This window comes from Apus apus, chromosome 2 (genome assembly GCF_020740795.1).
Source record: "Apus apus isolate bApuApu2 chromosome 2, bApuApu2.pri.cur, whole genome shotgun sequence".
Classification (NCBI taxonomy): domain Eukaryota; kingdom Metazoa; phylum Chordata; class Aves; order Apodiformes; family Apodidae; genus Apus; species Apus apus.
Window position 1 is genome coordinate 109,906,009 of NC_067283.1, and position 288,358 is coordinate 110,194,366.

The 288,358-nt window shown below is 40.4% G+C and overlaps 3 protein-coding genes and 2 long non-coding RNA genes across 6 annotated transcripts; 1 reads left to right on the forward strand and 4 right to left on the reverse strand.

Moving 5' to 3' along the window:
* Positions 1 to 2,460: 2,460 nt before the first annotated feature.
* On the reverse strand, positions 2,461 to 16,578 carry AQP4 (aquaporin 4). 2 transcript variants are annotated; one of them, XM_051612922.1, is made up of 5 exons: positions 16,289 to 16,578; positions 12,087 to 12,501; positions 11,022 to 11,186; positions 10,574 to 10,654; positions 2,461 to 7,231 (listed from the first exon to the last, which is right to left on the reverse strand). In XM_051612922.1, the coding sequence occupies exons 2-5, from the start codon at positions 12,465 to 12,467 to the stop codon at positions 6,953 to 6,955; spliced, it is 906 nt and encodes a 301-aa protein (XP_051468882.1). In that variant the 5' UTR covers positions 12,468 to 12,501; positions 16,289 to 16,578; the 3' UTR covers positions 2,461 to 6,952. The 2 variants fall into 2 exon arrangements, with proteins under 2 accessions (XP_051468882.1, XP_051468881.1); XM_051612921.1 differs by lacking the exon at positions 16,289 to 16,578 and adding an exon at positions 16,134 to 16,244.
* Positions 16,579 to 22,565: 5,987 nt separating this feature from the next.
* On the reverse strand, positions 22,566 to 23,078 carry LOC127380799 (uncharacterized; the record flags this gene model as incomplete). The annotated part of the gene is made up of 2 exons (XM_051610280.1): positions 22,566 to 22,685; positions 23,016 to 23,078. Coding segments are annotated over 2 exons (183 nt in total), but the record flags the coding sequence as incomplete, so codon positions are not given.
* A 12,191-nt stretch (positions 23,079 to 35,269) lies between these two features.
* Positions 35,270 to 127,391, reverse strand: CHST9 (carbohydrate sulfotransferase 9). Its single transcript, XM_051610902.1, has 3 exons — positions 127,236 to 127,391; positions 57,703 to 57,740; positions 35,270 to 36,679 (listed from the first exon to the last, which is right to left on the reverse strand). The coding sequence occupies exons 1-3, from the start codon at positions 127,333 to 127,335 to the stop codon at positions 35,582 to 35,584; spliced, it is 1,236 nt and encodes a 411-aa protein (XP_051466862.1). The 5' UTR covers positions 127,336 to 127,391; the 3' UTR covers positions 35,270 to 35,581.
* Positions 127,392 to 155,841: 28,450 nt separating this feature from the next.
* Positions 155,842 to 179,205, reverse strand: LOC127381520 (uncharacterized). The gene is made up of 7 exons (XR_007888735.1): positions 178,715 to 179,205; positions 177,883 to 177,978; positions 171,405 to 171,502; positions 166,897 to 166,960; positions 165,975 to 166,184; positions 157,070 to 157,277; positions 155,842 to 156,663 (listed from the first exon to the last, which is right to left on the reverse strand). It is a non-coding gene; the product is annotated as an uncharacterized LOC127381520 (long non-coding RNA).
* Positions 171,708 to 190,639, forward strand: LOC127381521 (uncharacterized). The gene is made up of 3 exons (XR_007888736.1): positions 171,708 to 174,509; positions 176,621 to 176,704; positions 190,233 to 190,639. It is a non-coding gene; the product is annotated as an uncharacterized LOC127381521 (long non-coding RNA).
* Positions 190,640 to 288,358: the final 97,719 nt, after the last annotated feature.

A 288,358-nucleotide genomic window follows, 5' to 3' on the forward strand; every position in this document is an offset into this window, starting at 1 on the left:
TTTAAAACCATTACCCCTTATCCTATTGCAACTGGCCCTGCTAAAAAGTCCCTCCCCAGCTTTCCTGTAGGCCCTTCAGGTACTGGAAGGCTGCTATAAGGTCTCCCTGGGATCTTCTCTTCTTCAGGCTGGACAGCCCCAACTCTCTCAGCCTGTCTTCATAGCAGAGGTGCTCCAGCCCTCTGATCAGTTTTGTGGCCCTCCTCTGGACTCGCTCCAACACCTCCATGTCTTTCCTGTGCTGAGGACCCCAGAACTGGATGCAGTACTCCAGGTGGGGTCTCACAAGACTGGAGCAGAGGGGTAGAATCACCTCCCATTGATCTGTTGGCCAAACTTCTTTTGATACAGCCCAGGATTTGAACACACATTGCTGGCTCATGCCCAACTTTTCATCCACCAGATTTGCTGTTCCAAAGTAAACCAGCAATTCCCACAGAACAAATGAGGCTAACCCTAAGGTATATAGGAATAACAGTAAAATATGTCTCATACTAGAAGGTCCCAAAATGTGTAAGGTAATCAATTTTTAAATGGTTCAAGTGTGGAAAAAAAAAAAAAAGCCTTATGGTAAATGAATTGTGGGAGGAAGAGCAGCAGAATCCAGTTGACTCCATGGCAGTAGGAGACAGCTCTTCAAGCTGAAAGCCATATGGCTCAGAACTAAGTGGAAATAACTGAGACATTAGGATCCCAGTGAGACATGCAGCAATCTCAAATGACAGATGATCTTCCACGGTTTCACCCACTGATCTTGTCCGCCGCTAGAAAGGAGTAAATCTTATGGCTGAGCAAAGTTTTCCCTCTCTGTGCATCATTCATACACAGGTGTGTGCACACACTGTCTATCAATGCAATCTTTTACACGTATTGTGAATTCCAGAGCTTTTTATTAAGATTCATATCGAACACCATAAGAAGGCCATTGCTTGTGCATGAGTGGAGAAGGACAGTTGGGCACTCTTTGCCAGGTACACTCGCAGAAAGCCTCTTCCTCTGTCTATCACATGTGGCAAGGTGAGAGACAAATAATACAAGCTCCTTTAGCCTTTCAAAACAACCTTGTGATTGCTTTTTTTTAGCTAGATTATTCCAGAGTCTTTGTACTCACAAGAATTGCTTCTCTAATGAGGCAAGAAAGGTCAAAAGAAATTAATACCCAAGATAACAGTTATCAGTCTGATATAAATAAAGCAGCTTATAACGCTTGCAATGCACTACAATCTGCAGCCGAAGAAAGGTTCAAAAGGAAGCTGATATTGGGAATATCTACACTCTAAGTTCTCTTAAGCAGATGACTGGGCCACAGGTGCTGTTTGCAGTTGTCGCTGCTGAGGCTGGTGTTGCCACTGAAGCTGAGATGAAGGACATCACTCACCTGGCACAGCTCAGCCTCTCCCATTTGGTGGCTCAGATGTGATCCCACAAGCTTATGTGCATGTCCTCACGCAACAGGGACCATGGTTTTTATCCTGTAATTGATACCACACTGTCAGCAAACACTGGGTAAAAGGGACACTACAAAGCTCTCCCTTGCCTGCACTCTTTGCTCTCCTGTTCCTCCCAGGGCCCCACTGCATCTTAACCCTGGCAACAGCTACTTCAGTATTTGTTTGCCTTTCTAATTCTCCACGCACCTGAATTCCCACTTGTGGATCTTCAAAAATGTCAAAGTGGCTACTGCCTAATGTGTTTGTGACCTCAAAATAATCTTACTAGCTCTGCATAAATTCTCTTGGGAACCTCTTTCAGCAAAGTATACATCATGTGTCTATTAAAATATATACCACACACACAAACACGCACACAAACACACACACACCCCTCTAAGTCTCTTGAGGGGATCTTGGACATGAAGAAGCTAAAGGCAAGAGCCGAACACCTACAAGGGGTGAATTTCAGATAAAAGTCTGTTCTCAGCTCTTCCTGCTGATTAGATACTATCCCAGGTGATAGGTTTTCATATTAACCATTTTCAGGATCCTAACTTACCTCCATGAATGTAATATAAATCTTAAGAGCTAAGCTTCACATCCCAAGCAAGGAGCCAAGCAACCAGATACGTAATTGCTACAGGACCTGATTTCCATTGCTGATGTTCCTTATGGGAGTGTGGTCTCACAAGCCATGCTTTAACAAAAGGACTCTGAAATGCCAGTGTCACTTCCATCACTTCTCAAAACCCTAGCTCTCCACTTGTCCTGTGAGTTTTAGAACTGTCTGGCAAAAACTGGTGATGTAAATATACCAGCATATTTTTTGATCTAATTGGTTTAGCTCAATCCTAGAAAGATAGTACATCTCTTTCACAAACACATCTCTTAACTGACAAATATTTTTCCACACCAAATCATCCATTCTCAGTTTCACACACCACCACATTCCTCTTAGACATGTTCTATTTCCTGGATCATGCTTTTTCCTTGCATTGCAGTCCTGAGGACCATTAAATGTTTCCAGTGATCACAAGATGCCCTTTTTTATTTTTTTTTTAAACAGGTAATTTATTTCCAACACTAGTGTGAGATACAGTAGAATACAAGTGGGAACCAGGTAATCATGTATTATTTTATAGTGTATTTTCCAGTAGCTTATTCCAAATGTTACATCTGGAAATTTTAAGTTCTCTAACATTAGTTCTGATATCACAGTGACTAAGCATTTCAACAATAACCAGTCTTGTGGAAAAATCCATCTACATAGTTTTCTTTATCTCATTTGTTCTAAATTATAGACTGCAACCGGGTGACTTAGATCATGCAAGTGGGTAACAAAGTTCAGTCTATATTTTCATCTTATCTATTCAGAAAGTCCTTGAGAAACTCAGATATACACAGGTTGATTTGAGATACAAAAAATTGTGCATGGTGTTTTCATCTCTCACGTTGGAAAGAAAGATTCACATTGTCAATGCTCACATATTTTATTTATATTAAAAATATTGGGTGGTGTATAATATCCTGAATGCGTTACATAGACTGCAGATAAAATGTTGCAGAACACAGCACTGACTGCTCTGCCACCAAGTACTAGAAAGGTGGAAAATTGAAGGCCATCTAGCTTTCTAAGCAGATAGTGTGACAGTTATCAATAATCAGGAATTAAACACATTTTGAAAAGCTCATATGCAAATACATGTGACATGCCTAAACACTGGGAGATGAGTCTTGCTCCTGCTTCCACTGAATGAATGAAATACACAGCTCCTAAATATTTTAACAGGCTTGTAACAACTCATAGGCTGCAGGATTCCTTTTTTTTTTTTTTTTTTTTTAATTTTATTTTCCTGAGAATAGTTAGAATTTGTCTGATAAATTCCTCAGAGCCTGTACAACTCAAAAGGTATCTGTGTGCCTCAGTGTAACCACCCTGAGCTTCCTTCCATCCTTTCTTTTCTAAAATCCAGTAATTACGTATTTTGAATGTGTTTGTTTGAGTGCAAATACAGCACTGGAAGCAATTGTGCCATCATGGAGGAGTGAGAGACTCATTCACGGGTTTTTTTAGGACTCCAGAATGATAATGTGCCTGATAGACTTCCTGTGATATCCATCCACCACCATAAACAAAAGACATTTACCATTTCCGACCCCAAACAAAAAATACTTTAACAGTACACCAAGTTATGTTATGAGGTGCAATTTAGAGCTAAAGGCCTTTAGAACATACATCTCAGTATTAAAGGGTATGTTTTAAAAATCATACCAAGGCAGACATATTTCCAGTCGATAAAAAGGTCACACTAGTGTATTATTCAACCAAATGTGACTATTGCACAGGGATACCACTGCAAAACAACTTAGAGAAGAACATATCCCTGCAAGCCAAGGCTAAATCAAGTCCAAAGGGATGCTGAAGAGTGATGCTCCTTTACATTAGTGCTGATCTCCTGCAATGGGGCAGAACCATCTGTGACAACAGCCACTCCTAAGGATTTACTTTAAGGTGAGTCATAAAACTCAACTCAATTGAGTCTCCCTCCAGAAATAAGTATCTCACTGAAAGACTCTTGATTTTGGAACAACACAGCCAATTGCATGAGAGAAGCCATCAGGCCCTGAGAAAGCTCAGGATTATTTCTGCCGTAGTCAATGACAAACTCTTCCATAAGCCTCATTCTGTGGGAGTAGGAGCAGATCTAGCATACTTTGCTTTCTTACTAATGTCCAGTGGTAGGGAAATATCCTTTACTGTGAAGTGGTCTCTTTATCTTAGCTTCCCTTCTTTCCCCATGTATTTTCAGAAGCCTCAGTATCTTGTCTCACTCTCTGAGTGAGTTCTCCTGGGACTGGTTCTGAGTGGTTGCCACACTTCATTAACAGACATTATTTCAAGGAAAAAGTCCTCCTAACTGAGGTGGCTGGTGCTCTGTGCATGTCATGCTCACCTCAGCAGCAGAATCAGGCTGGAGGAGGAAAATATGCATCAAGCCATTTGTATAAAGGGCCCTTAAGCATAAAAAAAGTCACAGCTTCTTATTGAAATAACACAGTACCATGCAAAATTCACAGGAGTGTCTAAGGAGTGTCTTAAAACACAAAAAGGCAAATCTTAAAAATCTACCAGTGCTATGTGTATTACTCTTTTCTTTACCTGTTTAAGCCATGCAAAAGGTTTAATCAAAGTGTCCCTTTAACAAGTACAGCATTTGAAAAGAAAAAACCAAACAGCCAGAGCAAATGCCTAGATGAAAAAAACCCTCCAAACCCGCAAGTTTTGATCTTTCTCATAGAATCTATTTAGCATGTTATTTATCCATCTGAGCAGAGGTATGCAGGAGCCTAAACACCCTACCTGTGCTGCCCTTCCCCAGGAGACTTAGTCCTTTCTGTGGGAAGGACCTCTTATCTGTAATTTGACATTGTCCATTGCAGGTCCCTAACCATGCTCGCACCCTTGAAGCGTGATGCTGTCCCTATGTTGAAGCACAGATAAGGACAAATACTAACTGTTTTACCAGACCCCACAGGAAGCCTCTGCTGTGATGATGCAAAAGGTCTGGCAGGAGTGCTCACGTGGTGGGAGTGAGGCTGCTGTTGGGTCATCCAAGGAAGCCCTGTCCTGCCCCCGCGGGGGCTACATGCTCTGTCTGGGTAGAATAAGGGAGAGATCACAGCACAACTGCAAATGCACAAAGGAGTCATCAATCTCATGCTCAATGCAGGGAGCTTGCACCACACTAACAGTTTTTCAGACAAGAAAAGTGTGAAACTAGGAAAATGAGCATGGCAAAGCATGCTGGGACTATATAGTACTTCAAGTTGGGATAGCAGAATTGCCCTTGGATCACAGTGCACAGATCTGAGGGTAGCAGTGGTTTATTATCTCATTAGAAACATACAATTCCCTGTGGTAAAGATTGCATGTAGAGTATGTCAAACAACAGACAAGGCTATTACAGCCCACAGTTGGGACTAATGCTTTTCCCCCCCCTCTTATTGCTAAACAGGCAGGAGTAGCTTTTCAGTTTAAAAATAAAAACTGTATAATTACAGTAATAACACCATGATCCTGACTGCTCTGCAGCTGCATATTGTAAAACTCAAAGCCACTGATCAGAAACAAAAGCAGTAAGCCAGTAACAGCTTTACAGACATGTTCTGCTGGGGTGATTATGTCGGTCAAAATACTTCAGTAAAGGGGGAAGACAGATTACTGAACATATTTCATGTCCCTTTCCCCCTAAAGAACACTGCAAGTGTTTGTATCTTTTCCTAACAACAGATAAAGAATCCTTTGCCAGGGGTGTAATTAAGACAACATGAACACAGCAAAAAAGCATGGCTCCTGTTCAAACAGTTAGGCATCAGTTACAACAAAAAGCCAGAAGCTGTCAAATTTTTATCATCTGTTATAAAAAAATATTTCCCAATCAGTGTTTCAATACAGTTAGAAGTTAAAAACCCTCTACATTACTAATAAATTAAAAACCCCATACCTCCAACCATCTTGTAAGAAAGTAGGTAAGTAATTTAAACCTTTAGTTTACATAAATTAGCACAGAAATGTGTGTTTGAATAAGTGCACTGAAAACAGATACGCCTTCTTTTCTTCTGATATCTCTTATTTGAGTTATTAAGTAACAGGAAAGCCTTTATATTCTTCGCATGACCTTGAAAGCCTGCTAACACTAAATAGTCAATAGTCAAACCCCAGGAGAATGTTTCACCAGATAGACAATGACAAGAGGGAGCATGAAGTACAGTCGAGTGCTTTGCAGCCTTATTACAGTCGACTCCAACATTCAACTTCAGTGTATTTACTTCCAGGAAGAGATGAAGGATTTATACTGCAAATCAGGAGTCAAACTGGATGGCTTGATAGAATTAATTTTTTAAAAAATGTATTACATTATCATTTTTTCAGAAGTTGTTTGCAAGGCAGTAAGGGTGTATGTGAGTGGATACAACGTTCCTTCCCTTGACTGTGGATAAAACTCTTAAATACTGTTGGTGCTGTCCCTGAACTTTGCAGAGAGTACCTAATGGATAAGATGTTCTAATTGGAGCTGACAAGAGTCAATTAAGTGTCAGAAGAACAATCTGATAAGTAGGTCTTCATGTCTATAGGCATTTCCTGATACATCTTAACTGTCAATCTGAATGTTAAACATCTCTATCTTTGTCTCATTATTGACTGATTTATTAAAGGAGAATGCTTTAATCTCTTTTGTTTGACTTTGGGATTGTTCCAGAAAAAAGAGAAAAGGAGAACAGTAGGAGCAACTCTTAATTTGGAATACTAGACAGGGAATCCTAATTATATCAAAGTCCTAATATTTCAACTGAACAGGCATATGGTTTGGTGACACCACTACCACACAGCTGCCAGCACCATACCTGTAAAAAAATGGTAGATGCTCAGTTTAGAGGAGATCTGTTTCTTTAATGGGTGGAAGGATATCTGTGGATAGGCTAACAGGCTGCTCTCTGCTTTCAGTGCTTCTTGCTAGTCATACAGAAGACAACACTTCACTGGATGGATCTCTTCCCTTCTTGTCCTCACCCCTGTCGATATCAATCACGTGAACTATGCCAGGCTTCAGGATGAGGTCATCGGTCTCCACATGGCTCCTGCTGTCGTCCACCTCGATATACTTCCCTTTGGAAGGCTGGGTAGCCTTGCTGAAGACGTCTTTAAAACGGCGCTTGAGTTCAACGTCTGGGCAATAGACATACTCATAAAGAGCACCAGCAAGGACTGCTCCTATTATTGGTCCCACCCAATATACCTGAAAAAAGAGGTGGAAAAAAGGCATTAAGAAAGAGAGAAGCTGGGAAGGGACCTTTTACAAGGGCATGTAGTGATAGAACAAAGGGTAATGGCTTTAAACTGGAAGAGAGCAGATTTACGTTAGACATTAGGAAGTAATTCTTCACTGTGAGGGCTGCCCAGGGAAGTTGTAGCTGGCCCCTCCCTGGAAGTCTTCAAGGGCAGGTGGGACAAGGCTTTGAGCAACCTGGTCTAGTGGGAGGTGTCCCTGCCCATGCAGGGGGGTTGGAACTAAATGATCTTTAAGGTCCTGCCAACCTAAATCATTCTGTGATTAACCTCTAGAACAAATAAAGAAGCCAGAGTTTCAGAGAAAAGAATGTCATTACAGACTTCACCCAGAAAACTTTCAGTAAAATACCCTGGCCCAATCATTAAAGCCAACTGCTTTCCAGAAATGCATGGTCTCGTAGTTCCCTGGCCTTCATGAACTGGGATGAAATCTGTTATGACATCAGTTGATGAGGCAGAGAAATGTAACTACCACAGGTTTCACAGATGGTGACCTGGAGCTCTGCAATTAAGGGACTGCTCTAAAATCACGTATGAAGTTGGTCAAAAGGCAGTCTCTTAGGCAGTTAATGGCATTAGTCCTTTGTCACTTCTCTTTTTCTTTCTGGCTGCTCCAAGTCTCTCTCTCTCTCACACATATATTTTATCCCCTTCAGAAATTCTCCCTCGTCACCTTGAATCCAGTCATCTAAACCACCTTGCATCCATAGTTGCATCTCTCCCTTAAAAACTCCACTTATGCCAGTGTTTAGGGAATTGTCAGGCACTGGACCTCACAGACCAGAGAAGAGGAACCTATGTTGACACATCAGTGAGGTACAGTTAACAGCTCCCTGATTCTTGGATAAGATTTCAGTCTGTATGTCTGGTTATCAGTCTTCTCAAGCAGACAGCTGCGTGGCAATAAAGCAATGGACACCTACCATGGAGAGACACACACATCCACTCTGGCTGCCTTACCTTCTGTTACTAGAAATAAGCTTATTTTCCCTCTCTTTAAGGGAGATTTAACTTATTTTTTACTTTGTGCAATAGCAAAAAAGGACAGGTTCTTCATTATCCTTACTTAGATCACCCATAGCTATAACTTTTCTTGAGAGAAAAAAAAGCCACACATCCTGGTGAAGTCATGTATGACTTGTCACATACAACACACAGTTGTTTTGGCATAGCTTTGTTTTTAAACGAGCAGGGGTAAGACGACAGAGATGCAGGCCCACATCTTTAAAGAGAAAGTTTTGTCAGGTTTTACTAATCCACCTCTTTCCAAGGGGCTTCCTGTAAAATTTTATCACTTATTGCCACCTATATATATGGACTGCTTGCAAGATGAACGCACAGATTTAGTAACACACAGATCAGACTGAAGGCAGAAGAATGGACAGAGTCCTCCTAGGATGCCAGCCATGGAAGAAGAGAGCTTGACCCTTGTGATACCTTAGCTTTATCCTGAGTATAATGCATATGGGATGGAATACTGTTGGTCAGTTTTGGGTCCTCTGTCCAGTTTGCTCTTCCCTGCAGCATGGTCACAGGTGTGAGTGACCCTTGTATGGCCTTTCATTCCTGGGACATAAGAAGTTTAGCAGAATCAAGCAGTGACCTTGTTTTTTATAGAAGTATAGGTAAGAGCCTTTCTGCATACCACTCACATCATTACTTCTGCAGTAACTATGAACATCGAGAGTTACCAGTCCCAGGAGCAGACACTGTCTGAAAAATTTCAGAAAGTGCAGTCACTTAGAAGAGACTTAATCAAAAAGTAAAATTACTAAAGAGACAATTGGTTCTGTCCTAGCTCAAAATTAACACCAATGCAGAAAACTGATATTCTCTCTGCATTTTCACCCAAGGTGAAAATGAACTTTTAAGGAAACAAAACCTTCCCCAGTGTAGAGCTTTACTTCCGTATTTCAGACTCACATTTCCAAAATAATCCAAGTTTGGTTTCTGATCCCACAGAATCTAACAAGCAGTCAGCTACCTATTTATCTAATTTGAAGAAGCAAATGTAACCGAGAGACACAACTTCATAGGGTACGTATCTATTTCAGCATGACAGCCAGTAGTTCTGTAACACTAGTAGGTGCAGGAGCCCATGGGCTTCTGTCAATGGCATGCCAATGTCATTGCACAAGAGGAGGAGAAAAGACCATCTTTCCAAGTGACCAGGACAGTAACTAACAAAGCTTTTCCTACAATTTGTCCATCATACATTTGTTTATTGTTTACGGTTTTAGTTATAAATTACAGGCTTCCTCAGAGTATGGATAATTAATCTTGTGAAAAACTACACCAGTTTTTTGTATTAACAAGCCATTCACTGGTAACTGGGTAAATCTGCCTCAATAGGATAACTCTTGGGAACAAAGTTACACATGGTATCATGTTCGCAGAAATGGAGCCTCAGGGCCTGAAGACAATGCTATTCTGCTATTAGCTGCAGTGGGAGCAATGTGGGCTTTAAAATACTTTAAAAATCAAGAAAATCCTTATATGCACTGTAACGTGCAAGCTCTTACAGTTAACATTGTAACTGTCCCTAGAAGTGCCTTCCCTGTCTTTAATTAGGTGAGGTAGAGCTGCAATCCATCTCTCCCTTATAAAATGTGAATTGGTTTTTAAAAGGTAGAATAGTGGGGTGCTACAGAAAATGGCTGCATCATTCACAATCTGTTATTAATTTTTTTTCCTGCACAAATACTCCTAGTTAAGCCGATGCTTTCCAACTGAAGCAGCTAACATCTGGTCTGGTCTGCAAAGACCAGACTGCAACCCCTTCATCTCTCACTGCAGGCATTTGCTGAGGCAGGTTGTCCCCCGGGAACCAGATCACTGAGGGTCTCTGCTCTCATTTCATACATCTGCCCCAGTTTGCTGCAGAACCAGGTGAAACGTGAAGCCAACAGAATTACTTCCACAACTTCTCACCAGTGTGACCGGGGGGGTTTGCAATCTGCCTCGGAGGATTTTTCTTTCTAGCAGTTAAATTTGTTCAGTCTCACCGGATCGCTCTTTTTGTTTTGAACTTTTGGTATGGTATGGTTTCCTTTTGACTCCAGCTACTACCTCCAGAAAAGCAAGATGCTATTCCACAGTGCTGCACACAGCCCCACAGCCCTGGGTGAGGAGCACAATTACACTGAAGCTCATGGAAGCTCAGGGTCTAACTTCCTCAGTGATGGTCCCTATGGGTCGTACTGGGGCAGGTAACTAAAAGCAAATGATGTATTACAAATCTTGATAGCTGTTTGGCACTCTGGTGAAGGAAGCATGGAAACAGAGTTACCCATTGGTTTTCCCATCTCCCCATAATGACAGCAGGTCCAAATGATCGAGCAGGGTTCATACTGGCACCGGTGTAATTGATCTAAAGCAAAGACAATATGTTAAGTGTTATTAAAGTCTTGAAGATAGTTATTCAGTTTCTGCTAGTCCTTATACTATGGGGACACCATGGTTTTGCATGGCTTCTAATCTTGACAGCAAGTATTGTCAGTCTCCTGAGACAGCACAAAATTAACAAAGCTCTCACACAAACAGGCAGAAAATCTGTGATGCAACACGCTACCCAAGGGGACCTCCAGCTACTCCAAAGGGTTTTGGCATGGATCCATAAGGAATACAGCAGCTATATAGCTAGAGTAGTTATAAAGGCCACAGAAGTTTCCATTAGCTTCTGAACTAGTCATAAAGGGACATGGGGTCTATTTTTTAAAGAGAAGCTATTAACTTACAGCAAATAAATGTCCAATTGCAACAGAAAAGCCAATTGCTAAAGCTACTGAACCAGTGACATCACTTCGTTTTGAATCACAGCTGGCAAAAATAGTAAAAACCAGCTGGAATGTAATTATCAATTCCACCAGGAGTCCATGGCCAGCGGAAAGATCCTTGTGTACCTGGAAGAAGGGAAAGAAACACCGGAGATGAAAAAAAAGTGATATTTTCAGTCAGAAAACCACCAGATACATTAATTCTATTTCAACAAAACGTATTTCTGAATGGCACACTGTGAAAGACAACAATGAAATTTAGAGGTACAGCTTCCCCCTAGTTTTCCTTTTTTTTAATTTTTATTTTGAGAGCCATGGAAAATTATTGCTGGACTAAGAATAGAAGGCATAAGAGTAACACCCAACAAGAACTTCAAAGTTAGACTGCAGAAGTATAGTTTATTTTTATACAAGGATTTGCAAATGCTGCACTTCCCCGTCACCATTTTTTTCTTGGGAGCACTGTAATTTACTATTCAATTATAAATTAATTAATTAGCCCTGACTTAATTAATTTAAATTTCAATTAAAAATTAAGCAGTGTGCAGCTCAAGTGCATTTTTAATAAGTGCTGCAACAGGGCTAACTGATGGCATTCCTTGTTAGTTCAGAACAAAGCTGAAATCTAAGCCACAATCTATTTCAAAAGTATGTCATTTTCAATTGATGTTTTTTCAATCCCTATCATAATGGCATAGAATTAATTTCCCCCTCCCAAGCCCATATAAAAATGGCATCTCATGCATATATTATTTAAATTCTGTATATATATATTAACATTACCTGCTGTCATCAGATTTGGGGAAGTTCTAGGAAAGAGAACTTCTATAAAAAGAACAGCTATAGATATTATTACACTGCATAAACCAAACCTAGGGAGAGCTTTAAGCCCAGTCTAGATGTTGTAAATAAACCAGCAAGCTCTTGAAATCTCTACTTGAGTTCTTTTTATTCTGCGTGACACTGATTATATTTTCTTAGGCTCTAGGCTAGTTTAAGTTCAAGAGCTGGAGGAGAAGTGATTACCGCAGTGACTCCCAGGCCTCCCACCACACTTGGTGGTGTGACAAGGTAAAGGATGCCTGCGCCCACGATGGCTCCCAGGCACTGGGCAAGAATGTAGAAGACTGACTTGGCGAGGCTGATCTTCCTCGTGCAGACCATGGCCACGGTCACAGCAGGGTTAACGTGGCCCCCGCTGATGTGTCCAAAGCACTGCACCATGGTTGCAATGCTGAGTCCAAAACAGAGGGAGATGAGGACCATGTCTATAGGCAGGGGGTTCTCTGCTCCACCCCAGTTAATCGTGGAGCCAAGGCTGAGGAGGACGAAAATGAGCATGGCCAAAAATTCTGCCGAAACAGCTTTCCAGAAGGGCTGAGTCCACACTCCTTTAAATGCCACCATGATGCTCTCACACTTACACAGACGTCCACACTTACTGAAAAGGAAAACAAAGCTTCATCAGAAGTCACCAAGTAAGCTTTATGCTGTCCTGTTAGGGGGTTGCTTTCTGACAGACTTTGGAGAGAAGGCGACCATGCCAAGCATCCTTGGGCTGGGACAACCACCGATTGCACTCTCAGAGCAAATTTCCCTTAAAACACGACCAGTGTCTGAGCATCTGCAGGACGCAAGGTGATTAATCACCCCTTGAGATAAGTCTGTCTGTATAGCTTCAGTTCACAAAAAGCAACCTCTGTATCTTTTGACATAACTGAGCAAGAAAACAAGGGTATTATTCTACACCAGTTGACTTCTGCCTGACTTGAGAATCTTGTACAAGCCCTACCACTTCCAGTGGCCTGTTGACCATCATCCTCATTAAATCAATGGGTATCCTCTTTTTCTAAGCAAATCTGTACTTGTCACAAAGCAGGTATGACAGTTCAATAAAAAGCAGCATCTTAGTCGAACCCCAATGCTTTTGCTAACAGAGTTGGGAGGCTGCCGTGGGAGCTATAAGAAAAAGTCTATTTGTTTGAACACTTGCACAAACCAATATTTCAATTTATATTTATGCAAAGAGCAGTTTCTTCACTGTGGATGCAGGGTAAAAATTGAATTCAGCCAGAAGAATAGATGGAGTCCTAAATTCTGACCTTTAAATCAATCATGCAACCAATAAAGTGCTTTCTTTTGCTCTAAAGGTGTCAAGTAAGCTGTGAAATGGGGCAATATTTTCTGTATGTGTAATGTGTAAAATTCTGTGTGTCAAAGAAAGAAGTGTCTTTATTTTCCTCTGTGTCTGGAGATGCTATTTATTAGTCTACACTGCCTTCCTGATGAGTTACAATTTTGCTAGATGTTCAGATACCTATGAAAGTGGGTCACCAAAGAAAAGTTATTTGTGGTATTAATAAATTAGGAGAATAAGCCAAAAGGGAAGCATTTTAATGAGTTTCTAAGGAATGCTAATGATTCTTCTCTAAAAACAAAAGCAAAAAACCTCCAACCTCTCCAAAAAGTAGGAAACAAAAGAAATAATATTCAGCTGCTACATTTGGGAACAGAATTTCAAGTGGAATTTATGCTCAGTTATCTAAGGTAACTTAGCTACAATGCATATTTAATACCCCTTACATTAAAAAGAAGCATAAAAGGCATGTCTGCCCTTTTCAAGTTACTGCAAGAGGAATGGCCCATGAATTTCTTAAGAGTTGCAGTGAGTTAGGGAATAGCAATTTAATCCTGTGACTAGAGCAAATAATTTGTTTCCCTGTCTCATTTCTTATGCTAATTTACTGTGTATTTTGGATAGGTCATTTGAACTCTATCTCAGTACTCCAGACTCTCAGATGAGAACAAGAATTACATTATCTCCTCCAAATGGCTCTTGTAAAGTGTTTGTGAAGAGATCTGAGAGACCTGAATGGGACTTGCTCTGCCAGAGAAGAATTGAAGCCAGAGCCTCAAAAGAGAATAAAGTCATGCCCGAAATCTTCTGCTTTTGGGTCAAACTTGAGACAAATGGAAAGATGTTTCTCTAAGATGTCTTATTAACAGTAAGTTAATGACCAACTATCTAGACTAGAGTTTTGGTTCAAAATGGCTCTAAAGTCATTGCCACCCCCAATGCTGAAGCTCACAGGCATCCGATCATCTTTACCTTTGAACCCTATGCCCAGATTCTCACTGAAAACTAAAGGGTTACTTCTGAAGCAAATTATTATTTCCTCACTAGTAATTTAATTTAGTGACCTTAGTAAGACACAGGTGCTATATCCATACTGAAAAAAGCTCATTTTCCTGGGGCACATCCCAGGTGAATGTTTCATCTAGGGATGAGGAATATGCTGAAGCCCATGGAAAAGAAACCTGAACTACTGATGGGCCTGTCTAGTAGCAGGCTACCACTTATGAAAAGCAGATCTCATACTGCTTCTCCAGCTGAGACCAGTCAATAATTTTGCAGCACTGAAAATGGAAAAATGCTGCATGCAAGCCAAATGTGTAACTCAAACACAGAAGCTTGCTCATCAACATAAAGAAAGTTTATGTTCTAAATCAGCATCCTACACAGAAAACAATCAAAATGGTAGAACTACACTCTAAGCTATACTTTGACAGTTAATAATCTAAACATCTATTTTTAATGCACACGTGTTTTTCTGAAGCAGTCTGTTTTTCTATGATTTCAACATCCAGCAAAATGCCCAGCTGTCATGGCCAAACTTCTCTCAAACTGCACATTTTTCTTCATCACAGCAAAAAAACCACCAACCCTACAAATGTTAGTAACAGCTGAATACTGTGTTTGAACCCCCCGTCCAGGTTTTCGCTTAAATCCAAAGCATATCAGCAACTTAGAAACCAACATCACCCACAACATTCACTATTAATTTCCAGCATGCAGTCCATTTAAATGCTTGAGATGAGACAGAGAGAGTGATGGTTGTGCCAGGTCTGAAACCAAAAAGTGACTTTCCAGCAGCTAAGAGTTGTCATTGAAGTCACAAAACAATTTTTTTGAAGTGGTTGCTGTTCGTGGTTGCCTTAGATAAATACCAAATACAACGGAAGACCAGGAAGACTCTTTTATGTTACGACCACACATTCGTTTCACATGAGGCCACACTTCAGATTCTCTGGTCTGGACTACCAAGATTAGAGAGTAGACTGATAGGAGCAAGGTAGGTTTTTTGAGCTCACGTTGCCATCAGGACTGCAGAAGTGATTATGGCTTTAAAGCCATAAAAACAGAAATAATAACAAAGGCTTCAGAAGGAAGCGGGGGGGGGGGGGGGGGGAAGGTATTTTATTTTTTTTTTTCCTTTTCTAACTACTGTCACTACTCGCAGTGGAGCAACCAGCCTGGGGGTGGGCTTGCAGCCAGCCACTCCACACGACATACTGTGGCATAGAAGTTTTGTGCGTGCTGCAGCTATTTCCAGTGGCATCTCCTCAGCAAACTCACGTACTCCCCGACCTGCTGCTGGCACGGCCGGCTCTGGCTCAAATGGACATCAGGCACCCACTTGCCAGCTTGGGGGGAGGCGGGGGCCAGGCTACTGTGGCAATGCAATGGCATTCTCGCAGGTCTTGCTTAGAACTATTTCGCCTCATTTTCCAGGACAACGTCGAATGAGCTACTGGCACGGGTATCTACAGGAGGTGGGAAGTAGAAGCTTGGGAGCCCGGCACACAAGCTGTTAGGCTGTACGGGAGCGGGGCTTTCTGCACGCAAGGTGTCTCTGTCGCAGGGACCGCAAGCGGCGAATAAAGCGAAGTTTTAAAGGGCGGAAAAAGAGGGGGGGGGGGGGGGTTTGCAACCCTCTGCCCCTCTTCGCACCTCCAGTCTGAAAACCCAGGCACGACTGAAACGCTCCCTCAGTGCCCTCAGGGAGGTGGAACGGTGGGGCTGCCCGTCGGTACAACACGCCGGGGAACGGCAGCGCTCCCGAGCCGCCCCTCTAGCGCAGCCCGGGGGACGGACACCCGAGGGCTCCCCACGGGCGCGGCGAAGGGCCCCCCCATCCCGCAGCCACGCACCCCGCGTCCCGAGGCTCTCCCACAGAGCCGTCTCCGCTTGAGATGGCTGCCCCCTCCCTCCGCGGGGGCCCGCGCACTCACCCGCGGCGCGGCGCGGCCGCTCCGTCGCTCATGCCTCCCCGGCGGGCGCGGCGGCGCGGCGGGGGAGCGGGGCCGGCCGGGGTGGGCGCGGGGCGGGGGCCGGGGGGGTGGCCCGGCGGGCGGGCATGCGGCTGCTCGGCGCCGAGCTCCCCTACCTGCTGCTCCCGGCGGGACAAGGGTACTTGAGGAACTGCCGCCCCGAGCCCCGGCCGCGGGTCAGCTGCGATCATGTGAATATGCAGATTAATTCAGGGGGTTCGCGGCTGCCTGCGGAGAGAAGGAGCCAAGGCCGGAGCTCGGGAGAGAGCCCACTCTTGGCTCTGCAGCGGGGGCTGCGCAGCGTTGGGATGGACTCCGAGGTTTCTCAGTTTCTTCACTGCCACACGCTGCATTCAAGGAAAAAAAAAGTCAAAGCAACTCCGCAGCCAGGGAGCTTTCATAGAATCACAGAATCACAGAATGTTTTGGGTTGGATTGGATCTTAAAGATCACCTAATTCTCACCCACTGCCAGGGGCAGGGACACCTCCCACTAAACCAGGTCGCTCAAAGCTCCCTCCAACCTGGCCGAGAAGACTTCCAGGGAGGGGGCATCACAACTTCCCTGGGCACCCTGTGCCAATTGTCTCACCGTCCTTACAAGAAATAATTTCTTCCCAATATCTAATCTAAATATGCCCTCTTCCAGTCTGAAATAGTTACCCCTTGTTCTACCACTCCATGCCCTTGGAAAAGGTTCCCCCCCCCAGCTTTCCTGTAGGCCCCCTTCAGGTACTGGAAGGCCACCCAGGTCTCCCTAGAGCCTTCTCCAGGCTGAACAAGCCCAGGTTTCCCCCACCTGCCTTCACAGTGGAACTGCCCCAACCCTCTCATCATCTTTATGGTTCTTCTCTTGGATACAAAAGAGGCAAAGTGGTTTTATTTGTTGGAAGTTGCTAAATAAAGTTTTGCCTAGTGTGGAAAGCTAGTGGAGGCCACTGAAAAGAACTGTTGAAATTAGACCATGAGGCTGGTGAGGAAATTCAGGTGGTCCCCACCTTGAGAAGACTCTATGGCATGAAAACAATCCAATGAAAAAACAGCCCCTGACTTCAGAAGAAATTAATAAGAAAAAATTAATAAGAAAAACCAAAGTTGCTTAACTTTCCAGGCATAATTATTTTGTTAGAAACTTGAAGAAGACAGGGGTGAAAATGGAACAGGTTATCTAGAAAATACTTTTTTTACACTAGTGGCTTAGACCTTTGCATGCAGTAAAAGAACCTGAGCATAAGTTACATAGAAAACATTTTAAGGGACATGTTCAGGTGTTAAATGGGGCTAAATTTGCATGCACAGAGAAAGTACATCTACTGCCATGCATCCATTCAGCAACAGAGAAAGAAATCAAAGTTTGGCAGGATGATCAGCCAGCCTGTACAGAACACACTGTACCAGATAAACCTTCTGACCATTATGAAACAGTACAAAATCTGAATAACTACTTTGAGCATGGAAACCATGGACAGAAAGTCCTCTCCTACCTTCTGCTAGGAGATTGTAGGTAATAATTTACGCCATTGAAAAGCAAGTATAATGTATAACACTATCAATTCAGGATGGTCTGGACAAATTTGTACACACAGCAATAAAAAAGTCATGCCCGTGTGTTAAACACTTACTGATCACAGTTTATGGTAAATGCAGGTGATAATGAAGTACAAATGTAGGGGTTTCTCTTATGTTTGCCTGCTCTGTCCCTAAAGCCATGTCATAAAGGATGCCAAGAGACACTCACAAAGAAAAACAGCTGGCTGGATGTTTGCCTTTCTTCTTTTCAAGCTTCACTTCATTTGCTGATGTCTTGAGCTTAGTCAAGAGGGGGTGCAGTCATCATTGCACAGCTCTGCTCTTTCATTTGGTGCATTTGATTTTTCAGTCTATGCCCTTCACAACCTGGTACAGTGATTCTAGAAACTTCAACTCCTAACACTGTCTTATTGATACATAAGCCCACTGTATACTTCATATACTCCAAGACCAACTTTTTCGTTCGAGGCTGCCAGAGGAGTTTGTCACAGTGAAAGGATTTAATATAGGGTGTTTTTCAGCATAAGGTTTTTTTACCCCTATTCCCTTCCTCCCCTCTGCCAGGAATTACTGTACAAAAAGTTCCTTTTTTAATGCTCTGTTTCAAACACCTGTGGCTTCCCTTGATGTGGCTTGAATGGGCCACATCTTTTCCCACCTGCATTTGGTGAAGTCATTATCTGATTATTTCAGCCTTTCATGCCACTGCTACTTCTGTCATAGAAATTCTTTCCTCTGTTGTTCTAAAAACTACAAAAGGCACCCATACAAACCTCAAATTTCTTTCTAGTTTTGGAGCTGGCTGCTTCCAATCAGGGCTGAGTTTGCTTTCATAGCTTTGCCCTGACAACACACTTGTTCTTTGGCACCTTGCCTCCTGCAGCCCGTTTGTTTGTTCACAAACAAAATTTGCTCAACTAAACCAGTAATTGCTTTTCCTTTCCTTGCAGATAGTGTATATCTGCTCTTTTTGATCTGCAGACCGGATCACTGCCACATGGAGAAGCTGAAACATTAATAGCTTCTGTCACTGCTACCATTCTTACTGCAAAAGATCTTCTGGAGGATTAGACAAAGGTTGTGGCCGCATAAACAGAGGAAGGCGATGCTTTGGGCACAAACCTGGAGCAAACTGCACTGTGCCAGCTCTGATCAAAGAAACAGACTATGTTCTGTTGAAAGCACAGAAGGCAAGGAAGACATCCCTTGAGATGGCACTGAAAAACAGACGAAAGCTGCCCCAGTTTGTCCAGGGAAAAAATATGTCAATGTTGGGAGTGGGGACCACAAAGGTTCTTTCTGTTTCTCATTTTGGACTTATGCACAAGGATGAAATATTCCTCCTGCTACTGTGATCAACACAGTTAAGGAAATAACTTACAAAATAATATACATGAAAAATTTAAAATGGTGTTAAAGCTCAATCCATTTGGGGGGGGGGGGGGGTGGAGAATGTGCAGTGGGAATCTCACTGTGCCGCTGCTTCTTCTTCACTGAACATTAAATATGAGTTTCTACAGTTATTTTTAGGGCATCATGAATTAAATATCTCTGTAGAAACATAAGGCATGGTGAGAAGATGCTGCCACATGTAAGGCACATCCCTGTTCTGAACAAGGACTTCTCAGACAGTTGAAGCATGCTGGATCTGGGATTTTGGCTTGGTCTGTTATGGAGGAGAGGGCACACTGCCAAAGTCAGAAAGGAATGTGTAAACAGTTAATTCCAGCTAAAACAATATGAGAGAGAGAGAGGCAGAAAAACTCCCAGCACTAGATTCTGTCACCTCACTGAACAGCAGTGTGGGAAGAGTCCCTTCGCTCCTATGGTGAGTCTCATGGATCTTCATCTTGTGAAACTGTCAGACCGTGGGGTTTGTCAGACAAGACTGAAGCAGAGGAAAGAAAGACTGAAATACAAAGAAAAGATGTAATTTAGAAGTACAGAGTGTTTTATCAGTGCCTTGGACTTTTTCCACTTGTACCTGGTGGATCTGGACTGTACTCCCTTATGCTGCTGTTGTTAAGCTCCTCAGCTTGCTCTGCTCCTCTCTCAGGACCACTTCAGGCTTTCAGTTTCCAAAAGCAATGAGGCTTACACCCATGTGCTCCTCTCTCTTTCCCTTTCTTTTTCTGGTGTTCCTGCCCTTTCCATCAGATCTTGAACCCAGCAGCCAGTTTCAGCTGCAGCTGATGGAGGATCTAAAATCTCAAAGCTGCTTAGGCTCCTGCTGCAGGTAATCACAGAGAAAGAGGTGCTTTCTGCTGCTACCAGGAGAGCATCCAGGAGGATTTTCAGAAGTGCCCAAGGGATGGAGGGACTTAGCTGCTGTGCAAATTTGTGCAGACTCCTAGGAGACTAGATTCCTTTGACCTTCCTTGGCTCTTCTAGACAACAGTGATTGAGAGCAAGGTGCAAGACTTTGAGAACCCACTTGAGACTTGCAGAAACTCTCAGACTTTGTTTTCTGACTGACTGAAGATTTCATTCTGTTGCCACTAATAAATCCCCCTCCCCTCAGTTTATAAGTTTGGGTTCAGCTTTGTCTACTAAAAGTATCTTATATAAAACACTACTTACTGAAATATGATCTTTGCATGTTTCTGAAGTTTTAATTTTCCTGCAATGTAATCTTTTTACATAGGTCATTTATTTTGTCACGCCTTGATATCGGTCTGGTCCAAGTTTGGCTGCGGGGCTATGTTCTCCTGACATTTAGAGCAAGAATTCCCTGGGAAATCAGTCAAGAGATTTGACATTGCTGCTGGCCAAACTCCAGTGGGTTTAGTTTTACTCTCCTTCTCTATTTATTGTGGAATCTGTCTGTCCAAGAGCTGCACATTGAGTTCCATGCTAGAGAAGGAGAACTGAAAGGGGACAAAATGGTCATTCATTTGGGGGAATTCATTCAGGCTTTTCAGAAAAGTTTTACAAGAAGCTGTGCACTTAAATGACTGCTGAGCTTCCTCAGCCCTGCTCTATTGCTTCCCTCACAAGACAATTTGGATTGACTGCTTTTTCTTTGCTCTCTCCCCTCATACTAACAGGCAGCAATTACAGTTGGAAAAGCAAAATTAACATCTAGGTAGTATACGAGCCACCCGAAGGCTTTTCATCTTTAGAAATAGTTTAATTTCAACATGGCTTGTACAGGCCCTTTGCTAGGAAAAAAAATAAAATAAAATAAAATAAAATAAGGTCCTTTTCCTCCCCTCTTACCACAAACTGAAGCAACTCCTATTGCAAAAAGCTGCATCAGTGGCAGAGACAGGATTTGATAAACTGGAGGGGAGGAGCAGGAAAAGCAGCCCTGGGCTCTCCTGCGGGGTACAAGAGAGTCAGGGGAAGAATCCCAGGTCAGCTGGAAATGAAGGAGAGAAGTAGCTCTCTTGTGGAAGGGATCAGTGACATACAGCAGCACAGGGCAGTGTGCAGGAGGCTCTGCATATGCCAGGACGGAAAATCAGCCCAACATGCTTGTGGTCTGTGTGCTGAGGGTTGTGTAATCTAAGTCAGTGGGACCAAAAGGGATTTGTCTAACTTTGCTATCTGAGATGCTGAAATTCAGTTAAGCGATCAAAGATTTTACCAGCCACAGAAGACGTAGCACTCTGTATATACCACTGCTGCATGCTCTTTAACATCCAGCTATGCTTTCCTGACCAACCTGAGTAGCTCTCCCTTACAGTCCTGCTGCTGTTTCTAAGCTCCTCAGCTCCTCTTCCCTCACCACCACTTCAATTTCCTACAAAATTGAAACATATATCTGTCAAAGAATTATGGAGTTTAAGACTATATGGCAACATAACATTTTTTAGTTCACTTTATATATTGTAGACCACTACACTTTACCTCACGACACATTTAATGAGTTCAATATCTTATATTTGGTTAAATATATTTTACAAAAAGCATTCTTGCTTTATGTAGAAACTCATTGGATAGAACATACACCCATTCCCTTGGTAGCTTATTCCCAAGACTAATAATTTTCATCACCAAAAATGGTTTTTGTCTCTAAACTCAGTTTGTATGAATTCATCTGCCATTTAGTGGTGCTGTTCTCTTCCAGATTAAAAAGCCTCTCATACTTCTACTGTCTCCCCATGAGGATACTTACATAATGTGAGCAAGTCATCTCTTAATCATTCTTTTGATGAGATAAGAAGAGTGAGCTCTTGAAGTCTCTCACTCTAAAGAAATTTCTTTTAACATTTTTCTTCAGCTCTTGTCTGTGCCTTTACCACTTTTGCAACAAGCTTTTAAAAATGCATTCTTAATATTGGACTCCAAACAGGCATGTTCTGAAGTAAAAGCATTTCTTGTAGCACACCTAGGAACTGAATTAGCCATTCGTTCTTACTCCTTCATCACACTGAAGAAGCATTTTTTCTTGCTTCTCTACAGTAACTCTTGAGACCTTCTTGGGATATAGCCTTTGTCCTGTAGATAAGTCTTATCTTACTCCAAGACATAAAATTATGCAGACATTCTGTCTGACAGGATCACACTTGGGAACAATCCAGTCTGCTGAGTCTGGCCACCCTTTTCTCAACCTACTAATTTAAGTCATACTCAGACCGTATTGGCAGTGATTCTCTATTTACTTCCAGACTTACTGAGGAAAACCCTAAAGCACAAGAGGCCTTACAGCAATCTCTTCAGATCCCTGCCAACTGCTGCCCTGCCAAGTCCATTAAGTACTTTCAGAGATCTGTCAGCCAGGTCTGAATCCATTGTTGCTCCATAGCTCACCTGTGGTGGTAATGCTTTAGAGAAATGTGACTTGGTGTTGTGGTAAAGCCTCTAGAAAAGCTTCAACACATTGCTCCATGCAGCTACCTCTGTGAGCCAATGTGCAATTTTAAAAATTAAATCTTTCATGTATTGTTGTTGGCTTTTCTTTCCTTTCTTTCTTTCTTTCTTTCTTTCTTTCTTTCTTTCTTTCTTTCTTTCTTTCTTTCTTTCTTTCTTTCTTTCTTTCTTTCTTTCTTTCTTTCTTTCTTTCTTTCTTTCTTTCTTTCTTTCTTTCTTTCTTTCTTTCTTTCTTTCTTTCTTTCTTTCTTTCTTTCTTTCTTTCTTTCCTTCTTTCTTTCTTTCTTTCTTTCCTTCTTTCTTTCTTTCTTTCTTTCTTTCTTTCTTTCTTTCTTTCTTTCTTTCTTTCTTTCTTTCTTTCTTTCTTTCTTTCTTTCTCTCTTTCTTTCTTTCTTTCTTTCTTTCTTTCTTTCTTTCTTTCTTTCTTTCTTTCTTTCTTTCTTTCTTTCTTTCTTTCTTTCTTTCTTTCTTTCTTTCTTTCTTTCTTTCTTTCTTTCTTTCTTTCTTTCTTTCTTTCTTTCTTTCTTTCTTTCTTTCTTTCTTTCTTTCTTTCTTTCTTTCTTTCTTTCTTCTTCCTTCCTTCCTTCCTTCCTTCCTTCCTTCCTTCCTTCCTTCCTTCCTTCCTTCCTTCCTTCCTTCCTTCCTTCCTTCCTTCCTTCCTTCCTTCCTTCCTTCCTTCCTTCCTTCCTTCCTTCCTTCCTTCCTTCCTTCCTTCGTTCATTTTTGTTGGTTTTTTTTGGCAAGGCTGAGGCTCAGTGGCACAGTATATTTGACAGGTGGCCCAATGCTCGGAATTTGTCCTTTGTCCAAGCCATCTGCTGTGTGTAATGTAATGGCAATATATATAATACATATATAGCTTCATAGCCATAGGATTTATGCACCTAGTGGAAATGTGTGATATGAATGGGCTTATGCAACATGTTATGAGTGAGATGGTTTTCTTCAGATCATTCAGGCTATCTTTGTAGATTATAATAGTAGCTGTCTTCTTAATACCATGTATTTTACAGGAGTTTTCTTCCCTCTCAACATTAATGGCTTCTAAAAGCTAAAACCTCAGGCCATAGAAGTGAAGGTGTTGATCTTTTTTCTATGCAAAGGTTCATTTTTAATTGAATGAACTGAAAAGCAAGGTCTGACTATGAATATGTACAAGTTCAAGCTCCTTTGTCCCCAAACTTCTAAAGAAAATCAGACAGCATGTTTTTCTTGAAATCCTCTGTAGAACATTAATTTCATTTCTGACAGGTTTTCATATTTACAGCTTGAAAAAAAAAATAGATGAAGCTTGTTAACTTGTGATACATGTGCCACATTTTTGCTGGACTAGGAGAGAGGTTTTGAACTGGTACATGGCAAATAATTCGGCTTCCTTTATGGAAGAAGCTGTACTGCTTTGGAGATTCTTGTGTTGGCTCAATTGTCAACAAAGATATTAGATTGTAATACAAAGAAGCTCACACTTCTTTCTGCCATCTTCAGCTTTACTGATATCAGCTTATAGCCACTGCATGTTTGGTGAACGTATGAGAACTGATCAGTTAAGAATGTTTTGTCTTCAGTTGCACACAGCCATGGAAAACAGGCTTTGGAGGCCTATAGCTCTAGTCCAGTACATATTTGCACCCCCCAGGGATGGAGGGTGAGTGGCAGATGCAATCTGTGAAGACTGGATGAAATCAAGCACAGGATCAGAGGGCTCTTCTGCTTTATGCTACTTGCACATCTCATGTTTCTTTCTAAGCAACATATTCTAATCTAACCTCCACAACTGCCTTCCTTCTGTGGGCACTTACAGCTTGGCAAGCTGCTTTTTTTCAAGTCCAACTAAGGGGAAAAAAGCTGCGAGCTGTGTGAATAACTAAAAACAATACCAAAGGATATTTCTTCCAGAAGACTTTGGGAATTATATATATATATATACACTTTTTTTTTTTTTTTTTTTTTTTTTTTACTTGTTTGCAGACTTACCCTTCTTTATAGAGAGCAACTAGTCTGAGACCATTCTTCATGGCCTACCTCTGTACACTTACCAGAGAATCACAGAATTACAGAATTGTCAGAGTTGGAAGGGACCTCTAGAGCTCATCTAGTCCAACCCCCCAGTGACAGCAGGATCCCCTAGAGCACATTACTCAGGGCTGCATCCAGGCAGGTTTTAAACATCTCCAGAGAAGGGGACTCCACAACCTCCCTGGGCAGCCTGTTCCAGGGCTCTGCCACCCCCACTGTGAAGAAGTTTTTCATCATATTTAAATGGAACTTCCTCTCTTCCAGCTTGTGCCCGTTGCCCCTTGTCCTGTCACTGGGAACTACTGAAAAGAGTCTTGCTCCATCCTCCTTGCACCCACCCTTTAAATACCTACAGGCATTAATAAGGTCTCCCCTCAGCCTTCTTTTCTCCAGGCTAAAGAGTCCCAGCTCTTTTCCTGCATCCAGACTTTGGATAGACTGTAGATAGCTCTGGTACGAGTTGCTGTTTACAGTGGACTTTGTGAGTTTTGTGGAGAGAACTATTTCTTTGAAGACAGGTATTGTATTAAATTAGTGCTTAAAAAGGAGGCAGATGTGGCTAATCATACCTTTTCAAGGATACAAGCCAAAAAAGCCTGATTGATTCTTCATAAGAATGAATGCAAAGAATGGGAAATTTCAGAGGGATTTATGTTTTCCCTTGTCCTCTTTTGTATAAGCAAAACATCTACAATACTCCTCTGATTTTCAGTTTCACCCTGCATACTTGACTGGCGTGAGCATAATTTTCCTACCAGCGGTGCAGCAGAACCAACACGCCAGTGAAAGGGATTCTTTTCAGCTACACGCCTCGCCAGCGCTGTTATCAGTGGGGCTCTCACCGCAGCCTGGAAAGTCCTCAGGGTGCAAGACTAGGCAGGAAACCACCCAGCCTGCTCCTCGCTGCTGCAGGGTGAAGTTTAAAGAATGGGCTCTTTGAAAATTGTATTTGGGTTCTTGACTGAACCTATTTGTTATGGAAAGCACAGAAGGGAACTTCCACACTGTCTCGCAATGCAATTTTTGCTGTTCAATGTCAGCAACTTGTAATTCATCCTTAAAAGCTCACCTTGATCCCAGCTGCACTGCCTCAAAGAACTGACAGTGTACCTGAGAAATTGGAGCTATTTCCAAGTTTCCAAAACCATGAAGAGGTATAAAAAGCATATAGAGTCTTTGAAGCCTGTAGACAAGAAAGCTCTTTCTCCTTCTCCCTCCTTCCCCTTCCCCTCTTCCTTTCTCTTCCCCTCCCCTCCCCTTCCCTTTCCTCTTCCCTTCCCCTTCCCCTTTTTCTTTTCTTTTTCCATTCTCCTTTCCCCTTGCCTTTTCCCTCCCCTCACCTGCCCCTCCCCCTCCCCTCTTTCCCTTTCCCTCCCCTTCCCTCCCCTTCCCTCCCCTCTTCTTCCTTCCCCTTCTCCTTCCCCTGAAAAAAAATCACTGGAGTTACAAGCAAGTATAATTTAGTAGAAAAATGGGGATTTCAAGACAAGTACAGAACAGAAAAAAAGAATGTGAAACAACAGGGATCACAGTGTAGCCCAAATATCAACAATTAGAAAAAGTGTCTGAGATACCTGACATGATCCAGAGCAAGGAGTTTTTACACAAAAGACTGTTCCAACTAAATAATGAGTACATAAATTGCACATATTTCCCCACTGTTCCTATGTGTGTAGGGGATACTGAAAGTCCTTGACCATTTCAGGAGTTTGGGCACACCATTGATACTTGGGTTTTGTGATGAAGCCAAAAAGGGTGGGGGGGGGTGGGGGGGAGGCGAGAAAGAAGCCTGAGTCTGGGAAACCCTATAACTGTCCAGTCTCAGTGGTTTTGTTACTGTGCCAAAATAAGGGGTCAGGGCATAATAGCACTGGAAAAGCTCAGTTGCTGTAGATTTTACATAACAAGTTCCCAGGTTCTTTCATTCAGCCTGTGCCCGGTTCTGCAACCAAGATAGCACAGAGAGCAGATTTCAGCTATAAAGATGTCAGTGGGAGAGCTTGTTTTCCTTTGGTAAATTGCAAGAAATTAAAGAAATGCCTTGGTACTTGCAGGAGGGAGGGGCGGTGGAAAGCAGAACTGAAAATGCTAAAAAGCATTTCTCAGAATGTCCTGAAATATTCCCTCTCCTCCTCCATGACTTGCTGGGAAAGGTATGGATTTGGTAAAGTAGTCTCTGTTGCTTCCAGTTAAAGCATGCTTAGGGATATCTTTAAATACAAAAAAGCTCTTAGGCACTGTTTTCTAAGGAATGGGTTCTTCGGCCACACTTTGGAGTCTCCTTTAGGGCCAACCTGCTTTTCAGAGGTGGCCCTCTCAGCTCCAGTTGATGTGCCTGGCAGCAGTGGCTGCTCCAGTCCACCTAAAAAGTTTTGCCCACTTCCTTCAACTGCTGGCTTGTGGACTGACTTGCGTAATGTATATAAGCTTAAGCTGGGAATTTCAATCATAGCATCACTTTTAAGTAAAAGAAGCCAGATTCTTCCTGGTAGGAGCACTTCCATTAGGGGAGTTTCTGTTTGCAGAGGCATCATATTGTGTCCTGGACCCACTGCAGCCACTCAGTTGGAAACACAAAAAATTTCAGGGACAAATGGGAGGACGGAATTTGTTGGCAGCATGGCTGAGACATAGAACAATTTTGTCTAACTTTGGTTCTGTGCTTGTTCAGGAGGACCTGCAGGGATCACAAGGATTTTGAGAAACACCATCCTCTCTCAGAGCTGAGCTTTAGCTGTGCTGCAGTCTTAGGGTACTTCAATCAGGGATACAAAAGCAAAGCAGCCATTTCTTACTTGGCATTGTCACCTCCAGCCACAATTAACATTTCCCCTTCTCGTTGTAGGTTTTTCCTCTGTCCTGTTTCTGGTTTTTTGTTTGTTGTTTTTTTTTAAGAGAATAGCTGAGGTCACAGAAAAGGTGACAGCTGCTGTCTGTGGCTTGGATTACTTTATAACTTCCTTGAAAAGAGAGAGATGCTACAAAACCTTGCTCACTTCCTCCCCATCCTCCGCAAGTTTCCCACCAAGGAACCTTCCCCCAAAACCTGTAGCCCACCAGAAGCAGGCACAGCTGCTCAAACTGCAAACCCATAGACCTGGCAAAATCCTGTCCCAGATAAGAAGCAAAAAAGAAGCAAAGAAGCAAAAAAAACCAACAACCCAGCTTGTTCAAGAGGTAAACTTGCACTTCCTGCAAGTAGGTGAAGTTTATTTGGAATGACATTGTGGCTTGGCAACATGCTTATATAACATTTAATTGCCTATACAGCAGATTATACCTTTGCCTATAGAATGCTACCACGTTAATTCTCTGCTACAGCCAGAGATTAAAACAGAGCTAATCTAAGTTTTGCCTGTACATCCTGAGTGATGGGAACTCTGTTCCTTTAGGGCATATATATATATCTTAATACACACTTAAGATCTTTAAAGTGAAATGCAGGACTTAAGCTAAGTAGCTCCCACTACCATTGTTGAATGTTGTGAGACTCATACATACATCGTGTTTGGGAACATGCACTTATAAAACGTACATGCATTTATACATGCATTTATGCAAGTTTGTAGGGAGGGAATTGTTATGTAGTTGAACTTCTGGTGGTGCAGTCCACACGTCAGAGGGATGGAACGCCATCCAGAGGGACCTGGACAAGTTGGAGAAGTGGGCCCAGGTGAACCTCATGGGGTTAACCAGGCCAAGTGCAGGGTCCTGCAACTGGGCCAGAGCAACAAGAGATATGAATACAGGCTGGGGAAGACATGCTAGAGAGCAGCCCTGTGGAAAAAGACCTGGGGGTACTAGAGGATGAAAAGCTGGACATGAGCCACCAATGTGCAATTGCAGCCCAGAAGTCCAGCTGCATCCTGGGCTGCATCAAAAGATAGAACACCTCAAGACAGATGATTCTGCCCCTCAACTCTGCCTTGGTGAGAGTAGTACTCTGCTGGAGTACTGCATCCAGTTCTAGAGCCCCCAACACAAGAAGGACATGGACCTTTTGGAGCATGTCCAGAGGAGGGCAGTGAAAATGATCAGAGAACTGGAGCACCTCTCTTATGAAGACAGGCTGAGGGTGTTGGGATTGTTCAGCCTGAAGAAGAGAAGGCTCTGGGGGGACCTTATAGCAACCTTCCAATACCTGAAATGAGTCTGTAAGAAGGCTGGGGAAGACCTGTTCACTAGGGCATGGAATGATAGGACAAGGGATAAAGGTTTCAAGCTAGAGAAGGGTAGATTTAGGTTGGACATTAGGAAAAAAATATTTAATATAAGGGTGGTGGATCACTGGAACAGGTTGAGACTCATTGTCATTCCTAAAATTTAAAAGTCTCTCTCTCTCTCTGTGTCTGCTTGTATGAGGAACGGGGTAATTCAATAGGCAGGTGCTAGTCTGCCTACATCCAGTTTTTACACATAAGTAACTAGCTTGGGAAAATTAAACCTTTAGCATTTGATATCCTACTGACATGTATTTACAATCTGAGTGTCAATTTACATCTCTGTGTGATGAAATGCCCAGATAAACCTGCTCTGCTCCTACACCTATGTCTCAGGATGCTGTTTCTTGAATGTAAATTGAATGGAACACTTCGAACTTGAAAATGTTGAGAAATAAGCAGGGAGGTTTGAGGAAACTGCTATCTGGGAGGAATTTGAGGGGAAAAAAAGCAAAACTGACATAGGAGGAATTTCTACATGACAAGTACAAGACAGGTATGCATCCAGAGATGATTACTGACAGTGCCATGGTCTCAGGCAGACTTAGTCGTGCAGCCTCAGTGCCATGATAACATAGATGTGCTGGACTGGAGCTGGCTTACACTTGACATCTGAGAGTGAACCAGTAATTGGTCACACTCATTTGTGCTGACATACTTAAAGAGGGCAGGAAACTGTATGTGAGATGACACAGGAAAGGAATCAACAATTATGTATTAAAAAAAAAAAGAGAAAAAAAGAAAAAAGTGTTATGATCATGGCCTTGGTATTTTTCCCTTTCTTTTTGTAAGCACTCTTTCCCTCTCTCAGGGTTGTTAATCACATCATTTTCAGAAGACAAATAGAAGAAAGCAACATAGTCTGCATCAGGACATAGTCTCCAGGCAGCCATAGAAAAAGTAGCTATGGTAGTAGGAGTTAAATGCTGAGTGTCTCCAGCAGCCAGGTAAACTGGAGACTGTCACAAGGCTGGCAGGACCTCCTGAAGGGGTCAGGGAACACAACCCTGGGTACTGGGCTATGCAGCCCTGGTGTGTAGGAGGAGGCAGGCATTGGAGTACATGGATGGGATCCACTGCTTCTGCAGAACTCTCTAGTTGAGCATCACTTTATTTAGGGCTACTGCAGCAAAATAAAACAGCTTCTCTTTATATGGGCTCAGAATAAAATGAGACAGCAGGGTTCTCACCCTGTCTCTGTCTGCTCTACTCTGTACAAAAGGAACCGGAGGGGCACTTTCCCCTGGTCAGACAACCTGGCAGTGGTTTTATGTTGAGGCAGTGCCTGGGCAGGCTTGACAAGACACACAGTGTTTTGAAACAGAGCTCTCATTCTTAAGGCTGCCAACTGCCCAGAACAGAGCTGAATGATGCACTTCTCACTGGAAAAAAACTGGGAGGTCTCTGGCTTCTTCCAAGCCATTAGAAATAAAACAGAAAGAAAGGGCATGAACATCCTATGAGTTAAATTCTGTACTAACACCTAGTTTCTAATCACAGTTATCTATCCACATAGTTCAATGATTTTAGGAGAAGGCATGTGGTATAATTTCCATTTACAGGACCACTTTACCAGTGGGGAAACTAAGGCAGAGAGAAGTTCAAGTTTGTTCATGAAGTCCATGAAGTTACACAACTTGGAGGAAGACCCAGATCTCTGAAGTCCAAGTCTGTTACTCCAGTCACAAGACAAAAGAAACCTGTGGGACTCACTGCAATTAGCTACAGCACCAAGTGCTCAGCAGTTCTCCCAAAATAGGTATTTTTATGAATACCAAATTTAACACATTCTCATTAAACTAAATAATATGATTATTGTGTCAAGTCCCATCCCTTCCCATATACAGAAGGCAAATCAGTCCCAGGTATCTGGAGCTATGGACAGATTCCCTTTGCTGAGTATGTTAGTTACACTCCCCCAGTCCTGTGCATTCCTGCCCTCTGAACTATAAATGAATTGGCTGATACAGGATAGGTGCATCTGAATTTTTGATGAAGTGTAACAATTTATGGTCTGATTTCAGATATTAGGTTCCAAGGCCAATTTATTTAGTTCTGAAAGCACCAGAGCAGGTTACACAGCTGATAAAGTGGCATTAAGATTACAGTTAAAAATACTTATCTGAGGCATTGTTAGCAAGAAGGCACATACAACAAAGACTTTTATATATAACCTACATATACAATGCAAAGATCTATTAAAATATTTTCCTCACAGACTTCTGCAAAGTGTCATATTGTAATTGTCATTTAAATTTAAACAACCTTAAAATGAAAGTGGTGATCTCCAATGACACATCACCAAGATAGAACAGCCTGAGGCAGGAGTAGCTCCAATAAATTTGGCCTTTTGGGGGAGTTACACCAGAGGACATTTCAAGAGGGTTTGCCATGTTTGATTGCACTATGGCTGCACACCTCTGACTTCCAGCAAGCAACAGATTACCAGCAGTTGCAGAAGAGATGGGTGTAATGGCTGTGTCTGAATTTTGCAAGCCAAATCCTACATGGAAAGAGGAAACTGCTTTATGTGGGCAAATATATCAGAATTTGAGGATGAACACATCTGCAGTTTCTTTTTTAAATTCTTTTTTAATCAATTAACTTATTAATTAAAATATTTTGATGGAATTATTAAACAATTTGATTTTATTTAACACTAATTCATTTTAGAAGGCAAATATTTTCCAAAAGTCAAGTTTTTGTTTCAGGGGTGAAGCATGGCTGTCTGGTGTTTGGAAGAAACAAGCCAAGGGAGCACTCTTCTGCTCCAGCCCTCCAATGGCCTCACTATAATGCCTTTAGAGCACATTTGAAATGTCCTGACAACCAACCCTCATCAGAGATGTGCTTAGAGATCTTCAAATGAAGAAATGTTCATAACTAAAAAGCATTTACTATAATGAAGCCTTTCAAAAGAGGCTCCACATGCTGCAGCTGCGCTTCAATGTAAGTGTAATTGCACCAAATATTGTGGACTGTCTTTTCATTCCTCTTTTGCATATGTTCAATATCATTTTCTGAGTAAAACAAACATCTGTGCAGTTGTGGAGGTGGGATCTTACGCTAGTTATAGTGGTTGACCTTCAGGGTTTTTTTTACCTAGCAGTCTTACAAAATATAAGCCACATTACAACGCAACCTCACACTTTGACCTTTAAAAATTTACTTTGAAAAATAGAGGTTATCTTTTATGCTGCAAATTATGCCTTTATCTCTTATAATCCCATAAGTCAGATATCACAGTCCCACTTCAATTATGCTAAACTCTTATGTTAATTTTAAATCATGTAACTTAATTCCTGGCAAAGCAGGCTGGTGATTTTCAAAATGTGGTTAATGAGGCAAAGTACAATCTAGATTCTGCTACTGAGATCATCTGAATCCCCTAGGTCGCTGAAGATGACTATGGAGAGGCTCCTCTTTACAAAAGTCTGGGTTAGATTTTCAAAAAATGAATTTTTAAGTGCAGTTAGGGGCTATGAAATTTGAAGCTGAGCATACAAAGAAGTTAAATTACTTTCACTAGAGCCACAGTGCGGCTAAACCAATTACGCTTCTGTGCACATGCTCACTTTAAAGGCCTAAGCAGTGTCCTCCCCTTTCAAATCACAAATGCAAACCATACCAGATTTTCAAGGTGACAGTCCTGGGACCTGATGTCTATGCCCATGGATGCACGCAGATCAATGTCATTTTCCCTCTCATTTGCAGAATCCAAACATTTGCTAATAGCTTATTTCACCCCCCTCCTTGACTCAAACAATAGCTTCAGCCAAGATCAGTTAGTGGATGAAATCTTATAAGACCATACAGCTTTTTTGATACATCCCCCTTACCAAATCTCTTTCATTCCCTGGTCATATAGGCTGAAAGTTTGTCACTAAAGCAAGCTCAAGGTGAATCTGAAGTTCTTCATAGTCTTCGTAATTTACTGCTATTCAGTTCTCTGAATTAAAAAAAAAACATATGGAACTCATATATAAACCAGATTCCATTCTTTATTAGCATGTTAAAACTTTTTTCCATCATATGTTTTTTGGAAATTACTACTTTTTTTTTTGGAAAATGGTATATAAACCATTTTTGCCTGTAAAATAACAATTAATTAACACACATCCACAACAGACAAGACAAAGCAAATATACAGACATCAAAAGGTACATTTTATTATTTTTATCTACATTCCTCAATGGCCTGGAAGAACTCTTTACAAATCAACAGAGATTCATTCAGGATTTGAGGTGGGAGTCAGTACGTACAAGAGCAGAGAATGTAGAGAGAACTGCTGTGATGGTGGAAAAGATACTTTTTTGCACCAAGGTCAAATCCAAGTGAAATCTAAGGCAGTTTTCACCTGAGTTAGGAGATTGGATGACACAAAATCACAACTCTGGCAGGAGCTGCTCTTTGAAGTCCTAATGCATAGTCCCACTCGAGGGCAACAGTCATGAAGGTTCATGGCTGATTTTTTTTTTAAAAAGAGTCATGATGGGTAAAGACACATGGGAACTCAGTAACAGCCATTAACTGGTGCGGTGCACAATTCTGGAGCAGTAGTGTGCTGGTACCCACCAAGGCAGTGGCTACAAGCAACCACTTCTCCAGCATGGTGCCCTGGGGCTGGGTCCTTGGCCATGGGGCAGCTGCCTCCTCACAGCAGCCATTGCACCACAGGCAGAGCTGGGCAGCACTGGGGCTCCCTGCTGTGGGACAGAGCCCACAGGAAAATGAGGACACTGCTGCCAGGGAAGGTGGAAGTCAGAGTGTAAAGGGGGAGATGTAGGGGCGTTTTGTTCACCTGAGGAAAGGCATGCATTGGGACAGTTCAATGGTCTGATATCCCATCCCAAACACTTCTGGTGGTAACACCTATGGGTCCGTCTAGGCACTGTAACAGCTCACAGAAGTAACAATGTGTGTTCACCCATCTGAGGCCTCCCTGCACCTCCTTGCTGGTGCTGAACACCTGTACCTCTCCACACCTCATGGTCATGATGGCTTGTGGGATTTTCGCTTCTCTTCCTCATTGCTTCATAGCCCCAGGAAACAGGCTAACTTTGGCTACAGGTGCTGCTAGTCATGTACAGCACCACCTCCAGCTTGGGCTGCCCAGTGTGCTTTTACCTTTCCCACTTGGAGCAGCTCATCCTGCTGTGAGATGTGCAGAGCCTGCTCGGTTACACAATGGCAGTGCAGAGGATGGAGGTGGCTTTTTTTCCTCTTCTGAGGAGAAAACTGAGTGAAAAACAAGCAAGAGTATGTAGTAAAAGGTCTCTCCTTTCAGCAGGGACCTACAATTACTCCTGTGTAAGGACTGAAGCCATATATTTACCTGAGGCAAAAGCCAGCAATAGTGTTAGTCATGAACAGCAGTTGGGGACAGAGGAAAAGAACATTGTGCTTGCAGAAGAATCCTGCTAGACTGTTGCCTTATTCTACAACTTGCTATATCAAGACACTGGAGAACGATGCTCCAAACCACTTCAGGAAACAAAGAATAGGTGCCATCTTTGTTTTGGAAGGGCACAGGGATTTTCCCCTGTCAGTTTTGCAGAGATTTCTCCTCCTCCTGGGACACCCTGGCCACCCGTCCTACAATGCCATGAGCAATTGCAGGTCACAGGAAAAATGCATTGCACAGATGGCACCTGAGAGAGGAGAAGGAAGCGGTGGTGAGAAGGTACCTTTTCTTTTATAACCAGGATGATGGGACTCTGGACACAACTGCCTCTAGGACTAATCAGCAATACCCATCGCACCACATAGCATTACAGCATCCATCCCACTGCTCGAGTTTGCTAGGTGCTGACAAGGCAGGAAGGACAGCAAAATGCTGGTGACTTCCAGAAGATCTGCAGACAAAACAAATCCATGGGTTTGAGAGGCAATGGGCATACATACAAACCTGTACAACAAATTACTGGGAGTTGGACTGATGATCAGACACTGGTAGACCAAGAGCGGTCACAGCGGCTGCAATGAATTTGCTTCTCTGTACAGACCTTATAATGTCCCATAGCTACCACCCTAAGACTTTGCCCAAAGATCAAGACTATCTTGTATATTTGAACCACAGTATGCATCATGAGATTGTCCCCACTGTGCATTAAAATGTTAATTTTAATGTATATGGCAGTTCTCTGAAAGGAGGGTTATGTTTGTCAACTCTAGTGCATCAACCAAAATGAGGTAGTGGACTGGGACTTTAGATTGCAGGCTTACCCAAATATACTCTGCTCAACAGTTGGACTGCTGGGCTATTTGTAGTTTTATGCATTTGTATTCAAGAGCATCCTTCAATAAAAAACAATCAGGTCTAAAACCAGCTACAGCCTAATGGTAATCAAACAACCATGCCTTGCAACTGAGAATGCTGCAAACATTTTAGAAAATTAGCCAATGCTTCTTTATTAGTAAGTGACAGAAAGTAAAACATACATTCAAAAATAGTTTCAAAAACAATTTCCAAAGCAGACACACCAAAAAGGAATCATGCTACTCTGAGTGCTTTTTTCTTAAACCATTAAAACAACATTAGGTAAGCTAATGCAACAGCTGGCTGCACTACCCCTTCCACAGCACAATCCATAATGGTAAAAGCAGCTTTTTCAGCCATTTTAGTGCAATTTATGCTGTTTACAGGTCTTTTTTTGTACATTCGCCTATAACTTAATGTCAATTGATGTCACTCTAGCTTAAAAAATCCCCACTAAGTCAAGACAACTCCACTTAGCAGTAACTGTTTCCTTTCAGGGCTAATATCAAAGTAGTTGTTTTGAATCCCAAAATGATAAATATCTAATAGAAGCCTGAAGCTATTCTGGTGCTATACAATTGGTGATGTATAATTGAACATTAAGTAATCCAAGTAATAGAAGTCGTAGGTCAGCTGTCTCTCCTCCTTAGACAATTCCTTTAAGTATTGTCTCACTACTTCTGCACTTGTTCTCTCATCAGAGGAATGTCTGTCTTTGAATTTAGGAAACTTCAGCTCAGGTGGAGCACCTACCAGCTGCAAAAAGTAATTGGCATCTTCTTCTAAGGTTTCAAACTTTCCTATAAAATCATAGTTGATGAGGCAGGGATAGCAGAGCTTACTGACTTGCTCCCAATGAATGTCCATTCCTACTGGGCGATGGGAATCTAACAGATACTGGATAAACTCTCTGAACTTAACTCCCGATCCTGTTTTCAATGCTTCTTCATTTGCATTATGTCTATACTTCTTAATTATTGCTTTCCCAAATACTGGATGGTAATAGCTGTTTGGATGTTCAAACTTATCCCTGAAGGCAGACACCAGTCTTTCCATAGGATCACGTACAAATATAGTCTTGGTGTACGTGTTCAAACGTGTGTATATCCCTTTTAGGTCATAACTGTCCAGTTTCCTTAGATGCTTCCCGTAGTGCACATCATCGTGGGAAATGTTGTGTGTTGAAGTGGCGAGTCCATTGAGCACCATGAGGACCCTTTTCCAATTGGAGCAGCCTGCTTTCGGCACTTCACAGTACAGGACCTTGTGCCTATCTTCCACGTAAATTCTTGACACCAGGTGTGCGAGGTGGGTTGGCAGCTTCTTTCTGTTGTTGTATTTCTCACAGAAGTCATGCAGGAAGGTCCTGCGCTTTTCTTGGGTGCTATCCACTTCCTCCCACTGGCCACCCTTGACTAACGACTTGTTTAAAGGGTGCAGTGCAGGGGGCAAATACACCCCTCTGAACCGGCCGAGAGGTGACTCGCTCATCTTCTGCGGGTCAGACAGCTGGCTCACCAAGGAGGCAGCCACCACACTAAAAGGGTCAGCCTCGCCCCACCAGTGCCTGCTGCCCAAGACAGCCATCTTGTGCTTACTGAGGCCAGAAGGAGCACTACTGCTCCACGCTGCTCTCCTCTCTGTCCCTGGAGGTGGGACCGTGAATTCCTGCAAACACAGAAAGGAGCAGAGTTTACAAGGCCACGACAGTCCAGCCCAGCCCATTCACATTGCAACAGCAGCAAGGACAGTGCTGTGTGATTGCAGCCAGGCAATGTTCAGTATCACAGAATCACAGAATTGCTAGAGTTGGAAGGGACCTCTAGAGATCATCTAGTCCAACTCTCCCACTGAAGTAGGATAACCTAGAGTACTTTACACAGAACTGTATCCAGGCAGGTTTTAAATATCTCCAGAGATGGAGACACCACAACCCCCTGGGCAGCCTATTCCAGTGCTCCAGTACTACAAAGTTTCTTTCAAACCACTGGATCAATACATCTAATTTAGCAACAAGCTGGGCTAATTACTGAAATACATGCTTATGACACTTACCTGTTGGTGGTCATTAGGTCTTCCTGCAAAAATAAATAGTTTAAGCCACACCTTTTAAGAACCTTTTAAGAGGTTTACACAGGGAGCCTGACAGTCCTGGTCGGGGTGGCCAGGTGCTTTACTGAACATGTTTTTCCCCCCACAACAGCACTGGTTGAGTTGCACAGCCACCAAGAGCTCTCTGGAGCTCACTGCCACAGCCATACTAACAGCTGTTGCATCTGCTTCCACCACAGTGACCTGGAGCATGCCTTGTCCTGCAGTGGCTGCAAGGTCAGTGCTGGTGATAGGGGACCAGCCTAGGGCTTCTAAATACCTGACATTGGTGGGTTTGAGTGGGGTGTATTGACAGACAAAATCCCCCTCCAAAAAGCCCTATTCCTGTCCCCTCACTGACAGCTCATGGAAGTGGGATTCATTGGACTGCATGCACATACAGGTGTTTGCAACACAGATGCCTGTACCTGAGCTTGCTGCTTTCACAGCTGATAAGGCAAAACAGGTGCCTTTAGAGCCTATTCCATCTGACTTACTTAAACATCAACATCAGGGATATGAACTAACTAAACATCAACTAGTGACGCTGCAAAGAATGTGAAAAGATGAGACTTTCCTCCCAAACATGTCTTTCAATGTCCCCAGCCACTGTGCAATCCACAAGCTGCCAAAAGTGGCAAAGCTCGGATCTGTGTTTTGCCACCAAATTCTTCAGGGTCTTGTATCATGCAAGTTGACTGAAGAGCTTCCTGCAGTTTGAGTACTTCTGCTCACTCACTCCCGAGTAGATCCTCACATGTCTACTAAGGCTTGTAGATTTCTTCTCGTCTCAGTAGGCAAGCCTGCTGCATTGACACATCTATACAGCTGTCTGTTTTCATTACACTCCTGGAAAGGGGGGATGCTGGCCAACAGGTTTTTGAACACCCTGCTGCAAATACCAGATATCCAAATGGTTAGCTGGACACAAATGCACAGGCTGCCTGACTGCTTTCATAAGTCTAACTTTTTTGGAAATGTACATTAAAAGACTCTTCTGCCATAAAGTGATTAAACATTTACTGGAAGGTTGATTTGTGGACTGGTAGACTGTAAGTGTGGATCTGGGGGGATGGGAAAGTCCATAGGCTAACTCAAACAAAGCCACAAAAAATTTAGAGGAAAAATGTAAGAAATGGTAATGCATGGAACACAATTTGAACTCCATTTTGAAATAAGGCCAATGGAAAAACAAGCAGTTTCAATATAAGTTTGCTTATATTGTAGTGTAATAATTTCAAATTACAGAAACAAAACTGGAGGACCAGGCTATTCTGTATTGCTGCAAACTACTACCAATCAGGGCTCTGTTTTCTCTGAAGTGAGTAAATAATTTTTGTATTGGTGAAAGCAATAAAAGAACAGACCCATGCAGGACTTGTACATCTGTAAGAGAGGGCATGTTGGTATTTTGAGAGATGCAAAAGGGTACTTGAATTCTTTCAGTTTTACAAGGTCAGTTTTTCTAAGATAATTATTATTATTTTTAATTTTGTTGTCTAATATTTTATTCTTTTGCACAAACGAAACACATGTGCCTAGAGATTTATCGCTTCCGCCCTAGGATGGAAAAAATTCAAGAGCATAGTGAGTGTGTAATAACAGAAGGTAGTACTAGTAGTAAACCAGGAGATGACTATGAGCCTAATGAGAATTTCAACATTGCAGTGAATGGCAACTTACAAGTGCTACTGCAGAACCACAGACGTACAATAAATTAAATGCTTTGACCCTAAAAAGAAAACCTGGATCTTGTGAAAATAAAAAATACAGTGTACACAGAAATCAACCACAAAATACTAGGCTCAACAGATGGAGGAATAAAACTATACTACAATGCTAACGTAACCAAAGATTGTAAACTTGTCGGTGCGGCTCTGAGGAGTTTCACAATTTTGAAGACTGTCTCCAGTGACACGTGACTATACTGGTGTTCCCCAATGTAGAGAAAATTCAAGAGGGCAACAGTGCCTCATTACTTCCTATGGTATGTAATCTGAATTTAGCAGTCTATTTCAAGAGGTATTTCAGTGCCAAGACACTAAAACTATCTGAATTTCAAAATAAAGCCAACTAAAGTTGGCAATGCAGCACAGACTGGGATCCACCTGGATGGAGAGCTGCTCTGCAGAAAGGGGCCAAGAGGCCCTGGTGAACAAGAAGGTCAATATGAGCGAACAGTGTGCTGCTGTGGCAAAGACAGCCAATAGGATGCTGGGCTGCATCAACAACGGCATCACCAGTAGAGATAAAGAAGTCATTCTCCCACACTACTCCACGCTAGCCAGGCATCACCTGGAATACTGTGTTCAGTTTTGGTTTCCACTATACAAAAAAGATGTGGACAGGTCGGAGAGGGTCCAGAGAAGGGTCCAGAGAAGGGCCACAAAGATAATCAAAGCACTGGGCAGCCTGCTATATGAGGGAAGGCTGAGAAAACTGGGTTTGTTCAGTCTTGAGAAAATAAAGCTTAGGGGAGACCTTATCACTATGTTCCAGTGTTTAAAGGGTGGCTACAAAGATGATGGAGACTCCCTTTTTACAAGAAGTCACATGGAAAATATGAGGAGTAACGGATACAAGTTACTCCTGGGGGGATTCCAGTTGGATACGAGAGGAAAAAAAATTCACAATGAGATCAGTCAACCATTAGAATAATCTCCCCAGGGAACCGATGGATTCCCCAGTATTGGACTCTTTTAATATTCAGCTGGGCAGGGTGCTGGGCCGTCTTGTCTAGACTGTGCTTTTGCCAAGAAAGGTTGGACTAGATGATCCTTGAAGTTTCTTCCAACTTGGTATTGTTTGATTCTATGAGCCTACGAGAACGCATCAGCACTTCAGAGGAAAGCTCAGCCTTCTGAATTCAGCCTGCCATCCTGAAATAGTGTAAGATGCCTCAGTTCCACCAGGCCAGAAGGGAAAGGGACAGACTGAAGGGTGTGTGGTCTTGTTTTGTTCCATTTCAGTCAGCCCAGGGAACCAGGACCAAGCTCAGGGGACAACCCAAGAAGATAACAGAGGCGGACTGCATTTCAGTCTCAGAAACTGTTCATGCAGCTGTAGGAACCACTAATGAAGGATTTTTCATGGGATTAAAGACTTCAGAGAAAGATGGGCAGAACTATTCCTAGAAATCTCAGGTAACATTGTAAAGGAACAAAATGTGCATAGCAGGGGTCACTTGAAAGGGGCTCCCTCCAAGCAAGATGAGGCAAAAGAAGAAAGAATCTACCAAGAAAAAAGCCCCAAACAGAAGGGAAAAAAAAAAAAAAAAAAAAGACTTAGGGGAAAAACAGTTACATGCGAAGTTCTGAGGACCAAAAGATTATCTAAATATGTTAACTATTATTAGCTGCTTCCCCTCTCCACTTCCCCTTCTTATTTAGACACATCCCACATAGTGAATATAACAGTATTGGCTAATAAATGCTATTATAAGCCCCACGAGGGAAGGTGTACTTGCAGCAAGCAAGTGCTCAAGTTTTCCAACTAAAAATATTGTTCTGGTTTGGTTTGGATTGGTGGGGTTTTGGGTAGCAGGGAAAGGGCCACAGGAGTGGCTCAGGTAAGAAGCTGAGAAGCTCCCCCTGCTCCAAACCCAGCCAAGGAGCCATTAGAGGGACAATAGATGTGCCTCAGCGATTAACATACAAAAGAAGTGAGATAACACCTGAGCAGAGAAGTACTTAAAGGAGAACTGTCGTGGAGAAGAACGGTAGTTGGTGAGGAAGAAGGGGAAGAAGATGCCCGAGCAGAAGTTTCCCTGCAACCCAGGGCCAGATGGCAGCCTGTCCCCCTGCACTCATGGTGGTACATGGTGGAACATTCCCTGGGGGCGCCAGGAGGGGTGAACTTGGCCAGTGGACCTGGATTTTGTGGCCAGTGGATTTGCTGCCTGTGGACTCTGATTACACAGCTGTGGAAGACCCCAGCGCCAGGGGAGTTTGTTCCTGAAGCAGCCCGTGACTCTGTGGGAAGCCCAGGCTGGAGCAGCTCTGGACCTTGTGGGAAGGCCTCATGAAGGAGAGGTTTGTGGAGGACTCTCTCCCATGGGAGGGACCCCGTGAGGAATCAGGGAAGGACTGTGAGAAATCTTTCATCCTGAGGAGGATGGCACAGCAAGAACCACCAGCCTGTGACCTGACTCTAAACCCCATCCCCTGTCCCCCTGTGCCGCTGGGGGGAAGGAGGGAGAGAAACTGGGAACAAAGTGATTTGGCCTGGGAAGAAGGAAGGGGTGGGGTAACATATGCAAGCCCTGCTCTTTGTGTTGTCTGTGTCCTGTGTGTTTGATGAGTGTGAAATTAAATTATTATTTTTTCCTCAAGTTGAGTGTGTTTTGCCCAGGACCTTAATCAGTGAAGAACCCTCCTTGTCCTTTGTATTAACCCATGAGCTTTGTCCTCCTCATCCCAGAGTGTGTGTGTGTGGGGGGGGAAGTTGAGTGAGCAGCCATGGGGCTATACCTTTGTTGTCATGTTGGGCCTAAACCACGACAAATATAGAAATAAATAAAAAATGTAAACCTTCCTATACACTTCCTTGAGTAACTAAGTTAGCAGCTAGTAAAGGGGAGATGAATGAAAGGATGAATCAGGCTTTACTTCTGATGAGAAATGTTTAACTAGAAAGTTTTTTTGAGGAAATTGATGGCAATTGAGCCACATTTCTTAAGTGAAACTACCTGAGAGCCCGGCATACTTAGCTGCTACCACTCTAATATGCATGAGAGAGCTGAAAGCCACACACTATGAAAGACTTTTAAAATGTTATGTTACTAGGCTTACACAAAGTGAGGTGCCCTTTTTGGCTTCCCCTTGGTGCCAGTAACCTTTCAATGCCCATTTTATGACACTTTAAAGATCTGAACATCTCCGTGTTATATTACTTTTTTTTTTCACAGTTGTCCTGGTTTGAGCCAGGATGAAGCCAATTTTCCTTTTACTGATTTTTTTTTCCTTCAGCAACCTTTATTTTAACTAGTAACAGAGTGTTCCAACTAAGACCGATAATGATGGAATGTTCTTCTAATTGCTGGGTCTTCAAGGTCGCATCTTTACTCTGCCAGCTCAGACACTATGGGGAGATCTATGACCCCCCCATAGGAGGCTGAATTAAGACAGACAGCAAAATTGGCCAGAGATATTCCATTCCATGTATCTACGTAAGCTCAGAGGAAGGTCAGAGATCACAGAAGACAACTTCCTCCCTTCTTCTTCCTTTCTCTTCCATCCATCGCCAGCTTCTGGGGAGGACTCCGTCCATCCATCACCATCAACCCCCAGGCTTGAGCTCTCCTGACCCTCATCACTCTGTGCTTTCTCCAGCAGCAACTCTGGGATTTTTCAGGACTGTTCCAGCTAAGGAGAGGGCTGTGGGAGTTGCTGGGGGTGGGGGGAGGCGAGAGGCTTTTGCACATACCTGGACACATTTGTATACAATTGTATATATTTTCTTATATCATTACTGTTCAATTAAAGCTGTGTAGTTTAGTTTTCAATCCAACAAAGTCTCTCTCTTTTTCTCTCTCTCCTTCCCTGTCTGGGTGGGAGGGGGAGGGGATCGAGAGCATTGTTGTTGAACCTGAGTCAAATGGTGACAACAGTGGAATGGAAAAAGAATAAGTTTGCAAAAGCAAGAAACATTTTTTAAAAAAACAACTTGTCCATTATATCTGTGTTCCTAAAAGTCCACTCCACAAGTTGCTGAGCTGCATTATTTTGGAAAATGCCTGAACATACACCAACAACATGCAGCATGCAGGTAATTCCACATCAGTCACTAACTCTGGACCCAGATGTTCCCATGCAAACAGACCTTACCAAGCTCTTCTGAGCCAAGTATCCAAATGCAGGGGTGGCCACTTGTGACTTTTCAAAGAGCTGCTAAGTTTGGGAACCAGCTGCCTGGCATGGGAAATGAACTCCCCAGTTGCCTTGGATATATGGAAGGTTGTCCTTGAGATACGCTGACAACCTATGCAGCAGCTTGTGCACATTTCTTCTGAGAATTAAGCTCCAGTGAAGTGCTGCACCCTTGACAGTCATTATGCAGTGCCTCGTTCTCTGGTTGCATTTACAGATTTGAAAGGAAATTAAGAAATGGAAACAAGTCCAATTTAGAAGAGTTTGCACATCACCTCTGTCTCCATTCAGCTAGGCAAGAACTGAACACAGATTTAAAAGTTAGTTTAACTATAAGGGAAAAAGGAATTGAACAGAGTGTTAGTGTGGTGTTTGGCTACTGGCAGGCAGCTCAGTGAAGCTGCTGAAACAAAAGGCATTTTTTAGTCATTAATTGGTTAATGGATTATTTCTTTTTTGGACATTTTTATTGCTAAAGATTCCCTGCTCCTCCCCATCCATAAAAGGATTTCTCCTCACCCTAAAAATAACTAGCCAATACCTTCTTTTGCACACATTGAAGCTGTCCTCTCCTCGAATACCTTCACAAGCCACTGGGGTAGAAGAGATTGACCAATGCCAAGACTGGTTAAGACTCATCCAATTATGCTTTGTGGTGGTTTTACAATACACAGGTGGGATTTCATCTAGACAGCTTGCAATTAGAGCAACCTGCCATGAAAAGAAATAATGATGTATCAGAAAGGTTGCTATTCCAGGGCTGATTTACCAAGATTTAGTGGCCTGCAGTGCAGACAGTGCTGTATTTCCTAAGTGTTTTAGTGCTGGATCTTTTTATACTGGCAAGAATAATAAAATTAAGTGAGCCCAACAGAAAATGTAGGACAAGGAATAGTGGAGGAATGAAATATTCTGTTTTAATGTGCTTTTCTGTGCTGTAAAATAACTACATTGTCAGTATTAGTATTCAATCTAGCTTATATGTCTTCTGTCCTAAAATACGCTTCCTGAAATAGTCCTCTAAGATGCCTCTTAGGAGCAACTGCATGAAACACCTGGGAGCCCACTGTGCTCTGCTTTTTACTGTGGCTTTGACTTTTGCTTGACTTTGACTGTTTACTTGACTTTTGCAGGTTTGAGTGCCCTCAGGACCCTCTCAGCATCATTATACTAAATAGCTAAGATGGGTGCTCTGCAGACACATGTACATTCAAAGATGATAAAAACTTCATTCCTTAAGACAAGAACACATTGACTTTTTTGTGTGTGTGTCAGCCCAGGCAAGGGTTCTGCAGTACATACATACTCACAGAAACTGACCCATGACAACAAGCAAACTCCTGTCAATAATTAAATGACAGGAGTTTGAAATACATGCTTGGAATATATTGTATCTTCGCTTACATCCCAGTTCTTTCATTTAGACGTTTGGCAGTGCCAAAGTTCAGCATGACCTGGAAGCACCAGATACTTTATTTCACTGTATAAATGTATTTCTTCATGTTTCTTCTTTTGTGAGGATTATAATATGACTATATAATTTCAAGACTGTACTTGTTTACCTAGGATCTCTGTGTAAAACAGACAAAGGCTCTTCTGCATAACGGTTCATTTTCTGATTCACTCTCCAAATCTGTATTGATCAGGGGCCACATGGAGATCTGTCTCTTAATTTAGGTATTCAGATGAAGGCAGTTTGAGTATGGGAGGGCTATAAAACATCCTCTTACTTGGATTATAGGTAGGCATGAGCCCTTCAGAAGCACACAATGGAGAAACTATCCAGGCTGGCCACAGGTGACATGAAACATTTGGTACTGAGTTGCTTCACTTTCTGTGCACCAGAGACAAACCACTTGATTCCTCACTTGTGCTTGAAATAGCTACTCCAGAGATAGGCACCACTAACCCCTCATCTCCCAGTGGACTAATGAATTTTTCACCTATCTAATTTCTTCAGGGCAAATCACCACTGCTACATTCTTCACAAGCCAGAGTTGACATATGTATTCCGTGCAAACCCTGCAAGTGTAGCAGAGTACTTTTGTCAGAGATACCTTGTGGCTCATATGCAATTCCATTATGGAAAAGGAAGAATGAAACAACTGTGCTTTGAACTTTCATAGTTTCTTCTCCCCTTGAAGTTCTCAAAAAAACCCCCACAAAATAGTTACAAACTTTTATTTCCTCTGGATTAAGATCTAGGAATATTTTATATGTGGAGCCATCAATCCGACTATAACAGACACCACATTTTTAAATGAGATATGTATCACTAAAACATGTGCTTGTACCAAGCATCTCTAAGATCGGGGAGTAAAAAAGGGCGTGAGTATATGAGGTGCTCAGAGCTTCCTAAAGAGACCAAGAGGCAAACTTTATAGTTTGTAGCTGAAATACAATTCGGTTCAAGGGAGGTACATCGAGTTACACACAAGCGAGAATAACTGATCATTGTAAGAAAAAAAAAAAAAATACTGCAGGTAAATGACAGATACCAGTCATCTAAAATACTGCTTTTCCAAACACAGCTTTGTGAATCAGTGACTACCGTCCCTTCAATCTGTTAGCAGAAAGTTCAGCATCTCACTGCATGCTGACTTGGAGTTATGGCAAGAACACAGATAAGGCAAGTGAAGAAGGACAGGACAGAGGGAAAAGATTTATTTTGCACCAATCCAGAGCTGGTTTTGGAGGAAAACAACCCAGGCCCACAGGCAATGGGGAAACTGGAGAGACCCAATAGAGTAAAATAAAAAGTAATGTTATCAGGCTTATAATCGTCCCATCCCCATTTAATATGGGGACAGAAGGAACCTATTTTTCTTTGCCTGAGACCCTCACAGATACATGATTCCTCACTTTGCACAGGGATCCCCTCTACTCCCTGCCCCCTGCCTTCATCTACCAGAAGCACAAAGTCACTCATGCTAATGAGGCAAGACAGTCTGCGTAAGCCACTTCCACGAGCTGATTCATATGGTCAGCAACTCGAATGAAGGAAATTAAACTCTATTTTTACTTGCCAATTCTTGTTCAAATCTTGAATTAACTCCCTCCTGTTTCTGCCCTCCTAGTCAAAACATTTGGTTTCTCCAAAACATGTTCAGAATGAAAGGATAAGAAAGATTAAGGCATGATTAATATAAAAAGTACCAATAAAGATGCTGCTATTATCAGAAACTAAGCAAGACAGCTGCAAACAAGTATTGAAAATAAAAACAAGCACCCCACCCTCTTATTACTACAAAATAAATCTTTGCTGAGGTCAATCGATGGTGATCCAGCTTCTGGATAGTGCAATGCTGATGCTGCTCCTCTAGCTTTCTGACAACAGTTTGATGGGGCTGATTCTTTGCCGTATAACTTACAGACTTTTAAATAAGCAGAGAACTATTACAGTCCAGACAGCTTGTGTATGGACAGAGCCTGTGTCTAGTTTGAATGGAGTGCTTGTCTCTAGATGTGTAGCTTAGATACACTGCTAATAAAAGGCCACTTTCAGATCATAGACCACTTAACACTTGGCCATATTTAGCCCAGCCTCCTTTCTATGCAGTTGCACTCATTTTGAGTACAGTTAAACAAGTATGTTCAAACAGCATTTAATTCTAAGCTCAGTCTTCCCCCTCTGTGTATACTTGGTTAATAAAACCTAAGTCAGCCACTGCAGCAGTGGCCAGAAATCTTCATCAGCGCTCACTCTTATTTCTGTACAGAACAATGTCATAGCAAAGCAGCTTAAACAACCTGAAATTCAAAATGGACTCAAACTAAGCAGACAATACTCATTTTACGAAGCATAATATTAGAAAAAGACTCTTGAGTTCCACCGACTGGTAGGTTTACTTTATGTATAGAGGGAGATTAAATCTGAAGACAACACTATCAGGTAATCTCTGTATATTACATATTGGTTTCTTATTTGAGTTCATTAAATAATGTCAATGTACCTGCTTTTTCATGACTTAAAACATAGAAGCAAGTCAAATAACCTTAACAGTTTCCTCTGTTGACAAATGCAATTCTCAAAATTTTTACTTCCAAGCACATAGCAATTCATATACACAGTCATAGGATAAATAATGTCTCTTTCATGTTCATAACTCAAGCCAGGAAGGCATTTTTTAGCATATTTCATATTTTAAGCAAGATCTATTTTCCTCTCTAAAGGCAAGGGCTCATGCCTGAGGCTTGATGCCAATACCTTTTTACTCAGAGGTATAAGGGACTATGTCTGGGCACTTGCTGATCAACACCCATCCTGCACAGGGCAGACTTGGTCCTCACTGCCCCATCTGCATGAATATTTCCCAGGAGGAGTGATGTAACTGCTGGGCATTAACCCTGGAGGCTAACTAATCCTGCATGCTGGGACTAAAACCCTGGCTCCTCTCTTCCAGGGAGTGCTGCAACTCCCAGATGTCAGATGAGCCTCTCCCTCTCTCTAGTTCACTTTTATATACAGGAGGGATATAACATAGGTCTTTCATGTAGCGGAAGTTGTAGGCTTGAATCTGCTTGAGCAGAGGATGAAAATGAACCTGAAGTTCCCTATTTCAAGGAATCATGGACTTTTTTTTTTTTTTCCACAGAGATCCCGATACCATGTTAAGAAGACCATCCATCATACCTGTACCTCATGTGGTCCAATCTGGCAGGTGTGAGCTTTCCCAGTGAGACAGCCATTTCTGGGTTTCCACCACAGTGAGATAAGATGTGCCTGGGTTGGCTGGTCCACTAGCCCTGCCAACACTGGTGCACACCTGTACCCACAGAGGCACAATCCTGCAAGTCTCAGCTGCCTCCTCTGGGAGGTGATGAATAAGCAGATGTTGCAGATCTGGGCTTGAGTTGATGCTAGGCACTTCCTTCCAAACCTGTCCCCCTGAATTATCATGAAGATATAGCTACTTAAATAGTTGCTTACATGGTTGTTCTGGGCATCCAAATATGGAGCTTGGATGCCCATTAAGATATTTGGAATAAAAAGAATGCAAAGAGCATGTGTTGTATGGGGAAACGTTTCTAAGCCCAAAAGGTTTCTAGCTGGGTACCAAATCCTTTCCTCAGTCACTGTAAAGCAATTATTTCCGCTGCAAATGTCAAGCTACAAACAACCTGATCAACGAGATGTTCTTATAAGCAGCAACACAAGTGGTAGCCTAGTTTTGGAGGAGTTTCAGTCATGTTTCCCTATCCCATCTCTCCCAAGCCAGGACTTCCAGTTCCTGCCAGTATCCAGCTGGAAGCAGTGGGCAATGCAGTGGCTCATCACCTGCATTTGTGTTTGCTGGCCAGCCCTCTAACGTCTCCTGAAATTGATATGAAGCTGGGATACCAGTGATTCCCTCTTCCCTGGGGACGACAAAATTTCCCCTCTAGAAGCCACCACCCATCACATTGCTGAGATCTTTTATAACTGTGTGTCAAAGTCGGCTAAAATTGTTCCCAGCTTCAAACGTTACTGCAGGAGAACTGAAAGGGAGATTGCCTGGCAGTGGGGATGGGCCTCCCTAGGACATGCAGGGCATTTTACAACCAGTGAAATCTAAAAAGGAAGATGATAAAAAGCTGTACTCCTTCCCCACAAAACCCACCATCCTCTTGGAGAAGAGAGGCCAGTAATGTCACACTGTGCTGCTGCAGATGTGGCAGTATTTCTCACACTAGTGGCTGTGGTACAATTTTTGCTGGTAAACAGAAGCCATTTCTTTCTTGTCTGCAGGTAAACACACTTATCTTCTAGCATAAACAAGACATCTTGCTCTTTTAGTAATAGTAAGAAAAGTTTCAAATGTAACGAATTTCAGCTGAAGAATATTAATGTATATCCAGGCATGAAGAATTCAATTTTCCCCAAATTGCTTTGGAAGACACTGTATGATCTCTAGAGGTCTCAAAGCATTTTCCCCTCAATCACAATTAGCATTTAATTCAAATTAGATGACTTTATTGGTAAATAAAAAATAAATAGAAATATATAATGTGCTCCGAGTTGGCAAAGATTGGAAATCTGTGTTTGCCTACATTCATACCCTTTTAAACAAATTCATGTATTCAATTTTACAAAATATATATTAATACAAAATATATACTAATTGAGAATTTATTGCATTCATAAATTGCTGTGGGACAAAACAGACTGTGAATTTACAAAGGGATTGCCCACTGCACACTCCCCTTCTCACACTGACTGAAAGGTAGCACACCCTGTTTTCACTGACAAGGGCTAACTCATGCTCATAGGTAAAAGAAAATACTCTAGTTTATTCTGTAGAAATTTTTTTTGGTATAGCTGTTCACTTGGAATGCATTAACCTGCAAGCAGTACCACGGGATGATTAGTGTGCCATCCAAACACTAACTAGTTCGAGCAAGGTGCCTTCTTGAGGCAAAGAGATGATAAAGAATGGCTCTGTGGGTAAGGGTGGGTGCACCGGCCAGCACCACAGTGTTTGGTTTTGTAACTAAGCAAGTCCCTTGACCTTCACACTTCATTTTTCTATGTCTGCAAAACAAGAGAAGATAATAATTGCCAACCCCATGTGAATATTGAGATTCTTAATTTCTGATTAACACTGGTAGAAAACTCTGGCCATTTTACAGGGCAAGAAGGGACACAGACATCTGAGAATCAGGACTGCAAACCAACTTCCTTGCCCGTACTGCCTTTCATTGCTCAAACCTCACCCCACTTCTTTCAATACTTTAGTTGAAAAGACTGTTAAGAAAACTGAACTTTCATCCAGTCTTCTTAACCTGTTGCATACACTAATACTCTTTCACAAGAAGAATAATTCTTCCCAAAATTGAAGATATTTTTATCTTCACATACTGCATGTATATTCCTGTCTAGACAGCCTGAAAAATGGTTTCCTCCAAAAGGATATAGAAAAGGTTCTCAAAGAAAAGTGTCCACTGTTCTTACTTAAATAATACATCCTTCTGCTTTTTTATGAGATTCACCATCTTGATACTATATATTACTTAATTAGCGAAGGACTGATGTTATCTGAACTTGAAGGGGTCAGAGGCTGGTATCAGGAGCAGCCCTGATCAACCTGGAAGAAAGAAAATATTACGTGTAGGGCAAACTCAAACAATTTTTCCTGCATTATTTTCCCATCTGATCAGATATCACGTAATGAATGGAGAAGTTATTTTTTAAAAATTCAGCTTCTGCTTACTGGTAAACAGAACATGCAGGGTGAGCCGGAGGGATCTCATAGTCAACCAGACAGGGCTCAAAGGTAAAGATAGCAGGGGTCTGCATGTGTGAAAAAGGAGCTTCTGAAAAAAACAAAACCCAAACCAAAAAAACAACCAACAAACATAAAAAGGAGGCATACCAGAGGTGGAAGCACATGCACATGCAGACCCCTGCTATCTTTATTTGCTTCTCATGGGGATGAAGCATCCTTGAGTTTGGAGCAGAAGATTGTTGGACTTCACCCAGATGTCCTGAACCACTCTCCTCCCCAGGGCCATATACAATGAGTTTCCTCTAAGCACATCCCTGAGCATCCTAAAGTCTGCTCTCCTGAAGCCCAGGGTTGTGATCCTGCTTTTTGCCTTGTTCCATCTTTTCAGGATCCAAACCTCCACCTTCTCATGGTGACTGCCGTCACCCTAACCTTCACATCTTCAACCAGTCCTTCCATATAGGGACTTGCTGATAGATGACACAGAAAAGGTTTAAATACTTGACGCCTTCATTGCCTTGGTCTTTACTCATAAAACTGGCCTTCAGCAATCCCATTTTCCTGAGACCTATGGGAAAGCCTGGAGCAAAGAAGACTTCTCCTGGCAAAGGAAGATCAGGTTAGGGAATATTTAAACAAACTGGACACAAACAAGTCCATAGAACCCAATAGGATGCAGCCATGAGTGCTGAGGGAGTTGCGGGATGTCACTGTGAGTCTATTCTTGGTTATCTTTGAAAGGTCGTGGTGATGGGGGAAGGTTCCTGAAAACTAGGAGAAAGCAAATGTCACACAGTCTTCAAGAAGGGCTAGTAGGAGCATTGAGGAAACTACAAGATAGTCAGCTTCACCTCAATTCCTGGGAGCAAAAGGGTGCAGGGGATTATTCTTCCCCAGGTGAATTTTACTTTGTTAAACTTCATGAGGTTCCTGTTTGTCCATTTCTCCTGGTCTCTCTTAATGGTGATACACCCATCTGGTGTCTCAACTACTCCTTCCATTTTTGTATTCTCTGACAGCTTGCTGAGGGTGCACTCCGTCCCATCATCCTGGTATGAAATGAAGAAGTTAAACAGTATTTTATTCAGTTGTGACCCCTGGGGTAGTCCACTGGTGACTGGCCTCCAGCTGGACTTTGTACTGCATAGATTTATGAAGGGGAAATCATGCCTGACCAGTCTGATAGCCTGGTACAATGAGAAGACTGGCTCAGTGGATGAGGGCAGAGTACTGGATGTTGTTTAATCTCAAATTCAGTAAGGCTTTTGGTGTGGACACCCATAACATCCCTGTGAACTACAGGCTAGATAAGTGTTCGATGAGTTGGGCTGAAAATTAGCTGAATTGCTTAGGCTCAACTGGTTGTGCACAAAACCCAGCCGGAGGCCAGTCACTAGTGCCCTGGGGTCTATGGTGGGTCTGAAACTGTTTCACATCTTCATTACTGACATGGATGATGAGACGGAGGGTACCCTCACCAAGTTTGCAGGCAATACAGGACTGGGAGGAGTGGCTGATACACTAGAGGGTTATGCTCTGTTCAGAGGGACCTCAACAGATATAAGAAATGGGTGAACTTGAACTTAATGAAACTTGAAAAAGGGGAACACAAAGTCCTGCAGCTGGGGAAGAATAACCCCAGGCACCAGTACAGGCTGGGTGCTGGAAAGCAGCTTCACAGGAGAGGACCTGCAAGTCCTGGAGAACATGTCGATTGTGAGCCAGCAATGTGCCCTCATGGCAAATAAGGCTGACAGTCTCCTGGGCAGCATTAGGTAGAGCATTTCCAGCATATCAGGAGAGGTGATCCTTCACCTTTGCTCAGCCCTGGTGAAACACACTGGGAGTGCTGTGCCCAGTTCTGGGCTTCCCAGTACAGGAGACATGGCCATACTGGAATGAGTCCAGTGGATAATGGACATGGACACAGACATACTGGAGTGAGACCACTGAAGGACCACAAAGATACTGAAGGGATAAGAGCATATGACATACAAGCAGTGGCCAAGAGAGCTGGTACTGTTCAGCCTGGAGAAAAGAAGGCTCAGGGGAATCTTATCAATTTATAGAAATACCTGTTGGACAGAGATGGCAGGAGTAAAGAAGATGGAGCTAGATTCCCTTCAGTGATGTCCAGTGACAGGACAAGAGGCATTGGGCACTAACTGAAACACAAATAATTCCATCTAGATATAAGAAAATAGTTTTCTACTGTGTGAGTACTGAGCACTGGTGCAGGTTGCCCAGAGGTTGTGGAGTCTCCATTCTAGGAGGTACTCAGAATGCAGCTGGGTGTGATTCTGGGCAACCTGCTCTAGCTGACCCTGCTTTGAGTAGACCAGGTGATCTCCAGAGATGCCTTCCAGCCTCGACCATTATGTGACTCTATGAAGCATATGGAAGTGAAATAATAGTTCAGCTTGTTTAGTGGACTATATGCACTAGCTCTCTTGCAGATTTTCAAACTCCTCATTTTAGGGGAACAACATTAGTAACACTAAGGAATAAGACCCTGAACTGGGAAAAGAGGAGCAAGGGACATACCTATTAGGTAACCTCAAAGTAGCAGCACTTGGAAGCTGGCATACATGGACTGAACTTTTCCAAGCTAGGTCATGTGAGAGGATGAAGGGGCTAGAGGGGGGTACTGAAGTAAAATACAGAAGTGCACGAAAAAAAACAAGGAGTTTGGACTAAACAATGAAGTTTTTTCTCATATTAATATAGGTGTATTGCACCATGTGCATACCTGAGGCATTCTTCAAGTTATAAGTAAATCCCCAACATGGCCCATGCAACAAACTCACATTGTTATTTAACAGAGGTTTGAGTTTTCTTTCATCTCTCTACTTTGGCAGAAGGTGTGTGCATCAGAGCTGCAGTTCTCCCTGGTCCAAGCCTAACTCTATCAAGTACACTGCTTCATCACAGTCCCTTCTGTGTTACTGCTTCCCCTCATGTGGAGAAAGACGAATGCCCCCTGACAGAGATGTTAAAAGACTAAGGAGCCGGATATGCTACTGCAAGAGAGTCTGCCTTGATGAAAGAGCTCCTCGGGGACAGAACAGTGGGACAGATATTGTGACGTGCTCTCACCAGCCTCCTGCTCCCAGAGGGACAGGCTCAAGTCTGAGCTCAAACACAGCTGGGATATTAACCCAAAAGTCTGACTGTGCAAACAGCTTCAGTTTCTAAATGCAAGTACACATACTCATGTTAGTCCTTCAGAGCTTCTCAGCGGCACTGGGCAAAACCACATGTAGGAGTATACCTTAAGACCACAACACAGACAAGACTGAGTTGTAAGGATGAAACATAAAGGATTGCCTTCAGACAAATTTTGATTGGTGGTCTGTAATGTGTTTTTAGTCAAGAGTGTTACACAGTTAGAAGAAAAAGGCTTGGTCTTGTTTCCCTGCATTTCCCTTAGTAGTAGTTAACATGCTACAGCTGATCAGGCTGCACATCAGTGCAAGGATTTACCTTGAAGTTGCACAGGTAGTTGAAAGCAGAGTGCACACCATTTCTGGATGTCTCTGCTTAGGCAGAGTGGTAAATGACTGCTACTGTTAAATGAACATGCATACCTATGTCCATAAAGGGATGGAGCACCTCCCATATGAAGATAGGCTGAGGAAGTTGGGGTTGTTCAGCCTGGAGAAGAGGCTCAGAGATGACCTTATAGTGGCCTTCCAGTACCTGAAAGGGGCCTACAAGAAAGCTGGGGCAGGACTTTTTGCACAGGCATGTAGCGAGAGGACAAGGGGCAATGGTTTAAAACTCAAAGAGGAGACATTTAGATTAGAAATTTGGAGGAAATTCTTTACTATGAGGGTAGTGAGACACTGGAACAGGTTTCCCAGGGAGGTTGTGGAAGCCCCATCCCTGGCAGTATTCAGAGACAGGTTGGATGGGGCTCTAAGCAACCTGATCTAGCGGTAGGTGTCTTAAGGTCCCTTCCAACCCTAACCTTTCTATGATTCTATGATAAATAACAAAAAAGGTGCTCAAGGAAAACCAGCAAATGCTTTATGATCAAAGGGAACAAAAGACACTGAACATGATTACTGCAGTTAAAGGCTTCTGGAAGCAGATACTACCTTAGTATTTTATCTATGTCATAATTCACCAAACTTTGCATGGACTTTAGAAAGAGCTAAAAACCACACAGCAACAACACTGCCCTTCAAGACCAGATACCCACAGATAGCGAGGGGTTTACCTAGCAGGAGATCACTAGGACACCAACTTTATAATTTCCCCATCCCCTCTCTGTTACACTCACCCTCAACAAGACATTTCCTGCTATCTGCCCCTTTGCATTCCTGCTCCTGTCAAGCTGTAACATCATTCATCTTCGGCACTTTCCCCTCACTTAAATTTCTCGCAGCCAGCTTCCCTTGGTGTTGTTACACTCCCTTAAAGGGGACTACAGGATCTTAAGCCAGGTTAAGTATCTTAACCTGCATATAAAATTTCAGGTTCAGTATTGAAAAGAAACAGAATCTATCTGTAGGAAATATTCTATTAGGATCAGAGAGTTGTAGTCAATGGGGCAGAATCTGGTTGGAGGTGTGTGGCTAGTGGCGTCCCTCAGGGGTCGGTATTGGGATTGGTGTTGTTCAACATCTTCATCAATGACCTGCATGAGGGTATAGAATGTACCCTCAGCAAGTTTGCTGATGACACCAAGCTGGGAGGAGTGGCTGACACACCAGAAGGCTGTGCTGCCATTCAGAGAGACTTAGACAGGCTGGAGAGTTGGGCGGGGAGAAACATGATGAAATTCAACAAGGGGAAGTATAGAGTTTTGCATTTGGGGAAGAACAACACGATGTCCCAGTATAGGTTGGGGGCTGACCTGCTGGAGAGTAGTGTAGGTGAAAGAGACCTGGGGGTCCTGGTAGACAGGAGGATGACCATGAGCCAGCAATGTGCCCTTGTGGCCAAGAAGGCCAATGGCATCCTGGGGTGCATTAGAAAGGGTGTGGTTAGTCGGTCAAGAGAGGTTCTCCTCCCCCTCTATTCTGCATTGGTGAGGCCGCATCTGGAGTATTGTGTCCAGTTCTGGGCCCCTCAGTTCAAGAAGGACAGGCAACTGCTGGAAAGAGTCCAGCGCAGAGCTACTAAGATGATTAAGGGAGTGGAACATCTCCCTTATGAGGAAAGGCTGAGGGAGCTGGGTCTCTTTAGCTTGGAGAAGAGGAGGCTGAGGGGTGACCTCATCAATGATTTACAAATATGTAAGGGGTGAGTGTCAGGGAGATGGAGTTAGGGTCTTCTCAGTGATGACCAGTGATAGGACAAGGGGTAATGGGTGTAAATTGGAGCATAGGAGGTTCAAGGTGAATATCCGAAAAAAATTTTTTACTGTAAGAGTGACAGAGCACTGGAACAGGCTGCCCAGGGAGGTTGTGGAGTCTCCTTCACTGGAGACATTCAAAACCCACCTGGATGTGTTCCTATGTGATGTACTCTAGGTGACCCTGCTCTGGCAGGGGGGGTTGGACTAGATGATCTTTCGAGGTCCCTTCCAACCCCTATGATTCTATGATTCTATGATTCTATGATCAACACCAGTTCAAATCTTTTTATTGAAGTAATATTACTATAAATCCAAGACGCAGTGCCTTTGCAATTCTGCCCTAAATTATAGAATTGAAAATGAAATTTATTTATAATTTGAAACATTCTTCCACTTCTTGAAATTCTAAAGGAATTTTGTATGGCATGGGACATCCCCAGCTTCACTAGTATCCATTTAAAAGTGAATGTTTACCATTTGTCCCCAAATCAAGTTTTTACAGCTTTATTTAGATACACCCACCACACATCAATACAATGCAATTTTCCTGCAAAATTGGATATTTATCTGCAGAGAAGTAGTACAGGTGAGCAATTAGAGGCAGGCAAGGCAGGAAAAAAATCAAGACTGGAAACACAAAGTATGACACCTAATCCACCTTTTACAACTGCAACAAATGTCCTTTTTATCACAACACACTCTTCCTCAGAAAAGGGCAATGTCGTCCACAGAGCTGATTTTGTCACACAGAAAACGTGCAGAATTAGGTCTCCAATCAGCCATTCACAACCCTTTCAAGTAACCTCAAGTTGTGTTTTAAAAAGACAACTGCCCCCCCTTCTGGCCACTAAGGGTTCCCAAAAGTGGTTTTGCAAGACACTTCAAGCTGATTTTAAAACGCTGTTTAGTTTATAAAAGTTAACTAGACTTGTTTTAGGATATAAACTCTCAGTCAAGCACAGAAATTCCATTAAGTTTCAAAACATTTCCACGCTTATTTAGAAAAAGTGAAGATTCTCCTTTGATTATGTCATGCCATGTTCTGGGCTAAATATGTTCATCCGTCAATTTCTCAAGAAAATGGGAAGGTTGTACCAATTCTGGATGTTATTTGGTATCACAGAACCAGGCCTCCCATAAGCTTCCAGATGCACAAAGGGCTTAGTCAGGAGTGGTGCCAGCTTGGGCCCCTGGAAGAGGCTCAGTGACATTGTGCTGTGCTGTCTGACCCAAACCCAGCTGCCTTAGGTAGTCAGTCACCTGGTGGGTTAGTTCTCCATCTAGAAGAACAGTTCACAGCTAACAGTGAGGTAATGATGCCAAAGTCTCACTTTACAGCTTGGAGGGAAGAGTACTTAAGGATGGGTAAATGCTGGAATACATATCTGAATGGCTGCTTTTTTAAGTTACTCTTCAAAATAAATCTCATGAACAATCCAGATACCCATTTATATGCCATCTGGATAACAGCATTCAGCAAGAGGACAAGAATCCAAGAATGAGGAGCACCACAAATCTTCTGTACAAGTCAGTTCCTTTCAATCCAGAGGAGCATGTCATTTAGGAAAGCAAACCCTGGGTTTCCTCCTCTCTTTCTGCTTAGGGGAAACATTTTTTTCAATACAGTTCCTGTATCCTTTTCCTGATGCTGAAATGCTAAATTGCAATATAGAACGGTGGGTTTTTTTCCTAAATAATTATTCCTAACTGATACAGTAACAAAGATAAGGCAGACAACACCTCCACAAGCAACATTACAGTTTTAGTGAAGCCTCAATGAAAATTCATGGCAGAAATGAAAATGTAAACAGCCTTCAAAGACATTGCTTACATGTGCTTTGCACGTATTTCATATTGATAGCTTTCTGTTTTTATAAATGGAATATTAACAAAGAGGAAAAATATTTTTTTTAAAAAAAGCATACTTCTGTGCTACAAAATATGATATCAATGAACAAACTACCTCTAGGCTTTAGCACCAATCAACACATGGAGAAGTAAATGAATTAAATTGCTTAAATGGCAAATCTTAGGTTTAAATCAAAATTATGTCTCATCTTGTGAATTCAACACACTGCAGAGCCAGGCAGTTGTCTGATATGTGGTCCTTCACACACCTATATGGTTAATATTAGTCTGTCCTGTAAAGTTCTCCCCTTCAATGGCTACAACTATTCTACATAAAAAATGAAGCAAGAAAAAAGTACGAAAGTGTCAAAATACCTGATTAATTATCTGTTGTTGCAATTTCTCTCCAGACTCTGAAATAGAAAGAAAATAATTAGTCTGTATATACTTTAATGAATATGATAATGTACATATAGAACAAAAAAACCCCAGTGAAGTCAGTAAAAAAATAATCAAACCTTAAAATAAAGAAACATAATTTAACATGTACAAATGCCACTTCAAAATGGAAATCCACCTAAAGTAAAAGAAACACAAGTCCCTCTTGATCAAGATGTGATAAAAATAAGATTATGTACCTAGTCTTGCTAATCTGGAACCCCACAGGAAGTTACAACATTCAAAGTGAAGACAGCAAATTTCAAATATATGCTGTGAAGCATCTTAATGATCTGTAGTGCTGCATGTATATGACCCAGAGAGACTGGTAGCATCCAGACCTCAGAATTTGACCATTGGAGGAGTAAAGCAGCTTCTGCCATTACCCTAAAATAAAATTACATGCCTGTGTCAAGACTGAGGTTAGACACCAGCTGGCTCAAGGGAGAAATTCTATCCTGATAATATCCACAAAGTGGCAAGTTGAATTATGGTCTTGCTTCCTTATTCTGGCCTTCTTCTGTAGTGTCCTTCACCATGCTCCTGAAGACATGATCAAAGGTTGACAGAACACTGCTTTTCTACAGCTGTCTGGGATTCTAGCAACAATGACCCCTCAAACCTATTCTTACCTTTTAGATCAAAAGGGACAGTAATTTTGCCTCATTTGCTGTTCCCATGCACTAGTTGTCAAAAGGGCAGCTGGTATCAATTACCCTCCCTTTGCTACTGGAGACCATCCACATGAATTGGGGAAAGTCAGGAATTTCACACTTACCTATCCAGCTAGGCTACATGTACCCAGAGGGTTTTTTTTAAGTAATAATGATAGGACACTGTTTACAACCCCTCAATATCACTATGAACTGCCAGTGTAGCCTGCCTAGCAAGGGTGGCTGCCACCTCCAGCACTGGAAATGATACTCCATTCAACAGAATTTTTTTTGTATTGGTATGTGTGGCACAAGATAGAATTTTTTAAATGAGGTGAAAATATTTTAAGTGTTAAAATACAGTATAAAGACACTATTAAATAAAGAAAAAATATTTTCTCTACTCATCCCTGAGAATACTCCTCAATGAAAGCATTATAGACAATTCAGATAAAGATAATCACTGTAGGCTATATTGTAAGATTGTCTGTTATGATAATAATTTCCTGCATACTTGTGCTTTTATTTGCTAAATATGAAATTTTTTTGCTTTTTTGGCTAAAACAACCCCAACCAACTATCATTTAGGGGAGACTTCTCAAAATGTATCCCCTTGTTCACCGAGTTCATCTTTGGCAGAAACAGAATTTATTCTTGTAACTAATATTTTAACCAAATAGATTATTGGTAATAGAAGATTAAAGGAGTCTGTGTTTTTAGCATTCTCTAATGATATACAAGTTGGTAGGAAAGCAGAGTGTTTGAAATCTCTGGTTTAGATCAACACTATTTTGCTCAAAGGTTTGTGGACTTTGAATACTGATGCTTTCCTGTTTCCCAGTACATTTGTTTTTAGGCTATTTTGATTCACTTTAAAGGAATTTTAATAACTTTCTGTTGACAGCATGGACAGCTGGTCTTGAGAATTAGTGAAAATTCACTTGCTGACTGAGGAAGGAAGTGACATCAATGAGTTTCTAAAGTCAGCCCCGGGGGAAAAGTGCGCTCCTCCAGAGTAGCCTTTCATGCCATTGTATTTCCAGTGATGCCTCGAGATGCAAATTGCATTATCAATCAAACTTGTGGTTTCTACTTCAGACAAATATAAAAAATGAACAGAAAGACTGGGAAAGACCTTTGTGGCTGTTCCTGACACTGCTGAGGAAAAGGTGAAGATGAATTTATGGTAGTTCTTCCCTTGTTCACTCTTAGTTCGTTCTTTTGTTATTGTAAATGCTACAGTATCAAGGAATAGGCAGTTGCAGAAGTCTCTATGATATAACAGTAATGATGGCTTGGGATAAACAGGACAGGGTTAAACAGGACAGAGATGTACAAGGCTGTTAAGGACTGAAAATAGATCAAATTCAAGGTCACTAGCAAATTGAATACAGGTTCTCCATTTATTTGCTAGATGATCCTCTTCCTCATCACAGACAACTGTGTGAATTTGACACACTCAGCAGTTGTGCCCAGAAGAGACCAAGGTCTGTAATAACACAGATGCTGCACATTAGGGTGGAAATACATTGGCACTGTTTTATGAGAAGCCTGTGAAGTCCTGGTGTATACCGTACTTTTGTTTTAGGAGAAAAGCTACAAAAACAGTGAAAAAACATGAACAACATCCACCATGCTGAAAGGGCATTCAATTCCCAGCTGATGGCTAACAATAGGGCAATAGAAGGCTTTTGACATTGAAAGTAGCCAGTTTTGCTGGTCCTGATTTTTTTTTTTTTTTAATCCCCAGATTTCTCTTACAATGACTACTCACTGATGTCTTATTTCTGGCAACCTGCATTTCAAAAAGGGTGTTTTTGTTTAGGTGCTTGGTAATTACTTGTGACGATCAGTATTCCCAAGAGGGATTCAAGAAGCTCAACTAGAGAGAGCACCTGAAATTCAAAGGACATGAGGCAATGGGACAGCAATAAAAACAGAACTGTCAGCCAATCACACAGGCAACACCTGCATTAGTCTCATGAAATGGAGGTAATTCTCGAGACTTGCCACAAGTTTCATTACTGGTAGACATACACAGGCCAAATTCAAAATTTATGTCAGTTTTTCCAGAGCCACTACAATGAAGTAGCACCTCACACAAGATAAACAGAAACATGAACATCAAACTAACTAGGAAATTTACTGCTATCTGGAAATCTATGTGGAAGCTGATCAGCAGGTAGCTGGTGTAGTCCAAGAGACACATCTTCTGCAACTCAGACTGCATGTGAATGACTTGCTCTTCTTCTCTATTTCTTCTGAAACTTCTTTTTTCTACCTGTCATCTGACAAACTGCTCCTAGATGGGCTCAATAGTACCATCTGACCAGCCCTGAAAAACAAGTATATCAGAAGACATTAATCATACACAACTACACTTCACTGATACTTTGAGTCAAAAGATATATTTACCAGTGCAACCTATGATTCTTATTTGCTGAGGCTCCGCTCTCCTGCTGCTCTGAGGTGCAACTGGATTCCAACAATGCTTTTGCACCAGGACTGGAGAAACAGACCTCTCCCAATCACTTTTTAGTGTTTTTCGTTTGTCTCTCCAGTTGCAAAAAACATAATGCGTGGTTGGATGGTTGAGATGAGTGGCCTTCTTGGGCCATTTATCCTTTTAGAACAACAAAATACAGCAAACATTCTGTAAAAGATTTCTCTCTATTTTCATACAGTAGTTAGTATACTAATTCCTGTTTCCAGGGCAAGTTGGGTTTTTCAGGGGTTTTTTGCTCATTTTTTTCTTATGATAAGGAAGACTACCTTACTGGGTTTTCTAATGCAGTAACTACTGCAAGACACCAGAGCATGCCATAATTGATGCTGTCATGAGGAACAGTAACACTGATTCCTCAGCCTTGTCCACATAACCTACACAGAGGACAACACGTATTTATGCACACTATGCCCTGCTTACCTCCATACAAAGGAATGTGATATTTGTGCAGGTTTACAGACTAATCTGCTGTAATTCCTTTTAATGTTAAACTATTTCCAGCTCAAATATAATTAAGATCACCAGGTACAAAAGATTCAGATTGGAAATATGAGTACACTCCAAAGAACAAATAACAGCTTGATGCTGTTTCTTATGTTCAAATGGTTGGATACATTAAGGACTCTGACAGCATGTTTGTTCCCTAAGTACGTAGCAGAAGAAAACACAGGTTTCATTTCAAAAGGCAAAAGACTACTGCTGCATTTAATTAGAGTGTAAAATCCCTTAAATACACAGATCTGACAATTTATGTGACGTAATTGCTGCAAGTCCCAGCAACAAAGGATTTTTTTTTTCCTTCCAAAAATCAAATCCCAATTGATACTTTCAGCAAGTATAATCAACACCAATAAAATGAAGCATTTGGAATAAAAAAAAAAAACTAAACAAATCCTTAAGTCTTCAAATAAACCTACTAATATTTGTGGTATGGCAACAAAGCAAGGGATGAACAGAAATTCTGGGTCTGTTTACCTCTTCTCAAGTGTCTGAGGGTTTCCAAGCAGACTGAGAAAAGTGGGGAGAATCCCTGTGGGCAAAAGGGACCTTTACCCTTGCCCTGAAACAACCATATGTGTAGTGTGAGAGTCACAAGCACTTAACTGCAAGTGGGAATGGCACTCCTAAGAAATCAGTTTTGAAGAGGGAATCTGATATTCTAGTATCAGTTTAATTTTGTTTTTCCAGTTTGTGACAAGAAACACTAACAGCTTTGGCTTGCACTTTTATTTTTTTAGACCTAAATAAACACATAAGCAACCTATTCGATTATGATCCACCCCACTTTCACTACTGGTTTCCTAATCTACCAGAGCAGATTCTGAAAAGTGAACAGGAACCAAAGCAGTCATTCATTAAAAAACTTCTGCAACAACTTCCCATGGCACTAGGGCCTGAGGAAGAAAAACTCACATTTGTTTTTCAGACTTATAACGAAGAAGGTGTGACACTAATAGATTATCTTCTGTGGAAGCCTGTAACTTGGCACACAAAGACTCAAATATTTACGACAGAACCATATATTTCCTATAAATTATCCACAGAATCTCTGAGATCTGTAAGCAGCACAGCTCCTACAGACGTGCCTAGCATTTCCTCCTTCTTCTAACAAGGAATTCAGAAAACTAAAACTGCTCATTTATAGCACTGCCTTCAAAACCTAGTTTAGCTCACTTTTGTACCTCTGTGATAATTATGAAACTGAATATGATTACAGTGGCCTAAAATGTATTAATCACATCTTCATGGTATTGCATAATCCTTCTCAGTTGTCACACAGCCAAATCATAAGTTGTCCTGGCAGTAGGAAACATAAAAAGAAACCCAAGTTGATACTGATTGAAGCAAATGAAGGAAAGTTGGCCATCTCAAAACACTGAAACTCTCACAGCATTCCAGGGTCTCCCTAGCTAATTTTTTGTGATTACTTTTGATACGAAAACAGACCTTTAATTGTCAGTCTCTAATAAGGATGCATGACTGTACCCTGGGAGGTTCAAAGAACCCTGGGAAACCAAACATTTATGAAAGCTCTAGTAGCCAAATGTCTTGTGTTGATTAACATACACCATTCAGTTTCTACCTAATGCAGTCATAACAAGAAGAAACTCCAAATGGAAAAAAGAAATTGGACCGACAAAGAAACATTAGTCTTAATAAGACTGAGGGCCCCTCATTCATTAATTCTGCTGTGTGTAAAAAGGAGGTGGGGGTGTAACTCAAATCCATTCCTGGACGAAAACCTGCACTGACTAGCACTGCGTAGCTGTAAATACATCAAGGAGATGCTAGAATGTAAGTTAATTAAACATTTGAAGTTTTACCTGCCATCTGCCTCAACAACATTGATAAATGTTTTCAAATGAGACAGAATTGCCAGAATGAGTAGGCAGGCTAGTTTGACAGTGTTCTTCTGGAAGGTTGTGCTTTATATATCTGGGAAAAGGGAAAGCAAAAATTTGTCACCTTTTTCATTAAAGGATGGAACGTTGGAGAGAATGGAAACAGACAAATATGCCAGACAGCATATTTGGTTGTAACATCAACACAATATTGACATCATGATATGGACGGTTTCTAGCTGAACACTGTGTATAATTTCAATGCCTACTTGGCATTCATCCTGTATCAAACAACAAGAATAGCTTGTTTCAATTTTGTTTTGTAGCTCACTATGCAACTGCTTTGAAAGGCTTCTTCCTTTCAACAAACTACTTCATGACTTTTTCAGATTCCTTCCCTCTTAAGGAACTAAATGGAGCAAATTGTGGTTTGCTATTCATCTGCAATTAGCCAGGCAAAAATCAGTTAATTCTGGCTTAGCAGATATATTTTCTTCAAACTCTATCACAATGTGATCAAAATCCTAAGGTATAAACTGCCTTGGTTCTCACGCTGCATGGGCCATTGCTTTTTCATTCGAAATCACATGGACCACCAGCCTCCACTTTCATGTTGTTAGTTATGTATGGTGCTTTATATTATGGTTGTCTAGAGGATAGGGCACAAAATCTGTTAAAATGCCTTTTTAACTACGCTCTAGTGTCAAGCTCAATTGCTTATGCAGTTATCTTCCACAAAATAGGTTTTCTGGGCTTTGATACAAAAGAAGTTGTTGCCACCCATCAGCTGGTCCATTGCAGTTTCCTATATCGAGGTTTTTAATATGTGTTAAATGAGGGATGGTTGACTCTGAGTTTTTTTCCACTGAAGGAAAACTATCTGGCATTTACTCTAAGAACAGCATGGTAAGAGCTGTCATGATGGAAAAGACCACAGAGAGCAACTAGTGCTTGAATCTACATACTCACAATCCCCGCAGAAATAAAGCTTTGGACATACAACTATCTCTTTAATAGATCGTGTTATGGTCTTGGGCAGCTGGAGCTTTGCATTGCACTCACAGTAGGGCTGAAATATTGCAGTGGCTTTGGTTTTGGTTCCTACTTGGTTTCTGTCCCTAATGAGAACATATGGTTTCCCCCACCCAGATGAGGAATGTGACTGCAGTGGAAATTTGCAGTCAGATTAACCATGTTGAGGTAAAGCCACATGGAGTCATGACCATCCAATCTGGCTTATCCTAAAGAAGGAAAGCTTTTGGTTTTGCACTTGTAGTGAAGATGAGTCGATACCCAGCCCTGAAGTGCACTACCCCCCTATAATCTTAACTAGAATACCCTGGAAATGGCAAATGAAGATGAAGGAGCCAGTACTGATGGGAAGCAGCACACAAGCTCCTAGAGGGTTATGCCCACAGAAACTTATTTTGACTCACCTGCTAGGACAACTGCACCACAAACAGCTGAGCTGCAAAGCTTCTCTGGTGTGAATCAGAAGCAGGGGTGTGCAAGATGAGCACACAGCAAGCCCAAACGGGTGGAAAAATCCAGCTTCTTGGCACTAATTACAAAGAAGAGTCCCACAGCAAAGTCTCCATGGGAAGCCTTAGTCTACAGTTTCTGTATTTCAGAAATAAAAAGGAGATGAATTGTCTATATAACATAAGGCCAGGAAGTGACCGGTGGTGATGAGAGCAAATATTCTTTCAATTTACTGAGTTATGCCTACATAAATAAACTGTATTTGTTTGAGTCTGCCATGTTTCTTTGTTAAGGTCTGAATGTGCCACTCTAAGGCATGCTCTTAACACATTGGCCTCAAATAACTTCTCTGAAATTATTTGGAAGTAAAATATTCTCCAATGAGAACGTGACATGTCTAGGAAGACATTACTCACGTTTGCAAAGAAGATTACATGCAGGGGAATGTGAAATTAATCCACTACTAAAGAACAGAGCAGAAAAGGAAAAAGTTAAATAGGAGCCTCTTGAAATAGAACTTTAACACCTGGAAAACTAAAAAAAAATTAAAATCTCAAAACAGGGTAATTTTATAATGAAAAAAAACTAGGAGGAAAAAAGCAAAGCAAAACAAATCTAGAACATAACCTTTTCTAATGCATGGCTCTGAATTAAGATCGGTCAGATACAAAACAAAAACCTGCAGCAATCGTTTGCTTCGGGGACTACAAATTTATCTGCGTTTTGTATAACCAGAATATGACCTTTTGCAACCAACTCTTGTGCTTGAATTCAGCTGTAGTTATTGGAAGTCGTTTGTAAAAGGTCATCCATGACTGAGAATGTAATATGAATCCAAGATGCACAAGGGTTCAGGTTTGTGCTACTCAAAAGAAACTGGGGAGAGAGACGGAAGGCGGGAAGCTCAACCAATGCAAGAGATTCAGATCTCAAATAAATTTGGATAGTGTGACAAGAGTATTTAATGCAAGTAGCAAATATCCAATTTGAGAACGAGAATTATTAGAGACTACACGGTTTTTATGTTTGTCATTGGTGAATACATTACTGAAATGTTACCAAAGGAGGTTATATTATCAAATAAGGGTAATTATTTGCTTATTGTGATTTGAGTATTTTTTTTTTATTTCTAGAGCACCATAAAACCTCTTTTTTTCCCACTGTTTCTCCATTCTAAGAAAGGACAAGGGTCAACTGGGTTTTATTGTTACAAAGAAACAAGGTTTTCAGGTAAAGATAGCTTATAGCCCTATTAAACATCTCTACCTGACTTTCTGAATACACAACTTGAGTACTGTTTGATTGTGTTTGTTGTTGTTGTTGTTCTTAAAACAGTACTAAATGGGTGATATTTTAAGCTTGTCCTTACAAGAAGAGCCTGTAATGATGCACAAGCAATCCTCAACAACAACAACAATTTAAATAGACATAAAAAAGGCATTTTAGCAATGTTCTCTGAAAGTGTTATTTACACATCAGAAAATTCAAACTGTACTCTCCATACTGAGAAAGCAGTTGACTAGGAAAAAAAAGATGCAGTAATTTATGGATAGAAGTAAAAGAAAATTAATATAAGAGGAAACTGACAGTAGTTATTTAATCAAGATCTTATGAGACTACCTCCCCAAAAACCCAAGATCAATTCTGAAGGACAGTCTGTAAAGGATTCACCACCACTACATGAGAGGACATCTAAGCTTTGGCAAAAAAAATTTTATATATATATATATATATATATTCTTGTATGCTTTATGTCTGTAAAGACAAACCTGCAGCTCAAGCTTGCCATCTGACTTCTGCTAGCCAAGCAATTACTGAGTGTATATTGCATATGCTGTGGCTACTTGCATCTGCCTCCTTTCCCACAGGTGAAACACCCCGATGCTCCAAGGCTCACAAACAGCCCCACGCTCTCCTTGGGCACGAGCCTTTTGCTCAGTTTAGAAATGCCCATTGTGCCTCCCTCTGCATGCAGCCCATGCTATGCCAACTTGCACATTGGCAGTGCTCAAAAGCGGACAGCAGCAGGGGTGATGAAGCAAGTTCAGCTGCAGAAATCATCATGAGAACAGAACTCAGGTATATCACTGAAAACATGGTTAAGTATTTCCTTTTAATTAAATGGAGACTGAAAATAACAGCAGTAGGGTGGTAGCCAGGAACTGCAAGGTACCTCAAGAGCAGAAGCATAAATGATGTACTGTATCAGCTTCATCACTCAGGCAGAGTCTAAGTAGAGGTTCTCAGGTAGAGAGCACCCTTTCCATGCCCAGATGGTAAATTGTCAAACAGGCTTTAAAACCACACCTGCAAGTTTTGTACACACAAGCATTTTCTGCCCACAAAATAAACTGCTGCTGCTTGCAAAGGCCCACATGTACATACCAAAAGCTGGTACCTAGGTACAATTAGCATTCATAAAACATGCAGGTGCAATTTGATGGAGACCTACGAGAAGAACGTGACCATATAGTACACAACTACTATTTACCTAGTAGCCTTCAGACAACAAGCTAAGCTATCTTCCCATGGGATGTGCCATGCCAGGCATTGCAAGGGGAGGCAGAATTCACAGATGAATCTGCAGCCATGTTCATGACTAGCAGACTGATTTAAGGTACAAGTCTACTCAGTCCCAGTTTGTAAGCCATGGGTGTGTATTAATAGTGGTAGTGATGATGATAAGTGATAAGGGTAAGATTAATATGTCTTCTGCAATGGCGAAAAAGGAATCCTGAGACAGTCCTTAGCACCAAGTGATTGAAAATATTTTTTTTAATGACTGAAAAAAACCACCTTATTTATTCTTCCCCAGTAAACTGTATCCTTTTTCAGGCATTAAAAAATAATCCTGCGTGCCTGACATGAATCAGCTTGTGAATTACTGACCAAGCTACCTTCAGCAAGCACTAAGTGACATGGTCATAACATGGTGCCTTTATTCATCTGTAAATTAATACTTTTTACTGAATTGAACACTCAGGAAAAGAGACATTTCTCTTTTATTCTGATAGGAGAACACAGGAAATAATTGTATTTGATTATTAAAAAAACCCTTGTTATTGGCTTCTTGCTAACTCCAAGACAAGGTCTTCACATATTTCCACAGATTAAGGGGAAAATACATATTTTATTTAGCAGAGTATTAGTATTTATTTATAATGAACATAACTCTTTATATTAAATCTAATTAAAGAATGTGAAAAGAAACACCAAGAAAATGTGGAAAAATTCCTTCAGATTAGAAAGAATTTTGGAGTAAAGCCACACCAATTGCTATTACTTAATTAGTGAAGAGAAAAAAAACAATTTGACTGGACTGAATTTCCTGCCTTCTGAGAGATCTAAAAAGGAAAACATTATAATTGAGCATCCACTCCCCACACAACTTTTGGGCATCACTAACATATTGACCTATTGCCATAATTAAAGTGATTTGTGTACTTTGGCCTGTTTACAATATAAGGACTAGGTCTAATTATTGCAAGTATGAGAAGCAAATCTTCAGAAAAGTTAATTTTACATCTTGATGCTTCTGGCAGGGTGTAAACGCACTGGGGCCCTCATTATTAAATGGATGGTTAATTAGATGTACAGCCAGAGACTCTGGGATAGTAGAGCTGCAAACTGCTCAGAGTTTCAGATTTCTTTTGTTCATGTGAACATACCAGTAATGTCCTTATTTTCAACAATACTTTCTGTCCCTTGGATTACAGGTCACTAGCTCCTAACATCACAGAAAAAAATGAAACACTACTGGTTGCTAGTGTATAGCACCAAACTTAACTTAGACATAGTAACAAACCCACTGGAATAAAGGAAGCTAGGCTTACAGATCACAAGAGAAAGCCACACAGACACATAAAGAAATCCCTCAAGCTTTAATTCTTATTTCTGAGAAGCGGATAGACCAATTGTATTAATGCAACATGGACTTCCATTTCATTGCTGAAAATCAAAGAGCATCAGGCAACTACCCACTCATGCTCAACACCCAAATAATCTTAGCTAAAAATACCATTTCAGACAAGCTACAGACACAAAGCTTTTCTTAGGGTTTGGTTTCATGACTGGATTAGGCTGCTCAATGCCTGGCAAAAACAGACAGCCCAGCACTTGCTGGGGCTGTAGTGACATGCTCCTCCTCCCTTGGGCTAGCACAAGCGCAGCTGCATCGTGGGGTCAAGACACTCTCTCAGCAGAAAGTTGGGTTTGTTCAGCCTGGAGAAGAGAAGGCTTTGGGGAGACCTTACAGCTGAAGGGCCTACAGGAAAGCTGGGGAGGGACTTTTTACAAGGGCATGTAGTGGTAGAATGAGGGGTAGCAATTTTAAACTGGAAGAAGGTAGATTAAGATTATACATTGGGAATAAATTCTTCACTGAGAAGGTGGTGAGACTCTGGAACAGGCTGCCCAGAGAAGCTGTGGATGCTCACTCTCTGGAAGTGTTCAAGGCCAGGTTGGATGGTGCTTTGAGCAACCTGGTCTAGTGGAAGGTGTCCCTGTCCATGGCAGGGGGGGCTGGAACTACATGAAGGTTCCTTCCAACCCAAACCATTCTGCGATTGTATGATATTATACCAGCTCAGCTGCATCAACCATACAGGTGGAGATGTGTGTCTGAGAACAACAGTGGGGGCAAGGAGAATTCCCCTACTGGGGAAGTTCACATGTAGGTCAGCATACACCTGCTGTAAATCCATATCCTCAGAGCCCTTATCTGCCCAGCTGCTACAAAACCACCAGTACCTGCATACCAAGATTTGTCACAAATGACTGAATAATTCAGATAAGCAGCAGTAACAAGTCTCTGAACTGCCTGCTTTTTTCTTTCAGGACTTGAATTGCATGGAACTAAATTTTTTATTGTTATTACTCAGTCACATTGTCCATTTGTCTTTGTCACCAGCAGAGTCCTGCTCCCTCATTTTGAGGACCCATGCTCTTCAACATGTTCAAAAAATCATCCAAGAAATATACCAAACAGGGAGACGACAACAGTTGCTGATGATCTTAATTTATTTGGGGTAGGAATGATGGAGGCTAAAGAACTTTTTACAAGACTAAGTTGGTGATATAATGACATGTGAAGTACAATTTATGCAAAGTGATGCTAGGAAACTTTCAGGGGAAGACTTTTTTATTTACACTTAGAAGTGATGAACTCTGAACTGAGTTCTGAGCTCCTTGCTACTCAGGAATGAGATCTTGGAGTGGTAAAACTACATAAACATCATCTCTGTGCTCACAAGTTAGAGAAAGCAAATTGAAGACCAGAGGAAAACCAAAAGTAAACCATTGTGTTTCTATATATACACACACACATGCATCTTATAGATTACATGCAATTCTAATCCTTCCACTGATGTGCAGAACTGGAGAAGAACAAATTAGGGTAAGATGGTAGACTGGGAAGTATGGACTGGCTCACAAGGAGCAACAGCTACTAAACCTGGCAGAGCAATGATCCAGAGGAGAGTTCTGTAAAATTGTAAGTGATATGGAAGGGGTGAATCAAAAGTGACTGTTTGTTGCCTGTTCTATCACAAGCCTGGGGGCATCAGATGAAGCAGGCAGATGGCAGGTTCAAAACAAACAGGAGGAAGCAGCTCTCCATGCAAGTGGGAAAGGAAACTCGGGAACTTTTCACCAGGGGATGTTACGGCTGCTAAAACTTTACATGGATTCAGGGGACAACTGAACAAGCTGCGAGATGGGAAGTCCTTTGGGGGTTGATAAGCAAACAGAAACTACCTCTGGCACAGGAAGTCCCTGAAACACAAACTGCTGGAGAAGGTCATGTGAGGAGGTTTCACTTTGCTGCTAGGATACTGAGCCAGACAGAGCTCTGGCCTGATCCAGTATCGCTGCTGCAATGTGCAATAAAACAAGACACTAAAAAAAATGCCTCAGTTTAAAATGCATCAGAGTCTGGACATGCTCAATAAGTAGGTCCACCACAGCTTACTGACATGGCCCACTGGTGGCAGGCTGGCAAGAGAAAAGCTGTGTCCCTTAATTTGCCCTGTTCTGAACAGTGGAGGTACATCAGCCAGCCAGTGAAACCACACTCAGTTCTTGACCACTGGGCATGTAAAATGTTTATTTTGCTTTTTTCCACCACTCAGTCTTTCTGAAGGTGTAAAAGTTCTCTTCTGGTCATGACAATAGCCCCTAAACACTGGCAGTGCTGAGCAGTGAAGCAGCCTGTTTATACCCAAGCTCCTCCAGGTGTCACAAATGAAATGTTTCCCCTTTGCTTCTTGTTCTTTCAGGGACTAAGCTAAACTGAAGTCTCAGAACAACACTCTTTTCTGTTCTGTGGTTCTGTTGTTGGAGCACATGTGGGAGACCTTAAACACGGGAAGGGCATTTTCCCTCCTTTGCTCAAGGGGCATAGTGATGTCCTGGCTCTGGGGGGGATGCCCTACCTACTGTGGTGTCCTCACACAGGATGATTTTGACCTGTTGAGCTGATATACATGCCTATAGCCAAAGGAGACCAACCAGCACTCAGACAAATTTCCAAGAAAAAGAAAGAACAGACTTACTGAATATTAAAAGTATTAGGCTGTGTTCAATGAAAAATAAACACAAGGACCTCAGTGACTCCTGAAGTTACCTAGAAAGCATACTGAGAGCAGGGGATTGACTTGCAGTATCCTAAGCCACGTGCTAATGCCAGAACATTCTTCCATGCCACAGGCTGGAAATGTCAAGTATTTAGGCTGTATTACAGGAATATTTTACCACCTGTCAGTTTGCTGGTTTTCAGGTTTTGCACCCATGGAACCACACAAAAATCACTGGAAAAAACCAAACAAACCTTTTTGGAGAACTGAGGTGTCTGGACTTTTGTGCATAAAGCATATTAATTTAAAGAATATAAATAGCCCAACAACTATTAAAATGAACTCTTAGGCACTATTTCTAACAATACTGCATTGTTTAAATAGAATTATATTTGAATTAAGCTTTGTTCATGTAGTCTTAGGGTTTTTCTCCTAGAGGAGGAAATGAATCTCTTATTCTATACATTTGCTATCAGGACAAATAATGCTTATCACTTCATTTAAAAAAAAATTTAAAACCCAAAATCTGCAGAAAACACTGACTATGTCAGTTGCATTACACAATATCGTCTGTCAGCTTTAATGTCCCCTGCATGGAGAACCCCCAAGTCTTTAACTGCAGTATTTTCATAGCTGATTCTTAAGACCTATTGGGAGGCCCACTTTTAGCAGACTACAACCCCGACTGCTGAGTTGTGTTGATGGATTGTGTCAGTGCTCCTCGATGTAAATTCAGGTTACCTACAATCAGGACTGAAGACCAGTCAAGTGCCTTGCGCAGCACTGGTACAATGGAGAAGTTATCCTGAATGTTAGCACCTGCTGCCCTCTACCTGCTTCACTTAAAATGTATAAGCACCAAAAATACAGAGAATACTTCACTTTTAAATTTTAAAAATTCTCAGTCCTGGTCAAACCCACTCTGATTATAACTAATTTCTAATCTATTGCTTTTCAGTTACAAGAGTAAGGAGTGTTATTCCCCTCAAGGCTGCAAGCTACATCAGGGAATGCCATTATGAAGTCTGCAGATATTTATTTCTTGCATAATTCTATTCTGTTTTCATAAAATCTAATTTTAAATTTGCCTTGACAACATTAAGTGGGACAGAGAATGCAGATGTCCACCTTATCTTTCCAGGAAATGTGGTGGGAGCGACACTGCAGTGAAGTTCATGACAGAGAGAGAAAAAAGAATTTCAACTTGTAAATCTTTGTCCTGTAACATGATCTGTGCACTGAAACACTTACATAGGCCATCTGAGTACTGGGCAAATGCTACAGAAGGGCAGACCCTGATGTCTGCACAGGTAACACTGTACTGTAAAGGACAAAGTTCCTCTTAAGTTGTAGCAGATAGCCAGAACATGAATGGGGACTCAGAAAAAGTTTATCTGAATAGTCCTGATTAAATGACACTCCTATAATCCACAGCTATCATGTCTGACTTGCATTTTAAATTCTAAATTCATCCAAAAGAATTGTTTGAAAATCCTTAGCTACAGAGAATAGACAGGAAATCTATCCTCTTGTTTTTCATTAGAGGGTACACATATGCATTAACCTCTAGACTTTAATGCTGCTTCCCTCTGAGCTACAGAATGGAAAGTATTATCCCTGTCGAGGGACAGAAACCATGAAGAAAGGCATTCAGAGAGCCAGACCTGACCTCAAATGCACGCATGCAAAGGCAATGCTGTAGCTGTGGGTATGCATGTCCATTAATCACAAGCGACTGCTCTAAAACAGAAAAAGATACAGAAAATCATGGCAATCTATGTTACAATTTCACTATCTCCCTGTGGGTCTTCCAAAATGCACCACAGTAGCATTCCTTCCGGGTGAGGCAGGAGATTCAGGGAATGTAAATGCTCACTTAGATAATTAGCTACTTGAACCTGTGCTTTTTAAACTGGCTTTAATACTCTTCCAACAAAGCCTTAATTTGAGGCAATTCAGTGTAAAAAAGAAAACAACCCATAAGCTTTTAGCACATTAGGTCCTTGCCATTGCTGCTGCTGCTTCATTCCAAGCTTTCTCAGCAGTGGTCTTAGAGTTACCTCCCTTCCCACTCCCAGACTCACTCAGGTTCACACCTGGAATATTCCCCCCTGGCTCCACCTACTCAGTGTAGCTGATTAATTTGCTAACTAACCTGTGAGACCGCCCATAGCAGCCAAAACAAAACCAGTAACACCAGACCAAGGCCTTCTATGGCAAAACTTTGGTCAGAAGCTCAGGGCAGCACCGACAAACAGGCGCGCTACGACCGCGTGCCACGCTGGCTGAAAGTTGTGTGTAAACTAATACTTGCATTCTACATGCCTCAGCATTAAGTTGGCCTGGAGGACACAGTCCTCAAGTGGCTTCTTTACTCTCTGTGATTGGCAGTAACAGCCAGAAAAAAAAAAACCCAACACCAAACCCCACCTCCCTGGGACACCCCTTGGCTTGCTCTCCAGCCCACTGTGTTTATCCACCAGAGGGGTAACAGTGAAAGCGGGTCCCAAGGCAAATTCTCACAGGCATGTAGCCAGTAGGTAAAATATATTATTTCTCAGCACAAAGCTTTACAGTTGTACCAGGAGCTGCCAATATACCCGTATGTGGCCAGGTAGCCAGCAAACCTTAAGCATCCCATCAACAGATCACTGGGGTACGGTGGTGTCCAGCGAAACAAACCACCGGAGCATAATGAATCTAGATGGCATTCAAAATGAAGTGCCAAGTATTTAAAACCCTTTTATAAAAAGCACACTCCAGCCTATATCGTAGGTGCTTCATGACTGGTATGGTTAAATGAGGGCTCTGTTTATGTTTGTTTTTAACAAGAGGATTTTTTTCCATTTAAAAAAATATAGCAGAAAGGTTTTTTAATAGTCCAGAAATGCATCTGTGTTTGTCATTATTTCCCCCCCACTGTTATATATGAGCATTTGTTCCACTTCAGGTTTTATTAATTAAATTAATAATAATTGAGCAGCCATTTAGTGTATTTTTAGCCTGAGTGTTTTTTGTGCTACATCCCGTACATTGCAGCCTCTCCTTAGCCTTTCAGCTTTATCTCGTCCCTGAGGAAACGTTTCACTGAAGATCTTTACCCCAAAACTCTTCTGTGTTTGCAGGTATTTACAGCTATACATGCATACACCTGAATTAATTAAAACAAACAAACAAACAAAAAAAACCCAACCATTTTTTTGAAGATATTTCAAAGAAAGACGTTTTTACAAAACAACCCCAACCCAAACAGGGCTAATTTTGTGTGACTAAGTGCCCCCTAGTGACAAAGTCCAACTCCAAATAACTTTCACAGGCACTTCCAAGCCTAACGAGTTTTAGTTCTCAGTATCTCAAACATCTTTGTTGTTCGTTTAAAGAAAATGAAGCCAAATAGCCAACCAAAACCTCTCTCTCAAAAACAAACAAAAAACAAACCAAGAAACACAAAAAACCCTCACAACAACAAACCAAAACAAAACTGAACACTGTGTTATCCTCAAGTTAGCCTTTTTTTATTGAAACAGTAAGTGCTTCAGTCTGTTCCTGCATAGATAGCATCAAAGTCAATGTGAATATTCCAGTAACTCAAGAGAAGTGTATAGTCAGCTCTGTGGTGAGTTGTTTAAATAACACAACATCCAATGAAATGATACTTTTCAAATCACAGAATGGTTTGGGTTGGAAAGGACCTCAAAGATCATCTAGTTCCAACCCCCCCTGCATGGGGAGGGACACCTCCCACTAGACCAAGCTACATCCAGCCTGGCCTTCAACACTTCCAGGGAGGGGGCATCCACAACTTCCCTGGGCAACCTCTTCCACTGTCTCACCACCCTCACAGGAAAGAATTTCTTCCTAATTTCTAATCTAAATCTCTTTCAGTTTAAAGCCATTCCCCCTTGCCCAACCTCTACAAGTCTTTGTAAAAAGCTCCTCCCCAGCTTTCCTGTAGCCCCTTTAGGTACTGGAAGGCCACTATAAGGTCTCACTGAAGCTTTCTGTTCTTTGGTCTGAAGAACCTCAACCCTCTTAGCCTGCCTTCATAGGAGAGGTGCTTCAGCCCTCTGATCGTCTTCATGGCCCTCCTCTGAACCTGCTCCAACATGTTCATGTCCTTCCTTTGTTGGGGGTGTCTTAGTAGCAACGTCTGTTGCTTCCAAGAGCTGTCTGTCTCTGACAGGTGAAGCTGCAAAAGTAGAAGAGAGAATTAACTCTGGGACAGCCTTACAACCCTTGCCTTGTGCTACAAATCCCTCACCCCACACTGAAGGTCACCTCAAATCAGTCATTTCTTCCCCAGACCAGGATACCCACAAGCTGGAACAAATAGGTCCAGAAGGTATGTAGCTTTATTTGCTCAGTTGTCTTCTCCAAAGGCCTAAGTGGAAAAAATGCACTTAGAGAAGCTTCACTTACAAATGAGCTCAGAAAACAGAAACCCCTCCAAAAGCAAAACTCCTTTTTTTTTGGTGTCTTCCAAACATTTTTAATTTGGGAAATCAAAGAAGTCTCAGAAAAAACACCAATGTCTCTCCTTTGTACTGCTGCTCATTAAAGTGAAAGATGAAGATTTACAAACTATTATTACACAAGAAAACTGTGCGTGTGTATATTTATACATACATGCCACACACACACACTGAAGGTCTGTGATCAGATGTGTGGATGCCACTTCAAAACTGCTCATTGCTCTTCTGTAAACAGCAGTTCTCCAATTTTTTTTCAAATGCTGTCTTTGGCTTTGGAGAATCTCACACTGATAATTACCTTCAGTTTGTAAAACAGCTCTGGGTACTTTTTTAAAAGACCACCAACAACTAATTTAAGTAATATTGCTGTCTGCTATGATTTTTTTTTTTTTAAACAGGATGTCATTTCAGTGAAAATGTATTTTTTGTCTCCACACTTAATGAGCGTGAACTACATTTTCCAGTTTAACTAATGAAGTAATAACCCTGCCACATTAATTTTGTTTGCTGCACTCACTGTATTTGCACTACTATAATCAAATATGTTAGCTAGAAAAGCAGTTCGCCTGTGTGCTCACAAGTTTTTGTAAAACTGGGGTTTTAGTCGAAAGTACTTCTGTATTCCTCTGGAACATTAAATTGCAGGCTTCAAATACAGCTTTTCAGTAAGCAAATTCTTACTGAATATAAAGAACAGCTCATAAAACAAAAAGATCTGGCAAAAGAGGCAGATTGTTCAAATGCAGATGACATAAAAATGCACTAAAGGAAGTTCAAATCTCCTAAGGAAATTTTGCTTCCTTAAAAACAACAGGCACCAGTACTGAGATGCTCTGAACTGCAATTTGACCTTTCAAATTACCGTCAAAAAAAGGTACAGTTTTATAATTTGTACCTGTTCTCAAGTTTTAGCAGAGCACTTACATTGCTCTCCCTTTGTTCATATGCAACATTTGCTAATATTGGTTAGAATCAACAAATGCAGACTCGCTGTCTACCCAGGGGAAGAAATAATCTGCCCTTTAGTATTTTATCAATCATGACAGAAAAATCCAGTGCCTTCTTAAGGCTAATAAATGTAGACAAGAAATATGCCACTTTCATGAGACAAAACTCTGCAGTTCAGTGTCTGTGGAAATGTCTTCTGAACATATTAAAATGATCTTAGAGCTCTACAGAAACTCTGCTCATAAAACTAAAAAGCTAGGATAGTTAAAATTAATACATCATAAATAAAACATGCATTTCAGCATATATTAAGTGACAGGTCTCGGAATCCAGCACCATGCACAGGTTCACAAAGCAGCAAGAACACAGACAATTCACTAAAGCCACTCAAGTGTGCTCGTTCTTCCTGGCATTATTCATAATGGAAACATTTCAATTTTAGTTAACAGGGGAATAAAAAAAAACACCAAAAAAACCCCAACAAAAAACCCCCACAACCCACTAATTTAAAAGTAAAACAAGGAAATTAGTTCTGTGTTTCTGGATTATAATCCCACAGTGCCTTGAACTAGCCACTTTCAGCCTCAGGGAATTTAATTAAAAAATGCTTTTTCAAAACAGAGGCAATGTAGCCCACTCAAACAGAAACCTTTGCAGACACAGATCTCTTAATATTTTTCCAGTATGCCATACAAAGCCAGGCAGAAAAACAATTTAAAACTCTCAACTTATGTTTTACCCATGTATCTTGAAAATGTCATTCCTTAAATAGGAATGCTCTTAAACAGGCATAAGGAACAGACTCTACTACAGATGGACTTCAGGTCAGGTCCTCAGAGGAAAATCCACTGCTTGTAGCAGAAAAGTAGAGTAACAGCAGTGTATCCTGCAGGATATGGTACTGAGGTGACAGGTGACAGCATGGGGGTGACAGTCTCCACCAACGTGTTCACCTGCTTTAACTACAAAAGCTCCCTGCCAAGCACCTCCACAGCCCCTACATGCTTAGGACACCTCATCTGGACAGCCTATATGAAAGGAAACAAAGGAGTCCAAATGAGATGGACCGTTTTCTTACAATCAAAATTAATGGCTGAGATTTAGTAATTTACATTTCAGACTTAATATTCACAAAGCAGAGGTGCACACATCACAAGCTCTGACCCGAGTCCACCGTTAATCTACATACTATTTGAGTTGATTTTGTTCACAGAGGTAAGTGTGGACAAAGTGCACGTCCTTATTCTTGGTCTGGTTTAGTGGCTCACTGGGGCTCCAAATGGTTGTCCTCAGACACAGATCCATCCTCTGAAATAAAAATCCACACCAAGAGATAGAGGACCCCATGTAAAACACAGGCACACCCTGCGAGACTGGACTATAATGCTATAATGCCCATATGTTAAACCACAGCCCAAGGCACAGGCACTTTGTAGGCAGAGCTGCCTGTGCCTTTCCTGAAGCCCTGCTATGTTTCAGTGCCATTCCCAGAAACAAAACTAGCTTTCCTCCACGCTTCACCCTCCAACACATAAGCAAATATATAAATATATATATATTTTTAAGTTACTTTGAAATCTCTTTATAGTATTACTTAAGTGAAACTGCGAGGGAAGGGACAACGAATTTCTGCTTTCTTCTTGCATTCTTCCCTTGGAAATCACTTTTGGCTACTTGCTGAAGATCAGGCAACTCCTCTCAGCAGATTTTCTGTCTAGCTCCACACAGCTCACTACTGTTGGGCAAACAAGGAACCAAATTACGCCCTATTTATATAAAATAATGTGAAAGCTATTCCAGCACCCCATCAGATACACCGGGCTGCAGCTGATGAGTTCCTGAAATGTCGCTCTGCATTCTTTCCATTACGTTTTGTCAAGGCATACAAAAAAGAAGGAAAAACGTACCGAGGTCCATATGAAGACACCAATTTCCTCAAAAACCTGGTCTAGCTTCTATATAATCTCTTTAAATTAACATTTTCATGATTTGTAAAGTGAGGAGAAAGAGATGTGCATAATTTTATATTTGCGTGATAAAGAATAGATTTTTACCTAAAAGTGTGGTTGTAGTAACACTTGTTCTGATCAGTCACATGGGGCCAGAAAAAAAACAACAGTTACCATGTTAAAAAATGCCAGCTTGTTAAATTTTTTAAAATTAACTATTATTATCCCTTGATACAGCAATATCAGTAAATTTTTACCAAAATGTGTACCAGCCTTCTTGATTTTTTACATTCAGGAGTATAAATTGCTCTGAAAACCAAAACAGCTAAAATAGCTATCATGCCATTGTTTAAATAGCTCTAACTACTTGCCAGTAAATACTAAAAACTACCTACCAGTAAAAATATGCTGGCAAGACACATGCACAAAGTCCACGCCTGTGTAAATCGAAAGGACAGGTGAAAGTCACTCTAGTCGTTTAATACTCACAGGGTGTAAGAAAGGAGACAAAAAAATTATCCTCCTAAACTTTGCTCTGTCTCGCTTTAAAATCATCCTCATGAATTCAAACAGCGAGCAGTTTACTACTGCAAAGTTGGAAAAGTATCTAAGTGCCATGACTACAGCACACCAGCAAGGGGAGTAGTAACACTTTGAGAACTTCTGTCTTCAGCAATTGTAAACTACGTAAACGTTGCAATGTAGAGTATTGATGCCGGGCTGTACAGAGAGCGGAAGGGACATTTATTCTACTGAAAGACTGAGAAGTAAAAAAAAAAATCCAAACAAACCCAGAGCGTTGCAACGCCATTTGTTTTTGAAAAGAAGGTGGAAGCACACAAACAGTCTCAGATAAGCCCAATGTGCCACCTAAAAAAACCCCACAAACAACTCACGGCAACAAGAGAAAACCCTCTCAAATTTGAGATTCTTATTTCTAATATATTTTATTTTAAGCAGCAATGCCTCCATATTTTGTTGGGAAGGACAAATATTCTCTAGCTTTATTGTGAAAATAAAAATTGTGAGCTGCACTGGGGCTGGTAAGGAGGAGGGCTGTAGCATTCTCAAGCCTGAGTTGCAACCCCTGCTAAGGGAAGCAGACAGCTTTCACATTTTGATTTATTAGTTAGGGGCAGATAACTGGACTGGCACTTTGACAGAAGTGCACATTTTATAATAGCTGCCAGCAGACTGGTCTTTTAAATGCTTGCTGCCTCTTTGCTGCATCATGCCTGCTCTTCCTTTTCAAACCCATAGATTGGTAAAAGACAGTGTATAGGTACTGCCCAACACAACTGCAGCCCAGCCACCACAGAGCAGAGGAGCTCAGGTCCCAACCAAGGAAAGGCTGCACCAGAGAAGCAAAGCTGAAGAAAAGCTGCTGCCTGCACACAGTTCATCACCACAGCCAAGGTTCCCAAATTCACACATTTTCTACAGCATTGTGAGATCTTTAGAGAGAAACAAGAACCCCACTCCCTCTAAAATGCTCTAACTTTGTAAAAACTGCTACCCAAGTAGGTAACCAAAGCATTTAATCAACTTCTAAATACCCAAGTGTGAAGACATGCTAAGTACTAATCATAAAATTAGTATGCATGACAAAACTCAGAACAGTGTTTTGCTGTAATTCTGCATAATTTAACTCAAAAAAGCAAGAGGAGTTATATTTGGATGCAGAAGGAAGAGGTCAATTTGATGAGGGGAAAAAATACTGTGATTTTTACTAGTCTGCTAGAGAACTTCATTCAATGTCAGAATTTCAAGATGTTGCTTTGCCAGTGTGACCCCACAGAGATAAGCCATAAACAAGGGGACATCTAATAGAAGAACTGATGTTTCAGAGCCACTTTTTAAACAAAATGAATCCACCTACATCACCTTAAAGTACACTTTATAAACTGCTGTGTGTTTCAGCCATTAGAGGCAGACAGAGACCTGTATCTTATAATCTCAGGGTACAGCTATTATAATGAAACAATATAAAGTTTTCCATCCTTCTCACAAGAAGGAATGGCAATAATAAAGAAATAATTAAAAAAAAGCAAACAGACCACAGAAAAATCCCAACAAATCCAGATGGTCTCAGCAATTTCCTAATGATTTCCTAACATTCCTGAAAAATTGTTTTCAGAAAATGTCCTTATTTTGAGTTTTTAAGTGGATGTTGATGGGGTCAACTCCAGGCCTGGTTTGAACAGTTCCTTGTTCTTTTTATTAATGGAGAAAATGTTTGCCCAGAGAGATTGTGCAGCCTCCTTCTCTGGAGATACTCAAAACCTGCCTGGATGCGATTCTATGCAACCTGACCTAGATGAACCTGCTTTAGCCAGGGTTTTGGAGTAGATGATATCCAGATGTCCTTTCCAACCCCTAATTCTGTGATTATATGAATCTATGTGGGATACCAGGTGGCATCCATCCTTGACACAGTGCAACTGAGTCAGGAGAGGCTTCGTGATCTACCCAGAGCCTCCCAGCACAGGTTTTTAGCTACCCAGCCACAGAGTCTCTTCTGGCTGAGGGGCTGCACAGCTAAGCAAGACTGTGTATGAATTTCCAAGACCAGATGAAGGGATGTGTGGGCAGAGGAGTCTGGAGGTCTGCCCACCCCTGTCAGGTCAGCCTGTGTGCTCCTGAACTCTGTAAACAGGGCATCAGCCATGAAGAAGTCATGGGCCTCCTCCTGCAGCACTCAAATGCAGACTTTGCCCTCCTTTTGTATCCTTCCTTTAGTTAATTACATCTAAACCTGGTAGGAAACCAGCAGAGAAAAATGAGCTGGCTTCCAGCCTCAGGGCTTGTGTGACAGAGAAGGGAGGGTGTCCTCCATTGAGAAGAGCTTGCCCTACTGCAGAGGTCCAAGCAGCCTGAGATGTTCTCTGACACTATCCTGAGTATATCATTTCTTGGGGCACACTTTTTGGGCCAAAAGTAGAAACAATATAAGAATACTGATGTCCTAATATCAGGAATAAGTACCTTTACCAAGTTACCCAGCTCAAAAAGGGTGCACTGAGCACAGAAGCTGTTGATAGAAACTGTCTTGATGATAATGCAAATGGTTCTGCTTTCTTTCAAATAGATTCTAGCACTTGACATTTAATGCATACCTTTCCAAGAAAACATTCTTATTAAATCACAACTAAAAGTATTTTAGATTTATTTGAAATAAGACAAGTAAATTGCATTAGCATAAATGCATCTCTAACTTCAGAGGCAGACTCCTTGATAGGTAGCTTTCAGTGCACACAGATTCCAAAAATGTGAGGATGGCTTTAAAGACCAGTTTCCAAACTTGCTTAGATTGTAGCTGGGCTGCTAATTGTTCTGAAAGTTGTCAAATGGGTGTATTTTTCCACTGAATGTGTACACCTTTTCAGCTTTTGGAGACTAAAAATGTAATCAATTGGTTGTGAAGACCTCTGGAAAAACAATCCATTTTAGTTTATTTGGAAAATGTAGTAATGAGATATCTTTTCAAGGAACAAGTACGTGTAGTGCAAAGTTCTCCATGATACACACGATATACACCAGAGCTCTGCCTAAGATCTCACCTGCAGTCTACACAGGCTTCATTCACAATCTAAAATAGATCCCATAATATTTCTGTAACCACAAAAGTTTTGCTTTTTACCTAAAAGGATGGTGGCTTTAGACATTGTGTTAAGTGATTTTACCTGCATATCAACAGCTGCATCACAGGCAATTCACTGTCTTTTGCAAATACCACTTTGGACCTCTCTGGCCATGGGCCTTGCTGGGTCAGCCCAGGCAAGCCCAGGCAATCCCACACTCCTGCATGGGAAACGCCAGGCATGACTCCAGATCCAAATCTCCTTATCCTTCTTTTTGCCCATTTCCATCTTCCCAATTTTCAGTCTCTCTATTACAAACAGGCTCATGGTGACTCACTTTTCCCTATGTTAGTCTTCTTCGTCCTTATGTAACTAAACCTGAAAACACAATTTAATTTGCAAAAAGAGAACAAATACTCAAACTCATAAAAAAGACAGGACACTGGACAGCAATGCTCTGGGATGAAGCTATAGTACAAAAATGAGCACAGCCATGACTGGCTTTTTGTCTTTCCATCATCTTAAGAAGGAAGATCCCTCTCTTTCTGAGCTTCCTAGCTTTGGGGTTTGCATATACATGCCTTATATTCCTCTTTCCTCTTTAAGGTAGCTGAAAATTTTGTCTCTAATCTCCTTCTCATCTGCTAGATGAGATTATTTTCCCTATCTTGGGAAAATAATTGAGGTTTTAAAAAAACTTTTCTGCTCCAAATCAGGAAGAACAGTCTAAGATTTCAATTATTTTATAATTTTTTTTTTTTTTTAAAAAAAGCACTTTTGACTAGCTGAAACTTCTGAATAATTTCAAAACATTTTGTCCTTTTTCTTAGGCTGTGGACTCTGAAAAATTCAGAGTAACTCAGGAAGGATCCATTTATCCAGAAGATGTCAAAACAATAATGTCAACACAATTCTCCAAAGAAATTAATTTAAATAGAAAATTCATTTGAAACTTTATTTCCCACACACTGTTTCACAGTTGTACTGAATCAGCATTTCTTTCTGAAGGAGAATATTCTGTCAGAAAGATGCCTGCCTTGCTCTAGGGCTCTGTGCTTACTTGCATTTTAGCAACAGGAGAATCAAGGCCTGAAAAGATCTTTTTCTACAATAAGTACTGTATAACCCTTCTCCTTGGGGTCTCCTGTGTTGTGTGCCCAATGCTGGTATGGCACAGCTGTGCTACCTTGGCTCAGATTTGAGTCAACTGCTAAGTTGTGAGGCAGGGATGTAAGAAAGCACACAGGCTAGAGCCCTGCAAGGTAAAGAACAGCAGAACTGCAGACAGAGGTTATTGAGTTGTGCATGATGGATGCTGCTGTGGGATTCTGGAGGAAAAACACTGCCATGACAAGGTATACAGTACTTAGGAGGGTGGAAGAAAAATACAGCATCTTACCTGCTTTTTTCTGCTCTCTAATTTCCTGAACTAATGAATGTTTAAAAAGAAAATGCACAAAGCTGAAAACTAAACCAACTGCAGTGAAAGTTCAATTATAATCTAAAGTATTAGATCATCAGTACAATTGTAACTCATTTCCTATTGCTAAATCAGGTACTCACTATATATAAATATATAGAACAACTTTTAGTATTACCCTCAGATAATCTTTTGGTATCACACTTAATTTCTTAGTGTCATGATTTTATGTATCAAGGGTCTAATCTTACCTGATTATTCTCATTTTACTGCATTATTTATCCTATATCCTCACTTCCTAGCTTGGAATGAATTACAGTAAATCTGTACATCTAGTGGCTTGCTGATAAAACACATTTTCCAATATTATTTTTAAGCACTTAAAATACAGTGTAGCTAGGGGCACTATGTGACAGATGCTGTGGAATCACTGATCATTTGAAGATTACTGCCTTAATTTTATAAGAAGTGTTATATGTATCCACATGGGCTTGTTAGTGAGTGTATTACTGCGTAAGTGCTTAGAGGAGATGAGTTACTGATCAGTGGAGGTTGAGGGTACTGGTACCAGAAAACCCAGAGTTGCCTATAAGGACATGCTTATGTAATATGTATTAGTTCTCCCACTGCAGAAGAGAGGTGGCCTGCTCTTGACTAAGCATACATGTAGCTTGTTTATAATGAGTTTTCTGTTTTCTGAATAAATTCTTTTTGCTTTAGGAAAGCCTAATGGTAAGCCCTTAAATCTGTAATTTCCCAACATGTCTTAATATAAGGGCAGATGGGGCAGGGCAGGCAAATGGGCCGAACTACAAGATCCATATGATTCCTGAATTTAGCTGGGAAAGCATAGTCTGTGGGGCTGAATGGGAAAGGCTGTTCCTAGCCAGGGCTCTGCAGCATGGAAAGAGATACTTCAAGGATATCCAGAGAATAAGGTACCTTCTAGATGACCAAAAGCAGATCAGGTGAAAGGTGTATGCCAGAGCTAGGTTTGGTTCTGCACTAACATAAAAAAAAAAAAAAAGTAAAAAAAATAATATTTATATATATATATATATATTGCTTTCATAGCTTTAGCTTAAGAAACAGGGTTGGTTTTCAGTTAGATGTTCTGACTTCTCATTTGATTGCAAAGACCAAAATGAACACAGCCAGTTCCTTTTACTTTACGCTGAACTGAGAGGACTTTTTCCAAACCTCTTTCAAGAAAACAGGCAGTCCACACTGACCACTAGCAGTTGGATTCTACAACTCCAGCTGATCTCAAATAGCATCTCATTCACAAGCCTCCCTAGCCTTAAAGAGATAAAAAACTGGTCTATGCAAGAATGCATACTTTAGTTTCTTTGGAGACTAAAAGCAATTTGCTGAACACTATCATAGACAACACTGCAGTACCAAATTTGTAAGAGATAGCAGTAATTTTCTTCAGAATTCAGAAGGATGCAAGGACTTGACGGGCAGCAGGACCACATCCGTTACACTCTGCCTTTGTTATGACAGTGGATGATAATTGGCTTAATAGCCATGAGAAAAAAAAAATCAAAATGTTCATGCTATTTTATTGGATTAGACACCAAGTTGTTTGCATTACGAAGTCATCGAACAACTGCTTCTAATGGTGCCAGTATAAATTATCACAAAACAAATCATTTGTCTCACAACTGAAATGGTAGAAGTGTACAGTACTACCAGATACACTTCGAATACAAAATAGTTGTCACTGTCTTCCACTCTTTCAAAGTAATTATTTAGTTTCCTTGCGGCACTATAGTCATGCCAAATCTCCATGCAATTCACATCTTTTACTATTCTAATTGTATTTGTTTCCCTATACACAAAACAAAAGCTAAATTTTCACATCTGATTAGTTTCATAATAATTTTGTTAAGTTTGCTGCAACTCCACCTAACAGATGTAGAGGAAAACAGTTTAGTTTTTCTTTTTGCTTAGATTTAGATTTAAGACGACAAGCAGCAGCAGCAGCGTGAGACATATAATAGGGCTTAATCACATCTCGTACAGGCTTAATAACACAAAGTGGCAGAAAGAACCTGCAACATTTCATCACTAGAGAGTTATCAACAATGTTTCCCAAACTTTTAGTATAGAAATGATATTAATTGCTTACTGCCTACCTACAGGATTCATATTTGCTACTCACGCTGATAAATACATACCACAACTACCGCTAGAAATGTACAGCAAAATTAGTTTGATGAATTTTGTAACAATAAACATAATATTTCCTCAGGATGCTTAGAGAATCAAAAGTCTGAATTTACAAGTTTAGATTTCTGCAGCAACTGGTTTGCTCTTTTTTCTTCTAAAATCCAGGATAAAATATTGTTATTGTCATGTCCTTTGATGTCCTTGATTAATTCCCAGTGCACAAAATATATATTCTGTATGCTGACTTAAGTAAAACAGTAATTTCAAAACTAGTTGAAATACACATTTTCATCCACAGAGATAGTTTCTGAGCATGGAAACTGAGTTGAGATTAAATCTGTCTGTCTGTCTGTCTGTCTATCTATCTATCTAATCTATCTCTATGTCCACAGAACCCTGTATGACAATTTTAAGAAAATTTCTACTGCCAACTTCAATTTTCTATTATTTCACAAGACATCAATTGCAATTGTATATATTTATTTAGGTGCAAGTGATAACCTTTCATTACAACCAGGAAGGACAGATTTAAATGAAAAAAGCCTGCACTATCTTGATTACTGTATCACTGACAGATTCAAACAGGCTTTTTCCTAGACCATTGTAACGCATCATTATTTGTTCACCTTATCTTGTGTATTATGTGATTTAGAAGAGAATTATTAGCTATTGACTAATAATATTTTGAAGATACAAATAAGTTCCAAAAAAATTGAAATAATTATTTCCACAATCTGTCAAAAAAAAAAAAGTATTTTCCAGCAGTGCTGATTTTAACAAGAAAAGCACTTTTCACTGAAAATAACCCACAAAAGAATTCAGAGCAGGCCTAATCCATTCCTGTCTGCTTTGATGGTATTTAGTACAGGACAGTTTTGTAGACATTCTGCTATATTATTGTTTTTAAAATCTTTGAGCAACAGCACTCCAAAACTGGTTATTCAGGCTAAGCTATTTTCCTGGTCATTCTTCATAACACAGCTGAACACTTTTGCTGTGCTCCAGAGAGCATGCATGAAATGCTAACTATGTGCTAACATTTTCGGTTTCATACCATGTCTTCAAGAAATAAGGTGTAAGCACCAGGATAAGACCACCAAATATCTGAATCTGATGTAGGGAGTCACACTCAGTGGCATCAGAGACAGTATGGATGACAGGACCATTCAGGGGTGGGAGTTGGGATGGGGGTAGCACTTGTCTTATAGAACACTGTTGGCCAGCTATCTGGGGTTTAGACCTGTAGAGAAAGACTATAGAGACTGAAGTTATTCACACAAGCTTCCTTTACTCGGAGTATTTTATTGCATTTTTCCAGTGCAGCAAAGCTTTAAATAACTTTCTTATGGAAGCTGTTCGATAATTTGCTACATATCCCTGACAGAAAACTAAACTCTCTTTAATTTAAGTATTCCAGATGAACACTGCTGCTACTCCTCAGTCACCTAGCTGTTTAAATCACAATTCAGTATATTTTTTTATGGCTATCAGCATTAGTAGCAAGCTCAGTCTCTCCTCTTGAGAGAAAAAAAAGAAAAAAAATAAATGTATTCTTTACCTTCCTTACTTCTGAGGTCTGAGCATTTTTAATAAATACTTGATTTTGTCTTCTGCACAGGGCTAATCCCAGTAGGTGCTGATATTTTTATTTATTTGCCTCATTGGTATTTTTTGACGAGGGGGGAAATCAACAGCATGCTGAAAATATCTTGTAATGAAGATGTTAAAGAATAAAAACTTGAGCTTAAGTCCTGACTCCTGCAGAGCCTTATTAGTACAATTCATCCTATCTCAATTCATCACCACTCATCATAGCTCATTATTTAGAGTCCTTCAACTCATCTACAGTCTGTATGACCATGTTCCTATCCAAGCCAACATGTATTAGTTAGTCGTGTATGCTTTGATGAGATGGTATCAAAAGGTTTAGTAAAATGCTAATATTATATCACTTGCCCTTCATCTGCTTATTTTGTAATCTTATCAGAAAGGTAAAAAAGCAATCTGGTTGGATTTATTCTTTCTAAGCCTATTTGTCTTATTGCTTATGCTTCCATTTTTAAATCTGATGAAAATAATCTCTATTCCACCTCTCAATGCATTTATCATTTGGGTGATTTTTATGGTTCTAATTTCACCAGTTCTTCCCGTGAGCCACAAAACACTCTCATAAATGGACCCTGTCACAGGAAAAAGAAGTGTTTGTGTGATGGGAACAGGGTTTGTGGAAAGAAGCCCAGAAATAAAAGCCAATATGTAGCAAATTTTGTTCCTAAATCTGACTCTTCTGACCTTAGTAAACTGTGTGTGCTAAAACTCAGTTCTGCAGCAAGGAGCACTTCCAGCCAGAGTACTTCAGCACTCCCTTAGCTTTAACCACAGGAAAAATCCCTCTTGACTTCAGGGTTTAATTAAGTGTCACAAGCTAAACAGAAGCTTCACAGAAGGAAAAAAAATCAAGTACAGTAAATCACAAGCCTCATTTGCTAGCACTGAGGGCCTACATCCTACAGATGGAGGAAGAAAGAATGCAGAGTATGGATGTTGGTGCTGCTAAGGTACTACACCTGGCTCTGCATAAGCCAGTTTTTCTCATGCTTTTCTCTGTTATGCCTCTTGACCAGCATTCATTCATATTCCTCATTCTCTTTGGTCTCTATGCTATTTGTTGTTGGGTCCTTGAGCTTCGTTTTTGCAGTGCCCTTGTAGGAGCTGTTGTATGACCTCCCTGTCATACTCCCCCCTTCCTACTAACTTCACATTGCACACAGTCCCCACTCTGCACCTGCAAATGTCAGAAATTATTTGATATCCTCTACACTGCAGACCAAACACAGGTTATTCAGTCACCAAAAAAAAAACAGACCAAAAGTAAAGAAATTGGGGCTGCCTGGTTTAAATAGACATGTCAGTTTTGCCCACTTAATTAAATGGGGCTGATAGTTAAGAACTGGGTTTTTTCTAATGTCATTTTGCATGTCTCATTACCCTTTAAGACTTACTTAGTACAGCTAGAGCATTTTTCCTTAAGTGTACTTTGCTTGCATCAGAGTAAGTCTTCCCAGCAGAAAACAAGAGACCTCCAAAGAAACCCCTGCTAACACCCCCAAACCCAGCTCACTACTTTAGGGCAATGCCTTCCCACCACTACCACACTATAGTAATGTGATTGTTGCTTCTCAAACGGCCAAGGAAAACTAAAGAAAATAATTTGTTATAAGCTGAAAAGGAAGCAACATCTGCCAATTCAGTTTCACGTGAAAAAATAGCTTCTCCTGTTGGCAGTGGAAGGATGATGTTTTCATAGGCCAGTTACAGAATCTATGACCACGAGCTGAATTTTCAGCAACAAAAGCAAATCACAGAGTCACACAGAATCACAGAATCCTAGGTTTTGGAAGGGACCTCGAAAGATCATCTAATCCAACCCCCCTGCCAGAGCAGGGTCACCCAGAGCACATCACACAGGAATGTGTCCAGGCAGGTTTTAAATGTCTCCAGCAAAGAAGACTCCACAACCTCTCTGGGCAGCCTGTTCCAGTGCTCTGTCACTCTCACAGTAAAGAAGTTCTTCCTGATATTCACATGGAACCTCCTATGCTCCAGTTTGCATCCATTGCCCCTTGTCCTGTCACTGGTCATCACTGAAAAAAAGCTTGGCTCCATCTGGGAAGTGTTCAACAGAAGAAATGTGTGAACACAGCTGGGAAGGGAAGAGGAGAAAGAAGAGATGAAGTCAAAAGAGATCTGACTCAATATAAGGCATTAAAAAAAAATAATGATAGTACAAATAATGGTGATAGAAACTGATCTAGAAGAAAATACACCCAAATAAAATTGAATACAGTGTAGGAACAGTTGAAATCAAGGCATACTAAAGCAAATGCTGACGAACAAGCAGTGACAAAGGAGGCACAGCAGTGTTCAGCCTGAACTGACTTCAGGAGCAATTGAACCACTGTATTTTCCTTCTCTGTCTCTTTTAAAATTTCTTTTTCTTTTACTAAATAAACCACTTCTGCATGCTCCAGGGAAAAAGAAACAAATATTCAAGATTTCAGGTATCTGTGAAACTGAGAACTCTGCAAGGCCATGCAGGAACACTGTGGATATGTTGAACAGGATTCAGTGAACATAACAGAGTTGCTCAGACTTCTATGAATGTTGTTGACCTCCACGAGAATGAAAAAGTTCAGTTTATGGTTGTTACACTATCAAATAGATGCTCCAACTGATAGAAGGAAATGAGCAGCTCTAATTCTTTTTCCTGTTCCTTAAGACACATGGAGTGTGGGGTTATGCCAACCAGTAACAAACAATTTAGAAAGTGCATCTCTTGGCCAGTGCAATACCTTCTCAAGAGCACAGTGATCTTGAGGGCATTTTGCAACATAGCAGTTGTCAGCTGAAACACAGGGACACCTGTTTCACTGATGGAAGTACAGAGACCTTGAGTGCTAGTCAGAAAGATACATGCTAACCTGTTTTGGCAGTTGAGGTTGAGAGCAGAGAAGGGCAAGGCACACTCAAGCACACACTCTGAGAATGCAAAAAAAAAAAACAACAAAAAACCATACTCGTAATTCCCTCTACATTTCTCAGCTGAAAAAGTCTCAGAAAAGGCAGAAAGGATTCAGCTCCACACACATACTGCTTCACCTCAAAATTCAGGTAAGATTTACAGCACTTTCAAAATGGGAACCTATGAGATGTCTCAGGTGAGTTACGAAAGAGACAAAGACTTTCCAGGTCACAAAAGACTTCCAAAAATTTCGACTAAGTAATCTGTAATAAACATATAATTAATCTTTCATTAGTAATTACTCAGGAGGCATAGAACTTAATTACAGACAGCCTCATTGATTATTATTGCAGCCACCTATTCAAATACAGGAAGATGTGGAGAAGAACTGTGAAGAAATGTTTTCACATCTGGCTTTAGCCAACATGAAGCCTTATGTTGTGAGGGTTTTCTTTGGTTGGTTTTGGTTTGTTGTTTGTTGTTTTTTTTAATATTTGTAATTTTTAAATTCAGAACCATTTTGCTTGTATGGCCATACTATTTTTCAGAGCTGCATTATATAAAACAAAATGTTACACATTTGCAAAATTGCAGTGCACTCTGTTTTGTTACTTACACTCCATCTTAAAATTGACTACTTGGAAAATGAAGTTTGTCTGAAAACAATCACTTCTGATCTCATTTAAGTTTACAGAATGCCCTATGAAATCCCTCTTCTTTCAGCTGAAAATGTGATTCACCAGTAAAATAAATGCTGCCCTGAAACTGCAGTGCAGAAAGAAAGGGGAATTCTTGTTTAGTGGTTTTCAACCAAAGACCTACAAATGTATTTAAGGGCACAAGACCCAAGCAAACAGAGCTGACTCCAACTAGGTCAGTAAAGCTGGGAAACAGCTGCATGAATAGTTTGCACTGACCAGAAGCTGTAATTCTCAGAAAATAAATTATTACCTACAATGCAAGTCAAACAGGTTCTGTGAACAGTCTTTGCTGAATGCCATTTTAAAAGAAGCAATTAGTTAGGAAATGTTAGAAGCAGAGATCTAAAGAGATTCTATTCAATAAAACTAAGAGAAGAAAGAGCACCATTTTATCTCAGGTCAATTAGTGGCACAGCTTATGGTAATTTCAAAAAGGGGAGTCTCAATTCTCAAGAGTAAGGATAGTACTTGTTTCCTAACCAGGATTTTTCCTCTCTACTCCCACTAGAGAGACATGTTAAAGAGACCCCTCAAAAATTATGGCTTTGGTGTTTGCTTAAATAAAGCAAGAAAAACTAAAGACATGCCTTTATGCCATGTCATCATGCAGTCAGTCCACTCCTTTAAGTACACTATCCTGAATCCTGGCCAACAAAATTCACGCCTGCCATGCAATAAGTAGCTGTAGGTGACCGACAAAAGGACTGGTGTTTTCTTTACAGCTCCTTGTTCAAGAAGGCACAAGGAGTAATAGTAGGCAGTATTTAATAGTGGTTTTTTTTCCCCATCGTTTAGTCCTGTGATGTAAATTGACAGTTACCAGCCTGATGGTAACAAACCAAAGTCAGGCTGAGCTACTCTCCCATCAGGGTCCTGTCACACTCCCTGCTGCCCACTCCAGCCCTGATGGCTGAGGACCTGCAGAGCCACAAAGTGACACGTTCACAATGGGGAAAGAGGAGATGTAGCAGGTGGTGCAGAGGAGGGTACTGTTGCTGCTATCAGCCAAGTCCCAAATGTATTCAGGTGATGACTAAAAGGTGGAAGAGGGAAAATCAGTTAAGCAAGGAATGAGTGCAAGATAAGGCCACTGACAAATTTTGGACAGAAATCTTGCAGAAGGGAAGGCTTCCAGCAGAGAACATGATCAGCTCTAACAGCAGCCAAATACTGGGGCAGAGCCTGTTCTAAGAGGTCACTTCAGCTAATGAGGGGCAACCCTCTGGGGCAGAAATCCCCTGCCACACCCCTAAACCACCATAACATGCCCACAGCTTTGCATAGTAAGAAGGGGTGGCAGTTTTTACAGAAATAGGCAGCAACTTTACTTTGAAAAGAGTCAGGACTTAGTTGCTAACTCTGAAGAACAATCATCCTTTGACAATAGGTTACTAAATATGAGCAGAAAAGGAAATATCCCATTAAAAGCAAGAAATCTTCCCTCTCAGTTTCAGCAACAAAACCTGGAATACCACCAGGCATTAAAGAATTAAAGAAAAGGAAAATTACTGAAGTGATTGCTGATGGATATCAGGCCATGAATATGCATCAACACGGTTACAAGGAGCACTGTCAACAGTTAACCTTTCACAGTATTTCTCCTACACTTCTGTAATACAACAAAACATCCCCTTTGTCAGCAGCAAATACAAATATATGCCATCCAGTGAACTGGAAAAAACATCTCAACTGATTCCACACAGAAGAGAGTGCAGAATCAACATAATTAAGAAATTTGAAAATAGAAAAAAGCAGGTTTTGCAGGTTTTGAAGTGCCGGACAGAAATCTGTGCTTCTGCATTGTAATAGGTTATTTCTTCTCTAAAGGCAAATGTTTATGATTTTATGCGAGATTGTCTCAAGATAACTAGATCTGCTGCTTTCAGCATATAAATATATTACTCCATTTTGTTCCTACACAAACAGCAATTTCCCACTATCACAAAATGAGCATACAATGAATCCCATATTCACCCGATTCCCACAGTGCCTCTTCTTTATACAAAATTAATACAAACTGGGAAAGAATTGTGCTTGTGTGGCCAACTCATATTCTAACACCTTTTGAGTGCTTGAAAAGTAAATATCTCCAATCTTTATAAATATATAAAATTCAAATATATACATATAAAATTCAAATTATTTTTATTTATGTATATGTATAGTAAGTTTTAAGAAAAAGACGAATAATGCAGTGTCATTTAATGGAGAATGTCCATAACAACTTCCTATTCTTTGCTAGAAAACTTTAATTATAAACTTAATGATATATCCAGTGTTTTGGGTATTTTAAGCACAGCACACTGTACAAAAGTCCATTTCAGGCCTAAAAATACTGTTATGGTACTATAAAGCCACTATCTGTATATTAAATTATACTACATTTCATTTATACTACATTTCATTTTAGCTGTGATGGTGCTGTAATTACTACTGATTGTTTCTGATCTCTCACATATGAAAAAGCATGGCTGGTAAATTAGTGATGATAACTAATAATGAGAAGCAAAGGCATTTCTACTTTCTCTTAGTACACCATTTACTTGTTATTAAAGAAATCTATTATGCACTGTATTTTACTCCGTAAGGCAGATCCATCCCATTAAATATATCCTTTATTTTCTTTCCTTTTTTTAACAAAGATCACAAGATATTATCATATTACCTTTTCTCTCTCACTGTACTGCCAGGCTCTGGCCAACCAATTCTGAATTTGCTTTCACTTTCAGACATTTATCTGCATACAGTTAGGTGAAAGGTATTATTAATCATACCCTGTTGCTAGGCTACCTGGAGATATTCATTTAAGCTTAATATTTCTCTGTTAAAAAGAACAGACAGATTTGAGACAAAGAAACCACTTTGCAGCATCTGCTTTTTTAAAAAAATAAATCAAGACTCTCATAATAGAATGTGCATTAGCAAGAAAAATACTTTTAAAAACCCCAGCATAGTCTACAGTTTGCATATTACAGCTTCATTTGGAACATGGACCTTTTGGATAACTTAGATGCACAATAAGAATTAAAATCCAGGTTTCATGTTCAGCCTCATAGCTAATGGAGGAGCTTTAAAGACACCACAATGTCTTTATTCAGAAACAGTTCAACAATGAGCGCATTATTTAATACTCAATGAAATGATCAGAAACATATTTATTACATATAATTTGAAGAAAAATACCATATATATATCTAAGCATACTGTTTATAGGTTTATTGGTATAAGTTTATATGAACTTTACACCTCTGCCTGTAAACTTGTATTCATTCTATGCCTTTACTACATCATAACATAAGATACTAATCTCACAAACACATTCTACCAACTAAAACAAGTTGATGAAATCCCACCAGTCCACATTCACCCACTGAGGGGTACCATGTAAATGCAGCTACTCATTCCTGCAGATGTCCTAATGGCATATCTGCCACATCTGGAAAGAATTACCAATTACTTGAAATGGGTTTAAGTTGCATGTTACAAAGTTCTGTGTAACAGAAGAGGTTAAGGAGCAGTAGAGTGGGATGTGACTTAAATGGCTCTTTTTACCCAGTGAGTAGCAGTCGTTCAGCTGCAAAATCCTAGCACAGACTTTACTCCAAGACAGCAGTTCTCTGATTTTCTGATTCTCTGAAGGTCTCTCTCTGGGGCTGTTTAGTCTGGAGAGGAGGAGGCTGAGAGGAGACCACTCTCGCTCTCTATAACTACCTGAAAGGAGGCTGTAGTGAGGCAGGTGTTGGTCTCTTCTCCCAAATAACAAGCAGAAATGGACAAGAGGAAATGGACTCAAGTTGTGCCAGGGGATGTTTAGATTGGATGTTAGGAAAAACTTCCTTATGGAAAGGGTTATTAAGCACTGGAATAGACTGCCCAGGGAAGTGGTTGAATCACCATCCCTGAATGGGTTTAAAAATCGTATAATACAGTGCCTAGGGACATGGTTTAGCAGTGGGCTGGTAGAGCTAGGTTAGTAGAGTTAGGTTAAAGGTTGGACTGGATGATCTTACAGGTCTTTTCCAACCTGAACAATTCTATGGTTCTGTGATTCAGTGCAGGCTTGCTAACTTATGACACACTGGTTGGGAAAAAATTCTAGCAGTTCAAAAATCCTTCTGCTTGGTAGACACAGAGATGGAGCAGCAATTTCAAAAGATGGAAAGAGTTGAATCATGCCTACTACATAGTTAGGAAATCAGGGCGGGTCATGAGCCCTGAAATACTTCACACTGCAGCAAAGACTGCTACTTGCACACAAATTACCTAGCTTGAACCTCGCCCAAGGTGTCTCCAACACAATGAAGTCATTACTTCTGGATGCGATTTAGAGTATAGAGTAGTTGCCAGTTATCTAGTTCCAAACAACCTGGTTGTTGCTTTGCACCCTTCATATATATTTAAGTAAGTTTTGCAACCTGAAGCGACACAAATATATATAAATGACATAAGTGACTTGTGCCATATAAAAAACTATTTTACCCACAAATATAACACTAGTTAGATTAAAAAAAAAAAAAAAAAGTTGGATTTGGTTTTAAATCTGGAACATGCCAACCTCAAAATGCTTAATTGATCAAACAAATCTATTTGTATCATTGCTCACACTGTATTGAAAGTCATACTGATGAAGACCTGTACTTCTGGCATTGTTTTTTACAGCAAGCGTACCAGATAGCTATTTCATCAGTGAAGATCTATTCAGCTAGAAGATAGAGCATTCCTTCTGAGAGAAAAACACCTAGAATAAATGTGGCACTGCTTTAGCTTTACAGGACTATACTTTCTGGTTTGGTGGTTCTGCTTTCACACCACTTTGTAGCAGTCCTAACTCCACATTGTGTAAAGGGCTTTTTTAGCGAGCAATGGACATGTGAGCAATCCAGCCTTTGCTGCTAACACCTGGGCCCCTGACCAAGGACATTCCCATGGATACCAACTGAAAAAGTGAGCAGCGAAGTAAACAACTTCTAGATGTGCCAAAGAAGGAAGCGAGGTGGAGAGTCATGACTGCGCACGTGCGTGCCAGGAACCAATCACTGTTTAGGTCGTGGCAGGCTTTATGAGAATTGACCAATGACAAGAGTGGTTTCGGACGTGTGTACACAGCAAGGGGCTATATAAGAAAGGTTGGCACGTAAAATAAACGGCATTCACCTAATCATATTGATTCCTGCGTGTCTGTCCATGAATCCTCCCGCAACATTGCTATCCAAACTGTTTTTCCTTTGCATGTCAGATTTCAGGTGGGTGGGAGAGAAGAAAAAAAACCCCTCAATAAAACATCCTTTCTTGATATGAGATACAATTAGATAAAAACCTTCATTTTTAAATTATCACATTTTTAATACAGGAAAAGTATCCCAAGCATCCTGCTTACAATAGTTAAAAAAGATAGCTGTGTATATGTAATCTGGTACTTACAGCTCACTAGAAGGAACAAAAGAATTAAATAAATAAATAAATTTAAAAATATAAAATCATGCTCTGCTTGGTGGTCTGATAACCGTAGCTACCACACTCATCATGTGAAACACACCTCTCCACATGTCCCGATTCCTCAACCAAGAGCATAAATAAAGATTATGCTAAAGCATGGCAAAAGTAGCATTAAGGTTCCAAGGCAAGAAAGTAATAAAGGAGTAATGTACTAACATTGTCTGACATTATGCAGGAAAAAGAAAAAAAGAAACTTTCATGAGACTACTATGACTAAATGTGAGAAATGAGGTACTATCCCACATGTGCAGCACAGGGAAAGCCTTACAGTATAGGTAACAAATACACTATTTAATTTCACACTGTCTTCTTGGGTTTCCGCTCCCATTTCATCTTTAGAGAAAACTACTTGATGGTTTCCTTCTCTTTTTTTCCTGTCCTTTGTTTCCTGAATTGTCTTATCCATTGATTCAATTCAGATTGTACTGGAGAGGTCTGCTGAGCTTTAATACACGAATGAACAATTTGGTCTTCTTGCTAGTGGGCAACTAACCTGGATCCAGGCTAACAGTTTGTAAAGTTTTATAACGGAAAAGTGGCTTCATCCTGGCTTAAACCAGGACACAAGTTAAGTTGTTGCTCTCCCACACTTCAGTAGCACTGTGCTTAATGGGTGGGAAGAGTTTACAAAACCTGGCTCTTATGGGAAAGGATTTACTGGTTTGGAGAAAGGAATCCTGAGATGTTGAATGCAGATTTTTATCTTATTCACTAAATTTAGTTTCCTGCTACCATGCTCTCCTATAATTGTTGGTAGCTGTCTCAGCAATGAGACACTAGGATGGCAGAGAGAGAGAAGACATGAGGTCTTCAAAGAGTAGGTGCAGTAACACCCAAGTTGTTTTCACAAGAACCATCAGTTTGTCAAGAGACAGTGCTGCCCAAGGGACACAGTATCATGTTCTGTTTAATAGTTGCTCTGTTTTAAGTGCTTGAAAAAGAGTAAAACCCAATTGCCTTATGTCCCTTTTGTTATTGGTAAGACAGTATTTGGAATTTCAGCAGTATTTTAAGTAGGTAGCATCCTGTTGTAAGGAACCCTAACTATAGCATGCAGGACAAATTCAGCAAAGGATACATTTGCTGCAGCCTCAGCATCACCAAATACAGTAGAGAGAAAGCAGTGGATTTTTTCCTCTCCAGCCAGAAGCCAAAGTCCTCCCATCTAGCAATCACTGCTACGGGGACCTCAGCAGTGAAGCACTGCTGTAGTCAGGGTTGCATGGAGTCTTCTGTAACCCATGTACATGACATTAACTTGTACAGCTTTCCAGAACCCCTCAATTTATGGCCAGTGGCTGCTCAAAAAAGTATCCAACACTCAGATTCCTGTGAGAGCCATTTAAAACTAATTGAAATTATTTTCTCTCCTACTGAGCAGCTAGTTCTTCAAGAACCTAAACACACCATACCTGATGAGATTATTAGGGAGTAATCCCCCTACTGCAGGTATCTTGAATGACCAACTTGACTTGAATTTCCAGACTCAGATACACAGTATGAACCTCCTCACACTGCCATGCTGAGCATGCAGGTTTAATGCTCACTTCTACAATTTCATATCCTACCTGCAAATACTCAATTTTGTGGTAACACCTCCTGCATTGAGGTTCTCCACATAAGTAACAATGCCTTATTTTCATAACACTCTTCTCTTCCTACAGCTTCTATTCAACTTCTTGCCATTCAGCTAAAAATGCTGACTTGCCCTTTTGTAAGAGCCAAGCATAGTTTTTTGTTTCACAGACTTCACCAAAACATCTTTCTGACTTTGTTGCTCTTTGTACTCTTCATTTAACCAATCAAAATCTGCTTCCTGTAACAATGCATTCAGTGACATCTTTTCTTTCTGTGTAGGTTTTGTCTAAAAGATTCTACTTTCTCCTACAGTACACTTCAAGTTTATTCTCTTCACTGTTTCCTTGAATATACAAAAGAGCTTCAGGGTCTTCTGTATTGCTAGCTCCGTGCCTGCAGCTCAACATCTCAACAAGTTCCAGGTTCCTGCAACAGAAGTAAGAATTCAGCTAATACCACAAGTGTATTTTCCAGAGCTACAGTCTATGCCCATCTTACAGCAACATCCAGGTATCTTGGCATGCTTGAAGTTTGAGAAGTGTTTCTTTTCTTCTACCTTAATTGAAAATGAGTTATCTCAAATACAGTTTGTCCTTCTCAGCCTTTGTTATCTTCATCCCTCATGACATGTGTGTCCTCATCTGGAAAACCCATTCCACTTGAATTTCACTCTGGTTCCATCTGACAGCATCCCTCTGTACTTTCCGTCCAAACAACCCCTGTTCCACTGGCTCAAGAGATCCAGCCTTGAGATACTACAGTTGAGCTCTGAAGACCATGTATTACTTACTGCTCATACCAGCACAATTGCAGTCTGAATTGATAATTATAATTTAAGCCACAAATATTTGTTATTAAGAAGCAGAAGACTGTAACTGATCTCTTCTGAACAGTAAAATAAATGCAAAAATATTTTTATCTCCAGAGCACTCTACAAGCACACCAATTTTAGGACATGCTTTGAAACACACTTTAGATTCAATTATAGATAACTGCAAAACATGAAGGTCATAGCATGGACTATACATCTTCAAAATGTTTATTAAAGTAGTGCTGATGGGTAACTTAATTAGTCGTATCTGCAGTGCTATTTTTTCCTCCTACTGTCATCTCCATAGCTTTTCAAATTCACAGCACATTGTTTTTTCATTATCTTCTGTGGCATTTATGTAATTCATTAAGAAATATGACAGAAAGAGCAAAGGGTTTCAGTTTTTCTAGGAAGTTCTGGGCTATAGAAACATCCAACCACCAGTATACCTATTAAGTGAAACAAATAAAAATTGGACTCTGTCTGATTAAAAGTAGCATTTTAAGCAAATTTCAAGAATCAACATCCATGATGTTAATACCTCCCTCAAGGTAACATTTGAAACTGCTGAAAATAAAATATGCCAGTTGTAAGTAGATATTATCAACAAACTTCTATAGTGTGCTGCACATTCTTCCAAGCCAAGAGTTTTTACTGCTGCTATAGAAAAACAAAACCAAACCAACAAAAAAAACCCCAACAACAAACAAATATCTAGAAGAAAAAACAACTATGAAAAATAAAGTGCAGCAAAAAGACAAGTACAGAATGATAGAATGGTTTGGGTTGGAAGAAACCTTAAAGATCATCTAATTCCAACCCCCCCTGCACAGGCAGGGACACCCCCCACTAGACCAGGTTGTTCAAAGCCTTTCCTTGAACACTTTCAGGGAGGAGGAATCCACAACTTCTCTGGGTAACCTGTGTCAGTGTCTCACCACCCTCACAGTGAAGAATTTCTTCCTAATGTCTAACCTAAATCTACCCTCTTCCAGGTTAAAGCTACATATAAAAACATATAAATGATTAAATTAGGATATATATCCAATAGAAGCAAACTTTTCAATATAGGTAGTCTCCTATAGTCTACCAAAGCCATGCCAGTAAGTAAGAAGCAGGGGGGGAATAAAACAAGATCAACGACTTACTTAACATCAAGAAAATCAGCTTTTATACTATGTCTTAGCTGTTAACTGGAAAGGGAATGAGGTGTGCAACCATCTTCTAAAGGAAAGAAAGGGGGAGACTTAAACTTCTGAGGTTACAACAGCCAGTGAGGAATTTAGCAATTTAACAACTTCACATTCCATATACAGGAAAACATGAACTTTATTGTATTTTGCCTCTCAGGTTTCTTTTAAACACAGGGATAATTTAAAAGATGATTTAGAGCTCAAATATCACGGAAAGCCTGAATCTACTAAGATGTTTTATTCAAATTACATATTTTTAAGATGCCAAAAATATTGAATGCGTAAATTATTTATGTTTGGAGACCCAAAAAGAGTAAGAATAGGAATTTAATTGCTTTGTTCATATATAGCCTCACACTTAGGCTCCTATGAAGTTGCAGGGAAGCTCAGTAACCCATGAAGAATGCAGTATAATGTAACAAAGCAGCTGTGAATAACTCCATCCCATTTTTTGCTCTTTGGTTTTATAAGGAGTCACAAAAATACTTTACACTTCATTATATGAGCAAAACACACTCTTTTTATGTCAGCCAACCAACAACCAAACTACCAGAAGTTTAGTGTTTTAATGTGCAAGTGTCTTCCATACATAAAGCAGGGGTGGAGAGAAGAGACCCTGCAATTACAAGCCAGAAGCAACAAAGCATATTTTTGTCACTTACATCACTTGCAATGCTTCATAAGTTCTGTTTTTTATAAAAAGTTAAAAGCATGGCTGAAGCCATCTAACTCTTGAAAAGGAAGAAACACGTTAATTCAGTGAGCATGACAAGAAAATGAACTATACCCACTTGTATACAAAGGTAGTAAAAATAAAACAACTCAATGATGGCTTGAAGTTATGGATGCACCAGAGCAGAGAAACCTTCTGTGCTAAGCCCATGCTGATCTGGAAATAAAAGTAAAAAAGAAGCTGGAAAATGAAAAAAAGTTATCCATTATCTCATCTGCTTACAAAAAGATACTCTTTTCCAATACCCCAAGATCCTGCTGCATATACAGGTTACAGGGATTTTTACTTTCTTATGTTTCAAACAGCTAATGGAATTTTCCCCTTACCTAAAATTAAATGCTTTTGCTGTTTGCCCATTTTTTTAAATTAGGACAGCTCCTTCTACTTACCACTGTGGACTCAACATCTGTAAGACTTTTGACACATTGTTCCATTAGTGACCCTGTCTGTGTCTCACAAGTTTCTTTCCAAAATGAGAAGTGCGGGGATTACCTGCAGAAAATGCTGAGCTATGGAGGTCTCCCTAAACAAGCAAAAAAAAAAAAAAAGCTGGTTTCGTAGGAATGACATCTCCACTTTGCCCATATGAGCTGTTTGTTAGGCTCCTAGGTCCCTTGTGTAGTGCTCCTCATTTGCGAGGAAAAAAAAGAGACCTTCAAAATTATAAAACAGTTGTACAACTCTCAGAGACCTCAAGCCAAGCACCAAATGGCTGATATTAGAAAAAGGTAGAACAATTCTCCAAGCAAAACCCTATTCCTAATTAAGAACTGTGTATGTAAATCCTTGATATCATTTCATGCTATGTAACTTCATGAGCAAATTTATCCTGGTAATGTTTTCTAGGTACAGATTTCCCTGGAACTTCAGTGCTCATGGACAGTTGGCATTAAAATCTGTAGTTTCAGCTAAGAAGAAACCAAAAGCCTTGAAGGCCTTCTACCTTACATCACCAAGATATCCAGACACGGAATCCAAAGCAGTAAATAATAGGAAACCAGCTTCAGAGGTCAAATACCGCTTATTTTTAATTTAAGGACAGAATTAGTGGTCCTGTTCAAATAAAATTGCTGTTGCAACAAGTAAGGTCTTTACGATGACAGTACTTCAGGCACAAGAGGATACATACAAATAGCCATGCTGTGTATTTCTGACCACTGGTTAAGAACATAGTTTTCCCTGACTCTGATTATTGGTATAACTGGACTCCTTTTTCACTTTAGCTTATATTTCAACACTTTTTTGGTGCAAAAGAACATCCTACCAACAAAATATTATGCCATTTATGTAAAAGGAGGAGGTAGTTTTAGGCTCTTGGGTGCAGGTAAAAAAGCAAAGGAAATTTATGTGTTTAAGCTAACTTGGTCTTCTTTATGTATTGGTGTCTATTGGTTCTAAATATTTTTCTTCTACTTTAATATACCTTATTAGGTACAGCTTTTGGAATTAAAATTGTAAGAAAAGAACATTCTGCCTGAGGCACTGCAAGAGAAATGGGAGAACAAAAAGAAACTATGAATCTGTCAAGCTCAGATAAAAATAATACTCAAAGAATTATGGGCAATAGTTTGGATATGGCAGAGAAAATTTAACAACTTTGTCTTGAGAAGGTATATCCTTGATAAGAAGCATCTGTAGCCACGTCCAGTTGCAGTGTTAAATGCTGCAAATTACCATCTCTACCAGTGCAAGCTGTATTTTCCACTGCCTTTGCTCCCTTCATTGCCCTTTCAGAACAATCCTTCATTTAAGTGAACAGTTTACAGACCAGCTATGTAGAATACATGAACAAACCCATACATTTTTCAATATTAGACTCAAAAAACCCCATCTACTTGGCTTCTGACAATGAGAGAGAACAAAAAGGGAAATGTAATGAAAAAAATCTTACATGTGGAAATATTCAGGCTCTATTAGGACTTAATCTACCTGATGCAAAATGTTTAAATATTAACATCAACCATCCTCCCCCAAGTAAACACAAAATACAGATCCATGATATGTGAAGAAGAATATGTCAAGCTTATGAAACAACCCTTGTTTAGACCACTATGATCAACATTAGTACCTTTAATATAAACAGCACTGAAGCATCGACCACCACTCCTTTTCAGGGAGTGGATGCTGAAATACAAGATACAACCTTTGTGTATGTTTCTAGTTTAAATGGTTAGTGAACTCTAAATTTTATTTTTCCTCTTCTTTTGGCTCTTAAATATGTGAATACTCAAGTTATACACAACTGCCTTACAGGTATTGACATAATATTTGTTGAAAGTCTAATTGTGAATTTATTAGACTTACATTTTTAATATGTTTTATTTATTATTTTAATTAAATATGTAACATTTTTTAATATTTTAAACAAAGCAATACACAATATATTTGCTTAGGTTGGGAGGCTGGGTTTTTGTTGTTTTTTTAATTTTGTTTTATTGGGCCAAATATAAAAACACATACAAAACCAGAAAATTTGAGACAGGGAAGAGAACTGGCTTCTAAATGCAGTAGGCTAAATATTCATACTGATGTATCAGTTACTTACAGTTCTTAAACTAGGATTTTAATTAGGAAGTATTTATACAGTTCAGATTTTATGCACCACCTGTCCCCTTTGCAACAGCAGCTTCTGAGCCAGTCCACAGTGGCCATAATAATTTACAAGAAAACATTTTATGTGACTGGATAATATGTTTTAATAAGATAAATAAATGAGTTACAAGAACTTTGCAAGCCATGGAAGCAGAGCATAAATACTAAGGAATGGCAAAATTCCATCTCAGGATTTAATTAATAATCACTCAGGTTTTCAGAGTTACTAAGAAGAAAAGGAATAAACAGAATTTCATCTTTATGTGAGCAATGTTCTCTTGCCTTTGTAAGGAAGGGTCTCATAGCACACCAACAATGAAAAAAACTTTCATTGAACCTAAGATGATATGTCTCTGTCAGCATAGAGACATGCAGAATAGCACCTGGCATCAACCCTGCTTTGTAGACTAGGAATTGGGACATAAGTTTTATGTATTGTTCAGGTTTTGTAAGAAATCTATGGCAAACTCAGAACATCTTATCTTCCACCTTATATAGGACCTCGACTGAGATCACCCTTCTTCCCACAAGAAAGGCACACAAAGGAGATTGATGCCATAAATCTCTGAATTTGCTGTTTACAAGGTAAGCACATCATGTCAAGCAAAAGCCACCAACCTTCATAAAACAGGAAGAATGTATAATGGCTCAAAGAGGATGCAGCACACTATAGAGCCCCTCTCCTTGCAGCATTTGACATTGCAGATCAGATTTGCATTATTTTTCCCCTCCTATACTCCCAGAGGAGCATCTGCACTTGGTTGAGTAGCACCCGAACTGGTCTTTCAAACAGATCTTAAAATTGTTAACTTGAACTATACAACATAGAAAGGGTTAACTAAGCTGAACAACCACAGAAGAACCTGGCAAACTGTTGCAGTTTTATATAACCTAGCAACATGAAACCCCTTTCTATTCTTGGCTAGATTTCCTTTGCACTCCCTGTTTAAAATGTGTATATAGAAAGAACACAAACTGTGGTACCTCTACTGCGTATTCAACAAGGTTAATTTTAGTCATCACAGAGACCTGGTGGGATGTCTTCTGTGATTGGAGCGTCAGAATGGAGGGTTAGGAAGGACAGGCAGGGGAGACGAGGTGGGGTGTTGCCCTCTATGTCAAAGACCAGCTGAAGTGCATGGAGCTCTCCCTGGGGATGGATGAGCAGCCTACTGAGAGTTTATGGGTTAAGAATAAGGGGAAGGAAAGCACAGGGGATGTTACAGTGGGGCTCTGCTACAGGCCGCCTGACCAGGAGGACAAGGCACTCTACAAACAGACTGGAGCAGCTTCACTTTTGCAAACCATGGTACTCATGGGGGACTTCAACCACCCTGATATCTGTTGGAGGGACAACTCTGAAAAACACAAACAATCCAGGAGGTTCCTAGAGTGTGTTGATGACAAGTTCCTTTTTCAAGTAATTGAGGAAGAGGTGCTATGCTGGATCTTGTCCTCACCAACAAGGAAGGGCTGGTGAGGGATGTTAAGCTCAAGGGCAGCCTTGGTCTTAGTAATCATGAAATGGTGGAGTTCAGGATCCTTAGGGCAGCAAGGAGGGCTCAAAGTGGGCTTACTACCCTTGACTTCAAGAGGGCAGATTTCAGCCTCTTCAAGGATCCGCTCAAGAGAGTGTCATGGGATGGCATCCTGGAGGGAAGAGGGGCCCACAAAAGCTGGCTGATATTTAAGGATTACCTTCTTAAGGCCCAAGAGTGATGCATCCCAACTAAGAGAAAGTCAGGTAGAAACTCCAAGAGGCCAGCGTGGATGAGTAAGCAGCTCCTTGAAGAGCTCAAACTGAAGAAGGAAGCATACAGGGGGTGGAAGCTAGGGCAGGTATCCTGGGAGGATTACAGAGAGGTTGTCTGAGCAGCTAGGGATCAGGTTAGGAGAGCCAAATCCCTGCTAGAACTAAATCTCACCAAGGATATTGAGAACAATAAGAAAAACTTCTTTAGGCATGATTGGGGAGAAAAAGACAACCAAGGAAAATGTAGGCCCTCTCCTGAACAAAATGGAAGACCTAGCTACACAGGATATTGAGAAGGCTGAGGTTCTCAATGACTTCTTTGCAGTCTTTCAGTCTTCTCTGGCAAGTGTTCCAGCTTCATCACAAAGGCCAGAGCAGGTGAAAGTAGGGACTGGAAGAACTAAACACTTCCCACTGTAGAACAGGTCTGTGACCATCTAAAGAACCTGAAGGTGCACAAGTCTATGGGACCTGATGGGATTCACCCACAGGTCCTGAGAGAGATGGTGGATGCAGTTGCTAAGCCTCTGCCCATCGTATTTGAGAGGTCATGGCAGTCTGGTGATGTTCCTGCTGACTGGAAAAAAGGGAACATAGCCCCTGTTTTAAAAAGGGGGAAAAGGAAGACCCAGGGAACTACAGGCCAGGCAGTCTCACCTCTGTGCCCAGCAAGATCTTCCTGGAAAGTCTGCTAAGGCACATGGAAACTAAGGAGGTGATTGGTCACAGCCAATGTGGCTTCAGTAAGGGCAAATCATGCCTGACCAATTTGGTGGCCTTCTATGACAAGGCTACAGAAATAGTGGATAGTGGCAGAGCAACTGACGTCATCTACCTGTATTTGTGCAAGGCATGTGACACTGTCCCACACAACATCCTGGTCTCCAAACTGACAAGACATGGATTTGACAGATGAACCACTTGGTGGATAAGTAATTGGCTGGATGGCCACACCCAGAGAGTTGTGGTCAATGGTTCAGTGTCCAAGTGGAGGCAGGTGATGAGTGGTGTTCCTTAGGGGTCAGTATTGGGACCAGTGCTGCCTAACAACTTTGTTGGAGACATGGACAGTGGGATTGAGTGTATCCTCAGCAAGTTTGCTGATTATAACAAGCTGTGTGGTGTGGTTGACACCCTAGAGGGAAGGGACACCATCCAGAGGGACCTTGACAGGCTGGAGAGGTGGGCCAGTGCCAACCTCATGAAGTTCAACAAGGCCAAGTCCAAGGTCCTGCACCTGGGTCCGTGCAACACAGGCACAAATACAAGCTGGGGGGAGAATGGATTCTGAGCAGTCCTGAGGAAAAGGACTTGGGGGTGGTAGCAGATGAGAAGCTCAACATAAGATGCCAGTGTGCGCCAGAAGGCCAACCATGTCCTGGGCTGCATCAAAAGAAGTGTGGCCAGCACCAGGGAGGTGATTTTGCCCCTCTACTCTGCTCTGATGGGACCCCACTTGCAGTACTGTGTATATCTCTGGTGCCCTCAGCACAGGAAGGACATGGAGCTGTTGGAGACGGTCCAGAGAAGGGCCATGAAGACGATCAGAGGGGTGGAGCACCTCTGCTATGAAGACAGGCTGAGGGAGTTGGGGCGGTTCAGCCTGGAGAAGAGAAGGCTCCAGGGAGACCTTATAGTGGCCTTCCAGTCTCTGAAGGGGGCCTACAGGAAAGCTGGGGAGGGGCTTTTCACTGGAGAGGGCAGTGATAGGACAAGGGGTAATGGTTTGAAACTGAAAGGAGGTAGATTTAGGTTAGACATCAGGAAGAAATTCTTCACCTGCTGGCACAGGTTGCCCTGGGAGGTTGTGGAAGCCTCCTCCTTGGAGGTGTTTAAGGCCAGGCTGGATGAGGCTTTGTGCAGCCTGGTCTTGTGCAAGGTGTCCCTGCTCATAGCAGGCAGGTTGGAACCTGATGATCTTTAAGGTCCCTTCCAACCTTAATCTATGATTCATTCTACGGCTCTAGGCAGAGGAAACCAGCCTCTTTCTAGATTCTCTCTTAAGCTCCTGGAAAGACAGTAGCTCCACAGGAGAAACTCATAAAATGATAATGCAACTGGATTTATGATTGCAACTAGCAAAACCCAAGAAAAAAATCCCATCCACAAGTAACTCGCCTGCATCTGTACCCGCCTGCTCCCAGCTCAATTTCAGCTTCTCCCAGACAAATAGATGGGCTTGATTGATGGGGCAAGGCCGATTGCATGAGTTTCAAGTAAGGCCAAATGTCGGGTCCTGCACTTCGGCCACAACAAGCCCCAGCAGCATCACAGGCTTGGGGAGGAGTGGCTGGAGAGCTGCCCAGTAGAGAGGGACCTGGGAGTGTGGATCAACAGCTGGCTGAACATGAGCCAGCAGTGTGCCCAGGTGGCAAACTCCAAACTCCATCCTACGCATCTTGTCTCCTTCTTTTTCCTACATTTCCTGACTCATATGCCTAGGCTAAAAATGCAAATTACAAATTGAAATCTCTTTACATCCTCCTTGATGAATCTCCATACACAATTTACAAAGCTTTCCATAAGTCCCCTTAGACCAATACGAAACTTCTCCCTGATTCAGGGCATGGAAAATCTTGTTCTTCTGCAACTAAACTAGGGGGTCAAATGACTCCACAGTAATGATTTACTGATGTCTCAGGCTAAAATACTACAGAAAATCTCAATTTATTTATTTTTTTTTTTTAAACTTATGCCTTGTAATAGAACAGTGTGTACCTACCTGGGCAGGGGCAAGAGAGCAGTGCCATCCACTAACAGACTATGAATACCCAAGGGCAGCTAGAGATGCTCATTTTGGCATTCTACAATCAAGGGTGGAAAGCATTCAGGTGTCTTGGTGGCAACAGTCACGTCATGTTCAATACCATGTGGGAAACATGTTGCAATGCATTATTGCTGAAATCCAAAGCACCTCAAACTTTTCAGACCAGAAGTACACTATGAAAGTGGTCTTATTTGCTTAAAGCATGAAAAGCATAACGCTGAAGTAAGCTGACATTACCCTCATTTCCATAAACCACTTGAACTACTGACTGACATTTTGCAATTTAAGCAAGAGAGGAGTCAAATTTATACTGGCATTTCTACTGTCAGGCAAAGAAGTATGAAGCATGCATAAACCTGCACTCCCATCTACTGCTTGTCACTGTATCAATGAAAAGCAAGTGCATATGACACTTTCTTCTATCTGCATTATACATATAGAAGGCACAATGCTCTGTATCTTCTCAAATGCTATTTTGTATCTGATGGTGAACCTTTACTGCTGCAGTATAGTACCCACTAGGACAGGCTGTTTAAAAGAAATGTTGAGGTTAGAAGTCATCCTCAAAACAGTTGCCATGTTCTCAGGTGGTGGCTAGGCTTTTATTTCTTTTTAACTGAACAAAGTGTTTGAACTTCTTCAGTAGACATTAGGAAACCTGAAATACACAGTCTTGCATCTCTTCACTGGACAGTTACTTAAAATAGGCTTATGGAGAACTTATTGTCCAAGAGAATTTACTCTTGAACAAGGATATATTTTGTTACAAACACAAGGTTTCTGCAAAAAATAAAGGCATAAAAGAAAGGAAGAATAGAGAAGGTTCGTATTACTTTTTGAAAGCGTTAAAATGTTTGATCAACTCTGCTTTGGAGATTAAATAAACTGTGACTAAATGTTGCCTTTTTCTTACTTTCAGGAATTTAATTAAAAACGAATGCAACCTTTATCTAACACTACCAACAATCAACATTACAGTTTCTATCAGAAAATGTAACTTACATGAATTAAAACCCCACAAGTTCAATGAAGGATGGAGAAAATTGATTTCTCTATCAGACTTTCCGACTCATGCTTCAATAAGCTGCACAAGCAGAGTTTGCTCACAATATTCTGAGGTCTCTTCATCTCAAATAAAAACTTAATCAATTGCTGTTGCACAGCCTCTCTATGAGAAATCATTCTTTAGAGGACAGACCACAAAACATTTGCTAATAGTCTGTGAAGTACTGTAGCCAATTAAACAAAGTACATTTGTCAAATAAATTAAGTGATACATTATAATTTGCCTTCTCACTCTTACATTCAAATATAGTGATCTATAATGCATCTCCAATGTCTCAGCGTGAGTTTAAGGGGCCTTTGCTACAGCTAGTAAAAACCTCAATTACTCTTCTGAAGGGAAGTCTGACATTCTAATTTTTTTTCAGTTTTCAACAGGATACTCAATTTAAGCTACACATTTTATATTGCTTTGAATCAAACAGTTCTTTAGATGAAATAATGTATTTTTCATTTTTATTATATTTTTCCTTGAAATAAACAAGAGCTTCTAATTTTTATTTGTATTTAGTTTCTTCTTTGATAAAACAATATTAACCAGTAAAAATACTTCTGAAAGATTTTCAGGTAAATTTAACCTTAATTTACTTAATCATTATTCTTCTGGGATGCAAAGAAAAGCATATGCTTATAAAATTCTAAAAAACTCTTTACAAATTAATTTTCCAATTTTTTTTTTCATTTTTTTTTTTTTCCCTAAAGTGTAAACTCTTTTCAGGAAAATAAGCAAAATCCTTTATGAAAGCTAATGTACTTACTTTCATCTATTTAGACTTCAGCAACATTTCTCTTCAAGCCTTTCTGTGACCCACTTAGGCTTATGGCTTTTTTTTTCCCCCTCAAAAACTTTGTGGTTACTGATGGTTTGCTAAATTGCTTCAATCTAGCAAAGTGACTTTTTTCCATGAATGCATCCCTACATCTTATAATTTCATCCAACAGTGACCATCTGACACTACCATCACCTTCCTCATAGTCAGCTCAGAAAAAAAAAAAGAATTTTTGTCTGTTAAGGATTAGGCAGCAGTTTCATAGCTAGAACGCCCTCAGTTGCTGCCAGATGCTCAGTTTCTCTCAGCTGAAGAAGTGAACTGGCGTGCCCATACCCACTCATGACAGACAACTCTCTGAGATGAAATGGCAGCAGGTCAGTTCCTCTAAGCAGTCGAAAGGGTGATGGCAATAGCTCCACACTGTTTAATCATTATTCTGTTCCCAAAGGTGCTGCAGCTGAGTGATACACTAAAATTTCATTTGAAATGGTGATAAAAAACCCCAAACTATCCTACTATTCTATTTGCTATCCATACCGAGCAAATGTTTTGCCCAACTCAGACTGTCAGGTCCACTTCTAATCACTGTACAAGCAACGTTAAGCAAATGCAGCGTTCAGAACACTTGATGTTTTAGATAAAAACCACAGAAATCCTCACTCATGTCTCTCAGTCTTAGGCACAAAGAGATGCATATTTTGTCAAAAGCATGCAAAAAAATATCCATCTAATCAAAACCTAATCATTATTTCAGTCATGTTACTGACCTCATTGACAGAGAAATGCAGTTCTACCTGTTGTTCATGTTTAAAAAATGCTAATCTTCCTCTTATGGAGAAAGGGCTTTATATTCAATGCCCTCTCTCTTCAAACTTGTGTCAGATCTCTGACCTGCTCTTATCAAAATCCCTCTCTTTGAAAGGCAATTTATTTACACATGCGGGAAGTCAATCCCAAAACAGTGATGAGTACAGCTAAACAGCTATTTCCCCCCTTTTAAAAAATAATTGGAAAACAACCTTCTCCAAGTTACTATCAATTCTTTGATAGGTACGAATCTGAAGTGATTCAATCAGTCATTCCCGACTATAGCTTTTGCTAGAGAAAAGCACAGAATGTTTTTTACAAGCAAAGTATTTACAAGAACATAAAAAAAAGTAGCCATGATGTTCTGCTGAGCCTATCCCCATTAGTTCCTTTTTTGTTTTAAGATCAGTAAATGACATTGTTACCGGGACAGAAGGTGGAAAATCTGTTTAAATAATCCAATGAGATCACACACTGGTGAATGTTCCTATAGAATTAAACAGCATCATATAAAATGTGCTACTTGGAATCTCCAGTACACTCAGGTTGGGCACTCCTAAACAGAGGAATCCCAAGGGAAAAGCATCACTCAAGATGACACTGTACAAATTGACGGAAGAAGGAATAATGCAGAGCTATTGAGTGCACATCCAATCCAGGAAGGCTCTAAACAATAAATCACAAAGGGCAAAGTACATTTTCTTAATGAGAAACTTGCCCTATTTTTACAGAGTCTATTCTAGGCACTGTTGCATAGACAATATGCTAAGCTTCAGAGACCTTCGGACCTGACCTGGTTTTGTTTTCTTCATCTCTGCCAAAAAAAAATTGGCTGCTTAAGTCTCTACCTGAAGCTAGATGTGACCTGCTATGTCTCACACGGCAGAGAGTGATCACCTCCCTACCATACTACCCTGTGCTTAGCTCAAGTAGCATCTCTGAAATTTTGTAGCCACTTGAATACCCCTCCACACTGGTATTCATGGCCGATCCGTTCACTATTTTAAGAATAAGTTGTGATGTCCTATCAATATTCCTCATTTAAAATAGTTTTTACGAACCACTTGATTAAACCATCCTATTCAGAAAACAAAACTCTTAATTGCCTGATCTGTGCTTTTTGCTTTTCTTGGACCAACCTAGTTTGTCAGTCCCAGACCATTTTTTTTTCTTTCCCCCCAAGGGCTGAATGTCTGACCACCAAACCTCTTTACCTCCCCTCAGGCTCTGCCTTTCCTCCCTTCCACCATTTCTCCTGCCCCAGCTCAAGCACCATTGCAAGGGAATGCCTGCACATACAAATGAATCAGATTAGGCCTCTTTCCCTTAGAACAAATATTTTGTTTTATTAGTAGTTGGAAAACATTCCTAAATAGGTGCAATTTCAAGTGAATTATTTTTGATGAATGATTATTTAGCATTACATGAAATGCAAACATATTTATTTGCTCAGTTTTATTACTATTCAAGAATGAAATGTGACCGTCTGTAGCAATGTCGCTACCTGAAACATGACCTCTACACCACAAGTACTTGCTACACAAGTGCACTATCACATCAGAGGAAAACAACAGGAGCCAAAGAAAGAGAATATTTAGAAGGAAGGCTAGGGACTTTCCAGAAACACACACACAAGTACTTTGAATTGGTCAAACTTCAGTGTTCCTCACACACACAAAAAAGTTCTTTCTAATTCTACTGAGGACTCATGTTATCTATAGAAGCATTGTCATTCTCTGAAGCACAGGCCTTTGTGGCACAGGGTAATTTTAACCTGAAGAAGGTATTTTTACTTCTCACTGTAAGAAAAGATGATAATCCTACACATTCACCATGGTGAGCCTTCACAAACTGCAGCTTCCACCAGATATTTGGAGGGCAGGAAAAGAAAAAGCAGTGGGAACTGAAGTTCTGGAAAAACCTGAAATGTCAGAAGTTTTCCCAAGGCAAAAAGACAGTTTTGGCCAGGTTAGTCATAACGCACCTGCACTACTAATTCTGCATTTCCCTCCCTTCAAAATGGCTGTGTGATGACAGCCTTCTTTTGATGGCATCTCTGGAATATGATTTAATGATATAAGATTTAAGTAATGATTGATGTGTGAGAAACAGCACAGTCAAAGGCCAAAAAGTATTTCAGTGACAGGAACCAAGATATAGTTGGACCAGAGTAATATGTAATCATGAAAAATATTAACATGTACAATAAATATGTAATATTATTAAGTGTAGCAAATTTCTTGCTACAGAAGTCATAACAGAAGTTAGAATTAAATAAACTGTACTATCTGGCTTACCTTCCTTTCCTATCATTAAGGAGAACAAAACCACTAACTTTTCTCTGCCATTTTTTCCAATCTTTCTCATTTTTTATGGTTTACCTCAGGTGGTAAACAGTAACAAACCATATTTATTAGTCATTGTGTCAGCTTTAAGTAGCACATTATTGAACAGACTGAACTAGCCTTTTTGATCTTTTCTTAGATCTTTTGCCCTAACAGAGGGGACAAAACCAAAAAGGTGCTGTGCTACCAGCTCTGGAGTAAGATATTCTAACCCAGAGGAAATACCTGGTCTTCAGGCACAAATGACTGCTGCAAGGATAGCAAAAATTTGCAAAATAAACAGATTACCTCCCAAGTAATTAATATGATCACTTTAAGTAGATACTCTTCTACATGGATTAGCCCAATTAAAATACTAAGATTAATCTCTAGCTTTCAATAAAGTGGATTATTTATCTGTAGTGTGTGAAGGTCAGCCACCTGACAAGAAAAACTGGCAAACTGGTAACAATGAATGAGGAGGAGGCTGAGGTACTCAACAATATTTTAGCCTCAGTCCTCTCTGGCAACATACCTTCCTGCACCTCTTGAATGTATGGGCCACAAGACAGGGACTGAAGGAGCAAAGTCCCTCCCACTGTAACAGAAGATCAAGTTTGTGACCCCCTGAAGAACCTGAACATACGTAAGTCTATGGGACCTGATGAGATCCCAGAGTCTTGAGGGAATTGGCTGATGTAGTTGGCAATTCATCCTCCATGACATTTGAAAAGTCATGGCAGTCAGATGCAGTCCCTGGTGACTAGAAAAAAAAAACAATGGATCAATTTCTAAAAAGAAAGGAGGGCCCTGGGAACTACTGACCTGCCAGCTTCACCTCTTTGACTGGGAAGGTCATGTAAGAGATCCTGCTACAAGATATGCTAAGGCACATGGAAGAGAGGGAGGTGATTTAAGACAGCCAGCACAGTTTCACCAAGGGAAAGTCCTGATGACCAACTTAGTGGCCTTCTATGATGGAATGAGTACATCATTGGGGAAGATGGAAAAGGAACTTCAGGGAAGAACTATGGTTGTCATATACCTAGACTTCTGTAAGGTCTTTGACATGGTTCCCACATAGCATCCTTCCCTCTAAATTGGAGAGACATGGATTTGATAGGTGGATTGCTCAGTGGATGAGCATCTGGTTGGATGGTTGCATCCAGAGGGTATTGGTCAATGGCTTAATGTCCAGATAGAGATGGGTGACAAGTGGTGTCCCCCAGGGGTCCATACTGGGACCAGTACTGTGTAACTTCTTCATCAGTGACACAGACAGTGGGATTGAATGCACCCTTGGCAAGTTTGCAGATGACAGCAAGCTGAGTCATGCAGTTGGCACACCTGTGGGACGGAATGCCATTCATAGGGATCTAGACAAGCTTGAGAAGTGAGCCCATGTAAACTTAATGAAGTTCAACAAGGCCTGGTTCAGGGCAATCCTCAATCTCAATACAGACTGGAGGATGAATGGATTGAGAGAATGGATTATGCTCTGCAGAGAAGGACATACTGGGGGATGAAAAGCTCAACATGAGAAAACAATGTGCACTCACAGCTCAGAAAGTCAACTGTATCCCGAGCTGTGTCAAAAGAAGCATGGCCAGGAGGTCAAGACAGGTGATTCTCCCCTCTACTCCACACTGGTGAGAGCCCACCTGGAGTACTGTGTCCAGCTCTGGAGTCCTCAGCACAGGAAAGACACGGACCTCTTGCAGCAGGTCCAGAGGAGGGCCATGAAAATGATCAGAAGGTTTGAGTACCTCTCTTATGAAGACAAGATAAGAGAGTTGAGGTTGCTGAGCCAGGAGAAGAGGGGGCTCTGGGGACATCTCATAGCAGTCTTCCAGTACCTGAAGGGGGCCTACAGGAAAGCTGGGGAGGGACTTTTTACAAGGGCTTGTAATGATAGGATGAGGGGGAATGGTTTTTAACTGAGAGTAGATTTAGATTAGATATTGGAAATAAATTCTTCACTGTGAGGTGAGACACTGTCACAGGTTGCCCAGAGAGGTGGTAGTCACCCCATCACTGGAAACATTCAAGATTGGGCTACATGGGGCTTTGAGCAACCTGATCTAGTTGAAGGTGCTCCTGCTGACTAGAGGGGGGTTAGACTAGGTGATCTTTAAAGGTCCCTTCCAACCCAAACTATTCTACAATCAGTCATCATAGAACAGTCTTTGCTTAAATTGACTCCCAGCTGTCATTCAATTATGTTTTATCTACAGCATATTAATGCCAGCTGCATAATATGCATGTTTTGGTAGCTGGAGAGGCAAAGCTGACTACTAGCCTAGAATACCTTGAACCCACCCATCAGTCATAGCACCTGGCAGTTTTATTTGGGTTATGTTTATATGTACATCAGTCCTAAACCTGATGCCAGTAGAGTTTCATTATATTGCATGATCAATCATAACCTAAGAGGTAGCACAACTCAGCTATTCGCAGATTAATTCTACCAGAAGGAACTTCTGCTTAAAGGTTAAATAAATCATTAAGCATTTATACCTCACTGCAACTACCTCAGCCTACATAAGCCCAGTCTCACTTGCCTGTTCATCTTCAAAATAGATATACTGAAGTGAAAAATTGTAACAGAAAAGATGACATGTAAATTTAATTTTCACCATCTGTAAGAGGATAAAGCATATTAAAAAAATAAACCCAAAAAGCACTATAATCATGTCCATATTATTTTTTATATTTTCCTCATACTTTGTGTTGTCCCCCATCCCATTAAAATCATGGAAAAGTCAAGGTCAAAATCAGGGCTGAGAGATGTTTATCTCTTTCTCTCTGACACCAATCCCAAGACTGCAATAGTAAATCTTTGACATAAGATCAAACAGACAAGGAAGAAAAATAATAAAATAATTATTGCAAAAATACATTTGTTTTACATTTTGTTGCCTGAGTATCACTTAATCAGGGGCTAGTCAGCCAGTTCTCACTCTAATGATTTTGTTCCTACAAGTCATTTTTTTAGTGATTAGGAGTCTATTCATATCAAATGGACTTTATTATTGCATTAATAATTCAGCACTTCCCAGAGGAATAAAAAAAAGGTTAAAAAGAGAAAAACACATCCAAGTAAATTCCACTCCCTCTACCAACTTGACTGCCATGTCTTTTTCTCTCCCATTACAGAACATGACAGATTTGTTTCTTCTCCAGTGTCAGGATTTTATTTATTTTATTATCTCTAAGAGGACTGCTAGTAGGCAGAAAAGATTAGACATCTTGAGAATCTTGTATTCCTATGGAAAATTCACTTTCTAAGGAAAACAGAATTCTGTCAGCTTTATTAATAACTGTTCTGTGGAGCTACCCAGCTTGAGTGTTTCTAAATAGCTTATAAATCAAGCCAAAGTTCATTAAAAGTCCTGATTTTTTGGCCCAACATCAGGAGCAGAGCAGCAGATATTTCTGGGAAGTGTACCATAATTCTTGACCACAATTACAGAATCATCTTAAAGCAATGACATTTAATGAATTATGTTCATAACATGTTTAAAGTATCAGGATGCATTTGACACACAATTCAAGCATCACAGCTATGCAGGGAAAACACCATTTGCACATCACCGCAAATGAGTCTCTTCACTTGAGATCCATGACCCCCATCCTAACCTGTAAAAGTAGGAACCTTGTTTACATTAAAGCTTGCACAGATTCCTGTTTGGGAACCACCATGAGCAGTATGAAAGCAGGAACATACTTTTCTTTTTGAACATAACATTATGTATACCCTTCTGTGAGACTACAGTATGGTTATACAGAGCCAAGGTAACCTTTGGTGTTACACACCTGTGAACAATAGAAGAAATATGAAGTTTTGGCAACAAAACCAATAATTCAGGAACAACTGTGTTTCTTTCTCTTACTGGGGACTCTATGCTCTTTTTCAAAGTTTAACCAAGAATATCAAGTACTATCAAAATTCAGAGACAAAACTACCTTTGTACATGATGTTTACTACATTGATTATTTCCTATTAGACATGTTTTCTTTCCTTAATCGAGCCATTTTGTGGATGAATAGTGAAGCATCAGGAACTGATATTTTTTGTTTCTATTGAATACAACTGAGTGCTTCCAGCTGCAGCTAACAGAACTCATCACCACATCTCCCCAGTTGATTGTAATGAAAACCAAAAATCCCCAAACCCTCTTTTCTCTTGCAAATAATTTATCAAGAGGCAATACACATACCTAGGGTACAACTCCATAATTCTAAGTAACCCCAAGTGCACTTGAGCTGTTTTGAAGTGCATGCTTGTATTAAGCCTAGATTAGAGTATTTCAGTAGCAGAAAGTATTACAAACCTTTACTAGCTTCTTCCTATATCTATGCCTTTACTCACGTACATACAGCTGGGCAAGTTCTTTTATTGCTAGATTATAATTGATACTGAAATGACCTCCTCCATTCCAATCACATCAAATATAAAATCAATTAACACTTCCTCTTTTTTCACCTGGCATTTGCTCACAGTGAAATTTAATATTGATTTTGATTATTTTTAACCTTAGGCTGCTGATCTGTAGTTATTTTTCAGGTTGTTACTCAGTGTCCATGGCATGCAGAAACTGTCCCTCAAGGTACACATCAAATTTTGTGGTTATTAGGTAATCATCCATTATGTTCTAGGGCAATGAAATACTTTGCCAGGAGAAAAGTACTGCCTTACTGTTACACAAGAAACTCAGTTTTCCAAAGCTCACAACTTTCTTCAAGTTTTCTCCCTTCCCCATTCCCTCTGCTTGGCTCACAGCAGCTTTTGTGCATATGAGCTGAACTCCTTACAACCCATGACCCCATAGGCCACTCTTGCTACTTGTGCAGCTTCTGAGCTGCAGCACCCCTGAGCCAAAAAAAGAGTGAAAAAGTAATTTTAAGTCAGTTGTCTCTACATCACTTTAATCTATCATTAGTTTGGAAAAGGCTGGCTTCAACCATATCCTGTTTTTTTTTCTTAGAATATTACAGAACTGTACACAAAAAATATTATTATTAAATAGGTGAAGTCTTGAATCTTCTTTCTTAGCACCCTTAGTCACTTCAAAAAAATGAAAGATTTTTATCATTCCTCAGATACTTTGATAACTGATGTCACTCATTGTCCTTTGCAGACAGTGCTAAATGTAGCTCATAGGAAGCTGGAGAATTAAGAGAGAAAAACTGTGCCTACTCAGCCTAATTTTGCTAGGGCCAGGCACTGTGAATTTCTGCACGGACTGTGTGACAGAAAGCTGCACGATCAATATAAACAAAATAAGTTGAAACAACAAAGCTGTGAGGGACAAATGGTATTTGCTCGCAGGTATCACACAGGTTTAATAGAAGTCACTGTTAGTCTTGGATGTTGTTACTGTGGGAAGGCTCTCAGTGTGGCAAGGAAACAATTGTTTTTGGTGGAGATGAGTGGGAGTTCCTAAAGAACTACGGTAGAGAATAATATTTTCTAGATTGCAAATCACTGTTGCCACTTGTGCCAACTACATTTTTCCAGGCAGTACGGGATGCTGCTACACACCTTTGCTAAACCAAGATCAAACTAATCAAAATCCAAAGGAAATGGACATGTGTGATATTTTATTTCCCATTACTTCATATCAACTGATGCTCATACACACCTGGGAACAGTTTTATCTATATACAGGGCAATTCTTAAAATACAGCACATTTTGCAGTTTTCTTGAGTAATGAATATTTACAGTTCTACAGAAAGATGAGCCTTTAAGCTCATTTGGTTGTTGACTCTAACTTTGGATAGAAATGAACAAACTTTGGAGGTTTTTTTTGTTTGCTTCTCCTCTCCTCTCCTCTCCTCTCCTCTCCTCTCCTCTCCTCTCCTCTCCTCTCCTCTCCTCTCCTCTCCTCTCCTCTCCTCTCCTCTCCTCTCCTCTCCTCTCCTCTCCTCTCCTCTCCTCTCCTCTGTCATTTTCATCCCCCACCCCCACCCCCTGCATTGTTGTTTAAACATAGCATTTGACAGTATCAAACTAACTTGCCTTTGTGTCTGAAGAAAGTAACATTCCCTCCCACAGATATAACCACAAGGCTCAAGGTTGGAGAAGCTGTTAAGAAATGCCTTCCACAGAAATACTGTAAAAATGTAGAAACATTCTTTTTCTTTGAATATGCCATTAATGTAAATACAAAAAAAAAAACCCAAACAAAAAAGCGAGACAGTTGTCTGAGGCAGCAGGGACCCAAACTTGAAAGCCCAGTCAACCTCCATGCTGCCATGCAATAATGATTACATTTTAAGATACAAAAGAACCAAAAATAAAACCCGTTTTTCCATGTTTTAAAAAAATGCAAGTTAAAGGAAATTTTCCTCTTCCTTGAACCTTTTGTCTGAAACAAAGTCATGTTTTTTTCCCAGCTAAATCATACACGTCATCTGTAGGACATTAGTCCCTTGCACATTGAAATGGCTTGTATCCTGTTAGTCTCCTAATCATTAAATGTTTATTTCACAGATTTTGCAAGATGATCAAGAAATATCCCTAATTTACAGCAATAACCTGTTTACACCAAATGAGTAATATGGAAGTAAAAAGACAGAAATAAAGGCTCTTGAGACTGAACACCAAAACCATTCTTCAATAGAAACTGAGCACCATGTATCCAAATAGCTAACTGCAGTGAGAATATAGGTTTCTGTCTAAAATAATTCCCCCACCAGCAGTCCCTACTCCCACACAAAGAAGGAAAATAAAGAGGATATTAAATATACATGCACACCTATATGCATATACACATACTAAAAACAAATACCAGAGTTTTTAATTTAATTCTATAAAAAAATCAAAGGTTTGCCTTGGAATTTTGTGGAGACCACATCACATGCTCTGACAGGACAGGACTGTTTGTAAACAAGCGACATATCAAAGCAGAGCAACATCAGACATCAAGGTAAGCAGCCTTAAACGTGCGCCAGCAGCAACCACTTGGTATTCTGAGAGTGCGCAGCGCGCTTAAGGAAAATGGAACAAGTCAGGAACAGAGAGACTTTCATCTCAAAGTTTTTCTACTGCTACTTCTAAATGATGACATGCCAGGTAAAAAGTACATCTCCAACCTTATTGCTTTTTAATGCTGTATGTATGTCTTAATCGGTACTGCATCATACAACCAGTGCACTGAAGAGACAAGACTGTAGCACTTCATTGCCTGAACGATCAGCTTCTACAGAATGATCAGCTTCTAAGGAAAGGACACTGTAGAACTAAAGAGGTGCTATGAACTGGAAGTTTTTCAAAGCAACAATATTGGTGGACAACAACTGAGAACTGACCACTTCTCTCAATGACAGCACATCTTGTTAGAAAATCAAAAAGAGGCTGAGTAACTCATGCGTAGCTACTTAATGGAAAGAAGAAAGAATGATTGCTAAGGGCTCCATGTAAAATCACATTTACAAACATCATCTAGATGTTCTGCTCCAGGGATCTGGAAAACAGTGTGAAGACTACCTATGCGTATTTCATTTCCAATTCAAAAAGCATTTTGAAGACAGCATGACTGACACTCAGGCTTCCCAGGAAAGAGGACACCTCACTTTTTTCAGTATTCCAATATCAATTAAAAAAACCCTCCAGCAGTAGTTACAATACAAATTCTGAAGAAATTTTTAAGTTCATTCAGTTATATACCTATAGATACAAAAAGTTATAGTAGCCTCTTTTGAAAGTCCTTTTTGAAAATGGGTAAGAAGGAGTATGTTCAGGTGTCCGCAGTAAAATTACGATAGATGCTACACCTTTCTAGAAGTAGACCTCTGTGGTCTAGGTATGAAAAAGGTTGAGTGGATTGTCAAAAGCTTACACACAATAATATTAACAAATGTCATCAGCCTCTGCTCAAACGTGTTACTGAATAAAGAGCTGAGAGAAGCTCCAAAAAAAATCATCCCATTTCATTACTTTTATACCACTGGAACACAGAAGCTAAATACCAAAGGACTAAAACACAACACTCAACTCAGAAATACTCTTCCAGAATAACCTCAGCAAAACAGCATGGCAGGAATTTCGGGAATTTGTTTTAAGAAAGGAGGATTTCTAAAATTAGATGCAATTTAGCTATTGGAATGACAAAAGTAAAATGAATGAAATGCAAGATGGAGTGCTGCTGAACAGCCAGACCTAGGAAGAACATCATAGAATCACAGAACAGTTTGCATTGGATGGGATCTTAAAGATCATCGAGTTCAAACTCCCCTACATGGGCAGGGACACCTCCCACTACACCAGGTTGTTCAGAGCTCCATCGAGCCTGACCTTGAACACCTTCAGGGATGGGGCTTCCACAACTTCTCTGGGAAACCTGTTCCAGTGGGGAATTTCCTTCTAATGTCTAACCTAAATCTCCTCTCTTCCAGTTTTGATCCATTATCCCTTGGTTCTATCACTATATGCCTTTGTAAAAAGTCCCTCCCTAGCTTTCCTGTAGCCCCTTTGGGTACTGAAAGGCCACTATAAGGTCTCCCTGGAGCCTTCTCTTCTCCAGGCTGAACAACCCCAACTCTCTCAGCCTGTCCTCGCAGGAGAGGTGCTTCAGCCCTTGGATCATCCTTACGGCCCTTCTCTGGACTTTCTTCATGAGTTGCCTGTCCTTCAACATCCTCATAAATGGATAAACACAGCCTTAAATGTTACATGCTGCAATGTGAAATTGTAACTGCTTATAACTTTTGGGTTTTGCAATTGCTGAAGATAGAGTGAGACACTACAGTTCCTAGCTCTGAAAACCATCCTATCTTACATTTATCTTTTACTTGTGTTTTTAGATTAATATGGTTTGATAAAGTATTGATCTCTACCCATTAATATTTTTTTTATGCAAAGACAATTGTTCGTGCCTTACAGCTGGCATCCACTTAAAGGGGGGAAGAAAAGGAAATCCATTTTATCTTATATGGTGAAATTAACCAAATAAAATAATGTCATATTTCTAGGACTTCAACAACACTCTAGCTGCTCACCAAGAAGTATTTACTGATTCAGTTGAATCCTTCTTTTGTGCTTCAATCTAATAATGAGGTAGATTTTTATAAAAGCAAAGAAACAAAAACACTTTACAAAGAGAGGACAGCATATTCTGACAAGAAGGGTAAAAACTAAACACACTTAGCCTCATTAGTAGTTGGGTATTGTAAACCAGATCTACTTGCCATACAAGTGGTGTTCTCCAGCAGAGTTAGAAATACTTCCATAAACTACCCAAGAATTTTGACAACAGAAATATTTCAAGGTTACTAAAAGAACTAAATTGTTAATTATTAATAACTGTTATTGAGCGGTGCCCTTTCATTTAATTTACAAACCTGTTTTCTACAAATATATAAATGTATTTACTGAAGCCTGTCTGGGAAGACTATGACTTCCAAGTAAACAGTTGCCTTTGCAATCCATTACATATGAACAGGCCTTCAAGGCCACATCAGTGTTGCCCCACTTAGGCAAGATTTAGATAAAAATCAACTCACACAAACATCAAAGACTAAATATTACTGTGTGTTTGTGAACATTCATTTGCTACGTAAGAGTGTCAAGATGAGGAAGAATCTCCATGGACTCAAAATATATCACCAGGTTACAAAGGACCCAAAAGACTTCTTTGGATTATGAAGTCTGGCAAAGCTGGGGAAAAAGCCCACCTTCTTATGCTGAGTAGTACAGGTACAGGTACTGTACTACTGGATAGCCACACAGTGGCAGACTAAATTAAGGAAGCTCTTGCCAAATTATAGAATTTCAATCTTTTAATAAAATGGGATTTTTATCTGAATTTGTATGATGTTTCTTCTGCTTCTTCACAAAAACAAGCACTGTGGCCTGAGGAAAGGAGACAGGGTCTGCATGACTAAGCTACTCAGGAGCTGGATAGACAAAAGGGCAGGGACACACACAGGATTCTTGGGCATCCATGGGGTACTGAAACTGGTATCCTGCAAAGGAAGGAGAAACCATGTAGAAAAACCCCAGTAACCATAAGGTAAGATGCAAAACTGCTGAGAAAAAGAAGAGGAAGACTATCCCACCTTTAGGGAACAGAAATCTATGGGAGGACAGGGGCAGCGTAGCGTCCTTCACATTGATTAGTGGTCATATGACACACCATGAAACACTGAAGTAGTCCTTCATCAATCATGAACTTACAGAGCATACTTAACAAAAAAAGAATTCCATAAACGTTAAGAGGAGGAAAAAAAACTAAACACAAACCACAAGAAAGACCTATTCACAAAGTTATTCTCAGATTCTTTTGTAGTAATCATTCACATTAAATGTTATCAGTGCCCCCCCCAAATAAAAGTTTTAAAGTATAAAATTAGAATCCCTAACTTAATACTTCAGTTCACATCACATAGCAGGATTAAAATTCAAGTGCCCTTTGTACCCCACACTTCCTAATTTAGATTATTCATGTTATAAAACTCAGCATAATCTGGGAGACCCAGCAGTCCGCTTCCCCTGTATGAGATTATCAGTGCTGGAAATCACTAACCATGTAATAAGTAAATTGCTTTTTAATCACTCTACAATACTTGATGCTTTCACTGAAGAATGCAAGATCCTATGGAGAACTGTGAAGTAAAGCTGAAGGATTTAGCTGAATTCACATCAAGCTTCATTTACGTACATGAATTTATATATAAGTATATATACGTATACATGGAGCACTGGAAGTACTTCATATATATATTTCATTATCAGTGTTGATGTAAATTAAATTTGCAGCCAAATAAAGTCTGTATGTATTGACACTCATGTCGGACTGTTCTTGACAAGTCTGTTACCCACCACTCCACTGAGGTGAACTCCAGACACCCAACACAAGGGCTCTGCTATGTCCAAGTAAGGATATGTCATCTTGTCTTTATATACTCAATGTACAGAGCCAAACCCAGAAACCTGCCTGTTCTCTCAGTCTGCTAATGTCTCTGAAAAGCCATCAGAGAGGACCACCATGTAGCTAGAAGCTGTTTCTTAGACATCTCTAAATGAAAGATTTCATTTTTTTAAGATATGGGGATGACGAATGTGACGAAAAAGAATCTGAAGAGACCAAGCACAGCAGGAAGGAGCAGAAGACACAGCTGTGCTGAGAAATGTATCCAGCTGCAAAGCCTGCAGGTGCATCTGAAGTAGACAGAATGAAAGATTAGGGAAGGTGTTCCTGGGATGGAGAAATTTGAGGGATGAGGGAAGTTTGCTAAAGTAAATCAGAAGAAAAAACATGCTTTGGGAATATCAGGGCTAGAGGAAAATAAGACAAAGGGGAATGAAATCACAGTTGAGATCTCAGAGATGTGAAGAGCAAGCAAAGAAGGGAGGAAAAAAGAGCAAAAAGGCAAGCTATGAAAGAAAAGTGGCATTAGCCCTAGTGGGAAAAGATAAGATCAGCAAGAAAGGGAAAAAGTGGCAATGAAAATGGTGAGTATGAAAGCAAATAGCCTGGACTTCAATACAGTAGGACAATCAATTAAAATTTTCAAATCACCACAAAGGCTACATCAGATTGATAATAATTTGCACTACATCTAGGAGAGCCTGAGAAACAAGTGTGAACATTACAGAGACCAATCAAGTAAAAATGTACTGTCTTTTCCAGTGATTGTGATTTATAAAGGTTCTGAGTCAGATATTCGGAGGAATGGGGTGGCAAGCAGCAGCAGCACCTCACTGGAGCAAAACAGATACTTTCCTAAACTCAAACACAGCCAACTTTCCATCCTTCAGGAACCAAATGCAAACACAAATGCTGTAAGTCTTGAGCAGGGCACTGTGGAAGATAAAAATAGATCTGCCTACAACAAATACTTGTCTCTACAGGCTCACAGCTTGGCAGTTGAGAAACACGAGGCGCACTTTCCATTTCTTAACCGAACGTCAAATCACTTGCTCAGCCACTTGCAGATTAAAGCTAGCTGTCTTACAGCTGTGTGATGAGTGATATCATTAAAGAAGCACATAAAATCCTTGTCAAGATACTTGTCAATTTGGGATTCTCCAGACACAGCTCATCCCCAAAAAAGCCACGGTGCACTACACATGGAGATATGAAAAACATCAGAAGGGGAAAAAAACCCCCCACACTAATGTATATTGTGAACATGCAAATATGTTTTATTTTTTATCAACTCCTAAGTGGCATACCAAGGGTGGGAAACATTAGAGAACTGAGCTGCAGAACATTTAGAGGAGATACAGGTGTTTGAAATAAAACAGGATAGCTCTAAATGTTGCATTGGAAGAAGAGGCAAGAGCAGACACCAAAGGGTGATTTTTTGCCACACTTTTCCCAGTGTGCATGACCTAGTAACTGTAGAGAATGCCTAAATTCATTTTTCTTGTATCTTGCTGAAGTACTATCAGAACAGCAGTCCAGGAAGATAAAAGGGCTCTCAAAACTAGTCACACTTTGAGCTCACTAACCATTCTGTTATTCTCCAATAGCTTCCATTTTATTATGGAAATGTTTTCACACAGAAATGCGTGTAAGGAGAAGCCTCTCTTCTGAAGAAGATTATGGCAGTACATCAAAGAAAACCTCAAAGAAGGCATCTGGTTGACCAAAAGAACACAGTATGTTCTAATTCCCCCTCTATTATATTTTTCTTGTTTCTTTTTAATGATAGGTACATACAGACAGAAGAAAGGAGTGAAAAAACCACAGTAAGAAATAGCAAGTAAACTTGTAGGGAAATAAGGGTTAATTATAGCTCAAGAAAAGATGCAAGGAATGTGAAGAATGTCAGCAAGTAAATAAATCAATAATCTACAGTTATCATCTACATTCCTGAACTACCTTGAAAGCCAGGATACCTACCCTGAACATTCCTGATAACAGCAGAGGTTTTCAAAGACAACTCCCTCCACAGCTCTGTTACTGCCAGCATCCTTGTGCCAACAGCTGATTACAGGGGAACCTTTCAGAAGGGAGTCTGTACTACCTCTTTTAACAGTGTTGTTAATACAAGCTTGTAAATACTTTGGACCAGCCCAGAAACATTAACAAGCTGAAATTAATTCTGTGATAATTGCACTTAGTCGAAAAAACCCTCAAGGTCATTGTGAAACAATTGCAGGAGTAATGCACTAGGTCCCCCCTCATCACTGCTCTCTAAACATGCCAAAGACCTGCAGCTCATACAGCAGATCAATAAAGCCACGAGGCTAATGTAGTTTTACCAATGCATTTCTTCACAATGGTATCAACATACTATAAAGTAAGAGTTTCACAGAGGCAATGGAAGCTGAGCAAAAAAGACAAGAGGACATGAAAGTCAAGGCTTCTTAACAAGTTGGAAACATTCCATATTGTTAATAGGAAAAAAAAAAACAACCAACCAACCAAACAAATCAACCCCTGAATCAAAACAAGCACACAATTAACACCAAGGATATGCCATCAAGTAACATGGCACAAGAGAAGTGGTTACATAGAGCAAAACAGCGGGTGTTAAAAACCTTACTGACATCCACCCTATACACATTTTGGGGTGAGGGGGTTAATGCAGACCAACTGTAGACTGGTCCTGTGGACTGAGCATCCACTAGAGGCTGAGGTAGACAGCCTAGTTTTGTTTCATCCATAAAGCAACATAGATCAACCTGTGCTGCAAACCAAAATATGGTAAAAAATGGGGAACAACAGAAATTCACTCAGAAGAGGAATCTGAAACCCATGCTAACATAGATTTACAAGAAGTTGCAATATGGCTCTGATGTTATATATAAAAAAGTCTTGTAGGTCCAGTATCTAACTCTCAAATAAACAACAAACGGAACAGGATTATTCCACATGACCATTGTTGCTTAGAAGACTACTTTTGTCCATTAGACATAGAAGTACTTCTCCAAAATTTTCTTTGCCACACAAAATAAACTGTACAAAACCCACAGAAAATCAGCATACAATTATTTCTAAACTAGACTTGCTTGGCTTCATGCATGCAAAATATGCTTTTGCAACACTTGCTTTTGCAAATGAAGCCGATAAAATACGATTAGGTAGCTGGGGGCATCTTTTCATGTGACTCAAGAAATTTCTTAATGCTTTTATGAAGTGTAGCAATTAAAAAATGTCTGTTTTCAGTGCCATTCTGTCAAATGGGGGGACTCTCCAATTGCCCACGTGTATTGAATAGACATTACAGTAATGTTTTAAGTAATTGATGCACTTACATTAAAAAAAAAAAAAGGAGAAGAAAGAAAGAAAGCCTACTGTACCTGTATGTTGTTCTTCAATCCAAGCTTGCAGATACATGAAGAGGAGTAGACCAGCTACTCCAAACATCAGTACAGACACAAAGACTTGTCTTAGGTTCATGACCCTGTTAGAGGGCTACTCTTCAGCATTCAGGACACATGTCTCACTTTTCTGAAGTTTTCAGCATGCCTGCATCTTCTTTGCTATCTTTCCCTGAGACACCAACCTGGAATAACAAGAGATGGAGCTAGTTCTCACTTTTATTCTTTAGCAGAAGCTGTGTAACAGAACACTATATATGAGCTGGAGCTCTCACAAGATATTACTTTCAATGCTTAGATTTCTGGTCACGGTCTCAAAGATCTTTCTACCTCTGGACGAGTTCCAGGCTGAAGTGTTTCTTGAAGTAACTGCAGCAACCATTCCACCTCCACACAACCACACGCCAACCACTGCCATAATGAAGGGAGGTGACGCCCCAGACGAGATGCCCACAAGTCACACCAGTGCACCACTGCCCATCAACTATCACAGCTGAGAAGCTACAGCAGCAGCCAGAGGCTGGGCTGCACCCAATGCTACCAGGTCCCCATGATGGGCAGCCCAGAGCTTGTGCTTCTTGAGGAAGGATGCCTGCAGCCAACCTTGCAACACAGCGACTTTGCTCACACTACCTCAACATCAGTTCAGCCTAGGCTTTGCGGAGTTCACAGGCTGATGTTTACCTTCCATCATGAACCCAAGTTGAGTTTTGCAGGGTTAAGGAAGGTCAGTGTAAGATTCTATCAGTAATGCAGCAGAAAGGAAATTAATGGATCATCTGTTTTGCTGTTTTGCAACATGGGAAGGACTTGTCCAGGACCCAATTCTTGCCACTAAATTCAATGGAAATGAGACCAAATGTAAAACCAGAAAGATTACTTTATTGCATAACAGAGGGCCCAGAAAAAGGAAGTAATTTACCTGATACCCTGCACCTGCCACAAAGGTGCCATAAAATTCAGTTTATAGCAAAAGCATGTAAGAAGACCCTGTGGATTATAAAAAAGCCAACTCCTTAACTTTAATCAGAACATATTGACTTCAAAAGCTTGTTACTAAAGGCTGAAGAGCAGCTGTTGCAACTGGAGTGAGCAGCAAAAGAGAAAGTGTTAAAATTCAACACAATGGACACCCTTGTAAGCGCGTATCTGATAGAAGTGTCTGGAAAACTATCACAAAGAAAGCAAAGAAAAACTCAAGCTTTTAAAGGAAGACAGCCTACTGAAAACATAATTGAAAGAGAAATCTGTTAAAAGAACAGACCTAAAGTACATGTGCATCCAAACAAAGAAAGAAAATGAAGGTGTTTAACAGTTATTTAGAAAATTACAAGTACTGCGTGTCCCACAACTTTGTATTTTTAAATAACTCAGCACTGATATATCTATAATTGCTGATTTTCTAAAAACACACATACACATAAGGCTTAGCAGGAACTCCCATTAAAAACAACTGTTGAATGAACAAACTAACTGCGTTAGTAAGAGAAAAAGATTTCAAAACTAAAGATTTCAAACCCAACAAAACTGTGTTCAGAACTTTAAAGATTTTTTTCTGATTCTGTGCCATTGAAATTATATACTTCTTTGATGCACAAACTTGCCTGAAGAGAACGTAAACCAGAGTTTAAACATTAATCATTTTATCTGTAATTGTTCTGTAGAAGACAGGTAGCTAGACATTAACCAAATTGTAAATGTTCTGTCTGGCATCTTTTTTTTATGGGTCATGAAGTGTCTGGTTCAAAGCTGAAGCACAGAAGGAAGATGAGTAGGTGCTTCTATTCCACCTAGTTCTTTCTGCCTTGATTTTGCAGTGATAGAATTTCCTATACATTATATACATGTATCTGTTTGCAGCTGTTGTAATGATGCACAGGATTAGAAAGAAGCAAAAGGAAGGAAAATGCTTGGGGAATTTAGTGGAATGTCTTTTGCAAAGGTGTGGGTAGTAGAACCTCCTTCCTTAGCTGTTATCACTTCCACCTTTTCCTACAGCACCCGCAGCATTCCCAGACTTGCAGTCTTCCTTATCTACCAAAAAAACTTTACTTATGTCTTTGAACTTAACTTCAGTCCTGTGGCAAATACACTGTTTGCATGTCTTCAGCAATCACTCTGCTGAGACAGAAGCTTCCCAGCATAAGTAACGCTTCAGGAGCCAAGGACCAATGTATACAAACCTCTTCTGTTCTCCCCCAGACAAAAGCTGTGTTGTTCATGTAACAGGACATTGACAACATCTGCATTAGGGAAGGAAAAAAAAAAAAAAAGGCAAATAAAAAAGACAGGAAGGTCCAAATGAGTATCTTTGAAAGAAACAAATTAAGTTTCAGGTACTAGAAAACAGGTATTAGTTTCTTTCAGAAAAGTTGTTTGGAATTCATAACTTCCTTATAATAAAAAAGTGACCAATCCAGACATGCACAATGAATGGTGGCATGGTGGCATCCTTCCAAGTAAGTTTTGTCACTTGTTTCGATTTCTGACTATACAAATCTCCTGCATTTTCAGCCCTCCTTTCTGAAAACCAATGTCCTTGATCGGGCAAAAAAAGCTTTCTAGGGCCACAGGGATGATGCTGAAAGCAAAGTATCTCATGCCACATCTCAGTGAACATTTCTGAGATGTGTAGACTGGCACTGCCTCTCCAGCCACTCACTCGCATTGTCCCTGACTCCCCAGCTCTTGCACCAACATGAGGGCTTACACACCTGCACAGGAACATTCAGAAACCTCAGCCAGCTAAAAACGGCTCCAGAAAGAAGGAATGGTGACCTTCGGAAGTCAGGAAACAATGGTTTAATCAAACTACAGCCCACAAAGGATTAACCCAAGGAACAGTGCCTATGGTTTTTCCTTTAGCAATGTCAGCCATCATATGCATTCATGACACATGATGGCATAGCATATTCAGCTGACCTTGCCCACCCATCTACAAGCCCTGCACTCTCACCATTCAGATGCACAGTAAAATCAGGAGCATTTCCAAGCAATTTAATCTGTGAATAAGAAAACAGATGTTTTTCTACTAGGGTAGTTTCAGTTTTGAGTAAACAGAAATTCCTGAAATGAAAGAGCAGTTCTGCAGGTGCCTTTTTTTAACTACCAAACACACCCTAAAGTCAATTTACTTCACCATCACAGTCACTGCAATTATCTTTCTATCAGGCGTTTTCATGACGCTTGCAATTAGTTTCATTTATTTAAATTTAATTTATATGAAACTGTATTCTTTGTTTATGTGTTGGTTAAGCTTTAAGACTAGTTTTAAACAAGAGTAATACTGGTTTAAATTAAGACTACCTATTTTAGCACAGGTTAGACTCTTAAATATATCAAACTCATAAAAAATCCGAAGCTATTCTGCTACCTCATAACAATTTTAAAGGTTTTTCAGCTTGAACAAGTAGTTTAATTTATTTAAGATAGCAATTTGTAACCTGCATATGAAAAAATGATAAAGGCATTAAAAAAAAGTCTGTGAGTCTTCTAGTAGAATTTGAAAAATGGCCACACAACACTGATAAATTTGCTACTTTAGTATTAAAAAGCAACAGTCATGGATAACACTCTTGAGCATCTTGGCAAAGAGGAAATACCTGCAAATATTCTTTAATCAAGATGAATGCTCTCTTGTGGCTGTGAAGGAAGTGCCAACAAGCAATTACTTTCAACCTAAGTTTTTTCAAAAGAGATCAGCTGTATTGAGAAGGAGGTTCAGCATCTGTAGTTAAGCTGTAAATCTTCCCTTGCCCCCAGTCCTGGGCAACATGGCTCCACTGGGTGACAGCTTGACCATGCTGCTGGAGAGGATGTTAACTACAGGGAAACTAATACAGACTAAGAAACAGCTGTGTCCCTCTCACCTATGCTGAACGTGATACTTTATTTAGCTCAGCTTCCCCCCATCTCTTTTGGAAGTGTGGATCCCAATGTCCCAACCATTTAAATATATGCCTGTCCAGAAAATGTGATAGTGACCTACACATTCTGAAAGTTCAAGTCCTTTAGAGTACTGGAAAGAGATACCATATAGTGTTCTTATCCATAATGAAGAAACACTTACTCAAGCAGACAAAAACACTACATGCCTTAGATGACAACACAGTCCTCTTTACAGCAAAAATTTAGAAGCTTGACAAGTTTAGAATCAGTCACTTCTGAGGCCAAATTGTTTAATTCCATTGTCAAATGTAAGAGTTTCAGGAATCCACATTCCACTAACGTAAAATCCTTGCATTTTTCCTCATTTGTGTCTCGGGTCCACCTCAAAGAAGCACATTCCTCTACAGTGACAACACAAGCAATTGGAATTGCACAGCCACCCAAAAATGGGGCAGAGTGCATCTCCTACTTTCCGTATGATTACTCATTTCAGTGCATTATCCACCTTTCTCTTCCCAGCAAGCAATATTTGCTTGTACCTGAGGAGAGGCAACTCTAGCATCCAGCTACCATTCCTGACTTCTTCCCATTCCAGACCACACAAAACCAATGATCACAGTACGTTTGACTAACTTAAGATTTCCTTGCTACTATTACCCTCACCATCATCTAGTTCCAAAATCAGAAACATACAAAAGCAAAACATTAGATTGTATCAAACTGCTTAAAAACCCTCCCACCTTTCTTCCTTCACCTTAAAACACCATGATCAAGACGAGTGGTTAGCCAGCAGAATACTGATGAAAAAAACAGATGTTCTTTATAATGGTTAAAGATTCATATTACTGTGGGTTACCACAAATTCCCACCCACTCAGCATCTCCTTAGACACAACCAAATAAATGAAAGCAAAAAGAGAAAAAGGACACAGAAAGCTGCTGCAACATCACACGTGTTTTTCTCTTCCTTCCTTACCCCTAGAAGCAATACATCTTCTGAGGCCTCCACTCAAGTACCACGGTAAAAGAAATTTGCACCAAGGAATGTCCTGCTGGACACTGGCCCAGCCTTCTTTCAGCTCAGTCAGTGGAAGGAGGCAAGGCTGTCTTCTCACTTCTCATCTGTTAGCCTGTGTCCTACTTCACGCATAGGTGATCCTCCAGGATCACCTTTCCACCATCCACACATCATCTTTCCGGCTTCATAACTAGTGCAGGGCACAGCTCCAGCTCTTAACAGCACTTGCACAGTTCCTCCTCTCAGGTAGTGCTGCTCTTCATTTTGCTTTATTTCAGTGGTTGCTGGAATGAATATGCAGTATTTGCCATTTTCTCTCTCCAGCAAGTTATGCTGAATACGATGCCGAGGTGGTGTCTAAGTCCTTACAGAAATTTGGATTAAGTGCATATCCAGATCAAGATAATCAAACTAACTGCTGCTGAGCAAGTTCGTAGAAATGAAAAAACAAACAAATAAAACCCACAACAACAACAACAAAAAACAAACAAACAAAGAAACCAAACCAAACCAAAACCAAACCAGAATTCCCACAATGCAGCCCTTGCTCTCCTATGAATCTACTGGTGGAGGTCAGGGTGGGGAACACTTAACAATCTTACAGTACAGTGCAGTGCTGAGCTTCTCTCTCACTCCGTGCCAGTATTTCAACACCTGGTGCCAAAGAGGGAGATACCCATGATCCAGGCTTGTTGCTATGTCAGTCCTTCCAACAGCTCAGCAAATACTTCACCTGAAGAGCTGCTTATAACAAGGCTGTGTCAAAGTGAAAGTGAAGACACCATCTGGCCTGCACAACTTTTATCACTGGCAATAACACAAGATTACTACCTGCCAACCTTGCAATCAAGTTAGGAGAATTTTGTTAGAGTTCCATAAGACAAAAATAATGAAAATTTTAAATGAAATACATGGGGATCTATTTCCAAAGGAGAGAGCTGTTTAAACAAAGTAAGCATCCTTCACTCATCCACTGATAATCCTGAAACAATAAGGCCTCTTTAAAAAAAAGAGCTTGAAAAGTTAAAATTTCAAGAGCAATCAGGAAATTCTGAACAGCAACATCACCAAAGTAACTTCCCACCCAGCCAAGCTGCACATATTTAACATTTTTCTGCTTCTCTCTCCCTTGTTACATATCAGACCACAATGCTGTTATAACATTTATATTTTGCTATTAATGGACTTTATAGCACACAACAAGTTACGCAAAATCAATAAGGTGGCAAAGAAAATAAGGTTTGCATTTGATTTGGCCATTTTAATCTATTTAAGTCACTGGTTTCTCATTATCCTTTCCATATATTTCCAGAGGAAAAAACTCCTCTTAAGGAAGAAGTGGATGTAAACAAGACTCATTTTAGCAAAGAAGCATATGCTGCTTTCTGATGCCATTAAATCCTTCCACAGGAACTCTCTCAGGTGACTGAAAGCAGCCCATAGCACCTGCACTGCTTCCCTGAACATGCACTAACACAACCACTTACCTGGTCCAGCTCCTCAACCATAGATCCTATTGAACTTCAGACTATATAATAGTTTCATCCACACAGCAACCTTCAGCCACTTACAGGTTAATTTAAAGCTGCAGTTCTAATCATTATTCTTTATAAAGAAAGAAACAAAAGCTATGCTTGTGTTCATAACAGAAAAATGCAGAGTTGTCTTATCCATGAGTATGCAGGTTAACAACCAGCATCACGAAAAGTTTTGCTTAGATAAAGAGAACAGAGAAGTCACTCCAGTACTGAAAGCAACAGGTTTGGAACTCGACCTGTTTACCAGAATATTCAATACCAAGGGTAGCATTTGACAGCTGCAGGACATCTCACTTCAAAAAGCAGAAAGCATCATTATTCCTCATAGTAGCTCCCAGACAGGACTGAGGGAACCTTACTGCAGACAAAGACGGGTTTGACATGCTTAGCTCTTACCTGCCTGAAGCCCTGTTTGAAGTCAGCGAGCAGTCCCATGAAAGTCACCTGGAATTTGGGAAGTTACACAGAAACAGGGCTCATGAGACAGCAACTTGATGGATCGCAAATCTTCTGGCAGGAGTCAGGGTGGACTTTCTTCCCCCTTTAAGGATGGGGGAGATTAGGAAAAAGACTGTGTCAAAGCAAGATCTTGCCTTTTGTAAACTGGTGAAATTACACCATCTTGTTTATTGACTGCAGTGAACCCAAGTGTTATCAGCATGCCAAGTAGACTTGCGGTCTGCCCCAATCATTCACTCCGCTGCTCGAAAACGCATAGGCAACACCAGCCCGTGTCTTTTATTTCGGAGACGTGCCCTGAATGCCCGGTTCCGTTGCGTGAGGATGAGGGGCTGGGGGGTTGAAGGCTGGAGAGCTGCGCGAGGAGTCAGCAGAAAAGTTGGTCGGTGTGCGGAGCGCTGCCTCGCACGGGGCCGCAACGGGGGGCTCAGCATTCCCCTCAACTTTTGGGGACGCTCCGGAGCCCGGGACGAGCCGCAGCCCCCCTGCCCCCCTTCCCACGGGAGGCAAGCCCTTCGCGGCCGGTCCCGCGGGTGGGAGCCCCTTGCCACGGACACGCCGGGGCGAAGGAAGCGGGGGCTCTCCCCGGGCCACCCCCGGCCCCCAAGGATGGTCTCCGAGAAACGTACCGGGGCGGCCCCGCCGCCTCTTCCCGCTCCCGCCGCGGAAGCTCCCGGGGCTGGGCGGTGCCGGCAGAGCTCCGCGCCGAGGGAGCCGCCGCTTGCGGGGTCGGCAGGAACTCCCTCAGCAAATCATCCCCCCCCCCCAACCCCTGCCCGGGTGGGGGTTCCCACCGCCCCCAGCAGCCCCTCACCTTCCCGCCGCTCCCGGGAGGCGCCTCTGCAGCGGCTCCCAGAAACAAACTTTCACCGAAAAACTTTGGGGCCGGCCGGGTGGGTGAGGGGGTGGGTGCCGGCGGGGGCAGGTAAAGGCAGCCTTGGCTCGCCCCCTCGGCCGCCCCGCCGCCGCTGTGTCTGCAGAGCCCGTGTCATTGCGCGGAGCTGCTCTCTGTTCCTGCCTCTGAGCGCCCCTGAGATTAAGCGCTTTGCTAACAGGTTTTGTTTGCTGTTGCATATCCAGAGGTAGGCTCTCCCTGTGCTAGCAAATAGATGTATCTAGGCTGCCAAGCAGAGGCAAGTCGTATCTGGAATTAGCTACTAAAACTTTATTGTCGTCTATGGGAAACGGGATAACAGAGAAAAATGTTTAATGAGTGCTTATTTGTACTTCCTATGTGCCTTGCAAACATTAGCTTATTGTGACGATAGGCCAGCCATGTAGCTAAATGACATTATCTCTCTTTAATGGGCACTTCACTTCACTTACGTTTATTCAAGGAAGTCCTTGAAGAAAATAGCTCTAGCTGTTGCCAAGATGGAATAAGCACAGAGAAGTTCTGAGTTTCCAGAGGTGTGCTCAAGCCACTTCTATCCAGCTCTCTTCCCTTCAGGCATTTCACTGCACTGCTATAGCCTTAGATTTACCCCACCACACACTCTGCAAACACTCCATGAGTCCCTATTGCTACTTGGTGGCATGAGCCCTTTCTTGGAATAACACTAGGGTCACACTACACGTTTTTACAACATCTTTCACCCTAACAGGTCTCAAATCATCTCACACACTGTTAGAGCCAGTGCAAAGGGAGCACTGCTCCAACCACCAAAGCAAAACCATCTTAGGCATGAAGTTCAGCATTGCCAACCAGCTCAAGACAGTGGTTCAGAGCTGACAGCAGAGAGCTGTTTGCTGCTCTCATTTCCAGGGGGTTTAACTAAACATAGTGCAATTACCTCAACCAGACCTGAGACATGGGAGATAACACATGTTCATTGAAAAGTGCTCTGGGTTCTGAAGCAGCCACGGGCAGCCAAGACATGTGGGCAGGGGCGTTCCCTCTGGATTGCCAATCCAAGAGTTAGCTAAACCATGCAGCTCCTGCTTAGTTTGGATTGGTTTATATGTGTGTGGGTACATATAGCCTCACCACAGAGCTATACATTTTCTCTCTTTTATGTCACAGGAGGATCTCCCTCGTCACAGTTCTTTTATAGAGGCTAGCAGCTCAGAACAGACCTAGGGACCAAAAATAGTTTTCCTTCTTTTCCTATAAAGCCTACCATGGATCCACTTTTAAAGTTCTAGTGAGTAAAGACTACCTGTGACACCTGTAGCTTGTTTGGTTCTCTAGTAGAAACAGAAAAGGAGGAAGGAGAGTTGAGCACATTTCCCCTTATAGACAACCTGGAAGGCATGTGATACTGTCATAATTGCATGCCCTAAAAAAAATGCAACCTCAGATTGGTTGGACTAGATGATCTTTCGAGGTCCCTTTCAACCCCTAGGATTCTATGATTCTAGGATTCTATGATTAGAGATCTATTCGTCTATGATGGCCAGTGAGATTTCAGAGAAAAACAGGCCTACTGAATTTTACCTTCCTGGGGTAATACACTTAGAAGATTGTAATGAAGGTCACTGAAGCTTCTAATAACGATATACATATTAACCTTCTGAGTGTTGTAGATTTAATTTCATTCAATAAGTACACGCTGCAGACATGTTTTGTCAGATTGATCTACTCAGGCTGTACCCATCAACTGTTTAAAGTTATATACAACACTGAAAAGATCAGATGTCTTGATTTTTTTCCTTCAGTTAAAGGACTAAATTAATTGCTTTGGGATGAAGCCAAGTGTTGTTTTACAGTTTAATAAAAAACAACCCTTGCATTTAGCTTGTATAATACTTATTTGACTCCAGGTTCTTCCAGTGCAGAGGGTGTATTCCAGGGATGGCTTTAAGAATCTTTACAAGATTAAAAATTCAACGTGCAGGTGAAATTAGACACTGGATTAGGAAGCTCATCAACTACGTAATTGTAATCTGCACCTTCTGAAGCCTGACATGCAGCAAAAAAATAAATGAATTACAGAGGGTGGCGGCAGTCTGTCTGTGTCAGTGGGGTTGGTAGGGAGCCAGCACCTGCATCAGAAACCCTATTCCTGGCGGGTTTCTGCATGTTTCCTATGTCATCTGGTAGACAAGCAGCTCAATGATTAAAGTGGCAGAGTCATGTTCTGAAAGCAGTGAGGCATCAGCCAGCAGTGGTGCCTCCTTGCAGTAACAGGAGTAGTCAGTGCAGTTAGAGAAGGAAGATAGCAGGTCATGAATTGAAAGCAAAATCTGCCAAAAATTACAGGTCAATTCCCTGAAACACAAACACCTTTATTCTACTGTAAGACAAATTTGGACTCTTTAAGCGCATTTTCTGTGTAGCTTTTCAGCTTGGTTTAGCAATCGTCGCCATGGAGGAGGGTTTGGTGTGCAGTGTAGGTCGCAGTTCCCATGCTCACAGCTGCTTCTCTGGGGACTGACAGTGCACACTGTAAACACCCTAATCCCCTCTAGGGTGTTGAGACTGTTCCCCCATGAGAGGTAGGACAGAATCCCTGTGCACCATTGCTGTGAGCTGTAGGAAACCCCTCACTCTTTCTGAACTTTCCACACAGTTTCTGTTTGATGTTTTTCAAAAGTTTACAGCAAAGCTAGCTCAGCCACCTACACAGATACAGACATTTCAAGGAATCAGAAGTGGGGAATCTTATGTTTAAATAAAAATTTAATATGAAAACCATGACTGCAAGTAGCAGCTGTGACAAAACTGTGCCTGTTTGGCCTAATCTTTTTCCAAAAGGGAAGGATTAAACTGTCAGAAGGTTTTTTTGTTTAGGCAAATTCATTCCAAGTGCAATTATTATTTACTGCAGTGAATTTTGGGATGGGCCATGCTGGCACAGTTTCAGTGCTGTGTATTATATATCAATATAGAGGTGATTAGACAAACCTTTGGTGATTAAAGGCATTTTATCATTATGAAGATGTCCTTTGCTCTGGGGCATAAAGCATTCAGCAAGTAGTTTCATTTTATTTCCTTGAGCTTTTTTAATTTTCCACTAATTAGCTAGAAATACACCACCTCCAACATGCTCCCTTTTTCAGACAGGAGGCTAAAATTTGCCTCTGCTCTCAGCATTGTTATGGGGCAATTGCTTGTTTCTTAAAAAAAATCTGCTAGCACCTTGGAATAAAATTCATTTGCTCAGTAACTGGCATGCTTCAGTAATTATGAAAGCCTTTCTAAACAAGTTGTGTGCTCCTTCAAAAAAAATAGGCAATTCAAAGTGTCTGTTGTTCTTCAGTTATTGCAAAGTTTTGTTCTAAAGAAGTCTCTGAAAACAAACCCAACTTGACTTAAACACAGCAAAGACTTTACTGTGAAGCTATTTTGTTCTAATGGGCTCCTGTATCACAAGATGACCAAAAAGAAAACAGCAGTTGCAATCCCTGTTTCTGAAGGTTGGTGCATTTTCTTACTCAAATTCTAAAATGTTCCCCAAATGCCAGCTACTACTGTATCAAGTGCTGCAGGGCTGGAAAATGCCTCAGGATTTTCTGAAAATTGGTCTTTCTGAAAACCTGAATTCATTCTGTATTTAAAAGACTGATGGGGGCTTCAAGTCACAGGTGTAAATGAGGAGGTTAAGATTACCTCCCTTTCTTCTTACTCCTGCCCTTGCACTGGATGAGCAGGGTGTCTCTATGTTCACATGCTATTACATAATACATTTACATCTCATGTTGAAATACAATTTGCAGGCTCCAGGCATGGAGGTCTTCAACACAAGGCTGGATAAATCCCTGAGCAGCTTGGCCTGGCTCCATGGCTGACCCAGCCGTGTGCTGCAGATCTGACTTCAGGCTTCTTATGATCCCAATGTGAGTTGTCCTATGCTGTTTTCCTGGATAGCCCATTTAAAAATCAGGAGATCACACTTTTGCCAAAACTGTCTCATCTCACTCCAAAAATCATATTTGAAGACTGCTACCCTACCACAGAATCACAAACCTCAAATGAATTGAAGGAGGTCCTTAATTAGCACCAGAAGGCTTTATGTTGAAATGTGGTTTGTAAAGCAAGGAGGAAGTTTCTCTGAAAGCCTTCATCACTTTCATGAGAAAATTCCAAAAGAGGTCTGTTTTTCCAGGCCTTCTGAGCAATGTTTGTAAGAACTATGTAATATTGTAATTTCTAGTTTGCCTAGTAATAGAGAAGAGGAAACATTTATCTTTCTTCTGCCAAATAATGCCTGATTATGGTACCTCCTGGAAAAGAGAAACCTTTTGTATTAGATTGCCTAGCTGGGAGACAGTTTCTTTGGTGTTTCAGTTAGCGATATCACAGTGTTCACACAAAATTAATTGTGAATTTCTTAACTGTTTGATTTAAATGTGCTAAAGGCATTCATAAAGATCTTGAAGGATGTGTTCTTCACGTTGTCTTTCAATTTTGATGGAAGGCACGTTAGCAGACCATCTCAATCCTTGCTGTGGAATCTGTATTTCTCAGCTATAGCTGACTGCTCTCAGGCATTACATAGGCTGAAAAGAACCCTACCAAAACCCCTCTGTATTTTATATGACTACTAAATGTCAGAGAAGTAAAATCTGAATATTGTGCTTTGATCTGTACACATCCCCTGAACATGAGACAAACAAAATTCTCTTACTCCCAACAGCACTCTTGATAGTAGAAAGTTCTGCACTGATTCAACATCTGTTGACAAGCTGTCTATATAAATCGACAGCGAAACGAACTGATACATGAAACCGAGTGTGCCTCCAAAGTGATTCACAATCTGCTGAAACAAGACTCCATACCATTAAATATGTAATTCCAGTGTTATGGATCCTCTTCCATCTTAAAATACCTGGAATAAAAAGCAGAAATACGATGATGTGACAGGCTGGCAGCTGCCCTAAAGAACATATAAAAGAGGATAGAATGAAATAAAACAGGATAGACTCCTCTTAGCTAGTGTCAGCGTTGTACTACATGTTGAATGTTTGCATTGCTTATTAGGACCAATGGACATATACTGAACCCATTCTGACAGCCTGAATTCAAACACTGCACAAATTATGACATTATGGTATTCATATATGCCAGAAAAAGAAAGTTACTGAGAAATTCTAGGGCAAATGAGGGTGGAAAGTAGAATAAAGAGTAGGCAGACTGAGAACCAGACACTGTATGGTAGGAAAGAAACAGAAAGACAGCTACAGATTTAATAAATAAATAAATAAATGTAGTGTGGACATTAGTCTTAAATGTTTGGTCATCATGAAATGATTCAGATGTGGCCAAGTGTCAGCACTGTCCTATGCCTTTGCACCTCTGCAAGGTATTATTGCAGGGGGAGTCTAAGGAAAATGAAGTGTTCTTTACTGGATGTAGGATGCATGCTGGCTAGTCTAAGATTTGGAAGCAATTGCGCTGCTCATCACATGCTTCCTCTTAGCCAGAAGTTGAGATACATATAAAACAAGATAGCTTTTGAGGGGGCATAACCAAAAGGGGCCTATTATTGCCTGTTTTCTGCCAAAAATATTCTCACAGCTGGGTTTTTAGTTGAAGATATTACGCAGAGACAATGGTGATTGCTCTGGTGGGCCATCTTCTTTTAGCTGTAAACTTTTGGTCTGATTACTATGGTAATGTAGCTAGATTTGTTGGCAGTATTTTACGGAGTTGACCATCATTTGGTGCTGTTTTACATGAGCTCTAGCAAGCTCTAGCAGTGCTGCACATTGCATTTTCTTATCCCTGCTCCTAGCTGGATCATTGTTCAGAATTACATGTGCTTCTGGTCCTGGGAACACCCTCACATATTAAAAACTCCTAGTTAAGATTGGGAGACAAAATGGATTCGGGAATCAGCAGCATGCATGGGCAATTAAACTCTGTATCTTCGTAATAGCATAATAAAGCTTTGCAAACACTGAAGTGCAGAACTTTACACTCCAAAAGGAAGAGCAGCCTGGGAAAACCAAATATGCCTCTAATGTTGGACTGTTCAAAGAAGAGGAGATCTGGAAGAACTATTTCAGCTCAGGCTGAGAACTAGGCTTGGGGCTACTCTGGAAACAGAGGTGACAGCAGAAACTTCTCTAGCCGAGGGGATTTCCCACCTCTCACAATCCCACAGCCATTTTTCCTGCCTTCAGGCTCTGCTGCTGGAAAATACTGTAGAAGAAAGTGCAAGTGAATGCCACGATGGAGCCCCAGGATCATAAAATCTTAACACATCTTGCAGGTTTCCTGCTAATTTCCCTTGGCTCAGCTCAGCTCAACAGTATATAAACCATGCTCTCCAGGATTTGGCTTACTTTCTCTCTAGTAATTAGGTTTCCCAGGATGATTTTTCTTTATTTTTAGGAAACTTTCCCTCATAGCCAATCTAGTCTTCCCTCATTTATTTCATGCCATTTTCTTCTTGCTCTTTTCCCAAAGGTCACAGAATAGCTCACTACCTTCTTTGTGGTAACCTGTTATATGGTAAATCATTCAATTCTACTAAGAAAACCACTAGGCAGAGCAGATTGTTTCCTTAATTGAAAGCAATCATCCTTTACCCTATGCTTGAATCTCCAATGAACTTATTTTACTCATGAATTCAGTGTAAGCCCCCTTCTTTCTGTCTGTCTCATTGTAACCTGCTGAACAAAGGTAGTTTTCTCAAGGATACTTTAAATGACCCAGTGTCCTGGCCAGGACTTTCTTTAGGTTTGCGACTACTGAACTCATCTTTTCCAGATGGTATAATCATTTTCCATCCCCCTGTCTTCAGAGTGAAATTTAAGAATGCTTGATAAGTAACTTGGGACAGATTATGAACTTCTGCAAATGCAGTCATGCAGTGCTTACATCGCTAGAGATTGTTATTCCACATCTGGAGAGGGGAGTATGATCTATCATCCCATCCATGAGTGAATCTAAAATAATTATAGGGTTCCTAGAAAAACAGCTATGTGTGCAATTAAGCACGTGCTAACAACCAGTGGAACTGTAGAATGTTCTCAAGTGCCTTTCCTAGTACACACCTGATCTGGGCTTCACAAATGGAACAATTGTTTATATTAATTTTCAAGTGTTGGGGGTTTTTGGTGTTTTTTTTTTGTTTGTTTGGTTGGTTGGTTTTTTGTTTGTTTGTTTTTAAATGTGTGCTTGGGAACTTAATAGTATTTTGGAAATGGAAATGCCTAAATGCTTTTGTTGTTTTGTAGGTTTTGGGATTATCTTAATTGCTATGGGGAAACAGCTAAAAAATAAACAAGGCAGCCTGTTATTCTTTGTTTGCTTTGCGAATAAGTGCTCTACTTTGTAATCACCCCTTTAAAGCTAAATGCTTAGGTACAAAATATATTGTTTAGGAAAGCTTTACAGTTATCATGGCAAATATTTGACAGTACATGTAGAACTAAAGGACAGATGAAACTATTTATTTTGTGGTTTATAAACTGCAAAACTCTTGGTCAGTAGAGACTGAAGGTTTTTTGCTTGAATATTAGACAGGAGAAGAAATTGCAAGAAAAGTGCACCCTGTACACACTTAGCATCCTTAGCCTGACATTTGTGGGTTGTCATTGACCACATTTTCCAACTACAGCTGTCTTAAACTAATTTTTGATCATATATATGTTAAGGTCAACATGTGTTTAAGTCTACACACGTACATGATTTTGTATACTCTTTTGATTTACAAGTATATCCGTATATTCCTTTGTTTCAAATTTACAGGTCATATAAAGAGAGCTGAGCTTATGAAACCAATTTAAACTGCCAGCAGTGAATTAAAATAGCAGGAATTTTTGTTTGTTTTCCTCATTCTCTTTCACAGACATCAAATTGGTGTTAGGTACATAGTTGCTGCTTGTAGCAGTGTAATAACACCGAATGCCAAGCTATGCATTCAAAAGCATATCAATTGAAATAGTCAGGACTTTCAGGATCATCTGCTGTAAAAAAAATCCCGTATGTTAGGTAGCTCACGGGAAAACCATTATTAGCAAATCCAGTTGGCACCCTGCTGTCAGAGGTCCATACAACACACAGAACCAAATACATTCTGTCGCTGCAGTTTGGTTTTATTAACCTAGAGGTCCAGAGCTCCAGAACATGAAACTGGACTTCTAATGTGTCTGCAGCCTGGGCCACTACAGAGTTGTCACCTGTGATTGTTCTTCTCATACCCTAGGACCTGCAAAAAATTACTGCCACATTTTTTCTTCCAGGTGGAGTCACTAGCCAGCTGATAGCTGCTGGCTGTGAAACAACAGATTTTACAGAAGATGGCCCGAAAACCATCAGCAGGGACTAACAAGATGGAAAAATTCAAGTTCCCACTGGATCACCAGACTTACTATCACCAACTGCCAATTTGCAAGGTAGGAAGAAGGGGAGTGGGGTTTGTGAGGAGGGAAAGAGTTATTTTAATAAAGAAGTTGAACAGTATTTAGGAAATGAGACACTTTGTCTTCAGATCATCTTTTCTTTCCAAGTGTCTGCAAACATGCCTTTAGAGTACGGGTTTTTAATATAAGGGTAAAGTAGCTTCTAAGGAAGGTCAGAGTGAATGAGCAGCATTTGCTCAGGTCTCCTTGTCCCCAGTAGGTGTATGTATAGTGCTGTAACACTGTTCTGGGGCTGCAGGCTATAGATATGATTTCCATTCTGCCACCCTACCAGCAAAATGGGGTCTCTTCACTTAGCTGCATCTGATCTTGGTTTGCAATTAATGGATCAGTGTCAAATAAAATGTATGAAATTCACCTATGACATAAATGCATCTTGTATTCAGCACTTGCCTTCGTTATGTTGCATTTTCTAACAGCTGCCTGTAAAGATTATATAGCAAAAGAGACTTCTAAGCCATCACATCACAGAGGACTGAATGCAATTCTTTAAGAAGATGATGGTATCATGAAACCTGGTAATTTTCAATAAATGACTTACAACACCTTTCATGTATTACATTTGCCCCTGAGCATAATTTTTCATTTCTGCATTGTTATGATCACACTTTCTGTGTCAGTAAGGTCTTTTTTTTTTTTTTTTTTTCCCCCTATCCTAGTGTTAGAAATCTAAAATCACCACCAATACCTTCATAATCACCACCACCGTTATGGGATAACTGGACAGGAAAGGTTGTGATATCAACTACATGTGATTTAATATTGTGAATTGTACAGATAAAATGAGTTCTCAGTCTTTTTAATGTATAGTAGCTTTGGGTGTATGGATAGCTTGAATATTCAGACAGAGTGGCTTTCTTCTTGTCAACAGGATCACAAAGACTGATGCTTCATTACACACTTTTTTCCTCTAAATGAGATAATGCATTCCTGCATTCCAGGAATGCACATTTTTTGAGATTATATTGATCACCAATCAGAGGAGGTCAACAAATTCCACATTTCTGATTTCCACTGCATGCAGTGATCCTGTAAATCAGCATAAATGTTTGGGAGTATTTACAAACAGCTATTGCAAAACCTGTGGGGAACATGTGTCACTGCACTGGGAGACTGAGATCCTGTTGCCACCTAACAGCTTCTAATGGGCACAGGTAACACATTTTGTTCTGGCATGTCTGTGCTCTGAGCATGAATAACTCCCAGGTTAATGCTGCCAAAAACTTTGGGTTGAGAGTCCTGAAGGTAACGGTGGCTGTGGCTCACTTTCCACACCCAAGCCAGTTCCCTCCTCCGTATTCACAGAGGCTGAGTCACATTATTTCCACAGAGAGTCTGACAGCCACTACAATCCCTTGCTTCTTCCCCTTCCAGCACATCTAGATCTTTATCTGTTTCTTGCAGGACTGTTTCTCAGAGGGAGTGTAAGTCCCAGTGATGCTATGATTATTTGGAAATTCCCTTTAGCTGTTGTCAATCCTCTGCTCAAGCACTGGAAGAGCAGTTATTCAGGCTCTCTCTGATGAGACAGTAGCCAGCTAGGAAGTCACTGCAAAAAGTCCTGAGCTTCCCACTACACATGAGCAAGCCCCAATTAAATGCTACATGTTTGGAGGAACTGCAAGGGAGAAGGTATTTTATTATTACCTAATGCTACATTTAGCCATCCCTGTTTAAATCTGCAGGAACCTTCTTGAGGCTGGTGGGGCAGTTACCTCATTCAGCAGAGCCCCAAAGAAGAAATAGGTGTATGCTCAGAAGGACGGTGGCTCTATCCAAAGGTTAAGGTGCACAAAACATTTCAGGGGCTTGAGGGAGAAAATCAGTGTGTGAACATGAAAGCCTGAGGAAGGAATGAAGAAATGAATTATCAGAACAAGGGAAAACCAGAGAAGCATGCAGGAAAACAGTTAGTAGTTGAAAATGCTCTTGAGTCCAGTAACCTTGGAGAATGCATTGAGCTAATGGTGGTGGTTTCTGTCACTTAAGGCAATTATTGGATATCATATAAACCTTTTTTCTAACCAAGACAGAATTGTTTATGTTTTAAGAAGCAGCCATCAATACTGAAATTAAATATCTGAATGAATGCAGGGACATGTTCTAATAAAATGTGAAGGATGGTTCTATGATTATCAGTCTCGTCAGCCTGATATTTAGCAGTGATGAAAAAAAGAAAGCCTGGTGCCAATGTACTTTCCTTTTTTGCAAGCTGAGCCTATCTAGCATAACAGTAAATGGCAGAGACTCATAAAGAGTTTAAGAGCTTCTCTGCAGGTTGGAGCTGAAGACACGTACTAAACTGAGATTTACATTAGATTATTAGAATGGTTTACACTTAATGCCAACCCAGGATCTGCAATAACTTCCCATGATTGCACAGACCAGATTCTAGTCACACAGTTGACCTGAATAGGAGACTGTTGAGTTGCAAAGAAGTGAGACTTTGACCTAAAGGAAAGCAAGACTTGACCAGCCCGGGACAGAAATGCAGGGCCCACCTTTTTTTCCCCTGTCCCCAGGGAACAAATGAATGATGACAGTGCCCAGCTACAGAATATTATCTCAGCCCGGAAGTCCCTGGTACAAATCCCCATGCAAGCAGCCAAAAAAGAGGTCACTGCTTGCAATTGCAACCTTACACTCTACCCTAGATACAAACAACCCCCAGCAACAGAGTATGGCCTCTGCCTGCTACTGTAGCTCAACAGATGGAGTAGCTGCTAAGCTTAGCTTGCAGGATTGAGAAATGGATTTTTTGTTGTTGTTGTTCTATAAGCAAGTCTGTGTGCAGATGAATTGAGATTGCCTACAGATCACAGAAATAAAATCTATTCTTTAGCATTTATTTAGGTCAACATACCACATATCACTCTCTCATCTCATCTCTAACCTGTTCATTGTATTTCAGAAATTTGTTTGTTTGCTTTTCTATCTTGGTCCAGAGCTGAACTTCAGCAACTGAAATTGGTGGGCCTTACTCAGAAAGTCTCCTAAATTTATTAATGCTCATCTTAGATGAAATGGCTTAAGACAAGTAGCACATGTGATTTCTCTTTTTTTCCTGTTCTTTTATTATAATCGTTGATGCTCTTCTTTGATGAGGTGGCTCAAACCAGGTAATAAAATATATTTACATGTAATTTAGCATTATTTTTCTGTGCTTTTATTGTAAGTGGGGTTTTTATTATAAAACAACCAACCAACCAACCAAAGAAGCTTGTGTCGAAGTTTGTGTCAAAGCTTCACAGTGAAGCTTTGACACAAATGCCTGCTCCTGAACACACTCTCCCTGAAATCTCAGAAGGCCATTCTAACAGCTTTGGAAGTTGCACACTTTATGTTCCAGTGTCTTTCTTAAAATACCCAGGTTTTTACCATGAGGCTAAAATGATAAACATTTTAGCAACCTCCTCCACATCTCTAGGCCCACTAGAGAACCTTAATGTAGCTTTGTTCTAGACTGGGCTCCAAATCCCTGAAATATCAACAAAACAGTTTCTGTGACATGACATCTTCAGACTAAATTTTTGGTTTTACTTTAATGATTAGCATTAAATATTAAAGTGATGTACCTGAATGCATTTTTTTTTTTGTTTGCAAGAAGAGAGCTGTCTCTGGCTCTATCAGCTCCTTTGTTTTAAATTGACATTTTTTCTAAGTTTATCAGAACATTAAAATTGCTTATCATGAACCAAGTTTCCATGATTAAGGAAAAAAATATAAGACTAGAGAGAGCTCTGGGTGTGTTGGATGGAAACCCACAGAGGGAGTGGAAGTGAAAGATGTAACTAATTGGTAATCTTAAAAGTATAAACCAAGTTGCCTTCTGAATGTAGCCATTACAATTTATGATTTCTTCCAAACTATATATTGATTTTTCTGTCTTAAGAATCAGCAACTTTCCCTGCTGATTGAATTCTAATTACTCACTCCATAGTCACATTGATTTTAGCAGACTTCTGGACAATTTTGTACCAAGCTGGTTTCAAATTATACTTAATGAATTCATCGTGACTGTTGATATAAACACTTCCATTCTACAGCAACTTGAAAAAGAAAGAAACTGCTTTTTCTTCTTTCTGCACAGGCCAAACTTGCCCTCAGCTTGTACTGTGCTCAACCAGAGCAGGCTCATGATGTTCCAGAAAAGGAACACTGGGTTTTTTTGTTTAAACCCGATGATGATGAAGTCTCCAGCAAACTGTGATTAAATTCATTGGGCAAGTTAGTATTTTCAAACAAATACTCAACCACTTTCCACAAATTGCACCAGAATAAAAAAAATCTTCCTTCTGCACTCTCCAAAATATAAGTGATACAGGCTAAGAATAGGTAATATAGGTATATATAATAGGTAATATATTTGTGTAAGGGATCCCTTGCTTCAGGTATGGTATGAAGTCCCCCACCAACAATCAGGCAATGTGTGAAAGGTAGTAAAGGCTAACAGCAAGAAGTTTAATGATAGCTTTTTAATCTATGCACTTTGGAAATGTGAAGCCGCAGCCCATGTATGTGCCTGTGTGTCTCTGGGGGTCAGACACAGATTATGCATCCAGCTGCCACTTGGGCATCATGGATCTGCCTTTATGCCCTGAAGCCATGGAGCATGGGTGACAGGCAGCAAAGTGGCCAGTTGAGCCCCTTGGAGCTGTCCCCAAACTTCTCTGCCTGCTCCCAGGGTCACTGCCTTGATTTACAGGCACAGGTATTTGCATAAATCAATACCACCATCCGACTTCTTTTACAATTAACTTCAGGGAAGCCTTTTTGGCCTTGCAGTTTTATTTCCATTGACTTTGGGCAATGGCTCCCTGCTCTTTTGAGTTATTGCTGTATAAAGGAGCATTCAATATTCAGTTAGGCTTGAAAGCTGCTGATTACATTCATCAGCTTTAATAAGATATGCTATTAGATCTTATTTTCTTGAATTATCTGTAGATCAAAGATATGATAAATGGCAGCCTTTAAATATTTCTAAGTCAATATTTCCAGAAATGTGTTAATTCAAAATGATGTAGAAGTGTTCTACAACTCTAAGGCCCAAACCCTACTTGCAGACCTTCTTTAGCTTTGCTTTCTTCCTTTTGGAGTTCATTATTTTGGGCACAGCAGTTCTGATGCTAGTTGTAGTTGAAGCAGTAGGATATCTACAGGTCCACATCTGATCTTTTTATTATTATGACTGTATCTAAACTACCAGCTGCAGTATTATCCTGGATTTCTGTTCATGGATGCATCTCATTTGTGTTTTGTGTGTTGGGGTAGGACATGAGCATGGCCACATTCACTCCCACCACCATCATTCCCGCCGGAGGTAAGTGGGACATGAAGATCCCAGTGGCAATATGTCCCTACCACTCTGCCCCAAAGGGACCCAGCTCTTGTCCTGCACCTGCTGCCCAAGCAAAGTGGACTTTTATCTGATCTCTGACAGAAGAAATGAGTTTTCAGAGTATAAATGGTAGAATTATGGGTGTGTTGGAGCAAAAAGAAAGAGATGAAGAAAACCAATTAATTTAAAATCAAGCAGTGATTTCACAGCCTATGCCTATTGCGCACTCAAAAGCGCTCACTAGCCATACCCATCTGATAGCAGCATACAGAATTTTACTTCAGAGATAGGTTGTTTTCTTTTCTAATAAGGAAATGAAGAATGAGTTATTCTCCTTTAACTCTGCTCACAGAGAACAATTCCAGTTGGCAGGAGAGTTCGATGATTTTAGATGTTATTTTCTAAATTATAAAGCTTCCTGTGGAGATGAACTTTCTTACAGTCTCTGGCAAACTATCTGGTGATTACTCTGCTAAGAGCAGTACATTATCTAAAAATAAGTACATCCTCCTCTGAAGGAGAAAGCAAATTAAAAGAGTTTTTTAAATCTGAAAGCTGAGTGATTTGTTCTTTCTGAGGTTAAATACATCAAGTTAGGGTTTACTCTGAACAGCCTAACAGAAAACAATCTGCATAAGTAGATGAAATTTTATCAGACAATGGATAAACGATTCAAACAGAAAATTGTTTTTCTTTACTTTATATGAGGACTAAAAAGAAGCAAATTACTGGGTTATTTCTTTCTCCTTAAAATCTTTTTATCAGTAGTGGTGAACAGGTGATTCCTTCAAACTTCATTTGCGATGAATTCGAGACAAGATAATGTCATCATCCATTTTCTTGACGAACCTCATAATCTTATCTTCAGTTTAAATCCAGGAGAAAAACTGAACAAGCCATGCATCTTCACATCTCTTCATTGAAAAATTGCAGCTGAAAGTTGGAAAATGTTTAAGGTCAAACTTCTAAGCTACCATCTGGAGCTCATTTAACAATTGCCAAGCACATCTGCCACTACTGCATGTCTAAGACAAAAATTAGCCAACATCACCTTTTCTCTTAAGGACAAAATCCTAGAGTTGTATGAGCATTGGCTGAGTTACTTTGCTGCCAGCAGTCAGAATTTAGTGCAAATTTAGTGCACTTTGGCAACCAGTGGAGCTGTTAATAGATAAAGACAGTTTTGTAGTTCTTAGCACCGTGCTCACCATCTAAAAGCCCCATCCCACAAGTAGTAGTGTAATTTACAATTTAGCAAGACACATCCAAAACATTGTGTTTGGGGTATTGTGGGGGTGTCACCTCCGGACTGATGAGGACCAGATTGCAGTCATGGGGTACTCAAAGTGACTGAGCTGCTGCTGCTGTGGGAGCCACCCCTCTGCTGTGGCTGCAGGGCAGCTTCAGCTCCTGAGTTGCTGAATACTGTGTTTTTCAAAAGTGCTGTAAGTGAAATATGAATGCAGGCATTTGAAAGCTAAACAACAAATCCTCAGAGATGGGTTTAATATTCTCAGAACTTTTATGACAAAACTGAAAGATATAAATATCAGAGGAACACATGGCTTACAAGGTCTAATTCCTCAGACAGAGCTCTGCATCTTAATTAATATTTTAAAATATAGCAAATCCCACTGGCTATTAATTCCCTACATTGGGGAAGCAGAGTTTTAAAAACACTGTAAGGTTACTATTCTTTACTGACATACATGAATTCCTAGTGACAAGAAGCAGACAAGGTGAGATGAAGACCTACCTTACCAGATACAGGAGAAATGTGTGGGTTTTTCATGGTCTGGATATGGAAATTATCCCCTTTAAATGATGGACATGACAAACAAAATGTCTAATAAGATATGAATAACATTTTAACTAGAAGAAGACATTTTACATGATTGCATCATTAATTTAGTGATTTGATCAGACAGGACAAACAGTTTCAGACATGCTTAGTGTGTCAAATTTCTGTAATTTGGTAAGTGTCATGCACTTGATTATTTTCCATAGGTGAAAAAAAAGTATTACAATATATTAAGTATCCAGCCATTCATCTAAGTAGTGATTCATCTGTACTATGTAATAACTGGTATGTACAATTCAAGATAATGCATATGTATAGTAAATAGGTATAATCAATAATTTTATTCCATTTACAGAACACTGAATCTGTATTTTAATGGCATCTAGAGAGCAGAGAAAATTGAAATGATTGCTTTGGTTCAATTGAAAAGCTGTGAATGTGACTAAAATCCTCACATTGATTATAGATCAATTTACCTTTGAAACTGAAAAACAAGAGTTATGTTCCATTTCTTGTCCTTTATGAGGTTTTAAACTACATCACATTTTGTATTTTAAGAGATGGCAGAATTTTATCCTCATCCGAGGGAGAGGAGTTATATAGAAGCTGTTAGTTGTCTCATGGTGTGGAGAAAATTCATGCAAAGTATCATGTTCTGGTTTTCTTTATCATAGCTTAGCATATGTCTGCCGAAATGTTGTAATCAAAATGGTGTTCTTTACAGAATCTTTGTGTCTGTATGAAAATGAGGAGAAGGGTGCTTGCAGCCAAACCTCCAATCAAAACTGTTTGTTTTCCAAAATTCAGAGCACTGTTACCAAATTTATGACACAAAAGACTTGGCATATGATCTCCACCTGGTCTTATCTTTCCAGTTCTGTTAAAAAGCTTTAACTGGCAGAGGAACCTTTTATTCTGATTGTGTTTTTACATTTTTTTCTTGAAGTCTAGAAATTGTTTATCTTCAACAGGTCCCATGTATTTTCTTTGCTTTTAAAATGCCTCTACCGTGAAAATTGTGCTAACAGCTGAAACTGAGTTTGTAAGCAGGCTGGCTATCATGATGTGACTCTGAAAACACCTTGTCATCTGATCCAGATTAATTCAGACTGTCACTGAGTCCTCAGTCTTCTGGATTTTCCTGGAGTAACTTTTCTACATTATGAAAATTTAAAAACTTCTGCTTTTGAGAATTAATAGACAAGTGAAAAAAATGATAGCTTTTCACAGCACACCCACAGATATAAAGCAAAGTGTCTCCAAAAACTTAAATACAGTAAAAGGACAATGAAACCTGAGGTTAATGGCAAACTAGATTTATGAAATAAAACATTTAAAAATTAGAAAAACCTAAAGGTTAAGGTTGTCAGGCAAAGTATACAGGATTATGTTGCATGTTTTGCATGCTTTAAAATAGGAAAGAAAACTCATATTTTATGTTTAGCATGGAGCAGGAGCAACACAAGTCTGAGCAGAAGCCTGCGTGGGAGTTGTAATAAGAATTTGGTCACACCATAGAAACATAGAATGGTTTGGGCTGGAAGTGATCTTGAAGGTCACCTAGTTCCAACCCCCCTGCCATGGGCAGGGACACCTCCCACTAGACCAGATTGCTCAAAGCCCCATCCAGCCTGGCCTTGAACACTTCGAGGGAGGGGACATTCACAACTTCCCTGGGTAACCCATGCTAATGTCTCACCACCCTCATAGGAAAGAATTTCTTCCTGATATCTAATCTAAATCTACCCTCTTTCAGCTTAAAACCATCCCTCCTTGTCCTATCATTACATGCCACTGTATAAAGTCCCTTCTCCAGCTTTCCTGTAGGCTCCTCCTTTTCAACAGAACTGGAGCTTTTACTGGGTTGATTTAATTTTTATTTTTATTTTTATTTTGCAAATAATGCCATTACTGTAACGACGCTGTAGCAATGGCTAAAGCTATGCTTTGTTTATTTATTTGTAGCTATTAAATGTATGTATTCACTGCCCATGCTTGCTAAACTGTATATTTTGTATTTTTGAAGATATGTAAAAAATAGTCACAATTTATTGTGTTAATGCATGTCTAATACCAGCCAGTGTCACCAGCTGCTGCACAATACCTTCTTTGTCCCTCTGCAAAATAGAGATGATAATACTGTTTACATTTACTTTATCTCACACAGTATTGTGCTCCTTAATCATGTCCTACCAAACAAGCACACATAAACATTGGAAATCCTTGAGGAAGAGTGGGAAAATGGAAAAGGAGAAGTAGGAGAATTTGAAATCAAATTATATTAGAGGGTGAGGGAAGTTTAAACCTGGTGCAAACTAGTATCAATTGGATGTTTTTGAAAAAAAAAAACAACACACCAAACATCGTGTGGCAAATATTTTCCCTTTGTTTTTATTGGAGATATTTATAGGTTTAAATAAGTGCAAGGACTCAGATGCAGCACCTAATATTGCATGCTCTGTTGTGGTTATAATGCTGATCATGCCATAACTACAGTGTTATGATACCTTAGAGGAAACAGATGTTTTTATGCTGCATGTCACTCAGATGATGCTCCCCTCCCAGAGCCCTGGCTCTGGCCCTCTATCATCCCTCTGTCCCCCCTCTTTCTGAGCTGCCTGGCATTGGTTTTAAGCTGCTCAACTACTGACAAAATAGTTGTTTAATTCTGCCTCTTGCTACCCCAGCTGTATCTCTTGGTGCCATCAAAGTCAGACAGACATTTGAAGAAGAAATATACAAATCAGGGAGGGGATGAACACCTATGTCACATATACCCTCCTGATGCCCATCTGCTGAAAGCTAACGCTTCAGGGTATTCCTTTCCATTGCTAGAGAGAGGGTATTGTGGACATAACCAAGTTTATGGTGAGGTTGAGTTGGGCTAGGAAAGAGGATGTGGGGGGGAAAAAAACCCATGAAAAAGGGATCAGGGACCAATGAGGAAGGAGCAAAAAGTCAGAACATTGGAGATTACAATAGGAGAATACAGAAAATTAAGAGATTAAAAAATAAAGTGTCTGAGAAGAGGAGATGGGAGGGAGTGAAGAGAAAGGAAAGTTCTGAAGGTTAGTTTGAAAAGTTTGCTGACACTATTGAAAAATGTGTAGTATCAGGAATTCCCCAGAAGTCCCCAACTCTACAAACAGGAGAAGACAGGCAATGGCTGAAAGAGCTGGTCTCATTTTAATTAAATGTTTATTTAAATCTAACTTATTTGAAAATTATAATTGGTTTCCCCCAGCAATGCCCTTAACCAAGCCCCTTTCAGAGAGATCTTTGAAAAGCAGACAGCTCACTAAAAATCCCGATTGGCAACTCTTTTTCCCTGAAAAAGAAGTTCACCAAAATCTTCAAAGGCCAGAGCCTGGCATAGTTTTCTCTGGAGTAAAGTTAACTCTGCAAGTTGAAGCCCTGGCAGGAAGCATGAGGTGCTCCAGGTAGCTGCAAGTGTGGTTGCTGCATGCCCGGACCCATGAGCCAAACTGATCCACCCTCTTGCCCATGTGCCTGCCTAGCTATTGATACTTCAGCTCATGCCACCTGCCTGTGTTGATGGAGCACATTTTTTGTCAGTGGGCCAAGTGGCAACCTGCAGCCATTCAGCAGCTGTCTTGTGAGCAGCTGAACTATCTCTTCACTGAGACCAGGACGGATGGTTGAGGGTAATACCAACACAGCTGTTTGGTATAATCCATCCCTGCTTGTGGACTGTTAGATGTCCAGATGTGGCACTACAGAATGTGGTCTGTAAACAGGGGCATTATCCCCAAGTAAGAACAAAATAAATGAGTTTGCATGTAGTTTCATTCTGCAAAAGCTAATCTACTTCCAGCACCCTTCAGTGTCAGTGGAGATCCCGTGCACCAGCAGATGAAAGACAAGACACAATAATCACATGTGAGATCAAACCCTTGTCATTCACAGGCTGCAGAGCTGAGGCGTGGTTTAAATGATCATTTCTTGGCCAAGGTTTCTACTGACTGCCATCAGCCTATTCCAATGTTTAATAACCCTTTCAGTGAAGAAGCTTCTTCTTATATCTAATCTAAACCTCCCTGGTGCAACTTGAGACCATTTCCTCTTGTCATACTGTTACTACGGAGAAGAGACCAACCCCCCACCTTGCTACAACCCACTTTCAGGTAGCTGTAGAGAGCAATAGGGTATCCCATCAGCTTCCTTTTCTCCAGACTAAACAACTCCAGATCCCCCAGCCCTTCCTCATGAGACTTGCTCTCTAGACCCTTCCCCAGCTTTGTTGCCCTTCTCTGAACTCACTCCAGCACCTCAATGTCCTTCTTGTAGTGAGGGGCCAAAAATGAACACAATACTCGAGGTAAAGCTTCACCAGTGCTGAGTACAGAGGGAAATAGGGCTGATGCTGGAAAACTATGGACCTGAAATTCTGAAAATCAGATTCTTTTAACATATCCTAGGTAGGATACTTGAACATTCACATCACATGGTCTTTGTAATTCTGATATTAGAATAGTCACAGAATAAAGGTCAACAGAAAGAAAACCCCAATAATGAAGCAAAAATGCATATGAGTTCATGCCTTTAGCAAATACACAATAGAGCTGGCTGGGCATATTTAGAGGAAGCCATTTTTCTGACAGAAAAATCAGTTTGTGAAAGAAAGCTCTCACATCACTTTATCTGCAGTTTCAGTGTAGAAAGAACTTCTGGTCAGAGTACATGTACAAGCAATTATCCACTGGCTACAGATCCTGCTAGGAAGGAGTCATAGAAAGGCTCACATCCTTGCTGTAACTCATTTCTTCAAGGAATATGAACCTCCAACTCAGAGCGGAGTTCCATGACTCCTGGGATGCTGTGGGAAGCACTTTGAGGGGGACATTCAGAGTGGGACAGTACCTTCCTCCAGCTCCTTTGCCCTGTGTTCCCTTCTTGCTCCCAGACCAGCCCAAAGAATGCCTGGTGGTCTTGGCACTTTACTGGGATATGTGTGGGAATCTAAAATGGGTTGTCTCCCATGTTGTTGGCAGCTGCTGAAGGAATGGAAGAACCCCCTGCCCCCTGGCAAGCCTCTTGATTAGAAGCAGACTCTATCACTCTTGGGGGTTGTTAACAGTTGAGAAGTTAATAATAGGAAATTGAGTTTTCCATTTCTGAAGAAAAATCAAATGACTCACTTCTGAGTCAGAGACCTAGGCAGACACAAATATACCAAGTATAGTTTTGTGATATCCATTTAATTGCATATTTCTTTCAAACTATATGATCACCTGGACACAGTCACAACAATAACAACAGCAAATCCATGTTTGTGAGGAAATACAGTTAAGTATTAAGATCTAATAATATGCTCTCTTGGAAGCAGCTGTAAAATTATTTGCTTCCCTTTGCAAACAGAGTTTAAGAATACCAAGAACCAACAAGTGTCTAATATTATTCTTCCCCAGATGCAATAAAAACATATTGATTTCTACAAAATAGATTCCCTGATATGTAAACATGTTTTCTGAGGCTTGGAAGAACCATATGCTTTTATTTCTGCTCTCTTCTGAAAACTCTTGAAGGAAATATTTTATCAAAATAATAAAATAAATTTATGCATATGTTTCCTGCTAAAAGCCACCCAAAATAGAAAGCACCTTTTCACATAGTGGGCATATAAGTTCCTAACTTTTCCTTATATTTACTTGAATAATGTTATGAGAAGCATTATCAGGAAATCTCTAACTTTATCTAGCTATTTCTATACATACAGACTGAGACAGACTTTTTAGATTTAAGCATTTTAGATTTTAAAAATATCTTTTACTCCACTGTTTTCTTCTTCTGTCTTTTCTTCAGTATGAATTTCCATCATTCAGATTTATTTGAGACACAGACTGTTCTAACTCTTCAGCTGAAGTATTCTTCCTAAAAAAGCTCAGCCACGGAAACTACTATTTCATAAATATCCTCCGTTTCTCAGCAGCTTTGTCTTGTCTCAAGCACACGCATAATGGAAAAGGAAAGGCCCAGAAGTTACCAACTCCTCAATAAATGACAAAGAACATTTCCATGTCTGTTGTGGAACTATGCAAAAAAAGCAAAGAAGAGAAGCATGTGTTATATTCTTGGTTACCCAGGATAGTAAAAGGAGGAGGCAGCCCTGGGATTAACAGAAAAAAATTATCTGATTTCTGATGGTCACAATAACTAGATGAAAAAAAACCCCATATATTACAATTCAAGTTAAATAAAGCTTGTTTCTGCATAATACTTTTTAAAATTTGTCCATGAGCACTTCATTAGTTAAACAGTGTTCTTGCACCACAGCCAAGCTTAGAACGGATTTACTTAACATGCCATTACAGCAATTAGCTCCAGGGCAAGTTCAGCTTGCATACCCAGCTTCTAAATATGTCTTAAGTTTGTATTTATCAACTGTGTTTCATTCTCCCCCCTTCTACTGAGTATAAACTTTTCATTTTTCTCTCACCTCATGACTTCTATGAATCTTTCAACCTGAGCTCCTTTCTGAGCACCAGGCATGTCAAAGCCCTGTTCCAGAGTGCCTGCTTCCAGTTTTCCTCCTGAGGACACCGACACAATGTCCACCTCTGTAAGGTGCATCTCTCAGGCCCCATATGTCAGTTTTTCTCATTATTGCAGGAGGAAGTAGATGACATTGCTGCAAGTTGGGATGTCTAAGATGAAAAAAGGGAAGTTGGGACATTGAAGTTCCATTTCAAGCTCAGATGTGACTTGAGGCAAGTAATTTAGTCATTACCTGTATATCAGCTCTTCAAGTCTGCAAAAAGATAGCAATAATTTATCTCCACTTTGCTTGTTCACTCCATAGCAAATAAACTATCACTTGCAATGTTTATTTACGACATGTAGCACATCTAGGGTCCAATATCACTTTTGGTTTCCAGACACAACAGTTCCTCTAAAAGCTCTTTGAAACCTATGACTTTAATCACAGCTTCATGACAATGTAAGAGTGACACTCTGCACAGTGGAGGAAATGAGTTCTGATGTTTGAAATATTCTGTGTTTGAGTTTTCCAGGACATCATCTTCAAAAAAAAAAAAAAGAAGTTTAAAACTTTTTTTTTTGGTTCTTCTGGTTTCGGCTGCATGTCAGAAGAATAAAGAAAAAACATTCCAGGTGTACACTAGTGCTGATGTGGCAGTTACTGCTATGCATTGAATGCCAGGAAACTAGAGAAGCTGTACCTTGAGTTGCTTGAGCTGAATGCAGCATGTATCACCAGCAGCCCAATGCCATGGGCTGGAGTGCATCTTGCAGTGCATGTGGCAGGAACTTGCACCCTATGCCCTGGGTGCCATAGACTCCAGCATAAAGTAGGACCAGTTTCTACTGCCTTTTCAGGAGGGTTTCCTGCTACATTCAATGCAAAGAACAGACTTTCAAGGAAGCAGAACTAAGGTTGCCTGAGTGACTCTAAATCTATGTTTTTTTTACTCTACAACTGAAATCAGGTTTTTTAAACAATTTTTGTTGAGTCTGCATTTTATAGTCATAATGAATTGTGAATGTTGCAAAAGAAAAATCATGTTTCAGAGCTTCTGCTTGCTGTACATATTAGCAGGGAGAAACTTAGGGAATGTCACTGCCTGGGTTAAAAGAATAATGTTGCTTTGGTTTTGCAATATACATGAAAAATCAGCCTTTTTCACTGTGCATACTCTTTCTGCATACCACACTGAACATACATTCATTATACACCACCTCTGAACAAAGCACACTGAAGTCATTGTACAGTGATGCAAATGGAACTTTTTTTCTCAAGCCTCAACAGGGTTAGCCCAACTCTGATTTGTTGGAAGTAAAAACACCCATCTAGTTTCATTTTCTACCACTTATGCTGTCTGTATCATAAAAATGAACCAAAGTACAATAATACTTCTGGCAAATGACTCAATCTACAAAATCATAATTCCCTGACAGTTTCAATCTCTGGACTTCTTTTTTAACAGTATTTTGACTGTTTTGCTGCAACAGTCTCAATAAATTAAAATCTGAATATTTCCCAAATTATTTCCCAGCATTATTCCCTTGGATTACATCTGACCTGTTCAGGGTGAATGGGTACAGCAAGAAAAAAAGAATTTCAAGGGTTCCATGAACACTACCTAATGCACTGCTGCAGTTTAAGATTAACTGACATCAGCTTGACTCACTACCTGCCTAAAGGAAAAATGGTCAGATAACATTTGGTAAAGTTTTTGAGATGCCATTTCCCACTGTGGTGTAAGTAGGTTTTTAATTTGCTGTAATTTATGTCTGGAAGGCTCCCTAGGCATACTGCTTTATCAAAAAGTGACAGAGAATCAAACAAGCCAGTGATCTTTTTCTTTTTTTTCTTTTTTTTCTTTTTTTTTTTTTTTCCTCCACTTTTCCCCAGTATCCTTTGGAATGAAAGGAATGTGATATGGAGAGAACAGAGCAAGTGTGATGAATCGTCTTCATGGTGCAATCATGAATAAAATAGAAATGAGTTACATAAACATTTAGAAAGAAAATGTGTGCAGCTGCTCTCAACTACTTGCTTAGTTGCCCAGAACTTAGTAGGACACATTATTTAACTTCATTTAAAAATTATTCTAAATGTACTTTTATTAATAATAAAATAATTGTATAAAACCTAGTTTGGAAGAAATAAAAACTCTGGCTCCTGATTATCAATCTAAGCCACATTCAAAACACTTGTTTTAACAAATGTAAAGAAGAAATATAGAGACAAAGTTATCCTGGAAAAATAAATTAATACAAGCTTTTGAACACCAGGTAGCTTTGAAAAAGAGCAAACTTCCATGTAATGTTAGGAAACTACTAATTTTTTAGTGTTAAAAGTTGTCTGGTTAGAATGAAAAACAATCACATCTGTTTTTCCCTCACTGAATTCCTGAAATTAATAGGGAATGGCATAGTAGCTGTGAGCATTTCAGAGTTTCTGGGGTGGTGAAGGAAGAAATATTTCTCACTGATTTCTACTGACCCCATGTGGTAAGCTGCTCTGAAGAGCAGTACTGAAGAAGACTTTGGCTTCCTCATTGAAGGGACAATGTCCACCACGGGCAGGAAGTCTCAAGAGCTGACTGTGACCATCTCAGTGACCTAAGAGCATGCCATCTTAGGCTGTTAAGAGCCCAAAAGATGCTCAAGATTAAAAAGTTCTCTTGGTCCATAAGGGGGAGATACGAGACAATGAGCAACAGTACAGCCTTCTTGGTATGCAGCAAAGCTCCAATTCTCTAAGACATGTGGTGACATCCTAAACCACAAGACTGAAATTCAAGTAATGAACTCAGTTCACCAAAAGCACAGGATGAAATTGAAGGCTAATCTATACAACTTTTAATTTGCTCCAGTGGGGAATACAATTCTCTCTATAAATGTCTTTCCAAGCTAATGTTCACTGCTAAAGTGGAAAATTATTGAAAGAAGGTCATTGCCAGTATGTTGGGTAATTTAGTATAGGCTTCAGCCAGAAGGGAAACAAGAGAAGCTATGAGAGAGATGGTTTCAGATATTCCAATGCTTAGCTTTTCTATAATGCATAATAAATCCAGATGTAATACAAGATATTCCAAAACGACCACTAGAAAAGAAAAAAAAAAAAAAAAAAAATAGGATATGCTCACTCTCTAGTACTTAGAAATGCTTTATAAATTGCATACTCACTACACAAACATTCCTCCAGTTGGGAACAAGCCAAGTTTCTTGCTACTTCAGTTTGTCCTAGCAATAGAGACACGTGCAGAAGAAAAAAGAGCTAATGGAAATGTTAAACAGTGTGTAGCAAAAGGTACAATTTGATTTTTACCAGTAGAAGGTACATTTGGTTCTCACACGATCCATATACCTAAGAGTTGTGCTTTACAGATTTTGTCAGCTGTCAAAACATATAATGAATAGTTGAAATATATTTATTGTTTATTGATGAGAGAAAAATAACATAAGCAGTTCCAAATCTCGTGTCATGTTACTCTAGCAATTGCAAAAATGAGAGGACTTCTACTTTACCTGACATGCCTTCACTGGGGTTGGTGGTTAGTTATATTAATCAGAAATCTGTTCCAGAGTATTTAACACACACGGAACCAGTTGAATGGACTCAGTCAGTATTGTTGTCATTCTTCTCCTTCTTCAGAAAAAAGAAGAAGAAAGCAATAGCTGGAACTAGGAATAAATGTTATGTAAATTGGTTAAAGATACAATGTATTATATATGTAAATATATATATAAATATATATATCCTTTCTCAAGATATTTTTTACTTGTTTCATGTGCTTCCTATAAAATTGCATAAGGTTGTCTGTGAAAAGTAAGGGAGAATAATTTCCATTAATATTTTGGGTCTCTTAAAACCAAAGAAAAAAGACAAAAAAACTACCTTAGATGAAAAAAGTTATATGAGAGCAAACAAATGGAGCTTTTAAGCTTCCAACAAAGTAATTGGGCAGCAAAGGCACTTAGGAAAATATATGTGCTTTACACTTAAATTAATTTGGCCCACACTAAAGCCCCCTGTCTTTCCATATCAAAGAATATGCTCTTGAGAAGCATCTCTCAGCCTAACTTTTGGACATGGAAATAATACATGACAGTCATACCTGATGGGCCACTCATAGCACACAGCATGCAACTGTGACAGCAAAAGAAACAAGGAAATTAGGCAAGCCTAATTCTTCCCCCTCAGTTGTAGCAGCAAGAAGATTAAAATCTGAGAAAAATTATCCTGAGCAACATTTAATTGATCTTGAGAAAATGCAGCTTTAATTTTTCCAATTGAAAAAAAAAACAACTTTATATTGGAAATTGTTTCATGTTTTCATGAAACAGTATTTTCATATTTGAGAAAAGGATTCAAAACCAGATAATAAATATATTCCTTGAAATAATAAAATCTGGAGTTATGATGTCTACAGTTTCATAAGTTTATCTTTAAAATATTGTTCTGGTTGTCTGTAATCTACTTTTCCCTTTTTAGTGTTTCGGATACTAGTGCCAATTTATTATGCTCTGGGATGCTTTTGGAGGGGCAAGTTTTCTTTTCAGAACAGTTCAAATCTCTGAACAGATGTAAAATTAGCCAATGCTGCACAGTATAACCAGTTGTATGCTGCAGACACTCTTTTCAGAAAACTCTAATATGATATTTATCAGCTTTAAAATGAGAACACAACTATCAGATTTGACTCAGCCTAGCATAATGTAATGTTTACAGCTGAAGAATGACTGAATGCTTATACTTAGAGAGGTGTTTGTTTTTAATGGCCACACTTTCCAGTCCCATGATACAACGAAAGTCTTTATCTTGTATATGCTAGGTTATAACAACAATTATTATGATTTTTATATCTATACAATGCTGCCTACAAAATATTTAATATCTAAGCAGCTGGTGCACTGTGGCTGATGCTTACTGAATGAATAAATGTTTTGTCTTGTGTTTCCCCAGTGTACTTGCATCCATCTGTTGTCTTGTGTCATTTTTGATTGAGGCCTAAAGGCACTACCACAAAACAAATAATGTCAATTTTGTTTTCATGATTGCGGGGCCGAGAACCCTACTTCCAGCCTGAAAACACTTTGGTGCTTGGTGCACAGATGCAAAGAAGTATATTCCGTGCAGACACAAAAAATGCGATACAGTAGGATGTGTTTAAAGTACAAAAAGTTTGCATGAGAAGTTTGAATTGGTATTCATTGCAAGATAAACAACTTGATCGAGTGTGCAGTCTGAGCGCAAGCAGATTTACCAAGCTGGCAGAGGAAACTGCAGTTCCCCTTACTGAGCACTGTAAAGTGAAGCAGGTTCTCCGGGTCAAATGACAGGCAAGCATCTGTTTCACTTCACAGCCTCCCTGTCCTGGCTGCACCTGCAACCTGCCCTCTTCCCAGACAAGAGCTCACCAGCTCCCAGCGAGAGGCATGGGGGCCACAGTGTGCTTGTGCTTACCCCTCCCTTGTGTTCTGCTGGCTGCTGCTCCTCGCTGTTGGGGGTAATCACTGTGTGTTACTCCAAATTAAGCCCATACAGCTGATCTCCACTAAGTCCTTTTTAATATAGAGAAGGTAATATGAGGATAGTTCCTGTCTACAGGGCTATTGCAAACAGCAGTGCTAGGGATCGAGATGGCTTCTGATGGGGAATGAGAACGTATAACTCAAGAAAATAGATCCATGAGGATGACACAGTGGAGCGTTTGCTTGCAGGAAGGGAGAACTTCTGCAGACTGTGAAACTTCCAGAGCAACTTGGCAACCTGAGCCTCTGAAACCTGACCTATCTGAAAGCAAACACTCATCTTTTCCTTTGAGACAGTGGCACAGAGGGAAGAGATAGAGCTGCAGAAAAAATAAGACTGAAAATGTCAGAGAAGCGCAACTGGTGGTTGCAAGTATGTGGGAGCCTCTGCTCCCATGTGTCTGGAGAACACACTTGGTCTGCAAGAGTGAATCAGCATGGGTCCTCTGTTTGGGCAATACCTTGAGGTCTAAGCCTTGATCAAATTACCTATTTCAGCCCAAAGAACTATTCGTATAAAGGCAAATGGGTTTCATCCCAAATACGAGTACTCTAGGACAGCTCTGTTGCCAGTGTCATAGTCCGTGAGCTCAATTTTCTCAAGAAACATCTTGGAGTTTTCTGTCTCCACTGAGCAAACAGCTTCAGGGACAAAGAGCTGAATCCTGAATTGAGTGAAGTAGATCGTCCCTGACACCTCTGTCAGGACAAGTTTTGCTCAAGAGAAGGACATGAGCTCTTTCTCTTGGAACTGAGTAAGAAATAGTTCAGTGTGGCCATGTTTGACAACTATAACAAATACAGCTGTATTCAAGAACTTCTGTTAAGTAACTCAGTATCCTGGAAATTTGTAGGAATGCATTTAAAACTGATGACCCATTTTCCATTCTCTTAAATCCCAAATAAGTCATATTAAAAATTCACTTTCTATCTGTTTGAGAGTATATGTCTGAACTTGGAAGACTGTTCATCTTATGACAGGGAAAAAGCAGAAAGGGGAATTATTTCATATATTCAGAAGATTTGTTCTGGTTTGTATGATTGCTGGCATGGGAACAATCCTTCCCCAGAAGTGGCTGCATGTCGCATGTAGCCGAGTGGTCTAAAATACTAAATGCAATTGAGCAAGACAGAAGCAGCCCAGACCTGGAAGTTTTGTGGGAGAAACTGATGAAACATCCACTTGTTCACCTCTTTCCCTTTTTTCTTGCATAGCATGAAGCCATACAATGAAACTCACGTGAGACTAACTCTGGTTGTTAGGATGGAATAATATCTGAAGATATTTGGGGGTTTCTTCATTCTTTTTTTTTTACTGGGGTGGTTGTGGAAGTACTGAGTCCTGATTATTATCTTGCTGCTAATTAAAGGTAAAGACACTTAGAGTCATGATTGTTTCTCTCTTTCTCTCTTTTTTATTTTATTTTATTTTTTTAAAGCAGTCTATATAAATTAATAAGTGCTTAATTAGCCCAGGTAGCAGAGGTGCTCTTCCTGTATCACTTGAGTGTCCTAAAGCGTGATAGTGAGGCCAGATCTCAATCCCTGAGGTTATTGTTATTACTCCAGTAGCATCTATTCCAATTAGGATCAGAGCTCCCATTTCCAGGTACTGCACACTACATGGTAAGAGATACTTGCTTTCCCCCAAGAGCCTTCAGCCTAACAGGAGTAACAAATGAAGCCAAAGGCTGTTCTGCCATTCATCACAAGCAGCCTGAGTGATTGTGCTCTGTGGATTCTTTGTGTGAGAAGAGTCTGCAACTGCTTGTGTCACTGGTCTTTGTCTGATCCCTGGAGCATGACTGAGAAAAGGGAAAAAAAGGTAGGGAGATGAAGGTAAAGTCAGTTACAAAGTTGTATATTTGATAGAAAGCTGCATGGGGAGTAAAAACAAAATTGTGAAATGACAGGACACAGCTGTAGTGGGAGTTAGGGAAAGATGAAAGAAGGGAGGAAATTGGATAACAATAGTGATCAGAAAGAATAAAGGCAAAGACAAATAATGACAAGCAAGAAAGAAAGAGGATTAGAGGTAAATGATGAAAGCTATGGAAATAAGGATGGTAGCTGCTATCAGAATTACAGGAAGTTATTTTATTTAAGATGTCATTCTTAGAAGTCAGAAAATGTTTTGGTTTGTTGAGGTTTTTTTTTAAACCTATATGATCCTGAGAAGAGGAAGATTTCAAGGCAAAAGGGACTTCAGGGAAATGTACAAAAACAACTGAGAATATGTTTACATGGCACTAGCTGCTGCTGGAGTTAGCTGATGATGGCCTAGCTTGGTGTACTGGCAGTGGTACAGCTTGTGTTAGCACAGACATTCACACAGCCAGAGTAATCCAGTTAAAAAGTAGGTGGCTATAAAGTGCTATTTGAAAATACTCTTAGGTGCTTTTGAAAATTTCATCTGAGCAGGATCCGCTGGCACAAGTTTGTTGTAGTTACTTGCTTTTTAATGATTTAATAATGACAAATTTTGTATGGTACAGAAAAATCAAACCACATTGTCAAGAATACCAGCAATATGAATAGCTGATTTGTGCAGAGTAGCATAGCTTTGGGAGTTTATTTTACAGGCACAGTATTGGCTGAATCTTGGAGAGTCGAAGCCTGGATTCATGCAAGGGGCTACAGGTAGAGTGTCAGGCCCTCAGCCTAGAATCATAGAGTCATAGAATGGTTTGGGTTGGAAGGGACCTTAAACATCATCTAGTTCCAACACCCCTGCCATGGGCAGCAACACCTCCCAATAGATCAGATTGCTCAAAACCCCATCCAACCTGGCCTTGAACACTTCCAGGGAGTGGGCAGCCACAATGTCTCTGGGAAACCTGTGCCAGTGTCTCATCACTCTCACACTAAAAAATTTCTTCCTAATGTCTAACCTAAATCTACACTCTTTCAGATTAAAGCCATTACCCATTGTCGTATTACTACATGCCCTTATAAGAAGTCCCTTCCCAACTTTCCTGTAGCCCTCTTGAGCTTCTATGAGGTCTCCCCGGAGCTGTCTCCTCTCCAGGCTGAACAGCCCCAGCTCTCTCAGCCTATCTACATAGGAGAGGTGTTCCAGCCCTCTGATCATCTTTGTGGCCCTTCTCTGGACTTGGGGAATAAGCACCTGAAAATCCAGTTGCCACATAAATACAGCTGTAAACACCTTCACCATTCCCAGTGCATCCCTACATTGCAGCCAAAACTCCTCACCATAAGCATAGTGCTGAGACCCACTATTTCCCAGAAACAGGTGTCAGCCCAGTCTCATTTTTCTCTTGACAAAAGACCAGTGGGAGGGGGAGGAGACAGATAGCCAAACCTGGCAGCAGGGCCCCTACCAGGACAGGAGCAGAGGAGCCTTGGGGCACCATCAGGATGGAGCCATGGCTGAAACATTTCCAGTGTCTCCGTGTCCAGGGGAAGAAGTGTTTGAGATCCAGGTGCTATTCTGGGTCTGCTTCCAGCTGTTTGAGCCAAACAACACCAGCAGGGCGAGTTTTGCAGCACCTGGGCTCTGTGGCTGCTCCAGAGTATCTCCAAACTCACCACTGGAAAAGATCAATTAAAGAGGTGTAAATCACAGTGGATGCAGCAGCCATACCAATTTAGAGAAGTCCCACCAAATGTTATTTTACTGCTGAGTTCAGTAAAAACACGTTTCTCTTGTTCCTTGTAATAGTACTTTGTTGTCCCCAGAGAAAAAAAGTCCTTAACTTAATAGCAGCACATGTGTAGTTAATAGCTGGTGTGTGTAAAGCTTGTAACACCTTGCTCTGCTTCCTGGAATGCCAAGGTACACTGAGTTTCTAAGTGGATTGGTTTACCACAATACCTTGTGGTCTTACTTGTTAAAACAAGATTCATTTTTCTGTGGCTTATATTTCATTGGATTCCTCACCATTCAGGCTATTCAGGCCACCAATTTATTAGGAAGGTCAAGTTCTGAAGACCTGACTCATCCAAAAGTGGTATTAGGGATCCAGTAATTCACAGGGATGTATGGCTGAGGAGAGCCACACATTTCTAGAACTAAAGTGACACAATAGCAGAGATAATATCTGCAGATTTTTTCCAGCCAAAGCTCTTGCCTAGATCAGCTCACAGAATGATGGATATCTGGCTGCAAAGAGATCCATAAACTATAATTATCAGAGCTGGGTGGAAAAGGATCTCATTCCAGCTCCAAGAGGATTTCAATATTTGATGATTGCTTTCATGCCAATTTTAAATGAAAGCTCAAAATGTCAAAGCTCTGCTTACCCGGACTCCAAGCTCAGTTTAAAATCCTGGGCAGACGCAGACAGTTCTGGAAGCACCAATGATTCTGAAATGTAAACGCTTCTGATTAATTAATCTTTCATGTGAAAGGTTTTCCCACTAGGAAGGAAAGGATTCCTGAGGTCAGGCTCCTTGAACCACAGAGCTGGCAGCCTGGCACGTACAGCTGGTAGCCAGTGGTGAAGACTCTACTCTCACAACAATTTCTCCCAGTGAACTCAAAAGCCTCCTTAAAATGGCTTGAGGATGATCCTGCCTCCAATGAAAGAAGCCTCTGTAAGCTATCACTATTCAGCAGGAACTGTCTAGAAAATGTGTTACTTTCCATTTAGAATCCAAAAAGGGTTCAGAGAGTGCCATGTTTCATCAGCATAAATAATTAACTGCAGAAGGACATGTAATATTCATAGCTGAAAATCATTAAACAAAATAGGCTGTGAAAAAAATCTTAAACATGAGGGGATATTAATCATTTAGCCACAGATTCAGCTTAGAGCTTCTCTTTTGTTTAATTTAATTATATTTTTAAAAAATCTATTCACAGGCAGATGTTGCTCCACAAACCCACACAACTAATTCCCACTTGTGAAACAGCGGGCCTGAGGTTTAGCCTCTTGCAGTATTAATTAACATCATGAGGCACTGTTAGTGACAGTGGACAAAGTGAAAATGAAGAATTTTCTGCACTTGGTAAAATGGGGATGAAAATGGGTCAAAAGAACCATGCTTTTCAAACAGCATTGCCTTCTCAGCTGTATTGTATGGTCCCAGAAGTTTTGGTTTATGCAAGGTGAAAAAAAGACCTCTCTAGGTTTTCTGTATCTCTAAGCAAGCATAACAGGAGCCTCTTAGAATGAAAGTGTTTAAAAGCAAGAAGGATCCCCAAAGCTTCATGAGGATTTTCTAGCCAGAAGACAGGAAAATACTTCCCTATAAGAGCTGAATCCATCTCAGCAAGCAGAGACATCCAGAGCTGTGCTGCTCCTCTCACTGAGGAGGTGATGCCAGGGCAAACCACATGAGCTGGCATTGTTTAGCTCATGGCCCAGAGAACAATCACACTCAAATTAACTGTGTCATATCTCACCGAGGGTCTTGTTGTCTTCCCGCCCTTCGACATCCCTCCTCTTGTTCCCCTCCTTTTCCTCCTAAAACAGTGCTCAGCCTGAAACTGGGCTTTCTGTGAGATGGCTACAATTCTGACAAGCAGGAAGATAATCTAGAAAATAAGATCAAAAAGTGCAAAGATGGACTGACTGGAAAAATCTCAGCTGGCTGGAAGTAGGAATGACTGAATATTTGCTCCTATGGGGTCTGTGGCCAACTATCCATCAGGAAGTTACAGAGCCTCAGCTTAAAGAACATTTTATTCTTTGGGGTTTTTTTTATGGTTACCTTGGGTTTCTGGAATAACTCCAGCAATTCTTAGCCCTAACCTGTGTGTCTTTTGTGTTGTGCTGTTCTCTGAGCCAGTTCTGAAAGGCTTTGTTCACACAACTAGTCCCTGCCATGTCAAAGAGCCTGAGCAGAGGAAGAGGATACCATATACACCTGAGTTTTGAAGTTTAACCCACTTGAGGAAGAAGACATTATTCTCTTAAATGTTCATTGAGTGCTGCAGCCCTTTTAAGTACAAACACCTGGTGCCTCTGAGCTGTACTCATACATTATTATATTACTATATCTACTTCACAAACTTAGACTGGAGTCACAGCTACATCTTGAACCTTGTAGAAGTGCCTTCATGCAGGTACAGATACGCAAGAAATTACTTAAAGCTACTCTGCTGGCGAAGGCAATTTTTTCCCCAGGTCTTGAATATGGTCAAAGATATATTAAACATGCCAAGGATCTAGGGCATCTTACAGTCCCTGGTCTTTTAGGACACGTGTGCTTTGGAAAGAAGGTATAAAATCTACACAGTGAAGATTCTTTGTTCACTCCCACTTCATGGTTGTGTTTTTTATTCACAGACACTTCAAAAGACTGAAGGGAACTGCACAAACGAAAGCAGAATAAGAGCTTAGGAGCTTGCAGTTCATATGCAGTACTTTCATGAAACCATATGAACCATCTACAGTTAGTATTTCCTCCAGCAAATTGCCTGTGACAGTGAAGTGAGGTATTTTTCTTCATTAGCTAGCTAAACATCATGCCTTCATGTTGAATATTTTATACTTCCATAAGGGACTTACAGACATATCTATGCCTTTCTGTCTCATCTGCAAGGTTATTCAAGCTTTACAAATAAACAAGAACATTTTTATCATACTGTGGTGATTTATTGTACTATGCTGGGACATTGTCACTAAATTGGAAAGGATTTTTTTTGTTCTATTTTTATTGAAAATCATAATACAGTCTTAGTCACATAAAATTCACTAGTGTCTCCATGGCAATTCTCGGATGTATAAGCAGGTAGTCAATGAAAATTTCCAGTGAAATAATTTTGCTGTGTGTTTATAATTTTCTTTCCCTATTTATTCATTTGTCCAGCCTGCTTTGTTGGACTGCACTTTCACACAAGCTGTGAGGCCTCTAGGGCAGACTGTGTGTGTGCACAGTGCCTAGAGAGATGTCCACGTATCAATATCCTTAGCTGTCACTTAGAATTAATAGGTCAGCTTGCATGTTACGTGCATACCATGATGGTGACTAGTGTAACCACAGTGTCAGTTTGCTGCTATATTATGATTTTTTAGGGCAATGTTTCTACTATTAAGTGATATAAAATGTGAGATAAAGATACTTTTCCTCATTGGAAAAGAAAGACAGGAGGATGGTGTAGAGCTCTGGGTGGCACTATAGTAGACAGAATGTGTTGGCAGAAATGGATGCATCAAATTTACATGTGCTAAAAACTGATCAGCTAATCTGGCATAAACTAGGGCTCTATTTCTTCTACCAAGATCTGAGGGCATAATTACATGAGCCACAGCACTTGTAAGGATGTTCGGCCTGGTCATGAATTTATTAGAAAACAGGGCAAACACATTTGCATACTGAGTTCATATTTCTCGAGGAAGAATTCTGTGCACTATGCCAAAAGTAAAAATGTAAATTATCTAATATGAAATTGTGAAATGTAATGAATGATTTAATAACATCATCGGCATTAGCACAGATGGCTCGCCATGTCAGTGCCTCACTCTGCCTTGTATAGTGGGAATGGTTGAGAAATGCCACACATCTCCATTACACACTATTATCCCAGGAACCAGCACAGTGTACCACTGAAGAAGTTTTAATGCCAGAGCATGAAAGTTATCCTCACATTTCAACTGCAAAGGGAAAGCCTTGTTTATTTGTAACAGCTGCTGAGATGTTTAAAACAGGACAGAAACGATCTCTGATCTTCTTTGGGAGTCAGATGTTGCCCTAAAATCATCTGAAGCAAAGTAGAGGTTCCTACTGAGCGTTACTGCTAAAAATAAATACTTCTAAGGACAGGGAAAAACCAACAATGAACTGTGAAGCTTCTGCATTGGACAGCAGCCTACCCATAAAAAATGAGTAGTGTTTGGGTGCATTGCTACCTTTAGTCTCACTCAAATTGAAGGTAACAATTTTTTTTAATTATGATTAGACATCTTCTGAAATGTCTGGGATTTGCAATTGCTAGCAACTGATCAGATGAAAACTGATGTGTATTTTAAAAGAAAAAAAAGCCAAAAACCTAACAAAACAAAACAAAAGAAAAAGAAGCTGTATTTAAATCTTTGATTTGGTTGACCATGCAGTCTTACAAACCAGCAGAAATTGTGCTTTGCTGAATAGGTAGGAGAAGAAGCAACGGGAATTGGTCACAGTTGTAAAGCTGTAAGGCTGCTTGAACCAGGACTGTCACCAAAATAAATGTCTGTTAAATTATACCCTTAAAATCAGATGAATAACAATCTAGGACTGATTTGCGATCACTTACTTTGTTGCAAGAAGTAGCAAAGCTTCAGCTGCCTCACACTGGGTACTAACTTGCCTTGGTAGTGAGAACCTGCATTTTTATCAAATTTAAATGAATCATTTATGGTTGGAATATGGGCAAGTTCAAAAAAACTTTCCACAAAACTTGTGAGCGTGCAGATGACTGTCCTATTGCAACCTGCATTGTTTAAACAAGCAGATAATTATTCTTATTTTAATATTTTACTCAATACTGCCTTTTCTGGTTTCATTAAAACAGGGAATTATCATAAAAAACAAGAGAACAAAGGAAAAACCTCTTAAGTTCTTGACAAAACTGTCATTGATTTCGAGAGGAAAGAGATTTGATCTTTTTCTGCAGTGCTTATCTAAATCCTTGCTAAACAGAAGTTTTTAAGTTTTGCTCTAGGACACATCTAGGACTATCAAGTCTCCTTCAAAAGAGCAGTATTTCAGCTGATACTACTCTGAGCAGAGGCAATTAGGGATTTGCTTCTGACATCTGTGTATGTTGTAAGGCTGAACTAAAGCAGATCTTTGTTAAACATTATTTGTGACAATGGCCTTACCTTGCATGCAACAGCTAACACCTCCATTTTCATCTCCCTCCGAGTGTCCTCTGGTGGCTTTCAGTAGAATGAGTTATCCCAACAGCTCACAATGCTGGCTGCACAGGGAACCCCAGAGCAGTGAATTAGAGGTCAAATTTGCTGTTTGTAAGAGAAACATTCTGCTGGGGAGCATGGCTGGAAAAATCTGAGACAGTGAGTCAGGAGAGGCTACTTCCATCTTTTAAGTACTGTTTGTGCTTGGTAGGGGCTTAAACTAGTTTGCCAAGGATAGATAAGACACTCAGTATTGCACATTGTTGTTGTTAGCAAGTTTACTTTTAGAAGAGGTACTTTAACATAGATTAAAGCCAGTATTTGACCTACCATAATCAAAGGTAGTAACTGTTGTCTTTTAGCATACTGGGCCTCTGGAAGTCAGACAGCTTTTATCTTGGTGTTGTGGACAGTGGTGAAATGTGTTGTATCCAGCTGATAAATGCAAAAAGCAGCAACAGACTAGCGAGGAATTCTCCCTGCAGTCTAATGATCTGTTATTCATCGCTGTTTATAAGTGCCCTTACTGTATGTTTGCTGTGCTGTCATGGAAACAGCCATTCAGCCAACCAATTAAGAGAAAATTAAAATGACGTTGTCAAGATAAGCATATGTTAGAAATTAATTTATTATCTGTTTCACAAAAAAAACCCCAACAAAACAACAAACCCACAATATTTTTAATTCTTAAGAATCCTGTTTGCATTTTTCTTTTTGGAAAAAAATTAAGACATATTCCATAAATGTACAATCCAAGCACTAGCTATGTGAAGTCTGTGCCTTCATACAACCTATATACAATGGATCATGAGTGACTTTACAAGTGCATTTAATAGAATTACTTCATTATACTTTACTATGATGGTTTTCAAGTCCTCACATAGGAGTAATAGACTCCACCTATGTCTGGATGCTGATTTTTTTTTTATTTTTATTTTTTATTTTTTTTTACATGGCAAAAAACCACAGTAGTGCCACCATGGCACGTTGGTACATCATGCCACAAATAGTCGTGAGACTTGTTAGTAGCTTCTCCAAAGGTGCAGCTTCATAACAGCATTGGAAGTGCTAGGGCCCTGCCTTCCACTCTGCATTCCCTCTCCAGCTGCATCCCTGCTTGCTCCCTTGCACTGGTGTAGGTAAACATTTATCTCCCTGTGATGTGAAGGAGAAGCACCAGTTGGGTTCCTTTTCTCCCTGAACCTGCTCAGATGAGCACCAGCCCCATCGCATAGTAAATGGGGAGAATACCTGAAACGACATCCTCATCTTATGATGTGGCTCCACAACACAACTGCAAGGATGAGAAGGCCTCCCCTATGAAGTGTGCTGCAGTTTAAGCTGTCTCAGCTATCTAACTCTTAAAAACTGTATTACTCCCTTTACTGGAAAATTGTTCTAGTCCATCACCCTCAGTGGAGCTCCTTAAGATAAGCAGTCTTCTCTGCGACATCTCCAGTGTGTCCTCTCTTGCCACAGAAGCATATTCTCTCCCCAGCTCATGTGGAGGCAGGCAGATATGTAATGGTAGAGTCAAGCTGTGCAATTTTCCCTCCTAAGGGATTCTCTGCTAGCACTTTGTGGCCCCATTAGAGCTTCTCGTTGCTGCTTTAGCAGTGCAAAAAGCTGTGCTGCACAAGGGAATCTACCCAATAGACTCTTACTAAAATATCACTCTCATGAAGACAACAGAAAAGCCACCTCCAAAGTCACTAGAGTCAAACTGTAAAACTACACAGAAAATAAGAGGATATCAAAGCCTGGATGGATAAATCTTCTTGTGCTATTCTTGTATTCAGATGAAGAAGGGGAAACAATAAATCAGTGCTAATGTGCATGGAGACCTGGAATGTGCTGCATCTTTCTCCAGTGATACATGGTTGAGAAAACAGCTGATGAAAGTCATTATTTATAGCAAGTATAAAAAACAGTGCTAGTTAGAACTCAATAGCTGTCACCATCATTTTAGCAAAAGCTTGTGAGAGTTACACCAATTTGATGGTGTCTTAAAGTGAGCTGAACTGTAGAGAACTGCAGTTTAGTTTCAGATACCAAGAAAATAATCAGTAACAGTAGTAATCAAAATGAATGAACCCTAGTGACTGCAGAGCTGTCAGCATCTTTTTCCCTCCTGCTCCAGCTGATCTCAAATATGACAGTACTGAAGAAGAATCCACTACAACTACCAAGTATGGTACAGTCTAAATGAGACTTTCTACTTATTCTCTCACTCACCTGGGAGTACTAAACCTTATCCACAGAATACAGAAATCTTAAATCTTAAAAAATCATACAAATTAAGATTTTTTTAAACTATCACTTGGTTTTACACCTGTTTTTATGGATGTATTTTGGTTTTGTTTATGCTATTACCAAAGTTCAATGTCCATAACACTCAGCCACACCAAGTGTCCTAACCCATTCAGAACAGATAATGTTGGCTTAATTGTATCTCCATACTGTATGTTCATTCCTGCAGTGGCTTGTTTTCCTCACTATCTTAATGAATAATATTGCTGGAATATGTTTTACTTATCCCTTCTTCCAATTTCAAGCACACTCTTGCTTTAAACTTGCCTTAACCCACAGATGTTTTTTCAGCAGCAGTCTAAAATGCACTGATACAGCAGCATCACTTTACTTCAGGAACAGAACAGTGCAATTTATGCCCCTACAACAAAGTTCTCCTCCAGTCCCAACATACCTCTTTGGATCACTTTAGTCCTTTCCTGTTGTGTCCCATGATCTTCTTCAAATAACTTCCACTGATGGTCCCCACTTTCAGAAGCTTCAGATATCTGTGTCACTCTTTTATCAAACAACACAGATGCTGAATTTATTCCAAAAGGTAACTCAAGAAGTCTCTAGTGACTTTATGTGACTTTCAAAGCACTAAACATACTAGGCTCATCTAATGTAAGACATCATACCTGCAGCTTGCCTCTGATTCAGAAGTGCTTTGCGTCTTAGAAGCGTTGAACTCATCTAATAATGTCTGGATGTGTGCAAGTCTTCAGGAGCCACATAAATCTTAAACTTTGGTCTGGATTCTTCATAATGCATCAGCTGGTGAGCCTGTCCATTTCATTACTTTTACAGTAACTTTTTCACTTGATCTAATTTAGTTGTTAATTTTATTTATTGATTTAATTTACTTTTTTTTTTCCTTGGATATGGTAAATATCAAAAGGGATAAAAAAGTCATACATCCATATATAGTCCAAGCTGATGTTCTATTTCTACTAGCAACATTATAGTATTTTTACATCAATCCTGTCTTGCAATACTTGTGATGATGATTAGTTATTCATATGCTATCTTCTTTAACTATATTAGACATTAGGCATACATCTGTTTTTATACGGTTTATGATCTCACAACTCATTTCACCCGTATTTTTAGAAACAGGAGCTTTAACAAAACAAACATTTAAAAAGATCCAAGAGCTGCTTGACTGTCAGTGTTACAGTGTTACTACAAGTAACACTGAATTCATCAACTTGTAACTGTTGCTATTTAGCATCAAACGTCCTTTGCCTTGAATCTGGGCAGTGTGTCACCAGCTCTGAGTTCTCTACTGTGCTGGAATTTTATTTCAGGATTTACTGCAATCCTGTTTTGAGATACTGTCTTTTCTTCCTTGCTAAGATGAGACTATAATACACTACCTCCTATATTGCTCCCACTGAAATCTTTCTATACGTATGGACGCAGAAAGCATATCAGTGTGACGAGGCAGCATTCCAGCACATACAAAATAGGTCAAAGCCGAAGTATTCTAACAGTTTATTAAATAGAAAGGTGGATGTTGAACAGAACTATGTGGAGGCTATTAGGGCAGACCATGCTTTTACGGTCACCTTGCCAGCACCACTGCACCGTCGCTCGTTCGCTATGGAGGGCGAGGAACTCTGGAACTCACTGCTTGAGAAGATGGGCTGGGAGACTCTTTGGCGGCGGGACGATGGCCCTGAGCCCCCTTGTCCCCTGCCGAGGCTGATGGTGGCCCTGCTGCCTTGCGTCTTGCGGCGGGCACCCCGACAGCACCCTCCTTGCTAGTTGCTTGAAAGGACTTTATAAAGCAAATCCACCCGGTTTTGTGGCATTTTTACATTAAACACTAGGTGTCACTGGCATTCTCTTAACGCCTTCTGTTGAAATCGGCTGCGAGGTGCTGGCTCAGCCTGGTGCCCAAATGCAGAGGATTTTTCAGTGCCTGCTCCTCTTTGGCAGAGGCCCCAGAAATCCTAACTTGGTTCAGGTATGAAGCTATTTGCAAAGCACCCACAGTGCAAGGTGGCTGCCCAAAATCAGTATGTGCCTGAGAAGCAGCAAGAACAAGTAGTATTTTTGCAAACACAATTTTCACTGCTTTTGTGTGTTCTCATTGGTCTCAGACAGCCACACAATGACAGAAAAAGAGTAGTATTTACCCAGGGAAAAGTATGAATTGCCTGGTTATTATACCTCTAGGGAAAAAGACTAATAATCCACACAGTCCTGTCCCTTCTCTGAAGGAAAATAGCTGTCCAGCACAGTGATCAGGTCATACCCAATTTTCTGTGCTGTGGAGAGCACAGAGCAGAGTTTTGCTTTGGAAGAGTCATAAACAAGAATGATATTTTAGCTCTAGTGTAATCAAATTCAAATATTGCCAGAGGTTTACAAAATAAATTACCTTGAGAATGAAATAAGGTCTGAATAAATGATCTTGGTTATTTTTCTGTCCTTTGGGTAAAATTTAATGAGTTTATAGAATCATAGAATCATAGAATGGTTTGGGTTGGGAAGGATCTTAAAGATCATCTAGTTCCAAACCCCCTGCCATAGGCAGCAACACCTCCCACTAGACCAGGTTGCTCAAAGCTCCATCCAACCCGGCCTTGAATGCTTCCAGGGAGGGGGCACCCACGACGTCCTTGGGCAACCTGTGCCACTGTCTGACCACCCTCACAGTGATGAATTTCTTCCTAATGTCTACTCTAAATCTACCCTCTTTCAGCTTAAAGCCATTCTCCCTCACCCAAGCTCTTTGTACTGAGGTTTATGGAATACAGGCAACACAGCGGCTGTTTCTCAGGCCAAAAGTCAAGGAGACCTGGAAGTGGCCTGGCACACATGACACCTATCTAAAAACTGACAGAAGAATTTCCCCACTTGTGATTTTCTTTTGTGACCAGGCAGATGAAGAGTTGCTCCCAGGTTTTCAAAGTACACAAAAGAATACACAGATATCTGAGCTGGGAGGTCTGACTGACTATGAGGTAGGTTTCATATACTGTGCTATGGATGAAGATTTTAATGGCTTCTGAAAGTCTGAAAAACAGTTATAAATGCTAAGGTTAGCACTAGGGTGCTCTTTATGTCTGCACAGAGCTGATTACACCCAGCTCTTGTTCAAGATGCACCCATTGTTCAGCTCTGCAAGCTATATCTACCCTGAGCCCTGAGCCTCCTTTCTATCCCCCCACAAGTAACCTCGTAGAGGTTTCCTGATCATTCAGGATAAGTTTTGGCATCTGATCTGGAGCAGGAAAGAAATAGTTTTAATCTCATCTTTTAAAACATCACCAACTCCTTTATCTTAAGGAGCACATATAGAATTTCATTAAGAATCAGACGCAATGGTTCTAGATGGTGATGATTAAACACTCAAGAATTACTTCCAAAAAATAAATACACCCCAGTCCTGTGTCCACTTCCACCGCTTTCCCTGGACTTCAAATGTTGAGTAAGGAATTGGGTTTCCTGCTGTATTCTAAGGACCCACCACATCTGGCCCCAACCTAGATGTTTGTTACCCAGGGACCAGCAGCTTCTCTATGTTGCAGGCTTGGGGCTGGCAGTAAAAACATAAGGGCAGAGCCCAAGCTGTCTTATTCTGGCTAGACATGAAATAAAAACGAGTAGAAAACAAATGCTATTTGAGATCAAGCCATTGAAGGATGAAATCTGTAATAAAGCTTTTAGTTCTGAATCGTTCATTCTTCCTTTATCCTTTCACTGTGAATAAAGGTTCCATATAAAAAGCAGAGTTGAATTACACAGAAATCAACCAAGTAAAATTGCGTATTTAAAATATATCAGAAATGTATATGGTGGGTTAGTATAGACTTTTTTTTTTTTTTCCCCAAATTCAATCAATTTTACGTATTTAAATGAGTTCCATATGGAAAGCAAATGAAGCTGCTTTTTTTCCTTTTTTTAAAACTTTTTTTTTATTCCCCCCCCCCCCCCAACTAATTCATCTTTCTAATCAAAGCAAATACACTGATATTCAAAATTTTGCCAATTTCTTTGTTCCCCCTTCCCAATGGAGAGATTCTAATGACTTTTTCAGACTGCCAAGCGCTGATACAGCTAACAAAGTCATACATTTGAAAATCTAATGCAACTTCCAAGGTTGATAATGTGTGCATACTTCAGAAAACCATTTGTTTACTTGTCTTGAAGATCTTATCTGGTCCTCATGGTCCTGTGCCTCACACACTCAGCAACATTGATGTCCTTCTGTCTTACACAAGATAGAGATATTAGCCTAAATTGGCAGAGAGAATATTTCCATTAAAACCCCAATGGTAAAGAAGTTTCAAAGTATTAATATCTTTCCTAATCCCGTCTCCCCATATTGCCTTAGATTTGTTCCAACAACATTCAAATGTTCAGTTTCAGGAGTAGAAAAGTCAAAAGAGTATTATCAGCATTGTATTTATATTAACTCCAGTAAGCTAATACTTATTTTTTGTCCCCCATATTTCAACTTTAAGTCTCAACTGAAGTGCTGATATACCAGTGGTGCATATTGCACAAAATTGCATGCAGAGTTTACCTACTTATTCAGAAGCGTAACTAGACTTATAAAAAGCAATTAACCACTATTTTATTTTATATATTTCAACATTGTCCATGAAATCCTAATTTCACTGAAATCACTAGGAACTCTATAACTAGTTTTAACCAAACCAACATTTTACTTCTCCTTCTCTTTCTCTCTCTCTGTGGGCCAAGGGTCACATTAGTCTTTTAATAGAATTCCTTAACCAAAATTTTTCATTGATTTCTTCAGGACACAAACATACCCAAAATGTGTGATACACAAAGTAACTAATCTACATGCCTAACAAGTAAATAAACACTTGCTGCTTTGGCACTGGACAGTCTGCAATGCCTGCTGTTCCTCTCACTCCAGGCTCTGTCATTCAGAGGAAAAGTGAGTGGGAGTTCAACTACCAAGCCTGTCCAGACATTCCTCTATTCCTTATTTTTTACGGTACCTTAAGGCTATGTTGGTTCTCTGAAAGGTGTTGCAGCTTCTTTTGTCCTTCCCATCACCTTCTGCACAATAAATCTTTTAGCCTTCACATTTATAAACAGCTTAGATGATTCAGCTTCTTTGCCACATAAACTGTTAGATGCAGCCTTCTATTATTTCCAGTTATCAAACTACATAACTTATTTCATCCTTCCTTACAGCCTGGGTTATTGGCAGACCTATCTGTGTGCTGTGCCAGCCTGCGAGATTAGCACACCCGTCTGCTTCAAATCTGTTGATTATCTGCAGATCAAAGTCCCATTTGACTGTGGCCATTAACACATTTTAGCACAAGAATATAATTCCAAAAAGGCTTCTGCAAAGATTTTTTTTTGTTTTGGTAATGCTAAGAATCTGTTGCAGGTGACCCTTTTCTTGAGGAAAGTCCAAGTGATTAAATGCTGTTGGGAAGCAAGTAAAAAAGAGTTGTGGTGCACTAGTATCTAGGGCACATTTCTGTGGCTGTTTATTCAAGCCTTCCAAGAAATAAAAGGGAGGGACTGGCAGCATTTCACAGTTATCTTGTACTCTAGCTCAAATATCTTGGGCACAAGATACAGCAAACAGTATTTTCCTTGTGTGAAATGTCTTGTGCTCCAAAGCCAACCCCCTTTTTCAGTCCCTCTCTGGACTTTGTGGTAGCTGAGCTTCCCTGTTCATTAAACGTGACAAAATGTTGCTTTTCTCACAAGAGTGAAGTGTTCAGGTTGGCTGTAAGCCTCCACTGTTTTAATTTGGAAATTATGTAATGCAAATGATAAAGATTTTCCTGTCCCTTTTTTTCTCCAGGACAGCCACAAATTACCATTTGTTATGAGCAAGTTAACTAGGTGATTGCCTTTTAAAGTCAGATAGATCAACTGCATAATTTTCTATTTGAATCTTCTTGGTAAAGCTCTTTTCTAGTTGAAGCTCCTTAGTAAAGCAACACCAGATCACAAAAATGTTGTCTGAAGTGAGTCCAAGCTCAATATGCAACATGGAGCCCTAGTAAGAAGATAAATCTTTCTGGACTATCATCTTTTTGTTCTCACATTTCACTGATATGTGTTACCCACTGTGAGAGGAGGAAAAGCCTCAAGGGCTGTTGTTATTTCTCAACTGTGAATTTCCAGCTACTATATTTATGGCTACAGTATCAGTCTTCATCAGGATGCAGTAAATACCTTTGCAGAGGTCAGTATCTTGGATTTAGTTCAATTGTTATTTTCAGTGGTGAAAGAAACTTGACTTAAATCACTCCTGTCATGTACTTGAGACACTCGGCTTGTTCCACTGTTTCCCTCTCCCTTCTCAAACTAAGGACAGATTCCCTGCTTGAAGCCACTGTAAATAAGAAACCCTGCTTTCTTACCTTCCTGTCAGCTCTTCTTCAGTCTTCCTTTTCTGCTAGCACTGGTCCGATCCTTCACACTCCACAGGTATTTAAGTAATTTCTGCTTTATCATCTCCTCATGGCTTTCAATCTCTCTGTCTGCATCTTTACACTTTCTTAGTTTAATTTCTCTGTCACATGGCCATTGCCCCTGAATCCCTTTTCTTTTTAGCTCTCCCTTCCTGATTCTGTAACATCATCCTTGCCCTTCCCTTACTCCACCATCCCCAACTCCAAAAGACCTTGAAAAAAAATATTCCAAAAGGCTGTGCAACCATACGAAGAAATGCACCTGTCTGAAAACCCATCCTCTCCCATGTGCATCTGAGGTCTTACATTCAAGCAAGACCATTATTTTTTCATGGTTCAATTTATCTCAGGCTTCATTCCTGAGCACCTTATCATCCAGTCATGCAAGATATCTCTAGCATCCAGATTTACAGATTTTGTACTGCCCATATTCCTGTCACTTTATTCTGAGTGAAAACTGATGGCTCCATACATGGACTTTCCCCCCTGTGTTTCCACACCTACGCCTTCTACCCACCTCCACATGCTTCACTCCTGTATTTGACACAGACCTCTAATTAGCCTAATTAAATCAGATCGGTGTGTCCTCTTTATAGGAATGAATTATGTATTAAAAAAAAAAATTGATTGGGCTGAAATGTAACCTCCCTGGAACTTTTTTGCTCTGAGCAGATGTCATTTGTAAAAATGTGCTAGCAGCTTGCCTGCCTGAGACACAAATCTTCCTCCCTTCCTCCCAGTCTCTTACCTCTGCTTTTTCTTAGTCACTTGTTGTAATACTTTCAAACTCTAATCCAAATTCCTCATTAATCTCTACCTAGTAGAAATACATCCACAACCGTCTCGTTCCCTCAGAGAGCTGATTTTCCCTGCTCCTCATCATATTTCCTCACTTTCACTTGTTCTTGACTCCTCTCTGTGATCTAGCAGTCTCCCATCAGCCTCAGACTAAGGTTTTGCATTACTTGCCCCCAAAATAGCAAGCTTTTCAAACTGTATATCCATCTTTCTTCTTGCCATTATCTCCAACACCTTTCTTAGAACCTCACATCTGGTGCAGAGAGTCACATCATCTTCATGTTCGAAGTCTCTCTCCTCTGAGGAACCCCTCTAGCCTTGTTTCCAGTGCTCCAAATAAGTCTTCAGCTCTGTTGTATCTGCTTGAATTCTCAGGACACTGTCTCCTTCTCCTTTTACTTTCAGGTGGCTAGTCAGGTCTACTCACACACATTTAAATACCACCCCTGGTCCACGAGTGTGGAAACTGTCAGACCTCTTTCCTTTAGCTTTCATCCTGCAGCCCTCTGCTTATGTTTTTGAATGGGGTTTCTAGTACTTACATAAATAATTTTTCCTTTGGATTGCAGAAATCTTTATGATTGTTCCCTCACTTCAATACTTTTGAAGTCATTGGTGAATGTGTTCTCGCAAATATAGGCTCTCCCTTGACTTGTGTGTGATTTGTTTTCTGGCTCATACAGAATTTCCAAACCCTGTGGTGAATGAAAAGAGCTACTGGAACCAATGGAAAACTCCCTTCAGGAGGTCCCCTATCCTGGGTGGCCTTGTCAAACCGTATGATCATCAAACTTGCCCTCCAGCCAGACAATTATTTATCTACCAGTTTCTTGCTCAGGCATTTCATTAGCATAGACACTCCGATCACATTCTCAGACATCTTCAATTTTTTCCCAATAGTTTTTTCTCTCAATTTCTTTCCAGAGGTTCCTTCTGGAGGTAGGAAACAGATGCAAATCCGAACAATAGTATGTCATACTGTTAAATGTTTGAAGAGAAGTGGCAAAATGCAAAATTGAATGGGTAAATTGTTTAATATAGTATCTACTAAAGATTAGACCAAGATTTCCAGTGCTTTCCACATGGAAAAATTTTGAAAATTCAATTCTAAATGCTCAGAAAATTTCTTGGCCATCTCGTTTTAAACTCTTGGATACAAGATACTTGAATCTGCCAATTAATTATTTCTATCTACTATCAAACTGTTACTGTTAGAAAGGAAAATATTTCCTGCTTGTATGTGACTCTACCAACACGGATTTTTCCTCAAATGCAGAGAATTTTAATTATTTTTAGTCTTTTTTACATTTTTCAAATTTACCAAGTTATCCTATAATGAGATTGTGCCATTGTCATGAAGATAATGAAAAAACTGTGTACAGGAATTTCTTTTTCTGCATTCTGTTGCTGCAGTTTTGTCATTTGACTTTCCTTACCAGATTTTTATATCACCTCATTTCTGATGTGTCTATTAATACTGCAGGAAAAGAGAAATTTGAAAATGCTGTATTTTTTATTTTCTTCCCTCTAAGCAGCATACTCTTCTTCCTTATTTACAAGACTGTGTTTTTTCTGTAAGAGGTAGGACTTACTTGAATGTTCCCAGTTAATAATCCTGGGGTTTTTTTCTGAACATTTTGTTAGTTTTGATATAACTTTCATCATTTCATCATTCTTTAAAGAAGATAGTTCAGATTTGCTTATCACCAGCATGAGCTGCATTCTGTTTGCCTGTAGCAAATGTTTCTGAGTTAGGGATCTCTTTGCTCTGAAGTTACCACCAAATTTGGTCTACCAATCAATTCCTCTGCATCTTTCAAAAAGTCCCCTGAGCTGGACACAGCACTTTTTGATTTAAGAAACTGTCATCTCTAACATTTAAAAATTCCAAGGACATTTTATTACTGGCAATGTGAGACTAGAAGTACAAGGCATTCAGATTGAAGTCCCCTATGGTAAAATGCTGATTTTCCCACACATTATAAATAGATGTTTAAGATATCACACCCTACCTCATTCATTCAAGTCAAATAAATCTGCTTCAAATATACTAGGTTCCTCATGCCTTTTCACCTCTATTTTTTCTTCCTCATACATGTTTAAATGCTAATTTTCCCACAAGTTTCACCATTCAAATCCTTATTCTCCCTTCTTCAGGCACAGCTCTCAATTAGCATGAGTTACCTCTTGCTCTGCCTCCCCAGCTACTTTCACACCAATAAGAGAGAAATGTTTTGATTTTGTGTGTGTTCTTCAGGATGGGTTGACTAGAAGACAACTGACCAGTGGGAAGAGGATGTAATTCAGCTGACATTGATTTGGAGCTGAAGAGGGAGGTTTCATCTTGGCAAAAGACTGATGTTTATCCAAAAGAGACCCTCACCAAATTATTCTCACCTACCAAACAAGACACTTGCATTTGGATCTCAGCCACCTTTGTGTCATTATCACATTCCCTTATTCCTCATTACCTGGTTCTTTTACATAGCCTGTTAGAGCCATGATCTCTCAGGAAACAAATTATGTTAAAGCCTCTGCTTGACAAAGGCAGCTTCAGGAAGGGCTGCAGAAAGATTTGCTTTCCTGCATCACATACGGGTTTGGAGGCCTTGTGGTCTCTCAAAACCAGGGTTTCTTAAGGACTAGAGTTGTACCAAGGTCAACAGTTGTTCTTCTTGGTGCCTGGGACATCTAAGACTTTTGAGAGGAAGTGTTCTGGGCACCCTGTACTTTGAGCAAAAGGAGGAACATAATCTACTTGAGCCTTAGACCTGGCTTCCCTTGGCCAGTCAAATAACAAGGAACCCAAAATTGGAGCACTGGGAAGAAAAGGGGAAAAAAAAATAATTTATTTATTGATTGATTATTTGGAAGAAAATAAAAAGACTCCTTACCTTGCTTGAGGATTATTTGTGTTTATATGATTAATAATACATTTGTAAAATTAAGTCCATAAATTGTTTGGTTCAAATGCAACAAATGCAAATATTTTTAATTCCAGAACACTATTAAAACAGTAGAGAAATAATCAATCTTTATTCCCCAAACTATGAAAATGCATTTAGAAAGGAATAAAAACTATGAACAGTAAATTCTGCTCTAAGACAGGAAAGAAAAAATAACCAGAATCTCCTGCAGAGTCCCTGATGGCTGAATGTGTGAAATTAATCACTGACAGATGGAGAGGACAATTCTTCACGCAGTGTTGAGCTTCCTATTCTCTGAATGACAGCCAGTTAGAATAAGAGAGCCAAAGATAATATGAGGTGCTTTGCTGCATTAACTTTTTGATCACCAACTGTGCACCTGCAGCAAAAGGAGTTTTGCCCAAAACCTGAACTGGGAGTACATCTTCAGTAAGTATATATTAAACCTGTACTTGCATTTCCTTTGGAAGTCTTCCAAAGTGCTGTTACCATTTGTCACCAACCTGGTCAAACTGCCCCCTCCCCAGCAATCCCTACACTTGAATGTTTGGTGCAGACTCTGAATTCCTGTGATTTTGGCTCTCCTTTTTTTTTTTTTTTTCTGTGCAGACTCCTTGGTCTTCAACCTCAAGTCATGTTTTGAGGGAACACCTTACTTAATCAGACCCCTTGATTCCCCTTTCCTGTGCTCAAACCTTCTGCATCGTAGACTTTCTGTTAGTTCCTTCACCATTCTCACAAAAAATCTTTGTGTATACATTTCTCTGGAGTTCCAACACATGTTAAAAACAAGGAGAAAACAGTGGTTGCTGAAGATTCTGAGTTGAAGATCACTGCAGAGAGGCACAATAAGCATCACTGTGTGCTCTATAACTTTTTCCTAAGTTTTCAATATTGTACCCAGTCAAAGCAGGATGCTAGACTAAATTGTCTTTCACTGACTCAAAATAGCTGTGTACCTGTGATATAAACCAGCAGGGATTTTGCAGAGAAGTATCTAAAACTTTTTTTTTTTTTGCCTCAAACAATAGAAAATAATAAATACATCTAAGCCAATTTTATTGTCTTAGTTTTTTCACCAATGTCAAATGTCTTCTCCCTTACAGAGAAAGAGAAAGGATTTATTTTGTCTTCTTTTTCTACTCAAAATGGTAGCTGTGATGGTCTCCTTTGTCTCTGACTCAGTCTTTTGCCAGGATGAAACCTCCCTCATCAGCTCCAAATCAATATCAGATGAGTGATGTTCTCTAGCCACTGGTCAGTTGTCTTCTAATCAACCCACCCTGGAGAACACGAACAAAATCAGTGGTTGCCACTCTTTTCTTTGACAGTGATTCCCTCTGAATGGCTGATCAAAAGACTGCTTTGACACAAAGCAGACATAAAGTTAGCTGGAATGTAATTCTTCAGACTGATACCTGTGTGAGTTAAAGGAATAATGTCACCTGAATAAAGGTAGATACTTGTAAGATGAAATGTGTCAAATACTGGATATCTGTCCTGCGGCTTAGAACAGGAAATGAAGGATAAGCATCATAAACTGCAACTACCAGGCAAAAATACTGATAGATAGCTGGTATTTTTTTCCAGATGGGATTAGGTTTCTAAACATACTGTTAAACATTTGAGAAGTTTTGGGTTTCATTTTTCTTTGTCATAGATATATGTAAACATGTACATGAAAAATTATAGTATTTGAAAGTCATACAGGACACACAAGACAAATGTTAAAAGCCCTGTTCTGTAAGCATGTTTGCGTACTGATATTTTTATCCAGATTTAAAGTACAGCTCTGTGTTCCATGTCACTCAAATGACAGTACTTAAAATCACTGCTAACACCTTCCAAGCTGGTAAGCTTTTTTCCATGCTGTCAGCTAAGTCCCGTTACCTTTATCTGGAGCCTTCATATGCTATGAAGTTCAGTGACTTCTCAGCTCACGTTCACAGAAATATTTCAATATTTTCTTCAGTTCAACAAAAATAATGTTTCAGGATCAATGTGTGTCCTAGGGCAGGATTAAGCCAATGCTTGGTAGTTCATCAAATTAGTATTTCTGGTGGCCTGATTGCTTTAATCCCTATTTAAAAACAAAACAAAATAAAACAACACAAAACCAACAACAACCACCACAACAAAAAAACAACAACAAAAAATCCAAAAACCAACAAATCCCAAAGCCCCAAAACAACTCACATATATAATGAGATAAGTTTTTCATATATATAAACCAAATGCCAAGACTACAAGCAATACACAAGGTCTAAACCATATGGTCTTCTCAGTTTATCTCAATGGATCATTTTAAGAAGGACATGGACTTGGAGTGAGTCCAGAGGAGGGCCAAGAAGATGATCAAAGGGCTGGAGCATCTTTCCTGTAAAGAGAGACTGAGTTAGGATTGTCCAGCCTGGAAAAGGGAGGGCTCCAGACAGACCTTATAGAGGTCTTCCAGTAGCTGAAGGGGGCCTAAAGGAAAGATGGGGAGGGACTTTTTACAAGGGCTTGTAGTGATAGGACAAGGGATAATGGTTTTAAGCTGAAAGAGGGGAGATTTAGAGAAGATATTAGGAAGAAATTGTTCAGTGTGAGATTGGTGAGACACTGGAACAGGTTGCCCAGGGAAGTTGTAGATGCTTCATCCCTGGAAGTGTTCAAGGCCAGGTTGGATGGGGCTTTGAGCAACCTGGTCTAGTGGGAGGAGTTCCTGCCCATGACAGGTGTGTTTAAATTAGATGATCTTTAAGGTCATTTCCAACCCAAACCATTCTGTGATTGTATGATTCTACCATCCTTCTTTCTGAGGTCCAGCCACTGTGGCTATCTCACTGCTGTTTGCTTCCAAAGCAGAACCCGGGATTGCTGTTTGTGTTACAGTAATTAAAAGAACACTTGCAGTTCATTTCTGCATCCAGTCTTCCTCCTATACATGCTAGTGTAGTCCTAGCTGTAGTGTAATTAGTTTGGCTCTCCGGTCACTGAAGAAGAGAACTTGTGTGGGTGGGAACTGCTGCCACCTGCTGCTGCTGCTTTATCAGAGCCATGCCTGAAAACTAATGCTTTCTGAAAACTGGAACGAGCTTCCCACTTTTTCATGTGGGAGCAAAATGAAGCAGAGGTAAATCAGAACTTCCCACATTATTACCATGACAAAGTGTAGCAGAAAAAAATGAGAGCACTAAGTAGGTCCAGGTCTTTGGTTAATGTACATTTGTGCTGCTTCTTTTACTTTGGAAGAGTCAGTACACTCCAGTTGAGGGTCCAGCCCTTGTCAGGGTCTTTAAAATTTTGAAGAATAGTAATTTATAAAAAAGTAGATTCTGCAAGCTCTTTTCCTTTTGATGAGGCTTTTTTTCTTCTTCTTCTCTAGTATACATTGCAAGAATTATCAGCATTTTAAATCTTTCTTATGTATTTTTCTTTCTTTGCTTGTTGGTTTATTCTTCTGTTCAACAATGTGTCTGCATGACATTTCTGATACCAGTCAGCTCCTGATTCCACTTGGAGCTGCTGTGCCTTGAGCAGGGACAAATTCTAGAATGATTAATGTTGCATACAATCCACGGAACAGCCAGTTCCTATGGGTACCAAAGTGACTGCAACTATAATGGGATGCAATGGGTGTCTCTCCTGCCCTGAAAAGCAGTGTAGCCCACACGGAGTGTTTTCACTGGGTAATTATTATTTTTTAAATTTGGATCCAATAAAGAACTTATCTATATTCTGACCTAACATTTTTAATTGTTAATGCTGCCCACCATGCTTTGTGTTCTTCCCTCCATAAACTGAACAAAGTGTTTGGTCTCTTGCCAGCCACAGATTTATTGGAGTATGGATTACACATATTAAACACAGTCATCAGGCCAAAAAGGTTCCATCACAATCTGCCTATGAGCTAACATCATTAAGAGGCAGACTTCTTATATCTTCATGACTGATACGCTGATCTTTCCCACTCCATTGACTAATGAATTGACACACACAATGTTCTTCAGCATTAGTGTGCATCCCTTTGATTTACAGCACTAAAGTATGGGACTGCAAGTGCTCAGATGCTGATGAATTCCAAACTGCACTTGCACCTGGCTGACCAGAACGCATCACTCTGAGGAGAGCATTGCTTGCAACCCAGGATTGTATATAATAAATGTGGTAGGCCTCACTCTGCTTGTATTTTCACCTCTACAATGCCATCAGACTGCTTGCCTTCCTGAGCCAAATCCTCAGCTGCTGTGAATGACCACACATCGATTTACATCAGTTGTTCTCTAAGTAGTATCTCAGCCTTTTGTTTTGTCAGTTTTAAAGATATGTCTGGGAGCCACCAATATATGCTTGCTCCAAAGGTCTGTCGGTACCAGAGAAAAGGGCTCAAGAGAAGCATTTCTGCCCACAGTGGGTTTCAGCCCTGCCAGTCTGCAGCTGTGCTGGGAAAGCAGTGGCTGCTGGCCCAATGCTGCCTCTGTGAACAAAGGGGAGGAGTGAGGTTGTGGAAAGATGGGAAAGTGAAAGGAGATTTGGCCCAGAGGTTTTGTCTGTTGAACTAATTGTCTGGCTACAGGCTTGTGTTTTGCCAGCAGCCGTGTATTTAAGTTACCTACAGCACAGACTGTTACATTTAAGTTACCTACAGCACAGACTACCCATGACTAACATGAAATACAGACTAACTTTGACCCTTCGGATGTTGCTATCACATAGAACACTCATCTTCCAGTCTACTACTAAATTCATCTGATGAAACAGAAGAGCCATCCCAGGTACCATCCAGTCTGTGAGCAAGACAAGGCGGGAGCAACTGCTTGGATGTGTCCTGGATGAAAGGCTGAACATCATTTGCACTGGGAGTTGGTGGTGTATTGAGCAAAAAGAAAAGCCAGTAAAACCATTTTTTTTTTTTAATGTAGCAAATAAATCAGGATTTTTATAAGTCTGGTAACTATTGGACCATTCAATCATCCAGATCTTCCCACAAAAAGACATATTTCAGCCTCTGACATAACTTTTCAATTATGACTAAAATATAGTATTATTTGTAGATTCTTGGTTTATTTGTTTATTTTAGTTTTGAGATGCCTCATGTATTTGTATAGATTTCATATCAGTAAGATGACAGATTTACACTTGTTTAATGAGACAATCTGGAGACACAGACAAGTTTCTTCCTGCTACTCTTGGAAAAATAGTATGCAAAAAAAAATTTTAAAAACCTGATCAGATAGTCTAGTTAACATGAAGGGGAAAAAAGAGTTACTTTAGCCAATTTGCTAACATGATCACCTCTTGTGAAAACTCATAGCAAACTTGGCACATCACTAATATACCCTGTCACACTTCAGGAATAAGGAGTGGGAGGTTTGTCATTAAAAAGAGAAAGAGGTTACCCTAGATGGAGAGAGATGTTAAGGAAAGCCGACTCCATATCCCAGAGATCCAACATCTCATGGAAAATACAGGAAAACAAAACAGAAGTTATATTCATTTTCCATGCTCTCATTTTCTGAAGAGAGCCTAGATGGTAAATAGAAACTAGTTGTTAATGTTTGTAGCTGACAAAAGTTGAGGCGGAAGAATGAAGAACAAAAAAATCAAATAAAGAGTCATACCACCAAGGAGATTGTTACACTATATGCAATCAAAATTAGATCATTTTTCAAAGCTGTTAGATTTGAATGCAAGATGCTTCTGGGCATCTTTAATTTATGTGACTGCTACTGGCAAAGCAAATAAGGTATTTTGATACTGTCCCTAATAGCATTACAGGGATAAAATGTATCACAGAGTGACAAGGTCCTATACAGCACTGCAGCACCAGTTATACGGAGAGTAGAAAAACCTTTCCTTTTAATACCTAGTTCATGTTGACCCTCATTGTGGATAGACTGTACTTACTACACTGAACTGAGTAACGGAAATAAGTGTTTTAAAAGTCTAGGTAAATTATAATTAAAATTTCTAATGCCTGCTGAACACATGTCTTAGACAATCCCGGCTGGGGGGAAGTAGGCTGACTCGAGGCTGAAACTAAATTTCATTGTGAAGAAGCAACAACACTGTAATTCTCTGTGAATATATTGTGCTGTTTGGAACAAAGAGATGAAGTGGTGGGTGTGAGAAGAGTAGAAGACACAGAGATGGGTGTGGGGCACTGGGAAGAAGAGCTGCTTGTATCCAGTGCTAGGAGAAAGATCCACTATATGCCTGCATCCAGGTGTGATGTGGGATCTTACAATAGAGCCTGTGGAAGGTAGAAGAGCACTTGTGCCAGCACAAGTCCAGACTATCCACCCACTCACTAAAGAGTCTGGTTGAATTGTACAAGAAAAACACTCCTTTCTTCTCCTGGCCAGCAGCTGCAATGAGATTCCTCTGAAGAAGAGCAGCAAGGGACAGAAGATTTGCAGACCTTCAACAGCAGGACCTCATGCCTAAAGGACCATCCCAAGTATTTCCTTTTACGGCAGGAGTCCAGGTCTGTTTCCTGCACAGAGGAGGTCTGCTTGGAGAATAGGACTAGGGAGCCTTGTGGAAATAGTTCTCTAAAGAGTGGAAAGAGGGAACACAACAGTGGATGATTTACTGAAATAAAAAGTCCTTTCATTTAAATAAATTTCAACCAGACCTCAGTCTTTTTATCTTGTTAGTGTTCTTACTTGGCCTGTGGGGGTCTTGTTGCCTTCGCTTCCAGAAACTTTCATGTGTTCAAAGATGCTGTGAAAAATTACATGTATTTTTACTTGAAACCCCCTATTTTGAATTTCCCATCTCCTGCTGTTCATTCTGCCTTGGAAAGTTCCTCTCCAAATAAAAGTTATGTTCTGTCCTACTCTGCTTCAGATCTGCTGGCTCCTTCACTTCCCTTTTCCCTCAAGACACTGAAGTAAAGAAGACTGTTCTTGATCTGTCAGGCTGGCATTCCAGGCGGGACACTAAAAAGTGGATAAATTCAATAATGCTCCAACTGTGCTTCCTCTCATGTGCACGAATTCCCCACCTCTTTTAAAGGTGTAGGAACTCCTTCACAGAGGAAAAAAACCCAGCTCCATGGCAGCATGTGGACCACCAAGGCAGCAAAAGCAGCCAACAAATATTAAAAAGCTGTTCCTACCATGAAACAGAGGTTGGATTCATTTGCACAAGCAAACTCACAGAAAAAGTCTGTTGGTCAATATTCTGTAAGCTGAAACACAGGGCAAAATGTTAAATTCTCCTTGTTTTCTGTGAAACATGCAGTGTGAACTGAAAATACCAACCTGCTTTTTTACATGTACCAATATCCTACATACAGTGCCCAGTGAAGCAGGGCTGGCCTTTCCCTGCCTGGCTCTATAAACCTAATACAAGTCTCTTTGGATCTTCAGCAGCATCAAGCATAGACTGTATTGTGACTCCTGTGATGGGCTTCTTCCTTCTCATTAGCTGCAATTTAGAGATGAGAAGAGAATAAACTTCAGGCAAAGTTTGATCTGAGATGACAAGGCTAATTTTGGGAAAAATGTCCCTCTGCTTCTGCAGTTGTTGGATTTAATCTAAAGCAAGAACAGTGTGCAGATAGTAAACATAATATCCTCCTAATTATATTAAATTACCTCTCAGGAGCTTCTCTGCCCTCTTGTCAAGGGCTGGGAACTGGCTTTTAATGATGAATGTGAACCTCAGTGGGATGTTCTGTATCATCATTTAGTTCAGCAAATGTAGCCCAAATCAGCTGTATAGGTGTAATTAGATGCTGAAAAATAATTACCTTGGCCTTAACATCAGAAATTCCTTGCTTGTATCCCCTTGTGATCTTTGAACAAATTACTTTATTAGGAAATCATTAGAGCTCAGTTTGTCTCTATATACTACAGACATCAATATTAATTTCTTATATTAGAACCACACGTTCTTGCTATAAATTTGTACAATTACATAGCCAAGTATCTATTTGGAGTCATTACCAACCTTAACGAAAAGACTGTTTTCATGTAGTAAGATGTTTTTCTTATGCACCAGCTTCCAGCAGAAAACTGAGCAGTATGAGCTTTGTTGTTAGGCCATTATCTCTGACAATCTCTGTGCTTCTGTGCCCCACTGCAGAGGGAGAGCTTTTTGTGTAGCTGATCTCTTTCTGCTACTGTAATGTCCAGGTTTGGGTTGGCAGGAGCAAAACACCTCCTCAAATCAATTATACTGTTACGAGAACACTACTAGTATCAAGGCCCTGAAAGCATCCTACTCAGGGAGTTGTCAGCTCTCAGCCTGTGCAGGGCTGTGGGGTGGCATCCCCAGACACCCTACAGGCAGACCTCTCATGGCTCACCCATCTCACAGGAGCTACAGAATCTTACTCCTCGGTGACAGTGAGCTCAGGGCAACTTTTATTTGCTACCTATTGCATTGCACATTTTCTAAGCTCTGAGAAAACAGGCTACCCCAATGTCCTTGTTGTGGGGACATGGAGTAGTTTCAAGTCATATCTAGCAGTTAACTGATTTATTGACCATTAGAATTTACCAAGCAGATGTGAGGAGGAAAGGAGACCATCAGTCAGATCGCAGGTCACCTCCTGTTATAAATTATCATCACATAGTTCAGTCTTTAGCTTTTACACAAGTGAAGGTTCTCACTGAAGTCTGTCATTGCAGGGCTGAGCAAAATGACAAGCTCCAGTGAATTCTCTAAAGTGGCAGCTGGGTAGTCTCTTGCTGTTGAAATGGGCCAACGTATAGCAGTTCCCATCTCAGTACTTCTCTGAACATAACACATGCACGCAAGTACTCCTTATATTGGTGTTTCTAAATTTACATTTGGATGTGTGCAAGCAGTCATCCATTTTATAACCTGACAATTTTTCCGGATCTGCTATGCCACCAGCATTTGACAAACATATAAATGAGAAGGTTATCTATATGGAACAATATGACCACAAAATTCATAATCACTTCAGAAAAAAGCCACTAGTGGCTTTTTAAAAACATTACTTAGAACCTGGTAAGGACTGAGAAGATTCTCAGCTTACTTATTCTATATTCCATTTCAACAGTTGCAAATGAATGTCTGTTTTCAGTTATAAAGTTGTGAATCATGTGCATCACATTATCAGTACTCTTGTGGTCACCACAGTGGAGTTGACTCTACCACAGCTCTGGTTCATAAGCTCTTGGAGTCCCAGTTTCTCCGTTCAGGACCCCTTTGAATCCCTTTGATGGCAGCCACGTATTAGATGTCAAGGCTGTTCAAGCTGTGGAGAAAATGCAGCACAAGTCATGGCACTCAGCTGGAAACAAATGAAATGCCAGACTCTCTGCAAAGCCCTTGCACGTACTTTTATCGATGGCACTGAAGTTGTTAAAGCAGTGAGTAGACAATAAGCATTGCAGACCAGTTCCTCACACAAAAGGAACAAAGTGCTAAAGTCATCAATATAAGTAGTATAAATCAACTGAATAGGCAGCTGGAAAACGACAGCTACCTATATCATGAGACTTAAAAAGGGAAGATAAAATATAGGTGGATTTTTATCTTTTGGGTTTATAAGGCTGTGTTTGATGGACCATAAGGTCTTGCTAGACCTAATGGGCCAAATTCCTCCCTGGGGTAACTCTGTTGTTCAATTGTCTTCCATCAGGGTGGTTTGAACTGAGACAATTACGTATTCTACAGCAGCAGTTTGAGGTGCTCCACTTTAAGAGCTGCAATGCCTCAGATGGTACCTTAATTCCAAGGCCAGGAAGCAAATATTCAACATTGTAGAAAGCAGCAGAAAGAACATTGTAGTACAGAAACAAGCAGAGAACTAGTGCTCTCAGCTAGCACAAACTTGAACGGCAATGAAAGAGCTCAATTCTTTGCTTCCTGCAAAACTGCATCTTCCAATTATACTAATTCTTTTATCTTTACCTTGTCTGTCTGACATCTCCCTCAAGTCAAATCCCTCCAGCACATCTGGAACAACACTCAAGAAGGAACTTTGCTTTGCTTTGCTCAGGGGGAAATGTCTTTAAACATCACTCTGTCTCTTTTCAACTTACACATATTTTTCTTGTTTGCTTATCACCTCCAGCTCCCAGTTCAGTCTGACAGACAGCTATTCTTCAGGCTGGCTATTGCTCAACAGTTGTACACAAGGACCCACAACAAAAAGAAATATATCTCCCTTTAAGCCTTGGATAGAGTAATTTTCAAACCTAGGTACCCTAAAAGCATTCTAGTGAAGGTGAGGACATTCTTATACAGTGATTTAAGCCTCTGAAACAGCAGGCTTTCTTCAACTTTGAATACATGTTGAGAAACATCATTCTGAAAGGTTTACTGCCTTAAATTTACCTTTTATTTTACAGATTCACAGCGATCAACCAGTAATATAGTTACACAAAAAATTATACAAAAAACCCCAATAAAACATGCAATATTCAAGATGCCAAATATGTATTCAGTCATTGAAATTCTTACTGCAGTCTTACTTTGTTACTGACCTTGCTGAGAGAACAAAAAGAGATTTTTATTATGGAGCAGAAGATTTTGCAAATGAAGATTAAAATATAGTAACTGAGTTTTCCTAGGTCCACACTTCCTTCACTTTCACATCTTTTTTACCTTTTCTATTTCAGCTTGTGGGTTCAACTAGGTTAGGAGTCTGGTCCTAGCAGTGAGCTCAAGCAGATATCACAAGGAGGAACAGTACCTGACACCCATTAGTGCACTGCTGATGGGTAAAGAATCACTTTCTTTTGTTTCAAAACTGGCTCCCACGAGTGCCTTTTGTTGGCTGACATTTCTTGCACTGGAGAAGACAGTGAAGAATCAACAACTCTCCATCGTTGCCATGTCATCCACATCAGGATGCTGTGAATGTCTTTTATTTGTTCTCCTAGGCTGCTCAGTCATTCCTTGCCTTTGATTATCCATTTAGAGGTACAATGACAACTTAGCTGTTTTTTCATGGATCTAGCATGTTCCCAAGATGGTGCTGAGAGCCCATTATTTTACACATAATATTGGAGTGGCTCCCCACCTCCCTAAAGTTCATTGCTCCATATATTTATCTAAATTGAATTTAAAGTCCATTTTGTTGTTGTGTACACTACTAAGTGGTACAACTCAGTAAAAACATTTAAAGCGACCCCATTTTGAAGTGAGATAGCTGATGCTGAGAATCCAACATTCACAGTATATGAATTTCAGTTTTGACTGTATGTGTGAGGTTATTTGAGACTAGCTTGGATGCATGGGTTGAAAAGTATTTAGTAGTCAGAGTGTATCTTCCAGCTTAGTTTCTCCTAAACTGCAATCTAGACTCTGCATTCTAAAACTTTTTGACAAGGCAAAATAAAGTGCAGCAACTGAGAACCATAACATTTGCTTCAAAAGCACATTCCCAATAAAAATGAAAATGCTAACATAGACACTCCCCCAATACCTTCTCTCCCTATTACATTGAATAACTTCTTAGCATCAGCAAACTTTATACTTCACTTATTGCTGTATTATCAACGTTATTTGTAAATGCATTGAATTTGAGAACATACTCCTAAATTCATCTCGAGATAACACATTGTTCCTCCTTCAGAGCAGACCCTTTTGATGGGTGAGTCAGCTTTATCTCCTAACCTTCTTGGAATTAAAATTGTTTGGGCCATGAGTCACATTAAAAATTGACAGTTTCAGCTGTTAGTCTGACAACTCGTATTAACTTTGTTGAGATAGTCTTTTTGTTCTCTCACAGCATGTCAATCCATGTCACTTATGACAAATTGTCTGAGTACCTTAAACTTTTCATAAGTAGCAGCTATTTTTACATGCATTGTACACAAGATCTAGAAATAAATGTAGTAGTAGAGTAGATGTTTCTCATTGTCTTACTTTAGATAGTAACCCAGTCCATGGTTTTATGTGTCTGATCAGACTTGGCTAAAGCCCTTTTTATCCCTCTCATGCACGTTGCTTTTCAGCTGGGTGTGTTAGTTGTTGTGGCTTATGGTTTGGCAGAATAAACAATTAAACCAGCATAGCAGAGATGGGGACATGTAAGTCACAGAGTGGTCAGGGTTGTAAGGGACTTCTGAAGATCATCTAGTCCGACTCCCCTGCAAGAGTAGGATCACCTACAGTAGACCACACAGGAACATGGTCAGATAGATTTTGAATGTCTCCAGAGAAGGAGACTCCACAACCTCTCTGGGCAGCCTGTTCCAGTGGTCTGTTACTCTCACAGTAAAGAAGTTTTTCCTTATGTTTAACTTGAACCTCCTGTGGTCCAACTTGTGCCTGTTGCCCCTTGTCCTGTCATTGGACACTGTGGAAAAGAGACTGGACCCACCCTCCTGACACCTGCCCTCTAGATATTTATAAGCATTTATGAGGTCCCCCTGCAGTCTCCCCTTCTCCAGGCTAAACAGACCCAGCTCTCTCAGCTTTTCCGTATAGGGCAGATGTTCCATTCTACTAATCATTTTTGTGGGCCTGCAATAGACTCTTCCTAGTAGTTCCTTATCCTCTGTGAACTGGGCAGCTCAGAATTGGACACTATTCCAGATGCGGTCCCACCAGTGCAGAATAGAAGGGGAGGAAAACCTCCTTTGACCTACTGGCCACATTATTCTTAATGCACTCTGGGATGGCATTAACCTTCTTGGCCATAAGGGCACATTATTGGCTCATGGTCAGCCTGTCGTTCACCAGGATCCCGAGGCCCTTCTTCCCAGAGCTGCCCTTCAGCAGGTCAGCCCCCAATCTGTACTGATACATGGGGTTATTCCTCCCAGATGCAGTACTTTACACTTGCCCTTGTTGAATTTCATTAAGTTTCTCCCTGTTCAACACTCCAGTATGTCCAGGTTGTGCTGAATGGCAGCACAGCCTTCTGGTGTGTCAGCCACCTTCTGGTGTGTCATCAGCAAACTCGCTAATGGTACATTCTATCCCTTTGTCCAGGTCATTGAAAGAGGAAATAATTATATAACAGCTCAACAAGAAGATTTCAGGACATCTTATCACTAAAAACCAGCTTGTCTACTGATAGCTTGAGTTGCATTCACATTTGCTACTATTTCTGAAAGTGCTGTTACACATTCAATATTCTGAAAATTATTGGTATGGCACACTGTCACACACTGACCTATTTCAATCAATCAAAACATGAGCTCAAGACATACCTTCTACCTGTTTTAGAAGATGATGCAGGGCTCAATATAGGAATGTCTTAGAAATATTTCATCCTGGAGGTTGGAAAGGGAAGTCTCTATTCCAGTATCCTGCTCAAAGTAGGATCGATCATCTGTGAGATCAGACCAGGTTGCTCAGGGCTTTAGTCTGGTGGGTCTTGAAAACCTCCACAGATGGACACTCCACAGTCTCCCTTGGTAACCTGTTCTATTACCTGACTGTGCTCATTAAGAAAAGGTTTTTCCTTAAAACAACACTAAATATCTCTTACTTTATGTCTATTGTCTCTCATCCTCCCATGATGTTATTTTTGTAACCTCTTCACAGGTACTGATGGGACACTGCCAGGTGCCTCCAAAGCCATCCTGATTCCAAGTTGAATAAGGCCTCATCCCTTAGCCTTTCCTCAAAGGGCAAGTACTCCAGTCCCTTAACCATTCCAGTGGCCCTCCATTGAACTCGCTTACTTAATAACCTTTTCTTGGAGAGACCAGCATCTAATATGGTCTGACCAAGTGCCAAGTAAATTTCATGAGGTACCTGTGGGCCCATTCCTCCAGTGTGTCTAGATTCTTCTGAGTGGCAACTATGCCCTCAAGCGCATTGAATCATAGACTCGTAGAATGCCAGGTTGGAAAGGACTTCAAGGATCCTCTGGTTCAACCTTTCTAGGTAAGAACACAGTTTAGAAGAGATGGCTCACAACCCTGTCAAGCTGTCTTAAAAGTGTTCCAGTATCAAGGAGTCCACTGTTTCCCTTGGGAGACTATACAGATGGGAAGTAGTGGACTCCACCCAAGTTGATTGAACCCTCAAGTTTTGTGTCATCTGCAAACTTGGTGAGACTGCACACTTTCTTCAGATCATTGATAAAGATATCAGTGGGATATCAATGGGAGCGGTCCCAGCATAGACCCCTGAGGCACTCATAACCAGCCCATAACTACAGCACCAACCATGTAGCACTGTGTGCTCTAGTACTGTGTATTCCAGTATAGTACTGTGCTATAGCAGAAAAACAGATGTGTTTTTTTTTTCCCCATATCCAAATAGATATATTACTGATCATGACAGAATTTATGAAAAAAAAAAAGAAAAAAAGCAGAAAAAAAGCTTTTGGTATTTGAATTTATGGCTTTAATAAATAATATGGAGTGCTAGAATTATTTTTGTTTAACAGAAAAGGTCATTCAAAAATGCTATCATAAAGCTCACTCAAGAGAGCATTAAAGTAACAGTATTTATTTGTCCTTGTGCCTTCATATGAAGACTTATGATGTGAACTATTAAACAGAAAATGTGTCAAGAAGGTGAAAACTGTAGAAAGGCATCAACATCAGTATTAATGAAGCAGCAATAATGCAGAAAATCAAGTTATTCTTATCCTTATTTTGACAAACATTTAGCATTTGGGAAGGAAAAAGAGGAAGAGTGAAAGAAGATGGTCATTTCAAGCTGTCGATTTCCAGGAAGCACTAACACTGTAATTATGGATAATTTTACACAATTACTCATACACGTGCATGCATGCTTGTTTTTTTGTTATACAGAATAGAGACAGAGATGAACCAAGCTGGAAAAGAAAACAAGTTGAAAGCCATATGTTCAATGTGGCTCTTGGATGTTCAGAAGCAATTGCTTCATGCTGTTGGTCTTTCATTTTATGTTTCATTTTATGTTTCAGCCTTGGCTGAGGGCAGGAAAATATAAATACTGTGAGAAAGCTTGGGATGTTCCTGAGCTCCTTTTTTTTGACATGCAAAAGTAGGAAACAAAAGAAGTCTACAAAAGTAGTCTGAACTATAAAGGATATAACTACTATAGCAGTCTATAACTATTTCTATGTTATAGAAGTTCATGATCAGTTATAATTTTAAAAGTATTTCAATGAGGTATTCGAGCATGTTTTTAATGAACTTTGACAAATAACAGGTGACAAATTTTGCTGCAGTGTGTACCTTCCTAATTCCAAACCAAACAAACAAAAAAACAAAACCAAAACCAAAGCCCAAACAAAAACCCCAACACATTACATTACTGGCTACAAATTTAATTATGAAGGTAGGCTGATTTGAGCTTTTGTCTTTGCATGAGAAGTCAAAGAGTTATGGGGACGACATTCTCATGACATGAAGCATTTCAAAAATAAACCTCATTTTTTACCTGCACTAAAGAAAAATAATTCCAGATCATCATTAAAGAGATACTACAGAAATATTTTTTTTTTGCATGTTAACAGTTTGTATAGTTCTGGCATTATTCTGTAACAGAAAAAAAAGAGTTGCTTTAAAAGTAAAACACTGAAATCTTTTGTTCTGAAGCTGTGAAAATATGAATTTTTGCCTTTGCTGTAACTTCTAAGTTATGGGGGTTGGTTTTTTGTATATACAATGCTGTAAGAATTGTCCTAACTTCAATAACTGTTTGGTTTTGGTGCACAGCCTTTTAAGAACTATGCAAAGTACCTCTTTCTGGAGTAGCATTAATCATACAGCCAGACCCAATTCATAGCTAGAAACTTGCAAATTTATATACTGACTCAAAGTACAGGATAGAGGGTGAAGTAACTTGGGATCTCTGCTTAGAAATAGATTCATATAAATCCAACTTCAGAGAGTCCATGACTGTGTTCTTGATTGGTAATTTGGGGCAAGGTCAGAAGGCTAAGAAATATGATGTATTTGGAAAAGATTTGGAGTTGGATAGAAGAGAGGAGAGGAAGATAATAACTGTCTTCTGAGTCCACTGTGGGTAGGATAAGATGTAATAAGCTTAACTTGCAACAATTTAATTGCAGTCATTTAATTGAAAAGCTTTATTTTAGATATTAGGAAATACATTCTGATTAAAGAATTAGGGGTCTAAAGGAATATGAGGAATGAAATAGATTGTAGGGTGCAGAATCTCTTGGAGTATCTTGAGAGCAGGACAGATCAACATCTATCTGCAATAATTTAGTCTTCAAAACGAAGAGCTGGGGATGAAGGTCCCTTCAGGAATTTGTTCTATGATTTATGAGTCTGACTACAAAATTCTCTGAAACTGAAGAAACACTGGGAAAGCAGATGAACACCCCTCATCCTACCTCCCCAGCCATCCACAAAGTAATTCTCTCCCCAAACCTTGCTGAGTATACATGCACATTTTAAAACACTGCTGTGTTGACACTGTTGTGTGTTTTATTTGATTTTTACAGATTGCTATGATCAAATTCTATTAACCACAAGTGCTGAGAAAACACTTTAAAGCTGTTACGCACAAATACACCTTGAAAGTGAATAGAAAAATTCACAAGAAATGCTATTTACACTAGAAGACTGAATCGAATGACAAACTCATCCATTCAGAGAAAAAAAAAGCCCAGGGGGTGAGCCCACTATTTTTGATTAGCAGGCATAAACAAGCTTCATGAATAACTTCTGGGACTGCATATGGAAGGGATCTATAATCTTCTCATGGACTGTTTGCATGTATAAGCAAACATGGTGGACAGATTTTTAATACTGAGTTAAATTTGTACACTTTTTGTCTTTGGTTTGTCAGCTATCCCTCAGTCTTAGAGTTCACTTTAACTAAAAAAAAAATCCTAATTAGAAAAGGGGTTTTGAGGGGATAAACCTGACAAAAGAGAAGCTTCAAAACTTTTCTTGTGGGCAGATAAACAAGTCTATGGGAAGGAGAGCAATGAGGAGATCTTTCTCTGAGTCTTGACCCAAAGCAAGTCCTCTTTCTTTCTGGTCACCTGTAGTGGAACCAGAAAGCAATGACCTCAGTTACCAAAGGACACCCTGGGAACCCAGCATGGATCAGACTGTGCTGAAGGTGCTGAAGCTTGTATCTGTTACAAACCCTAAACCCTAAAAAGCACAACAAAACACTGCCTCCAGAAGACAGCAATCCTGCTGCGGCTGCAGTTTGATAGGGTGGGTGGCTCCTCTCCCACTCTCCCCCATCTGCTTCCCCATCTGCAAGGCTGCTTCTCTTTCCTGCCCTTGCCCCAGAACTGATTGAAAGGCATTTGGCAACAGACATCAAAATGCAAGTGACTGATGAAAATTCACTGCTTTGCATTTTCTCATTGCTTTTGACAACCAGGAGAGGAGAACATGCATCTATGAGCACGCATTGTTATTTGCAGAACACAAAGACTCCACTGGCAACTGCTACGCCTCTGAACAGGTGCTGATCGCTATCCTACTTCCAGAGATTTGTAATTCAGCTGCTATTCCAGGGAGCCCTTCATGAACCAGAACTAATTTGCAGTTAGGACAAAGCTCTGAGAATGTTTCATATGTTGAACTTGTTTTGCTTTTTTACCATACCAAGGGTTTTAGGCTGATTTGTGACTTGTTCTAAGATAAACAGAAAGAGAACTGAGAATCAGGCCTGAAACAGGTAATGATCTGAAGGCTTGAACTGACAGTTAAGAAAGCCACTCCATTCCGTAACCTAGTGTAACCAAAAAAACAGTTCAGTATGAAAAACACTGTCACCTCCTTATCTCTGCAAAATGTATAAGCCATTTGACTGATGTTCCCTGAGGATGGGTACAAAAACTGGCCTCCTATCTCAGGTTCCTTGTTGTTGCCATCGAAGGGAAATGCTGTCAGGATACACCGTTTCTTGGACACCCCTTCTGTTGGAACCTATTTTCTAGGTTTCTCAGGCTCCAGCCAGTGAATTTTGGAGAATGTTGATCAGTGCCTTGGTTGAACACAAAGAAGAGCACAGCTATCTGAGCTGAAGAAGAGTTCTATGAAGTAGTAGCTTGTGGAAATTCACATGCTACTTACCTTGTGGTTGGGTGGCTTTGTGGGACCCCTCTAAGAGCAGTAATAGATGGAAACAATTTTTATTTTAAGTTTCACATAACTCATACACTTCACCTCAAAACGACCCTTTCCATTGTGAAGTATTTTAAAGTTCTCTGCTTTCAGAAAAAAAAAAAATCACGTTTTCAAAATTCTCATGGAGTGAAACTTATGTTCTAGCCAAAGGTCTAATGCATCTAAAATGGAGACCATGTACTTACATCACTCATGCAGTGCCATTTCATCTTTCTGATCACATGCATTTGCAGTAGGAATTTTCCTAGGTATGTCTTGTCTGCTGCTGCCTGTGTTTGCCTTACTATCAATATCATTGTCGTGTTAAAAGAAAAGGAAAAAAGAAAAAGACTTCCCGGGTAGAAATAAGATTTTTTAAAGGATAGTGTGACCCGCATTCCCAAAGACACACCTACAGAGGGATGTCTTGCTCATTGTTCTTATAAACAGAATGTGTATGCATGGGAGAGAGAAAGGTAGAGGGAAATAAATACCTTTCGGTGCCCTAATTTTTGATTGGCCTCCTGATTCCTCAGTGGTAATGGATCTGTCAGTCAGAGGCACTTTGTATTTAGCCCACATCACAACCTCAAAACTCTTTGAGGGGCCTTCTCCAGTGCAAGACTCTCACTTATTCCATGGCATCCAGTTGCCACATGTAGTTCTGGGCAGAATGGAAGCAGACTCCACATACTGGAGGGGAGCAGCCCTGAGCACAGGCTGGACTTTTTGTCCTTCTGAAGACAATTTTAAAGCAAGACACAATCTCCACCTTACATACCTTTACAGTATAGATTTTTTACGTGCACAACAACCTCAAAAGCAGCTCAAAATCTATATGGAGACCACAGTCAGCACAATCTCTGAATTACTATTCTGCCTGTTTTGCGTATTAAGATCATACCTTAGTGACTAAATTCATTATTATACAGTGCAGGCAAAACAGCTTATGTTGTATCAAAGTAGTGAGCACTTCCCTCAATATAAAAAGAAAATTAGTTTTGCAACACTGACCAAGACAACTGATGAACCACTCTTCTGCAGCATTTGCAATTTCCAGAACAACAAGCTGGCACTGCTCCGTGTAATGATCATTTGCTACGCAGCATACATTAGGAAAAAATGGTAAGAGCAGTAAGTCTTCACTTTCACTATTGGTGATGTAAAAGGGAAAAGTAAATAAGGAAAATTCTTGGTGGCATTTAAATAATTCATGTTACTGCAGAATGACACTGGTGATTACCGAGTTCTTTCAGTTAACATTGCCTATAAATATATACAGCTAAGGTTCATCACTTGTTTGAATCTTCTTCTGATAAAAAAGCACCATTTGTGCTTTCAGAGTTGCCATTAAAATATCTCTTCTGGACATGGCCTTTAGTTTTGGTTCCCTTTGCTGTTACCTGAAGTACTGATGGGTGCCATGGAAGGCATAACAGAAGCACTCATCATAATAATAATGAGCTGACACAAGATAGCATTAGATGAAGGACCTTTCCCTACCTGATGCCTCCCAAGACACCCACTAATAGCTGAGACAGCGGAGATTTAATCTGACATAAAGCAGGACAGAAACTGGCTTGTGTGTGTGTCTGTGCATGTGCGGAGCTATGGGATGTCACAAACTTCTTTTTATAACTCAGCCATAAACACTTGCTCCAGGCAACACAGCACAGTGTTCCACCTAGGGAGCATTTTTTGTTTAAGCAAATTAAAAAATATCAAATTGTTCTTTTTAAAGTTTATGAGTGCCAATATTTCCTATTCCCCTCTTCTACCATCCACTCAGGCTGCTCTGCACATGATTCAGTAGGGATTTGATTTACTGGAATTAATTTGGCAAATTATTAGTTCATAACACAAAATAATTGCTTTGTAACTCTTTTTGAGGAAGTCATGCAAGTATAGCTGAAATACCTAATGTGAGGGCAGAGTACCTGCCAGCGACAGTACAGGGTTTCCTAAGACTGTGATCTCCCTTTTGCTTGCCCCTGTTCAGAGAGAGAGGCACAGCTTAATTACTGCTGGGAAAACTCTCCCCCCTGGTCCTGGAAATGCCATGGTAACAAATGGAAATCCCCAACAACATGGGATTTCCAATTCCCTGCATTTAGAACCTTGTCTTGATTTGCTGTAACAGCATATTTGGACTTGTTAACCCCAGAGGAGCAGAATTACCTCAGGCAGCTTATATTTTCCTGCCTTTTCTTCAAACATTGGATGCAAACCAAGCTGCATTCTAGCGAGAAAAGAAGATCTGTATTGCAAAACTGGAAACAGAATGACAACAGGAGCTCATGTAACAAGGAAAAGGTAAGCCTGGATAACCCCTGATGCTAGTCCCTTGGTCCTTGCTGATGGCTGGGATGAGGCTGTGGCAGTAGAGTACAGAAAGCCATCTCTCTCATACCAAAGTTCCCAGTTCTACCATCAAAAATGTGATGCTGAGCCTGCACTGGAACTGACAGCCTAGCTCACTCACACTTTCCCTCCTGTGGGAAGTGATCACAGATTCACAGAATCTTAAGGGTTGGAAGGGACCTCAAAAGATCATCTAGTCCAACCTCCCTGCCAGAGCAGGATCACCTAGAGCACATCACACAGGAACGTGTCCAGGTGGGTTTTGAATGTCTCCAGTGAAGGAGACTCCATAACCTCTCTGGGCAGCCTATTCCAGTGCTCTGTCACTCTCACAGTAAAGAAGTTTTTTGTCACGTTTACATGGAACCTCCCATGCTCCAGTTTGCACCCATTGCCCCTTGTCCTATCACTGAACATCGCTTAGAAGGACTGGCTTTGTCCACCTGACACTTGCCCTTTATGTATCAACATTGATGAGGACATGCAGATGAGCGATTAGCACCATGATGATGAGTAATTGAGAGCTCTGATCGGCTTTGGACCAGCCTGACGGGATAGGAGGGAAGCCAGAGGCAAAAAGGAGTAAAATTTTCCCCTTCTAAAGGAGTAGAGAGAGGAGTGAGGCTCACTGACAGCATGCTTCTCTGTCCTGGAGGGGCCAGTGAAGGCCATCTCCCTTCCAATTCAGAGCTCCGTTGTTTGCTGAGGGATGTGGCTGCTTGCTGGGGCACTGTATTTGTGGGACCTTCTGAATATCTTTGCATCAGTTTTCATCTTGCAAAAAATGCTGGTTCATGCAGATTTCCAAACATACAGTTGTATAAAGTGCTAATATTTTAAGACCTTTGAATCTCAATCACAGAGTTACTAAGACTTTCTCCTACTTTCCTTTTATTATCTCCCTTTTTCTGGTTTAAAGTATCTCCATGATATGTACAGTAGAAAATTTGTGAGTCTCAGATATTTATTAGAACCAGGGATGCTCCTCACAGAGTTTGTGAAGTTCCTCTGAAAGGCATTTCTTGTTGAGTGCCAAGGCCTCCTTCTTGGCCTAGATCCTGGCTTCCTCAGCAATGAACCCAGCACAAGGAAAAACTCCTGTCCACACACACACCTTCACACCCACACCTGACAGAGTCCATTTCATGAAGGTGGAGTTTCTGTGCCGTTCTCTCTGTCTTATCCTTCTCTGCCTTACATGTTATGAGAAGTAAAGCATGAGGACCTCTATTGCTCATGGACTTCACTAACATGACTTGCTAGTATAAACCTTTAATTGCTGTGAAGCCTGCAAACACTGATACAGATGATGGACAGCAAACTTGAGTGAAGTTGCCTTTATTTATTGTAGTCTTTGAATTTTTGCTGATCATAATCAGTTTCATAGTCTGACTGTAACTAGAAAGCGATTGTTTCTTTTGCTCTAAAATTTAAGGATGAGCACATTTGTTCAGAGGATAAATGAGACCAAATTAAATCATACTACTGGGTCTTAATAAATTCACAGTAATTGCAAGCTAGTGTTCCTTAATTTTTCAGACACCATAATCTGTAAATATTCTGATCCTTTCATAGTTAGCTCATTTGTGCTTTTGTTGCCACTGAATTAACTGTTGTCTTTTCCTTCATGCTGTCTCCTGAGGGAAATCCCTTTTAAATCTTTTTGGTTTAATTCCATTAATTGGCATATTTTCTGGTCTTATGTTTTCCCTCCTGGGTCTTGAACTTATGTTCCCTCAGTTCTTAAACTCCTTAGTTATATTTCTGCAGCTTTGACTGACAACTTGCCTGATCAGAGGACAAAGCATGTGCTTTCTTATCTTTTACTTCCAGGCCAGTGTTTAACAATGTAGTCAGTTTATCAGTCAATTTGTTAAGCCAGGGTGAGAGTTCTCTGTTCTGAAGTCACCACAAAAATCAATATTAATCAATTAATTTATTCCAGGCTACATTAAATAACTATTAACTAGAATAATTAAAAATAAAAAATTTAAAAGTCCTCAAGCCTTTACTGATTTATGAATAGTACTTGCTTTTGTCCTTTGCTAACAACTTGCACAGTTTTAATTCTTTTTCAGTTATACTAACGAAGAGAGCAACTAGGTTATACAGCCTTTTGAGTATGAAAAATCAGAGGGTGAAAGTTTTGTTTTCAGCATCATAACTTCCCCCTTTATATTTGCAGAAGAATGAGTGTGCAGGAAATATGCAGCATAAAGGAGAAAAAAAAAAGTAGTTTTGCTGAAGCATTATGGCAGTAGCAAGAAAAATTAGTTGAAAAAAGTAGACCTCATACTACCACTAGTCAATATATTTTATAGTTCTAATAAACTGAATTAATGGTACATTGAAATAATTTTATTATTGCTTTTTTTACAGAGTGCACAAAACCCATGTAATAACTTTACTGTAAGTTACTCACAGGAATTATACCAAGCTATAGTTTTGAGTGTGTCTCCAACCAAAGGATATCATCAACCAAATGAAAGAAAAGCAGGACAGAAGGACATCCAAAGCAGTGAGGACGTTAAGCAAAAGCAGAATGACCACATCATTCCTAACTGTGTCCACCCTGGTCTCACTTTTATCAACATATCTCAGATCTTGATCAGGGTATAAGGTGCAATTTTCAAGGGTGTGAAAAATTGGTTCCATAAAAGCTTTCCTTAGGACTCAGTAAGATCTTGATATAAAAGCCAGCAGTACTTTGCACATCATGGGTTCTTGCTTTGTATCTGTTCTTTGCCATAGAGGGGGACTCTGACAAATGCTTATTCATATATATATATATATGTATATATATATACACACACACATATAAAAATGCATGGAAAGGCAACAGATGTGTAAGTTCTAAAGAAGCCAGCTCAGTGGAAACTGTTCACTTCATGGCTCGCAGGAATGATGACCTTTCATTTAATCAGCAAAGACCACATTTTTGTTTTTCCTCAGGCAAGCTCTCATTCAAGCCAAGGCCTCAGGAAATGATAACTAAGAATCCATGAGAACTGCTGACAGTGTAAATTGCTGCTGAACAACTTCAAAGGGGATTTTACTATTATGAGACTTCAGTGTACGGCCCACAGTTGTATGCATCCATTCAAATTTAATGAAAAAAAATGTGTATACTTCACTGTGTTTTACTTTAGAGGTGTTATGTTGTTGGAGGTGGCATAAGACTCACCCAGCTTTAGCTCATGCATTTGTTTGTTCACAGTGCCCAGAGAGTAGCAGCTAGATTAGAAACAGAAGACATTCTGGGGAGCATATGAGATGCTCACCCTTGTCAAAAGTTCTGCATTTACCATGGGCCCAATAATGACACAACCTAAATAAATTACCACAAGCAGTGCTGCTTAGCCTTGCACAAAGAGGAGAGGACTTAACACATACTTCTCACTTGCCATTCCTCTAACTAGCCTTCTGAAAATACTGATTCATAACTTTTTGTTATGCCTGTGGGCATATAGAATATTACTAATATTAAATGAGGGAGTCTGCCATGCTGCAGAAATGAATCTAGTCTCTGCTCCAGGACTACTTCAAGGTAAGAGTATGTATTTAAAACTTCAGTGTGAAAACTTGAGGGAAGGGGCATCCTTGTTCATTTTGTCTGTATGTCCTTGTTCTCATGGACAGTATTTGCCTGAAACACTTTTCATGAGTCTCAGAATAAAATTTGTTCAAGTTTTTCATCTGCACTGCTCCTTCTAGAAGGCTAGGTCAGCATTTCAGTGCTCTGCTCTTTACAAACTTTCTTATTTCTTCTCTAAACACATGCCTTTTCAGTTTACTTGTGCTTGTGGCAACATTAAGAAAATCCTTTTTTAATTATGGTTTAAAAGAGTTCTTCGTGTGGGTATGTCTTCATATATAATGGACAGAAATAGGTGAGTGAGAAACTTGAACAAGAACTTCAAGATTTAAGGTTACTGTGAATTAATATTCCCATGAGATTTGCACCTGCATATCCTTTTGAGAGAGAGTTCATGTTTCCTAACTGTCAAAGCCGCAATTTTGTGCCACGACAGGGAATCCCATCTGTGCATTTTCAGCTCTTCTTTAGAGCTCAGCTTTCTGAGACACCAAGCCCCACGAGTGCAGCCTTCAGATTTCAAACAGCACTGGACCCTCACAAGTGTTGCTCTGATTTTAGGTTTATTTTATCTAAACTTTCTGGTTTTGCTCCATGTTTCCCCCTGCTGTGTTTTAAGCCAGCAGATTGCCAGGGGAGCCACAAGAGCTTAATGGAGAACAGTGTGCAGGCAAGCAGTGACATTCCAGAGGGCGGATTTCCAGGATGCTAAGAAAAACAGCACACAGCTTGTAACCATAGTCAAGCATAACGCAATTTCACACACCTGTTGGTATGGCAATAGACAGTTCCTGTAAATTCTCAAGATGGAGACCCATTTCATGACCAGTGTTTCTTACACTACTGTGCCATGCTTTTAGTATACGTATGCTGCCAGGAAGGTTAACAGAGGTGCCATACATATAATTCACTTGGTCTTCCTAAATTCCAGCCATGTCCCCATAAATTAAGCTGTCAGACACATAAAAATTAGTCACAGATTTCACCAAACAAGAAATCATCAAATAATCTGCTAGGTTTTATGTATTATGGATTTGACTGTATCAGTTTTGTTTTTTGGTTTCTCTAACACCATTGGTTTGGAAACATATTCTGCTATTGGAGTAACCAGTATGGATATAGCTCCTTTGTATGGCTCAGCTGCTTTCTCTAGAAACTGGAGACTTCAGTCAGCTTTGTGGTGTCCATGAAACCAGTTCCTTAAGTCAGATAAATTACAACAAATTGCAATGCTGCAATTTGGACCAGAAAGATAAAAGAAGAACAGCAGGCCACAGAAGATGCGGATACCAGAAATAAGGCTGCATCTACTAAAAAAGAAAAATTGAAAGCTCCACATTCTCTGACTCATGAGAGGCTAGATCAATTTGAAAACCCTACACAGTTTCTGCATGATTTTGATTAAGACAGTTAATGTAATTTGTTCAGTATACTTACACTTCAGATAGAAACACAGGTGTTTGAAAAGTGCCTGTAACAATTTTTTGCAAAAACTGATTTGTTTCTTCTTGAATAAATTGTAGTAATTTAATAACATTCCAAAATTTGGTACAGCAGTTCAGATTTTGGGAGTACAGAGTTACATAAAACTAACCCCTAAACGTGCAATGTTACTTAAGGGCCCCTTCAGATTCTGAAGAAAAATTTTTGGAGGAGGAAGGAATTAGAGAAAAAGAGGAATAATAAAAAATCCAAGTTTAGAAGTAACAGTTCCCTACTTGTTAAGCTGAACATCTGAAATAGGTGACTTGTGTTGCAACCCATGTGTTCTTTTTTGGAGAAGAATTGTTTTTAAAGGATACTCAAAGCTTCAATCTACTATTGTACTTCTTACAAAGGCTTTCATGCACTTCTTTCAACAAAAGGTGTTTATGAAAATTTTTAGGCTTCCTGTGTGGAACAGCCACAGAACAACCAAATAAAAATCTGTAGTTCTTCTTGAGAAAGAACCCCAAAATTAAACATCGGAATAGGCCAATATATGATAGATTATAATTGTTTTTAAGTAAGCAGTACTATGGTTTCACATCGAGCAACAGCTAATTACTAAGGGCATGAAAAGAACGCTCTGTCACTAATATATTTTAATCACAGAAAGACTGATGTATGCATTCTTAGATAAAAAATGATATAACAATAAATTACATTCATTCCCTTTTTGTTGGCTGGTCAGTAAGTCTAGTTCTAAGAAATGACAGTATATATTAATCAGCTAGATCATAATGCTATTTCACTATATTATTAGTTATTGCCCTTACTGCATGAAGTCACCCTCCCTTTTAAAATGCCAGACCATATCAGATAACATGTGATGTTAACAGAAGCAATGAATACAAATAAGGGGCTGAAATTAATCTATTCTAAAAGTGTTACTTTTTTGCTGCCTGTTTTTGTCATTAAGGTTAAGGAAGTAAGTATTGAATGAGAATGTCATAACCTTTACCAGTGTGTAGCAAAATACCACAAAGGCAAAAAATGTTCTTTGATCATCCTGGCAGGCTCTGGATGATGATTAATAATTATGAGACATTTAGAGGTAATTTTTCAAATACTATCTAATTTAGCATAATCTATAATACATAAGATTAAGAGCTAGTTCAGGCTGGTGCTTTCAATCCTGTTCAAAGACAAAACTTTTAATGAAAATATTTTAGATAAACTAGGATCAATGCCCTTTGGGTAGAATAAAGACTAGTGAGTAGTTAGCAGCTTGCTGACCACCCATTGATACAAGGATTGCTAACCAAAGAAGCCCCAAAAATCACCGTAGTTAGATATAAGGAGTGTATTGCCAGGACCATGACCACTAACTGGCCTCCAGGACAAGGAGCCCCAGCCACAGGGTATGGATATTCACTGCTGAACTGTTTACCAGAAGGAAGAGATGGCTCAGCAGGCGCTTGACTTTCTCCAAGGTGTGTCCTTTGAGCAGAAAAACTGGCTCTGGCCTCCCTTTTTAAACAGAGTAATGTCATGCGGTGGCTCTGGCTGCAGACCACACTCCCAGTCATTCCTAACAGTGAAGTTCTATAGCACCATTACAGCATTTCTGTCTGCATTTTTCTAATAAGAGTCTAAAGGCTTTGAAAAGTCATAGTTTTCTTAGCCCAGATTGGCAGAGACCCACAAAGCAGGACTATTAAGGTCATGGTTAAGTATCCCACCCCTAATAATTATAACATTAGTAATGCTTAGGGAATTGAAATATAAGGGACCAGTGCTGCAAACCTTGGAGGTGTGGAATACTTCACATTTTACTCAGAGGTGCTTGGCACACTGCAGTGTCCTGGTTTGAGCCAGGACAAGGCCAATTTTCTTTTTACTGACTTTTTTTTCTTCAGTAAACTCTCTTTTAAGCTGCACACTTGCTGAAAGTAGCAGCAAGTTTTCCAGCTAGCGGGATGATACCAGTCAAATGTTTATGGATACTGCCGAGACCAAGAACACTTTGCTCTACTTGTTGGATCTGCTGCTTTGGACACTAAAGGACCAGATCAGTTATATACACAACCCTCCTGTACAGAGGAGTGCACTAGACAGATGGCAGAATCAGTGAACCAAAGTATTCCACTCATATGTCTACATATGTCTTGGTATAAATCCAGGGAGCATGGAAGTCAAGCCCTTTTACTTCTTCCATCCATTGCTGGCATCCAAGGAGGATTCTTTCTATCCATCTCCTTTGATCCCTAGGCCCATGCATTCCTGACCTTCATAACTCTCCCTTCAGCTCCTCTCTGCTCTGCCGCTCTCTCCGGCAGCTCTGGGACTTTTTGGAACTGCTCACAGCTCAGGAGATGCCCTGGGAGCTGCCGGGGGACGGGGGGGCAGGGGGGTGATAGGGGTGTTGCATATTCCTGCACATATTTGTATATAATTGTAATAATTGTACATATTTTCTTTCAGCATTAATATTTAATTAAGCTGTCTAGTTCAGTTTTCAATCCAGAGAGTCTCTCTCTCATTCTGTCTCTCCTTTCTCTACCTGGGTGGGAGGGGGAGGGGATCTAGAGCATTGCTGTCCTTGGTTGAATTGCCAATCCCGAGTCAAACCGTGACATGCAGGATCAGGCCTTACCTTTTCCAAAGACCTATGCTCAGGGAAGAATATCCACACCATGCAATGAAGTGAACACGTGCCTGCTGGCCAAATCTGTTCCAGAAACCAACCCAAAATAATCACCTCAGCAAACTGTTGGCAGAATATAGTACTTTCAAAACTCTGGTGTACACTCACCATCCTGTTCTGTTCTGGGTTCAGGCAGCAGCTCTTCCTAACAATGTCTTGGGAATGCTGCAGCATTTTACTGGGTGCTATCAACATGCCTACAGGTCCTGAAAGCATGCAAAATAAAATTCAGTGGAAAGTAAAGGGACATTACCTCAGTCCAGAAACTAGTGAGTTTGGTTACTCCCAATCTGAAATTGTTCTGCTATGTAACAGGGCTACATCTATTCCATCATGAAAAGATTGGAGACTTTTTTTTTTACTCTAGACTTGGAGCGTAAGTACTCTGGCCGAGCAAGAGAATGTGTGCCTGCACTTACCTCTTTTACAACTAAGAAATAACTATGGAGTAATCCTCATCCTGAAGGTAAGCTAGTTAACCTCGGTTTTAATGGTCAAGGAACAGAGTTCAGTGGGATGGCATGTGCTCTGAAGCGAATGCTTACTTATGTATTTCTCTTTTATCTTTCCCTCTTGCCAAGCAACTTCTAACCACACTATGAAAAGAATCCTGGGTAAATGACCCCTTTTGAACAAGAACATTTAATAAATATTTTTTAAGTAATCCAGGAAGCTCCTGGAGTGTATTGATGACAACTTCCTCCTCCAAATGGTAGAGGAACCAACAAGAAAAGCTGCTTTGCCGGACCTTGTTCACACCAACAGAGATGGGCTGGTTGATGCTGTAAGACTTAATAGGAGACTAGGCTCTAACAACCATGAAATGGTCAAATTCAGGATCCTTAGGGTAGCAAGGAAGGAGCAAAGCAAGCTCACTACCCTCAACTTCAAGAGAGCAGATTTTGGTCTCTTCAAGGATCTGCTTGGTAGGGTACCAAGGGACAAAGCCCTGGAGGGAAGGGTAACCCAGGAAAGCTGATCCATTTTCAAGGATCGCTTCCTCCATGTCCCGAAGCTATGTGTCCCAGTGAAGAGGAAGGCAGGCAGGAGAGCCAGGAGGCCTGTATGGATGAGCAAAGAGCTTCTGGACACAGGTAAATCTAAAAAAAAGGTGCACAGAGAGTGGAAGCAGGGCCAGATGCCCTGCAGGAGTACAGAGAAGTTGTCAGAGAAGCAAGGGATTGTGTAAGGAAGGCCAAAGCACAGACAGAGTTGGACCTGGCAAGGGATGTTAAGAATAACAAGAGAGGTTTCTACACGTATGTCAGCAATAAGAGGAAGATGAGGGAAACTGTGGACCCACTTCAGAAGGAAGGTGGAAACCTGGCTATGTAGGAGCTAGAGAAGGTTGAGGTACTCAATGACTACTTTGTCTCAGTCTTTGCCGGCAAAGGCTGTGGTCACACCACACAAGTCAGAGAAGACAAAGGTACGGACTGTGAAAAGGAAGAGCTTCCCACTGTAGGAGAAAAGCAGCACCTGAAGGTGCACAAGTCCATGGGACCCGACAGGATTCATCCACAGCTTCTGAAGGAACTGGCTGATGAAGTTGCAGATATGAACCTTGTCATTAAGACAGGGATAAAAATAAACGTGCCTATTTAATAACTGCCATTCATAATGCAGAGAGAATTGATTTACTGTTTTCAAAGCATTCTGCCAATCTAGACGTTCCTGTAATATCTAAATCAATGTCTTTCAAATGTCTGTGCAAGAAAAACAAGGCCCTATCAATTGAACTAAACAACTTTTCATATTAATCAGTAGGAACTTGATAAATCCCACTGATGTAGAAAATTAACACCTTTGCATGTTTCCCAGATTTTTATTTCATTTTGGACACTTGGTCATGCATTATAAGTGCTGCCTGGCTGGCTGTAACTATTTCAGTTAAGATCCAATATTTCTAGGACAATTATATGCCTTGTTAGGGAAATGTCAGTTATTTCCATTCCAGCATCTGCACTGCAGTTGATCTATTATTATCACAGAGCTGATTACAAATATGAAAGGACCAGAATTGTGTCTTTGGGGTGGGGGTTACTGAGGCTTCTGTTGAAACAAATAAGCTGGTGGTGCCGCTTCCAGTTGACACAGCTGTCAGGAAAGCCTTGGCTGCCGCTGCACTGTGTAGGGATGCTCGGCTATGAGGGCCTTGTAGCCATATGTAAACAATACCGCGCCGATGACAGGTTTACAACGATGGGGACAACATGTGCAGCTGTTAGACACTGGGTTTTATCGTGCAAAACAAATGTTTTTTGATTTGCGAGTGTCTGGCACGAAGCCTCTGCCGCAGCAGTGAGAAGGGGAGGACGGGAGGCTGATGCCAGCTTTATGCCCACCTGTCAGCACCCTGCCCCACGTCGTGCAGAGGAAGGGGATGAGGGAAGCCTTTGCTTCTCCTTGCCTCCTTTTCCTCTGGCTCTTTAGAAGAGGCTAGGTTCCCGTTGAGCGCGTACATGTGTTTTGTAGTTTAAAATGCTGAAGGGCTCCCTGTGGTGAATGAGAGAAACACCACTCTGGGATGCTGAGGGAACAGCTGTTTTGGGCCATGTGTCACCAAGTATGTAAAAGCCACAATTAAAGGAGGGCTTTTAATATGGGAAGGGTAAAAAAAGGCACTAGAGTTTGGAAATTCTCACCAAAGAGGCAGAATGGGAGGGTAGAGGCCTGAAAGAGGAAGCTAAGGAGAAATGATAATGTTGGAGTAAGTTTCATCCTGTCCCACTTTTGTGTTAACAGCCCTGAGCACTAATTGCTTTCTGACCCAGCAGGCAGCATGTAGACTGCATGTTAAAATAGGTGGGAAAAATAAAAAAAATAAGGAAGTTACAAAACCGCCATAAGTGACATTTTCATCAACCACATTCCAAACCAGTAACTATATTTTACAAATTATTACTGCGCTGTCAAACCCCTGTGTATAGAAGGTTGTTAGACTTTAGCCATGGGCAGCCCCTCAATTAGCCAACTTTGTCAGCAATGCAAGTTTAAACACGTTCTTCAAAACCTGTTGGCTCACATACCTTTTTGTGACAGAAAGATCCTAACACATCCTGGTTAATATGCTGACAAACACCTAAGTTATGGTAACCTAGTTGGAAGTGCTAGTAAAGAAAATGGTCTGGGACCTGTTCTCTAGCCTTGCAGACTATGTCACTGCACCATTTGTGCCTCAATGGTTAAATTATCTTTCACTGCAGTGTATGAACTTCACTGATGTCCACTGGGATGGTCTGTGGCCCATGCTATCCTCTCACTCCTGACGGGCATTTGCTGAGAAAGTGCTAGTTAGCATTGGTTAAAAATATGCGTAAGGTTACATAAAAAATAAGGAGCATCATGAGGAAGGGCTTGTGGCTATGCCCTTATTATGTGCAGTGTATCACTATGGATGTAGCTTTAGCACAGATGGCAGTGTTAAAAACACTTTCATTAACCCTTAGTTCTATAAAATGATGGGCTGCTACAACAGCCTGAAAGTCCCTTTTGCAAGGGAGGTAGTTGGCAGTGAAGTGAGGCAGATACAGTCCCTTGGATCTCACAATGCATCATTCACAAAGACTTTCATGACATACAGAAATGGTTGCTTGCTCACAAAATAACATAACTACAGAAAATAAAATACTCAGGGAAGCTTATTGCAAGTTCCCATCTGCAAACATTGTGCAAATTGGAAAATTGATGACAAAAACCTGCAGTATCAAGTATTTGTGAAAATCTTTTTTTCACTTCTTCTTAGTTAGGGTGTTGCTGTGTTCCCCATTAATTCTTTTTTTCCTTCACATTTTTAGAAAGAAGTAATATTTGTGAATGAAAAGGATCAAAAATTCAAGAAAATTCAGGAAATGTATTTCGCTTAGTTTGAGTTTTCAGGAATGTGCTGAATTCAGAATGATATTTCGTCTTTTATTTAAAGTATCTTCTTCTCCCAGGTAAATTCAACATTCAGACCATGTTTTTTGCTAAACAGTTTTTTGTCTATGCCACAGAAGGAAATAACAACAAACAAACTTACAAGCAATTTTTATCCCCTCTGAATTATTTTAAAAAGAAGATTAAATCTCACCATGTGACTTTAAATAGTTGCAGTGTGAGAAAACAATATTCAGCAAGAAATGCTAATATAAGCAAAATAATTATGTTGCTATATAGCTGGGGGGAAATCATGAAGGGAATTATCTTGATTTGAGAGATAAAATTCCATTATTGTGCTGTATTTTATACTTAGCAGCATGTCCAGATGACTGGGTAAGACATTTGAGACAATCATTCCATCATATGGAGATGTTGGTTATTGCATTCTAAGGCCTTAATCATCTAAGTCTAATTTTTAATGTTGTTTATATCTTTGTCAATATTGGCACTTTTTTTAGTGAGTGCTGGAAGTAATGACAGTTTATGACACATCTTACTTACATAATGCCCCTTTTTCCAACAGGGTCATAGTGCAGTCTATAAAAATTGCACATTCTTGCCACAAAAAGCAGGCGCAGCTGGAAAGAGAATTTCAATTTTGAGTAACCATTTTTATGTGTGGTGCACAGATCTGCAAACAGCTTCCAGCCTACCATAAGCACTCTGCCTTTTAGCTCTGGGTGGGGTTTTATTGCCACCATAAACTTCATCCTCTAACAGACAGAATCCTACAAACACAGATGGGTGATGAGATTGATGATAGTGCTCTCCCACAGATGCCCTCTCTGTACCACCTCTCTCAATAGAGATGGCAAGTTGCTCCCTCTTCCTCTCCTGTGTCCTCCGAAGCTCAACCCCCATGGGAACAGCCCCAGGTCCTGGAATGGGAGTAGGCAGTAGAGCAATATAGTACATGCATCTTTCATCTATGCTGTATCACCTCTGGCATGGCCAAATGCTACAAAATACTGTGTTCACTTACAGTTTCATTTGAGGAATGCTCTTGGATTAACTAGTTTGGGTTAGGAGAAAACAAAGAACCAGGTTTGTTACTCTCTTTCTCCAATGGTCTTTGCTATCACAACAAGACAGGGCCTGCCAACCCCTCAGTTCACTCCACTGTGTTAATTCCACTGATGTCATACCTCAAACAGACGACCTTGTTGCTCTAGACACCTCAGACAGTAGTTGTATTTGCCTTTTTATTATTCAGCTTGCAAAAGTTGGGCAAACATCCCTATACGGAATGTCCTTCTACTCCTTAGGGGTTGTCTGATTGCAAATCCCTTCATTTAGTTCAGCTATTGTGCTTAAGTTCTGAAGTACTTCATATTGACATTTTTCCTCATTCTTTAAAAAAAAAAAAAATTATGTTCTTGAAATACTGCAATGCCAAGTCATCCACTGATGCAATCCATAACTCACTTACTACTTCGTTTGTAATAAGCAGTTGAATTTCAGTATTAAGAAATGTCACTTAAAGGAGTGTTGAATTTGGCATAAAAAGATCAGGATGCTGTAGAGAATATGAGATCAGAATAATGGTAGCTGAATAGCATAATTCTTGTAGTACTAGTGACTGATGATCTATAGCAGCAACAACAAAAAAAATGGCAGAGCAAAAACATAAGGCAGGAACTATCAACATTCATGTCTGCCTGAAATCAGAAGCAGAAAGCCTATTTCTAAATATATATGAATCTCTTAGATAAATTAGGTCCCTTTAATTTTATTCTGCCTATATATTGACATTGCCCATGATCTCAAGTCCTTTTTCTGTGTGTCTTATGCTTGTGGATTTGTTCACAACAGCACTGCTTCTGTCAAATTATTTTGGAGAGTCACATCTTAAGCCATCAGCTGAAATTTCTGATCATGTCTTTATTTCTTCTTGACTATTATATGTGCCTTTGCAACCTCAGATAATCATTCCCCCCCTCCCCTACAGAGAGATTCATTATCTCTTTTCAGTGGAAGGGGAGAGGGAACCAAAGCCAATACTTTAACTGGAATGTAAAATCTCAACTATGTCGGCAAAACTTGCCAAAAAATTTGGAAAGAAAATGGAGCACTGCAATTGGTCAGACAGAATATGAATCTTTTTGGTGATTCACCTGTAAGTAGACAACAGTGGAAACCATCCAGCAGTTACAGGAGAACACAACACACAGAACCTGGCTGTCTGGAGCAGGCACTGTTGTAGCTATCACTATTATTCTCTTCCTTCCAGCTGTGGTCCAGACCCTGCTCCAAATGCTGGGTTGTGAAAGTTAGTATGTGCTAAAGAAACTACTATCCCTTGGTCCAGCATGATCCCAAAAGGGCATCTGTCACAGTTTGGCTCAGGATTTGCAATTAAACCAGTGACAACAATACTCTCGATCCCCTCCCCCTCTCACCCATATAGGGAAAGAAAAGAGAGAATAAGGACAGAGATTTTCCAGATTGAAAACTGAACTAGACAGCTTTAATTAAATACTAACAGCTTTAATTAAATAATAAAATAAAATATGTACAAATATATAAAAATATGTGCAGGAATGTGCAACACCCCTATCACCTCCCCCGAGCCCCAAAAGCTCCCAGGGCATCTCCTGAGCTGTGAGCAGTTCTGAAATGTCTCGAAGTGCTGCCAGAGAGAGTGGCAGAGAGGATATGAGGGGAGAGTTATGAGGATCAGGAATGCACGAGCCTATGGATCAAAGGAGGTGGATAGACAGAATCCTCCCTGGATGCCAGACATGGATGGAAGAAAAGCAAAAGAGGGCTTGACTTCCATGATCCCTGAATTTATACCAAGTGCCAAGTATGTTATGAGATGGAATACTCTATTTGGCTAGTTTTGCCATGTGTCTAGTCCACTCCTCCCTTCAGGAGGGTTGTAGATACAAGTCTTCTGCTCTTTTAGTGTACAAAAGAGCTGATTCAACATGCAGATTCAGGTGTTCTTGGTCTCTCAGCAGTAACTATAAACATTTGAGTGTTGTCAGTCCACTAGCTGGAAAACTTGCTGTTACTTTCAGCAAGTGTGCTGCTTGAAAGAAAGTTCACTGAAGAAAAAAAAAAAATCAGTAAAAAGAAAACTGGCTTCATCCTGGCTAAAACCAGGACAATTTCTTACACAAAAGGAGTGCCCTCAGGCAAATCCTTGTTGCTTCAGCAAAATTTCAACTAAATGCAAGAGAAGCTGGATGAAATCTGAGCAGACATGGAAGGACCGCAAGACACACGGTCACAGACTACCCTAGGACCAGTTAGGTTTCCTAATCACCTGAGAAATGTTTGTGCTGTCTGTCTCCAGGGTGGAGGTTCTAGGTCAGGGAAATGAGTACCACACACTTAAGAACTCCAGGAAGCCAGGAGCAGAATAGCATGTGCTCTGAAGTCTCTGTCACTAACCCTGTCACAACAACCATCCATCTGAGGAATGTAGTGAAGCATTTGAATATCCTGAGAAAGATGAAGAGAGGCTCCTGAACTTCCAGAAATGAATAGCAGGAGCTATTCAACTTAAATTTAACAAGATTTTAATGACGGGGCCAACAAACGACTAACCTTCTCCACAATATATTCTGGAGATGATCAACAGTTTAGTAAAAACCAGCCTCATCAATATTCAGTGAATGCTTAATATTATTTTTCTAGCAATTTCTAGCAATTTCTCTCACTTGGCATTGGATTGATACTAGGGAATAGAAACTTTTCTGCAGTTGCAGATCACTGTTCTGCCTCACCAGCAACTGGCTGCTTCTTTGACCAAAATGACAGAGGCATTTCCCCTCCTTATGCCTAAGGAAATGTGAGGATATAAAGCCATGATTCTCAAGCCAGCCTATTGAACTTTCAGATATGGCCTCCATCATATATTGTAACAGAAGATTTTATGCAATCATAATGAGAAACTAAATATAATTAGCATTATGCTTTTTTTTTATAGATCAAAGTCTGTTTTTAAACATTTCTTCCCCAGCAAGGAAGGTTTTTCAAAACTTTCTTGTTAGTATTATACAAGATAAAGGTAATTTGGGGTCTAGTAAAATCCAGAAGATTGTCTTTTCCCATGGAAACACTGTGTTGTCTGTCTCATAAGAAGTGCTGTCAATATAGTCATGCTATTGCTATGTTCTTGAAATACAGAAAAAGTTTTTAATGGGGAGAAGAAACAGTTGGAAATTAATACATCTGAGAGGTGTTAGCAGAGCTCTAGTAATGTGACAGTTTTCCTAAAAAAACTTCAATAGCTGAAGGTTATGAAATAAACAGTGCAGACAACTAGGTTTTTACCATGGCCTGACTTGCAATATGTACCTCTGAAAAAGCAGTATTTTTTTTCCTTTTCTTGATTCCTTTTAATCAACATACCTCATTCAACTTCATGGCTGGCAGTTTGGCTGCAAGAATCTAAAATTTAATTCAGATATGTTAAAAGTACCATGACCTCCTAACAAACCTCTTCACACACACAAACAATACCCTAAAGGAAATCAATAATTTTTAATTAATTTGCTCTCTGCTTGGGAATGGACTGGTATGCTGACCTAAACATGAGGGTACAGATAACTTCTGAATATTGACATAGGTACTTTGCTAGTGTGTTGGTTAAAGCAGAGATGTAAATATCATCATTTAAAATCAGCAAGCTGAAGCCCACAGTGTCCTGGTTTGAAAGGAGCAGGATATAAACTGCCTGTTGTTGTATGGACTGGGCTGCAGTGGTGGCAGTGACAGTGGGGGGAGCAGCTGTGCCCTGGGGAGGAGAGGCTGGGTCAGTGCACCCACATGGAGCAATCACAGGGCTCCTGCCCATGGGGCTCAGTGTAAAATGGCTCCTCAGACTGACCTGCTCTGGTCTCTTTGGCTGAGGTGCTGGGGGGGGTTAAGGTTAGTTTTGGTTTTTGGGTGTTTTGGGTGGGGTTTTTTTGGCATTGCTCCCTCTGCTGCTGCTCCTTCATCTTTCACAGAATCACACAATCACCAAGGCTGGAAAAGACCTGTAAGATCATCAAGTTCAACCTATGACCTAACACCACCACATTGGCTAGACCATGGCACTAAGTGTCACACCCTTTCCCTGAACTTATCCAGAGATAGTGCCTCCACCACTTCCCTGGGAAGTCCATTCCAATGTCTAATAACCCTGTCCCTGAGGAAGCGCTTCCTAACATCCAACCTAAACCTCCCCTGGAGCAGCTTCATGTCATGACCTCTTGTCTTGTTGCTAGTTGCCTGGAAAAAGAGCCCAGCCCCCGCCTGACTGCAACCTCCCTTCAGGTAGTTGAAGAGAGTCATAAAGTTTCCCCTGAGTCTCCTCTTCTCCAGGCTAAACAACCCCAGGTCTCTCAGCCTATCCCTCTCAGACTTTCCCTCTAGTCCCTTCACCAGCCTTGTTGCTCTCCTCTGGACATGCTCCAGCACCTCAGTATCTTTTTTCCTCACTGGAAAAAAAACATTGACAGGTCTCCTTTTCCTGCCTTCCCAAGCAGGACTGGCTTGACTGCTTGAAGGTTTTGTGGACTGTCACTAGGACCTTGGACTGGAGCACACCCACCTGCTGCTGTGTCCAGGGTGGGACTTTCCTGGTCAGGAAGTAATTGCCAGCTGAGAAGCATGGGTTCCATATTTATATGCTTGTATACATATTTGTAATTCACCATCATTTTTACTACTTCATTAAACCTATCCTAGGGTTTTTTCCAACCTTAAAGTCTCTCTTCTTTATTTCCCTTCTTTATTTCCCCTGGGAGAGTAAGGGGGGGAGAGTAGAGAGCATATGTCACCAAGTTTCCAAAGAAAATAAGGATTCCCTTTGCTATCACACACCGTCTACTCACATTTGTTTAAGCAAGTCATACACAGGCCTCAGACCTTCGAGTGCCAGAGGAAGGCTGGCCCATTAATACATGATCCCAGTGCCTGGGCAGTAGAGAATCCCCGAGAATTTCTTCAGTCCCTATCCTGCCACACACCAGGATGTGCACCTATCTGATGCACATTCCTAGGAGAAGACAGCAGCTTGGATAAGGCTTCTGCCAACAGAGCATTTCATCTGCCTTACAGGTTGCTAGGAAAGATAGCAATGAGGAACGGGCCGTGAGCCAGAGGACCTGTCTTGGCAGACTGTGTAAGCCCTGCGAATCACAAGTCAAACCACCCTGATTCAAACAATGAAACAATAAATAGCATTTATTGTTATTCTCTGTCTCCAGTATTTCTATCAAATTATAAACTGTGAAACCACCTCATTGCTTATTTACCAGGTGCTGGTTCCTGTATTTATCATTTGGACAAGCTACATATAGACAACAACTGGAACTCCATTAGCATTCAAAGAAAGAATGAAAAAACTACCTGAGATGTACTGAGAACCTTTTTTAAATGGAAGAAAATAGCCCCACATTTAAAACAACCTGACTTTTTAAAGGGGATCAATATCTTCTAGTGAATTGAACAGCAGTAGTTCTTTCTGGTTACCATCCTGCTAAGCTGTCAAAAGTATCAGTAGTTCTCTTCCCTCCTATTTTTGAGAGGTCTGAGGAGGAATATCAGCCTCTCTGCTTTTTCAACTCCCAGCTGGTTTCCCAGGTTTGAATTAGTCACTGAATGGATCTAAGGAAATGCAGTAAAATGAAAAAATCATCCTCTGTGTCCTGCAAGAGGCTAGTGCTGTCAAAAGCCAGTTTAGCACTTCAGCACACTCTAGTTCCAGGTTCTTAGCTGTACAAGCCATGTGTATAATGTTTGGGTTGTTTTTGACAGCAAGTTGAGATTTCTGCAGGGTTTTATTTCCTGTAGATAGTATCAGTTGAGACACTGTCATTGCTTGCCATATTTTCACAGTTCATTGTACATAGCCTTGCTTCTAACAGAGGCAAAGCTAAACTTTCAAAAATGTGAATTTTCTTTTACACTGGTTGCTTTTTTTTGTTGTTGTTGTTGTTTTTTTTTTAATCTGCCCTTCAAACTGTTGACACTTGTTTTAACAAAAAGACTAGCCTCTAAATTGGAACTGCAGGGGACTGTAAGGCTGAGGCACACAAACAAGCTGCAGGCACACGGTTTGCATCTGAAAGCAAGACTGACTGAATCTGTGTGTTACTCTCCCTCGGCTAATTAATACCTTCACAAGCAGGACTAACTAACTTGTGTGCCAGCCCATGACAAAGTATGTATGCAATGCTGGAAAGCTGCTAGACAATCTGCATGATTTCTTACTGTATTTTGCAGATTTAGTGACTTTGGTCCCTGCTTGCTGCAGCTATGCAGTAAATATGCCTTCAGTCTGCTGCCAAGCATCTGTATAGACTTAAACATCTGTAGAGCAAGAGCTTAAATGGGTTGTGGAATATAATGAACAGCAGGCTACGTAATTATCCTTTATTTACTTGCAACAAATCAGTTACTCCCAAGAACTGTTTCCTACACTGAAAAAGTGCTGCATCAATTAAATTGGAAACTGCACTTGTATTAATTCTATCAATGAGCAGTATGATTTCAAAGTGGACAGGGTGAATATAAGGACACAGAAAATGGATTTTTTCTTTTGAAGAGTTGGCAGTAGTACACAAAGTCTTTGCAGTAATTCCAGAGGGTTATTGATTTTGGAGCAAAAAAGAACCCTTGCATTAATCTGCCTTGACCTCTCACACAACAGAGGGGTTTGCACAGCAAATTCTCCAATAAAAACAGTGTTTTTTTTACTGTGGTTTTAAAAGACCTTAAAAAAGCACCCTAAAGTAATGAAGGAACTGCAATCTGCAAGTTCAACTCTTTATGTAAAAAAAAAATGAATAGAGTGAATTTGATTCTTCTGGCCCAGATTGAGTTGAGTCCCACGTTTAGAATCTGCCATGTTTTCACACAACTTCTGACCTTTATTCCATCAGTCAGAAAAATCCTTCCCAGCATTACTGGAGTGAAGAGAAATGCCGCTTTTAAGACTCATTTGTTCTTAGCAGGGGAGTGCCAGATGAAGTATGCAGAATTTAACATTCACACCAAAGATCTGGAGTGACATAACTGTGATCTAGATTAATCCAACAATCCACTTTTCTGTTTGAAAAAGAGAACAAAGGAGAGCTAGAAAATGAGACTAATGCACTGTAACACTGGCACTCACCTGAGTGCACAGAGAACATGAAGCAATAGCCCTAATGTATAAAAAGTCTTGCATGCAAGTCTGCTCAGCAGAGCTTTGCAGAGGGCTGTGGGGTGCAGTGCAAGAACATTGAGGCTTTCTTGGTCCATTTACCTGGAGAGAACTCAACAAAATGAGTCACCTGATCAGGAGGGTACAAAGATTTCAATGACTTTTTCTGGTATGGAAGATAAAATACAGGAACCCTTACAACTTTGCAGTTTTTTTCAGACCAGGCCTTCCCACTCCATCCCTACCCTTGCCATCCAAGAGAGGAAGAGGAGCCAGAGATACTTTCTGTCAAGGTGCATCTGCCGTGTTTCACTCAGCTGTTTTTTTGTGTTTTGTTTTGTTTTGTTTTGTTTTTTTCAACTGTGGAACTGTAAAGCTTTATGAAGCAAAATAAACCAATGAAGCCTTTTTCACAGGATCTTTCACCCATCTGCTCACCACAGAAATGATCTTGTTTCTCCATGAAATCTTTAAGTTTGGAATCACTGAGCTTGGTGGGAGAGAACTATCTAGGGGGTAGGATCTTGCTGCAACTTCACCTGCCCTAAGGACTCCAGGGTGGTGCTAATACTGCCCTGCCTGGGATTTACCTGAGCTTTCCTATTGCTGAAGAAAACCAAAAGGGTCAACTTTAGTCAAAAGTGTTTTTTCTTTATTCCTCTGACATGAAAACCCAATGATGTACAAACAGCTGGAAATGTAACAATAGAATAAACAATCTTTTAGTGAAGCTCTGAAGGAGTTTTTAGTTCTAATAGTGAAAAATGTACTTTCTCATTTATAGAAGTTTGTGTTTTGCATATTGTAGCTCTGTAAAACACCTAACAGTTCAGGGGCACTTAAAAATCATTAAAAGAAATATTAGAAGAAATAGCTTTGCATTTAAGACCTCCCTTTCAAATAAAATGTCTGTGTCAATTGGACTCGTGTCAAGGCAAACAACTTTCAGAGGATGTACATGTACCTCAAGACAGTATTTACAGCACTGGAAACTACAAGATGATATTTCAGTGTCCTGCAATGTTTGATACCTTTGATCCTTTGATCTGCTTTGTATCTACTGCAGAAGAAATAGCAAATTAGTGAAAACATGAGACCTTAGGTGCATCTGCAAACTCTGAGTTCAAGCGTCTGTTACACATAAAATGCATCTTTTTTAATTCCACTTGGCATCTGAACATGAAAAAAGGATATCTTTGCATTCTGAGCAGCTTATGAAGCCAGTTGTAGTTATCTATTTTGCATGCACATAGTAGGTTCTTTAAGCACTAAATGAGACATGCTATTCAACAGGGATAACCAGTAAAGTATATATACTTCTGAGCAAACCAAATAAATAATGTGTCTTGCTACCATGTTTCATAATACATTGCATGTGTCTTAAAAATAATGTCACTAAATCATAATTTAATTTCTGCATTCTAAGCAGGACTACTAAAATGTCTAAATGTTACCTGACATATACTGTATTTTTAATTCATGTTCTTGATGCTTAGATTATATGGCTGTTACATTCTCCAGCTTCCAAATGCAGTCCTGTTCAAGCTACAGAGACTTAATTTTTTAGGGCTGGTTCAGTTGCTCCTGGCAGTTGAGATGGCAGTTGCTACACAAGCAGGTCTTAAACCAGTAAAATGCATGGTCACATCACTGCAACACAGTGGTGACAGATGTCAGAAGTATAGGTTGTATTTTTAAATACAGTCTAAGTGAGAGGGAATGGTTATTAATGCTACTGAACAACTACTGCATCAGCCTTCTTTACAGATGACAGAAATGTTCCGTCATTAGCAATGAGATCAGAAAAATACAACTCAGTTTTTAAATTCCAATATTCTTCCTTTTTCTGGCCTTGTCAGAAGGTAGGGTAAGAAAGACCTACTGCAATTCAGGTGGTACTATGATTTTTAAGATCTCAGCAACTGAAAGCAAACAAGCAAAACAGGCCTTCTTTATATTATTTTTAGGTGCCATTTTAGTCAGAATATCAGAAATTTATGTGACAATGGTTCTGTGACATCTGGCACCAATCCTATGAGACCTATTCTGCTGTTTTAGGTTCCCCAAGTACAGCTTGATTCCCTGTCAACATTTCTGCCCAATACCAGTGGCAGCAGACTGTGGCAGAAGTCTAATGCTTTCATTCTTAAAAAAAAAATGTAAAAACCAAAAATATTTTATTGTGATAGGTGGATCAGAGAAACTGTGGATGCCCCTTCCCTGGAAGTGTTCAAGGCCACTTTGGATGGGGCTTTGAGCAACCTGACCTAGTGGGGCACGTCCCATGCAGGGGGGTTGGAACTAGATGATCTTTAAGGTGCCTTCCAACCCAAACCGTTCTACCATTCTGTGATCTTTCTGACATGGTGAAGGAAGAGTACAGATGAATGAACATGTTACAAATATATTTTCTGGTATACAGACTTTTTGGTAAGTAAGACACTTTGCTGCCTAAGACGAAGATAATTTCTGGTAATTAACTCTTCAAACCATGCTCCTGTTGTTACTGTTACACTGCAATAACATGAGGAAACAGTAAATCCAACAAAAATGCAGTAGGTTCAGTTTAGCAGATATATACCCATCTTGCAGGATAGGAGCATTTAGTACAGTAGAAAATAGGATGCATTTTCATCTTCCCTCTTTTATACGCCTAATTTTTCTTCCTTTAAATTATGCAGATATGTATACAGACAGACCCACACCCAAACACAAGTAAGCCTTATTTACTGTACGAACAAGAAGTTACATGAAATGTAACAGTCGCAGCCACACTGCCTATCTACCTTCTTATCCAAAGGAATTTGTTATGCCAGTTCCATGCATAGGCTGGTCCAAGGTGACCAGAGGTTACCAGCAGCAGAGACTGTGCAAACATATAGAAGAGCTACAGACCAGGTCCATTTCTTGTCAGTGTACTGGGGGACCTTCTATGTTTAAATATAGAGCCATATTTTATGTTTTATTGACAAGTTCCAGGTTTTTAACAGTTACTGTTTTATCAAATCCTGCAGCCCAGAGAGCTCCTGATGATGTCAATGAGAGTTTTGTATAGAAAGGAATTTCGGGACTTAGCTCGAAATAGAAAAGATCATTGATATGAGTATGAAAACAGAGGCATCGGTCTGTGTGGGTGATAGTGTCCAAAAATAGTCTGACACAGGTCCAGTTGGCAGAGACCCACATGAGGATACGAAAATATGGGCATTTATCTCCTGGGACTTACAAGCCTGCCACTCGAACCAACAGACTGCATAACATCCTAATGCACTTGGCCAGTGCAGCAGCCAGCAAGATTACCATTCATAGATTTTGAAATGAAACACCCTTCACCCTGTTTATGCTTCATGCATGATTAAGTGCAAAGAAAGCAAGCCCTATCAGCACGACAATCTGTCAAGGAGAGGAACCTTTTGCACAATGATAAAACAAACATCTAAACACATTTTCAGTGTAGAACCTCTTGTGTTTTTTATAGAGTATTACATGAACACTGTGTTAAAAGGACATTTAGGCTGAAAAGTCAAGCTTCTCAAAGTCAGGAAATAATGGAATTCAGACTGCCTGCAAAATCAACATTTTGTTATTTTGGTAATGTTGACTGTGACCCAATAATTAGGTAACTACATGCTATATCTTTTCATAGGACCCACTTCTTCCTTGGAGCAGAGCATTGACAGTGCTCAGTGAATAAGAAGCTATTCAGTATTTTGGTTTACCCTCATTATTCAGTGAGTTTTATTTATTAGCTACATGTCAGCTGTAAGACAAGGAGTGGTTGCTCTCAGCCTCTCCAGGAAATCTGTTCCACTTCCTGATTATCTTCTTTGTAAAAAAGGTTTTCCTTACATCCAGTCAGAACCTCTCTTGGTGGTACTTATCTTAACTGGCTCTTGCCCTCCTGTTGTGTTGTGAAGAGTCTGGCACTGGGTCTTTTGTCACCTCCCCACAGGTGCTAGGACACTGCTGTTAGATGCTCCCAAAGCTGCCCTCTTTGCAGGCTGAGCCAGTCCTGGTCCCTCAGCTTCTCTTCACAGGGTGAGCACTTAAGTCCCAACTGCTCTGTTGACTCCCTGCTGAACTCCCTCCACTTTATCAACATATTTCATGTACTGGAGGGGACACAAAAGGACACAATACTCTAAATGTAGTGCAATGAATGTTGAGTAGAGATAGCTAATCACTCCCCTGAATCTACTGCATATGGTCTGATTAATACAACCCAGGAAAATTTTGGGCTCCTTTGCCCAGTCAGTGCACACTTCTGGCTCATGATCAGCCTGCTGTCCCCTAGGATTCTGAGGTCTTTTCCTGTAAAGAGGCTCCCCAGGCAGCTGGTCCCTAGCCTGTTCATTTGCACAGAGTTCTTTCTTCACAAGTGCAGAGCTTTGTATTTGTTCTTGCGGAATTTTGTAAGATTCCTGGAAATCTATTTAGGTCCCCTCGAGTGTATCAACCTCGTGATCTTGAAACTTGACAAAAGTGCACCCTGTCATCTTGTCTAGAACACTGATAAAGATAACAGGGTGACCCCTGGAATAGATGTCTACTGTGCTGTAACAGGTACAGATATAATAGGAAATCTGTTAGAGCCTACCTTGTGTGACCCATCATCCAATCAGTTTTTTAGCTATCTAGCTGTGAACCCACCTAGACCATAATGTTCTGGCAACACTGCCATCACTGTCTTCACAGCAAATGGATGCTGGGCAAAAGCATTTGCCCAGCACTGCTGGATGAGTGTCCCTCTCCACTGCATCCCTTCTTGCAAGATTACAAGTCTGCCAGAAGCCTTCTTCCTATAGTTCACTTATCTCATGAATGTTGGTACTGCCACACGCTCATGCCACATGGCCTCTCTCACAGCAAATAAACAATTTTCCTTGTTTTACTATTGTGCATCATGTGTTCCTATGACTTATTTACTTCCTGCTATTCAGTTCTTCGGATTAGATATGTGGGTATTGCAGCACAGACTTTTCTATTGAGCTTATTCTGTCACATGATAGTAGCAATGCTTTAATCTCTGGGGAAGTAAGCCTGTAGGAAAAGTAAGGCAATGGATGTGCTATTGTCACTGCTGATTTCAAGTTATGTTTAAAATGCAAAGTCTGATTATTCATGGGATTTAGCTTGGTATAGCACGTTACACATTCAGCTAATTACTATTAAAAGTTTTTAGTTGGGGCCAGGAATAACATCAGAGGCTAAATTTGTGCAACCAGGAAGTATTGAAAATTATTCATACACGTAGACATCTGACTTTGGAGCTGTCAGTCACCACCACTCTCCACAGACTGCACAGAGAATTTGGGCTCTGGATTTTGTACAGTTGTGGAAAATTTGGTGTAATTTGCTTCTTACCACCCCAGAGCTTCTGACAGATTCCATCTCTCCAAGAGAGTACTTTGGAAACCTCAGTAGAAATCCTTTCAATAGGCTCAAGCATTTGTTTGTTTATGAAACACGAGTTAAACTGCTCTACATTTCTTTACCTCTTACTATGAAGATGCTGTGTGCATGTGTAGATGTAAAACCTTTTAGGCTCCTTTACTTGCTGAAGGTCAGTTAAATGCTTCTTCAGGATGGCTTTCAACATATTAGCTCATCTGAGTTAACTAGATGACAGTAGACTCAGAGTTTCTCAAATCCTAAATTACCCAACAACAACAAAAACAGGTACACATCTGAGATCAATGGGAAGGGTATCACTTATATGGAAAGCCAGAGGAAGGAGTTACGGGTGGGAAAGAGAAACATAAGGAAATATAAATAGATTCAGAGTTTTCAGATAAAAGTGAAATGAAAAAGCAGCATAAGAGAAATTAGTGATATTCTGCAAGGGAATTATACTCTGTATGGGAAACAAAGATCTGAAATGAGCCAGGCACCAGCAGGACTTCCTATATGCCTGAAGGTAGATTCAAGATTAAGTACTTGCAATGAAGGTACCTGGGAAAAACTTCAGACAGATTCTTATTTCACCCAAGCCACTTCCACCAGTAATAAATATCGATCTCAATAGCAGCATAGATCTGTACTCCTCTTAGAAACATTTTCATTGGCCAGGGTATCCTGTGTCCATCACAGAAGAAAAATGTACATTTTTGAAGCAGCTAGGAATTTATTGAGAATGCCAGACAAGGATAAGCATGTTAGGGCAAAATTGAATTAGGACTGTGAAAGTGTAAACTGCTTCTGGCTACAGGGCAAACAGTGTTGCAGCAAATTTTCATGCTTAAAGAATTATTTTAAGAGTGGTTTGTGACGGATATATTCTTGAGAAAAAAAAAAAAAAAAAAGAAGAAGCAGAGCCAATCTACAGCTCTCTAAGAGCTGTTACTATGGTTAGCTTAACATATTTCCAGTCTTTTCTAAAATGAATGGCTATAAAGTTACAGGACATCGATTAAATTAGTAACCCTTCTGTACTAGGCACTCCAGCTATCAGTGAAGCAGGAGGAAAAACAAATTACACATTACTAACAGCAGTCTAAATTAATTGAACTCTAGTGACAAGTGGCATATAGCAAAATGTTTATGAACTGAAGACAGGCCAAAAATCCTCTGCTGTAACAGATTGCTGCATACTGACCATGTCAGCACTGCTTACAGACAGAAACGTCAGGGGCATCAACCTATAAAGAATACTGCATTTAGAAATGATGGAGTGTGCACCCATGATTTAGTTCTGTGCCCTGGATGCAGCACTAGAATGGCTGGGGTAGTTTGGGTTTTCAGGCTTACGGTATTCTCAGTCACATCTCCCACAATACATTGCCATGTTTATCAATGGTTCCATCCTGAGCAAAAAGCTTTCAAGACTCATGTCACATTGCTTTTGAAAGACCAGGAACACACCACTGAGGAATAAAATCAGCTGGGAGAACTGTGATGACACATTTCTTGCTCTGAAATTTGACAAAATAAAAATGCTTGGTGGAAATGATTCAATTTTGACCATGTTTGCACAGCTAGGTATTTTTTGGCTTCTGGATAGTTTGGAATTCACTGAAATAAAGAGGTTTCTTAAAATCTTGATTATTACATGAAATTACAAATAAGAAAGGTCATGTTGTTTCCTGTTGTGATTGGTGAGAGCCACTATAAAGGAGGAGTCCTTCCTCACCCCTTCACACTACACAGGTCGTGTCAGCTAAACCGTCACTACTACATTTGGTATGTATTACCAGAAAGTTAGTTTTCCACATTTAAATTTTATTTCTCTTACCAGCCTGAATCCTTCACAGAGATATATGTGAGAGCACCCTGGAGTCTTTTGAATAAGAAGAGAGAGAGAAATATCCCAGAGCAGCTAAAAATAAGGAAAATTAAATTAAGGTGGTTGGGAGAAAGCAAAAAACTGCTTGCTATTTCTTTCTCTTTTACTCTGGAGATGGTGTGTGTATGTGCCTGTGTGTATAGATGTAAAACCTCTTAGGGCTCTTTACTTGATGAAGGTAAAGAAAAGCTGACTTTCTTCTCTGGCAGTCATACCAAAAGGCTGACAGCACAGTCTATTATTCATCTGCACTCTGTGAGACATTGCCTGTTCTGCTAGTCAAAGAAAATCATTGTGACCAAGAGGAGAAGTGAAAAATAGTCCAAAACAGAATTACAGGCCTCTCTGTACCATGTTTGTTATCAAATATGCAAGCAGCCATGTGCCAGGACAAACAAGGTGCTGACCCCTAGGATAGCAGACAATTAGAGCTGGTTGTTTTGGCCCATACATACTTGTGGTCTTAATTTATTCTTTCCAGAGTCCCAAGCTTTGTACATCAAAAGTTTCTAAGTACAATATAAACATTTGCCTTCCTAAATATGTTGTATTGCTAAAACCACAAGATTAAAACCAGATTTAGACTAATTTACTATCCCTTTAAATATTTCATTGGTAGGACTCAAAGCATTATTAAAAGCAAAATGCCACTGAAATCCTCATTATTCATAAAGGTGGAAAATGAAGTCTCCTAGCCCTGTTCAAAGCCAGTCCACAGCCAAGCCAGGAGCAGAGTCCAGTGTCCTGATGAGCAGAAATCCTCCCAGAGCTTACAGCACCCTGACTTTATTCTGATTGCATCAAAATGTGTATTGTTAAGACATGGAGCCAGATATAACTTTAAACGGAAGAGTACTTCCCTCTGTGCTAGGGCAGGCATGTTGTAGTCCTGAAAATTTTTATTTCTTCCATTTCTCTTAAGCAAACCTCTGTTTTTTCCAGTTTCTTTTATGTATAATGGGTCTAAAAATAGCTTTTTAACTCTTGGACCTTCCCAGCCTGTGAAACACTGAGATGTTTTGTAGACAAAAGCGTTGCTTAGAAACAAAAATAAAAACCAGAGGTCCCTAATTTTGCCTCCCAAGGGGACTTGGAAGTCAAAGCAGTGCCTCAAGACCATGTTTATCCTGAAGTGTGCCAGCAAAGTTATCTCACAGGCAGTAAACAGAGCAGGGCTGGGACATGGTGTGCTTTGGAAGCCAGGTGGCCTAGGAGCGAATGCTGTCTCCAGAGCTGCCATTGCCACACAGCCCATCACTCCCAGCCTTCCAACCAGCCCCCTCCAGGTGCCTGGAGTTCTGGAGTCACCTCTGAACCTCCCACACCTCCTAGGTCTTCAGCAAGCTGAGCATGAAATAGTTATTACTGGAGTGGGACTTTGGTTTAAGTACTTGATTTTAATGACAATATGTGGGTTAGTTGATCAGCCTTTAATTTTCTGGCTTCTTAGTTTTTCCTAATTATCTCTATTACATAGAAGGTCTGCAAGGCATGTTCCTTGGTGAGTATGCCTACTTTTTATTGCTTTTTGCAAATGTACAACATATGTGCAAATTTTCAATGCTGTTCCATCTCTCTGCATCCCCTTTGGTGCAGCATATTCTATTTTTGAACTCTTTGAGACAAGAGTTACCCTCTCTGCCAGTGAGAAATGCTGGTTGTATATGCTGCAGCAGGGATTTAAGTGTTGACAGAAAGTTCAAGAAACAAACACTGTTTTCTAGACCTGGCAGCTTTTCCTCTGAAAACTCATTTATGGGCTTGTGGAGACAATCAGGGGCAACCCCAGACCCAAATGTTCCCATTCCTTTTTTAAGTCTGAAAAATGCAGCTAGTGAAGAGAATATTTTTCTGGCACAAATGTTTACTGCAAAACCATGAAACGGCAGCAGGGGTCAGATGTCACATTCAGGAGTCATTCTGCTCTGGTACTTTGCAAGTGAGCAAGGCTTCCTATACCAGGGCATGTGTCTGCCCTAGATCCTGTTGTTATGAGTGGAAGGTGGAAGACTTGTTCTATCCTTTCTGTATTATCTCATTCTGGTGGGCTACGAGATGCAGGAGACTATCCTAGTCTCTACGTAATGTTAGGCTGAGGTGTAAGGAGACAGAGGAGCTGTGTGCCTGACTGAGCAGAGATGGCACAGCTTCCAGGAAAGGCAGACACTGGTGGGCAAGTGATGTATATGCACATGTCTATGTAGGCATAGGGTCATGATTACAGGCTATAAGAGAAGATTTCTGATTTCACTGTCGGATCAGTTGCTTCAGCTGAACAAGATCAAGTTCCTACAAAACAATTCTACCAGGGGTCTGAGCTGGAAGGAAGGCAGGGCATGCAGACACTAGGTGCATATTCATCTTTAAATAGCAAAGCTGCATCAGCAGAAGTCTGAAATCTTCCAAAGCCACAGGGGCAGAGTCACAGTGCAGGGTGCATTCAGTCCCTGTCAGGTCTGTCCCAGGGGATGTGCAGTATGTGCTGGCCACATGCTGTCCCCATGTCAGGAAGAATCCCAGCTGTGCAACATTTCCTTGCCCTGATTTCCCTCTGGAAGAACTTAGCAGCTGGGAAGGAGCTGTGGTACAGCTCCCCTGTCATGCACTGCTGGGAGGTTGAGGGGCACAGGGTGAGCTGCATAAAGTACCTGCTCTGCTATCTAGATGCAAGGGCAAGGTTTTCATTTTTGATGGCAGAAAATCTATGCACACCAAACTTCCTCCTACAGCCTGGAATATATGACCACACTGACCCCATTGAGCTGTGTAAGATTGCTTAACAGAGAGGAAATGGAAAGAGTTCACGACTATTTTTAAATTTCATTGTAAGAAAGGCAGCTTCACCTTGAAAAAGAAATTCATAAGACCCTAGTTACAATAGTCTATGATAGAAGGATTAAGACATACACGAGTTGTCAGGAATTAAAGACCTCTGTACTCCTCTTGTAGTTTCCAATAGTCCATTTAATAAGAAAGAGTAAGAATGAAAGAGCAAAGCCACTCTGGCCTTTTATGCAATTTTTTAATTAAATAGCAGGACAATTTTTTTTTAGTATTAGATGTGGATGCTCAACATAGTATCAACCCAGAAATATATCTCAAACAAGTGTATTTTCCTTTTATATCTCTGAATTCCCCCCCAAAGTCCTGTGCTTCACTTCTCATACTTCCATTCTGGTGACATTCATAGCCTTTCCTTGCTCTCCATTTACATACTACTTTGTTTCCCTGCAATACTGACTCCAACCTGCTCTTCAAACCTATGTCCAAAAATTCTTACCAAACTACTGTGGTTATACCCCACAAAACCTCCACTTGAGATACTCTCCTGGACCTAACAGTCAGAAAAGTCAAGTAGATCCCTAAAAAGTAGCATCTGTATGGCCAGGCCCATTGCAAAGATCCTTCAATGACCACCATGTATGCAAAAGCATGATTTGCCTTGGCGGAGCCATGTTGGTTGTCACCAACCACCTCCATGTTTTCCATGCCTTAGTAGAGCCTTCAGGAGGACCTGCTCCATGATCTTGCCAGGCACAGAGGTGAGACTGACTGGCCTGTAGTTTGCTGGGTCTTCTTTCTTTCCCTTTTTTAAAATGGGGGCAAATCACCTCACTGTAGGAGAAGAGCGGTTCAAGACCATCTAAAGAATGTGAAAGTGCACAAGCCCATGGGACCTAAGAAGATCCACCCGTGACTCCTAAGAGAGTGGCCAGATGAAGTTTCAATACTAGTTTCCACCGTATTTGATAAGTCATGGCCGTTTGGTAAAGTTCACACCGACTGGAAAAGTGGAAACATAATGCCCATTTTGGGCAGAGAGTGGATTGAAAACAGCCTTGAGGAGAAGGACCTGGGGGTGTTGGTGAATGAAAAATTCAATGTGAGTTGGCAATGTGTGCTTGCAGCCAGAAACCAACCATGTCCTGGGTCTCATCAAAAGAAGCATGGCCAGCAGGTCAAGAGAGGTGATTCTGCCCTTTCACTCCACTCCTGTGAGACCCCACCTGGAGCAGTGTTTCCAGTTCTGGACTCCTCAACACAGGAAGGACATAGAGCTCTTGGAGCGAGTCCAGAAGAAGGTTAGATGTTCCGAGGGCTGGAGCACCTCTCCTATGAAGATGGGCTGAGAGAGTTGGGGCTGTTTAGCCTGGAGAAGAGAAGGCTCCAGGGAGAACTTATAGTGGCCTTCTAGTACCTGAAGGGGCTACAGGAAAGCTGGGGAGGGGCTTTTTAACAGGGTGTAGTGATAGGACGAGGGGTAGTGGTTTTAAGCTGGAAGAGGGTAGACTTAGGTTAGACATTAGGAAGAAATTCTTTAGTGTAGGGGTGTTGAGACACTGGCACAGGTTGCCCAGGGAGGTTGTGGATGCTCTCTCCCTGGAAGTGTTTAAAGCCAGGTTGGATGGGGTTTTGAGCAACCTGGTCTAGTGAGAGGTGTTCCTGCCCGTGGCAGGGGGGTTGGAACTAGATGATCTTTAAGGTCCCTTCCAATCCTAGCCATTCTATGATTCTATAACCCAGGTAGCTCTCCAAAACAAGACCCTAGGGAAGGCCTGGTAGTGTATTATTCTGGAGAATCTAAAGGGGAAGACTACAAATGTTACTTGTGTTTAGTTCTTTGACTTAAAAGGATGGATAACTAATTGTCTTCTCCAGGCAGATATTGTCAATTTTCTGCAAAACAAGTACAATAGCAAAATAGTGCTTTAAATATACTTACATTTGGAGAGAGAAGCAAAGACAAGCAATTGCATCGTAACACCATCCCACTACCAGTTGCCTCTCTCACTGTTGTTTTAGAGTTTGTTACCAATTGCTTAATGCTGTGCTCTGCTAACCATCATCATCACTCTGTTCTTCTGACCTTCATCCTTTGTTACCTGTGGTTCATCTGAAGAAGACAATTACCTCTATGGAAATGCAATTATGCAGCTAGAGACTAAAAATGTTCATACGGAAAGATCTACACTGTGTGTTCAGTCTTACAGATGTAGCATCTGAGATCTTTCAAAGCAGTGGTCTGGTCTGAAAAGCCAGCTGCTGAGAAGCCAGCATTTCCTCCAGCTGATGACCCTGCTCCTTCTTTCCAGTCCTCCATGTCATATATCCTCTTCCAGTGTGCATTTTCATGTCTTTCTATGCATCTCCTCTGCTATTACATTAATTTTATGGGCAATACTTCTTCACTAGCCTTTGCTGTTTTCAGGCACACATTCTTTTCAGGAACACGTTGAAAGAAAACAGAATAGTTGTGGCAGTAAGATGGGCCAGACCTGAAGCAATGACACTGAACACCCAGACTTCTGGAAGAGTTCCAGGACTTAGTTTAGCCTGAGACTGACTGCTTAAATCTCTGTATTGGAGCTGTCAAAACATATGGATATGAAAGCTTAAGGAAAATATATATGGGTATCATGCATCTTTTGCACTAAAATGGTGTTTGGGTCTTAAGGAGAAACCAAGTTAACTTTCAAACCTAGTTTTCAGGGATTGCTAAGAAAGGAAAATCCTGGAGTTCCACAGATAATACACATTCAACTACTGCTTCTCTGAAGCTGTGTCTGTAAAACCATACTTATATTTGATACTTGTGCTGTCTTTAGCAAGCCCTTTCAAGCACTGCATAAACTTCTGTCCCTCCATAGTCTTAAAGTAAATCCGGGTATCAGGCTGCACTATTTTTAGGATAAAAGATGATCTTGCAGACAGCTCAGTCTGCCATGTACTCTATGACAACATGGAAATTCAGTTCTACAGCTTCTACCTTGTGCAAATACTGGTTCCAATCCATTTAGTCTCAAATTCTTTTTGAAATTTATTTTATTTTTGTTAGAAGCATAAAAAAACTTTACCAATTAAAAGTGGTATTTGCTATCCCACAAGTCAAAATTTTGGGTCATGCATCGTTCCTCTGTAGAAAAAACTTTACCATACAGCTCCTGAATCAACAAAGGTAACTGGATGTTAGATCAATGGCTAGATAGATAGATAGATAGATAGATAGATAGATAGATAGATAAAATGAAAACAAGTTATATTCTGATAAATAAGGAGATATGAATGCTGAGACTACTAACATGGTTAGATCCAATACCATTCTTCAATGCACAGGCAAGTGAATGATCCAAGGGCAGTGGTCTCCATCCAGACTTTTCCATAAGGTGTGTTCCTCCACTTTAACTATGCTTTATAGGTTTGCTTCTAGTTTGTTCCTGTCTTTTCTATTTTATCTAAAAATTCTTCTCTAGCTTTTAGCATAGCTCTCCCACACATTCATGACCTTTTCAATAATTAAAATGCTAACAGTTCTTTCAAGCTATTATGCAGCTCATTCTTCAAAGTAGCAGACGAAGGACCAAAATTAAGAGAAAGGCCTGTCTGTGCTACTTGATTTTGACTTGCTTTGTTTTCCTGACAGGCTCTGTTTGAGGAGAACTGAGGAGTGTCCTTTGTTACTGGTTCAATGCTCAGAATTTCTCAGTGTTATGTCATTATTCATCGTTTCAGTTTTGATCATTTAAGCGATCTTTTCCTGTTGTTTTCCTTCTGGATATATTATCTGACATGCAACAAACAGAGTTTTCACAAAGCTCTTTTGTGCCTGTGGGTGCACACATAGCTGATGCCAGTTTAAATGGCAGTTTCACAGCCTTTGGAGGTATGCTGCATCATCCAACAAAAACCCAATTGCTGTGCTAGAAAGCTCAAGATACTCTTAAAATCATATACTCAAAGCAGTGACATAACCTGGGAGGAGAGGTAGAATCCAGGCAAAATACAATGGCAAATCAGATTCCCTGGGTGTGAGGGACCAGCCCTCAGGACGAAACCCCACGGTAACCCCAAAACAAAGTCTAGTTTGCATCCCAAAAGGCCTGCCTAAGAGGAGGGAGACAATGCTAATGGCCTGCATATGGCCTGCTGCTGCATATACAGTGATTGAGATAAGGATGGAGGGGTGGAGAGGGCAGAGGTCTTCTCCAGCTGCTCAGGCTTATGACTCACACACTTGCTCATCCTTGCAAAACAAGGAAAGTAGACCTATAAAACAGGGGGCTTGCAGTGGTGGGCTTTGGGAGACTCACTGACACCAACTCTCCCTTGTTGGCTGGCCCAACACTGGATCCAGGACTGGTGATTTTCTATTATCTGTCTCTCTAAACTTCTCCTCCTCTCCCTTCCTAACATCATCAAGTAATGCAAGGCCTAACCACGATTTTTTCTCAGACTGTGCAGCTTAAACATATATGTATTGTACTCTTGTGATCTAATTGTCAGCCTTTATGATCGTGCAGCCTAAGATAATAATTGAAGTATGCATAATCCTTCTATAGATTTAATTAAACCTAATATTCAAATAAAGACCTTGAGTTCACCTTAAGTATCAGATGGTTGAGCATTTCCTCAGACTGACATTTTAATCACTCTCCCTAGAAGGTCCATGTCTGAGACAAAGGTTGGATCCAACCACACCAGGCCTCCTCTCTGAGAAGGAATAGAAAGCAAGGGGATCCAATCTGAACTTCCCTGGGTTGCCCTACTCGGGTTGTGACACTGGGCTTACTTCTGAAAACATACCATTTATTTGGTTATGTATCAGATCACCAGAAACCTTGAAACTGATAAATTTGAAATTAAGAAATCTCGACTTTGAGAAAAAAGGTTGTTAGATTAAAAAAAAAAAAAGAAAAGAAAAGAAAAGGAAAAAAATGTTACAGAAACCTCTTCATCTTGTCTACATAAATGAAAGTGAAAAGAAAGCTAGGCTAGGTTCCTGCAAAAGTGAACAAATCTGCAAAAATGCTAATATAGCTGCTCCATTACATTTAATGGGAAGTGTCAGAGCTGGGATACTGCAGTTCTGCTACAGTGAGAAGGGTTATGAGTCCTACAAATGCACAGGATTGGGAAAGTAAAACGGGATTGTCTAAAGAATTGTAAAAACAAACAAAAATACGTGTTGATGTGACTGTTACCCCCTGCTCCCAACAGTTGCCTTTATAAATTTTGATATCTGTATGCACATATATGCCTCTATAGAATCACACAAATCAAGACAAGGAATTTTGGATTACTTTTAGAATTAAATTATTCTCAGAAGCAGGAATTGCTGTTGAACATCTCCAAGGTACCTGGTAAAATTTACAGATAATGAAACCCAGACAGAACTTTTACATCTTGTATTTTTGGTGTGTGTTTAAATAAGTTACTGTGAATACTTCCACTGTTTTGTTTTTTTTTGTATTTTAAATTATCTTTTCAATTTGAATCCCTCAGCTGTGAGAAGGCCAAGCTTTTACTATTGTGTAAATATAGGTATGTACATTTTCTTGCTCCACTATAGCACTTTTCATCAGCAAAAGAGATAAACAACATTACTTGCATTTTGCAAGAGGAAGAGCACATGCAAAAAAATGAAGTTACTTAACAAAGTCTATTCAGAAAACCAGTGGTATTACAATGGCATCCAGAAGTGTTAGGTAACAGTGGCTAGTAAAAAATGTCTGTGCTGAAATATTTTTTAAGAGTTCACACTTAGTCACAATTACATCACTATTTTAATGTTTAACATTATAGGAAATCAACATAAGAATATATGCAAAGAAAAGCAAACCATTTCATGACACCAGTATATGAACAGAATATTTTGACACTAAAATACTAAGAAGTTAAATAAGTAAATAAAAATAATAGTAATAAAAAAAAAGGAATGAAACTTGGACTAATGACCATTTCCTCAATATATTTTTTTAATTATTTTTTTTAATATATTAAGAAATCAGTGACCAAATGAAACAAATATTTTGATAAATACAATGCAGATCCCAGCAGCATTTTCTGATCTTCAGGGCATTTAACTGTAACATAAGAAAAGCCATTGCATTATAGGGGAATGTTAGAAAACCAGTTAAAGAACCTCAGTGGAAAAGGTCACATCATTCTGCCTGGTCTTAGTATCTCTCCTACTGCCTAGAAAATTACCAGACAAAATGAGATGTTGCATCTCAGCCAGGCTTTCTCATAAGATGTGTACCCTGAAATGGCTATAAACTCCAAAACATTGGTGTAGGCTTTATTCTTTCTTTGCTTGAAGTAGTGACAAGGTTGTCATGCAAATTATCAAGGCATCTGTTTCTAGATACCCAGCTTGCTTTCTGAAGGCCAGCATGATACTCTGGCTGTCAGCAAATTAAAAAAAACCAAAAAACAAAAAAGCCCAAACTAAACCAAACCAAACCAAAAACCAAACAAACATCAACAACAACAACAAAAACCAACTCCACCACCACAACAAAACAAACAAAACCCACAAAACCAAAACAACAACAACACAAAACAAAACCAACAAAACAAAACAAAAACATTTGAGAGATATAATAACTTTGTGTAATATATGAACCATCATAACTTTCAGACTGAAGTCAACAAAACAGGAATAGTTTCCTTCTGGGCCATTTCCCCACACTTACTCTAACAAACATCTCATACTTAGCTGCAGTTTCTGGTTGTCTTGGATCTCTGGAGGACAATACCACCTGCTTTGCTTCAGACCTTCCAGTAGAAAAAGCAGATTTATCAAAATTTAAGTAAAAGGACTAATCTTTGCATTCCCTCCTGTACCACAATGTCTGTTGAATGAAGACGATAAGCTGTATTGCTTAAGCAAAAAAAAAAAACACAACACCCAACCGAACGAGCCTCAAACCTTTTAATCAAATTTAGCCTGAATAGGCTGGATGTATGCACCATAACTTCAGTATAAAAAAACTATATTAAATTCTTATCTCAGAAAAAGAACTGCTCATGCAAATTATACACTGGCATGACTAATGACATCTTATAACTCTGAAATGTCAGCAATTTGTCTGCCTCTAGAAACATAATACTGAGCAAAATATGGCACTTTGTGATCCCATCCAATCCATAGTTTTGCCATATGTTTCTGATTTACTTTTTTTAGGACTTCGTAATCTAAATTCCCTGTTGCTTGGGGTTGTTATATTCATAAGGGTTTTCACATCATAGACCTATTTGAAATAAGCTAGCATGTATCCCTGAACCTCTGCCAATACAATATCTTTCCCATGTAAGTTTGTCCAGTCCTAAGAGTGCATTTTTAATTCACTGCTCTACAGAGGATATTCCATTCTCAGCTCTGTACCAGTTATTCCAAGCCAGTTTGCACCTTCTTCATCTTTTCTGAAGTCCCATAAAAATGACTTCCTGCCTATCTTGAGCTATTCCTAGCCCTTCTCCATAGTGTTTTCTCATTCCCATCCCTTCAAACACTCAGTAATTCTTTAATTTAGCAAATTATTAGATCCCTGACTTCATTTCCTACTTAATCAGGAATTTTGTAAATCCCAGCAGACTACTATTGGTTTTAATTTCTCCACATACTACTTTCTGTCCGATAAGGAATAAGGGTCAGGTCCCACAGAGGTCAACATGGCCTGTGTGAGACATCAAATACCTCACAGTTTCTTGGCTTATGACACTTTGCAGACTACAAAACCTAGGAATTACCCAAAGAACACAAGCTTTGGTGAAAACAGACAGTAATTAAACATTTTGGACAGGCTTAGTTTCTGTAACTGGTAATGGTGGATGCCTAATAATGCCCGTGCATTTTGTATATATATCATATTGTGTGGTGGATCTATGACCACCACTCAATGCAATGCATTATTTGGTTACTGATGACAAATTTTGGAGTGCTTTGTTGGTGGTTGGTAAGGCAGTAAAGTTGACAAAAATATTTTCAAGAGCAATATTGTATTAACAAGTTATTCAGAAAAATAACTAGCTTTCATTGAGAAAACAATAGTCAATAGATTGATGAATGGTTGTAGTCTTTAAAACATTTAAGAGCAAACTTGAACTATGTGCATACAATAAGGGATTTGAAACCAACTTATTGAAGGTCTTAGTGTAAACACCCTTGCATTGACTTAAGTGAGCTTCCAATTTTACCCCAAAGATCTGTCCACTTATTTGCAATAAGTTGTTGCTTTATTTTGTCCACAAAAAGGTTTTTAAAAGCCCTATATCTACCTGCTGAGTTCTTCTCAGCAGAAAGGTTTAAATTCAGGACACAATTTTGCATTTTTGAGGCAGTCACCTCTTCTGAAGCTCTCAACCCCATAACACTGACAGGCCTTATGATACAGAAAGGAACAGCAGTGTAATTGGTTTTGTTAGTGTCATTGCCTGACACCGGATAGAGCAGGAAAGATTGTAGAGACCAACTGATTCCTTTTTAACACAGGGCTTGTTAAGCTGATTTTTTTTCTGGAGGAAAGGCAATTTGCACTGGTTGTGTTGTCAGTCATCAACGGGTTGCAACAGTATGTAGTCAAGCTTCTGAGCAGTATTCTGCTTTGTTTTGCACTCTTGCCTGGATTCCTCCTTTAACCTTATCAAAGCAGTTAAATTTCTTCAACATATCAAGCTGAGACATGTCAGCATCTTAAGAGAGTTGCTGTTGACACAGCTGACCACAGCTGAATTGATCTTACAACCCTAAGGACATCCTGCACAGCATGACTGCTCTATACTACCACCACATACCTGATTTAAAGTCCAGACGTTTCTAACTCGTTGTTAGCAAAGTAAAATGCTTTGTACCATGAACATTATTTAAGATCTTTCTGTTACCACAAATGCTATCCCAGTAACCTTAGACTGTATGCTGGAGATGGAAAAGTAGGACAGTGATGACATGCTTGTTTGCACTAAAAGCAAAACAACAAAAAAACCCCAGCCTGCAACAACAACAACAACAACAAACCATGATTTAAGTTGTGCTGCACCTGTCTATCTGAGAAAGCAGCAATAAAACAAGATTAGTTACATTAGAGGACAAAGTGTGACTGACAAGGCTTTCAGCTACTCTCCATGAAGAACTTGGCAAGTGAATGGCTGTTTTCTAAGCTGTTAGGTGGGGGCCCAACACCCACTTAATCTGAGTTACTGCATGTTTGCTTGTATTCTGTGTTTTCCATTAGGAAGCACACACAATGGCAGCAACCCATGAATCATAAGAGTCCTGTCCTAACACTGTGAGCACAAAAAAGGCTGGATTTTGAAAAATAGGGAACTTGAGAATCAGTTCATCAAGAGAACTCAACCCCAGATCAGTAGATAGTCTTTACCTGTTCTGGTTACTTTGCTCCTCAATAATATTAATATCTACTAATTTCTAAGTAGAGAAACAGAAGAAAACACTCTTAGAAAAAAGAATCACTTTGTTTTTCAAAGGGTCTTTATTTATGTATTTACTTGCCTACCTCTTTGTGTGCATATTAGTTAATGGCTATTTACAGAGTGGCCCCAGAGACCATCAGTTACTAGGGAGCTAATTTCAATGCAACTACCAGAGCAGTGAAAAATGCAGAAGCTTGCATAATTTTGACCTATGAAACAAAGACCATTGATAATAGGAAAAAAGAAGTTACGTTTGAAAAATAAAGGACCAAATCCTCATCTCAGTGTTTAATCTTCCTGAGGGACGATGGGTGAGCAGAAGCTTGGCATTGCCCACAGGGTGGGATTGCTTCTTGAACAAAATGGAGAAACACTATGCTTCGTTCTTAGGGTTACTCCATGTTGTGGTTTTGGGCCCAACACAACAACAAAGGAATAGCCCTGTGGCTGCTCACTCAACTCCACCCCCCGCACACACACACACAGACTCTGGGATGAGGAGGACAAAGCTCATGGGTTGAGACAAAGGACAAGGAGGGTTCTTCACTGATTAAGGTCTTGGGCAAAACAGACTCAACTTGGGGAAAAACCAATAATTTAATTTCACACTAATCAAACACACACAGGACACAGACAACACAAAGAGCAGGGCTTGCATATGTTACCCCACCCCTCCCTTCTTTCCAGGCCCAAATCACTTTGTTCCTGGTTTCTCTCCCTCCTTCCCTCCAGCAGCACAGGGGGACAGGGGATGAGGTTTAGAGTCAGGTCACAGGTTCTTGCCGCACCATCCTCCTCAGGAAGAAGAATTCCTTACAGTTCTTCCCTGCTTCCCCAAGGGATCCCTCCCATGGGAGAGAGTTCTCCATGAACCTCTCCTTCATGAGTCCTTCCCACGAGGTCCAGAGCTGCTCCAGCCTGGGCTTCCCACAGAGTCACGGGCTGCTTCAGGAACGAACTCCCCTGGTGCTGGGCTCTTCCAAAGCTGCGCAATCAGAGTCCACTGGCAGCAAATCCACTGGCCACAAAATCCAAGTCCACCAGACAAGCTCACCCCTCCTGGCACCCCCAGGGAATGTTCCACCACCTTCCTCCATGAGTGCAGGGGGACAGCTGTCATCTCGCCATGTGTTGCAGGGAAACTTCTGCTTGGGCACCTTCTTCCCCTTCTTCCTCACCAATCACCAGCACCGCTCTCCTCCTGCAGCACAGCCCTTCTCCCCCAGTTACTTCTCTGTTCAGGTGTTATGTTGATTTTTTTTGTATGTTAATCGCAGAGGTGCATCTATTGTCTCTCTGATGGCTTCTTGACTGGTTTTGGAGCAGGGGGAGCTTGGGTTGTAGAAAAAGAAGTAATTGCTACAGAAGCAGAAAAGACACTTGTGCTCCCAATCTGTATGTCTACTTTGCAGACTCTAAAAAATCATTAAAGAAATAAAAAGCAGCAACCTTATAGCAAACTTCATGTATCTTAAAATCCTATTTGTAAAACCACAGGCAAAAGCCTTTCCTATAGTTATCACTCACAAGTCTTTGGGTTTGATTTTTTTTGTGTACTGTTAAAACAGAACACTGTAGAAACTGTCTCATCTGAGATGCATGCAAATCTCACACACAGCAGCTAATTACTTAGAGAAATAGCTCATTAAAGTTATTAAATTATATGAGAAATAGGTATGGGGGTCTGGATTGTGTTTTTGTGCTAGAACAAGCAAACTTATAAACTTTGCGAAACAAAGACTTGCCAAGCAAAAACCTACCAGTTCTCCAACTCAGTGACAATAAGTGATATGAAATCTCAGAGAATAAATTACTCCAAAAATTGAGTCAATAGCAGAGAAAACTTGCCCTTTAACACAAAAGAAAAACCTAAACCAAACAAAATAATTATTAACAGAACAAGAATTAAGGTGGATGTGAGGATTGCTTCTGAAATGGGAATTTTCAGCCTGTGATAAAGAGAACATTGTAACACCAAAGAACCATTGCAGGCAATAGCTACTATAATGTCACACCGTCTTATTATCAATAAAATAGGCTAGTGAGCTACTATAATGTCACACTGTCTTATTATCAATAAAATAGGCTAGTGATGTGGAGCAATTTGTTCAGCTCTCAAATTATGACTTACTGGAGCATTCTGATTTCAGAACTTGATTTGAAAAGCATTTCAGACCTCATTGCCCTTAAGAGCAGAGAGGATTTTCATTTATATATTATTTTCTTTTACCTAAAAATCAGTGTTTAATCATCTTTCATTGTGCTTTTATTCAGAGTAAAGGAATACACTTTACCTCTTTCAGGGAGCATTCACAAAAAAAGGTTTAACTATGACTCTATTAACTTGCATGGATGCAAATGGATAGGAAAAGAATTTTATTTGTATCTATATTGTGACTCATAGATTATGATTATTCCAGAACCTACTTGTTCAAATTTCATATAAAAAAAAAAATATAGATGATAAGCTGTCCCCTCCCTCCCTTACTTAACCAGAGCACGAAGCCAGTCAAGAGGGGTCATGGTTTGCAATTTTATCTGTGACTGCAAAGACAGCTATTTCCTTAGTAGTCACTTTTTGGGCATTTAGATTAGAGGCAATAATAACACATGCACTATCTCTCCTTTGTTTGCTCAGCCATAATGCTGAGCTATAAAATACTCAACAGTTTAAAATCACTGCCAGTGCACTCTGAGTTGGGCTTTTCTGTGTGATGCAGAAGTGAATAAAAACAATTGGAATGGACACAAAAATCAAAGAAAAAAAAATCACAGTAATTAAATGAAAAAATTCTGTCCATAATTAATTTAGAATTTGCATAAAAAAGAATAATGCAAGAAATTCTTGCAAGTGAATACCTCATAAAACAAAAGTGCAAGTTCTTTTTAGTCCAAAATTACAGGAGTATGGAGTTGGGTATTGTCTCCCTTCAAAAGGAGGAACCCACTAAGGGAGGGTCCCTTGGTGTAGTCAAGTGGAGTGTGAGTTGCACAGAGGCAGCATTAACAGCCAAAGGAATCTGGGGGAGCATCATCTCTCAGGTGGATCTGTTCTTGGGTGTTTCCTGAGATTACAGTAAATCAGCATGATTTGGAGAGAACTTCTGGAGGAGAAGGAGTAACCAGACTAACTGATACACCCTGACATTCTCTTTTATTAAACCAGAAGTTTTGGTCAGCCACAGAGCTAGTGTTTGCTGCGGGTAGAGGTACTTCCTACCAAGTGACTTGGCGGGCAGGAGGTGAGTGATTGGAAGAGCTGATATTGGCACAACTGTTACCAAAACCCACAGTAGTTCACCTTTCCACACTGAGGATCCTGGATCAATTATCTAACATAGTACATCTCACTCTGCTTGTTTCTTCACAGCCTCTGTAGTAGTCAGCTACTAAGAGATGGTGAAAAGCAACGCCTCAGCACTGCACCATTTACTACATAATTAATCTCTCAAGACAAAAATAAATGAGTCAATGTGATCTGAGCAAAGTATGCTCTTCTACTGCAGTATCAGCTCAGGTGTCTCCAAATCATCCTCTCCAGTTAAATGCAAGGATTCAGAAAACATGAGTAGTTTCTACTGCTATCCCACATACAAACAATTGAAAGTTTAAATATCTTGAGGAATAGAAATAAAAAGTATGTCTGGCACCTTTTTCCTGAAAGGGCGTAATAATAGGTGCTGCTTGTGGAATATTTTGGACATTTTTTAAGGTTTTACTGTTTTTCTTCCTGCATGTATTTAGAAAGTTGTATTATGATATTTTCTAGCTTGCTGCAGTGGGTGAAGAGATCAAAGGAGGACAGTATATAGCAGCCCTGTGTCCTGAAGTGAAATTATTATTCAGTTATTAGCTCTGCCACTCAGAAGCATACATGAACTAATGCAGCATCTATCCACTTTGCCTTATCTATTGTGACAAGCCTCCGGGGGGACTGATCAACATGAAATTCATTTCAGATCTCATTCATTGAGTGCCTGGGATTTGAAATACCTTTCTGCACTTCTAGGTTTCAATAAGCAGGACTGCACAGACTCATCGCCAACAAAAAGTAAGAAAGTAAACTTCTCCATAGGGATAGTGCTTTCAGATTTCCTGCAATGCCACTGGAGATGCACTGATATACATTTCAGGAGTTGTGTACATGTGTACCTAGGACAAGGATGACTTAGAGAATAATAATGCATTTCAAATCAATGGAAATATATTTTCTTGCATTCTGGATAATAATGACATATATCATATTAAGTAAGAAATATAAAATATTATATTCAATGTGAGATGTATGACAATGAAATCTGACCTTTTTTCCTTCCATTGACTAAAATTGCCCATGCTCCCCTTTAAGAAAGCTCAACTCTTTGGTATGTGGCAGTTTATACTTAATTTCTGTACATCTCCAACAGTCTATGGGCCTAAAGGAAATGGGGAATTCCAGATGTTTCCCTTCTGTCTGAACAAATTAGTTACTATCAGAGGCCCAAGTGTGAGCTACTATGTCTTTAATGCAGTATTTCTAAGTCAGTATGTCAACTGGGACAAGACTTAATCCTATGGACCAAGCCTACAGAAGAGTATGCACCCAAAAGAAGACTGTGATGCAAGTTAGTTGCTTTCACTCAAGAGTCTGATATATTTTTCAAACTGCTTGTGTATTTTCTTCACCAGAGATTGCCCCTGGGAGTGGAGATATAGCCCAGGTCACCCCTGCTGGGGCTCACATTACAAGGCTAGAGAATCAGTTTTACTCTTGGCATTTCTGGCTCAATGAATCTTTTAAATTACTTTCACTTGTTGGGTCCAGTTATCTCTTTAGTCAGTACCAACACCAAAAGCGAAAAAGAGTTTGCTGCAGTAGCATTTTGCACTGTAGCATTCAGTGTGCTAGGTTAATGGTTGGACTTGATCTTAAAGGTCTTTTCCAAGCAAAATTATTCTATGATTCCTCTATGATTCTATGAATAATCAGTGCTCAGACTAAACCTGAAAGTAACAGTACCAGAGATGGAAAAATATAATTTCTCTGATGAGGTATTCTATAATGCAAAAAATAAAACCTATTGTGGATATTTTTTTTAAATTCTTATGAAACAAAATTTAGATGCTCATTAACTGAATTTTTCCTGTATTTCAATATCAATAAGTATTTAACTAAATGCTCCCAGGCAAATTCTGTATATGCAATATACTGGAATATGAATAATTTTAATATTTGCAATATGCTATCTAATAACATGTTCTATTTTTAAAACAAGATAATCTTACTAAAACTAAACAGAAAATACCAATTTACATCTTTGGTCTAAACTGGCATGCACCCACAAGTTCTTAGCAGATTTTTCTTGTTTGGTCATATGCAATTTTTTCAATAGGTCCTAGCTTACAAAATACATGACACTGGGGAATCTACAAATAAACAAAGGAACTTAACAAAACCATAGGACTCTCTTTTAGACAATGACCTCTCTCATTTTCTGCTTAAAGCTGCTTTATGTTTCTCAGCCTCTGTGATGTTTGTTCACCCGCCCACAATCTGTTTTCTAGTATTTGTAAATCAGTGGTAGATCTTGAAAACTCTCCTTTTACTTTAAAAACTTGTACCAAGAAATTATACTCTATATCCCTGTATCTTGCTGTAAATTTGTTTGAAGTGTTCTTCAATTTACTACATGTATACAGAGGATAACATGCAACTCATTATATGCAATATTTTCTTTGATGCTGAGCTTATGAACTAATTTAAATATTGGTTTCCCTTGTAACAAAACACAATCTTAGCTCCCAGTGCAGTCACATTGTCTTCATGAAACAAGAGTGAATCAGCATGAGGGTATGGTATCATCTTTAAAAAATCTACAGTTAGGTAATATAACTTGGTTTTAAGACATTTCCTGACATAATATGCATCATTTAAGCCATTAATAGCAATGAAATGAACAGTTAAGCCAATTGGTAAATGTTGTATATTGTTATTGAACTGTTTGATGCCATACACAACATAGATGTGTTTCTTGAAACACTCCACTGAAGCACTCTGACACTTACTGCAGCGTGGGACACAAAATAATACTCCCTCAGAATGCACTAGAGATTAGGGAATACCCAGTGACTCATTCTTCAGCTAACACTACAAATCCTACAAAAACATATGCAAATATTACTTTAAACACTTGACTAAGAAGGTGTGCTCTATCAGTTTATAATAAATTTAGATTTTCATGCAAGGCTGATAAGTATGGTCATTTCTCTATATACCATATATTTACCTTCTAAGAATGTGCTTTCATCCAAATTAGCAGGGACAAAGACGTGCAGAATTAGAGTGCCTTATCTATTATGTTGGCAGGTATGATTTATACCATCCTGAAATTTTCAGTTCTGTGCTTTTATATTTCTTTTAGGACAAACATGTTGGATAAATCACATCACTTCTTAGGTTTATTTTAATCTGATATTTTTGTATTTTAGCATTTTTGAGGGTTTTTTCATCCTTTAAATTGTAAATTTTGGAGGAAATGTAATGAAGTTAAAATATGTGATATATTAAATACAACAATGTAATAGGTGGAAATACACTACATGGGGAAAAAAAAAGGGAAAAAGCAGTTGCCACACATCTCCAAGTTCAATATCCCAACCACTTTACAATGCTCTGAGTCACAATTTCTTAAAGGCTTAATTTTTTCAGTCATATGGAGTCTTTTCCTCCATCTTGTTCAAAGTATGTTACCTGTCAGTACAGGAAAGAATGTTGTGGGGTTTTTTTTCAGATAGGGAAAGCTGCTTTGCTCAAGCACTGCATAAAAGCAGTACTATATAAGACAGGAGGCAAGCTACCTTCTAAATCATCTGAACATGGAAGAGATAAAGCTGGGTGCACTGGTTTTCCTTATGGAAAAAGAGGAGTCTGTAAAACGGAACTTGATTTTTATACTCAAAAAGTTTATGTGGGAAGATAAAATTAAGCAAGAACAATATGCAAAACTTCAAGTGCTCATCTCTCTACTTACTCGCATCTTACATTTTGTCCCTCATTATTGAGTCTAGGGTAAGGGATTTTCTGACACACTCACGCGTTCAAAATGCCTCACTATGGCTGCTGGAGGAGAAATCTGCTCTGCTGTCATGAGGTGAACTGTGCAGCAAAGCAGCACCTGCCCATCTCCTGGGCAGAAACCTGTTCTCCTCCTCTCAGCTACAGGTCAGAAAACTGAGTCTCCTAAGAAAGCATTTTAAAAACATCATGACTTTGAAACTTAACAGTGTTGATAATTAAATGTGATACATTGGACTTTCTGTTCACTGCTTAATTTGGCTCCTGGCCCAAAAGGGCTCTGTGCTACAGTGCAACCAGGCAGCAGGCAAACTGGCAACAGGAAGCTGACTTGCAGTCTGGCTAAGACAGCATGGGGCTTGCATGAGGCTTTGCTGAGAGACGTTTTGCCATTCTCCTGCAGCCAGACTTCTCTTAATGCCATGCCTGCAGTGCAGACATACCTCTGTGGATCTGACCAGAAGACACCCTTGAGAAGAAAACTGTCCACTGGGAACACATTCAGAATCAACACCAGAACCATCTCAATCTGTTGTAAGGTCCTTGTTAGGAGACTAAAAAGACTATTTAGAGATGGGGACCACCTTTTGTGTGGCATGCCACAGACCACACTGTCATTCCCAGGAGTTTATGTTGTATCCTACTGGCTGTTGTGTTAAAAACTGCAGTCAATATCAACAGATGATGCTGAACATTGTGTTTCTCCTTCCTTACTGTGGTGGCACTCCATTCTCACCATGGGCTCTGTGCGCTGCTACTCTTCTCACACATAGACTTAAAAACAGGTAGAACAAGAGATAAGACCTACATTAGCAGGGGACAGCATGATTCAAGGTATTTTAACACTTCAACACATGGTGTCATCCTTAGTCAAAACAGCAAATGCAAAAAGGCAGACGGTCCTGAACCAAAATGCATGTTCCCTGCTGTATGAAATCTATAGAAGAGGTTTGGATGTGTTTGTCTCCATCTTAACAATATCCCAGAGGACAGTTTTGTATTAAAAAAAAATAATACAAAAATCAGCTTTTGCCCTTTATCATTATAGAGTTCCTTCAAAGTCTGCTCTGACCCTGATTTTGCACTGTGGTCAGCTGCTCAAGTGTGGTCAGCTGCTCTGAGTCAGGGCCTTGAAAAAACAAGCCCCAGAATTATTGCTATTCTGCCCTGTTATTCCTTTTTTTTGGCCAGGGAAGCTTAATTAACTAAGCTCACAAATTATTATTCAGATTAAATTGTTTGTATCTATCTAGCACTGTGATATGTATTTATAGAGTAATTATTATTGCAAGTCTGGGATAAAAGCATTTAGACTAAAAGCACTGTTATTGTTCAAATACATATTTATATATTTCAACCCCCAAACCTCCAACTATGCTGAGAAAACTTGTAAAGACCCAGTAAGACTCAACACAAAGGAAATAAATAAAACATTAAAGTTGAATATGCAGTCATGAGACTGTGAGCTCCTTGCTGCAAAGGCTCTTCTCCTTATGAAGTAAGCAGTGAAGTGTCTAGCACTTGGTGGGTATTACTCACCATAATTATTAACCTCTTAATGTAAAACTTTCACATCACATTTTCAGTGGGTTTTTTCTTTTTCTCTTACAGAATTGCACGTCTGGAAAGATTTCTGCTAGGCCCTCAGAGCTGTAAGGGAGCCTACAAGTAATTCTGAGGCTCATGTTTTTATACAGTTTGTGAGGTCTTGGTGTAAAGCCATGGAACATATGGATGGAAAATGCTAAGCAGGTTTTTATTTTTGTCCGTTTAATTTATGGCACAGACTTCTCTGGCCATTAAACGTATAGTGTTTTTTTTTTAAATTCTTATTGCACTTCATATTTTCTGAACTCCTGCCCAATATTCTTTGAGGATTCTGTCTGTTTTTTTCCCCGACTCCTGCAAAAATACAAGAAGTTACCATCTGCATGGATTAGTCCTCTACAGGACTTCTGTACCCTTCTCAAAATTGTGACCATATAAGGACTAGTTATTTAAAGGTATTTGAGGATTTATCTCCCAAAGAATTAAGGACAAGTTTGATGGCATTTACCTGTTTTGAGGATCTTGGCCTTAATCTTGATGTTTTCAGAGGTGTTTGCTGCTTGCTGGCTTCCAATAAAGGCTAAGGAGAAATATGTTTCAGTTTGAGGGGCAATTCTCAAAGAAAAGTACAACTCAGAGACTATTTTTGGAGGTTTTTTTTTTACCTTGTATGTAACATTCCACAGTCATGCTTTTGGAACCTTATGACATGACATGGTGTTCTGGTTTGGTTTGGTGGCTTTTTGGTAATGGGGGAAGGAGTGGCTCTGGTAAGAAGCTGAGAAGCTTCCCCTGCTCCAAACCCAGGCAAGGAGCCATTAGAGAGGCAATAGATGTGCCTCTGCCATTAACATACGAAAGAACTGACACAACAGCTGAGCAGAGCTAGGAGAGGAGGAGAAGGGCTGTGCTGGAGAGGGAGAGTGGTACTGGTGGTTGGTAAGGAAGAAGGGGAAGAAGGTGCCCAAGCAGAAGTTTCCCTGCAACCCATGGCGAGATGGCAGGGTGTCCCTCTGCACTCACGGAGGAAAGTGGTGGAATATTCCCTGAAGGCACCAGGAAGGGTGAACTTGTCCGGTGGACTTGGATTTTGTGGCCAGTGGATTTGCTGCCAGTGGACTCTGATTGCACAGCTTTGGAAGAGCCCGACGCCAGGGGAGGTGGCTGTTCCTGAAAGAGCCCGTGACTCTGTGGGAAGCCCAGGCTGGAGCAGCTCCGGACCTCATGGGAAGGACTCATGAAGGAGAGGTTCGTGGAGGACTCCCTCCCATAGGAAGGACCCCATGGGGAAGCAGAGAAGGACTGCAAGAAATCCTTCTTCCTGAGGAGGATGGCGCAACAAGAACCACCAGCCTGTGAACTGACTCTAAACCCCATCCCCTGTCCCCCTGTGCTGCTGGGGGGAAGGAGGGAGAGAAACCGGGAACAAAGTGAAAAAGGCCATAGAGAAAGAAGAAGCCAGGCTCTAGATAATCCTTAACAGTCACTCATACTATTAACCTTATCTGTTGAAAGAAGGAAAGACAAGTGTAAGCAGTCTTGTGACCCATACAAACCAAACACCACCTTGATATCTAAATGAAGCCCCAACAGGTGAAGGTATGTAAGAGGCAACTGTACAAGTGCGCAAAAATCAGTTTTGCATTGACCATAGCTGAATTTTAGGCTTCTAGAAGCATGAATTTTGCTGGAACATCTTGGCCATGACAGTTAGAATTATAGTTTAAATTTTCTGAAATTAATATTTGCTGGTAAACACACTGAGAAAATGTAAGTGTGCTGAAGCAGTATTGCCAGTGCATTCACCAAAGTTATTTCCCAGGAGTCCAGAATACCCCATTTTCAACCCATAGAGATATTAACTCAGTCAGTATTAGTTTGCCCTGTAAGATATTTCTGAGCAGAACCGTAACAGGGACAAAACAGGGAAGGTACCTGTTCCAGTTGAGAGGGAAGACTGAGAGGAAAAGAAGTAAGCAGAAGACATTGTCCCAACCCACCATGTTGTACATGACAGGGCTGGCTACAGCAGTTTCTCAATTTATGCTGTAGCAGCCATGACTTTAGTATCTGAACTTTCAGCTTACAGGAAAAAAAGCACAACAGGAGACAGATTATACCACCAAATAGGAAAACCCTAAACACATTTCTCCTTTGAAGGAGCTTGCACTCACACTCTGTTAAAGGCTTTATCTTTTCTTTTGAAAATGGAGATCCTGCAGAGAAAACCCGATGTCATATGCAGATGTGTCACTGTGACCAAATTATTAGTGACTGCAGGAGAGTGCAGGAAGATAGGGTATGATGCATTATTTGTTCAAGCAGTTTCTAGAACAAACAGTATGCCTGATTCATGGGGGATGGCATACAAATTACTAAAGAGGATGTCTGACCTCCAGTCACTTTTACACTTCAGAAGAGCTTAGCACTCAAACCAAGAACTGCTGCACACGGTGCCTGCCTTAATCTGTTGATAGTCTTGGATTGCTGTTTAGATCTTCCCTGATTTAGTGGCTTCTGTCAAGCAATATAAATAAAGGAGATCATGTGGAGATTTCTTCTGCCAGTCATGGAGATGTCACTTGTTCACTGACTAGCTGGCAGGTTTTCATGGCAAGTCTGCTCATTCATTGGAAATTGTTCTTGTTGCCAAAGTGACCAGTAATCCACTTGAAGAATGAAAAATAAGTTACTGAGGTGCCAAGGGACTTTGTCTAGTAATTAGAAATATTTGACAGTGGAAAAATATATTTGTAGTGGTTTTGGTCCATTTTTTTCAGGGAGAGCTGAAATCATAGAAGGCAGACAGAGATCACTAAAACTCTTTTGCACATAGATTAACAAGTAATTCACTTACACATGCTCATGGGAACACAGCTTCTCAGACCAAGTTCCTTCAGCAATAATGTGGTTTATGCTTCTGCTCTTGTGTTTTAATAAAAATCGTGAGATTAAAAATCCTCCCTAGTGACTGCTATCCCAGAGCTGAAATGTAAGAAAAGGGATCATATGCAGTACCTAGAAACCACAGCAAATGCATTTCTAGAAAAAAATAAGAGATCAGTTGTAATGTGACATGGCTTCTCATGGGATATACTAATCCTGCTCAGAAGAATTAACATCCTTGACTCAATTGCTTCTTTGGGACTTGCAAATAATGCACATATAAGTGATACACATTTGCATGGTATCAAATACAGTGTCATTTATGCTTTGAGGTGTTCCATAATGTAAACTCTGATTATGGAGAAAATTCTAACCATATTCTCATAGCATTATACTAAAGCAGCAACTGTTTTACAGGAGAAGCAGTAAACTTTTTGTTTGGTGTTTGTTTAGATGCTCTTGTCCTGGACCATAAGAATAAGTCATGAGCATTGCAGTTAGGTAAAAATTTGTGAGATTACACCAAATCCCTGCTCCTCAGTGGATTTAAGCTTTTATTCTCTCTGCCCTGACTAACCACTTTAGTAATGTAAACCATGCAGGGCTCTGTCCTCTCACTTTAATAGTGGTGGCAATATCCTTGTATCAGTGCCTCTGCTGCTTTTACTTCTTTGAGTAGTGCCTGGCAGGTGAGCAATATCATAATTTCCAACAACAAGAGAAACTGCTCCATGTGAACAAGAGTGGCAGAGTGGGCCCTGAGAAATGGAAGAATATCATTACTGCTTATGGGATTGCTGCTGCTCTGACATCTACACATCTGAGCATTATTATGGGAGGCCGCGTGAAAAACAGATTGAGGGACACACACACAGTGTATTTCATGAGAGTCTGGGAAGAACATGACAGAGGAGATAATCTCATTCTTTAGGGAAGACAGGCTGTTTAAAACAATGTAACATTATCTGCTGTAAGTAACAAGTGGTAACACCCAATTTAACAAGCTTTGCTTACTGTAGAAAGCTTAATTACTCTTCAGAATACTTTCAATATAAAATTTCTCAAGTTGATTTCTTCAGCTGAATGTCAATATCTTATGTACTAGCCATTTTGCTAGAAGCTGCTGTGTAGCAGCCACATTTTTTTCCACTCTGTAAGTGACGCATGATGAACAATTAGTTAACGAGCTGCTGCATTTCGCATCTGTGTAAATAACTTTCATGTAAACATTCATTATGGATGATCAATGTGTCTTCTCTCACTGCTGAAAGGTCAGCAGTTTTGGCTGCATGAGGTTCTTGAGGGTGTTGTGAGAAGGTGGAGATGTAGAGTGGGTTCTGCAGTGACTTGCGTGGATTTAAGCTTGGCTTGCTATGGACTTGCTCTCCCCATCCCTCCAGACATCCTTTCACACCTCCTCCTCCCTTCAGCCACCAGTAAGGCTCTGACCCCTCTTCCACCTCTTAGGACAATGCTGACCCTGGCACCAGTGGTGCATGGACCTGTGGCCACATTGTAACTCACACCACAGACATCACTAGGTATAGAGATGGGCAGGGAAGCACAGTACGGGTAAGGTAACCCACGTAATAAAAATCCAGAGAAATATTAAGAAGTAAGAAGATTCTGGGAGAGATGGTTTGGGCTGGTGGTGCTGCTAGTAAAATGGGTCAGTTACCACTCTGGAGCACTAGAGGATGCTTCTGGGGACATTCTGGGGGACTAAAAAAAGAGGATTTGTGTGGTACCTGAAGCAGACAGCTTGAAGGTGGCACAGAGAAACAGTCTGCACCTGCTACTAAGGGTGGCAAATAGGGCAGAAAACTCTGTGGAAAAACACAGGACATTTCTGAGCCCCTTCTGTTCCATTTTAGCTCAATCCAACATATGCTTTGTAAAGTTTGAAATTGTTTCTGGGCAGAAGTCTTGTGTCTTAGATCTTGTCAACTATATAGCTGACATATATATGATATATATACATATCATATATCATACTATATACATTTTGTGTACATATATATATATATATATTTATATGTGCCTATTCTTTTAGGAATGGAATTCCATCCTCATATCTTGTTTTGGCATGGTATGCAGGATCAGTTTTCCCTTGCAGGGCTGCATACAAGTTTCACAGTAGATGTACTTGTGGTATAGCTGATGGAAAACCAAAAGTAAACTCAATGTATTCATATCCAGTTTGGTCTTCTAAACATACTGCGATCTCACTACTCAACAAACCAAACAAAAGAGTTCATCTTCATTAAAATCCAAGAGATGATACAGGAAATAAGGTATTCATACTTCTGACCACTGATTCTGTACAAGAAGCCAAATCGTTAAGTTTACCAATGGTATCTGGTGCATATTGCATCCAATTACATGCAGCTTCAAGGCAATTAGGATTTAGAATTAGGAGCCCTGCTATGAACTGAGCTGTCCCAGATTCTGTTCCAATGGCTTTTGGGAAAAAATAAAAGAGAAGAGAAAATAATTTTTGGGAGGCAGTTGATGATTTTCAGGACACTAGCTGTGAACAAATAGGTTTTCACTGCAGACAGATACATTACCAATCTTTGTAAAAAAGCCTTAATTGGGTTTTAAACTGTAGTCTGACCACATTAAAAGTCCTGAATTTAGAAGAGGAATGTATAGCATGAACAGTAGTCTGCTATAACAAAAATATTGTGGTTTTGCATAGGTCTTTGTCAGAACTGCTTTCAGTTGGGACTGGAGGATTTTGGGCATTAATCAGCAGTGAAAGTAAGCAAGATAAACAGCCTACTCCTTTGAGCCAGCCCAGCTGTATTACTGAAATAGAGAAGTCTGAAGAGTTAGAGGAGTGTGAGACACTTGGAAAACATTTACCTACTCCTGGGGAGAAAAACAAAAAACAAAAATGAACAAACAAAATAGTGTTTTGGGTCATACTACTGCACTGCTGATATTAGGAAACAAAGTTAGTCCTGTTAGTGCCCCACGTTTGTGGTGAGGATGTCTCACTAGTGGCAAAATGTATTCTGAGGTGTGGGTTCTCAAAACTCTACAGCTCCTTCTTGCCTTCATGCAAGAAGTATATTCCACTCTCTGTATCACCAAAAAGCATCTGGGAAATATCAGAGCCACAGACAACCTGTATGTCAGACAAAGTAAGAGGATGATGGCTTTGGAGCCCAACCTCGCCCTTATCTCACCCTAAAAGCAAACTGTTTTGCTCAACAAACAGGGCTCTGCACTCAAGTACCAGGTGATGCCCACTCAGATGAGACCTGTCAAGTGAAGAAAACCCCCTGTCAGAAGACAACAGCTAGCAGGCAGCTTGCTCCTCAGGTCTGTCATCTGCCCAGCAAAGTTTGCAGTAACTGCAAAATATGTTTCTGAGGGGGTTTCTTCCATTATGCTTGTCACAACTCTGACACATCAGGTAGGGACAAAGAGCAGGACAGACATGATGTATACCTTAAAGCCAAATCGCTGTCCAATTTTCCTCCAGCTACAAAGCACTGGCAACAATCCCAAATTCTCAGCAGATAGATACATACAAAAAACGTCCTCCCACATCCTAAACCCCGACATGTCTGCCATTCTAACAGCAATTACAATGTTAGGTTCAGTTAAAAGAAGGAATCTAGGCCTATGAGGCACAAACAAATGACAAACTGACGAAATTTGGACTTGGATAACATGCCATGCACTCTCTTCGGAAATCAAAACAAAATTAATTTCTATGTCTTCATTACTTCTGACAACAGCCTCACTACGGCTCAATCTGCTGGCTGAAAACCCACTGCTGCCACCCGGTGTTCCTATGTCAGCACTGGCCTGCTCTTATCTGGGCAAGCACCGGACCTTGCACCGCAGGACCAGGAGTTTCACAGTAGTTGGTCACACCTTCTGGCAGCAGAGAGTAGAGGAAAAGGCAGTGTATGTACATATTTACTGTTAGTGTGTATGATCCCGGCATGATCCAAGGCATCATGTTGTGATAGTCTTAAAAAATAGCAGGAAACAACAGGAAATAACTGTGGTTGTTCAGTTCTGTGTTGTTCAGTAGCTGTCGATGAGAAGATATCAGTAGATAGACTATTTTATTTAATTGGGAATCACACATAAATGTATTAAACCACCATTAACGAATGAGGAGCAAGTGACAAACAACAGCATACCCTTTTTCATTTGGGGAGTCCACTTTCTTTCAAGTTTCATTTCATGGATTTTCTTCAGTGGTGCTGCTTTGCTAAGCAAAACCTAATGCATTTGTTACAGCCCAGAGAATGAGCTGCAGGTTGAAAGGTAGATTGAGAAGAAAAGCATACATTCGTTGTGATTTTCCAGGTGATCAGTAATATTCAGCAGCCTAGCTTGACTTGCACTCCAAATTGGTTGTTTTATCCAAGATAATTAAAACTTACATTCTCTGAGTGCAGCAGCTGCTTGTGAATGTCAATGTTTTGGCCAGAAGCCTTTTCTCAAGACAATTCACAATGCAGTATCAGTTAAAATGCTGTCCTGTGGGGAACATGTTGTGATTGAGAGACTTCTGCTCATCAGACCATCCTCATTATTATCAGCTTTGCACTGAGTTATTCTTCTGTGACAGGCTTGGTTTCATTTTGTTCAGAGGAAATCGAGCTACCACATCCTTTCAGAATCACAGAATCACAGAGGTTGGAAGGGACCTCGAGAGAAAATCTAGTCCAACCCCCCTGCCAGAGCAGGATCACCCAGAGCACATCACACAGGAAGGCGTCCAGGTGGGTTTTGAATGTCTCCAGCGAAGGAGACTCCACAACCTCTCTGGGCAGCCTGTTCCAGTGCTCTGTCACTCTCAAAGTAAAGAAGTTTTTTCTGATGTTTACGTGGAACTTCCTGTGTTCCAGTTTGCACCCATTGCCCCTTGTCCTATCACTAGACATCACTGAAAAAAGCCTGGCTCCATCCTCCTGACACTTGCCCTTAACATATTTGTAAACATTGATGAGGTCACCCCTCGGTCTCCTCCAAGCTAATGAGACCCAGCTCCCTCAGCCTTTCCTCATAAGGGAGATGTTCCACTCCCTTAATCATCTTTGTGGCTCTGTGCTGGATTCTTTCAAGCAGTTTCCTGTCCTTCTTGAACTGAGGGGCCCAGAACTGGACACAATATTCCAGATGCGGCCTCACCAATGCAGAATAGAGGGGGAGGAGAACCTCCCTTGACCTACTAACCACACCCTTTCTAATGCACCCCAGGATGCCATTGGCCTTCTTGGCTACAAGGGCACATTGCTGGCTCATAGTCATCCTCCTGTCCACCAGGACCCCCAGGTCCCTTTCTCCTACACTGCTCTGCAGCAGGTCAGCCCCCAACTTGTACTGGTTCTTCTTCCCCATATGCAAGCCTCTTCACTTGCCCTTGTTGAATTTCATCAAGTTTCTCCCTGCACAACTCTCCAGCCTGTCTAAATCTCCCTGAATGGCAGCACAGCCTTCTGGTGTGTCAGCCACTCCTCCCAGTTTAGTGCCATCAGCAAACTTGCTGAGGGCACACTCTGTTCCCTCATCCAGGTCACTGATGAAAATATTGAATAATACTGGTCCCAGTACTGACCCCTGAGGGACTCCACTAGTCACAGGACTCCAACTAGATTTTGTCCCACTGATCACAACTCTCTGACTTCTTCCTTTCAACCAGTTCATGATCCACCTCACTACCTGACCATCAAGAACACACTTCCTCAGTTTATCTACGAGGAGGCTGTGGGAGACAGTGTCAAATGCTTTACTGATAAACCACATCTACAGCTCTACCATCATCTATCCACCTAGTTACTTCCTCCTAGAAGGCTATAAGGTTGGTCAAACATGACTTTCCTTTGGTAAAACCATGTTGACTGCTCTTAATGACCCCCTCATCCTTGATATGCCTAGAGATAGTGCCAAGAACAAGTTGTTCCATCACCTTTTCAGGGATGGAAGTGAGGCTGAAAGGTCTATAGTTACCTGGGTCCTCTTTCTTGCCCTTCTTGTAGACTGGAGTGACATTTGCTTTCCTCCAGTCCTCAGGCTCCTCTCCTGTTGCCCACGACTTACCAAAGATGATGGAGAGTGGCCTAGCAATGACCTCCATCAGTTCCCTCAGCACCCATGGGTGTATTCCATCTGGACCCATCAATTTATGGATGATCAGATTGCTTAACTGATCCCTAACCCAATCCTCATTTACCAAAGTAAACTCCTCCTTCATCCTGACTTCTTCTGGGGCTTCAGGGATCTGGAGCTCCTGGGGAGAGTCTGCAGCAGTAAAGACAGAGGCAAAGAAGGCATCACTACCTCTGCCTTCTTTGTATCCTCTGTCACCAGGGCACCCACCTCATTCAGCAGTGGGCCTATATTGCTTCTAGTGTTATTTTTATCTGCAATGTATTTGAAGAAGCCCTTTCTATTGTCCTTGACCTCATGAGCAAGGTTTATTTCCAAGGAGGCCTTAGCTTTCCTAATTGCCTCCCTACATCCTCTCGAGAAGGAGCTACGTAGGAATGAGAAAATAGGGAGGAGAAATTCAGCTCTGTGGAGCTTACTAGGCCTTATTTGCATGAAATATCAGAGCTGATTGATTCCTAGAACATGGTGCAAGCTGCAACAGAAACCTCCATCAACCTCACAAATGGCACAGATAGTAGATTGTGAAATAAATAATTAAAATACTAGTAGAAAAATAGTTTAGACTGCATAAGATGCCTCCAGTTCCTGGACTCTCCCAGGCTTGCCATGAAGTTATCCAGGACCTCAGCCAAACCAGGACCTGCATCTCAGGTGAGATTTTCTCAGCTTCCACCGAAGTCAGTGAGTCTGCTTCCCTTGCACTGGACCCACTGACTTCTCCATCCTCTGATGGGTCAATTTGGTTCACTAGGATGGCTAAAAGCTACTCACTGCTTTACTGCGTTACCTTCAGCAAGGTGCATGGACTCACAAAAGGGCTAGATGAGGCTTCCAGCTGGCAGAAAGCAAAGGGAGTGTGAAGATGGAAGGCAAGGGGCAAGCACCCCTGCAACAATATTCCAGTCATTCAGTTCTTCACTATCAGGACATTGGTTACAAACAGACGTGTTGGCTAGAATTACTGAGACTGCCCAAAGATGTCTTTATTAAATACCGACAAGACTTTCCTTCTAGGAGGAAAGTTAGAGTAGCATAAGCTGTCAATACAAATTTATGTTTGGCTCTGGCATCTGAGCAGAGATTGACATCCACACCAAAGAACTGGGAATATCTTCACTGATGCTAGTGTGATTGGAGGTGATTATCAGCTGTCACAGTGAGAAGTGTGTTTACTTTTCAAGAGTTGTTTTGACCTTGCCAGCTAAGAAATTACTCAAGGAAGTTAACTACTGATGAAAGCTTACATAGGAACACCCACCCTTCCAGCACATGTATCACAACATGGCATTTCCTGGAAGGGAAAGTTTCAGTACTGATCGAGAAGGAAGGTTATCTTTCTTGCTTCTTCATCTCATGTGTTAGCTGAGCCCAGCACCAAACCTGTTAATTGGAATTCAAACAATGGTCCGTAACTGATTATTCAGAGCTCCCATATGCCCAGGCAGCTCCTGTGAAGAAGTGGCTGAGGCTCATTGTTCCTGCTAAGCTGTCTGTGAAAAGCAAGTCCAGTCTTCCTTTATATTGTCCCTTCCTCCCACAACTCTGAAGTTAACGTTGGAATTGAGGCTCTAGTATTTCTATAGAGAAAGGAGCTTCAAAACAACATGAATGCAGCATGCAGGCAAATGAATAAACATAAGCATGATAGAAAGTAAGAGCACTGAGAATATAAAGATAGGTTTATATGCAAAGAACAGAAAGAAAAGACATTTTTTAAGTGTTAATGTAGAAGGTAGAATATGAGTTAATTTTCATGTAAGAATAAACTCTTATGTTGGAATGCTATTCATAAACATCAAAATGTTTGGCAAAGACATATTTAATGTCAGTTCCACCTTTTGTTTTGCATAGGAGGAAATTGAAACCCAGACTTCTCCGTCTTTCCTGATGCCCAAGTGACTAGTGCTAACAGAGTGTGAATTCTGAATTCTGAGCTCTTGAAAAAATGAAGTAAATCTCCTAGAAAACTCCCTTACTTCAACCAGCTCTGCAAGGGTAAATCCTGGAGTTAACAAGTTCCAGTTGTTTCCCTGTCTCATGTCCTCGTCTTCATTCATTTTGTGAGCCCGTTAGTTATTCTGTTTCCATAGAAGCCTTTACACTTCTGAAATAAAATGAAAAGCTACTACTTCATGCCAAGTTAGCCCTATCAGAGAAGGAAAAATCTACAGTTTATTTAAGATCCCATTATTTAAGTCAAATGTTACAACTGTAGTTTTATTGCATTATGGTGGCTCTCTGTGAGGACGTAACAAGATAATTAGTAATGAAGGAGCAAATAAAGTGTTAGCAGGGTTTGAGCACAAGCAGTAAACTCCTCTTAAATACCCATTAACTATTGCTTCATTGATAATAAATTACAATAGACCATGTAAGAACCACCGGAATATTAAATGATCTTACAAGGGATGCACAAGTAAGAAGTACAAAATGAATTCATACTAGCAAGACACAAAGCCTTTACAATAAAATAAATATTCAGGAAACAATCTGAAATCAGTTTTTACTATATTATCATCATGATCCATAAAAAGACATAAAAATACAAAATGACAAAGAGTGGCATTCTGTGCCAAGCATGGACTTGTCAGATGGAATCAGCAATAATTCAAGAATCCTTCTGTGTACCAGCCAAAACAGAGAATACACCTATTTGGCCAGATACATGCAAACCCCATATCAACTTGAGGAGAAAAAACCCTTTGGACTAAAAGGCACAATCTAATAGACCACCACATTTGCATTACATGAGAAATAATGATCATGACTGGCTGGTCTTGAATATGACAAAACTCTCAGCTTTATCTTGTGAATACCCAGAGTTTTTAAGAATTTTGAGGAGCATATACTCATGTAACATGGCAATTCACCAGTAGAGGCCACCACACGCTTCATAAAACTACCAGACCAGCCTGGTCAATCAGTTCACTCATTTTGAAGTCGGGTGAGAGCTCCGGACTGGGTCCTACCAGGCCCAGGCTGCAGCTCTGATACTCCAGCAGAAGTGCCTGCTTCTTCAGAGACTGATTTTTCCACAAGTATTTTTTCCTTATTTTATCTCCTTTCTCCTACAACCCAGAATTCAAGCCTGTACCAAGTCCAATTCATTCTCGTGACCCTGTCTTTGCTATCAATTCACTTGCATTTGCTACACAGTTACTTGCAAGTTTGCTCTTGTATTCCTCAGCTCACAAAACCACTGCAGTTGCAAAATGGCAAGGCTTGTCTACGTTGCCTTGGTGTTTTCCCTTCAGACAGTGGTGTACAATAACCTTCTGCCTCACTCATCCTAAACACAAGCTGGGGCTTTTAAGGGCCTAGTTTTCCATTTACATTCATCACACAGCCTCCTAAGAGATACTCACAGAGTTTCTGAAACCTAAGTAACACAATTTTAAAACTATAGATGCAAGTTTTAAGTTGTATTTGCACTGCGTTCATCTATACATACCAAGGATTATTTCCACATTTACTTCCATTTGAGATACGTATGCACTTGTAGAAAGACTCTTGTTTCAAGGTTTACACTGATAATAAATAAAAAAAGCTTTAAAGGAAAGGAAATGTAATTTTTAGGACCAATATGGCTAAGATATTTTAAATTTTCACTCCAAGTTGAAATCCATGCATTGAACTGCAGTCTAGCAGCCAGTTAACAAACAGAAGAAAAAGAAGGATTTCTTTTGCTGTCTCTTAAATCCGTCTTTACTAGGCCATTTTCTAGATCCAGGGCATATCTGGGATTTTTTACTGACAAATACTGCATCACTAGCATACACAGCTGTCTCTCCTGAGTGTAAAATGTAAAAATGCAGACATGTCCAAAACATCAGCAGACACAGCAGACAGTGAGACAGGGCCTATGATTCATTAAAAGATGCTGTCAGAACTCCAATAGCTTTGAAAGACTTTCTGTAATCTATTAAAATGCTCCTTCAGAAGGAAGGTGTAAGTATCCTGTTATTTGAAATACACAAGATATAAAAAGATATGCAAGCAGTATTATAAAGAACCAATTATGTGTTTGATACTGAAATGCCAGACAGGTCGAGTACTGAGTGGGAAAAGGATTAACAATGAGTCACAAAGATGGTAGGCAGTTCATTAATGCTGTTTCTGAACAGAATTATTCTGGAGATGAAGCTAAAACCACTTTATAATGTACATCCCCAAAGTGAAATGAGGAAAATGCATCAGGTATTAGACTTTCTGAGCCAATGTACAAAACATGAGGAATGTCTTGTCTTTTCAATAGGCAAAGAGCAGCATTATGTAGTCTTGTTCAGAATGTCATTTCAGTTATGCTTTGAGAGTAATACAAAACAGGAAGAATAAATAAGAATTTTTAAGGCTTATTTTGATTTTGCTGTAATGCTTGTAACTCACAGGGTTTCCATGTAGAATGAATCACACATACCTACAGTAAAAGTCTGAATGGGCCTGAAGTCTAAAAGCAAATAGAGAGTGTGTGTATACATATATGTGGGGGTTTTTAACTTGTTCTGTTCAGTATCTCTGCTCTCAGAAAAGGGAAAGGACTGAGAGACTTCTGTTGCTGAAAAAAATCTGTAAACATTCTTTTACAATTTTTGAGGGTTAGCTCTGCAAAATAGTGATAGCTGTGCTTAAAGAATCTGCACCTAAATTTCAGATGTGATTATGCTTCATTCTTAGCTTGAATATAGATGTAAATGGATACAACTTGTATTCAAGAACCAAAATAACATATATAAGTACAAGGAACTTCTATGAATGCAAAATATGGGATTAACCAAGTCTAGTTTGTTAGGTCCAATACTCTCCTGACACAGAAAATGCCAACATATGTTTCTTTTAAAGCTAGGAAAAACTATTTTCAGAACAATGCTATATTTATTTATTTGTTTGTTTATTTATTTCACCCCTGTTCTTAATGGAAAGTCATACCAGACCTCATTTCTCTAACTAGAAGGCACTTGATTCTAATTTCTGGTCTGAATTCTATCTTTGGGAAACTGCCAGTATTCTCTGGTAGCTTAAATAACTTTTCTTTCTTTTCAGAGTTTATGTCTCTGGTGCATGAATAGTGATACTCCTTCACAGCATTGGCTATATCTGTCATGGTCCCCTTGCAAAACAGGGTCTTGTAAAAGACTGTCTAGACCTTAAATCATGGTGGTAGCTCTTCTCTGAATGCATTCCATTTTTCACACTTTATGTAGGCAACCACTACTGTGTACAACTTTTCAGATGAAGTGTGTCAGTGTCTTGCACAAGAGCATCATGTTTTGTATTCTCTCTGCCAGAAATAATGTGCCAAATGCATACACTACATGCATGTTTTCTTCACAGTGGTACCTCACTCTAGTAGATTCTAATCTGCCATCTCTAACTGATAAATCTTTGAGCTTAGATGCTGTTGTAACAATTAGTGGTGCATTGCTTACTTTTATCTATGATCTCATTTCTCTTACATTAGCTCTCAAGGTCTTTTGCTTCTATGCATGCGATTCTGGTCATTGTCGTTCCCCATTCCCCCACCCTGGTGCTGCTTCTGCCAAAGTCTCCCCGCATTGTGTCATCCACAGGTTACTCATTGCCAGTACATTTACCTTTTCCTGCTTTGAGCTACTAAAATCTAGCTTTGAGGTAGACCACAAATAACTTCTCTGTGATAATTTCCCTTTCAGAGTGTCTACCAGTGTAACTGTAGAAGTTTAAAAGCTATCACACATTTAGTCACCATTATGGCTGTTACTGTATAGACAGTGTGTCACCATGTCAATATCAGGATGAACAGATCTGGATAACCACTTAAAGAAAAAAAAAATAATAAAACTGAGGAACTTCTAAATTGCTGGCAATTATATCAGATTGAAAGAATATATATTCATTTAAACCCTTTTTTCTTCTCAGCACTTCATTTAGCCTTAAACTTTCATTTGGCTTAGAAAAATCCAAAACAAGACAAGGTATTTGATACTTCATACCTAGAATAAAACAACATAGCAGAAAAAACCCTGCATTCTGCTGAAATTAAATTATAATATATGAGGGACAGAAGTTCAGGGGATTTGGGAAGGAGAGAAATACAAATAAACATGCTGTGTATCTCAGCAAAGCCAACAGTACATGTTTATAAATCATTAGCAGGGTCTACAACATCCCTGGTCTCCTATCACTTGAGTTTAAAGGCCATTTTAATTCAGCTCCATGAAACCTAGGGAGATAACAGATTATGAAAGAGGTAAAAATACAGTGCTATAAATGTTCATGCATGTTGCTGAACTGTAAAAAATGCATCTAATATGAGGTGCTACTGCTGATCTGTGCTGTTGTTGGACCCAACTATGAGTGATGCTTATGAAAATAGAGCAGCAGAAAGGGAGGCCAGAGAGGTCCAGCAAGCCAGCTGCAGTGCCGAATGGTTTTACCTCCTGCCTGCTGGAGTTGTCTATTTAATTTCCAGTCTAAGAAACTCAGTTCATAGAATCACAGAATATGGAGAGCTGGAGGGGATCCATCAGGATGACTGAATCCCACTCCTGTCCCTGTGTAGGGCACCCCAAGAATCACACCATGTGCCTGAGAGAATCATCCAAATATTTCTTGAACTCAGGCAGGCTTGGTGCTGTGACCACTTCCCTGAGGAGCTGGTTCCAGTGCTGACAGAGGCAAAGAATTAGTTAAATACCTCTGCTTTGTCTATATCCCTGTTGATGAGGTGACCATCCTCATCCTGTAAAGGGCCAATGTTTCTACACTGCCTTTTGCCATTAATGTATTTGAAAGAAGTCTTTTTATTGTTCCCCACAGTTCTGACCAGTTTCAGCTCCAGTTGAGCTGTGGCTGCTCAGATTTTCTCCCTACAGTGGTTAGCAGTGTCTCTGTATTCTTCCAGTGTCAGCTGACCTAGCTGCCACTGGGCATACACCTTGCATTTTTGCCCAATCTGCAAGAGTAGATCTCTCTTCAGCCAAGCTGGTCTTCCGTCTTGTCTAATTGATTTCTAAAATTTTGGGATTGCTTGTTCCTGTTCCCTTAGGAGGTAATGTTTAAAGAGTGACCAGCACTCATGAACCCCAGCTCCTGCAAAAATATTTTCCCAGGGGATTTGACTCAAAAACTCCCTGAACATCCTGAAGTCTTCTCTCCTCATGTCCAGTGTTGAAGTTTTGCTGGCAGTTTTCCTCTTGTCAACAGAGATTTTGAATTCAATCACTTCCCAGTCACTGTGGTCAAGACAGCTGCTTTATGACTGGTTCCATAAAGCTGTCATCCAGGTGGCTTAGAAATCTTCTGACCTGGGTTGTACTAGCTTTGTGTTGCTTCCAGTTGATTTCAGGCAAGTTTAAGTCCCCCATAAGGACAAGGGCGGTTGACTTGGAAGCATCCCTTAGTTCCTCAAAGAATAGGTCATCAGCATCCTCATCCTGGCCAGGAGGTCTATAGTAAATTCTCACAATGACATTCGCATTATTTGTTTGTCCCTTGATTCTTACCCAAAGACTCTCAACTGTGCCATTGCCAAAAGTGAGCTCCATACACTTCAGCCCTGCCATTATTTACAAAGCCACTCCCCTGCCTCTTCTGCCCTGCCTATCTCTCCTGAAGAGTCTGTACCCATCCAGCAGGGCGCTCCAATCACAGGACTCATCCCACCAGGTTTCACTTATGCCAATAATGCCAAATCTCTGGGACCGGACCAAGGCTTCAAGCTCATCTTCTTTATTCCTCATGCTGTGCACAGTAGAGTAGAAAGACTTCAGGTGTGGTACATTGTGGCCAACACCCTGAAAAGCAGAATGAGGAATCCCATTAGTACTTGTTACCTCAAGTTTTGTCACACCATCCCATTCCTCACCATTGGCAACCCTGGTTTTGTCCACTACCCCCTTCCAAGCTATTTAAAACTATCAACAAGCCCCGTTAGCTCCTGGGCTAGAACTCTTTTTCCTCTCTGAGAAAGGTGTATATTGTCCTGTGTTAACACCCCAGGTGTTAAGTAGATCATCCCATGAACAAAGAATCCAATTTTTTTCTGCCTAGACCACTCTTGGAGCCATGCATTGACCAGATGGATGTGTCTAGTTTTATTAATATCATACCTTGTTAACAAGAGGATCGAGGAGATCACAACCTGAGCTCCCAATTCTTCAACCAAACATCCCAAGGCCCTAAAATCTCTTTTAATTGCCTTCAGACTTCTTTTTGTTATTTCTTCATTGCCTGCTTGAACAACAAGTAACGGATAGTAACCTGATGAGTACCCTGGGTATCAGGGGACCAGCTGGGTTACTCAGGTATGAGTAAACAGTTCCTGTCACAGTCTTGTACCCCAGGGATTACAGCAAAGACCTCTGATTGTCCCCAAGAGTGGAAAGAGTTTGACAATGCACCGCTCCCTGCCTTGAAGCTGGTACCGTTTTCATATCCAAGAGATATGAAATGGTAAATTTTTACAAAAAGAAATAAGGAACCATTCTGGAAAAATTAATATGCTGCATTGTTATGTATTATTTAACTAGTCCCAAGAAAATAATTCAAGAATACACAGAAAATAGCTGGTCACTGCTGGATAGCAGACATAACGACAGTCCCATGTCAGCTTGGGATTGATCTGGGCTAATATGTCAAAGGGCAAATAGGATGGAAGCAGCAATTTCATTACAGCATCTGTTGAAAGAATGTATTAATTGATCCAAATTCTTTACTGTCTTTAAAGGACTGAGCTGCCAGAGAGAATTAATACCTCACAAATTTGGGTGAATTATAGGTTAGGGTGCTCACAAGCTTATCAGAAGAAAAATGGTCTCTTCACAATGCAACTGATGGCTAAAGTTAGCTCCTTCAAATGCTAAAAAGAAATAGGGCTACACGAACATCTTTAAAACATGCATTTAAGACAAAAGGAATAAACCAAAAAAGTTTATCTCATCTCAAATGTTATTTTAAATACTCTTTTTTCAAATGTAGTATTTCCTTGCAGAACAGCAACATTGCAGAATGGTATTTAAAGAAAAGGTGCCTTCTAGATGGACTATAAGACTGCACAACGAAACATACCATTACTCCTATCTGGAGAATTCCCACTATTTTCTTACAAAATAAGAATATTCTGTGCATAGGAATAGCACCCTGACTACTAGTCAGGTAGAAATTGAAACCATTCAGTTTCATAGTGAAAAACAGCAGTGATAGACCCTGCAAAAGGACGTAGGACTTGCTTTTTCTGTGTGGTTTAAGGTCCAAGTTTCTGACAATTTTACAGGACTCATTAATGCTCAAAGACAGGCAGGAACAATGGCTGATACAGTGAGGAGTGCATGGATACAGTGACTGAATCTTTTAAAAGGAATAGTATTTTCTATACCATTGCCATGACTTGGCTCTGCAGCTCTGTCCTCACAAAGGCTTTGTTTGATAGTCTGTCTTCCTACGCTGTCTAGTATTTGGGACAGTGCTTGTTGTTGTTTGTTTTTTTTTGTTTTTTGGATAGTGAGAGAGAGAAAAGCCAGAAAGAATGGGGGCTGAAATTAAAACAGTCTTTTGATGTGTAATGTTAGTTGTCACTCTTCATCCAAAGCAGCAGAGGTCTGGAAAATGTTAACTGTCTGGAAAATGTTTTCCCACCTCTTAACAAAAACTGCTTATGATGCATGGTCTGCCAGCAAGTCAGATTCTGGTGTTAAAAAGGTCATACAGAACTCAAACATTTTTATTCAGAAGACTTGCAATGAAGCTTCATAACTGAAGTCAGCTAGTTGCTTTCTTTTAAGCAACCACCTTATTGGGACTACACCAATGATCCTATGCTGTATTTTCCTCTGTGAATTCCCTGTCCATAGGAGTTGTAACAGAGGATGTTCAGTCAGGATTTCTGAACCACAGAGAAAAATCCAAGCACACTATAATGAAAAAAAAATAAAAATCTGAATCCAAGTATTCAGATTTGGCTAAAAACAAACATTTCAGCCAGTTAATTATAAATTTTGCAGACTGCAGTAGGCATTTGCACACATTATTTTCAATTAATGGTTATTAATTGTTATTGCCATTATTGGAAATGTTATTCAAGGTGGTGATGACAGGAAGCATGTGTCAGTCTCCCAGGGTTCTCCTGACAGTGGAGTCTGGCTTTATAAATGTACAGTGGGATGCCAGGGTTCTGGCATCTCCCTGCAGTTTCTCCTCAGGCACAAGGACTTGCAGACCAGCAGGGTGGAAAGCACCAGCAGTAGCTCTCAGGCAAGAAAGTCATGCTGCTTGCTTGAGGTCCTGTAGTGCCCTTCCAGGATGGGGAGGACTGGGATGATGCAGATGACCTGGTACTCACTAGTGGCTCACTTCCTTCAGAACTAGAGGTCTGGATTTTCCAGCAGCTCCTGGGCCAAAACAGCTTGTTGCTTGCCACAGGGCAAGGCGTACAGACTGCATCCGAGCTGGTCAGGCACTATGCACAACTTGCAAACTGCCCAGCCTTGCCCACAACTTCCCTCGTTATTTCATACTACCTTACACAGTGTTAAATAGATGGAGGTTTTAATTTAAAGCAATTGGCATACGTGTTGGTAATCTGTGAGAGAGGCCAACATACACAGATTGAATGTTACATCTTGCCTGTAGTCTTCATAAGGTAAACTTCAGTCTTTAAAGACAAACTCAGTTTTTTTCCACAGACATTGAAAATCAGTGAATCCAGTCCGGTTGCTTGTTACTGACACTAAAATCCACAGGCAAACAGGTCAGCACTAATATAACTGGGACCCGTTCCATTCAAGGATTTAAAACTGAAGGAAACCACTTTCAGTCCAAGCAGGAACTGCATACAGGTGCCCAGAAAAGCAAAGGACAACTGGATTGATAGCTCTCTTAGCTGTCTGGTCTGAAAGATGTGCAGCTGCATCATAGGCCGGCTAAGCTTTCAGAGAGGCTATTTTGGTGTTTCCAAGGAGAAAGGATTGCAATAATACATATCAGAGAAAACCAAAACTTGGATTACAGAGACTTGGTTCCCCTCCAAAGCTGGGTTTTTTTGCTATCCACAGGCATTCCTTTCAGTAACTATAATAAGCACCCAAGAATGGAGAAAAACCTGAGACCGAATCCAATGCTGTAACCTAAACAAGGGATGACAGCAGTCCACATATGAGGCTATGCATGCAGCTTTTTCCTCTCATCAAAGTGATGTCCCCTTTTAAAGAAGTTAGAATTCTTATTTCTTTGCCTTGAACCAGGTCCTTTCATCTCAAATCCCATTTTGCACGGAACTAGAGGATCCATACATGTTTGACATTTAAGACACTATAAACGAATGGTATCTTCTGTGACACAGTATTACATATATACTCACCAAAATGAAACAATGTGGCAGTTACCAGAAGTTTTTCAGGTAAAAGCTGTTGGGGGAGGAGGTGGAGAAAGTCCCTAATGAACAGCCCCAGAATTGTCAGAGAGAAATGTAAGGAGGCATTTTGAAAGGGATGGGGTCTCCCCACTCTCTCAAATCTCTCAGGCCAGTCAGCTGCATCAAATGCCACCCAACCAAAAGCATTAATGACAGAATGGGCTCACTGCTGGTAGCCATAAGTAGAATACTTATCAGTGGCAAAGGACTCACTCCCCCTGCATCTAAACCAGCACAGAAGTTCTCTGGCACTCAGTGAAGTCTAACTTCCCAAAACTTGGCTTGCCACCAGCTCGTCAGTGCTGATGTGAAATGAGACACTACGGGGGCTGTGGAGGGCACTGGTGTTCCAGTGATGGTTTCTTAGTCAAAAGCAAGGGGTATTGGTTAAGAACTAGGCAGATCAACAAGGAAAAAGAGAAAAGAGGAAAACCCACAGATGATTTCAAGACCCCTGCCTGATCTTCAGAAGTCTGGCTTCTGTTTTAATATAATTTTTCTGTGAAATGGAGAAGGCCTGAGGCCAACTTCAAAAGCAGAAAATCCTAATAGGTTAGCTAAAATAAATGTGCCAGTAAAAAAAAAGGCCTTCAAGGAGTAGTAATGTCCAAGTTTTCAAAGTGACACTTAGAGTTCACAGGCTAAATGAGAGAGCACATTCCCCAGCTACTGAATTACGGTATCTTTATTTGACAGCATTTCTAATTATCATCTCTGTCCAGAACTTGAAACTAAACTGCAAAGCTTAAAGCAGTGACTACATCTCAGTACATACCAGCCTCTGTTTATGAAAAACTATTAATGAATTGTATCTGCAAGCACGATAAATTTTACTGAGAGTCAAAACTTAGATGTCTTGCTCTGTAGCTTTGACCCCCGAAAAAGTGCTTAGGCCCATGTCAGGCAGTCATTTTCAACTTTTGTGCTTTGAGAAGTGCTGAAAACAAATTATCGCTAATACTTTTCCAAGGCTTGTTAACCTTGCTGGCTCAGCAGCATCTCTCTGTTCATTTTAAGGCAGAAAAGTGGCTATAATGGCCTTGGTGTCGCCAGAATCTGGGGACCAGTGCTCTAAAGGCTTCAGACAAATTTTCCTCTCAGTGAAGGATGATTGGCAAACATTGGCAGTCTGAGGACATTCACTTCATGCAATGATGAATGCGACAGATGTACAGTAAATAGGGCTGCTGCGAAATTTAATGGCAGCTTTAGATGCTTCATTTCTTATTAGAAAAGTTCACTCATTGTCCTAGCTCACATGATTAATACCAGCTCCTGTATCTTTATGGGATATTTCTATAATGTGTGCTTTGCAATTGACTGTTTGTTTGGCATTTCAGACTATACCAAGGTTTACCACTCAATGTGAATTTAGATTTGTTGTTGAATACAAGCATTTTTCCACCAGGCTTGTGTAAGCTGTCCTACTGGGAAGAAGCTTATGTCTGGGGCCTAAACAGCACTTGTAGTCCACTTCAGTACAATTTACTCCAGCAGGATGGCTTAAAGTCATTCTTTCAGTGCCATTTCATATAAATAAAATTACTAAATCCACACAGCACTTCTTTTCCTGAATTCTGTGAATTTGAAACAAGTTGGATTTTTCCCCTCGTTGTTATTTTCCTGAGGTCTGGGCAGCTTAACTCCATCCATACAAACAGAAAACATTAACAAGTTCCAGTTTCCTCATTCCAAAGTTTTTCATCTTATGCCTATAAGTTCAGCTCTTTACAGTAAGTCTCATAAGTGGGGTATGGAGCAATGAAAGACAAACTTTTCTTCTAACAGGAAGAAATATGTGCCTTTGAGTAAGATCTGGGACAGACTGGTAGGCAAAGTAGCATTTGATATAGGAACACCAGTTTTATTTAGGAACATTCAATCAGCTACTGTACAAGTACAGTTCATGATTAATCTTAAATACTTTGGCTCAATGCTCAGAAGTCCATCACTGGACAGCCAAATGGAGCTGTACATCAGCCAAAACCAGAAGATAATAATGAAATTAAAAGCCATGAGATATTTAAACTGACTATGTTTCCCAAACAAACCATATTCCTTGAATTATTCCCTGGTCATTTTACCCTTCAGATAAGACATGTCATACCCACAATCCCTCAGTCCATAGTTACTATCAATATTTTCCTCTTTGCTTCACAGGCTTTTACAGAGGGAAGGCACTAAACAAAGGTGCCTAAAAAGCTGAGCTAAGTATCAACCACAGAAGTTATGCTGCATACATGAGGTATATGTAATACAGCAATATCTATAAGATTAAATGTACCAATTTTATGACAAGTTAATGTCACTGATAGGCTATCCTTTCCAACTTCTGAATTATTAATAGGTATGCCAAACCCACAAGGACTTCTAAAAGGTAGGCATTTATATAACAATATTCATATAATTAGGAAATAAAAATAGAAATAAGGATGTCATATGTTTAATATATGTTAAGTTTGAGTGTCAACCTAAGAATCTGTAGCTTGATTTTGCTTCTGAGTTTTGAGTCCTCAGCTTTGTTTGGCCTCCATTTATTGCTGTAGCTGCCCATACACCCAGCCCAGCACAAGCATTAATGCTATAGAAAAGACTATCAGCAATGCAAGGCTTTTACCCAATATTCTGCAAGGTTTTACAACTATGTCTTCCATTAAAATAAGATCAGCTTATGTTCATATGCTAAGCTGCTGAATATGGATAGCAATTATTTACCATAATTTAAAGACATTAACATCTTGTCAGAATCTAATCAATTCCTGGTTAAGTAAGGTACATTAATAATTGCCAGTTGATGAAACTAATATGGATTTTATTTTAAACTGAGAGAGAAAGAAAATATTCATCATCCTTGCCATTTTTATGGAGTTATTCAGAGATGAATTATTGATTATAGGCACAGGATGAGCAAATAGACTGTAGATGTTTAGGTACTTGTCAAATTAAGAAGTACAATTACAATCAAATGCAGAATTATGACCAAAATGGGTGCAGTGGCTAACAATTCATTGCCAGTGAAAAACAGGTAAGTCATTGTACAGAATGAGAAAGTTGGTTCAGGGCCTTGCACTACTCAGGAACAAAAGAGTCTCAAAGGCTACTGTGAAGAAATTACCAAAAATATAGCCCCCTCCTGCCCTGTCTTCCATATTTTTGGGAGAAAAGCCCCATTCGCAACTCTTCCCCCAGGGGTAGGCCCTGTATTCATACAGGACCTCTTCTGTTCACACAAGTCAGCAAGGGATGGGAGGAGAAGGCAGAGCTTGGGTGGCCACCTGCTCCGAAGCTTTGTTTTGGCACTGCAATGCTCTGATCATAGAATGATAGAACTATTCAGGTTGGAAAAGACCCTCGGGATCACTGAGTCTAACAATCATTCCTACTCTACAAAGTTCTCCCCTAAACCATATCCACCAACGACACATCCAAACGACCCTTAAGCACATCCAGGGATGGTGACTCAGCCACCTCCCTGGGCAGCCTATTTGTGTCTAACCACTCTTTCTGTGAAAAATTTTTCCTAATGTTCAGTCTAAACCTCCCCTGTTGCAGCTTGAAGCCATTCTCTCTTGTTCTGTAGCTAATTACCTGTGAAAAGAGAGCAGCACCAACCTCTCTACAATGACCTTTCAGGTAGTTGTAGAGACTGATGAGGTCTCCCCTCAGCCTCCTCTTCCCCAAACTAAACATTCCCAGCTCCTTCAAGCGTTCTTCATAAGATTTATTCTCTAGGCCCTTCACCAGCTTTGTTGCTCTTCTCTGTACTCACTCCAGCACCTCGATATCTCTCTTGAATTGAGGTGCCCAAAACTGGATACAATCCTCCAGGTGTGGCCTCACCAGTGCTGAGCACAGGGGCACAATCACCTCTCTACTTCTGCTGGTCACACTATTTCTAATACAAGCCAGGATGCCATTGGCTTTCTTGGCCACCTGGGCACACTGCTGGCTCATGTTCAGCTGCTTGTCAATTAGAACCCCCAGGTCCCTTTCTGCCAGACAGCTTTCCAGCCAACTTCCCCAAGCCTGGAGCGTTGCCTGGGGTTGTTGTGGCCCAAGTGCAGGACCTGACACTTGGCCTTGTTGAAGCCCATACCATTAATATCACTAACATTAGCCCAACGATCTCATCTACCCAAGTCTCTCTGTAGAGCTTCCCTATCCTCATGCAGATCAACACTCCCACCTAGCTTGGTGTCATCTGCAAACTTACTGATAATATACTCTGTGTGCTTATCAAGATCATCAATAAAGATGTTAAACAGAAACGGTACCAAAACTGAGCCCTGAGCAACACCACTTGTGACTGGCCATGAGCAGCCAGGTTTTTTATGAGAGTTCTATGGGGAACTGTGTCAAATGCTTTTTGGAGGTCCAGATAGACAATATCCACAGCCTTTCCCTTGTCCAATAGTTGGGTCATCAGGTCATAGAAGGAGATCAGTTTCATCAGGCAGGACCTGCCTTTCATAAACACATGCTGACTGAGCCTGATCCCCTGGTTATCCTCTATATGTCTTCTAATAACACTCAAGATGATCTGCTCCATGACCTTCCCTGGTACTGAGGTCAGACTGACAGGTCTATAGTTTCCTGGATCCTCCTTTCTGCCTTTCTTATAGATGGGTATTACATTTGCTACCCTCCAGTCCATTGGGACCTCCCCAGTTAGCCAGGACTTCAGGTAAGTAATGGAAAGTGGCCTGAGGATCACGTCTGCCAACTCCTTCAGCACTCTTGGATGTAGCCCACCTGGTCCAATAGACTTCTGTGCATCTAATGTTGTAGTAGGTCTCTGACCACTTCCTCTTTAATTGTGATGACCTCATTCTACATCTCCTACCCGTCTCCTAACTCATGTGGCTGTATATCCATGAAACAGCTAGTTCCACTGCTAAAGACTGAGGCAAAGTAGGTTTTCAGCACCTCAGCCTATTCCTTATCCTTTGTTACTAAGATTCCCTTTGCGTCCAATAAAGGATGGAGATTTTCCTTAATCCTCCTTTTGCTGTTAATGAACTTACAGAAACATTTTTTATTATCCCTAACAGGTGTAGCTAGTTTGAGGTCTAGCTGTGCTTTGGCTGTCCTAATTTTCACCCTGTATAGGTTCGCTTCATCTTTATAGATTTCATGAGTGATCTATCCCCTCTTCCAAAGGTCATAGACTCTCCTTTTGTTCCTAAGGTCCAGCCAAAGGTCCCTGTTTAGCCAGGCTGGTCTCCTACCCTGCTTACTAGTTTTTCGGCACACAGGGACAGCCTGCTCCTGTGCCTTTAAAACTTCTTTCTTGAAGTGTCTCCAGCCTTCCTGGACTCCTTTATCCTTCAAGGCAGGGTCCCAAGGGACTTTGTCAATGAGTAGATCAGATGCAGTTGCATAGGCTTAGGCCAGTGTACACTTACTGGGATCAATAATTCATTTCTGTGGAAGTGCTTTTTTTTTACCATATATGAAGGAATTGTAGTACTAGAAACTATTTGCCTTCAAATGTTTCCTTTCTAGCAAAGGCCACATTCTCTGTATTTTGGGCTATAAGTTGGTGATCATGTTCTTTATTTTTTTGTGAAATAACCTCTGTAGATAATTTTCTTTCTCAACTGTGCTTATTTATAGTTACACAATGATGTGATTTAGGCAACAGAGTAATGATAAAATATATTGTTACCTTTAATTAATGTTATAATTTGTTGATGCAGCTGTGCTTGTGTGCTCAGGTCACTGTATTAGCAGCACTGTGTAACAAGCCTAACTTTTGATTAGTGGATATGCAAAAAGAGATTCCCACTGTTGACATTTAATCTGAAATGTTTTCATGGGGTTACTGAGAGTGACATACAAACTGCTCATTGAAAGGTCATACATATGTGTGTATCGATTCACTATTTAGAGATGCTTTCAGCAATCAAGAGGTACAGGATTCTGTAAGCATCTCTTAAAAGCTCCACATGGGTTTATTTTAGGACTGCAAGCACAGTGCTCACAAAGCTAAATTAAAATTGCAATTTAATTCTAATTATGTATTTGCCCTTTAAGAAATATTGAGCACTAGGAAGAAATCCAAGCTCATTTTTGTTTGGAAAAATGAATCTCAGTAGTTAGACTACAATTATGGTTCTGCTTTTGGTCACTGACCCCCTGATAGAGTTAAGTGAGTAATATTTTACTGTAAAGCCTTTACACCACAAATAATGCGTTATATTCCAATATATTTCAGACCAGTGAAATGAGATTTTTTTTAAAGCCGACTGTACAGATATACTGCTGCATTTATTTGAAAAGTTAAGATATTTTCATAGGAGTTTACCATATAACAGGGAAGACTTTATACTTTCGTTTGCACAAATACCATCAAAATGAGGTAGTAGATGCTTGTCAGTTACAAGTAAATAAATCCTAATCCTTGAGGAGAAAACAGGCATTGGATTATCCAGTGCAACAGCTCACTTGTCAGCCCTTTGGGTAAACTGATGGTTAAGGAAAAGCACTTTGTAATGCGTGATTTAGTCCTGCTGATTTCATTATAGCAATCTGAATGAGACACGTATGACAAAGTGACTTAAGACTCAGAATCTCTGGACTGTAAAGGGAGAAAGCAATCTGTAAAAGGAGCCTGGTGAGACACCCCTCCATGCTCCCAATTTGAGGCCCTGCCGGTCTCTCATAGGTTTGTTGTGGAGGAAAATTCTAAGGTCTGAAGTCTAAAGAGGACTTCATTGCCATAATGGTGGTGGTATATTATTTAACTTAGGATCCTTGGTCCTCCAAGCCTGGTTCAACCTTGACTAGATTGACAACCCAATATATAGGAAAACCAGGTGTCTAACAATGAGATTCTCAACAAGCCTCCCACTCAGCTCAAAATCTCTGCACAAAATCCTCTCCCTAAAAATCCAGAAACATCCCCCCTCCCTCCTCACCCCCCTCCGTTATTTATTTCTTGTATACTAATGTTGATCAGGTAGCTGTTGCAAAAGTGTACCAGGTGCTGTCTAAACCTCTCACTGGAGAAAGAAAACATAGATCTTAATCAATTTGGGCATGAACTGAGCTCTGGACTTCTTAACCACATTTGCTACGTGTTCTGGTCATGCTCAAAAGCAGATCCTTACGTGCAGGCAGCTCAGCTACAGCCCAAGTACAGCGGAGCTGAGTGGCAGTTCACCTGCAGTCCCGAGGATTGCAAATTTTCATTGAGAACCATAAACTATACTTCAGTCACTTTTGGAATCAAAGCCTAAGTTTCTTTCTGGCTCTTTCTCTCCAGCTTCCACATAACTGGAGTGGTATTTACAGACACTGTAAAAAGGCCACAGGTGAGGGGCTGCAAGCAGAGACTGCCCAGGGGATGGGAAGCATGGAGGAAAGCAGAGGCATAGCTGGTAGGGACTGGGCAGGAATGCACCTTGAGGTGCCCGTGGCATTGTTCCAAGGTGGCTGTGTTCCTGCATCAGTTGTTCAGCTGGCACCATCTTTACTTTTCAAGCTCTGGGGAGGCAAAAATAGAGAAGGGTGTGAAAGTAAATGATCCATCCACTGCTCCCACATCCCACTCCTATCTCTACATCCATGCTCATTATCATCTGCCACAGGGTGTGTACCTTCCTGGGATAGATTTTTCATTGCCAGAGAAGAGAATCTGCACACGGTCATGTCTTTTCAGGTATATAACCTCTAGGGTAAAACACAGGCCAAAAGTATATCTTATATCCTTTCTTTAAGAGTTTTTAGTAATTTCAAAACCTGTTCACCTTCCCTACTTTTAATGGCTGTTTTTCATACAAGTTTTAATTAACAATAGTTTTTCACATGAAAATTTAATTATTTTTCCCCCCATAGTGGATAATTGGTCAACAATTCACAGCAAGTCTTATTAAAATCCGATGTAATTACTCTCTACATATCCTGAGAACATTGCAAACACTTGGTTCTTATGGTCATAATGATTAAAGAATTGAATTTGCTGAATACTATTGTTAGAGCTTACACATTCACAAAATGAAGTGTATTGGTCCTTTGTGCTAGACTTGTAAAAACTACACTTCAGCCAGCCAAGTTACTCAGCTAAATCCTTTTTATCAGATTGGAATTGGAAAGGACTGTGGAGTCAGTAGGAAAAATTGTAAGTGCCATTCTTCTTTTCATTCTTATTCCTTGGATTGCTGATTGCATTTTCCTCTATCTGCCTCACTGGATTTTCCACCAAGGATTTACAACAGCTCACTGTATAAATAAGGAAATAACAAAATAATTAATGACCCATTGATGCCTGCCAATTCTGAAGAGGTTATTTACCTGGTCTTTCAAGTATTTCATAACTATTTGATGCTGCTGGCTGCTTTTGCCAAGTCCACGTATTTCTGTAGGCCTGCTGTAGAGTGCATTCCAGGGTTTCAATTATGCACTGTCTCAGCCCAACACGTAGCTCTTCCACTCAATTTACTATGCTCACAGGTGTTCCTTAGGATTCAGTGTGCATTGCACCACTCATCACATACCTGCCACCACTTCTTAAGTGTCAAAGGCTCATTTTGCCTTCTTTGTCCCTCCTCGCTCTCTCTACTCACAGATAAATCAATCCTATGGTAGTGTTGCACAAACTGCAAGAGTCTTGCTGTGATGCTTCAATGAGACCACTTCACAATGGATTTAGAAAATAAGGAGGTAGAAAATGTATTATTTAAAGTTCAGAAGACCCCTGGTCTATGTTTCTAAGAGCTGGCCTACAGTTACAAAGTCAAAACCCTGTTTAGCAGAACTGGATTAAATGCACAAGAGATCTCCTCGGCATTTGGTTTCACGATAGCTTTTGAGAAAGAAGACCCCCACACTGCTGAGTAAGGATCAGAGCCTTCCCAAGTCTGAAGGCAGATTGCATGTTTCTCACTTTCCTTATAAATCACAGGCATTGCGAACCTTTCTCACCCACCCACCACCCTGTAGGTATTAACATTAAACCCTGCTCTCCATTCCAGACAGGCTTGATTTTGACTGACTGTGACCTCCTCTAGATTGGTAAGAGGGCCCCTTTTGATGATTGTGTGGGTGATCAGGACACCTGAAACCTGTTTTACAGAAACAAGGTGTACAGTCTGTATCCTTTTGCAAGCTAGCAGCAGATCTCAGGTCTATTCATAGTCTCTCTATCCTGACAAAAACAACATATTACATTTCAAAAGGTAATCTGATAAGGAAAAAGCAAACACATCAAGACTTTCATAACTACAGAAAAAAAGTAATTAAAAGACATCTCCCTAGCAAGTCTAGCCACCAGTTTCAAAATTCAAGGATTTAGGTGCAAGATTCTACTTGTTTGTTGAAATGATTCCGAGAACTCATGAACTATAACAATAGCCTTGAAATTGATAGCCTTTAATGGTGGAATCTCTCTAGAATGACTGACAAATCCTTGTAGACATGCAGCTGTCCCTGAACTAGGTGCTTCTTTGAAAGAGAAGGTAGTTAATTTTCCAGGTTTTGCCTAGCTGCCATTATCAGCGGGCAGATTTCCCAGGACAAAATTATAATGCATGTATGAAAAGATGACTGAGAGGGAAGTTCCCAAAAGAACTGGTAAGTCACACTGCTATGAAACTTTCTTCCAGTCAGTATCTCACAGAGGAAAATGTACAAACCAACTACCGAGGGAAACCATTACAACAAAGTTGTGTACTTTTTGCTGTAGCTGTTCTCCTTCCCAACAGTGCTTTGGGTATCATTTATTAGACGGTTCCTGACATAGCAACATAACCAGGAGATGTATTTGGACAGAGCACAAAGAGGTGGAAATGCAACAGGGGAAGAAAAGAACCGTTCACAACACGAGGACAATTTTGCACATTGAAATTCTTCATATCAAGGAAGTGAAGACTGTGGGGAGTACAAAGGGCTGGCAAGGGGGTTATACCAAGCACCACATAAAAAATCAGTGGCTACTTCAGCTTTAACATAACTAGTTTGCCCCTTCTTTTTTATTACTTTCCAGTATTGCTTGATTCCTCTAAATCTAAAAATAGGCTCACACATTGGCAGGGATTTTTACTCACAAAAAGAAGATGACCTTTTCTAAATCTCAATGAAGAGCTAGCATCCACATTTGCTGATCAACAGAAGCAAGACTTGCACCTCTTTTGAGGACATACAAAAAAGTGAGATGACAAAAGCAGTGTGAAACTTGATCGTAACAACAGCAACAGTCTGCATGGCTAAGGTAAGAGTTTTAGACTGCTTTGCTGTATGTGTGAGCTCATAGTAACGTTCTCTTTTAGTTTTGAAAATTACAAAGGAAAAATGACACCCTTTAGCTGGGAAAAAAAAAAGCACAAAGTCACTGTGAGCCCACAATAAACTTTCTGATGCAGAAGGTCTACCCATCCAAACCTGCAATGCTAGGTGATACTCACACCTTAAGCAAAGCACATTTCAGCTGACTGGGTCCTCCAACATGTGCTTCCCAGCCCATGAACTCTTGCTTCCTTCAAAACACTTCCATAGTTAATTTTTAATGCTTGTCACATAAACTGTTAATAAGAGGACTCCAAAATGGTGCCAGCACAGCCAGATGTAAGCCACACTATTATATTTCTAAATACTAAGTGTAAATATGAAAATGAGATGGGGACAGGCCTGGCTCAGCATTGTTCAATACTGAGTTTAGACTCCTTCAGAGCACACATAATTGGTATCTCTTTCCACATTACTCTTGCCTTATGTGTTTTTTGATAGGTGCTTAAATGCATCCCATAGCCCTGACCAAAGAGGTCTTCATATGATATCCTCAGAAGGGTGACTTTTCAGAGAAAAATACATTACAACAGTGGCAACTGCAGAAAAAAAGAAACAAGTTGGCTACTGCAGTATTGTCATGGCAAGGATTAGTCCTTAGGAAAACTCCATTACAGTTTGTCATATCTGTGACGAGGCAGCTGTGGAAACACAGAAGAAACCTACACAGATTTTTCATTTTCTGCCAGCTCACAAAGATGAAGCAGCATGGCTCAGAGAAGCAGGGGTTCAACATAAATGATGTGGTAAAGCTAATTGAGCCTGTTCAACTTTATGGCGTGCTGCATGAGGGAGAAGCTCCAGAGGGATATAGTTACTCGGTTCTCCAAGGCAGCTGGGTTGAACCTCACTCACTGCTCCACTGAGGGAATTCTTGTTTTAGCATTTCCAAGCTGAAGAGCTGGAGTAATTTCAGCACACAACTTCCTGGAGCATGCCCTTCTCCATTTAAAAGCTCGGCAGCAGCTATTGTGCATTCCAGATTCACAACAGGGCCCAGACCCACCTCTCACTCCTTGCTTCATGGGCTGGAATTGCTGGTTGCGTGCAGCTGGTCAGAGAGTGCTTCAAGCACCTGGTAACTCTCATTTCCCTCCTGCACTTTCTCCACTACTCTCACTGCTGCTCTGATTGCCTAGAATGGCTGCAGAAGAAGATTAGCAAATAGAGACAAACTAAATGAATCTTCTGTAAGGCAGATACGAGCACTTCACTGCAGTGCCACCACCCCTGTTTTCAGCCTGAGGTAGAAGCAACCCCAGACAAAAAAACACAAGCAGAATGAGGAGGGAGGGAAAAAGTGCTCACTGCTGGACTACAAACTTCCTGAACACCCTAATCTCTCAAAAGCTCTCCAGTTCTCTCCCTCCACTTGCAAGTAATATATATACTGTATATATAAAGTAATATTAAGGTTTGACCTGATGATCACAGAATCATAGAATGGTTTGAGTTGGAAGGGACCTTAAAGATCATCTCATTCCAACCCTCCTGCATGGGCAGGGACACTTCTCACTAGATCAGGTTGCTCGGAGCCCCATCCAGCCTGGTCTTGAGCACTTCCAGGGAAGGGGCAGCCACAATTTCGCTGGGCAACCTGTTCCAGTGTCTCACCACCTTCACACTGAAGAATTTCCTCCTAATGTCTAACCTAAATCTTCCCTCTTCCAGTTTTGATCCACTACCCCTTGTGTTTACACTGCAACCCCTTGTGACAAATTCCCTCCCCAGTGTTTCTGTAGCCCCTTCAGATACTGGAAGGCCACTATGAGGTTCCCCCAGAGCCTTCCCTTCTCCAGGCTGAACATCCCCAACTTTCTCAGCCTGTCCTCAGAGAAGTGGTGCTCCAGCCCTTGGATCATCTTCACAGCTCTGCTCTGGACTTTCTCCAGGAGAGAGACTTTCTCCATGTCCTTCTTTTGTTGGGAGCTCCAGAAATGGACACAGTACTCCAGGCGGAGTCTCATGAGATCCAAGTAAAGGGAGAAATTCTTGAGGTCCCTTCCAACCTGGCATTCTATCATTTGATGATTTTATGTACAGAGACCCACCTACCCACAAAACCATAAGCCTTTACTAACGCAGCTTGATAAAACACCTAGCAGTAATTCTTGATGTTTTGGTTTGGTTTTGTTTCTTCCTCAATGCACAGAACTTTCTCAGAAACAGATCTGAGTAGGTTTTCCAAGAAAATACAGACAATCACGAATCCTAGCACCTTCTTGCTCACTAAGAAGTGTATAGTAGCTTGTATAAAAAAGATGAAACAAAAATCCCTTAGTAACCAAATAAAAAGAAGAGATACCACTATCTATGCTTCTTTGCAGAAGAACAAAACAGATAGATGACAGATGGTAGACACCTTGCTTAGGCAATATGGGAAGTTGCTCAGAGGCCATGGTTGTAAATGAAATCTAAGACTCTGTGGAACAGAAAATAGAATTAGAGGTTGATGATTGTTAAGGAGTGGTTGGTTGGGTTTGTTGTTTTTTTCAGGAAATTGGAATCATGTTCCCAGTAATGAATGCATTAAGTGACTTCATTTTTCACTTAACTTGTGCTGACTATGCACCTGAAACACTATTGGTATGGAATTATTTTGAATTTCCTTATTCCAGGGCTTACCTGATTTCAGGATAGGTGCCAGAAAATCTAAACAAAATAGCCTGAGGTGATTCTGAGATGTCCTGAAGTACCACAGGGCTACTGTGCATTTGCCACTTTCTTTTAATGAAGTCACTGTAATATGATATTCTGTCATCCAGAGCAGCAAAAGTCTCATTACATGCTGCAATAATTTAAGCTCTGCTATTTATTTTTAGGTTTAATATAGTTCCTCATTTTTTGTTGCTCTGCTTCTCTCTTTGGCCACGGTGAGTGTCTGCATTAGTAATTTATTTCAGCTGTTTCACCCCAGAGAACTGTTCCTACTGGACTGCATTCCCTAAAACATCAGTAGTACCCAATAACAACTATTAGATTTGTCTCAGCTGTTTTATTGAGCTTGCCCTGGTACTCTGTGGCAAATTATTCTTCTACAATTCATTGCCAATTTATTTTTCAAATGTATCAAACAACTTGTCTACCTTGCTACCTTGCTATTATTAATGTTGTTGCTTTACATAGCATTCCTGCATATGTTACAGACTATAAAGCAGTCACAACAAATATGCTAGTGAAAACTGTTCTCTGATCAGCCTTTCTTTTTTTGCTGAAGTTTCTTTTCTGGACAAGAAAAAGTCATTAAGAACGTTTTTACTCAAGGAAGAAAACAAGTGAGCAAAAGGTTGGATGAGGAAAAAAAATCAGATAACAAAAGGCAGACAACTCCAGATAAATTGCAGAAAAATTACTGTCAATAACTTGTTATTCGTTTTATTGTTGCCAATCTAGTAGCTTTCCTTGTGTGGTACTGAGATAAGAGATTACTGTTGGGAATTACAAGAAGGAAAGTAGGAAGGATAACATCCAGCTAGCCAGGCTGTAAATAATCTCCAAGTCAGGCTGCATTTGCAAAAACCTGACAGTGGAACTGTATTAGATTATGCCGAGATTGTGAGAGCAGCATAAAAATGCCCTGAATCAATCTTATGTACCTGTCTACACAGCTGGAGGCTAAGCAGTGACAGATGTAGGGCAGGGACACATCAGACTTTTGCAGAATTTCCAAGCTGCAAGCAGCCCTACCCCAAGAAATTCTTCCCTGTGGGGGTCATGAGACATGGACACAGGTTACCCAGAGAAGTTGTGGATTCCTCCTCCCTGGAAATGTTCAGGGGTAGATTGGATGGGGCTTTGAGCAACCTGATCTAGTGGGAGGTGTTGCTGCTTATGGTAGTAGAGTTGGAACTAGATGACCTTTAAGGTCACTTCCAACCCAAACCATTCTATGATTCTATGAATCTATAACTGCAGAGAGCAAGTAAGGTATTTTCAGGCTGGACAGCTGCTAGGAGAAGCTCTGCGTCACAATCCTCCATGTGCATGTTGTAGAGCTAAGAGGTAGTCATGACTGAGGGAAAAAAGCAAGGTACCTCTGTGTAAGCTCCCTGTTGGCAGAGGGAGGGCAGGTCTATCTCTCAGAGAGCTCCCAGTTCTGACCCAGGGGCCAGCAGACTTGTAGTTTTTGCTCTGTCTGCAACCCTCTGTGTTATGTTAAGCCTCATCACAAGGCATGTGCAAGGAAGACAAGACCCAGAGCACTCAGGATTCAAGCATGTCTTTCTGACCTTCAAGGGAGTACATGAACTTTAATACAGCTCTGCCATGAAAAAAATAAACAGAACTACTCTATTTTCTATTTTTTTAAACAAACAAACCTCTGTGTCCTTCACATCTGTAGAGCAGTAGCAAAGCAATTTTCTGTATCTGGCAGGTTGAGAGCACACTCTCCACAGGTCAGAAGGTAGATGTTCCATCAGTGTCTCACCCTGTATGGATACTGGGGCTTTTATGGCATCTGAAGCTCTTGTCCAGCCAACCCCGCCTCTCCAGAAATAGTGACAAACCACTTCATGCAGGGGGAGGATGTTTCATATCTACTTAATGCAAAGAGGTAGATGCACACATGGAATATTTTAACTGCAGTATCTTGGGACAGCAACACAGAGTAGATCAAAATTCCTTGATTGAACCTCAGACTTCCATGGAAACTATTAGTGTTCAACATCCTCTTTTGATGAATCTATAAGTATTCAGAACAGGTAAGTGGTGAGGGCTAATTGACTCCTCTGATCCCTTTCTACAACAATTTATTCAGCCACAGTAACAAGAATTTCAGTCTGTGCACGGGAATTTCCAATCCCAGCTTCTGATTGGGGTCCATGTTGTGTGTCCACAGAAGATAACCGGCAGGGTGAGATGTAGACTCAAAAATATTAAGTTCTCTGCATAACATGCAGGTAAGGTTGTAAATAAAACTGTGATTTAAAAAACTGGCTAAAAATATATTCAGAGGAATTAGTAATGGCATCAATATGGTGCTCTCTGAGGATTTGTCTTGTGCCCACCAGCTTTTGATTTTGTTGTTACTGAGCTGGATGATAGAAAAGATGTTTCTTAAACCTATAGGTTACAGCAATTAGGTAAGAGAGAAAGGGAAGAAAGAATGAAAATTCTGACAAATTGGAAACACAAACTAAAAAACTGAGATCCCCTTTATTAAGGTCAAGTAGAAGTTTCTAAAGTAGGCAGAAACAATCACCTGCATGAACACAGCTGGTGAACATCTGTCCAGGTAAGAGTTCTGCAGAAAAGAACTTGCTTTATATGTCAGATGAGTAAATAATATCAGACTGTTCTCAAAAAAAAACCTGAAACAAAACAACAAAAAAAAGGTAAGCAGCATATTGCATTGTATAACCAGGAAACAAAACCTGCAAGAGAATAACATTTTTCTGTTTTTTCAATTGTAAAGATTCAGGTGAAACACTGAACATTTTAATGTATTCTTAGAAAAAGGAAGGGAGGGGGAAAAAATAGTAAAAGTGAATATTAATAGACCTGACTTGCAACACAAGAGATTTGGCAGCGACATCAGGGAAAAAGTTTCTAGTGTT

Coding starts and splice junctions, on each gene's coding strand:
- AQP4 (XM_051612921.1), bottom strand. CDS start 16,165: ATGAGCGACGGAGCGGCCGCGCCGCGCCGCGG. Junction 12,502..16,133: donor GCGGCCGCGCCGCGCCGCGG/GTGAGTGCGCGG, acceptor TTTCCTTTTCAG/TAAGTGTGGACGTCTGTGTA. Junction 7,232..10,573: donor GGAGATGGGAAAACCAATGG/GTAACTCTGTTT, acceptor CTCTTTTTTCAG/GTATATTGGGTGGGACCAAT.
- CHST9 (XM_051610902.1), bottom strand. CDS start 127,335: ATGAACCTAAGACAAGTCTTTGTGTCTGTACTGATGTTTGGAGTAGCT. Junction 57,741..127,235: donor GATTGAAGAACAACATACAG/GTACAGTAGGCT, acceptor TTTCTATTTCAG/AGTCTGGAGAGAAATTGCAA. Junction 36,680..57,702: donor AACAACAGATAATTAATCAG/GTATTTTGACAC, acceptor CTGTGTTTGCAG/GAATTCACGGTCCCACCTCC.